We start from the raw sequence: 288358 nt of genomic DNA on the forward strand, positions 1-288358 counted from the left end.
AAGTTTGCTCCCCGGTTTATAGGGCCGTACAAGGTCATTGAAGTCCTCAATCCTGTCTCCTTCCGACTGGAGTTGCCCCCATCTTTTCGAGTACACGACGTGTTTCATGCCTCCCTCCTTAAACGCTGCTCCCCGTCCTTGGCTCCCTCGAGGAAACCTCCTGTCCCCGTTCTCACCCCTGAGGGGGTAGAATTTGAGGTGGCCAAGATTGTGGACAGCAAGATGGTCCAAGGCTCCCTCCAGTACCTGGTCCATTGGAGAGGATACGGGCCTGAGGAGAGGACTTGGGTACCCGCCCGGGATGTTCACGCTGGGGTATTGGTCAGTAGGTTCCACCTTCGTTTCCCCAATAAACCAGGTCCATCTAGAAAGGGTCCGGTGGCCCCTCATAAAAGGGGGGGTACTGTTAAGGATCTGCCAGGCACAGCTTCTGTGTCTACGCCCATAGGTAATCAGTCTGCACCTGCTTCTATGTCTGTGAGACTGACTCCATCTTCCACCACTCAGGATGGCAGGCTTAGGAGTGGGAGAGCCTATCACAGCCTGGCCAGACGGAGCTAGCTCCCGCCCTCTGTCTATTTATACCTGCCTTTCCTGTTCCTCCTTGCTTGTGATTCTTTTCGTTTGGTTTCCTGGCCCTGCTGCAGCTTCTAGAACTATTTGACCCTGCTTCATATTGACCTCGGCTTGTTCACTACTCTCCTGCTCTGCGTTTGGTACCTCGTACACTCCTGGTTTGACTCGGCTCGTTCACCGCTCTTCTTGCTCACGGTGTTGCCGTGGGCAACTGCCCCTTTTCCCTTGCTTCTATGTACCCTTGTCTGTTTGTCTGTCGTGCACTTATTGAGCGTAGGGACCGTCGCCCAGTTGTACCCCGTCGCCTAGGGCGGGTCGTTGCAAGTAGGCAGGGACTGAGTGGCGGGTAGATTAGGGCTCACTTGTCTGTTTCCTTACCCCCATCATTACAGTGTACTTCTTGAACAGTTGGGTCACGGTGGAACAGCATACCGACATCCCCAAGCATACGAATAGTATCAATAAAAAATAGAAATCAATAAAAGCATAATTCGTGAATATTCTATACCCATTAAAAAACAGAAGAATCTATGCAGTAAGAATTGGGTCTAAATATAAGTGCCTAAAGCATATTCAAAATAGAGACCCTTGGGCTCTAGTGTAAAGGATTTGCCAGACACAGCTTCTGTGTCGACGCCCCTGGTTAATCAGTCTGCATTTGCCCCTAAGTCTGATAGAGTGAATCGATCTTCTACCACTCAGGCTGGTAGGCTGAGGAGTGGGAGAATCTATCGCAGCCTGGCCAGACGGAGCTAGCTCCCGACCTCGGTCTATTTATACCTTCATTTCCTGCTCCTTCTTTGCCTGTGATTGTCTTGTTTCCTGGCTCTGCTGTTCCTGCTAGTACTATTGACCTCTGCTTTAGATTGACCCTGGCTTTACTGACTACGCTCCTGCTCTGCGTTTGGTACCTCGTACACTCCTGGTTTGACTTGGCTTGTTCACTACTCTTGTTGCTCACGGTGTTGCCGTGGGCATCTGCCCCATTTCCCTTAGCTTCTGTGTACCCTTGTCTGTTTGTCTGTTGTGCACGTATTGAGCGTAGGGACCGTCGCCCAGTTGTACGCCGTCACCTAGGACTGAGTGGCGGGTAGATTTGGGCTCACCTATCTGTCTCCCTACCCCGGCCATTACATCTAGACTGTCTAGCTGGAATATCCATTTGAATTACCTTTCTTTCAGTAATCTCTGTCTGTCTCCTCCTCTACGCAGCATCGGTATGTGTCACGTTGGGTTCGTGGACCCACTGGGCCGTACCGCCTTGACGGTATGGCAGCTGGCCAACAGGGCGCAGGTCACAGTTTATAGTTCGTAAAGTGTACCTGTGGCAGCTCAGACAGTAGCAAGGCAGGCTCGGCTGGGACTAGGCAGTAGGTAGACGTCAGGTGTGGAGTAGCAGGACAGGCCTGGACTACAGCACAGCACGACTACAGCTCAGCACGGCACTTGACCAGGATAGCACGGGATACAGGTACGGGGAACACTGGGAACTGGAAAACACTAGGAGACCATTTGCATAGACAAACTTTGTGCACGACAACAACGCTCAGGCATGGGAGGAAGGGGCACAGCCCTTCCTATAGCCCAGGGTGCTCTGGGAGCAATCAGCTCAATCTCCCACCTGCGTGCACTTTGGCTTCTTAACTCTGGACTGAGCTCGCGAGCGCACCCTGGTGGTCACTGTGGAACAGGACGGCCGTATGTGCAGACATCTCTGGAGAGAAGGGCGTCGACTGGATGGAAGGAGTTCGTGGTCAGCGACCACGGATGTTACAGTATGGGATCTATCACTCTGAATCTCAACTGATTAACTAAGTGTTTAAACTCTATGAAATGTTTAGCCACGGGTAAGTCTATTTACTGTCTCCATATGGTGCTTTTACGTTTATTTATGCGATCCCTCACTTCATTGATGGTTTCTCCCACATAGACAATGCCACATGGGCAAGTGATCATATAGATCGCAAAACTAGTGGCATAGTGATTTTTTTAAAATAAAAATCTGGGGGGCGCCATTTAAATTTTCACCTCATGCAGCAGAAAAAAACAGAATCGGCCCTGGGGGAGGGACAGCATTTTCAGGGGTGGGATAGGGCTAGCAGACATGCGTCACGATAGGCACGTCTACTAGTGGTAGAAGTTAGAACACGCCTCTTTGATGATGCACTCACTGCCAGAGACGAACAGGAAAGCAGGTCAGTGGCCAAGCGGTGAGGTTAGTGTGGTACTCGCCTCCTGCCCCAGCCAAATTTAAACTGATCGGCCTATGCTAGGAAGGGACTTATTATACAGAAAGGGGGGGGGGGTCCATCTAACTCACTGCAGAGGTCTCTATGGGGGATAATAATTTCCCCCCATAGAGCACTGAGCAGTAAGACACTCAACCCCCCCTTCTGTATAATAAATGCAGAGGGATCTATGGGGTTTGGGGGGATTACTCCCCCTTCATAGAGTCCTTTGCAGTCACTTGGTTAGACCCCCCCCCCTTTCAGTATAATCCCCCTTCCCATAGAGCCCTCAGTAGTTACTAATATATTGGAAGGGGAAGTCAGATTGTCTGACTGACTGCTGGGGGCTCTATAGGGGGGTCTGAGTGACCTACTGCTGAGGTCTCTATGGGAGGTATAACCCCCCCCCCCCCACAGAAACTTCAGTCAGACACTCAGACCCCCCTATAGAGCCCCCAGCAGTCAGTCAGACAATCTGACCTCAGAGGTGGGACTCGCATCTATCTGACGTTTATGACATATCCTGTGGATATTTCATAAATGTCCCTCATGGGAAAACCACTTTAAGGTGTAAATAAAGTTCTAAAAAACTTCTGACATGTCATAGTGAAATGTCAGAAGTTTTGATCGGTGGGGGTCCAAGCACTGAGACCACAACTGATTGCTAAAACAAAGTGGCAGAAGCGCTCAGGGGACCGCTGTGCCACTTTTCTGATCTGCTTTTCTCTGAAAGCCGAGCAAGCGGTGTACGGACGTACACCACTCCAAGGAATGACGGTCAAACGAAGCGGCGCAGCATTCAACCGAGCGCTTCTGAAGCTTCACTGACATTTCACTATGACATGTCAGAATTTTTTTAAAAGTTTAGTTACACTTTAACCACTTGCAGACCGCCAATAGACTATAAACATCCAGGCGGTCCGCAATTAACTCTGCAGGGCCGTTCTAGAACAGAGTTATACTTTTTTCTGCTCTGTGGTGGCAGTGAGCTCCGTGATACAGCTGACATCACGGAGCTCTGCCCAGAGACCAATCAGCGTAGTCTCTGGGCATGTGATCATGGTGACAACCTGTCACCTTGATCACAATAAATGCCCCGTCAGAGGCGCTTCCCCTCGTGGCACACACCCCACGATCCCCCCTCGCACCCCCACATCCCCTCTCGTGACCCCCCTGTAACTTCTCCATCTCCCGGCAGGCTGTCAGGGAGGGAGAATAATAATAGTAATAATAAAACACACACACACTTTTTTTCCTCCAATAAATAGATTTATCCATCTATCTATATCTGTCTCATATCTATCTGTGTATCTACAGCACACAAAAAAATGGCGACAGCACTCTGCGAACACCAATGTCACCTAAACTGCTAAATATAAATAAATATGCATTACTGCTATATCTAATAGGGAGGTTCTTAGCGCACATTTTGATCAAATTGTGTTTGCCCACCTGCCATGACAAATTTAAACATCACACAAAAAAATGGCGACAGCACACCAATGTTTTTTTTTGTGTGCTGTATACATTTTCAGTCGCAGGCATTCTTGCACCTGCATACACGTTTTGTTTCATTTTATTGGAATGTGTTGTTTGTGTGATCCATATGTGGGGTTTGTGACTGCCTCCATTTTTTGATCTTGCACTCCTCCCATTCTGCCTTGGGTGATTTTAATTAGTTTAATGCTGGCTCCTACCATCCCCAGATATATGTAGGCTTAGTTCCAGTTCTGGGTGTATGTGCAGAGTAGGTCCCCACCTATGAAGGAGGGCTTGTCGTGGCCGGTGGGCAAACACAATTTGATCAAAATGTACGCTAAGAACCTTCCTATTGTAAGTAGATCTAGCAGTAATGCATATTTATTTATATTTATCAGTTTAGGTGACATTGGTGTTAGGAGAGTGCTTTCGACATTTTTTTGTGCGCTGTATAAATTTGCAGTCACAGGCGTTCTTGCACCTGCAGACACGTTTTGTTTCATTTTGCAGGAATCTGCTGTTCAAACTTTTGTTGTTTATCTTTGTATCTATGTATCTATGTATCTATGTATCTATCTATCTATGTATCTATCTATCTATCTATCTATCTATCTATCTATCTATCTATCTATCTATCATCTGTGTATCTATCTACAGGGGCGTAGCTAGGGGGGGCAGGCGGGGCATGTGTCCCAGGCACAACTAAGCGAAGGTGGGGGAGGCGCCAGGGCCACACCATACATGACTGTGGCCTGCTGCCTCTCTGAGGGGGCGGGGGCACCACTGAAACCAGCCGCTGCCACCCCCTCCTGCACTATAGCCGATGAATAGCCGGGTACCCGGCTATTCAGCACCTTTCAACAACTCAAGCGGCGCAATTGCTTTTGTGCACCACTTGCCCTGTCAATCAGCGCCTTTCAATGCCTCAAGCGCGCTGCTTGCGTCATTCAACCCCAGCAGACCTGCTCAGAAGGGAACGGGATTAAGGGGTGAGTAAAGCTTTTTTTTTTAACCTAATAAAAATGTAAGTGACATTATCTACAGGGAGGGCTCTATCTACAGGGGTTGGCTCTATCTACAGGGGGGTTATATACAGGGGTGGGCTATATGTGGAGCACTATAGGGGGAGCTACATTTGAGGCACTATATACAGGGGGGCTTTATACAGGGGTGGGCTATATGTGGAGCACTATAGGGGGAGCTATATGGGAGGCACTATATACAGGGGTAGGCTATATGTGGAGCACTATTTATCGGGGGAGATATACACTACCGTTCAAAAGTTTAGGGTCACTTAGAAATTTCCTTATTTTTAAAAGAAAAGCAGTTTTTTTCAATGAAGATAACATTAAATTAATCAGAAATACACTCTATATATTGTTAATGTGCTAAATGACTATTCTAGTTGCAAACGTCTGGTTTTTAATGCAATATCTACATAGGTGTATAGAGGCCCATTTCCAGCAACCATCACTCCAGTGTTCTAATGGTACATTGTGTTTGCTAACTTTGTTAGAAGACTAATGGATGATTAGAAAACACTTGAAAACCCTTGTGCAATTATGTTAGCACCGCTGTAAACAGTTTTGCTGTTTAGAGGAGCTATAAAACGGACCTTCCTTTGAGCTAGTTGAGAATCTGGAGCATTACATTTGTGGGTTCGATTAAACTCTCAAAATGGCTAGAAAAAGAAAGCTTTCATGTGAAACTCGACAGTCTATTCTTGTTCTTAGAAATGAAGGCTATTCCATGCGAGAAATTGCCAAGAAACTGAAGATTTCCTATAACGGTGTGTACTACTCCCTTCAGAGGACAGCACAAACAGGCTCTAACCAAAGTAGAAAGATAAGTGGGAGGCCCCGCTGCACAACTGAGCAACAAGACAAGTACATTAGAGTCTCTAGTTTGAGAAATAGACGCCTCACAGGTCCTCAACTGGCAGCTTCATTAAATAGTACCCGCAAAACACCAGTGTCAACGTCTACAGTGAAGAGGCGACTCCGGGATGCTGACCTTCAGGGCAGAGTGGCAAAGAAAAAGCCATATCTGAGACTGGCTAATAAAAGGAAAAGATTAATATGGGCAAAATCACACAGACATTGGACAGAGGAAGATTGGAAAAAAGTGTTATGGACAGATGAATCGAAGTTTGAGGTGTTTGGATCACACAGAAGAACATTTGTGAGATGCAGAACAACTGAAAAAATGCTGGAAGAGTGCCTGACGCCATCTGTCAAGCATGGTGGAGGTAATGTGATGGTCTGGGGTTGCTTTGGTGCTGGTAAAGTGGGAGATTTGTACAAGGTAAAAGGAATAAGGAAGGCTATCACTCCATTTTGCAACGCCATGCAGTACCCTGTGGACAGCGCTTGACTTGATTGGAGCCAATTTCCTCCTACAACAGGACAATGACCCAAAGCACACCTCCAAATTATGCAAGAACTATTTAGGGAAGAAGCAGGCAGCTGGTATTCTATCTGTAATGGAATGGCCAGCGCAGTCACCAGATCTCAACCCCATAGAGCTGTTGTGGGAGCAGCTTGACCGTATGGTACGCAAGAAGTGCCCATCAAGCCAATCCAACTTGTGGGAGGGGCTTCTGGAAGCATGAGGTGAAATTTCTCCCGATTACCTGAGCAAATTAACATCTAGAATGCCAAAGGTCTGCAATGCTGTTATTGCTGCAAATGGAGCATTCTTTGACGAAAGCAAAGTTTGAAGGAGAAAATTAATATTTCAAATAAAAATCATTATTTCTAACCTTGTCAATGTCTTGACTATATTTTCTAGTCATTTTGCAACTCATTTGATAAATGTAAGTGTGAGTTTTCATGGAAAACACAAAATTGTCTGAATGACCCCAAACTTTTGAACGGTAGTGTATGTAGGGCACTATCCACAGGGGTGGGCTATATGTTGGACACTATATACAGGGGTCATGCTTGGGACTGTATACAATTTAGTGCAAACCTATAAAGCAGAGTTTGCACTAAATTGAGCTGTATTTGTGCTGGTGTTGTATTTATGTACTGAGCTTTGTTCTTGTGCTGTATATGTATTTAGCTTTGTTCTGCTGCTGTATATATGTATTGAGCTTGGTTCTGGTGCTGCATATATGTACTGAGCTTGGTTCTGGCATTGTATACATGTACTGATCTTGGTTCTGATGCTGTATATATGCACAGAGCTTTGTTCTGGTGCTGTATATATGTACTAAGCTTTGTTCTGGCACTGTATATATGTACTGATCTTTGTTCTGGTGCTGTATATATGTAATGAGCTTGGTTCTGGTGTTGTATATATGTAATGAGCTTGGTTCTAGTGCTGTATTTATGTAATGAGCTTGGTTCTGGTGTTGTATATATGTAATGAGCTTAGTTCTGGTGCTGTATTTATGTAATGAGCTTGGTTCTGGCTTTGTATAGATGTAAAAAAGCGTTGTTCTGGTGTTGTAATTATGTACCAATTTTGTTCTGGTGCTGTATATATGTAATGAGCTTGGTTCTCGTGTTGTAATTATATACAGATTTTTGTTCTGGTGCTGTATATATGTATTGAGCTTGCTTCTGGTGTTGTATATATGCAATGATCTTTGTTCTGGTGCTGTATATATGTAATGAGCTTGGTTCTGGTGTTGTATATATGTAATGAGCTTGGTTTTGATGCTGTATATATGTAATGGGCTTTGTTCTAGTGCTGTATATATGTAATGAGCTTTGTTCTGGTGCTGTATATATGTAATGAGCTTTGTTCTGGTGCTGTGTATATATATATATATATATATATATATATATATATATATATAAAATGAGCTAGGTTCTGGTGTTGTGTATAGAACTATATTGCTTGTAAAATGTACAAATGGCTTTATGCTCAAGTTACATAAAAAACAATGGGGGGAAAAATACACCTCATTGATTGGTAGAGAAAACAAACATGGCGAGGGGAAAGGAGATGTCGGGAAAGAGGTTGGGGGGCACCAAATTGAATCTTTGCCACGGGTGCTGGAGAGCCTAGCTACGCCTCTGCTATCTATCTATCTATCTATCTATCTATCTATCTATCTATCTATCTATCTATCTCATATGTATCTATCTATCATCTGTGTATCTCATATAGATTGTTATATAGTATCGTTTTAGGCTGGGGCTACACGGCGACTTTGGACACGACACAGTCACGCAGCCAAAGATCACTATGTTCCATAGAGTACATGGCAAGTAATGAAAGTGAATGTAATTTTACCGGACAAAGCGATTTTTGGTCATGGGACCTGTGTCATGGCCAAAGTCGTCGTGCAGCCCCAGCCTAGAACTACACTATATATCAATATGTATATGAGACAGACAGATATGAGATAAATAGATTGATAGATATGCGATAGATAGATCTGCCAGGCACAGCTTCTGTATCCACGCCCATAGGTAATCAGTCTGCACCTGCTTCTATGTCTGTGAGACTGACTCCATCTTCCACCACTCAGGATGGCAGGCTTAGGAGTGGGAGAGCCTATCACAGCCTGGCCAGACGGAGCTAGCTCCCGCCCTCTGTCTATTTATACCTGCCTTTCCTGTTCCTCCTTGCTTGTGATTCTTCTCTGTTGGTTTCCTGGCCCTGCTGCAGCTTCTTGAACTACTTGTCCCTGCTTCGTATTGACCCTGGCTTACTGACTACTCTTCTGCTCTGCGTTTGGTACCTCGTACACTCCTGGTTTGATTCGGCTTGTTCACTACTCTCCTGCTCTACGTTTGGCACCTCGTACTCTCCTGGTTTGACTCGGCTCGTTTACTACTCTTGTTGCTCACGGTGTTGCCGTGGGCAACTGCCCCGTTTCCCTTTGTTCTGTGTTTCCTTGTCTGTTGTGCACTTATTGAGTGTAGGGACCGTCGCCCAGTTGTACCCCGTCGCCTAGGGCGGGTCGTTGAAAGTAGGCAGGGACTGAGTGGCGGGTAGATTAGGGCTCACTTGTCTGTTTCCCTATCCCTGTCATTACAGATAGATAGATAGATAGATAGATAGATAGATAGATAGATAGATAGATAGATAGATAGATAGATAGATAGATAGATAGATAGATAGATAGATACAAATCGAAAAATAAGCAGCAACTCCAAGATTCAAGTGAAAAAATGGGTACTTTATTGCTCGTGCGACGTTTCAGCTCCGTCCACTGGAGGCTTTCTCAAGCAAATGACTGGTGTGAGTTCACACAATATAACAGAGTCTCAATCACAAGTGCTGTTTAACAGTAATCAATGAAAAATGCAGACGTTTGTACATAAAAGACAGTATATAATGCAATGCATATATGTGATTATTAATACAGAGGCTAAATACATACACAAAAAGTTGTATTTATACATACAGACAAGTAAAATCTAAAAATTATCACAACAAGGTGATTAGTGCAGAGATTCAGTGAATTTAAATCTATCACTTCACCTCTTAGAATACCGTGGGTGTAGCCGAAAGCGGCGTCCGGGCAGCGCAACTGCGCATGTCCGGAAGTAAATCCAACTAAGTTGCATGCGCTGTTTGCGTTCTGTTACCCTTAGTTGGATTTACTTCCGGACATGTGCAGTTGCGCTGCCTGGACGCAGCTTTCTGCTACACCCACGGTATTCTAAGTGGTGAAGAGATAGATTTTAATTCACTGCACCTCTGCACTAATCACCTTGTTGTAATAATTTTTAGATTTTACTTGTCTGTATTGTGACAACCTGGGGACCACTTAGCTCACAGGATCGCCATCTCCCGGGTGAGATGGTTGGCACACATAGAAAGTTCACTCCAACTCCTTGAATAAAAGGTTTAAACCAGCCGCAGCTAGCTTTATTGTCTTCACCACAGCAGTCAGTGTTACAGTATGTATAAATACAACTTTCTGTGTATGTATTTAGCCTCTATATTAATAATCACATATATGCATTGCATTATATACTGTCTTTTATGTACAAACGTCTGCATTTTTCATTGATTACTGTTAAACAGCACTTGTGATTGAGACTCTGTTATATTGTGTGAACTCACACCAGTCATTTGCTTGAGAAAGGCTCCAGTGGACGGAGCTGAGACGTCGCACAAGCAATAAAGTACGCATTTTTTTACTTGAATCTTGGAGTTGCTGCTTATTTTTCGATTTGTATTTATCTATCTATCTATCTATCTATCTATCTATCTATCTATCTATCTATCTATCTAGCTCATATCTATCTATCTCATATCTATCAATCTATCTATCTATCTCATATCTGTCTGTCTCATATACATATTGATATATAGTGTAGTTCTAGGCTGGGGCTGCACGACGACTTTGGCCATGACACAGGTCCCATGACCAAAAATCGCTTTGTCCGGTAAAATTATATTCACTTTCATTACTTGCCATGTACTCTATGGAACATAGTGATCTTTGGCTGCGTGACTGTGTCGTGTCCAAAGTCGCCTTGTGGCCCCAGCCTAAGACGATACTATATAACAATCTATATGAGATACACAGATGATAGATAGATACATATGAGATAGATAGATAGATAGATAGCAGAGGCGTAGCTAGGCTCTCTAGCACCCGTGGCAAAGATTCAGTTTGGTGCCCCCCCCCCAACCTCTTTCCCGACATCTCCTTTCCCCTCGCCATGTTTGTTTTCTCTACCAATCAATGAGGAGTATTTTTCCCCCCACTGTTTTTTATGTAACTTGAGCATAAAGCCATTTGTACATTTTACAAGCAATATAGTTCTGACTTTTGGAGAGCAAATTTTCCAAAGCTGGTTTGATTACACCATACGACAATTACAGATTTGTAAAGTGCCAAAAACCTGTTAAACAGCACTTGTGATTGAGACTCTGTTATATTGTGTGAACTCACACCAGTCATTTGCTTGAGAAAGGCTCTAGTGGACGGAGCTGAAACGTCGCACGGGCAATAAAGTACCCATTTTTTCACTTGAATCTTGGAGTTGCTGCTTATTTTTCGATTTGTATGTACTTGGAACTTGGTCTGTTCCTTAGAGCTTGCACCCACACGCTGCCAGTGCTGCCTGACTCTGTATATACCTAGATAGATAGATAGATAGATAGATAGATAGATAGATAGATAGATAGATAGATAGATAGATAGATAGATAGATAGATAGATAGATAGATAGCTGACATCATGGAGCTCTGCGCAGGGACCAATCTTTTATATGTCAATAATCAAATATCTTGGGGGGTCTAATTTCCTAAAAAGAGTCATTTTTGTGTATGTTAACAGGTTTTTGGCACTTTACAAATCTGTAATTGTCGTATGGTGTAATCAAACCAGCTTTGGAAAATTTGCTCTCTAAAAGTCAGTTTGCGCACCCTTCATTGTAAGCTCCGACTTGCGCCCAGCGTGTAAGAAATGCGCACACATTTAGCATCGCTGAAGTCGGCAGAAGTTGCCAAATATGTATTTAGGTGTACCCAGTGGCATGCACCAGATGTCAAAAAACATCATCTAAATTCACATATTCACTTTTTTTTTTTAAATTAATTTACCCTTTTTCCTTTTACATTTTTTAAAGAGTAAAATATATCTATTATTTTTTTTACAAAATATGGAAGCCCAACATGTACTGTAGGTTGGCAGAGTAATAAAAGAACAGTTCGCTTTCAAATTGGCATATGGCTGTGAAAGTGATTAGAATATGTTTAAAAGATAACATTTTGCATTGTCTCCATCTTGTATGGTAGGCGTCCATTTTGGATCATTGGAATCCATCTTTTGGCCTGAAAGAGCCATCTGAGATTAATAAGTAAAAACTAATATGTCAGCAGTTGTCTTGAAGCAATTCTATGTTATGTGTTCTTGAATTGAATGATTTATTACTCTTGTAAGGAGCAGATCAATTAGCCTTGGTCGAATGGACAATGACATTGTTTACCATGAGGGAGGGGATTCATCCCTGGAAAAGGGCTCTGTTTAAAGAGGCTCTGTCACCAAATTATAAGTGCCCTATCTCCTACATAATCTGATCGGCACTGTAATGTAGATAACAGCAATGGTTTTTCATTTTGAAAAACGATCATTTTTTAGCAAGTTATGAGCAATTTTAGATTAGTTTCTTAAAGACCAACTGGGCGTGTTTTTACTTTTGACCAAGTGGGTGTTGTAAAGAAGTGTATGAGGCTGACCAATCAGTGACCAATCAGTGTCATACACTTCTCATTGTTCCAGCCCAGCATGATCCACAGCACAGTGTGATTGTGCAGTGAAAGAAGCTGGGCTGGAACAATGAGAAATGTATGAGGCCTCACGAATGCTTTGTAAAGTGGTAATATTACATCCCTGTCCCGTGAGTCCATGCCTCTTTTAACTGTTTGCCGACACAGGACGAGAATGCTCGTCCTGAGCGGCGAGTACTTTGCGCGTTAGGACGAGCATTCTCGTCCTGTGTGACAGCCGTCTGTGCGCGCGATCGAGAGCGGGGCAACGGCTGTAATACACGGCCACGCTCTGACAGCGGAGAGGAGAGAAACATCTTCTCTCTGCCGTTAACCCTTTGAACGCCGCAATGAAATCTGATCGTGGCGTTCAAGGAGGGGGACTGCACTTTGATCGCATCACAGAAAATAACTGTGACGTGATCAAAGCCCACAACTCATATGGCCAGCCAGCCCAGGGTCCATTGAAGGACCCCAGGGCTGTCTGAACATATTTCCTGTTGTTAGGGCATACTGAGGTATGCCCTAACAACTGCCTCTGTACAACCTGTACACAAGCTACTGTACTGGCATATAGATCTATGCCAGTACATTACAGTTACAAAATAAAAATAAAAATTATAAATCCCTTTATGGGATTAAAAAAAAAAGTTAAATGAATGTAAAAAAAATTTATGATAAATAATTAAATAAAAAGTAAAAAAAATACACAAAAACACATTTTTTTATAATAAATAAACATTTTAAAATATAAGTCCCAAAATATGAAATAATATAGACATATTTTGTATCGCCACAACCGTAGCCACCTGTACAACAAATTTATAACATTATTAATGATGATCAGTGTATGGTGTAAAAAAATAAAAATATTAAAACTGCAGCAAAACTGCTTTTTTCCTGCATTTTCGCCAAAATAAAAATTTATAGAAATTAAACGATAATGTATTTGTACCAAAAAAATGGTACCCACATAAAGTACAACTCGTCCCGCAAAAAAAAAGTCTCATACAACTACGTCGTACAAAAAATAAAAGAGTTATGGGCGTTGAGACGCAAAGAGGGAAATCTAAAAAAATTGTTCTGTCCTGAAGGACAAAATTGGCCGTGTCCTTAAGGGGTTAATACAAGACAATATCTTGCTGGCCTTTGAAGCAGCTGATTGACATTGCATGCTTTTATTTAGGTTATGATCTACAAGTACACCCAGATCCTTCTCAACAAGTGACTCCCCCAGTGTAGCTCCCCCTAGGACATATGCATGCAGGTTGTTGGTACCCAGATGCATAACTTTACATTTATCTACATTAAACTTCATTTGCCAACTGGATGCCCAAACACTTAGTTTGTTTAACAGGTTCCCGACCGCTGGCTGTATATATACGGCCAGCGGTCAGGGTCTCTGAAGTCCGCCGTATAGACTAATTACGGCGGCACTTCAGAGACTGTGCACACGCGATCGCGTGCACACAGCTCTGTGCCCTGGCTGTTGCTAACAGCCATGGGCACTGGGCAGAATGTCAGGGGCCAATCTTTTGGCCCCTGAACATGTGATCGCTGTGACAACCAATCACAGCGATCACATGCATTTCTGCGTATAAAACAGTGTGCACGCGATCGCGTGCACACAGCCCTGTGCCCACGCTGTTACCAACAGCTCTGGGCACTGGGCAGAGTATCAGGGACCAATCTGATGGTCCCTGAACATGTGGTCGCTGTGAAAACCTATCACAGCGACCACATTTGTTTTATTTTTACTTTTCTGGCAGTAAATCTCCTGCCTCTTTTCTTCTCCTCAAACATTGTTTCAGTTTGAGGAGAAGAAGAGACTCGAGAGAATTGCTGCTAGAAGAACACAGTGAAAAAAAATACAGTTACACTATAAAACGTTCTCTGTATAGATAGATTTCTATCTATCTATACAATCTATCTATCCATCTATCTTTTTTTCTATCTATCTACCTTTCTTTCTTTTATTCTATTAGAATAGGCAGGTAGGGAGTATATAATTATATATATATCCACATATATATATAATATATATAGCAATAGCCCTTTATTCTTTTGTTAGTGGTAGTGTAGATCTATATACCAGTTAGTTTGTGTGTTTTATAAAAAAAAAAAATAATAATTTGGTTTAGTTAGTGTTAGTGACGTTATGGCGAGGAAGTTGTTTAGCGCCGAGGAGGCATACGCCATGCTGTGGTCTGAGTCGGAGACCGCATCAGAGATGGCGTCAGAGATGGAACCTGTTTTGGGCAGTGACGATGACAGCGTCACTTCAGGTTTATCTTCAGGGGACGTTGTCCCTGATGCAGTTGAAACTGCAGAACATGAAAGCGCAGGGCCAAGTAGCGCTGTAGCACGGGACAGCCTGGTCCCTCCAGTCCAGGCTCTTGTATGGGCACCTGCCTCATTTTTTGGGCCTAGAATCCACGGATTTACTGCCACTCCTGGCATAACCGTGGACAATACAAATTTTGTCCAAATGGATTACTTCCATTTATTTATAACGGACGACATCCTAAATCAGATTGTCCACGAAACAAATTTATATGCCACTCAATATATAAGGCAGAAACCTTCATCCACCCATGCCAGAAATTGGACGCCCACCAATTTGCAGGAATTAAAACATTTTTTGGGGCTCACCCTAAATATGGGTATTGTCAAAAAGCCCTCCATTAGGTCTTACTGGTCAACAAGACCCGCCCAAGCCACCCCAGTATATTCTGCAGTAATGCCCAGGTCTCGTTATGAGACAATAATGAGGTTCCTCCACTTCAACGACAACCCACAGGCCCCCCCAAGTACCGATGCAAACCGGGATCGGTTGTTCAAAATAAGACCGCTAATAAATTCCCTGAATAATTTATTTCTGCAACTCTACACCCCTGAGCAGAATGTAAGTGTGGACGAATCCCTCCTCAACTTCCATGGCAGACTTGGCTTTCGCCAATACCTAACTTCCAAAAGGGCAAGATATGGCGTTAAGCTTTATAAACTGTGCGAAAGCGGGTCAGGATATACCACCGTCTTCAGGATTTATGAAGGGCGGGACCGCTCAATAAATGTTCCTGGATGCCCCCCTGATCTTTCCACCAGCAGCAAAATTGTGGGAGATAATGCAGCCTCTGCTTCACAAGGGGTACCACCTGTGCTGCGACAATTTTTATTCCAGTGTGCCCCTGTTTAGGCATTTGCATGCTGCAAGGACTGGGGCATGTGGTACCATGCGCAAAAGCCGAATTGGTTTTCCACAGCAATTAGTGGGGAAGCGCATGGTAAAGGGGGACTCCTGTGCTTATGCATCTGAAGAATTGCTGGCGGTCAAGTTCAGGGATCGCAAAGACGTGTATGTGCTAAGCACGATTCATACCGCAGGAACAGTGGCAGTGAGGGAAAGAGGGGCAACATCGGACAAGCACAAAACAGTGAGCGTGTCCGAATATAACAAGTACATAGGGGGGGAGGGTGGATTTAAGCGACCAGGTTTTACAGCCCTATTTAGTAAAGCGAAAAACAAAAACCTGGTACAAAAAAGTGGCCATTTATTTGTTACAGGTGGCCATCCACAACTCATTTGTGCTCTACAAAAAAAACAGAGGCAGAGACACATACCTGGATTTCCAGGAGAAAATTATTGAAGGCCTCATTTTCGATGTTCAGGACACCAGAGAATGCCCCCAGTCTGAGGATATCACGCGACTGACTGAAAGACACTTCATCAGTCGGATTCCCCCAACACCAACCAGAAGCAACCCCCAGAAAAAGTGCCGCGTCTGCAGAAAAGACGGGCACCGCAAAGATTCCCGATATTTCTGTCCCTCGCAACCAGGCCTGTGCATTGAGCCATATTTTAAAAAATACCACACTGTTCTGCATTAATAGATTTTAGTTAATTTGTTGAAAATATATTTGCCCTACATTACATTTTTATTTTTCCCCTGATTTTACTCCAAGGGTGAGGGAGGGAATGGGTGGGGGGTGGATGTCATGTTTGCATGTTTTCTAAAGTTCATCTGCTGGATAGCACCATTTTCATAAACCTGCAATTTCTTATTTTAGAAAACCCCAAAAAATTAATTCCCATTATACCCCTAGATGAATATTTTGGGATTTCTGCTTCAGGAGCAGATATTTTGGAAGTGTTATAGAAACTCTGTTGAGTTTTGTAAAACCAGCTTTGAAAAAAAGCGATTTGTGAAATAAGCTTCTTCTATCGTCCGCCCTCCTACATCTCTATGTGATAATAAGGCCCACATATTTGGTATCCCCATGCTCAGGAGAAGTGGAAGAATGTGAAAGGAGATTAATTTTGGACGTGGTCTATACTGTGTGTGAAAAATGCTGGTATAAACTGACGCATTTGCTAAAAAATTGCTAATTTTATTCTGATCCATCTTATTCAAGAAACTTTCAGAAGAAAACTGGACTGTCTAAAAATATGATAAACCCCTTGAAGGAAACCTTGTGGGGTCTACTTGTGTGAATGAAGTTATTCATGGGGTGTTTCTAATGTTTCAGCAGCATTACACCCCCCAGAAAACAGTATGCTGCTATAAAATCAAGTGCAGAATTCCTGGACCGAAAAGGCCAAAAAGCCTCCTTTTATGCCAAGCCCTGGCACATGCCCGCACAGTGAATAAGGCACACATATTTGGTATCCCCATGCACGGGAGAAGTGGAAGAATGTGAAAGGAGATCAATTTTGTCCGTGGTCCATACTGTGTGTGAAAAATGCTATCATAAACTGACGCAATTGCTAAATTCTTGCATTTTTTTCCAATTTTGCCCACTTTAGAGAAAAAAATTAAAATGATATATACTGACAAATGGCACTAAAACAAAGCCCTATCTGTCCTTTAAAAAGAGTGTAAAATTCAAAGATGAACTTTATTCACCTGCAGAGTTATAGTCATCTAAAGAAGCGAATAGCAAAATTGTAAAATTTGCTCTGGTCATTTAGCTGTAAAACAGCCTAGTCCTTAACCGGTTAAATCCGCATGCAATTCACGAACATCTTACATAGTCTGAACTATATTACATAGCTTGGTGTCATCTGCAAAAATAGAAATAGTGCTTTTAATCCCATCCTCTATATCAGTAATAAATAAGTTGAATAATAGTGGTCCCAGCACTGAACCCTGGAGTACACCACTCATAACCGGGGACCATTCAGAGTAAGAATCATTGACCACAACTCTCTGGATACGGTCCTTGAGCCAATACTCAATCCAATTACAAACTATATTTTCTAAACATATAGTCCTTAATTTACCCATTAGACGTCTATGAGGGACAGTGTCAAATGCCTTTGCAAAGTCTAAAAACACTATATCCACAGCGGCCCCTCTGTCTAGGCTTTTGCGCACCTCTTCATAAAAACAAATCAGGTTGGTTTGACAGCTTCTGTCCTTAGTAAAACTGTGCTGGCTGTCACTTATAATACTATTTTTTGTCACATAATCCTGTATATAGTCCCTCAATAGCCCCTCAAACATTTTCCCCACGATGGATGTTAAGCTTACTAATCTATAATTACCTGGGGAAGACCTAGAGCCCTTTTTGAAAATAGAAACCACATTTGCCCTGCACCAGTCCCTTGGCACTATACCAGTCACAAGAGAATCTCTGAATATTATGAAAAGGGGGACAGAAATAACTGAACTAAGCTCTTTAAGAATTCTAGGGTGTAACCCATCTGGTCCCGGGGCCTTGTGCACATTTATTTTATTTAATTTAGCTTGGACCATATCTACATTCATCCAATTCAGTATATCAACTGTTCTATTAACAGCACTGGCACCGGCTACATCAGCCGCTCTTTCTTCTGTTGTATATACAGAGCTAAAAAACCCATTTAGTAATGCTGCCTTCTCTTGATCCCCTGTGTCCAACTCCCCATTACCACTATCTTGGGGTCCTACATGTTCAGACCTTGGCTTTTTTGCATTTATATACTTGAAGAATTTTTGGGGATTTGTTTTACTATCCTTGGCCACCTGCCTTTCATTTTGTATTTTTGCTAATTTTATGACATTTTTACAGATTTTATTATGCTCTTTATAATTTAAAAAGGTTACAGATGTACCCTCAGATTTGTATTTTTCAAATGCCCTTTTTTTTGTCATGTATTGCCCTTTTCACAGAAGGTGTAAGTCATGTGGGGTTTAATTTTAGTCGTTTTTACTTGTTACCTATAGGAATAAATTTTGCACTATAATTACCCAAAGTAGATTTGAAAATATCCCATTTATCATTTGTCCCATTATTTAACATTAGTTCTTCCCAGTCTATATCTTGAATTGCAGCCCTCATCCTGGGGAAATTGGCTTTATTAAAATTAAGTGTTTTTGCCCTCCCAGCCTGTGTTTGTTTTTTACAGTATAGGTAAAATGTAACTATATTGTGATCACTGTTACCGAAGTTTTCACGAACATTGACGTTCCCTACAAGCTCTGCATTATTAAAAATAACCAGATCCAACATTGCTTCACCTCTAGTCGGGTCTTCCACAAACTTGCCCATAAAATTTTCCTGCAACAGGTTGAGGAAATGTCTCCCCTTTGCAGTTGAAGCCGAACCATGACACCAATTAGTATCTCGGTAATTAAAATCTCCCATTATTACTACAGTACACGCCTGTGCAGCCCGCTCCATCTGTTTATATAGCTGACCTTCCATCTCCTCAGTTATATTGGGGGGGGGGGGGGGGGTCTATAGATTACACCAAAAGTAATTTTTTCAGTGTTTACCTCCCTTTCTAGTTCCACCCACAAGGTTTCAACCTCCTCACAATCTTCACCCTCTAATGAAGCTTTCACACTCCCCTTCATATCACTTCTCACATACAGACATATACCACCGCCTTTCCTATTTGTCCTGTCTTTCTGAAAAAGTGTAAAACCCTGTAGATTTACAGTCCAGTCATGATAAGAGTCTAGCTATGTTTCAGCAACACCAACTATATCTATATTTTCTTCCAGTATCAAGGCCTCCAGCTCCCCCATTTTGCTTGCTAGACTTCTGGCATTTGTGAACATACACTTTAACTTGCCTTTCAGTTTTTCACTTTTATTATCAGAAATGTGATTATTTTACATTATTTGGCCATTTTTATTTTCACCGCTGTTTTGTAGCAAAAGGATCTCCTTATCCAGTTGCCTAGTCCTCTCCCCACAGTCTGTTTCTCCCTCCACCAATATAGTCTGATCCCTCTCTAACCTGACTACCCATTTATTTTCTACATTGACCTCCCTCCTCAGCCCTAGTTTAAATTCTCCACCACCCCAGCTAGAATTCTCTCCCCCAGCACAGCGGACCCCCTTCCATTTAGGTGCAAATCATCTGCAGAACACAGTTTGTACCCCAATGAAAAGTCAGCCCAGTGCTCTAGGAACCCAAAGCCTTCTCCTCTACACCAATATTTAAAGAGGCTCTGTCACCAGATTTTGCAACCCCTATCTGCTATTGCAGCAGATAGGCGCTGCAATGTAGATTACAGTAACGTTTTTATTTTAAAAAAACGAGCATTTTTGGCCAAGTTATGACCATTTTTGTAGTTATGCAAATGAGGCTTGCAAAAGTCCAAGTGGGTGTGTTTAAAAGTACAAGTCCAAGTGGGTGTGTATTATGTGCGTACATCGGGGCGTTATTAATACTTTTACTAGCTGGGCGCTCTGATGAGAAGTAACATCCTCTTCTCTTCAGAACGCCCAGCTTCTGACAGTGCAGATCTGTGACGTCACTCACAGGTCCTGCATCGTGACGGCCACATCGGCACCAGAGGCTACAGTTGATTCTGCAGCAGCATCAGCGTTTGCAGGTAAGATTGACTTACCTGCAAACGCTGATGCTGCTGCAGAATCAACTGTAGCCTCTGGTGCTGATGTGGCCGTCACGATGCAGGACCTGTGAGTGACGTCACAGATCTGCACTGTCAGAAGCTGGGCGTTCTGAAGAGAAGAGGATGTTACTTCTCTTCACAGCGCCCAGCTAGTGAAAGTATTAAAAACGCCCCGATGTACGCACATAATACACACCCACTTGGACTTTTACTTTTAAACACACCCACTTGGACTTTTGCAAGCCTCATTTGCATAACTACAAAAATGGTCATAACTTGGCCAAAAATGCTCGTTTTTTTAAAATAAAAACGTTACTGTAATCTACATTGCAGCGCCTATCTGCTGCAATAGCAGATAGGGGTTGCAAAATCTGGTGACAGAGCCTCTTTAAGCCATGCATTTAACTCCCTGAGCTCCCGCTGTCTTTCCTGTGATGCGCATGGCACAGGCAGTATTCCTGAGAATACAACCTTGGAGGTCCTTCCCTTCAGCTTGTAGCCTAGTTCTTTAAAATTATTCTTAAGGCTCCTCCACCTACCATTTATTCTGTCGTTGGTACCTACATGGACCACAACAGCTGGATCATCACCAGCCCCTAGCAGCAATTTGTCCACCCGTTCCACCACATGCCGAACCCTGGCACCAGGGAGACAGCAAACCATTCGGTTAAGGCGGTCTTGGCGACAAATTATTCTATCCGTCTTCCTGATTATAGAATCCGCTAGAACTATCAATTGTCTTGCCTTACCAGCATTACCATCCCGCCGACTACTGGCTGGGCTGTTCTCCCAGCTGTTAAGGAGATCAGTATCCACTAGGGCTGCCATTTCTGAGACAGACACCCTCGCATCATCACCCAACTTGGCAATTTTGCTTGGAATATCAGAAACAGGATTGGCATTCCTTTTCTTGGACCCCTTTGTACTGCCCCCAACTACATTAACCCAGCTATTTGCCTGATCCTGCTGACCCATGTCTTCACCCTCCAATTCTACCCCACTAACTGCATGTTCCATCAGCTGCATGCTCCGCTCAAGATTGTCTATCGCCCTCAGTGTTGCATTCTGCTCCTCCAGATCTCTAATGCGAGCTTCCAGGTGACCAACATGCTCATATCTGCCACAGAGGTATTCACCCTGGAACTCAGGCTCCAGTCATGCATACATATGGCAAACTGTGCACTGAAGAAAACCTACAATCTTGCTATCCATTATCCCAGTTACAAAAAAAAAAAAAAGTGAACAGTTGTTAAAGTAAAAGAAAAGAAGAGTACTTACAGGGGCTGTAACTCCTCTTTTTAACTCCGGTTTTGTAACTCCACTTGATACACAAACCACTTGTTTAGCAAGCCCACCAGAGCTTTTTATCTTTAACCCCTTCGGGACTGAGCCATGTTTTTATTTTTCATTTTCGTTTTTCACTCCCCGCATTCCAAGAGCCATAACAATGGTGTGAGGTCTTATTTTTTGTGGGAGGAGTTGTAGTGTCTTTTGGTACCATTTATAGTTCCATATAATGTACCGGGAAACTGAAAAAAAATTCTTTGAGGGCTGAAGTTGGAAAAAACTGCAATTCCTCAATGTTTTATTGGGTTTCGTTTTTACGGCTTTAACGGTGCGGTAAAAACGACAACTTATCTTTATTCTGTGGCTGAATACGATTATGGTGAAACCAAATTTATATCGTTTTTTTAAAACATTTTACTACTTTTATTGATAAAAAACAAAAAATGTTTTGTGAAAATATTAGACGCGACTTCCGGAGGTGGGGCATCCTGAGTGGCCGCATCTTACCTCGGCTCCGAGTACCGAGCAGGGGATCCAGCCGCAATCGTTGCCATCGGAGGCTCGCTGTCCTCCTTGTTGCGGTGGGTACACAGGACACCCTCCCCTGCACCGTCGGAGCCGCTCATTTGCTCCGGGAGTCATTAGTGTCTCCAGTGAGACGCCGCCCCCAGTGATCGTCGGCCATCTTGGGGCTTACTGCTCTGCCACGAGTGGGGTCGGCCGGGTGGTTGCGCCGGAGCTGCTGCCTTACATCTCCCCCTCAGGGAGGGTCTCGGAGCCCCTGCATTGCCTCCCAGGGACGTTCTCTTGCTGGTGAGGACTGCTGGCGTCGCACGCTTGTCCTTCACGTGGAGTTGCCGGCCTTCTTGGGGCCTACCATCCTGCCTCATCCGGGGCCGGCTGGCCACTGCTGCTGGCCTTGAGGCTGTTGGAGGGTCTCCCCATTGCATCTGGGATCCCCAGCTGCCTCACGGAGGGGGACTGTGAGGTGAACATCATCCCCACTCACAGGGGACGCTGGAGGGAGCTGAAAAACCCTTGCCTGGCTCTCTAAGCTATGTTCACATGGAGTTTTTTGCAGGAGGAAAATTCCTCCTGCAAAAACTGCTCCAGATGGTTTTTGCACAGTGGTTTGACAAAAACTCGTCAAAACACTTGTCGAGGCGTTTTTTTCCTCTTTCTGACTGATTGAAATGGGGTTTTGGAGGCGGAAACCGCCTCAAGATGGGTCATGATACTTCTTTTTACCGCGACGCGTTTTTTTTACTCGCGGTAAAAAAACTTATCCAACTCCCATTGAAAACAATGGGAGACATTTTCGGGCGTTTTTTGACGAGTTTTGTGGCGCAGTTTCCGCGTCAAAAAACTTGTCAAAAAGCCTCTGTGTGAACAGGGCCTAAGGGGGAAGATCTGAGTGACCTAGCTCCTTCCTCATAAACAGGAGGTTGGCGGCCATTTTGAGCACTGTTCGTTCTCATCTTTCAAAGTAAAGCACCCGGACCGGAGATATCGCCTGGTACTGAGTGAGTACAGTGTATCCCCTTTCAAGGACTGAGTCTAATCTTCTGCTGAATACAGGGGCCACATAGAGACCTGTTGCGTGCACATTTTGAACTCTGCTTGTTTCAACCCTGGGCTGCACGCTTCTAATCTGGCATATATGTCATCTGGATAACTACATTGCCTGTTGTACTGGCCTGACTGCTCATACTTCACTATCATCTGGCTTCAGTAATAGCTGAATGCTTGTGACGTTGCTGCAATCTAGTGGACGTCCTAGTTCTATTTGTTGCACCATTTATTTATTTTTGTTCTATAAATTGCAAATTCAGATAAAATGCTGATGCCGTAACCCTGAAATGTAGGAGACGACCCGCCTGACCTAATCCAGCCCTTTCATCTCTCTCCCTGTCTTGATAATGGACACATTTCTTCATAGACACGCTCAGCCTCCACGTCTTACTAGGCAATCTCAATGGACCAACCCTAAAACAGAAGCAATGACGAAGGGAAAAGATAGTAAAGATAAACAGGGGCCTAGACCTCCTCAGACTCTGTCTGCATCACTGTCTTGTCCTCATTCACCGGAACTTCTCCAAACTGGAGACATCCCTCCACCAAACCTATCTCCGGCTGACAGTCCTATGTCCTCTCCGCTTATGGATCATCATCATGCCACTGCAGTGGCAGAAGAGGTGTCTCGCTTAATGATGTCTTTATTTGACAAGAGAATGGATCTGATCCATACCTCCATTAACTCAGCACTGGCGCAGATTACCGCAAACGCACAAAAAATAGCAGATCTGAAAAACCGCGTGCCGGCATGCGAAACTACGGTGTCTGATCTGGAGAACTCGGTGGCTCAACACCAAAATGCAGAAATCATTTTGTGAGATAAGCTGGAGGACCTGGAAAACCGGGACAGGCAGAATAATCTGCGTTTTGTAGGAATTCCTGAAAGCGTTGTGGGCGATGATCTCATGCAGCTTCTCACAGCAGACCTCCCGGACGCCCTCCAACTGGATCTTACACCGGACCCGTTCAGCATTGAGCCCTCCGCGGGAAGAGAGAGAGAGAGTAGACCTCGCCCAGTTATAGCGAAATATCTTAACTGGGCAATCAAGGAACGTGTCTTAAGGGCTTATAGACAGGCCAGGAACTTGAAGGTCAGGGGATCTAAACTCCTTATTTTCCAGGACTTCTCCTCAGCAGTCTCCTTGAAACACAAGGCGTTCACACCAATATGCCATCATCTACACGAGAGGGGAATACGTTTCCAACTTCTATACCCAGCTAAGCTCAAGGTGACTGAAAATGGCCGAACCACCATCTACGAGGATCCTGGAGCAGCCCGACGTCAATTCTTCAAAGATGTCCCTGACTGACCTGTCATCATTCTGTGAAATTTTGGGGACTCTTCTACCTCATGTTTTTCAGTGCCTTTCCGCATGTTGCGTACTGCTATTGTTTTCTTTTTCTATGCTTTGCATTGCTAATTTTTGTTATTATGTGGTGCACATATTGTTTACTTTATTTACCTATGTTTTTTTCTTAACTCAGGTTTTTTCCTACCCCCTTCTTCTCTGGACACGTGTTATCCTCCTAGGTCACTACATCATGGGATCTACTGCTTGCTGGGACAGTGGACCCCGATTTTGTAATGCTTCACACTTCTACTCTAAGATCGCCCCTACTGGGATAGGATGAGTACCCTTTATAGCACTATAGACACACCTATCGTCACGCCTTCCACACTACGAATGGTTAGCTGGAACATTGCCGGCCTAAATACTGTGGTTAAGCGTAAAAAGGTCGGAAATCACTTAAAGCGACTGAGACCCCATGTCATTTTCTTGCAGGAGACACACTGGCGAGAGGGCGCTGGGGGTTCACTGAAGGCCCCATGGTTGGGTGACTGTTACACGGCCTCCTACACTTCTAAATCTAGGGGGGTGGCGACTCTCTTTCATAAATCTTTGGGCCTGACTGTTCACGATACATATAGATCAAAATTGTAAGGATGCACTCCAATTCGTTGGTGCTATTCAGGTTCGGGTTGTACCCCACTAACGGATGTATAGAATAAACCCAAAAGCACTCCAAGGACACTCGACTGTATTGATTTCCAAGGAAGAATTATTTATTTTCATTCATTCCAAATGGTATTTTACAGAACAGAATTTATTTAATGCAAGCGATAGGCGTTTATAACGTTTTGGCCCAATCAAGGCCTTTCTCACAATCGCTGTAAGGAAAGCAAATAATACAAAATCATATATATCATATTGTATAATTCACTGAAGTGATAAATGAGTAAAATGTATAATTTTTATTTCATAGCTATCTAAAAACAGGGGTACAATCACCACTGTGAAAAGCCCAACCGTGTATTTAAAAATGTATTAAACACAATACTCCCAGTCCTAGTTCGTTTGTGAACCCTTTGTGACTGGGTATGTAAATAGAGATATCAAAATATGGAATCAGCGTATAACATTGGTAAAGCAGTGGTTTGGACCCTCGTTCACACAGGAGCCCGCGTTAACCGCACCAGATTCTCCCAATGTACAGATGCACAACAATGCCACTGCCCCCCACGCAAAATTCCCTCACTTCACCCGACCCTACGCGTTTCTATACTTATCATCAGGGGTCTGTCAGTCTGGCCAGGATGCCAGCGATATATCTTCAGCAGCAGGTATTCTACTGCACAACACGGAAGCATGCACGCATAGATGTCAGCGGCATGCTTCACTCTGGGACTCTGAGTCACTATGAACTGAATACTCCGCCCCCTGGCTCCGGCAGCATACATCAAACAGCCAATCACACTGGCCCAGCACATCCATGATGCTCAACCATGTGACTCCCGGCTGTCAGCTGACATACCCGGAAGTAACAATGTAAACAACACAGAGCATGCTGACTCAATGGGAGGCTGTAGAAGTATCTGTTTGCTACACAAAGCCTCATGCTATTCAAGGATGGAGTATAACACTATTAGGTTGGATATATGTTGCGGATCAGCTCAGGACCGCAATTGGACTACCACGATAGGAGCACCTACCCTGAAAATACATAATATATGGATGGAAGAACGACGTAATTGTAAACCTCACATAAAACATATGACACACTCCTGGACTCAATTGCCATACCTGCTACTTATTGATTGATATATTACAAGTGACTACACTGGGACTAGGAATGCATTACCATACCCCCACCCAGAGGACCAAAAAAGCCCTATGACTTGATATGGATTGTATATTAAATAAAACAGGTATAATTTGTTTGCTCGTTTAAACCTTCAGGATGTACGCAAGCCAGTCTGTAGATCCATTGGGCCTCTTTACGCAGAATGAGGTTATCCCAATCCCCTCCCCGTTTAGGAGGATGTACCAATTCAATTGCCTGAAATTTTAAACATTCTGCCCTGCCTTGATGTTTTGCATGCACATGTTTTGATATGGAGTATCTCTTTCATTTGTAACATCTCCAACATGTTCCCTAATCCGGCGCCGAAACTGCCGTATCGTCTTGCCCACGTAATTCAGTGGGCACGGACATGTGATTAAATAGACAACTCCAGCCGTTTTGCAGTTCACAAAATCTCGGATATCATACTCAACCTTGGTGGTAACACTTTTGAATTTTTTCCCACTTTGAATGAAATCACAGGCTCTACAACTACCACATCTGTGTGTACCCGATATCTGCCTGTCTAACCAAGTACCCTTTTGGATTATTGGATCAAAACAACTCTGCATCACCCTATCCCTGATGTTTTTACCTCTACGGAACGTGACTGAAGGCCATTGTGTTATCTGATCCGCCAAGTCCGCATCGGCTCCTAGGATACGCCAATACCTCTTGAGGATTTCCATGATCTCAGATTGTTTGGAGTCAAAAGTACCTATGAGCCTAGTGACCCTTTCCTCTTGACGTTGTCTAGGGACTAAAAGGCTCTGCCTATCTGCATCCCTCGCTCCCTCATAGGCCTTTCTAATTACCCCCTTAGGGAAGCCCCTCTCCTTCAATCTGTTTGTGAGGTCATGTACCTGTGACTCAAATCGTCCATTGAACTACAATTTCAGAGTACTCTCATGAATTGGCCTCTGGGAATCCCACGTTTGAGGGGATAAGGGTGACAACTGTTCCATTGTAGGAAACTATTGGTTGCTGTCTCCTTTCGGTGTACTTTAGTACGTATTGTGCCTTCCTTAGTTTTAATTATCTTAAGATCTAAAAAAGATAATTCCTGATCACTGATTTCACATGTGAACCTGAGCCCTAAATCGTTTGTATTAAGGGCTGCCACAAAATTATTGAATTCCTCCACTGTGGAATTCCAGAGCAACAACACGTCATCAATATATCTAATCCAGATACCTATTGATGAAGTCCACTTGACAAATTTATCCCCAAAGACCACTGTCTCTTCCCACCAACCAAGAAACAAGTTTGCATACGTGGGAGCAGTGGGACTCCCCATTGCTGTACCACGTTGCTGATGAAAAATACGGTCTTCAAAGATAAAAACATTCCTTTCTAACACAAAGTGTAATAATTGCAAAACAAGCTGGTTATGAGCCACATATTGAGTGCCCCTAGATTTTAGAAAGTATTCCACTGCTTCACAGCCAAGTCTATGTGGAATGGAGGAATACAAAGCATCCACATCCAAACTCGCCAGAAATGTATTTTGTTCCAAAGTTATACCCTCAATTTGTTTTAAAACATCCATGGTATCACGTACATATGATGTGAGACCTAGCACAAACGGACGCAGCACCTGGTCTATATATGTACTCACATTCTGAGTTAGATTATTAATACCTGATACAATGGGTCTACCACGTAGGGGAGGATAGCCCTTGTGGATTTTTGGCAGGCTATAAAAGCATGCCATAATAGGAAATTGAGGAAATAGAAAGTTGAATTCGCTAGCACTGATCAAAGACCTGCTCTTTGCATCCCGCAGGATACCTAAAAGCTCCTTCTTGAACACTGCTGTGGGGTTATCTTTTAGAATGGTGTAACAGTCAGGATTGAGCAATATGTCCTCACACATTTTCTTATAGTCTTCTCGACTCATAACCACAATGTTCCCATCCTTATCGGATGCTTTTAGAATGATATTACGTCTTTTTTCCAAAGTGGTAAGAGCTACACGTTCAGACCAAGACAGATTGTTATCAATGCCCCTCATATCCTGACTCAAAGCTTTGATCTCTTCACCCACCAAATCTACGAACAGATCTACGTTGGTAAAATCTCCCAATGGCGGCAACTTCCTACTTCTAGTTCTTAGATTAGTAAAAGGTCCCAGTACTGGGGTTCTACTTGATTCTTCAAGTAACCCTTCCAGTGCTTCTAGTCCTTCTAAATCAGATTCCTCTAGACCCATTTCCAGACATTTTTTCCTGTTGTAATGTTTGAAAAACTTAATCCATTTTAATTTACGAGCAAACAAATTAAAATCCTTGATCCAGGTAAATGAATCAAATTTTACTGTGGGGACAAATGAAAGTCCCTTCTCTAAAAGCATGATCTCAGATGGACTCAGATTATGTTCCGATAAATTAATTATTTGTAACTTATCCGTTCCTATTCCCTTTATAAATCCTTTTGTCCCCTCAGCATGTAGCAGGAAATGGGGGGATTGTTGGATAAAAAATTATTACTGCCACTATTGGAAGAAGCTCTGGCTCGGCCTCTATTCCTACCTCTGACACCTCCCCTAAATTTTTGTCTACCACCACCAGTCCCAGAGAATGGGCCTACTCTTTCAGAGTCTGTTGTTTCACTCTCAGATGTAGAGGGGTCAGATTCTCTTTGACCCCTATTTCCCTGCTGATGTTGTTGTTGTTGCTGATTAACAAAATCATAAGCTTTTTTCTCCCTAAATTCCTGCAGATCTCTCTGGAACTGGAAGTGCTTACGCTCTTTTAGATGACAAGTAAACCTCTCTAGGGATTGTTGCAAGGTTTTATCTTTTTTATCAAAACCTGGGGTATCAACCAGAGTCTTGACTGTCTCAATCTCTTTTTTCAGTTCCACACTGATGTGATCAAACTGAATAATCTCTTCCTCAACCAAAATTTGCATAAATCTCAGTGAACTCCCTGTAATCTCCTGCTCCCACCTCTCTTTAATGTTAGGTGTCTTTAATCTGGGGGCTGGGGTAATAGGGACTCTGAGGCCTCTAGGCACTATTTTGTTCTTAAGATAGTTCTCTAGACTCTTTCCCACCAACTTCTTGTATAATCCTTGTGTAATCTAGTGAGGTTTTTAAAAGTGGATTTAAGGGACACACCCTGCATTGTATACGCCAGTTCACACTCAGAGAAGACACTTTTTGCCTCACTCATCCATCCTTCTGTATTTAGGTCAGAGAGTGCAAAGGCTGCCATACCCAGATATATTAAATTGTATAATGAACTGTACTAATTCGTAATAATTCACTGTATTTTAACGATATATATTGTGCTCCCACAAATATGAACATTTGAAAATTCACTGAAGTGATAAATGAGTAAAATGTATAATTTTTATTTCATAGCTATCTAAAAACAGGGGTACAATCACCACTGTGAAAAGCCCAACCGTGTATTTAAAAACGTATTAAACACAATACTCCCAGTCCTAGTTCGTTTGCGAACCCTTTGTGACTGGGTATGTAAACAGAGATATCAAAATATGGAATCAGCGTATAACATTGGTAAAGCAGTGGTTTGGACCCTCGTTCACACAGGAGCCTGCGTTAACCGCACCAGATTCTCCCAATGTACAGATGCACAACAATGCCACTGCCCCCTACGCAAAATTCCCTCACTTCACCCGACCCTACGCGTTTCTATACCTATCATCAGGGGTCTGTCAGTCTGGTCCAGGATGCCAGCGATATATCTTCAGCAGCAGGTATTCTACTGCACAACACGGAAGCATGCACGCATAGATGTCAGCGGCATGCTTCACTCTGGGACTCTGAGTCACTATGAACTGAATACTCCGCCCCCTGGCTCCGGCAGCATACATCAAACAGCCAATCACACTGGCCCAGCACATCCATGATGCTCAACCATGTGACTCCCGGCTGTCAGCTGACATACCTGGAAGTAACAATGTAAACAACACAGAGCATGCTGACTCAATGGGAGGCTGTAGAAGTATCTGTTTGCTACACAAAGCCTCATGCTATTCAAGGATGGAGTATAACACTATTAGGTTGGATATATGTTGCGGATCAGCTCAGGACCGCAATTGGACTACCACGATAGGAGCACCTACCCTGAAAATACATAATATATGGATGGAAGAACGACGTAATTGTAAACCTCACATAAAACATATGACACACTCCTGGACTCAATTGCCATACCTGCTACTTATTGATTGATATATTACAAGTGACTACACTGGGACTAGGAATGCATTACCATACCCCCACCCAGAGGACCAAAAAAGCCCTATGACTTGATATGGATTGTATATTAAATAAAATTAAATAAGATTTTGTGAACTGCAAAACGGCTGGAGTTGTCTATTTAATCACATGTCCGTGCCCACTGAATTACGTGGGCAAGACGATACGGCAGTTTCGGCGCCGGATTAGGGAACATGTTGGAGATGTTACAAATGAAAGAGATACTCCATATCAAAACATGTGCATGCAAAACATCAAGGCAGGGCAGAATGTTTAAAATTTCAGGCAATTGAATTGGTACGTCCTCCTAAACGGGGAGGGGATTGGGATAACCTCATTCTGCGTAAAGAGGCCCAATGGATCTACAGACTGGCTTGCGTACATCCTGAAGGTTTAAACGAGCAAACAAATTATACCTGTTTTATTTAATATACAATCCATATCAAGTCATAGGGCTTTTTTGGTCCTCTGGGTGGGGGTATGGTAATGCATTCCTAGTCCCAGTGTAGTCACTTGTAATATATCAATCAATAAGTAGCAGGTATGGCAATTGAGTCCAGGAGTGTGTCATATGTTTTATGTGAGGTTTACAATTACGTCGTTCTTCCATCCATATATTATGTATTTTCAGGGTAGGTGCTCCTATCGTGGTAGTCCAATTGCGGTCCTGAGCTGATCCGCAACATATATCCAACCTAATAGTGTTATACTCCATCCTTGAATAGCATGAGGCTTTGTGTAGCAAACAGATACTTCTACAGCCTCCCATTGAGTCAGCATGCTCTGTGTTGTTTACATTGTTACTTCCGGGTATGTCAGCTGACAGCCGGGAGTCACATGGTTGAGCATCATGGATGTGCTGGGCCAGTGTGATTGGCTGTTTGATGTATGCTGCCGGAGCCAGGGGGCGGAGTATTCAGTTCATAGTGACTCAGAGTCCCAGAGTGAATCATGCCGCTGACATCTATGCATGCATGCTTCCGTGTTGTGCAGTAGAATACCTGCTGCTGAAGATATATCGCTGGCATCCTGGCCAGACTGACAGACCCCTGATGATAGGTATAGAAACGCGTAGGGTCGGGTGAAGTGAGGGAATTTTGCGTGGGGGGCAGTGGCATTGTTGTGCATCTGTACATTGGGAGAATCTGGTGCGGTTAACGCAGGCTCCTGTGTGAACGAGGGTCCAAACCACTGCTTTACCAATGTTATACGCTGATTCCATATTTTGATATCTCTGTTTACATACCCAGTCACAAAGGGTTCGCAAACGAACTAGGACTGGGAGTATTGTGTTTAATACGTTTTTAAATACACGGTTGGGCTTTTCACAGTGGTGATTGTACCCCTGTTTTTAGATAGCTATGAAATAAAAATTATACATTTTACTCATTTATCACTTCAGTGAATTTTCAAATGTTCATATTTGTGGGAGCACAATATATATCGTTAAAATACAGTGAATTATATCATATTGTATAGGACAAAATAAATATTGAAAATTATATCAAATGATACATTCTACAATTCAAGTTAAAATAAAAAATTATCCAGATGGGTAACAACGATCAACACTTATATGTAAGTTAGATATTGTGCACAAAGGGCGAGACATGCTTCAACGATAAGTACACATGGCCATTATGATCAGGTGCATGTAGATTCATACACTAGTAGTGTAAAGGATCTGCCAGACACAACTTCTGTGTCGACGCCCATAGGTAATCAGTCTGCACCTGCTTCTATGTCTGTGAGACTGACTCCATCTTCCACCACCCAGGATGGCAGGCTTAGGAGTGGGAGAGCCTATCACAGCCTGGCCAGACGGAGCTAGCTCCCGCCCTCTGTCTATTTATACCTGCCTTTCCTGTTCCTCCTTTGCTTGTGATTCTTCTCTGTTTGTTTCCTGGCCCTGCTGCAGCTTCTTGAACTACTGATCCTCTGCTTGTGATTGACCTTGGCTTTTCTGACCACTCTTCTGCTCTGCGTTTTTGTACCTCGCTCATCTCCTGGTTTGACTCGGCTCGTTCACCTCGCTTGTTGCTCACGGTGTTCCCGTGGGCAACTTCCCCATTTCCCTGGCTTCTTTGTACCCTTGTCTGTTTGTCTGTCGTGCACCTATTGAGTGTAGGGACCGTTGCCCAGTTGTACCCCGTCGCCTAAAGCGGGTCGTTGCAAGTAGGCAGGGACTGAGTGGCGGGTAGATTAGGGCTCATTTGTCTGTTTCCCTACCCCGACATTACAAGTAGTGGTTATCCTTCGTAAATCTGGGTATACAGGATTTCTCAGGGAACATAGAGTGGAAGCACACAAAATTATGCAAATCACAGTATATAAAATAAGCATGGTCAAGACATACATGTGGGAACTTGTTGGATAGGTATTAGTAAAATACCTCTCAGGACCATACCATAAAGTACCAGCAAAGGAGAGGAGTAGTGATTAAGAATACAAAAAGAAGATAGAAAGAAGAATAGTGATACCAAATGTAAAGATGTACATTTGTCAGTAGTGTCGTACCTGCATGAAGTTTTGGAGGAGTATAATGGTGTATCGGCGTCTGCCAGACGCTCCAGGCTGTGAGTGTGTTCATGGCAGCGTCCATATATATATGGCGCCTGCTCCTCACACTGGATATCCGGTACGTGGTACGCAGAGCTATTCTGGCGCATGCGCAGTCTTTAAAATGCAGTCACTCCGTGGAACGCAAGCCGTCCTCATCACTATAGCGCTTATTCCGAGCTTGTAAGTATTTTCCCTTCTACTTATGGCATAACCAAGTCCATGCAACGGAATTACAGCCCTATTGCGGGAGGCATGATGTTTGTTTGACGTATATAAGTAATCTAACAGTTAACATGGTATAGGATAAGTAATGTATAGGACATGGCATTGAATATCATACATATGATGGTGAAGATGGTCTCAGTCCATATGGGTTTTTGGAATAACGTTAAATATAATAGAGGCCGGGGGACGATCGATGACAAAACTTATAAATGCCTACAAAATCCCCACCCAATAATTCCAGTATTTTACATTCTACCCAAGATCCATAAGTCTCTACAACATCCACCTGGTAGGCCTATAGTAGCCTCGACAGACTCCATCCTCTCCCCGCTTTCTATCTTTTTAGAAAAAATCCTTCCCCCCCTAATAAAGACAACACCCTCTTTTATCCTGGACACAGGCCACTTTTTAAAGAAAATTAGGGAACTCCCAAGGGTTAGTCATACTTTCACCTTAGTAACCCTGGACGTCAGTAGCTTATATACCTCTATTACACATCAGAAGGGTATTCAAGCTGTTACTCGTCTTCTCGAATCTACCACAATGACATCAGACTCAATATCACTCAATATTTACTAATACCTCTCCAACAAGTTCCCACATGTATGTCTTGACCATGCTTATTTTATATACTGTGATTTGCATAATTTTGTGTGCTTCCACTCTATGTTCCCTGAGAAATCCTGTATACCCAGATTTACGAAGGATAACCACTACTAGTGTATGAATCTACATGCACCTGATCATAATGGCCATGTGTATTTATCGTTGACGCATGTCTCGCTCTTTGTGCACAATATCTAACTTACATATAAGTGTTGATCGTTGTTACCCATCTGGATAATTTTTTATTTTAACTTGAATTGTAGAATGTATCATTTGATATAATTTTCAATATTTATTTTGTCCTATACAATATGATATATATGATTTTGTATTATTTGCTTTCCTTACAGTGATTGTGAGAAAGGCATTGGTTGGGCCGAAACGTTATAAAGGCCTATCGCTTGCATTAAATAAATTCTGTTCTGTAAAATACCATTTGGAATGAATGAAAATAAATAATTCTTCCTTGGAAATCAATACAGTCGAGTGTCCTTGGAGTGCTTTTGGGTTTATTCTATACATCTGTTCACGATACATACTCAGACCCGGGGGGACATTTCCTGTACATCGACACTACTATTAACACGCACAGATAAGGCCTTGTTAACATATACGCACCTGTGTACTCTAACGCAGACTTTTACTCCTCTCTTTTCACTTTTCTACTACAGAGACAAACACACACTCTGATTTTGGGAAGAGACTTTAATCTCACCTTGAACTCAGACATTGACCGGTCCAAACCGACCACACAGGACCATGCGGGGGCCTCGGTACTCCTTACACTCATGGAACACTCATCCTTGTGTGATCCCTGGCGTGTAACCCAGACCTCCTCTCAAGAATATACGTATTTTTCGCATGTTCACAACACTCACTCTAGAATTAATTATTTTCTTATACCGGATTCCCTCTTTCCATCACTCACCTCAGTAGACCTGACGCCCATATGTATATCAGATCACGCTCCAGTATGCATGGAATTTACCACGGGCACTCCAATGTCCTATAGTCATAATTGGCGGTTCCCTTCCTATCTGTTGACCTCTGAGGATTTCCGCAAATATCCGACAGTCCACTGGTCTCCTTACGTAGATGACAATATTGCCCACCTAGATGATACAGCCCTTTTTTGGTCCGCATCTAAAGCAGTTATGAGAGGACACATTATTTCTTATTTTTATTTTAAACGAAGGGAATATCGTAAGAAATTTCACTCCTTGAATACAGACCTTATCAAGGCTCATAAATTATTGGTGGATTCCCGTACTCCAAGTCTAAAACAGCATATCTAGCAACTAAATCTCTATTGGAGACCTACCTACAGGGTCAGGCTAGATGGGGTGTGGATCTGACTAGTAACAGATATTTTAGATGGGGTAACCGTGTCGGCTCTCTGCTGGCAAAGATTCACAGACCTAAGCGCTCGAATCACAACATTGTGAAATTAGTGGATCCAGAGTCTCGCTCTGAGATTCTGGACTCTGATCTTGTCCGGCGGGAGTTTGTGAATTATTTTGTGGACTTTTATCGAACGACAACATATGATCAGGAGGAAACGAAATCATTTATATCCAAGCTTCATCTGCCCAAACGGACTGAAGACAATAGAAGTTTTAAATAATGATATCACGGAGGCGGAGGTTGCTTTAGCAATCTCTAACCTGCCCAATAATAAAGCGCCGGGTCTTTCGGGTCATTCCTATCGGCGGAATGTTACAAACTTTTTCCAGACATTGTACCGACTTTGACGAGGACCTTACAAGCCATATTTAGTGGGGAGATCGACATGCCTGACTTTCATGAGTCCAGGACCATATTGCTTCCCAAACCTGATAGGGATCCAACTCTCCTTTCCTCCTATCGCCCGATTTCCCTTTTGAACCAAGACTATAAGCTCCTAACAAAGATTTTGCCCGACCGTCTACAAACCATGCTTGGACCAATTGTTGCCCCAACCCAGTTAGGTTTCTTGAGGAATATACATTCCACTAAAGGTATTTGCCAGGCTGTAGCAGCCACGGTGTCTGCCCTAGACCCCTCCTCCACAGTGACCATGTTGTTGGGACTTGACGCGGAAAAAGCGTTTGATTCTGTCTCATGGCCATTTCTCACAGCGGTGTTGCAGTCCCGGAGACCGCTTTCTAACATTCCTTTCATGCTCACAGGCCTGTTCTGTCACATCCCTTACCATCAATGGGCTTAACTCGCCTCCTATCTCCATTTTCAGGGGTATGCGTCAGGGGTGCCCTCTCTCACCGTTACTTTTTAACTTGTCCCTAGATCCCCTTCTCCGTCATCTCCAGTCCCTAGCATGTTTTCAAGGCATACAAATTGGAGATTCTCAAATTAAATTATCGGCATTTGCAGATATTTTTCTGTTCATATCCAACCCTGCCTCTACGTTACAACCAATCCTCCAGGATATCTCAATTTGTGGCGCCTTGTCAGGTTTTAAGATTAATCTACAAAAATCAGAAGCCCTAATTCTCAAGGGTCCCTCCAGGCCACTCTGGTCTTCGAGGCATACATTTAAATGAAACTCTGATTACATTCCCTATTTGGGGGTACGCATCTTGAGACAACCATCACGTTTATATCAACGAAACCTTAATTCCTTTGTTGCGTGTTTGGAATCCCAACTCGTGGCTTGGAGGCACTTTACTCTATCATTCTTGGGTAGGGCCAATCTATTAAAAGTTGGTTGTCTTTCCTAAATTGTTATACTTACTACAATCCTTGCCTATACACTTGAGACCAGTAGACGTTAGACTGCTGAATGCTCTCTTCCGAGGCTTCATTTGGAACCAGAAGAGACCAAGAGTGAGTCTATGCATATTGCAACAACGCCGTGAACATTGTGGGATCAATTTTCCCCAGATTCACTTATACAACATGGCAGCTCAGCTGCGAGTGATTGGGGATTGGATAACCGGTAGCTCCTGCTTTACTGATTCGACATTAGATCTACAATTTTCCAGACACATTTCCTTAACATGCCTTCTACACACTTCCTACTCGGCTCTATCGCCTGGTCAACAGGATAATCCCCTAGTAATGTCCTCCTGGAACGCATGGACCAAGTTCAGACAACATTTAGGATTAAACTCTAGATTTTCCCTACTCCTTCCTTGGATCCATAACTTAGACTTCCAAAACGCCAATCCCCATGTGGTCTTTCGTGGATGGGCTCGGAGGGGGTTGACATGTATTAGTCAGATAATTAACATGCTCACTCGTCGTCCCTACTCATTTAATGAACTACGTATTCAATTTGATTTTTGATTTATATGTTGTTGAATTGTTGAATTTTTGTTCATTTGTCTGTAATGATTGGAAAAATAAAAAATACATACATTAAAAAAAAAAAAGGTTTTGTGTCGCCACATTCTGACAGCCATAACTTTTTTAGTTTTTCAGCGATTGAGCGGTGTGATGCTTTATTTTTTGCAGGACAAGCTGTAGTTTTTATCGGTACTACTTTTTGGTACGTAGAACACTTTTGATCACTTTTTATTACATTTTTTTTTAGAGCTAAGTTGATAAAAAAAAAACAGCAATTTTGACGTTTTACATTTTCTTTTTTACGGCGTTTACAGTGCACATTAAATAACACTATATTGTAATAGTTCAGACTTTTACGGACGCAGCAATACCAATTTAGTTTACTTTTTTTATTTTTTACATTACTTTAGGGGAAAAATGGGAAAAGGGTTTTTTGAACATTTAATATATTTTTTTTTTTTCAATACTAAAACTTTTTTTTTTTTACACACTTTATTAGTCCCCCTAGGGGACTTGAACCAGCGATCGTTAACGTATTGCAGTATATTGTAATTTTTACAGGCTTCTGTTAAGCCCTGCCACAGGAACGGCTTAGCAGAGGCAGAGTGAAGGCAGCCCCGGGGGCCTTCATTAGGCCCTTGGGCTGCCATGATAACCATTGTCATCCCCCGATCTCGTTGCGGGGGGGGGGGGGGGTGGTTAGCTGTTGGAGTGGGCCGCCCCCTCTTTTCAACTCCTCAGATGCTGCGTTCGCGATTGACCACAGAATTTTAGGGGTTAAACAGCTCCTGGCTGTCAGTCCCGGGTATCCTCTCCAAACATCACCCCCGCCCCCGACATAATAGCACACCTGGGTGCACGAAGGGGTTAATAAAAAAAAGTATAGTGTGCTTATTAATCACTGAGTAGTGGATAAATACGTGTGAAGGATGGTTTATTTGCTTATATTCTCTGTATGAAATTACATTGTGAATTATCAAGCAGGATGCCGAATTACTAAGATACGTGAAAGTGATTATGATGTTTAAATTATTTAGTTTCGTGCAGCAGCCATCTTGTCTGGAGTTCCCATCTTGGTTCTTTTGTAGTGAATAGGAAAGTCATTGTTCCTTTAATACAAGTAATGTTGATTTCGTATGTTTTATCTTTGACCTTGGTTCCCATGCGAAGTTTGTAGAGAAAGAACAGGGAGGGAGATGGGAGGGTGGCAAGTATGCGAGAGGGAAGGTCTCCCCCATCTCCACGAGAATATTCTGTCCAAGAGAGATAAGACACCTGCAAACCTAATGTGTGAAGAATTATAAATATGTATCTGGGATGTATTTTATTGTATGCTTTTTACTGAATAGCAAATATTGTCACATTGTCTCTGATTGGTTAACCTCAAGCCTACACCCCTTCTTAATTTCAGTTTAACAGTTTCAGTCTGGTAATAAATCCTTCAGAGGAGTATTTTTGAACATATCAGCAGTGTCTGTGTGTTTTCTTCTCCTCTCTCGATATATATCTGTGAAATATCCTAATTAGGATACTGACTAATGGGGTCTGGCCTTGAGAGTCTGTTTGGACTCGTATAAATTTCAGTCTAATATATTTTGAGCGATGGATTTCCACGACATACGCGTCTACTGTGTCAAAAATAATTCACTGAATGAAAGTGGAATGGATATAAGTAAATTAAGATATAACTTTTAATAAAGACATTTAAAATATAGTGGCTTTCAAGTACGTTCCGATTGCTGTTACTTGTTTTGTAACTTAGTGCAATAATTTGACACTAGAACACCCAGTGTCTTTTTTTTCCATAATCAGATTTTTATTTACAGATTTTCAAGTACAAAAGAAAATAGATAAATAAAAATCAATATATACTAAGTAATTTCAGTATTGAACTACTACGATTATTCAAAAGAAGAGTATAAACAATGCAGCACACAAATCAGCACATAAGAGTAAATTGTTATCTTGGCAGCATTACAAAAATTCAATATAATAATGATCTCCATCTTCCACCATCAATGTTTCCATTCTCTGTAGAAGATCCATCTCCATAACCCATTCTTTGATTGTGGGGGGCTCAGTGGACTTCAAATGCCTAGGGATGACAGTTCGAGCCGCCGTCAGGAAGTGTCTAAGTAATCCCCTTTTTATCCCCGGTAAGGGACCAGGAATCAGGGATAAGAGAGCAATCTGTGGAGTGGGCACCATGGGAGATCTCTCAACCAAGGCATAAATATCAAATACAGCTTTCCAGAAAGTCTGAAGGACCTTGAATGACCACCAGATATGCAGAATCGTTCCGGACATATCGGGATACATTTTGTGTAGGACCAGAGGGCATCGATACCACCTAGTCAGAATCTTGAAATTATTTTCCTGAGCATGACATGCCATAGGCATTTTATGTGTCAACAAAAAAAATACGATCCCAGTCCGCAGTCATCAAACTAACCCCTAGTTCACTTTCCCAGGCACTAATATATGCAGGAGTTTGATCCGCCCAGGCCTCCAATAGGAGGGAGTATATTGTAGATATGACGCGACCTGGAGCTATCGATTGTAGCAATATGGATTCAAAGGTGGTAATTGTGGACAGTTGAAGCCCCCCTGGTAGGGCAGATCGGAGGAATGCTGATAACTGAGCATATTCAAACCATGAAAGAGTCCTCCCAGGGCAGATCCCCTGCATCTCAGAAAAAGAGGGTAGACGTCCATCATCTGATAAGACCTGGCCTAATAGACTATCGTCAGAGGAGGACCATGCCAAGAAATTAGTTTTGTGTGCAGCTGGTGGAAATTCCGGGTTGTCGAAGAGTGGGCTAAAAAGCCCAGGTCTATGCGATAGGCCCTTTCGAGCTAAAAGTCTATCCCAAAGAATGATGACATGTTGGGTAAGTATTGGGAAAGTAGAAAGGGCCGGTCTATAATCCGGCAGAATCCACGGTAAGGACCTAAGGGAAATTGCGGTAATGGTCCGTTCAATCTAGACCCATTGTTTGTTGGAGCTATTGTGAAACCAATCTACAATTCGCATAAGAATTGTGGCCTGATGGTATAAAAAGGAGATCAGGAAAACCCGCTCCCCCCTTCAACTTTGGACGAGACAAAACTTTCTTGTTGAGGCGTGGCCTCATATTGCCCCAAACAAATCTACTTAAAGGCAATGTGTTGCCAGAAAAACATGTTTTTTTTTTTTTAATTAAACATTTAGTGTGTAGGCGATTAAACATTGTTCAAATTTATTTATTTTTTTTCACGAGTCAGGAAATATTATAAATTAATTCTAATTTATAATATTTCCCATTGCTGGTCACTAGATGGAGCTATTCCCAAAATTGCAGCATTGCAAAATTGGGTAAAAAGCCCTCGCTCTAGTGAGCTCTCAGCATCCCCCCCTCCTTTATCCTGGCTAGTGCCGGGATAAACGAGGGGTTTGAACGGTCTAACCTCCTACACTGTGTGTCGCCATTTTTTGAGCTAACACACAGTGTAGTAGGTTTACATACAGTAGTAAACGTACACAAACACGAACATACATAGAAATCTCTTACCTGCTCCTGCCGCCGCGGCTCCCTCCGGCCCGTCCGCTCCGTCTGCTGCCGCTGGTCCAAGTGCACAAGTCCGGAAGCCGCGACCGGAAGTAGTAATCTTACTGTCCGGCCGCGACTTCCGGTCCACAGGAAAATGGCGCCGGACGGCGCGCATTTCAAATTGGACTGTGTGGGAGCGGCGCATTCGCAGTTCCCACACAGACGGCGTACATTGAAGTGGATGGGACTGCCGTATTCCATGTCTGTATGTGTCGTTAATCGACACATACAGAAATGGAAAAAAAAATGGCAGCCCCCATAGGGAAGAAAAAGTGTAAAAATAAGAAAAAGTAAAACACAAACACACAAATAAATATAAACATTTTTAATAAAGCACTAACATCGTTAACATATTAAAAAAAAATTTGTGATGACACTGTTCCTTTAAGGCCCCTTGAACAATCTTAAAGAATGTCCCTTGAATAAGAACAGGAACCGCCTGGAACAGGAATAAGAAGCGTGGTACTATATCAATTTTGAGGACATTCATGCGACTGAACCAGGAAAGATGGCTGCGGTCATAGGAGTGTAGGTTCTTAAAGGTACGTTGAAGTAGTGGAGGGAAATTTAGGGAATATAAATCCACCAAGTCTCCCGGGATCTGGGCCCCTAAGTATTTGATAGATCGTGATTGCCATTTAAATGAGAAGGAAGATTTTAGGCTGTCTAGTAGCGCCATAGGTAAAGAGATGTTTAGGGCTTCTGTTTTTCTATAATTTACTTTAAAATTGCTCACTTGACCAAACCTCTCGAACTCCCGTATGAGAACCGGAAAGGAAATAGAAGGGTTCGTAACAAAGAGTAAGAGGTCATCAGCGTATAGAGCCAGTTTATTATGTGTCTTCCCATTCTAATCCCAGAAACATCTGGGGAATTACGTATAGCTGTTGCTAGATGTTTCATCGTAATAACATAAAGCAGCGGAGATAGGGGACACCCCTGTATGGTGCCGTTTGCTATTGATAAGGAGGGAGAGAGCACACCATTAACCCTTATCCTAGCCGTAGGCTTCTGAAATAGTGAAAGTATTCGTTCTAACATTTTGGGGCCAATCCCTAACTGACAAAGGGCAGACCGCAAGAACTCCCAGTGAACACGATCAATAGCCTTCTCTGCATCTACCGATAGCAAACACGTGGAGATCGACATTTTCCTGACATAAGATAATAATAAGATCTTCGTATTAGTGTTGTCTCGGGCCTCTCTACGTAGAACAAATCCTGCCTGATCAGAGTGTATAACCCGCGGAAGGAGAGGAGCTAACCTATTAGCTATAGCTTTTGAATAACATTTAACATCCACATTTATCAATGAAATTGGTCGGAAGTTCGAACAAATAGAATGATCTTTCCCCGGCTTTGAAATAACAATGATAGTTGCCGTCAGAGTTTGTGGAGTGAACGGGGTCAAGAAAGATACAGAGTTAAAAACCCTGGTCATAAATGGAAGGAGCGGAGTGAGAAAGGCTTTGTAGAAAGATGACGGGAATCCATCTGGACCTGGGCTTTTATCAGCTGGAGAAGACTTAATAACTACATCTACTTCTGATTCCGAGAATCCCTCACTCAAGGAAGAGATCTCGCGTGCATCTAAGGTCGGCAAGGCTGTGTCAGAAACATAGGAGTCTATTTTATGCTGGAGGTCAGAAGGTGACATATCTGCCAAGGGACCCCTAAGATTGTATAGGGAATGATAGTATTCTCTAGAGATATTAACAATATCCTCCGATTTATGTCTTGGTTCTCCATATATGGTTTTGATCAAGGGAATAAATGATTGAGGTGCTCTTGGATGAAGCGTCCGAGCTAGAGCGTTACCACATTTATTGGACTGTTCATATGAGTAGCGGCGACAGCGATCTCGATAAGAAGCGTGTGCTTGATCAAGTAAATCCCTCAGTGAGTTTCGAGCATCCATCAACTCAACTAATGTCTGGGAGAGTTGGGTCTGCTTATGTTTTAATTCTAGGTCATGTATTTGAGACAGTAGATGTTTAATTATAAAGGCTTTTTCTTTTTTCAATCTTGCTCCCTGTTGTATAAAAGTGCCCCGTATAACGCTCTTTAATGCTTCCCATTGTACTGGGAGAGGAGTAGTGTCTGAGACATGATGATCAAGAAAGTCAGCAATGGAGCGCTCGATAGCCACCTGACAAACTGAATCCCTTAAGAAATTCGCATTCAACCTCCACTGCCATTCTCTTGATATTGTGTCTGGGAGAGTAAGGGAAAGAAAGACAGGCGCATGATCTGCCCAGATCATTGTGCCAATCTAGGACTCCGGGTTCTACGAGAGTAAATAATAGCTAATGAAGAACAAGTCAATTCTACTGTACATGTCGTGAACTGGGGAATAAAAAGTATAATCTCTCCCCTGAGGATGAAGAATTCTCCAAACATCCACCAGCTGCAAAGAAAAAAAGCTTAGTTTTAAGAGCAAGCAATTGAGAAATGGCAACTGAGGACCTGCCCGAGGAGTCCAACGCCCGATCCATAGTAAAATTAAAATCCCCTGCGGTAATCAGAAAGCCTTCAGCAAATTCAGAAAACTTAGTGAGATAACTCTTGAAAACGCTCGCTTGATTTTAATTAGGTAAGTAAAAATTGGCAACAGTATATAGCTTCCCAGCAATACAGAGCTTCAAAAATAGAAAGCGCCCCTGAGGATCATATTGCGTTGCTACAATGGAGACCGGGAAGGATTTATAGATTGCAATGCTCACATCTCTAGACTTTGAATCTGGATTAGTACTATGAAACCACTGTGTAAAATATCTATGCTTCATGGCCAGAACATGGTCTGCCCTGAAATGGGTCTCCTGCAGGAGTAGAATGTGAATGCGCTGCTTATGCATATGGTACAAAACCTGAGAGCATTTCTCCTGTGTATTAAAACCACGCTCGTTCAATGAACAAAGTTTCAAGGACGCCATCTGAGAAAGGGAAGGAAGGGAGGGGAATAGGAAAAAGAAAGAGACTATAAATAGAATGGAATCACCACAGACGGCGTTCCAGCCCCAGAACTACTAAGTTCAGGGGAAAAAGAAAAAACTATGTCTAGTGTTCATATGAACACGTCCTAAATTTGGGGTCGACTGGACAATGGAAGAGAGATAATCCTAACCTACTTCCTTATGCCCAATATCAATTTAAGAGTAACACAAATCGCATAAAATTCAAAGAATATCAAAAGGAGGTTAAAGAGATCTTTTCCCCAAAATAATTAGGAGCTACAACAGTCAATATCTTGCGAGAATTATGAAAGTATTAGAAAGTAAGGAATGCAATATATCCATTTCAGACAATTAGAAGAGCGAACATAAATAGACCAAAAGAGCTATCAATCCACACATTTCGCCATGATAGGGGTTAAGAGGAGGAGAACAAGGCAGGATCAGTGTTTCTATAAGCCACCCAGCAAAAATAGACTGCTTGGTAAACTTTTAACAAAGGGGGATTAATCTTACTGTGCTATCTTCCACTCAAATGTGTATATATAGCTATTTTGATGTGAAAATACGTAACTCCACAGAGTGGATGGACATGACAAGGACCTGCACTTCAGCAGAATGTCAGCAGTATGTCCACCTTTGAGATATATCTCATACGTAGCATGTCATGGACACACTAAGTATACTTGGTTGGCACTGTATAAGGGGGGGGGGGGGGGGAGAGATAAAGCACATTAGTCTCCGTTCTCGTTGATTAAAACGTTAACACCTGTCGAGAGATGGTATTATCAGCTCCCAAAATAATAATAATTATTATGGCCATCATGTTAATAGTTGCATATAACAATTCAGAGGGATGTGTCTTAATCCCTATAAAATAAGGTCACTTCGAATACCCTAGAAAAGGGGAACGTAGGAATAGAACATGTAAATTTATACATATAAAACACAATTTAGGCCCTATTGTCAATGTGGGAAGGGAGAGAGAAAAATTGACAACCCTCTCCACATACACATATAACTTTTCAAGTATCCAAAAAAGAGAACGTCAAGCAGCACTCAAATTTAGTGAATTTATTCATCCAACATGGAACCACAACGTTTCACCTGCTCTATGAAGGCATTTTCAAGCCCCAATTGAACCCCTGAGGACGCTACGTTCGTAGTAAAACATGTCGGGGAAGCTTCTCTCTATGTTTTAACGGCAATGCTTCACTGACTGTCAGCCACTGTGAGGGTATGTTCACACGTAGTCAACAAAAACGTCTGAAAATCCAGAGCTGTTTTCAAGGGAAAACAGACCCTGCTTTTCAGACGTTTTTTGACCAACTCGCATTTTTCGCGGCGTTTTCACGCCGTTTTCGCGGCGTTTTTTACGTCCGTTTTTGGAGCTGTTTTCATTGGAGTCTATGAGAAAACAGCTCCAAAAACGTCCAAAGAAGTGTCCTGCACTTCTTTTTACGAGGCGTAATTTTACGCGTCGTAATTGCCGTACGACGCGTAAAATTACGCGTCGTGTGGACAATACAGCGTTATACCCATAGAAAGTAATGGGCAGATGTTTGACGACGTATTTGAGACGTATTTCCAGACGTAAAACGAGGCAAAATACGCCTTGTATACGTCTGAAATTTGGCCGTGTGAACATACCCTTACTATTTGACTTAGGAATTACAGCGTACTGCAGACGCTGTCCTAATATAGACACGTACTGATTGCATTCTAGATATGCAAAATTCCCCACTGCCAGTGAGCATTGGCTAATTTTTAACGAGTGTGTCGTTTTGTTTTGTTTTATTTACTAATTTAACTATATCCAATAAAAGTTATATTTTATCTTATCTCATACTTTTGGAGCTGGCTGTCAATAAGGGCATTCCCCCTCTTTTTGCTTAACCGCAAATTAGTTTGAATCTTTTGACAGTATTATGCCTGCTAGCCACCTGGGTCTCTCCTTTCTTTTCTGTTCGATATTGAATCCCAGGAAATAGTCCATAAAGTACCGAGCGGTACGACAGTCTGTTCCTGGGAACGGAGTCCTTGAGTTCGTGTTCCAAGGCTTTCAACAGACCCTGTGCAATGGGGCACTGCCAGAAAATGCGCAAAGGTGTTTCCTCCGTGAAGGGGCACCTGGGGCAGTACTGGGTCTTGCACAGGTTGTGGGCATGCATGAATGACCTAAGAGGCAGTCCTCTCTGGATGGCCATCCATGAAATGTCCTTGTGCCCGTTGGTCAACCTGCCAGAAGACACGTTAGTCCAAACAGTCTCCAACATGTTGGCATGAAGCCCTGAAACAAACTCTGGCAAGTCCTTTGCTCTGATGTGCTTGTGGATCGTCTTAGGTTTCCACAAGTCGGGCTTAAGACCAGTTGATGCTCCCTCACCAATCGGACATCTCCATATAACCAGGGAGCGTGCCAGTTGTAAGGGAAGGAGCTGTCCCCCTTGTCCCAGCCAAAATCTCGCCAGAGGCGAAGGAGGAAGTAATGGGACATGGCCTTGCCCGTAGAGCTGTTTGCTGTCCTTAGAGTCCTACGAACATAGTCACATACAAAAGCGATCCACAGCAGAGCGGGGATGTCGGGTATACCCTTCTGACCTTTGCAGGGCTCTTTGTACATAAAAGTCCACTTTACTCTGTCCATTTTCGAACCCCAGATGAAGCAAAACACAGTCCTGGTAATGGCCCTCAAGACAGTGGCAAGAGGGGGCCATGCCTGTGCAGTGTATTGTAGCACAGGCAAGACTTCGTTACGCAGGACCAGTGCCTTGCCTTCAATTGTGAGTTGTCTGAGGCTCCACAGTTCGATCCTTTGGTTGACTTTGGCCAAGCGTTCTTCCCACGACTTTAGGGCTGCACCTTCCTTCCCGAACCAGACTCCCAGAATTTTGATGAAGTCTGGCTTGATGGTAAATGGGAAGGGGGCAGAAGAAGGCAGGTACCATTTTCCAAAGAGCATAGCTCCTGACTTCCGCCCCTGAAGCGCTTCCGAACTCCTCGCAGGTCTGGACGAGTGCAGTCACCGAACTCTGTTCAGCACAGAAGATGGTCACATCATCCATGTACATCGAGCACTTGACCACGAAGTGTCCTGGTGCGGTGATCCCTCTGATCTCTCCATTCTGCCGGATAGCCTCTGCGAAGAGCTCTATAACACAGACTAAAAGGAGAGGTGAAAGACGACAGCCTTGTCTAACCCCCGACAGTACGGGAAAGGGGTCAGTCTTCCAGCCGTTCACCAACACTGTGCTGTAAATGTCAGAATACATCAGGTTAACATACAAACAGAACATCCTGCCTAGCCGCAGCCTACGCAGAGCCTTACCCATGAATTAGTGAGAGACCCGGTCAAAAGCCTTCTCCTGATCAAGACAGACCAGGGCCATGTGTGTACGGCGGCTTTGCATGTAATGGACCGTGTCCCTCACAAGGGCAAGACTGTCGGCCACCCTACGGCCAGGGATGCCGCAGGTTTGGTCCGATCCGATGACAACCTTCAGTATGTTGGCCAATACTTTGGCGAGTTTCTTGTAGTCCACATTCAGGAGAGAGACGGGACGCCAGTTTTTTCAGGTCACATCTATCCCCCTTCCGCCTATACAAGATCATGATCATGCCTTCTCTCAAGGACGGTGGCATTCTGCCCTCCACCACCATCTCCTCATAGAGATCCAGCAGGTCTGGACAGATCAGGTCCCCCAGCGCTACATAGATCTCTCCTGGGAAACCGTCACTGCCCGGGGTCCTGCCGGGTCTGAAGGATTTAGCGGCAGAGAGCAGCTCCTGCACCGTCAGAGGAACATCCATAGCCTCCGTACCTGCAGGATCAAGTTGGTTAGTGATACTTGACAGGAATTTATCGGCAGCTTAGGGGTCAGTGGTCTTCAGGGAGTAGAGGCTTTGGTAGTAGTCTGTGACGGCTCCCATCACCTCCTTCTTCACAGAATGCATGTTTCCGGTCTCATTTCGGAGTTCCTTCAGGGGCGTGTGGCCAGCATGGAGTTTCCTGAAAAAGAACGAGTTACATTTCACACCCTTCTCCAGGTTCTCCACCTTGGAACGAAAGACAATTCGCTTGGATTCCTCCTCAAAGTGCCTTTTCAGGCCCTTTTTGGCTTCCTCTAGCTGCTTCCTGACGTCCCAGCCACTTTGAAGGAGGTCTTGCAGGGATCGCAGCTGGCGCTGCATCTCTCTGAAGTCTCTCTTCCTCTCACACGCCTGTTGATGACTTTTTGGCTGAAAGAAACAACGAAACTCAACTTTAACCCCTACCCGCACGAGTAAGTCACTATACGTCGTTACAGGAGGTTACTTCCTGCACGAGGACGTATAGTTACTGAGTTTTTCCCGTGCACACTGTCGTGACAGTGTGCACCAGGAACCGGGAGGTCAGCTGTCGCCGACAGCTGACACTCAACTCTTGCCGGCCAGCGGTCCTTTGCCGCTGATTTTGGCGAATTAACCCCTTAAATTCGGCGATCGGGTGTAATCGCCGAATTTTAGGGGTTTCTAGCATATCGGCAGACCCCGGTCCAAAATCGCGGGGTTTGCCGATAGTTAGCATGGCAAACGGTAGCCAAACAATGGCCTTCGTGTCTGCCATCGACAGAAGCCCATCAGGACCAACCTTCCGTTGGTCCTGATAGGCTTCCTGTCAGAGTGACAGGAAGTCACTGTGTCGTTCCCGATGCACACTGTCGGCGACAAGGTGTGCATCGGGAACTGGGAAGTCAGCTGTCCCCGACAGCTGACACTCCAGTATTGCCGATCACTGACTCATCGCCGCTGATTTCGGCAATTAACCCGTTAAATGCGGTGCTCGATTGCGATCGCCACATTTAGGGGGTTTGTAGCACATCAGCAGCCCCCATGCAATTGTGGGGGTTGCTGATGCTTCTGCTGGCATCCAGAGGCCAGGCAACGGCCTCCGGGTCTGCCATGTATAGAAGCCTATGAGGACCAGCCTCTGGCTGGTCCTCGTAGACTTACTGTCAGAGTGACTGTGACGTCACACTGACAGTTGGAATACATTACACTACCTAGGTAGTGTAATGTATTCTAGCAGCGATCAGAGCTGCAGGTAAAAAAAAGAAAGTGTAAAAAGTAAAAAAAAAGTTAATAAAAATGTTTTATAAAAGTGTAAAAATAAAAGTTTTTGTTTTCCTATAAGTCATTTATTATAGGAAAAAATGAAAACATTAAAAAAGTACACATATTTATCACCGTGTTAGTAACAACCCAAACTATGAAACTAGAATTTAAAACGCCAAAATCGCTGTTTTTTGGTCACCTTAGCTCTAAAAAAGATGTAATAAAAAGTGATTAGGAAGATCTATGTACCATAAAATGGTACCAATAAAAGTTACAGCTCGTCTTGCCAAAAATAAGCTCCCACAACGTTCAATCGACCAAAAAATAAAAAAGTTCTGGATGTCTGAATGTGATGATACAAAACAATTCTTTTTTTTAACAAATAGTCTTTTCTTTGTAAAAGTAGTAAAATATAAAAAAAACTATATAAATTTGGTATCACCGTAATCGTATTGAGACGCAGAATAAAACTAAAGTTGTAGTTTTTACCCCACGATGAAAGACTTAAAAACAAAACCCCAAAAACAATGGAGGAATCACAGTTTTTTTCAATTTCAGCCCGCAAATTATTTTTTTTCAGTTTCCCAGTACATTTTATGGTACTTTAAATGGTGTTAATAGAAACTACAACTCTTCCCGCAAAAAATAAGCCCTCACACCACTCTATTGACGGAAAAAAAATTACAAAAATTATGGCTCTTTGAAGGCGGGGAGTGAAAAACGAAAATGAAAAAGCAAAAAAGGACCAGTCCTCAAAGGGTTAATTAATTAAAAAAACATTTAGGACCACATATGGGGTATTGCCGTAATCTGGAGAAATTGCTTTACAAATGCTGGGGTGCTTTTCCTCTTTTATGCCTTGTGAAAATTTAAATATTCAACATTTTAGTGGACAAAAATGTTGATATTCATTTTCACAGCCTAATTCCACTAAATTCTACAAAAAACCTGTGGGGTCTAAATGCTAACTATACCCCTAGAAAAATTCCTTGAGGGGTGTAGTTTCCAGAATAGGGTCACTTTTGGGGGGTTTCCAAGGTTTTGGTCCCTCCGGGGCGTTGCAAACCCGACATGGCACTGAAAACCAATCCAGCAAAATCTGCGCTCCAAAATCTAAAAGGCGCTCCTTCCCTTCCGAGCCCTGCAGTTGGACCAAACAGCAGTTTATTACCACATATGGGGTATTGCCATAATCGGAAAACAATTGCTTTACAAATGTTGGGGTGCTTTTTCTCCTTTATTCCTTGTAAAAATGAAAAAATTATATGTTTCCACAGAAAAAAAAGGTGATTTTCATCTTCACAGACTAATTCAACTAAATTATGCCAAAAAACTGTGGGGTCAAAATTGTAACTATACCCCTAGAAAAATTCCTTGAGGGGTCTAGTTTCCAAAATGGGGTCACTTTTGGGGGGTTTCGACTGTTTAGGTACCACAAGACCTCTTCAAACCTGACATGGTGCCTAAAATATATTCCCAAAAAAAGGAGGCCCCAAAATTCACTAGGTGCTCCTTTGCTTCTGAGGCCAGTGCTTCAGTCCATTAGGACACTAGGGCCAACATGTTGGCTATTTCTAAAAACTGCAGAATCTGGGCAATAAATATTGAGTTGCGTTTCTCTTGTAAAACTTTCTGTGTTACAGATTTTTTTTTATTACAAATGAATTTTGACAAAAAAAATGAATTTGTAAATTTCACCTCGCCTTAATTCCTGTGAAACGCCTAAAGGGTTAAAATACTTTGAGTGTGGTTTTGAATACTTTGAGGGGTGCAGTTTTCAAAATAGCATGATTTATGGGGACTTTCTAATACAGAAGGCCCTCAAAGCCACTTCAGAACTGAACTGGTCCCTGAAAAAATTGCCATTTTTAAACTTACTTGAAAATACGAGAAATTGCTGCTAAAGTTCTAAGCCTTGTAGAAAAATAAAAGGACGTGAAAAAAATGATGCAAACATAAAGTAGACATATGGGGGCATGGAAACTAGTAACTATTTAGTGTGGTATTACTACCTGTTTTACAAGCAAATACATTTAAATTTAGAAACATGCTAATTTTTGCTAAAACGTGAAGTTTGTCACAAATAAATATTGAATTTATCGACCAAATTTTTTCACTAACATAAAGTACAATATGTCACGAGAAAACAATCTCAGAATCGTTTGGATAGGTAAAAGCATTGCGCTATGCGCCGCACACAACATCGTGATCCCCGATAGAGTCAGGACAGGACTTCCGCCACGGCTGAAGAGGAGGGTAAGATTAATATTCCTGGCTGCTGAAGCTGATTGGCGGGGTCCGACTCCCGGGACCCGCCAATCGGCTGTTTTGAAGGGGCCGCAGCACTCGTACGAGAGCTGCTTCCCCTTCCTTCGTCACTTGCTCACACTGTGAATCCGTGTCGGCGATTCACAGTGTAAGCGAGTAAGGGAAATGAAGGGGAAGTAGCTCTCGTACGAGTGCTGCGGCCCCTTCAAAACAGCTGAATGGCGGGTCCCGGGAGTCGGACCCCGACACATCAGCTATTGATGGCCTATCCTGAGGATAGGCCATCAATGTTTAGGGACTGGACAACCCCTTTAAGCCTACGATGTGGCAGGCTTAGAGGGCTCATGAGACAAGATCACAGACTGTGTAATGCTGTCTGCTGAGCCCTGTATCTAAGCCAATCACATTGTAGGCTTAGATACATAACCCATGTGTGATCCTGTCTGATGGGCCCTGTATTTTAGCCTACCACACGGTAGGTTTAGATACAGGGCACCAGCACACAGTAATCTTATACTGTATAAGATTACTGTCTGCTGGACCCTGTATCTAAGCCTACCTGGTGGTAGGCTTAGATACAGGGTCCCACATACAGCATCACACATGGGCCATGTATCCAAGCCTAACATGTGTTACTAATCGTTTTTTTATGTTTTCTTACAGGTTCGGTCATTGGACTACGTCGGATTCCAGGACTACTTCGATGACAGCTTTTTTTTTTATTATCAATAAAATGGTTAATGAGGGTTGTGTGGGTTTTTTTTTTATTTCAATAAAATATTTTTTCTATGTCTTTGTGTTTTTTTTAAAACTATATTACTACCGCCTTAGTAATGGCCGCCGGCTGATTGACAGCGTCCATTGCTAAGGCTGGGCTTAGTGTTAGCCGGTGCAAAGGCAAACACTAACCCCAATTATTACCCCAGTACCCACCGCCACTAGGGGTGCTGGGAAGAGCCGGGTATGATCCAGTACTTGACCATCTGTAGTGATAGTCGGGCAATGGGGTGGCTGCGGGCTGGTATTATCAGGCTGGGAAAGGCCAGAAACCGCAGCCTTTCCCATCCTGGTAATGCTGCCTGCTGCTGCTTTATTGTATCTGGCTGGTTATGAAAAATCGGGGGGACCCCACGTCATTTAAAAAAAATAAAATAAAAAATAATTGGTAAGAAAGATGAGGGGGTCCCCCCCCAATTTTCATAACCAGCCAGATACAACACAGCAGCAGCAGGCTGCATTACCAGGGTGGGGAGGGCCACTGTTTTTGGCCTTCCCCAGCCTAATACTACCAGCCTGCGGCCACCCCGGTGCCTGACCGTCACTACAAATGGTCGGGTACTGGTTCGTACCCGGCTCTTCCCGGCACCCATGGTAGCGGTGGGTACCGGGGTAATAATGGGGGTTAGGGTTAGCCTCTGCACCTGCTAACATTAAGCCCCGCCTTAGTAATGGAGGTTGTCAATCAGCCAGCGGCCATTACTAAGGCGGTAATAATAAAGTTTAAAAAAAATACAGGCACATAGAAAAAATATTTTATTGAAATAAAAAAAACACAACCCCCATTACCCATTTTATTGAGAATAAAAAAACGCTGTCATTGAAGTAGTCCAACAACCGAACTTCTAAAAAAACACAAACACACAAAAATAATTAGTAACGTATAAAGAAGCAAAACAATTATTATTCTCACCTTTCCTGGGTCCAGCGCTGGAGCCGCAATGTCAGCGAGCTGGGCCCTGTCTCTAATTCAATCATGTGTGATACTGTCTGCTGGGCCCTGTATCTAATCCTATCATGTGTGATACTCTCTGCTGAGCCACTGTATCTAATCCTATCATGTGTGATACTGTCTGCTGGGCCCTGTATCTAATCCTATCATGTGTGATACTGTCTGCTGAGCCACTATATCTAATCCTATCATGTGTGATACTGTCTGCTGGGCCCTGTATCTAATCCTATAATGTGTGATACTGTCTTCTGAGCTGTCGATAAGCAGTTTGGAACGGACATCCAGCTTGCTTGAAGTGCCGGAACTTCGTCCATCCTCTTCGATGGGGCAGTTGAAGTCCCCGGCCATCCCCACTGCCCTATTGGTGGCGAGCTGGGTCCGCAGGGTCTGGAATAGTTCCAGGCGCTCAGCCTCCAGAGGGGTAGCGTACACGTTGATGAACCTAATCGGCTCTCCTGCCCAGGAACCGTCTACGACCAACAAGCGGCCGCAGGCGAGCTCCTAGACAGAGTCAACAGTGAACACGCCTCCCCTAATCAGGATGGCAACCCCTGCATACTTACAGTCGCCCCCACCAGACCACTAAGACGGACCATAGGTCCACTGCCTGGCCAGATGGTTGTATGACCTGGAAGAGGGGAGAGTACATTCCTGCAGCATAAAAATATCACTTGACTGTCTGGAAAGAAAAGTTAACACCATCTGACATCTAGTCCTATCTCGAACACTCCTCACATTGAGGCTAAAGATGTTAAGTTTAGCAGCCATGAGGGAGAATAAAGAAGGTTAGTGCAAACGATACACCTTAGTTACCAATCCTGTCGGGTGGGTCCTCCTCTCTGGAGCCTGGCGGGTCCGGAAGATCCAGCAGGCTCTCTGCCAAAAATTGTTCCAGATTTGAAGTCTCCTGGATGTCTGTTGTGAAGTCGATGACCTCAGGTTCAGACGCGAGTTCCTCCACCATCTGCTTCATTTCCTCCTGCTGTGCAAGGGAATCTTCGCAGATTTCCACAACTTTTCTCTTTGAGGAATCAGCAGCTGGGCTGTCCCTCACCTTTCTCTTCCTGTGGATGGCACCTGAGGAGACAAGAGGGGGAAAATCCTCCAAGGAAAGGACTCCAGCAGTTTATTGCTCTTGTGCACCTATTATACGAGGGGCCCAGTACTAGGCTGAGAACGAATCTGGGTGTCCCCAAATTCTTCTGCTTGGGACAGGGTACCGTCAGGGATACCCACTTTCCCCACTACTGTTCGCCCTCACAATAGAATCTCTAGCATTGGCCATACGCCAATCTTCTCCCATACAAGGTATCTCTCGAGGCCCATAATTGAGAAAATATCCTTATACGCAGATGGTACACTGGTGTATCAGGCAGAGGATGGTCCTTCGTTGGTTCTCTTCTACAACTGATTTGCACATTTGTAGCTTTCCAATCAGTGAATTGGTCTAAATCAGTTATGTCTTCTCTTTCTCATGAATATCGCTCCAGGCAGAGCCTCCCCGTTCCTTTACAAATAATATCTAATTTTACATACCTGGGGTCCGGGTTTCCCCTAATTTACTATGCTATCGTGAACGTAACCTGATCCCCTTAGTGTCCTCTACTGAAAAACAGCTAAACACCTGGAAAAATACTCCTTTCTCCTTATATTGCAGGATTAATCTCTTTAAAATTATATAACTCCCTAAGTTTTTATATGTATTTCATGCTTGTCCAATTATACTACGTAAACAATTTTTTGGACAGCTTGATTGTGTTCTGCGTTCATTTTACTGGCAGGTTGGCACGCCTAGGTTTAACCTTAGTCTTCTACAGGCCCCTAAACGTATGGGGGGGGGGGGGGGTGGCAGCACCTAACCTCTATCTACACTACTTAGCATCACAGCTTGTGCTTGCGCACTGGTGGATTGATATACTTAAGTAATGAGGCCACTGCGTTGGCAGGAGCACTTATGACTTCCTACGAGTCTTACAAATCTGCTTTTATAGGTTTCAATCTCTGATAAAAACAAGGGGACATATCACACAAAAACACCAAAAAAGGCCACACTTACAAATGGACACAGCCAGGTCAGAAACGCTGATGAAGGGGAGTGAACAGGTGCTTTAAATAATAGTAACCACTCCCACTAGTCTTGAGGGGAGTGGCGTGTGGTGCATGGGATGTGTAGTAAAAAATAATAAATGAATAGTGTATGTGCAGGTGATAATAGGGGTGAAATATAGGGGTCAGTAATGAGTAAAGTGCATAAATAAAGATAAATGAATAATGGGGTGCCAGTGTGTGAAACATGGAGGGATAGTGTGTAGGTCATGAGGCGCAGCGTGTATACCCAGGTAGAAGCCTATTTGTGATGCCTTGATAATTCATAGAGCGGGCTACCCTGCTTACTATGCCAAACAACAGCACACCATACTCTCCCAGCATCAAAGTTCCGGCTGTGTCCAAAAGAAGCAAATATAAGTAATAATGAAAAATACCTGGGGTATTAGTAATCATTTTGGCCAAAAGGACGCAAGCTCGCAATCCACGACAAGGATCCCCAGTCTTGCGAGTCCCTAACTCCCTAAATGGAACTAAATGTTCCTGATACACAAACAAAACAGATAAAAACAAGGGGACATATCACACAAAAACACAGAAAAAAGACCATACTTACAAATTGACACAGCCAGGTCAGAAACTGACCTGGCTGTGTCCATTTGTAAGTATGGCCTTTTTCGGTGTTTTTAGGTTTAAATCTCTGTGTCATGCGCAGCACCTGTTACAGACTGTGGCTCGTGCCTGGAGGACTGCACACGTTCTACTGAAGGGTGGTAGAGTCCCCTCATACTCCTCTAGAACTCCATTATGGAGCTATCCTTGGTTGTCTCACCTCGAGTTTCTGCCAGGTGTGGCGATATGGACTGGGGCGAGGGTCAGGTTTCTAGGTCAATTATACTCTCTAGATCAGGGGTCTGAAGCACACGAGCCGCATGCTGCCCGAGGCTGTCATCTGCGGCCCCGGGACACAGAGACACTATTATCGGCTCTGCTCCGAGACTCTTTGGAATTCCCCGACATCGCTGTCCATATATGGACAGTGTTGCCAAGTTCTTCCCCAGAGCGGAGTCCCGGGCAGAGCGCTAGTATAGGCTCTGCTCTGAGACTCTGGAATTCCCTGACAACACTGTCCATATATGGACAGCGATGTCAGGGAATTCCACAGAGTCCCGGAGCAGAGCCTATACTAGAGCTCTGCCCGGTACTCCGCTCTGGGGAAGGCACTGACAACACCGTCCATATGTGGACAGAGATGTCAGGAAATTCCACAGAGTCCCAGGGCAGAGCCGATACTAGCAGTCTGCCCGGGACTTGCTCTGGGGAAGACCCTGACAACACTGTCCATATATGGACAGCGATGTCAGGGAATTCCACAGAGTCCCAGAGCAGAGCCTATACAAGCGCTCTACCCGGGACTCCGCTCTGGGGAAGACCCTGACAACACTGTTAGAACTCTGTTTGTCAAGTGGGGTGTGTCAAAATACATAGGGTGTTCTTAAGGGACCGCTCACCCTATCCCTCAAAGGTATATTATACCTTCTACAGTCGGGCATCTTTTCTCATTGATCTTACACTTCCTGCCCTTTTGTGTGTGTTTTTTCTTCCCCCACTACAATGTTTTCACTTATGTGATTTACAATATGGTTACGTTTATTAATAGAAATTTTTAGATCTTTAGATTTTCTTTAGGTTGGCTAATTAAGGAGACACCCAACCTATATTCTTCAGGGTTACAAAATTCATCCCTGGGTACTTTTTACATTTTATTAATACTTATTAAAAGTTATGTTTTAGGTTTAGTGTTACACCAGCTTTCCTTCTCCCCTCCGCTTCCCATATTACTTGCATGACTCTATGGTGGTGTACACCAGGTATAACAACTTCATTAATTTAGTACTACCATTATTACTTTATAAGATACATTTGGAAATAAATCAATGGACGTGTATTCTGGGAGATGTTGGGAAGGTGAGAATAGGTAACAATAGGGGAAGTGCAATAAACCTTTTATTATTCATGGCCAAGAAATTTATTTTAAAACAATGGATCTCAGAAGAAGGACCAAGTGTTGGAAGCTAGAAAAAATGTATAGAAGGCATATTTACAGCAGGAACCAAAATTGGGCAAGAGTTGAGACTTCTTAAGGTATGGAATAGTTGGCTTGAAACGTATGAACAAAATACTAATGAGAAAGCTTCTGGATAGGTAATAATGAGAGATTTGCTGGATTTATCTGTGATAAAATTTTCTTAAATAATAGAATTCTTTTTTCTCCCTTCTTTTTTTGCTCTTCCACCGGTATCTTCACTCATGGGACGGAAGGGTTGGGTGCGGGGCCCTAAGCCGCTAATGACAGGGCCTGAAAAGGCCATAATGACCAGCTACATTTTTCCGTTTTTAACTCTCTGCATTTTTAGTAGCCATAACTTTTTTATTTTTTCATTGACGTGGCCGTATGAGGCCTTGTTTTATGTAGCAGAAATTGTATTATGTTTTTTCATAGTTTGGAGGTAGAATTTTTTTTTTACTGCGTGAATATAAGAAAAAGCGATTCTCTGCATCGTTTTTCTTGTTTATTTTTCTTAACCCGTTCACGTTTCACGCTAAATAACCCATTAGATTAATTTTTCATGTTATTACGGTCGTTTAGATACCTAATATGTGTTGGTTTTTTGTTTTTATTTAGTGTAGGGGCAATGAAATATATTTTATGCTAAATAATGTCTTTTTTTTTTGTTACTTTTTTTTTTAACTTCCATTAAGGGATAACTTTATTTACAACTTTATTTTTTACTTATAATGTATTAGCATACTCTTGTATGCGAATACATTACGCTGCGTCACTATGACACAAACTGCTGTTAGGGCAGCACATAGTGTGCCCTAACAGCAGGCATACAAAGCAGACAACTCTGGGGTCCTTTGTAGGTCCCCAGGGATGACAGCAGAGGGATTCCCCAGTGTTTGATCACATCACCGGGTTTCCGATGATGAGATCAAAGTGGGTAGTTCCCTTTGATCTTGCCGCAGTCACAGACCGCGACCATAAAAGGATTAAACAGCTGGGGTCCGAATGTTTTCCGACCCCAGCTGAATTTAGCAGGCTGCTCTGAGATCAGGAGCTGTAAGTTACAGCTCCCACTTAGAGGATGAGCGCTCATCAGTCTGTTCTACAGCGACGCCAAAAGACGTCGCTGTAGACTGAGAACATACATAGATAAGCTCTGTAGACTGTAGATAAGCTCCGTGACCCATTTCTTTCCATTGAAAAATGGAAGACTTGGTCAACACAGTTTATTAAATATTTATTTTTTGGGGGGGGGGAGGGGTTCCCTGGCTTTTGGAGTGGGTGTGTAGGAGGCTGACATGGATGCTGTTTGTATACTCTGTTTTTTGCATAATCTGTAATAACGTTCGCTGTATGTTAGATTGAAAAAAGGAGAAATAAAAAAATAAAAAAGAACCTCTTTAAAAGTTCCACCTGAGGAACAATTACCTTCTACAAGAATAGGGACCGAACAGCCTCGGAAAAAGCAGAAACGCTATCTGGTATGTGAGGTGGAGTAGACAGAAAGAAGCTGCCTGTGGGGAAGGGACGATAACTATCTTGTAAGGGACACCACCTCCTGAACTCAGGCATCATCCACGTGGGTGAGCCAAGTCTCCTGAAAGGAAAGCAGTCAACCCTCCACTCAGACAGACTACAAGAGTGGCGAGATCTCTTCTGTCAAGATATCTCCAGCCTGAAGGGAACTTCTGGGCCTCAGGGCGCCGTTGCCAAACAGGTCTGTTGCCGTCTTCTTGTCTTGTATCTGAACAGAGAACGACCCCTGGAAGGAGAATTGGGAAAGGACTGAAATCTCTGATAACAGAGAGAAGAGTGTGGACAGCGAGGCGGTTCTGAGGCAAAACAGAACTTTTACAGCCAGTAGCCTCAGAAATAATCTCGTTCAGCTGTTTCCCAAAAAGTTTGTCACCAACAAAAGTAAGGCCAACGAGGGCTTTTCTTTTTTTTTTTTTTTAATTCTGGTCGGCCGTCCAAGTTTTCAGCCACATAGAACACCGGATGGCAATCAAATTAGCCGATGAATGGGTATTAAAACAGGGTTGATTCAGGGGAAGCCTCATATAGAAACTTTGGATTTGAATTAACGGAGACGCAAGGTCAGCCATATCCTGCTACGGTGCACCTTTCAAGATACTACTGTGCAGCCGTTTACTCAAAACCAAGCAAGTCTTACCCAGGCAGATGCAAAGGCTGGGTGCAGCGCAAAACCTGCTGCCACTAGGCTGTAATCCAACTTTGTGTGAGAGAGTCATTGAGTGATGCCGCATTTGACAGTGGAACGTTGGTGTTCTTAGACAGTCATGAGATAGGCGGGTCCACAAGAGAAATAGACCATTTAAAAGATCAAGCCCTCCGGAAAAAGAAAGTGTATTCCATTCTTTGCTTAAAACCTCCTCAAACTCGGTATGGTTTGGAAAGCCTAGCCTCTGATGAGCACATTTTTAGTGCAACCGCCACAATTATAGTAGGTAACGAGGGTTGCCTGTGCTGACTACCTGGTGGGATGCTCCTGGAAAAAAAAGACATGTCACAAGGGAGGAGAAGCAGAAGAAAACTGACAAATAACAAATACGTGTCCGAGGGAAAGTGGACCTCCGGGGGAGCTGAACCAGTGAAAAAAAATTTGATCCCTTACAAAGAAATAGACACTTCAGCCCACCAGATTCATGGTACTGGACCTGATGAATCAGCTGTATATGAAACATGGAGTACGAGCAGAGTCAAAAGATCTCCTGAAGATGACACAGACACGCAAAGAGTGAAATGGACTGATGCCGCAGGAAGGGGAAGTGTTTTGAAGTGTCCGCTCCGTTCCTAAAGCCCGCCTCCTTAGGGAAATCCCTCTCCTGGAAGAGGAGGGAGGCCGATAGGCCCGCTGGAGTCATAAATGCCAGAATGTGCGACCTAGTCTTAGAAAATGGGGACTATGAGGTAAGTCCGGGCCGCTGAGAGAACGACTGACACATTGGCACCGCTCGATCCATCACCGCCAGGAAAACAGTCTAAAGAGAACAAAAGTAGAATCCTGGGCAGAAATTATTCCCCAGAAAAAAAACAGTACCAGCAAGTCCCCCAACGCCTAGATTGTGACTTCATGTTTCCAATAACTATTATGGCCATACTTAGGGAAGAAGTTTAGACTTCTAGTATGATGGGGGGAGGGGGAGATGTTCATACAAACCCTCTGGAGTCTTCAGGTGTGCACAGGTGTGTTACCTCTTACATATAGTGGCGTTACAGGCACTCCGCCTGCAGATGCAGATAAACATCACCAGCGGTGAGGAAAATTCAGTGCAAAAAACGGCCTGGTTTCCACTCGCCTCCTACAGAGACTATGCCAAAACAAATTGAGATAAATAGAGTAACCTGCGCTGGAAGGATTATTTTTATTTGCAGTAATAAAAATCCTAGGTTGGCAGCAGGTCTTTGGCAGAAACTTTGGATTTCTTTCTGGTAATGTCCACCACACCCAGTGGAGGTGAACCAGAGAGGTCCAGGAGAACCAGGCAAGCTGATTTTCCTTATATGGTATTGTGCAAGTACTGTTGGAGAGTATGTTCACACGCAAAAAAAAAAAAAGATTAAGGCCCCATGCACACGAACGTGCTTTTGCGGCCGCAATTCCCCCGAAAATCCATGAGAATTGCGGCCCCATTCATTCCTATGGGGCCATGCACACGACCGTTTGCACGGTCCATGCATGGCCCAGGAGCCCGGACCGCAGAAAGAACGGGCATGCCTTATTACGGCCGTGTTCTGCGGTCCGGGCTCATTGAAAAGAATGTCCACGGCCCGCGATTTGCGGCGGCTCGCGGCTAACACTCCGTGGCCGGCCGACCCGAAAATCACATCCCTGCACATGGCTATGGTCGTGTGCATGAGGCCTAATTCCTTACAACTGAATGTGGATGATTCTGCAGCTTGTGTGTGATTTTTACAAACATAACTTTCTGCAGCATGTGAACATAACCAGAGATGGGAATACCCACAGAAGTGTACTAATGGGAGAGGGAAGGAAAGAGGAATGGAACACGTAATGTAAACAAGCTGGCTGGTAGATAGTGACCTGAAATAAATTAGCACTTCTTAAAAACTGCATTCTAATGTATTGTTTTTGTTTTGTGTATTGTGTATGAGAGGGTTGTCCTGACTCTCCCTGGTGGCAGATGTCAGAGGAAAAAAGGATTGATCCATTGTTCGTGCGGGTGATGAGGTGTGCCTGGCAGTGGCTTATTCCCCTCTCCTCATTGAAAACACATGCATGCGTGTGGGTGATTCGAGAGGAAAAGATATCGGCTGACAGCTACCTAATGTGTATGGGCAGCTTAAAACAGAGCAGTGGTAGTTTCGCCAAATTACTAGGACAGTCAGAAAAATAAAACATTAAAAACAACAAACCATTAATTGGAAATTTGTTTTTAAAACTTCCTATTTTATTAGCATGAGTACTTCACTTAGAAACTTATCTGTTTTAGTAAATTAACTTTATGGCAGCAATGTAAATCCTAACATCACACATTTACAGTATTATGTACACTTTATACAAGTATGAATAAAACATACCTTTAGTTCCCTAACTACCAGATGACATTTCTAAAATGTTTAATCTGTTGGAGCTGCTCAAAAGTGCAACACAATATCTATAGTAATAAAATGACTGTTGCATTTATACTGGTACAAGTCTTTCTTATCACATTTTTTTATTTCACAGCATTGTATCCATGAAAATATAAGCACCAATTATTCTTGAAAAGAACAATTTTATATAAAAATTGTTGAAAAGTCTTAAATACAAGTGTTGTGTTTTCATTTATGCAACAAGCAATAAATACACCATATCCAAACTTATATTTTGCATACGGCTAGCCCCTATACATCAAATGTGGCAAAAAGATAAGCAAACACAATTCTGAATTTATTAGATTTTCTCCATTTTTGAGAAACTAATTTTGACTCATTTTGCTACTAACAGGCCACAGACAGTACTTTAAGGAAAGCATTACAGTATAAAAGAGTGACGAAAAATTAAGACGACACTGAGCAAATAAATTTGTAAGCTGTAAATACATTGCTGGTGATAAAAATACGAGAAATATTAAATGTGTTGTGATTTTTTTTGTTATTGTTATGATACTGTAGAGATCCTATGAGCTGAAACAAGTATGATTGGGTTGCCACAATATTAGACTTTATTTTCATGTATGGAAAGTTTATTACTTATATACACTCCCATAATATACAACAGTACCCACTTTTTCTAATTTTTTTTTTTTAACTCAAAATTGCACGTAAGAAGACTGTTAAAAAGCACTGTAAAAGAAAAATAAGTCATTATGCTGTACATTTTCTACAATTTCAATTTAGAGTGGACTAACAATACAGAAGTGCAGTCTCTAAAATGTACAGTTTTTCAGTTAAGGAATAATTCAATGGAATCTTTTCATAAGTAAAGAGTACAAATTACTTTCTGGTCGAAAAAAAATAATAATAATATGTTTCACGCATTGAGCCTCAAAGACTGATCTTCTCTCCGTCTAGAAGATATATCAATGTCTATTGAGTCTTTTCCGACAATAAGCCTCAAACGCTTTGCTGGTGGCAGAGGAATAAAGTCATCTTCAAATTCATCATCATAATCGTCATCATCATCATCTTCTTCACTCTCTTCTTCTGAAGATTCCTCCAAGCTATCTTCCTCGTAATGATCATAATCATTAACTTCCATTCTTGTTCCCACAAGAGATAACGTGTCATTACAATACACACCATTTTCATGAAGTTCCTCTGGAAAAGACATTCTAGGTTCTTCTTCCCTCTTTAACTGGATCTTTAGTTTGGTAGAACTGCTCCCTGATCCAGAGTTAAAACCACTGTTTAGTTTTGCTACATACAAGCTGTTTTTGTCTTTTTCATGATCTTTGCTTAACTTAATGCTAATTTTTGATGAACTCATGTTTTCATTTTCCTTCTCTGTTTTGCTGCTGTTGCTATCATGACGTCTTCGAAGGGTTAGTTTTGGAATTCCAGTGCTATTCTCAAGAATTAATTGTGCGTCGTATCTTGTGATTCTTCTGCTTTTTTTACTTTTGACTGTTCGAATGTTTTCTTTTGTCCTTATTTCTGAGGTGACCAAAGGGCAATCATCTGAGGAGTTTCTCAGATCTTTATAATAAAGTGAGCTATTAGAGACAGCATCGCCTACACCTGAGTCACAGTGTGAGCTTACTAAGTCACACAAATTATCTTTTTTAGAGGATTCAAAATCAGAGTTTGACATCTCTGTGTTCATATCATGTTCTAAGTGCCTGCTTCTCCTCGATTTACAGAAACCACTTATTTGATATCTGTTATCCCGTCTTTTTAAGGTTTCTTGATCAAGCTCATTCTTCCGAATGAACGGACCTTTATCAGTTCTGTGCGTCTGTGTTATGCTCCCACTGCTGCTACTTCTATAGCCATCCAATGTATTTGGTGGAAGCTTGGCATCGGTTTCTGTGGAGTTTCGCGTTCTTATAGAACTTCGCGTTATATATGTACATGAAGTTTCACCATGAGCACCTTTCATTGAATTCAGTTTATATTCTCTAGCCGCATGTCTGGTTATGCAACCAGTAGTTTCTTTTAACCTTGAAGGTCCTTCTCTCTGTTTATCCCTTTTAATAGCCTCATTCTTATACAGCACTACTTTAGGTTCTTTAAGAACAAGGTTGCCTACTTCAAGTTTTTTTGAAACAATTCTTTGCTCTGGTCGTCTGAAGTGATTTCTCACCTTTATTTTAGAATGTAAAGGCTTTACAGGCTTTCTCAGTCTCTTTGGTACCCTGTAATTATTTACGTGAGTATGTTTGGATGAGGTAGAAGAGGAAGAAACTGGAATTCTTGACATAGACCGTCTTATCAGTGTTCGACTTTTTCCATTCTTCTTCACAACAGTTGATTTTCTACTATTTCTTGCTACAAAAAATAAAATTTAAATAAACAAAGGAAAAGGAAGATGTCAAAAATACCTAGTAGATCAATATTTTTTTTTTATACCAGTGACATATTACCAAGATATACACAAATTTCCAAAAATAATCTAAAAAAACAAAACAAAAACACAAAACTGCAATGCCACAGGAATGATCGGATAAATACGCTACTTTCCTGTAGAATCTAAAATCACCAAGCACCACAAATTCCAAATAGCGGCAACAACATAAATCCCAGTTTCAGGAGAAAAATACAGACACAATAGCGATGTTTCAGGTATTACAATTATTAACCCTATTAAGGCCCCATGCACACGAACGTAATAACGCCCGTAATTACGGGCCCATAGACTTCTGTTGGCCATGGGTACCTTCCCGTTTGCTTACGGGAAGGTGCCCGGGCCGTTGAAAAATATAGAACATGTCCTATTTCAGGCCGTAATTACGGCACGGGCAGGCCCATAGAAGTCTATGGGGCTCCCGTAATTACGGGTGGCTACGTGTTTGCACCCGTAATTACGGGAGCGTTGCTAGGCGACGTCAGGCGATAGTCACTGTCCAGGGTGCTAAAAGAGTTAAACGATCAGTGCGGGATAGAGAGAAGGGGCTGCACTGATGATCGGCATTAACTCTTTCAGCACCCTGGACAGTGAGTACCATGCGCGGCGCTCACAAAAAGCTGCAAAAAAAAAAAAAAAAGAGTTAATACTTACCCAGAACTCCCTTCTTCTTCCTCCAGTCCGGCCTCCTGGGATGACGTTTCAGCCCATGTGAACGCTGCAGCCCATCACAGGCTGCAGCGGCCACATGGACTGCCGGGTCATCCAGGGAGGTCGGACTGGATGTCAAAAGAGGGACGCGTCACCAAGACAACGGCTGGGGTATGTATGAACTTCTTTTACTTCCAGTTCTGCTGCGGAAACTCTGCCCGGAAGGGCTGCCCCTTCTCTCTATCAGCACTGATAGAGAGAAGGGGCTGCCGATTAGTGCAGTGCAATTTTGCAGAGAAAACGGTCCGTAAATACGGGTGGAATACGGGTGACAAAGGACCCGTATTTACGGATGGGAAAAAATAAGTTTGTGTGCATGGGGCCTAAGCCCTGGGGTGGGTTATGTTGCTACTATTTGGATGTTATAAGACATTTTTTTCGTATCAATATATTTAAATACTATTTTGGCCTAAAAAGGCTCTTAAATTTAGCACTTAGGGTATTGTGCACACACACTAATTACGTCCGTAATTGACGGACGTATTTTGGCTGCAAGTACCGGACCGAACACACTGCAGGGAGCCGGGCTCCTAGCATCATAGTTATATACGATGCTAGTAGTCCCTGCCTCTCTGCAGGACAACTGTCCCGTACTGTAATCATGTTTTCAGTACGGGACAGTAGTTCCACGGAGAGGCAGGGACTCCTAGCGTCGTATATAACTATGATGCTAGGAGCCCGGCTCCCTGCACTGTGTTCGGTCCACTACTTGCGGCCGAAATACGTCCGTCAATTACGGACGTAATTAGTGTGTGTGCACATACCCTAACATTGCTTAAGAAGTATAAGTGATTGAGTTTCAAACTCTAAGGCCCCATGCACACGACCGTAAAAAACCTCCGTTTCTGCGGACCGCAAAAATGGACCCATTCATTTTCATTGAACGCAGACACCTTTCCGTAGCGCTACGAATGGGTGTCAGTGCCGTAGAAATGTTCAAAAATTATGGAACATGTCTGTTCTTTTGCATTTTGCGGGCCGTGCTCCCATAATTTGTATGGGAGCACGACCAAAAATGCGTGTGGCAGTCAGCGGCCGGCCGTGCCCGCAATCGCGGGCCGTGATTGGGGGCACGGTCGTGTGCATGGGGCCTTAAGCCCCATGCACACGACGGTATTTTTTATCAGTTAGGCACCATGCACACGACCGTAAAAAACGGACCCATTCACTTTCATTGAACGCGGACACCTTTCCGTAGCACTACGGAAGGGTGTCCGTGCCGTGGAAATGTTCCGGGAATTATGGAACATGTCCGTTCTTTTGCATTTTGCGGGCCGTGTTCCCATACTTTGTATGGGAGCACGGCCCGAAAATGCGGCTGTCAGTCGGCGGCCGTCCGTGCCCGCAATTCCGGGCCGTAATTGCGGGCACGGACGTGTGCATGGGGCCTAATTACTGACAGTAAATACTGACAGTAATTACGGACCCATTCATTTCTATTGGCCACGGACACCTTTCAGTATTTTTATTGATGGGTGTCCGTGCTGAAAAAAAATCATAGAACCTGTCCTATTCTTGTCAGTAATTACGAAAAGGACTCTCCCATAGACGTCTATGGGAGCTTCCGTAAATACGGATGGCTACTGATATGCATCCATATACCGTCCGTATTTACTGAAGCATTGCAAGGCAACATGTTGATGACATCATTTGTAACCTCCTTTTTGTAAGGATCTGTATATACGGATGGCATACGGACACGCTTCCGTATAGACTGATGAAATACGGATGTCAACTGATCCGTATTTACGGACAGCTTTTCTGGATGAAAATACTGTCGTGTGCATGGGGCCTTACAAAGCCTATTCATGAACTTAGGCCCCACTTACACGACCTCAGTTATTGCGGACCGCAATCTCGGTCTGCAAAAACGGACCCATTCACTTCCATTGAACGCGGACACTTTTCCGTAGCTACGGATGTTTGTCCGTGCCGTAGAAATGTTCCGAAAATTATGATACATGTCCGTTCTTTTGCATTTTGCGGGCCGTGCTCCCATACTTTGTATGGGAGCACGCCCCGAAAATGCGGGTGGCAGTCGGCCGTGCCCGCATTCACGGGCCGTGATTATGGGCATGGCCGTGTGCATGGGGCCTTAGATATAGATATTTTAGGGAAAGCTGCTCCTACACATGGTTTGCCATCCAGTTATGCAGCAATGCTTACTACTTAACTTTAAAGAAGGGGACAAAGTATTGTCCACTCTTACAAATGTGTTTTATTTATTTATTTTTTTAAATCTAAAATAGGTCCGAAATTCTACACTGATTAATTTCCTAATATATCTTTATAGGAGTTGTAGTGACGTTTTTCTGATACAGAGCACCTGAATAGACAAAGTTAATGCATACAATTCTGACTGCCTATAGCCACCATTAGGGTAAGTTCATACAGATTTTTTTGCAGGCCAAAAAAACCCCTGAATTTTGAGGCAGATTTTGCCCTGCCTGCACTCTCTTTGCTGCGTTTTTTGGCCGCAGCCATTGAGCGCCGCGGGCAAAAACCCCTTTTTTTGCCTCCCATTGATTTCAATGGGATGTCAGAGACGGAACCACGAGAAGAAAGAGCATGACACTATTTTCTGCATGCCGCTCGTGAGAAAAAAACGGCTCTGCCTTCCATTGAAATCATTGGGAGGTCGATTTTGGAAGTCTTTTGGCGTGGTTTTCGAGACAGTTTCCGCGTCAAAAACAGCGCCAAAAAACTCAGTGTGAACTAGCCCTTATGGAGGGCTAAGGAGTATAAGCTTATGCTATACGGTTTTATTATGGAGTTCAGTAGAAATTGTATCCTAAGCTCCCCCTATTGCTGGCTGAAGGGGAGAAAGCAAAAACGTACTATTTTTTCGATTTTATGTAAATAATGCTTAAAGCAACCCTCCAGTCAAAAAAATAAACTAACGATAATAGGATGATTTTTTTTTATCTTACTTAGACCCCATGCACACGACCGTAAAAAACCTCAGTTTTTGCGGACCGCAAAAATGGACCCATTCACTTTCATTGAACGCGGACACCTTTCCGTAGAACCGTGCTGGCAATTATGGAGAATGTCCTATTTTTCGTATTTTACGGGCCGTGCTCCTATACTTTGTATGGGAGAACAACCCGAAAATGCGGGTGGCAGTCGGCGGCCAGCCGTGCCCACAATTGGGGGGCCGTGATTGCGGGTAAAGTCGTGTGAATGGGGCCTTAGTGTCCATCCCTTTGGTGGTTCTCTCTCCGTTGCCTCGTTCGCGGTCCCCGGTGTCTTCCATCCAAGATAGACAAAATAGACGAGGAGACAGCACTTCCAACATATGTCAGCTTTTTAATCACCCGTGCAACGTTTCAGTCCAGCAGGACCTTTCTCAAGCATAGTGAACACAGCAGTACAGGAGTATTTAAGGACTCACAGAGTCAACAGTAATAAAAAATGTGATTAATACAAAAACAGTTTAAAAGGATCTGTGTATAATAAAGCAGTGTAATTTAAAATCACAGTCAGACCACTTAGGTGCTTATGCATAGAACTATATACGTTTTAACCTGTTAGTGACCGCCAATACGCCTTTTAACGGCGGCCACTAACGGGCTTTGATCTGATGCATATGCCTTTTTACAGCACTGCATCAGGATAAAGTAAACAGAGCAGGGAGCTGTCAAATCTCCCTGCTCTCAGCTGCCAGAGGTAGCTGAGGGCTGGGGGCGTCCCTGCTCTGCCGTGTGAGATCGATATAAGTATCGATCTCACCCGTTTAACCCTTCAGATGCGGTGCGCAATAGCGTGCACCGCATCTGAATGGTTTTGGAGAGAGGGAGGGAGCTCCCTCTCTCTCCCACCAACACCCGGCGATACGATCGCCGAGTGTCTGTGTCTCCAATGGCAGCCGGGGGCCTAATAAAGGCCCCCAGGTCTGCCTGGAGCGAATGCCTGCTAGATCTTGCCGGAGGCATGACCTAGCAGATGCCTGTCCGTTTTAAACGGACAGGCAGTAATACACTGCAATACAAAAGTATTGCAGTGTATTATAATAGCGATCGGAGAATCGCATATTAAAGTCCCCTAGTGGGACTAGTAAAAAAAAAGTTTAATAAAGTTAATTAAAAAAAAAATGTGAAAAAAAAAAATGAAAAACCCACCTTTTCCACTTACAAAATGCTTTACTACCAAAATAAAGTAAAAACGTTACACATATTTGGTATCGTCGCGTCCGTAACAACCCCGACTATAAATCTATAACATTATTTAACCCGCACGGTGAACGCCGTAAAAAATGTAATAAAAAACTATGGAAAAATTGCTGTTTTATGTGAATCCTGACTTAAACAAAATGTGATAAAAAGTGATCAAAAAGTCGCATCTACTCCAAAATGGTACCAATAAAAACTACAAGTTTTCCCGCAAAAAAAAAAGCCCTCATACAACTGCATCGGCGAAAAAAACAAAACATTACGGCTCTTCAAATATGGAGACACAAAAACAAATAATTTTGAAAAAAAAGCGGTTTTACTGTGTAAAAGTAGTAAAACATACAAAAACGATACAAATTTGGTATCGTTGCAATCGTAACAACCCGCTGAGTAAAGTTATTGTGTTATTTATATCACACGGTAAACGGTGTAGATTTAAGACGCGAAAAAGAGTGGCGAAATTTCAGGGTTTTTTCTATTCCCCCCCCAAAAAAAGTTAATAAAAGTTATTCAATAAATAATATGTACCTCAAAATGGTGCTATTAAAAAATACAACTTGTCCCGCAAAAAACAAGACCTTATACAGCTATGTCGACGCAAAAATAAAAAGTTATAGCTCTTGGAATGCGACGATGGAAAAAGGTAAAAAATGGCTTGGTCATTAAGGTTTAAAATAGGCTGGTCATTAAGGGGTTAAGGGACTGGTACATCAATAAGCAGTCCGAACAAACAAAAAATAATAATAAATAACAAACTCACCAAGTGTGTGTACAATCAAAAATGATTACAGGATATTGTATCAAGATGCCAGATGGAACTACTCCTAATGGATAACGGCGTCCCGGAAGTCCAGATATCCACGTGTATAGGTTGAATAACATTCTATACTTCCTGTATTCAAAAGTCTGCATACTCTCGCGAGACTACACTAGTTAGTTCCCGCACATGTGCAGTGCATCTAGTAACTGCACGGCGGCCATTTTGATAGTCCAAGATAGTCGCTTCAGTCTAAGACTTGCATAGGGAACGTAGTCTGCAAGTTTGAGACGCCCCCTCCTCAACTGGCCTCTGATGGACCAACACTGATGACGTCAGCGCTAGTCCATCGCTACTGACACTTCAGAGGGCAGTGGAGAAGGGGGGCGTGTCTCAGACTTACAGACTACGCAAGTCTGAGACAGCGGTGGCCATCTTGGATGGAAGACAACGGGCACCCAGAACGAGGCAACGGAGAGAGAAGAACCAAAGGGATGGACAGTACGTTAGATAAAAAAAAATCATTCTATCGTTAGTTTATTTTTTTGTGGGGACTGGAGGGTTGCTTTAAGCATTATTGAAAAAAATAGAACATTTTTGCTTTTTCCCTTCAACCAGCAATAGGAGGAGCTTAGGATACAATTTCTACTGAACTCCATAATAAAACCTTATGGCATAAGCTTACGGTTTAGAAAATCATTCTAATATTGTTATTTTTTGTGGGGACTGGAGGGTCGCTTTATTCACTGTATAAATGAATATATTCAACTTTCTAATATACTTTGTGTTTCAATTCCTCACAATGTATTTGTGTCAGTGAAAAACACTCCTGTTTACATTTAGGGGCAGGAACCCCCCCTAGTCTTGCTCTCAGCTAAGTGGATACAATTGTATCCAGTCTAGGCAATGCTCGGTGACTGATACTTTGTAACAAACTATCAGTGATTTATGCAGCTACTGCTGTGTTTAGCCCACAGTGCATTTCTAAGGCCTCATGCACACGACCGTAGCCATATGCACAGCCGTTATTTTCGGGTCGGACGGCCGCGGAGTGTCACCCACGGGGGCAACCGCGAATCAAGGCCCGTGCACATGGCCGCGTACATTAATTTCTATTAGCCTGGACCGCAAAACATGGCCATAACAAGACATGTCCATTCTTTTTGCGGTCCGGGCTCCTGGGCCATGCACAGACAGTGGAAACCACGGTCGTGTGTATGGGCCCGTTGAAATGAATGGGGCAGTAATTCACCCGCAGATTTGCGGGTGAATTTTGGACACAAAAATAAGTTTGTGTGCATGGGGCCTTAGACTGGGTACAATTCTATCCATTTCTCAGAGAAGAACAGGATAATGTATGCACTGGTTTGCTACCTATGAAGGTAAAGAGTGTTTTCGTACACTAACAGCAAACCAGTATCTTGAAAATGGTGAGTAATTGAAACGCAAAGTAGATTAGAAAGTTACATACATTTTTATTTACACAGTGATAAAGCTTTATTTACATGAAAAAGTAAAATGTTTAAAGAGTAAAGGTCCTCTTACATGGCCCGACATCTGCCACGTAAACGCGCACTGTTCAACTCGTTACTCTGACCACTCGTCCCCATACATCATCATCATGTCGGCAGCACGTCTCTTTTACACAGTGAGATGTGCTGGCGACAATGATGATAATTAACTTTTTTAAAGTGATACGATCAGGAGATGAACGAGCATGCTTCATCTGCTGATCGCTGCCCTGTTTACACAGGGCAATTATCGTCAGCGAGCATTCTATGAACAATCGTTTGCCTGATAATTGGCCCGTGTAAAAGGGCCTTAACTGTACTTTCAAGCTTTTTGATATATCATAAATTTGGATTGGTCGGGGTCCGGGAGCTAAGATCCCCACTGTCGCTCAAAAGAAGGTGCAGAAGCGTTCAGCTGAGTGCCCTACATCTTCGGCTGTGATCGGCACTCCTTGTTAGCCTGAAGACATTGTTACATAGACATTTTACGTGAGCCATTTTCAGCCTAACAGGGAGTGCTGAATACAGCCGAAGATGCAGGGCACTCAGCTGAGCACTTCTGCAATTTTGTTTTAGCGGTGGAGGGGATCTCAGCACCCGGACTTCCACTGATCCAAACTTTGTATATGTCCCTATGACATATCAAGAGTTTGATAAAAGCGCAGTTACTCTTTAACCAAAAATAGGCATGCCTTGTTTCTTCTGTTTGTATTTATTTTTTTGTGGATTTCTTTTTAGACGAAGGTCGAAAAATCTGTATACACAAGAATAATATATACTTTTGTATTAATACTGGGGGCATTTGACAATTAATGATGCAGATAAATTAACAGTAACTCTTACATAATTGTTCCTGAGATGTGTCTGCGTCCGTGTTGGAGCTTACTGACTGGCTGTCTGAGTTTTTGCTGCTGTCACCGAGCTTTTTCAGTCTGTTTAAACGTTTGTCCGTTTCCCTTAGTCCATACTTGCTGTTGATTAAAGGAGCCGGCTCGTTGAGTCTAACTCGTGATTTAAAAGCACCTGTTGCTCTCCTGATAAAATAAATGATAATTTAAGGTAAGGTTTCACAGTAGGTCTGCTTCATGTTATTAGTAAGATACACTTTGTCAATAATGCGTTCATTATCTCAAAAAAACACACAAAATGTGGGAGATTTTTGTTTTTTCAACAGTGCGTAGGCTACAAAACAACGTCACTATAGTCATTCATATTTCCCAGAAAAAGTGGCGCATGGGGCCTCATAAATATGGCTTTGTCTGAATGCTATATTCTTCAATTTATTTATATATTTTTTTTTTATAAAAATGTCTATCAGTATGTTTAGTGCACCTTTCTAAATACTTTTTATTAAAAATTATTTTTACTTTTTAAGATACAGCTGCTTTGTATCCTGTATACAGAGCAGCTGTATCTAGCGCTGAAATCTGTATCTGTTAGGTCAGCGGCACGAGCTGCTACAAATAACATCGAAGTTCATAACTTAGATGTGATCGATAACAGGTGGATGCACCTGACGGATTTAGGTCTCAGAACAAGATACAGCTGCTCTGTATACAGGATACAAAGCAGCTGTATCTTAAAAAGTACAAATAATTTTTAATAAAAAGTATTTAGAAAGGTGCACTAAACACAATTTTTATTTAAAAATAATATTAAAATAACCGATTTCAAAAGATGTAGATAGATTTTAAAGCAGGTCTCAAACTCGGCCGGGTATATCGGCCAGATATAAAAAATGTGGCGTTGACGGGCTGCATTACTTTCAAATTTGATACAATACAAAATTATTGTTAATCAATTAGTTATTTGAACAACGATAACAATACTACATTACTATAACAATACTACATTACTATAAAAATACCGCTAGGTTTAAACTTAACGTAAATTTGCTAATTTTCTCCATGTGCTTATTTTAACAATCCAGTTTTAAGTGTCGCTAAATGCAGACCGGCGGCTCAGTTAGCAGTATTTGGCAGACACACGAATGTCAAGATTGAGCAGCCACTTTTTACTGCCACAGTGCCCTCTGTAGATACTGCCACAGTGCCCTCTGTAGATGCTGCCACAGTGCCCTCTGTAGATGCTGCCACACACACCCCTTATAGAGAGTGCCATCCCCCCAAGTAGACAGTTCCATTGGGGCTCCCTCTAAGAGTGGAATCCCCAGCCAGAGCGTTGCCGACACTTTGGCCAGGGATTCATCTGCTGGAGCAATCCCGGACGTCACTGTCCATACACAGTGACGTCAGGGGATCCTCCTGGATCGGAATGGGATGTCAGGGGCAACCCTAGAGCTGGTGTCCCAGAGAAGAGCGCAAGCATAGGCTCCTCTCCGGAACTCTGGGGAAGCCACGGACATCAGCGTTCATATATGGACAGTGATGTCAGGGGCTTGCCCAGAGCTGGAGTTCCGGAGCAGAGCCGCTTCTAGTACTCTGCCTGGAATTCCAGCTCTGCTCCTGACATTACTGTCCATATATAGACAGCGATGTCAGGGGATTCCACAGAGTCCCGAAGGAGATCCTATACTAGCGCTCTGCCCGGGACTCCGGCTCTAGGGAAGCCCCTGACATCGCTGTCCATATATGGACAGCGATGTCAGGGGATACCAGAGTCTCGGAGCAGAGCCTATACTAGCGGCTCTGTGTCCCGCGAGCCGCAGATGACAGCCTCAGGGGCCGCATGCTGCCCGCTAGCCGGGTGTTTGAGACTAGTGCTTTAAAGTGTAACTAAACTTTGAAAAAAGATGGTCATGTCATAGTGACCTCAGAAGATTTGATCGGTGGGGGGGTCCAAGCACTGAGACCCCCACCGTTCGCTAAAACCAAGCGGCAAAAGCGCTTGGATGAGCGATGTGCGGCTTAGTTTCTGATAAGCCTTTCTCAGAAAGCTGAGTGAGCGGTGCACAGACGCATAGACTTTATATTGAGCCTGTACACAGCTCAGAGGAAAGCAGAGAAAGGCTAATCAGAAACTAAGCGTCGCAGCACTCACTGGAGCGCTTCTGTCGCTTCGTTTTAGCCATCGGTGGGGTTCTTAAAGTGCTCGGACCTCCACCGAACAAAAATTCTGGCATGTCGCTATAACATGTCAAAAGTTATTTAAAAATGTAGTTACCCTATAAGCATACCGTTTCAAAATCTGTCGCGTAGCAAGTTTGAGAGAATTTCAGTTTTACAAGGTAGGTTATTATCTTATATAAGCCTACAAGTATCCTCTAATATTTAACCCCATGGGGCACAGCCAACTCTTGTTTTTTTCCTCCCTGCATTCCAAGAGCCATAACTTTTTTTATTTTTCCGTCGACATAGCTGTATGAGGGCTTGTTTTTTGAGTGACGAGTACTATTTTTATAATGGTACCATTTAACCCGTTCTCTAAATCCACCGTATATATACACGCCGCTGTCATAGTTACATAGTTTGTACAGTTGAAAAAAGACATGTCCATCAAGTTCAATACACAGAAATTCATCTCTATTTTAATCCCTCATTTGTTACATTTAATTAATTCAGTACAAAATGGAGGTAGGTTTCCTGACGAAATGTTAAGTGCCACAGTAGTAATTCTACCAGAACCTGGGAAAACTCCTGATAGACCGGGCAATTTCAGGCCTATATCGCTTTTAAACACGGATCTTAAATTATATTCTAAAATTATTGCTGAATGCCTCACTAAGGTTTTGCCTGAACTAATACATCAAGATCAAATAGGTTTCGTAAAGGGAAGGCTCTCTTCAGATGGGACAAGGAGGTTTGTGGACTTATTGGGATTGGTGTAGCGAGATCGGATGCCTACTTTGTTCCTTTCTCTGGATGCGGAGAAGGCCTTCGATCGGGCCCATTAGGGATATTTGGGAGAAATTCTGACCAAATTTTGTATTACTGGGTGTGACGTCCATGGCCGCGGACCGTCGGGATTACTAACCCCCTCGACGGCCGCAGCCATAGTCTGGTGAGCGCTGGCCCGCATCTCCTCTCCAGGAGACGCCAGCCCTCACTTCCGCTCCACTCTGCTGTGTCCCGTAGGGTGCGCATGAACGCTCGCACCGGCCTTAAAGGGCCAGTGAGCGCACATGTAAAACATCATTAATTAGCCCGTGATCCCCCTGGACTAAAAGAAGGGCTATGCCCTTTTACGCCTTGCCGGTGCGTTGTTTATATTCCTCTGTTAGTCTTGCAAATGGTCCCTTAGTCGTATCCTGTTCCCGGTGTTCCCGTGCCCTGCTACCTGTATCCTGTATTTGTTCCTGTGCCATCTCTAGTGTTAGAGTCGCGTTGTGCCGTCTACTATGCTTGCTGACTTACACCACGTCTGGTGTCATCTGCCACGTTTTGCATCACCTGCCGCTGAGGTCCCATCTGTACCTAAGCTGTTTCAACTGTCTGGACTATTACAGATATTCTTGTGCTCAGACTTTATATTGACTTGGTACACTGTTTGGCTAGCTGCTACCCCGCTACGGTGGTGCGGCCTAGTGAGTCCACATAGCCACAGATCGAGACAGTACGCGCTCAGGCCATGGACCCTGCTGGTCAAACCAAGGCCACGACGAGGTCACAAGCCATGTGGGCGGATATGCTAGATCTCTGGTCACAACAGGACCAACTCCTTCAGGCGGTGAACATTATTGCGCATCAGCTGGATACGCAAGCTACAGCCCTCCCAGCACCTGCTCCTTTTGCTCCTGCTGTTCCTCCTACTACAACTCCTGGCAGTACAGATTTTCTATTCTCTTTTACAACGGAGACACAAGGACTTGCAGGGGATCTCTCAACCAGTATCGGAACCACTTCCGTCTACATGCTGGCTGGGGCATTTCCTTTCCGATGGCACAAGGATCGCATTTATAGCCTCTCTCCTTACTAACAAGGCATCTGGGAAAGTCAGGGACCGGAGACCCGTGACCTACGGAGATTCCTACGAACTTTCCGCACTGTATTTGAGGAACCTGGGTGAGTCTCTTCAGCAGCTGCATCTCTGCTGACCCTTCGCCAAAGACACACCTCCGTGGGCAGGTACTCCATTCAGTTCCGTACCCTAGCGGCAGAACGGACTTGGAACAACGAATCTTTAGTGGCTACATTCTGGCAATGTCTTTCCTCCGATATCAAAGACAAGCTTGCCGCTCGAGATCTGCCCTCTACCCTAGCTGACCTCATTCTTCTAGCCACCCGGATTGACATAAGGATCCAGGAATGGTCTCAAGAGAGTCAGGAGATTGCCCAGGCTGGCTCCTACATTCCAGAAACTGCTGCTGCCCTCGTCAGCTGTTCCACCAGAGGAGCCTAAACAAATAGACCATCTCAAGTTCTCTGTCCAGGAGAAACAGCGCAGACGTACTTCGGGACTCTTTCTGTTTTGCGGCCTTGGAGGCTATTTTGTGTGTCTGTCCCCAAAAACCAAAAAGCTCCAGAGCCTAGGATTGGTTGGAGAGACAACCCTAGGTAGAAAAGGATTAAATAATAAAAACTCTCCCAAATTGTCTATTCCCATGACCATAGTCATAGGTGAGAAGGACGCACCAGGTCTCAGCCTGCCTGGACTCCGGGTCCGCAGCAAACTTCATCCAACAGGACTTAGTGGATCAGCTCCAAATGCCGACGGTTCCCTTGGAAACACCGCTGGTCGTTGCCTTGGTGAACGGACTTCCTCTGCCGACTCAATCGTGTCCGAGACCAAGCCACAGAAGCTCCAAGTGGAAGCCCTACATACCGAGCAGATTACCTTTCTTGTTTTGCCCAAAGCCATCAATCCTGTGTTGCTGGGTCTGTCTGGTCTCCGGCTTCATGCTCCAGTGCTGCACTGGAATTCCGGAGAAGGTCTCCAATGGGGCTCCAAATGTCTCCACCGCTGCCTGCTACAGGGTTCATCCCGTTCTGCCTATGTCTCAGTCATTAACGAGATTACCCACTCATTATGCGCAGTTTGTGGACATCTTTGGCAAAAAGGAGGCGAAGATGCTTCCCCCACAGCGGGCCTACGACTGCCCGATTGAACTGGTTCCTGATGTTTCACCTCTCCGTGGACTAGTAATACCCCTCTCCTTGCCAGAGACTCAGTCTATGTCAGCCTATTCAAGGAGAATCTGGTGAGGGGTTTCATATGAAAATCCTCCTCCCCGGTCGGTGCCCGATTCTTCTTTGTAAAGAAAAAAGACGGATCTCATCGATCCTGCATAGACTACCGTGGTCTCAACCAGATCACAGTCAAAAACAAATACCCTTTGCCACTGATCTCTGAATTATTTGATCGCATACGAGGAGCCAAGATCTTCTCTAAACTAGAATTGCGTGGGGCCTACAACCTAATCCGAATCCGTCAAGGTGACTAGTAGAAGACGAGATATAACCCTTCGGCCTGTGTAAAGATCCTGCGGTATTTCAAGAATTTGTCAATGATATCTTCCGAGGTCTCCTATATGTTTATGTTGTAGTCTATCTTGATGACATTTTGATCTCCCCAGATCCGACGACACATCGGAGACATGTCCGTCAAGTACTGCTGCGATTAAGGGAGAATCGCCTATATGACAAGTTGGAGAAGTGAACTATTGAAAAAAATTCTTTGCCCTTCTTGGGCTACATCATCTCGGATCAGGGTCTCAAGATGAATTCTGAGTAAGTAAAGTCCGTCCTGGAGTGGCCACGTCCTCAGGGCCATACAGCATTTTTTGGGATTCGCCAACTTCTACTGCAGTTTATCCCAAACTTCTCTTCACTGACGGCCGCCATCTCTGCTCTTACCAAAAAAGGTATGAACGCCGAAGTGTGGCCTCCGTAAGGCAGAATCAGCATTCAATAGCCACAAGAGTGCCATCACTTCAGCCTCAAGCCTCCATCATCCTGACGTCTCGACAGTTCTCGTTGGAGGTGGTCGCTTCTTCTGTTAGTGCAGGTGCACTTCTGTTCCAGCGAAGCTCCAAAGGAAAGGCGGTGGTATGTGGCTATTACTCGAGACTTTTTTCCCCCGCAGAGCACAATTACTCCATTGGGGATCGGGAGCTACTGGCCATCAAATTGGCTCTGGAGGAGTGGAGACATCTGCTCGAGGGCGCATTTCACCCCATCCTGATATACACCAACCTCAAGAACATCACCTACCTCCAGTCGGCTCAACCCCCGTCAAGCCAGATGGTCGCTGTTCCTCACTAGTTTCCAATTTGTGTTCCAGTATTGTCCCGCCGACAAAAACGTGAGAGACGTTGCCCTGTCCAGGTCGTTTGAAACAGAGGACACTATCATAGACTCGTCCTGCATTGTCACTGCCAATCCTTTGCAACTTAGAGACATCCCTCCGGGGTGGACTTTTGTTCGTTGGCAGCCAGTAGAAGAATTCTCAGCTGGGGACACAGCTCCAAACTGGCTGGGCACACTGGTGTTCGCAAGACTCGAGACCTGATTGCTCGTCATTTCTGGTGGCCCACGCTGCCCAAAGATATTGTGAACTTTGTCTCTTCCTGCACTGTGTGTGTTTCTAACAAGGTTGCTCACTCCAAACCTGCCGGTCTGCTCCAACCTCTGCCTGTACCCAATGCCCCTTGTGATGTACTTTGTCACAGACCTTCCCCCCTCAGCAGTATGCAATACTGTCTGGGTGAGCTGGACCGGTTTTTAAAGATGGCACATTTTATCCCGCTAACCGGCCTACCTTCTGCCTCTCGACTGGCTAATCTCTTCAACCAGCTCATCTTCCGCTTGCATGGCCTGCCCCTTCAGATCGTGTCTGATCGGGGGGGGGGGGGGGGGGGGTTAAGTTCACCTCCTAGATGTGAAATTGGACTTTTCCTCAGCCTACCATCCCCAGTCCAATGATCGAGTTGAGAGGATTAACCAAATCATGGAGAATTATTCTCGCCACTTCATCTCCATGCAGCATGATGACTGGGTACAGCTTCTTCCGAGTCCACTGCTTCCACACCGTTCTTCATGGTCTACGGCCAACATCCACAAATCCCTCTTCCTGTGTCGGCTACATCTCAGGTACCCGCAGCGGACTCTGCAATTGGGACTTTCTTCAAATCTGGCAACAGACCCGTTCCTCTATTCTGCTGGCAGTCGATCGCATGAAGCGAAAGGCGGGGACAAGAAGAAGAGAGCCGCCTCAGTATCTTCCGGGTACCAAAGTCTGGCTGTCCTCAAGGCATATCCGTCTGAAGGCGCCTTCATACAAATTTGCTCCCAGGTTACTCTGACCTTTTGAGATCCTGCATCAAATTAACCCAGTCACCTATAAGCTTCGGCTGCCTCCTACCCTCAAAATCCCTAACTCCTTTCATGTGTCCCTCCTGAAGCCTGTGGTCCTGAACCGCTACACTAAAACTCCTAGTCCTGCAGTTGCTACCAGCGGTTCTTCTGATGTGTTTGTGGTAAAGGAGATCCTGGACTGCAAGAGATTAGGAGGAAGGTCTTTTTATTTGGTGGATTGGAAGGGGTTTGGCCCAGAGGAGAGGTCCTGGGAGCCAGAAGAGAACCTCAACGCCTCTGTAATGGCAGGAAGGAGGTGAAGGGAAAGTGAGCCCTAATCTACCCACCGCCCTGTCCCTGCCTACTTGCAACGACCCGCCCTAGGCGACGAGGTACAACTGGGCGGCGGTCCCTACGCTGGCTAAGTGCACAGGAAGACAAACAGGGAACACGCAAGGGAAGGGGCAGTAGCCACGGAACGCCACGAGGAAACGGGGCGGCGAACGAACAGTCAGGACCAGGACGAAGTGAGTACACCCGAGCGGGCACGGAGACAGAAGCAAGCCAGGGGCAAAGCAAGCAGGTCAAGCAGAACTGCAGCAAGGCAGAAGCACGGCAGAAGCAGGCTGGAGCAAGCAGCAGTGGGGCCAGGAATCCAAAAGAATTACAAGCACTGAGGGAGAGCACAGGGCAGGTAATAAAGGGCAGGGGGCGGAGCTAACTCCGACAGACCAGGCCGCGATAGGCTCTCCCACTCCTGAGCCTGCCACCCTGGTTGGTGGGAGATGGTGTCAGTCGAACAGGTCTGGCCTCAGGTGTGGATTGATTAATCCCAGGAGTATAGCTAGATGAAGTACCTGGCAGATCCCTAACAACCTCATTAAGAAGTTCCTCTCTCGCTCTAGTCCCAGGAAGAGGGGGCACAAGAGTGGGGATACTGTAACATCCATGGTCGCGGACCGTCGGGATTACTCGTCCCTCCACGGCCGAAGCCATGGTCTGGTGAGCGCTGGCCCACAACTCCTCCACAGGAGAGGCCGGCGCTCACTTCAACTCCACTCTTTCCCATAGGGTATTTGCACGCGCATTCGCGCCCGGCCTTGAAGGGCCAGTGCACGCACACGTAAAACATCATTAATTAGCCCATGATCTCCCTGGACTATAAGAAGGGCTCTGCCCTTTTACTCCTTGCCTGAGCGTTGTTTGTATTCCTCTGTTAGTCTTGCAAATAGTCCCTTAGTCGTATCCAGTTCCCGTGCCCTGCTACCTGTATCCCGTGCTGAATTTGTTCCTGTACGATCTCTAGTGTTGGAGTTGTGTTGTGCCGTCTAATACACCTGCTGACTTACACCACGTCTGTGTCATCTGCCACGTTTTGCATCACCTGCCGCCATGGTCCCATCTGTGCCCAAGCCGTTGCTACTGTCTGGACTATCACAGGTACCCTTGTGCTCAAACTTTATATTGACTTGGTACACTGTTGTTTGGCCATCTGCTACCCAGCTACGGCGGTGCATCCTAGTGGGTCCACATACCCACAGATCGTGACACTGGGATAGCACATCATAGTATCATGGCCTTGTATTCTTCCCCTTCTGCACTTGTATACACTTCCGGAAGTATATCGAAACAATTTGTGATCACAAATGGGACACGGCAAGGATGTCCTTTAATCTCCGCTTATTTTCACTTTTGTAATTGAACCCTTTGGCAGCGTCCATCCGATCTCATCCTGAGATTAGTGGAATAAAAGTAGGAGAAATAAATCATAATATAGGCTTATTCTCAGATGATGTGATACATCTAATTCCGTTTTGTCACTACAAGCGATTACTAGGATCCTGGAACAGTTCAGTGCAATCTCATACTATAAGATGAATGTAAACAGATCAGTCATACTAAGCATAAATATTTTGGGCGCCTTAAAGGGAACCGGTCACCAGCATTTCACCTATTGAACTTTACTTATCCCTCACTGGCCGCTGCTATCAAAAGTTCATTGCCGTTATCCCCTCTCCTAAACTCCTCCTCCGACTGTAAATAACGGTCTGCAAATATTTAGCACTTTTTATCGTAATAATTCGGTGTCCCTTTGTGCGCACACACCGGAAGAGGACATCAATGCACAAGCGCAGGATTTTGTGTGCTGGGGAAGGCGAGGAGCTGACAATCAAAAGTAAGGATGTGGGGTAAACTCGGAAAGACTTGAGGAATGAAGATGACTCTTATGCTCATTAGCATATGGTGTGGGAACACCGTGAGGTGTCGCTTACAATGAAAGGCAAGAAAAATTGGGCTTGTTCAGATTGTAATAAAGACGTTTTAGAGGGGATCTTATTAATATGTATAATTATATTTGTGGTCAATACAGAGATCTAGCACATGATCTGTTCCTTCCAAGGACTCTACAAAGGACCAGAGGACACATTGCGTGTGGAAGAAAGACGTTTGAGACATTTTAGTTACAAGGTTCGGATAGAACTAGGTAATGGTGTGGGTGCATGAGTAGGGGCCCAACTCGATCCAGTAGAGAAAAGAAGTACTATGCACGCCAATATGGATTTATCCAAGCAAATAATTTATTTATTTGTAGCCAGTGACAGTGGGACGTTTCGGTCAAAACCTTGACCTTCCTCAGCCACTATAGAATTAACAAAATTGATATAAGTATTGATTCTGTAGCGAGTGGTAGAGAATGTCTTCAGTAACAATAAAATCAATTATGTACAGATCACAGATGTAAATAAATCTTCATATGAAGCAATGTCAGTAGTAAGTGGGTACTGTAAGATCTATGTGACTACAGGTCAAACAAATAATGAAAAAAAGAAAGTTTTCACTGAGTGAAACACACCTATATAATAGATATTCGGCTATGCATATAATAATGACCTTACCTGGTGATTCTCCCAGATCTACTTTGGAATTATCATTTAATAATTTGAATAAAACTTCTAAAGGTACTTCAAAACTTTATGCTGCAATTTGTGAGAATCTACTTCAAGCAAAAATGACCTGTTTGGGAGAGAGATCTAGGAATTTCTATCACTGCAGAGGAATGGGAATCTACTTTTAGATTGGCATGTACCCTTTCTAAATGTGCAACACATTTAGAGGCCTCGAGAAAAGTAATGTATAGATGGTATTATACCTCAAGTCGTCTATCCCTTATATATCCCTTCTTCAGATCGATGTTGGACATGTTCATCATCTAGAGGTACAATCTTTCATATATTCTGGTATTGTATAGTTCTCAAACGCCTCTGGAGTCAAATAGAACAGTTATTACACCCTATTTTGGGGATTACAATTACCTTAACTTCAGCTCTTGCTCTTTTGCATGTGGGATTGGTAGATTTCTCTCCTGGCGATAGGCTTATACTTTTTCTTGTGTTGTAGTCAGCAAAAATTTTATTTGCGAAATATTGGAAATCCAATAAAACGCCTAGTATTCAAGAACTCACACAATATGTGAATAACAATTGTACTATGGAACGTTCACTTGCCTCAATTTAATGTTTATATAAACTGGTTTCTTTATGGGAAAAACTGGATGTCGTCAAACTGCTATAGTACTTTCGTGTAATTGGTTAAAGCTACGTTTGGATAATATACATTGCCTTTAGTAGACAATATTACTTTGTTCTAACTTTTGTATTGTCTATATGTTAAACTTTATGAACCACATGTTCACTGTATAACTGCACAATGTAATGAATCCCGTGTATTAATTCAATATAATTCAGATTGGTTCAATAAAAAGTCACAGCATTATGCTTGGGGCTGTTTTTCTGCAGCTGGAACTGGGGCTTTAATCAAGATAGAGGGAATTATGAACAATTCCAAATATCAGTCAATATTGGCACAAAACCTGCAGGCCTCTGCTAAAAAGCCGAAGATGAATTTCACCTTTCAGCACGACAATGACTCAAGGCAAACCTCCAAATCAACAAAAAAATTACTTCACCAGAAGAACATCAAAGTTTTGGAATGGCCCAGCCAGAGCCCAGACCTGAATCCCATTGATCTGTGGGAAGAGGGCTGTACACAGGAGATGCCCTCGCAATATGACAGAGTCAAGATGTGCCATGCTGATAGACTTCTACCCAAAAAGACTGAATGCTGTCATAAAGTCAAAGGGTTATTCAACAAAGTATTCGTTTAAAGAGGCTCTGTCACCAGATTTTGCAGCCACTATCTGCTATTGCAGCAGATCGGCGCTGCAATGTAGATTACAGTAACGTTTTTATTTTTAAAAAACGAGCATTTTTGGCCAAGTTATGACCATTTTCGTATTTATGCAAATGAGGCTTGCAAAAGTACAACTGGGCGTGTTGAAAAGTAAAAGTACAACTGGGCGTGTATTATGTGCGTACATCGGAGCGTGTTTACTACTTTTACTAGCTGGGCGTTGTGTATAGAAGTATCATCCACTTCTCTTCACAACGCCCAGCTTCTGGCAGTGCAGATCTGTGACGTCACTCACAGGTCCTGCATCGTGTCGGCCACATCGCACCAGAGGCTACAGTTGATTCTGCAGCAGCATCAGCGTTTGCAGGTAAGTAGCTACATCGACTTACCTGCTAACGCCGATGCTGCTGCAGAATCAACTGTAGCCTCTGGTGCCGACACGATGCAGGACCTGTGAGTGACGTCACAGATCTGCACTGCCAGAAGCTGGGCGTTGTGAAGAGAAGTGGATGATACTTCTATACACAACGCCCAGCTAGTAAAAGTAGTAAACACGCCCCGATGTACGCACATAATACACGCCCAGTTGTACTTTTACTTTTCAACACGCCCAGTTGTACTTTTGCAAGCCTCATTTGCATAAATACGAAAATGGTCATAACTTGGCCAAAAATGCTCGTTTTTTAAAAAAAAAAAACGTTACTGTAATCTACATTGCAGCGCCTATCTGCTGCAATAGCAGATAGGGGTTGCAAAATCTGGTGACAGAGCCTCTTTAAAGGACGAGTGTCACGAAAAAAAATAATTTGATATCAATTTGCATTTAGTGTTTTATTATAAAATCTTTTATTTGTGTGTGTGTGTGTGTGTTTGTGTTTTACTTTTTTATATTTTTTAACTTTTTCTTCTCTATGGGGACTGCCATTTTTTTTGCAATCTCTGTATGTGTCGATTAACGACACATACAGTGATGGAATACGGCACACACATCCCCATAGTGAATGCGAACGGGAGCCGTTCCATCCACTATAGCGTACGCGGTCTGTGTGGGAGCGGCGCATGTGCCGCTCCCACACAGACCAAAAGTCAGGTCTTCGCTAGAGCGAAATCCGGCGCCATGTTCATGTCGACCGGAAGCCGCGGCCAGACTGTGAGATGACGACTTCCGGTCGCGGCTTCCGGACTTGTGTTCTGAAGCAAGCACGAGGAGCGGAGGGAGAAGACCGGAGCGGATGGACCAGAGGGAGCGGCGGCGGCAGGAGCAGGTAAGTTAGGTCTGTGTATGTACGTGTTTTACTGTGTATTTACTACTGTATGTAAACCTACTACAATCTTTCTCCTGGCACTAGCCAGGATAAAGGAGGAGGGATTCTGTGAGCTCACTAGAGCGAGTGTGTTTACACCAAATTTGCAGCATAAAGCAATGTGGTTGCTTTACCACATGCAATGCTGCAATTTTGAGAATTGCTCCATCTAGTGACCAGCACTGGGAAATGTTATAAATTAGAATCTAATTTATAATATTTCCTGACTCATGAAAAAATTAAAAAAAATTTGGACAGTGTTTGAGCATTCATACACTAACTAACTAAAAAAAAACACAAAAATTTTTCTAGCGACACATTCCCTTTAAAGGGAACCTGTCACCAGCATTTCACCTATTAAACTTTACTTATCCCTCACTGGCCACTGCTATCAAAAGTTCATTGGCGTTATCCCCTATCCAAAATTCCTCCTCCCCAGACTGTAAATAACGGTCTGCAAACATTTTGCACCTTTTATCGTAATAATCCAGTGTCCCTTTGTGCGCACACCCCAGAAGAGGACATCAATGCAAAAGCGCAGGATTGTGTGTGTTGGGGGAAGGCGAGGAGCGGTCAATCAAAAGTAAGGAGGCGGGGTTAACTCGGAAAGACTTAAGGAATGAAGATATGACTCTTTTATGCGCATTCACATACGGTGTGGGAATACTAAAAAACTGAATACTAAAGCTACAGAGCCGACTAAGAAGATAATTATAGGTTATATAGAAATTATTTTTCACCCACTACCACCTGGTATTGCTGGTTTAATAGGTGAAATGCTGGTGACAGGTTCCATTTAAGGGTGTGCATATTTATGCAACCACATTATTTTTGTTCTCTTTCTATTTTTCCACCCGAAAATATTTCAGTTTGTTTATCAATACAGTCGTACAGATTATAGGTGACATTAAAAGGTGGCATTTTTTTGACATGACAAAAGCCTGGCATTTTAACAGGGGTGTGTAGACTTTTAATATTATAAAATACACACACACACACATATATATATATATATATATATATATACACACACACACACACACACACTTAATGGGCTGCATGGGCTACTACCTCGTTAATCCATCATTAAATAAGCAGGTAAAAAGCCTGGAGTTGATTCCAGGTGTGGCATTTGGAAGCTGTTGCTGTGAACCCACAACATGAGGTCAAAGGAGCTCTCTATGCAAGTGAAACAGACCATAAAAACAGGCTTAAAAAAAATCCAGAAATCCATCAGAGAGATAGCACAAATGTTAGGAGTGGCCAAATCAACAGTTTGTTACATTCACCCACTACCACCTGGTATTGCTGGTTTAATAGGTGAAATGCTGGTGACAGGTTCCATTTAAGGGTGTGCATATTTATGCAACCACATTATTTTTGTTCTCTTTCTATTTTTCCACCCGAAAATATTTCAGTTTGTTTATGAATACAGTCGTACAGATTATAGGTGACATTAAAAGGTGGCATTTTTTTGACATGACAAAAGCCTGGCATTTTAACAGGGGTGTGTAGACTTTTAATATTATAAAATACACACACACACACATATATATATATATATATACACACACACACACACACACACACACACACACACTTAATGGGCTGCATGGGCTACTACCTCGTTAATCCATCATTAAATAAGCAGGTAAAAAGCCTGGAGTTGATTCCAGGTGTGGCATTTGGAAGCTGTTGCTGTGAACCCACAACATGAGGTCAAAGGAGCTCTCTATGCAAGTGAAACAGACCATAAAAACAGGCTTAAAAAAAATCCAGAAATCCATCAGAGAGATAGCACAAATGTTAGGAGTGGCCAAATCAACAGTTTGTTACATTCCTGAAAAAAAAAAAAAAAAAAAGAGCGCACTGGTGATGTCGTGAACTCCAAAAGGCCTGGACGTCCACGGAACAGTGGTGGATGATCGCATTCCATGGGGAGGAAAAACCCTTCACAACATCTACCCAAGTGAAGAACACTCTCCTGGAAGTAGGTGTATCAGTATCGAAGTCTACCATAAAGAGAAGACTTCATGAGAGCAAATACAGAGGGTTCACCACAAGGTGCAAACCATTAATCAGCCTCAAAAATGGAAAGGCCAGATTAGACTTTGCCAAACAACATCTAAAAAAGCCAGCCCAGTTCTGTGGACAGATGAAACTAAGATCAACCTGTACCAGAATGATGGGAGGAAAAAAGTATGGAGAAGGCTTGGAACAGCTCATGATCCAAAGCACACCACGTCCTTTGTAAAACATGGTGGAGGCAGTGTGACGGCATGGGCATGCATGGCTGCCAAAGGCACTGGGTCACTAGTGTTTGTTGATGATATGACTGAAGACAGAAGCAGCCGGATGAACTCTGAAGTGTCCAGGGATATACTTTCTGCGCAGATTCAACCAAATACAGCAAGGTAGATTGGACGTCGTTTCACGGTACAGATGGACAATAACCCAATACATACTGCGAAAGCAACCCAGGAGTTTTTCTTAAGGCAAAAAGTGGAATATTCTGCAATGGCCAAGTCAATCACCAGATCTCAACCCAACTTCAGGGTTCAAGACTTCAGGTAGTCATTGCCTGCAAAGAATTCTCTACAAAGAGAATGGTTTAAAAAAAACATTTTATATATGGCAATGTTAATTCGTCCAATTACTTTTGAGGTCATGAAATGAGGAGGCTGTGTAGAAAAATGACTGCAATTCTTAAAAGTTTCACAGGATGTTTTTGTTCTACCCCTTGAATTAAACCTGAAAGTCTACACTTCAATTGCATCTCAGTTGATTCATTTCAAATACAGTGTTCGTGGCATGCAGAGCCCAAATCATGAAGATTGTGTCACTGTCCAAATAATTCTGGACCTAATATATATATATATATATATATATATATATATATATATACATATACATATACACATACACATACACACACACACTACCGTTCAAAAGTTTAGGGTCACTTAGAAATTTCCTTATTTTTGAAAGAAAAGCACAGTTTTTTTCAATGAAGATAACATTAAATTAATCAGAAATATACTCTATACATTGTTAATGTGCTAAATGACTATTCTAGCTGCAAAATACATAGGTGTATAGAGGCCAATTTCCAGCAACCATCACTCCAGTGTTCTAATGGTACATTGTGTTTGCTAACTGTGTTAGAAGGCTAATGGATGATAAGAAAACACTTGAAAACCCTTGTGCAATTAGGTTAGCACCGCTGTAAACAGTTTTGCTGTTTAGAAGAGCTATAAAACTGACCTTCCTTTGAGCTAGTTGAGAATCTGGAGCATTACATTTGTGGGTTCGATTAAACTCTCAAAATGGCTAGAAAAAGAGAGCTTTCATGTGAAACTCGACAGTCTATTCTTGTTCTTAGAAATGAAGGCTATTCCATGCGAGAAATTGCCAAGAAACTGAAGACAAACAGCATGCATGGGTGGACGTGATCTGCCACGATGGATTCATACCAAAATCGGTTCAGAGTGCCTTCCACATGGATGAGTGGGCCCAGAGAAAGCCATTAAAAGATTCCCCAGACCATAACGCTGCTGCTGCCGCCACCAGCTTGCGTTCTTCCAGCAATGGATGCCGGATGTTTGTTCTCTGATGTTTCTCGCCTGACACGCCAACGTCCATCCGTTCGATGCAGCGGAAAAGGTAACTCATCGGAGAAGCCAACCCTTTGCCAATCACGGTGGTCCAATTCCGATACTGCCATGCAAATTGAAGCCTTTTTTTACGATGCACCTTTGTTAGCATAGGAGCAGTGACCATCCATCTGCTTCGGAGCCCCATATTCAGTAGGGTTCGCTGAACTGTTGATTTAGAGACATGTCTGGTAGCCCCACTCACATCAATGGCACGTGGTGCTCCACAGTTTCCACGTCGGTTATTCCCAATGGTGCCATTTGTCTACTCACGATACACTTTCACCAGAGTTCACAAACTGCGCTGCTTGAGAAATACTGCTACCATGGGCCCGAAAGCAAACAATCATCCCTTTTTGCAACTCTGATAAATCGCCCCTTTTACCCATGGCAACAACGAGTGATATGTGTTAAGACAGTCTATCACACACCTTATATACCCACCAAGCCAGCCCACGACACATCGGTTCCTTCATGGGCTACGCGCTGGAGGTGGTCGAAAAAAATAAAATAAATTAATATATAAAAATCTATATAAAAAAATAAATATATATATATATATATATATATATATATATATACACACACACACACAAAAAGAAGCAGCAGCACTCGGTTTTCAAACAGGAAAATCCAATAACAATGGGTGCCAGCAAGTAGTCTTGGACCAAAGACCATGTAGTTATACCAGAAATAAATCCTGCAGCACTCCGGCAATCAAGGTGAAAAAAAGTGTCGTTTATTGTGCAAACATGGCAAATGCAACGTTTCCGTCCCACCTTGGGACCTTTTTCAAGCATAGTGATACATGCATAATGAGTGGTTTATATAGCATGTATCCAATATACATAATCAATCTCATTAAAATAATGAGACTGGCATATACATCTCAAAATAGCACGATAAAAACATCAAGAGAGTATCAAGGCAATATAAATTGATACACAATGTGAACACGTGAATTCATTTAAAAACAACATATAACACATAATTATTAAGCAAGAAAACTGCATAATTATATAGATTACGATATTCAACAGCTGGACAGAGACTTGAGACTGCACGACCACTGGCCAATCAGAGAGCAAGCACACAATTGTATGACGTACGATCACGGTCATCCATATTCGGCGTCTGTCCAACTCCAAATCGCATGCGTCGGATCAGTCAAGACCGGAAATGACATATCGCTCTGGTCGCTTGGATATCGATCGCTGGTAAACAAACCCTGGACAGATCTTTACCGGAAGTAAATAAAAAGACGGCATAACACGCGGTGTCCGTGATCAGCACAAAGGTAAGGTAAATATACCAAAATTGACTGACACATGAAGCTGGCAATATAAAAGTACAGAGATAAAACTTAAATATCTTCATAGGATTTATTATTTTTGTATTACATATTACCACTTCGGTATACAGTGTAGGATCCACACGAGGGAAGAGGGTCCCTGATCACATTACGTGTGTAACCGCCATCCAGGTTAGTGGAAAAAAACGTGCAACACTTTCGTGTACACGGTCCAACACACATAACCATTAACTCGTTTATCGGACCCATAAGAACGTTCATATTAAAACAAAGAAAAAGTTTACTTTTAATATAACCCTGCTATATGTCAAAAAGAATAACAATATAACAACAATTATACTGATCACTGGACATAATGAGCCAAATGTCTATTTATTCTTGGTCTATATTTTATTCAACATATATGAAGTCATATTGATATATTTGGTGTTATATCAACATGTTTAACCTGGAATGCTCCTGCAGTCCCATAATAATCTACAAAAGAGAAAGTATACTAAAAATAGTATAAAAAAAAGACGTATCACAAAATCTGTTTACTAGAGGAGAACAAGGCTAAGGGTATGTGCACATGGTGAGAGGCTTTTACGTCTGAAATGACAGACTGTTTTCAGGAGAAAACAGCTGCCTCGTTTCAGACGTAATTGCTCCTCCTCGCATTTTGCGAGGCTTCTCTGACAGCCGTAAATTTTGAGCTGTGCTTCATTGAGTTCAATGAAGAACGGCTCAAATTACGTCTGAAAGAAGTGCCCTGCACTTCTTTTGACAAGGCTGTATTTTTACGCGTCGTCGTTTGACAGCTGTCAAACGACGACGCGTAAATGACAGGTTGTCTGCACAGTACGTCGGCAAACCCATTCAAATGAATGGGCAGATGTTTGCCGACGTATTGTAGCCCTATTTTCAGACGTAAAACGAGGCATAATACGCCTCGTTTACGTCTGAAAATAGGTCGTGTGAACCCAGCCTAAGAGTCAGAATGTGGCCGAAGGCGAAAATCATCAGAAAATAGAGAATCATTATTGAGTACATCTAAGCGTATTAAAAGTAAATGGATACCATTTGTCTCTACTTATAATGCCCTAAGTGGCAATATCTCAAAAATTTTGAATAAACATTGGCCAATAATTAAGAACAGTTACAATCACATTTGTGAATTAAATTATGTCTTAACGAAGATCTAGCAACCTACGAGATAAACTAGGGTGGGTGAGATTCCTCTTAGGGGGAAACAGACTCTACTCAGTTCTCTGAAACCAGGCAATTTTCCATGCCATAGATGTATTAATTGCAATCTTATGCATAGGGGCAATACATTTGAACATCCTGTGACATAAATTATATAAGATTAAACATCATGTAACTTGTGACACTGATTGGGTTATCTATGTACTATAGTGCCCCTGTCAGCTGTTGTATGTGGGTGAGACCACGTGCGATTTTAAAACTAGATTGAATAACCATCAATATTCAATCAGAAAAAAGAAGTGCGATTTGCCCGTATCAAAACATTTTACAGAGTATGGTCATACGGAAAAAGACATAAGATTTATGATTCTTGACTATATCCCAATACCTTTTAGGGGTAGCGATAGACATACGTTATTGAAAAAATGTGAATTAAAGTGGATTTTTTTTAATGAATTTTTGCGACCTAAATGGTCTAAATGTCGAGTTTACTGTAGCCAGAGCTATTTTCTGATGATTTTCGCCTTCGGCCACATTCTGACTCTTAGCCTTGTTCTCCTCTAGTAAACAGATTTTGTGATACGTCTTTTTTTTTATACTATTTTTAGTATACTTTCTCTTTTGTAGATTATTATGGGACTGCAGGAGCACTCCAGCTTAAACATGTTGATATAACACCAAATATATCAATATGACTTCATATATGTGAATAAAATATAGACCAAGAATAAATAGACATTTGGCTCATTATGTCCAGTGATCAGTATAATTGTTGTTATATTGTTATTCTTTTTGACATATAGCAGGGTTATATTAAAAGTAAACTTTTTCTTTGTTTTAATATGAACGTTCTTATGGGTCCGATAAACGAGTTAATGGTTATGTGTGTTGGACCGTGTACACGAAAGTGTTTGCACGTTTTTTTCCACTAACCTGGATGGCGGTTACCGTTGAACACGTAATGTGATCAGGGACCCTCTTCCCTCGTGTGGATCCTACACTGTATACCTAAGTGGTAATATGTAATACAAAAATAATAAATCCTATGAAGATATTTAAGTTTTATCTCTGTACTTTTATATTGCCCGCTTCATGTGTCAGTCAATTTTGGTATATTTACCTTACCTTTGTGCTGATCACGGACACCGCGTGTTATGCCGTCTTTTTATTTACTTCCGGTAAAGATCTGTCCAGGTTTTGTTTACCAGCGATCGATATCCAAGCGACCAGAGCGATATGTAATTTCCGGTCTTGACTGATCTGACGCATGCGATTTAGAGTTGGACAGACGCAGAATATGGATGACCGTGATCGTACGTCATACAACAATTGTGTGCTTGCTCTCTGATTGGCCAGTGGTCGTGCAGTCTCAAGTCTCTGTCCAGCTGTTGAATATCGTAATCTATATAATTATGCAGTTTTCTTGCTTAATAATTATGTGTTATATGTTGTTTTTAAATGAATTCACGTGTTCACATAGTGTATCAATTTATATTGCCTTGATACTCTCTTGGTGTTTTTATCACGCTATTTTGAGATGTATATGCCAGTCTCATTATTTTAATGAGATTGATTATGTGTATTGGATACACGCTATATAAACCACTGATTATACATGTATCACTATGTTTGAAAAAGGTCCCAAGGTGGGACGGAAACGTTGCATTTGTCATTTTGGCACAATAAACGACACTTTTTTTCACCTTGATTACCGGAGTGCTGCAGGATTTATTTCTGGGATAGAGAGATATATAAATTATATATATATATATATATATATATATATATATATATATATATATATCCACACAAAGTTTTATTTACTTGTTTTGCATATTTGCACAAATTGAAAGCTTATACATTTCAGGTACCATTCACTGGTGCAGTGGTCATGAGCCTGTATGGAACGTCATCGCTCCAGGAAAGCAAACAAAGACCAGCTGGGACCACCAGAGCATCTGTTTTGGAGTGGTGGGGGATTTAACAGGGGAGTAATGTTTTTGGTTTTCTTTAACATTTCCTGCAGCTAGTTTCTTGAACTCTTGGATAACCGATTTAATACACTACAAAGCATACTTTAGATCATCTTTTTTACTACTAGTACATGATTCAGTCTATATTTGTTTTAATATATAATTCTCATTTTAAGACCGTTACAGTTTCCCCTGACAGTAAATAGAAGAAAAATATATTGGTACAATGTATAAGGTTGTTATTATAAGATAACACTGACCATGATGAAACCTACCTTAACCCCTTCCAACATATGGGAATAACTCTACGCCCATTTTAACCATGCCTTAAGGCAAATCACAGTTACCTGCGATCGCCGCCGTTTAATCACTTAAATGCCGCGGTCAATAGCGACCGCAGCATTTAAGAGGATGACACAGAGGGGGCTCTCTCTGAATGCCAACGTTCCCCTGCATGCGATTGCCGGGTGAGGCTGGTAGTCATGGCAGCCGGGAAGCTTAACATCGGCCTCCTGGTCGGCCATGTACGGAACCTTATTAAATGGACTGTCAGTTAAAAAATGACAGTTACAATACACTGCACTACATAAGTAGTGCAGTGTATTGCACAGGGGATCAGAAGATTAAGCCTTCAACTCCCCTAGTAGGTGTTAAAAAAAAGTTACAAAAAAATATATGTTTTAGAGAAACAAATAAAAAACGAGAATCACAGTCTTTCCCTAAACAACTGCTTCATAATTAGGAAAAAATTAAACAATGAAAAAAACTATACATAATAGGTATCGCCGCATTCGTATCGGCCTGAGCTATGAAAATATCATTACTATCCCACACGGTGAAAAAATAAAATAAAAACCAATGGTAGAATTTCCTTATTTGGTGACCTTGTCTCCAAAAAAAAAACAAAACGAATAAAAAGTGATCAAAAAGTCGCAAGTATTTCAAAATGGTACCAATAAAAACTACAGCTTGTCATGCAAAAAATGAAGCCCCCACACAGCTCCGTCGACAAAAAAAAAACTTAAAAAGTTATGGCTGACACCAAAACATTATTTTATTTAGTAAAAAGTGTATTATTGTGTAAAAGTAGTAAAACATTTAAAAACTATATAAATTTGATCTCGCCGTAATCGCATCGAACCAAAGAATAAAGTAAACATTTTGTTTATACTGCACGGTGAACACCGTAAAAAAAATAAAAAAAAAATAATAAGTATAAAAGAAAGTGCCAGAATTGCTGTTTTTTGTTCTCCTCAACTCACAAAAAACTGATCAACGGAAAAATAAAAAGTTATGACTCTCAGAACACAATGATGCAAAACGACGGCCCAGACTAATTTATACGTCCAGCAGTTCTTCACCTAAAACCCCATGTCATCATTTGCTAGGCCCCACAGATGGACCCCGTAGATGCAGCGGAGACTATAACATTTTAGGGTCTTGTGCTTCATATGGTGCTACTGAAGTCAAAGATTAGGCAATACTGGAGTGCGGTTATTTTGTACAATACCACGGACGCCTTTTAACGCTTTCCCGATCTATGACATACAGTTATGTAATATCCAGGTAGAGAAAGTATGGAGTGCGCTCAAAGGTACGTCAACATCCATGGATACTTAAAGGGGTTTTCCTATGGAAACCTATGGGTTTTCCACAGGATATGTCATAAATGTCAGATAGACCCGCACCTATCCCTTCCTGACTTTATGGTCAGGAGTTACAGAAACAGCGTAGCTCGCTGAGCTATGCAGTTTTCGAAACTCCAATACTAGAGAATGGCAGTTACGGAAGAAGCTTAGCATGCGAGCTACACTGTTTCTGTTATTACCATTCAGTTCTATGGGACTTACGGAAACAGCGTAGCTCAGCAAGTTACGCTGTTTGCCTAACTCCAGACCATAAAGTCAGAAAGTGGCCGGGAGACAGCATTAGCACCAAAAGCTAGAGCGGGGTTTAGGGGACCCCGTTCTAGAGATAGGTGCGGGTCCCAGAGTTGGGACCCGCATTTATCTGAAATTGATGACATATCCTGTGGGTATGTCAAATGTCCTTCATGTGAAAACCCCTTTAATATTATTTATTTACGACATTATTATACTGCCTTATTATGTGCGGATATACTCCACTAAACTTACCTATGCTTCCACATTCTAAACTGACATCCCAGTAAAACCCTAAACAAAACTAATCCAAAACTACTCCAAAAGCTAAACGATCCTTCTGAGCCTGGCAGTGTTCCCAAATAGCAGTTTATAACCACATATGGGATATTAATGTATTCCGGAGGACCCGCTTAACAATTCATCAGGTGTGTGTCTCCAGTGGTACAAGCTGAGCACAACATATTGGGCACATATCTGTGGGAAAAATTGCAATTTTCTATCTGCAATATCCATGGTGTACTAATTTCTGCAAAACGTGTGGGGTCAAAATGCTCACTACACCTCAATGATAAATTCCTAAAAGGGGTTTAGTTTCCCAAATGGGGTCACTTCTTGGGTGTTTTCACTGTACTAGTATCTCAGTGCAATGCAACATGGCGTCAAAAACCAATTTTGTAAAATCTTTACTCCAAAAAATGAAATTGCGCTCTTTCCCTTTAGAGCCTTGCCGTGTGTCCAAACAGCTTTTTAGGACCACTCCTTACTCAGGAGAAATTTGGGGGTGCCTTTTCACCTGTATTCCTTGTAAAAATGAAAAATTGTCAGCTAAACTATGTATTATTGGAAAAAATTAAATTTTTCATTTTCACGGCCCAATTCTAATAAAATCTAGAAAACATCTGAGGGGTCAAAATGCTCACTAGACACCTAATTTACTTCTTTGAGACGTATAGTCCCCAAAATGGGATCACACCTGGGGAATTTCTACTGTACTGGTACTTCAGGGGCTCTGCAAATGCGACATGGCCCCCAAAAACCAACACAGCAAAATCTGCACTGAAAAACCCAAATTACGCTCCTTCCCTTCAGAGCACAGTTGCATGCCCAAACAGCCGTTTATGACCACATAATGGTCATAAATGCTCTACAAACATTGCAGTGCTTTTTCTTTTATAGTCCTTGTGAAAATGAAAGTTTTAGCTAAAAATACATATTATTGGCAAAAAAAAAACATTTAATTGCCCAATTTTACAGTCCAATCCTAATAAATTCACTGAAACAACCGTGGGGTCAAAATGCTCACTACACCCCAGATGGATTCCTTAACACCTTAAGGACGCAGCCTAGTTTTGGCCTTAAAGGGGTTGTCCACTCTTCGAAAACTAATGACCTATCCACCGGATAGGTCATCAGTATATGATTGGTGCGTGTCCAACAACCGGACCCCGCACCGTTCCGCAACTCCAGCTGCCTCCGTGCACAGGATGTTTGGAACGGGATGCAGTAGTTGGAGCCGGAAGGCTCCGACCACTGCATAGCGGCCGTTCGGCGGAACTGCAGCTCTGCTCCAATTCACATGAATAGGAGCAAAGCTGCAATACTGCAGCTCGGCTGCTGCTATTCTTTGACGCCATCTGCTTCTGGCAACATCATCCGGCACCCGGACACGTACCGATCATATACTGATGACCTATCTGGTGGATAGGTCATCAATTTTAAGAAAGTGGAAAACCCTTTTAACCCCTTCTCGCTTTGGCCACTTTTGACCTTCCTGACAGAGCCTAATTTTTCAAATCTGACATGTTTCACTTTATGTGGTAATAACTTCGGAATGCTTTTACCTAACCAAGCGATTCTGAGACTGTTTTCTCATGAAACATTGGACTTTAAGTTAGTTGTAAAATTTGGTCAATACATTCAGTATTTAATTGTGGAAAAACACCAAAATGTTGCAAAAAAAAAATTGCAAATATTTGCATTTTTCTAAATTTAAATGTATCTTCTTGTAAGACAGATAGTTATACCACAAAAAAGAGTCACTAATTAACATCCCCCATATGTCTACTTTAAATTTGCATCAGTTTTTGAACATTATTTTATTTTTCTGGGACGTTACAAGGCTTAGAACTTTAGCAGCAATTTCTCACATTTTCAAGAAAATTTCAAAAGGCTATTTTTACAGGGGCCAGTTCAGTTGTGAAGTGGCTTTTAGGGCCTTATTGGGGTTTTCGAATATATAAGTCACACCATTTTAAAAACTGCACCCCCTCATAGTATTCAAAACAGCATTTCTAAAGTTTCTTAACCCTTTAGACATTTCGCAGCAATTAAAGCAAAATAGAGGTGAAATTGACAAAGTTCATTTTTTTTGCAGAAATATATTTTTAATCCATGATTTTTTGTAACACAGAAGGTTTTACCAGAGAAACACAACTCAACATTTATTGCCCAGGTTCAGCAGTTTTAGGAAATATCCCACATATGGCTCTAGTGCGCTACTGGAATGAAGCACAGACCTCCGAAGCAAAGGAGCACCTAGTGGATTTTGGAGCTTCCTATCTATTATAATATATTTTAGGCACCATGTCAGCTTTGAAGAGGTCTTGTACCAAAACAGTGGAAAGCCCCCAAAAGTGACCCCATTTGGGAAACTACACCCCTCGAGGAATTTATTTAGGGGTATAGTAAGCATTTTGACCCGACAGTTTTTTTTGCAGAACTTTTTGGAAGTAGGCCATGAAAATCTACATTTTTTCAAATAAAATGTGGGTTTAGCTAATTTTTTTTCATTTCCGAAGGAACTAAAGGAGAAAAAGCACCACAACATTTGTAAAGCAATTTCTCCCGAGTAAAACAATACCCCATATGTGGTCCTAAATGGCTGTTTGGACACACGGCAGGGATTAGAAGGGAAAGAGCGCCATTTGGCTTTTGGAACTCAAATTTGGCAGGAATGGCTTGCGGAGGCCATGTCGCATTTGCAAAGCCACTGAGGGGACAAAACAGTGGAAACCCCCAACAAGTGACCCCATTTTGGAAACTATACCCCTTGAGGAAATTATCTAGGGGTATAGTGAGCATTTTGACCCCACAGGGGTTTTACAGAAATTATTGGAAGTAGGCCGTGAAAATGAAAATCTAATTTTTTTCAAAGAAAATGTAGGTTTAGCTATTTTTTTTAAATTTTCACAAGGACTAAAGGAGAAAAAGCACTGCAACTTTTGTAAAGCAATTTCTCCCGAGTAAAACCATACCCAAGATGTGGTCATAAACTGCTGTTTGGACACACGGTAGGGCTCAGAAGGGAAGGAGCACCATTTGGATTTTGGAATGGTTTCTGGGCGCCATGTCACATTTGCTGTGCCCCTGTAGTACTAGTACAGTGGAAACACCCCAAAAGTGACTCCATTTGGGAAACGGCACCCCTTGAGGAATCATCTAGGGGTATAGTGAGAACTTTGATCCCAAAGGTTTTTTGCTGAATTAATTAGAATTAAGCAGTGAAAATGAAAAATATATTTTTTTCCAATAAGATGTAGTTAGATCAACATTTTTAATTTTCACAAGAAATAAAGAAGAAAAAGCACCTCAACAATTGTAAAGCAATTTCTCCCGAGTACAGTAACACGCTATATGTGGTTATAATCGGCTGTTTACATATATGGGAGCATTCAGAAGAAAAGGAGTGGTATTTAACTTTTGGAGCGTAGATTTTGCTGGACGCCATGTTGCATTTGCAAAACCCCTGATGTACCAAACAAAAGTGACCCCCCGTTTTAGAAACTACACCCCAAAAGGCATTTATCAAGGGGTGTAGTAAGATATTTAGACACCACAGGTGTATTTCAGAATTTAATACGCAGTGGATGGTGCAAAGTGAAAATTGCAATTTTTCCACCGATATGCCTATTCACCGCACAATATGTTGTGACCAGCTTGTGCCACTGGAGAATCTTACCCCATAAATTGTTAAGCGGGTTCTCCCGGGTATGGTAATGCCTTACTTGTGGACATAAATTGCTGTTTTGGCACACTGTAGGGCTTAAAAGGGAAAGACCGCCATTTTGAGAATGGATTTTGCTTGGTAGTTTTGTTTGAGTTTTGCTGGTATTTCAGTTTATAATGTGGGGGTATATGTAATCTGTGCGGAGTACATCAGGGCATAATAAAAGGGTATAATAATGGGGTAAATAATTACCATAGATGTGTGTTATGCTGTGAAGCAATCCGTTATGCGCAGGCCGGTGTCACACTGATAAACGTTTTTCTTTCTTATCCCCCTTTCGTAACACTCTGCACCTTTTGGGGACTTTTTCTCCTTCGTAGTTTGGGAAATTTTGCTGGGAAAGTTTTGCGCTGGTATAATACAGGCAACCTCGCTTCCAGCGGATGTGCTATGTCCCTTCCCTTCCTAGTTCCTAAATACTAGGGCCCTGAAACTGAAGGAATGTTCCCCTCCGGCCTGCACATCGAGATGTTTTTTCATCACCGCATTACTAGTGCCATAATTTTTTTATTTTTCAGTTGATGGAGCTGTGTGGAGGATCATTTTTTGCGAGACGGGCTGTAGATTGTATTGGTACCATTTTGGAACACATATGACTATCACTTTTTATTAAATTTTTTGGTAAAGGAAATTCCCAAAAACAAGCAATTCTGGAACAGCGTTTTTATTGGGGTTTTTTCCGGCATCCACAGTGCGCCATAAATTACATGTTAACTTTATTCTGCGAGTCGATACGATTACGGCGATACCAAATTTATATAGTTTTTTATGTATTGCAGCTTTTGTACAATAAAATCACTTTTTTTTATAAAAATCATTTGTTTTCTGTGTCACCATATTCTAAGACCCATAACTTTTTTATTTTTGCGTGGACAAAGATGTGTCAGGGATTATTTTTTGCAGGACGGGTTGTTGTTTTTATTGGGACTATTTTGGAGTAAATGTGACTTTTTGATCACTTTTATAGCATTTTTTGGAAGGAGATGTGACCTAAAAACAAAGATTCTGGCGTTGTTTTTAATGTTTTTTTTACGGCGTTCACCGTGCGGGATAAATTACATAATAGTTTTATAGTTTGGGTCGTTACGGACGCGGCGATACGAATTATGTATTTTTTTTTAATTTTTTACGTTTTTTTCTCATAATAAAAGACTTATTATGGGAATAAAGGCAGTTTAGCTTTTTTTTTTTTTTTTTACTTGTGTGTTTTTATTGTTTTCCGACATTTTTATTAACTTTTTATTTTACTTGTCCCACTAGGGCACTTGAGGGCCTGATGCCCCGATCGCTACTGTAATACACTGCACTACATATGTAGTGCAGTGAATTAGCGCTGTCAGTTATTCACTGACAGCAAGCCTATGAGGACACGCAGCAGGTGGGTTCTCATCGGCTCCCATACAAGGACCATAGCAAGGCCATACAACCCAGCGATTGCGTCGCTGGGTTGCCGGTCGGGTTAAAACCCATCAGATGCTGTGCTCTATTGAGAGCAGCATCTGAGGGGTTAATCGGCCGGATCGGAGAATAGCTCCGGTCCTGGTAGTTACAGGAGGGTGCCAGCTGTATAATACAGCTGTCAACCCGCTGTGATGGTGCCAGCTCTGCTACTGAGCCCGCACCATCACCGCGATGTAACTGTACTGCGATTTGCGGGAACACCTTCCCGCAGCGCCGTATATATACGGCGGATGTCGGGAAGGGGTTAAGGCTCAGAGCCCAATTTTAAAATCTGACATGTTTCACTTTATGTGGTAATCACTTCGGATTGCTTTTAGATATCCAAGCGATTGGGAGATTATTTTCTCGAGGCACATTGGGCTTTATGTTAGTGGTAACATTTGGTTGATACATTTAGTGTTTATTTGTGAAATCTAGCAAAATGCTGCATTTTTTAAATTTAAATGTATCTGCTTGTAAGGCAGATAGTTATACCACACAAAATAGTTACTAATTAACATATGTGTACTTTATGTTTGCATCATTTTTTGGACACTCTTATTTTCTAGGACGTTACAAGGCCTAGAAGATATTCCGCAATATTTTATTTATGTACCAGTTCAGTTCTGAAGTGGCTTTGATGGGACTATGTATTATAAGTAAAACACCGCATTTTAAAAACTAGACCCCTCAAAGTATTCAAAACAGCATTTAAAAAGCTTCTTAACCCTTTAGGCGTTTCACAGGAAATAAAGTGTAAGTGAAATTTGCAAATTAAATATTTCTTTCAGAAATTCAAGTTTAATCACTTTTTTCCTGTAATACAGAAAGTTTTACCAGACAAACACTACTAAATATGTATTGCCCAGATTCTGCAGTTTTTAGAAACGTCCCACATGTGGCTCTAGTGTGCTCGTGGACTAAAACACAGGCCTCAGAAGTAAAGTAGCACCTAGTGCATTTTGGGTTCTCTTTTTTTTTTTTTTTTATCATAATATATTTTAGGCTGGGTTCACACAGAGTTTTTTGACGCGGAAGCCGCGCCGCAAAACTCGTCAAAAACGGCCCTAAAATGCCTCCCATTGATTTCAATCAGCCTCGCGGGAAAAAGAAGCGACATGTCCTATCTTCGGGCGTTTACACCTCTGACCTCCCATTGATATCAATGGGAAGCAGAGAAAGCGTATTTTGCTGCGTTTTATGCCCACGGCGCTCAATGGCCGCGGGCAAAAAATGCTGTGAAAAACGCCGCGAAAATCAGCGTGCAGGGAGAGGAAAATCAGCCTCAAACTTCCAAACAGAATTTTGAGGCAGAAATTTTGTCTGCAAAAAACTCTGTGTGAACATAGCCTAAGGCACCATGTCAGGTTTGAAGAGGTCTTGTGGTGCCAAAACAGTAGTAATCCCCCCTAAGTGACCCTGTTTTGGAAACTACACCCCTAAAGGAATTAATTTATGGGTGTTGTGACCATTTTGACCCCACCGTTTTTTCACAGAACTTATTTGAATTAGGCTGTGAATTAAGAAAAATTTAATTTTTTTCCAATAATATGTAGTTTTGGCTCAAACTTTATTTTCCCAAGGAATAAAATACCCCATTTTGTTGCCCAATTTGTCCTGAGTGCGGCAATATCCCATTTGTGGTGATAAACCGCCGTTTATTCCCATCGGAGGGCTCAGAATGGAAGGACAGCTATGTGTTCTTTGGAGTCCAGATTTTGCTGGATTGGTTTTCGGATGCCATGTCACATTTGCAGAGCCCCAGAGGTACCAGTACAGTTGAAACCCCCGAGAAGTAACCCCATTTTAAAAACGACACCCCCTGAAGGCATTCATCTTGAGGCGTAGTAAGCATTTTGACCCCATAGGTATTGCGTGAAAGATAATGCGCAGCAGATGGTGCAGAGTGAGATTTGCAATTTTCTATACAAATATGCCATTTCAGAGTCCGATATATTGTGCCCAGCATGCGCTACCGGAGACATACACCCCATAAACTGTAAAGTGGGTTCTCCCAGGTACAGCAATACCCTAAATGTGGCTGTTATCAGCTGTCTGGGCACACGACAGGGCTCAGAAGAGAAAGACGAGGGGGATAAGATGTGTGGAGTGCATCAGGGTAAGTAAAACAGGGGTAAATTAAAAATCAAGGGATGTATGGTAAATCTTAAAACACTCTTTCATATAGAGCCCTGGTTTTTCTGGACACGTGTCACATTGATATATTGTGTCCTTCCTTATCCCCCTCTTATAGCAGACTTTGCATCTCTTGACTTTTTCCCTACTTGCCATTATGGCAAACTTCTCTTTGAAAGAATTGCCCTGGTACGATGTGTGTGCCCTCGCTCCTAGAAGTCCTGGGTGTCTAAAGATTAGGTTCTTGATAACCAGGTCTTGAAATTTGAGGAAAGTTCCCTTCTGGCCTGCACATCGACGTAGCACGTACGCATTGTACAATGCCATCTGTATGATGTGCACGGCCAGCTTCTTACACCACACCCTCAATTTTCCACATGGCACGGTAGGGTTTCAGGACTTGATCTGACAAGTCCACCTCTCCCATGTACCTATTGTAGTCCAGGGTGCCGTCTGGTTTGGATGTCTCTGTACTAGTGTCTCGTACAGGTACATGGGTACTGTTGTGGCCATATATTGCTGTCAATACAAGGATATCTCTCTCGTCCCTGTACTTGACACACAATATGTTGCTGCTGTATTGTGCCCTGCTCTCACCCCTTCTAAGTATTTGACCAAGCTGTGTCTTAGGGAGGCCTCTCAGATTTTTTTTCTTGCAGTGCCGCATGCCGCAGTACTTCTGGAAGCAAGGCACTTGGAAGAGAGGGACGCTGGTATAAAAATTATCCAGGTAGAGGTGGTAACCCTGATCCAGCAGTTGGTGCACCAAATTCCACACAATTTTTGCGTTAACTCCCAGTAAATATACCCTGATGCCCTCTCGCACAGCTTATACATCTTCACGCCATACCTTGCCCTCTTACTCAGCAGGTACTGGCGGAATTGAAGCCTCCCTTTAAAATCTACCAAGGACTCATCAATAGAAATACACTTCTCGGGGGTGTATGCTTGGGCAAACCGGGCACTGAAATAGTCTAATAGGGGTCTCCGTTTATACGAACGGTCAAAACTGGGGTCGTCAGGGGGTGAGCACTGCTCATTATCAGCACAATGTAAGAAGCGAAGTATTGCCTCATAACGTATCCTGAACATAGCCATGTGGTACATCAGGGTGTGGAATAACAGGTCTGTGCTCCAGTAGGCCCTAATGGATGGCTTTTTCAGAAGCCCCATATTCAAGAACAGTCCCCAGAACTTGCCCAAATCTGCTGCGTCTACAGGAGTCCACCTGTGGGATTGGGCATAAAATGATGTGGGGTTTATTTTCATATACTGTTTGGGAAATAAATTTGTCTGGGATACCATAAGCTCTATAAATTCATCCGTGAAAAAGAACTTGAAAAAGTCCATCTCACTGAGCACTGCCATATTAAATTTTATCCCTGGGCTGCCCGTGTACTCAGGGATTTGGGACTTATAATTTTCTGGTGTGGGGTCACTTCACTCGGGGGTTTCAACTGTGGTGGTGGTCCTGGGGCATCTCCTAGGGGTCCATCCTCTTCATCACTGGGGCGGGTGAAGCAGGATCGGGGATCAGAGCAGGAAATTATGTATGCGATCACCGCTATTGGTCGGTCGTCACTGAATAACCAACAGCGGCGATCGCGGAGGCGGGACCAACACGATTGCTCCCTGCACACTGAGCTGTGATAGCCTGCTGTCGGAAACAGCAGGCATCAGAGCTCAAGGAAACGCCGGGGGAAAAATGGCGATGCATTTTCCCCATAACGTACTATTCCGTCACTGGGTGCGAACGATGCGCTCAGCATGACGGAATAGTACCTCAAGGTGCGGGAAGGGGTTAAGGAGGATAGTTTAAAGGATGAAGTTTGTTAAAATGGGGTGACTTACGAGTTGTTTCTGATATATAGGCAAAAACGCCCTCTTTTCCAACTACCATAACAAATGAATGTCAAATGTAAATCTATCCACACATATGGAATTAAAATTGTCAATGCTTGGAGCTAGCCAGAGATTGTGGGTGATTACTGCAATGTGCACAGGTGTGGAGCACCTATTAAGCTAGATATCTGGACCGAGTACAGGAGCTGCAACGTATAGCAATCACTTAATAAATTATCTAACAGTGTACCTAGCAACCAAGCATGTAATTAAAATTAGAAAAGCCCCCCCCCCCAACATGTTTCGCTACTGCTATAGCGTCCTCAGGGGTTATCGGGGCTAATCTCCATTCATTTTTAGCAGTACTCACAACACAGCGTGATCTTGCGAGATCATGCTGTGCAGGCACATACTCCCACATTAACTTTACCGAAGTGTCTAGAGAGTGAATAGACATCACCTCCAGCCAGGATGCAATGTCTATTCACAATCCCGACACTTCGGTAAAGTTTCTGTGAATGACAGCACAGCGTGATCTCCCGAGATCACGTTGTGCTGTGTGAATAAGTCCACAAGAAACTTTACCGAAGTGTCGGGAGTGTGAATAGACATCGCGTCCTGGCTGGAGGCAATGTCTATTCATTCTCAAGACAATTAGGTAAAGTTAATGTGGGAGTATGTGACTGCACAGCGTGATCTCGCGAGATCATGCGAGTACTGCTAAAAATGAATGGAGAAAAGTGATGACGCTGATTGGTTCGCATCATACACGTCTCTTTACAACGCCCAGTTGGTAAAAAAGTAAAAACACGCTCAGTTGTCTATTAAGAAAACTAATTAGCATAAATCTAAAATTGTGCATAACTTGATTGTTTTTCAAAATAAAAAACACTTATCTACATTACAGCGCCGATCACATTATGTAGGAGATAGGGCACTTATAATGTGGTGACAGAGTCTCTTAACATAAAGAACAATGTGTTTTACGAAAAAACTATCTCAAAATCACTTGGATAAGTAAAACGATTGCAGAGATATTACCACATAAAGTGACACAATAGATTTGAAAAATGGAGCTGGTCCTGAAGGCCAAAATAAGCTTGGTCCTGAAGGGGTTAAAGAGGTTCTCTGGGATTTTTTATTTTATTTAGTCCTTTTATTCATGAAGAATAAAAGGGCTTTGCCATTAACCCCTTAACGCACCATGATGCAACTGTACGCCATGGTTTGCCCTGCATTAAGGCACCATGAAGTACAGTTATGTCATGGTGGTTTTCTGGTGGTTTTCTGTCACCATGTCAAAAGACATGGTGACAGAACAGTGACATCGGCTGTCACAGACAGCCGATAGTCACTGTGACTCGTCGGGGGAACTGACCAATCACAGTATTGCAGCATGGTTACCGGGCTAAAACAGCCAGGTAGCCATGCTAGCCGATCGGCTGTTGGCAAAAGGGGGCCTAACAATGGACCCCTGTCTGCCAAGTACCGCGGCCTAGAGGCGGGGCTTAAAAGGCTTCCGGCCACAGATGAAAGATGGCGGCGAGCTCAGAAACCCACAGAAACCCACCGGTATGCTGGGAAGTGTTGTCCTAGTATAATACGGGCACCCTCGCTTCCAGCAGATCTATTTAGGCCTTGATAATTCGCCTCTTGAAACAGAAGAAATGTTCCCCTCGGGCCGCCACAACTGCATATTTTTTATTCTCTGACTTATGGAAGCCTTAGGCGGAATTCACACAACAGGGTTTCCCGGCCGGGTGCCGGCCGTTCATAAATCGGCCAGCACCCGGCTGCATTAGGAACAATAGACCCTAATGGTGCTATTCACACGACCGTTTTTTTTTGACGGCCGGGAATACCGGCCGTCAAAAAATGGGACATGCCCTATTTTCGGCCGGGTACCCGGCCCCCATAGAAGTCTATGGGGCCGGGTAATACACGGCCATCACCGGAATGTGTCCCGAGTGATGGCCGGGTCTACCGTCGCTCGCGCACTCTCTCTCCTCCTCCTCCTCACAGTGCAGAGTACATGTTAGGAGGAGGGTCTTTTTTTGCTCCCTGTAGGAGTCGGAATCCCCAATCCCCGGCTGGGGATTGGGGATTCCGCTACAGGAGAAGTGCGTGACTACACTGTCCATATATGGACACAGCGAAGTCACTCACTTCTGCAGCGGAATCCCCGACTCTATGGCCGGGAATTCCGCTACAGGAGAAGTGCGTGACTACACTGTCCATATTTGGACACAGCGAAGTCACTCACTTCTGCAGCGGAATCCCCGACTCTATGGCCGGGGATTCCGCTACAGTAGAAGTGAGTGACTACACTGTCCATATATAGACACAGCGATGTCACATACTTCTGCAGCGGAATCCCCGACTCTATGGCCGGGGATTCCGCTACAGGAGAAGTGCGTGACTACACTGTCCATATATGGACACAGCGATGTCACTCACTTGGGGGGGATGGGTGCAACCTACAGGGGGCAGGGTGGCATCGCCGACTTGGTGGCATCGCCGACAGGGGACTTGGTGGCATCGCCGACAGGGGACTTGGTGGCATCGCCGACAGGGGACTTGGTGGCATCGCCGACAGGGGACTTGGTGGCATCGCCGACAGGGGACTTGGTGGCATCGCCGACAGGGGACTTGGTGGCATCGCCGACAGGGGACTTGGTGGCATCGCCGACAGGGGACTTGGTGGCATCGCCGACAGGGGACATGGTGGCATCGCCGACAGGGGACTTGGTGGCATCGCCGACAGGGGACTTGGTGGCATCGCCTACAGGGGACTTGGTGGCATCGCCTACAGGGGACTTGGTGGCATCGCCTACAGGGGACTTGGTGGCATCGACCTACAGGGGGCTGTGTGGCATCGCCTACAGGGGGCTGAGTGGCATCACCAACAGGGGGCTGGGTGGCATTACCTACAGGGGGCTGTGTGGCAACAAATTTAAATTAAATTCATCCGATTTTAAAACGGACAGGGAAAAAAACGGATGCAAAATCGGGTCCAAATCAGACGGTAAAAACGGCAACACGGCCCGGAACAGAATCGGAACGGATGCAAACCGGCCGGGAAAATCGGCCAAAAACAGCCGATTTTCCCGGCCGACACTCGGACCCTGTCGTGTGAATGAGGCCTTAGGGTAAGTTCACACAGATTTTCTTGACACGTTATTTGACGCAGAAACCGCGACGGAAAACGCGCCAAAAAATGGTTGAAAAGAGAAAAAGAAGTGACATGCCCTATCTTCGGGCGCTTACGTCTTTGACCTCCCATTGACATCAATGGGAGGCAGAGAAAGCGTATTTTGCGGTGTTTTTTGCCCGCGATGCTCAATGACCGCGGCCGAAAAAGACGTAGTGGTATGAGGGCTGTTTTTTTGCGGGATGAGCTGTAGTCATTATTGGTACCATTTTGGAGTACATGCGACTTTTTGATCACTTTTTATCCTATTTTTTGGGGGGCAAGGGACCAAAAAACTGCAATTCTGGCATCGTTTCTTTAGGGGATTTTTTTATACAGCGTTCACCACGCGTCATAAATTACATGTTAACTTTATTCTGCAGGTCAGTCCGATTCCGGCAAAAAATTTATAGCACTTTTTTTATGTTTTACAACTTTTTGCACTATAAAATTACTTTTGTAAAACGAATGTATTTTTTCCTTTTGCCAAGTTGTGAGAACCATAACGTTTTTTGCGAGACGAGCTATAGTTTTTATAGGTACCGATCACTTTTTATTCCAATATTTGTAGGGCAAAGTGACCAAAAAACTGAAATTCTGGTAAAGTTTTTGAAGTTTTTTTTTTTTTACGCCGTTCACCGTTTATTCCACCGCGTGGAATCAACAACATATTTTTATAGTTCAGGTGGTTACGGAAGCTGCGATACCAAATATGTATGGTTTATTTTATTTTTTTAATAACAAAGGACTTGATAAGGGAACAGGGCGATTGTGTTTACACTTTTTTTCAAGTCCCACTAGGGGACTTGAAGGTCAAACTGTCAGATATTTTTTTTTCTAATACATTGCACTACCTATGTAGTGCAATTTATTAGATCTGTCAGTCATTCACAGACATCAAGCCGATTAGGCTTCGACTCTCGGCGGGGCCTGATCGGCTTCCGTAATGGCAGTGCAGGAGGCCATTGTTAGGCTTCCAGTTGCCATAGCAGCATCGGCAGCCCTGATTGCATGGCAGGGCTGGCGATCTGCTAGCAACCTCTGAGACGCAGCGATCGCTGCATCTAATGGGTTAATGGCAGGGATTGTAGCTAGCTCTGGTTCCTGCCGTAACATACAGCTGACATCCACCGCTGATGATGCCGGTTCAGCTCCTGAGCTGGCGCCATCTTGCCGTCGGCTACCGAAGCCTTTCAGGCTCTGCCCCCGGGCGGGTCCTGGAAGGCTTCCGTGCTAGGCATACCACGAGGCCAGTATTAGGCCTCCGGTTGCCAGTGCAACCACCGGAACCGACCGAACTGATGAGCTGGGGATCTAAGCTAATTTCGGTTCACGGCATTACAGCGGGATGTCAGCTGTAAGATACCTCTGACATCCGGCGAAGGTGGCACCGACTCAGCTTCTGAGCCGGTGTCCACCATTTGTTGTATGGATACAGCAAAATGCGGGAAGCACTAGCTTTCCATGACGTATCCATACGACAAATGTCGGGAAGGGGTTAAACACATTGGGGTAGATTTACTAATGCTGTCAACATTTAGACAGTGTAAACAAGGACTAGGCTGTGAGAAGATGTGCCAAATTTATTAAAGTCTGTATAATAAATCTGGCACTTTCTCAACCTTATACTACCTATTGGTTAGCTTGTGGCATGCCAGATTTTTTGCAAAACAATTTTGGTGAACGTCGGCACATAAGCCACACCCCCTTTTCTAGACACACTTGAAATTGTCTAGTGAGGCGCAAACAACTTTTTCTTTTTGGTGCAACAACAATAGTAAATATGCAACATTTTCCAAAATAATTGTAAATGCAAAATAACTGTCAAATTTAACTCAAGCGCACCTTTCACAAGTGTAGCATTCACAGTACTCATTGTTTTCTCCAAAAAAGCCATCCCCGTAATAACACGAGATCTCTTCTCCAGGCTCAATATCCCGTAGTGCTTTTACACAAGCAGTATCCCGGCCAGTTGATACAAACTGTAACATTAAAGCAGACATTTCTTATTAATTTCTAATTTAGATCTATGAAACGTATTCTATCATGTTAAATACAAGTATTTTACTTACCTTACAGTTAGGTCTGCAATCTAGAGGTTTTAAAGGAAGAGAAAGAAACAATTATCATTAGAGCTGAAATTGCTTTTTAGAATACAATATGTAAAAACTTTTGGATTTCTGTGATCTGGTTCCTTTGTAGAAAAAATATTGACGTCTTTGAATAAATGGATGCGGTATAAATCCATTGTTATCAGCGGTCACTAAAAATTAAAGTGTCACTCTACTTCCGTGCACGAGTTCTATTAATTAATGCAAAAGCCTCTTCGGACGTCATTGACTTGCCTCAAAAATTGTCCGGCTTACTACCTGTGCTTTTCCACACCCAATGTAAGATTAGACAGGGCCTCGCTAATGCAGTGACACATTAACTTATTAGATGTCAACCATTTTAATTGCAGTTAGTTTACCATTTCAAGTGTGATTTATACAGCTTGCCTAAACATACCATGGTTAATGAAGGCAGCCGGCCCAAGCCACAACTGAGCGCAGTTTTTCCTTGTAGAGTACATGACACTAAAGTCATTCTCCCCATGTCGTAAAAGCATATTTTCTTCTGCTTCGGACAGCTCAGCTATACAGCCCACAAGCAGTTCTATTTTGTCATTACGTTTCCTATTGTAGACAAAAAAAAAACAAAACACCACAAATTCAAATATCTAAGACATATTTTATATACGCGAAGGCTATATTCACATGACAGTGAAAAACAGCCATGACACGCCATTTCTTTAACGACGGTTACAAGGGGACTCAATTGTATCCGCGGATACAATTCACAGCGCTGAGTGAGTGTAGCACTGTCTACAGGGGCAGTGTGTGGCATTATCTATATTGGCACTGTGGCACTTTAGCACTATCTACAAGAGGCAGTGTGGCATTATGTGGGCATTATCTACAGTGGGCACTGTGGGGCTATCTACATGGGCACGGTGTTTGGCACTATGTACAGGGTGCAGTGAGTGGCACTATCTACATGGGCACTGTGGTGTTTTCAGTACAAAAAAACCCTGACAAATGAAATACATGTGTTTATTTAACCCCTTAGTGACCAACAATACGCCTTTTCACGTTCGTCACTAAGGGGCCTTAGGCTAGGCTGACGCCTTTTCACGTGAGCCTAGTCTAAGTCCTGCACGGGTCTCCCGTGCAGGCTGGAGCCGGGGCTCAGCTGTCTGATGACAACTGAGCTCCTGCTCCAACGCCCGCGATCAAAGTTTACTTAGATCGCGGCCGTTTAACCCGTTAAATGCCGCCGTCAATAGCGACCGAGGCATTTAACTTGTTTACAGAGGGAGTGCGCTCCCTCTGTCACCCATCGACGGCCCGCAAATGCAATCGCCGGTCTCCGATGGGTTGTCATGGCAGCTGGGGGCTTGATAAAAACCCCCAGGTCTGCCCTGGACATATGCCTGTTAGGACGCGCCGGAGGCACGTCCTAACAGATTGCCTGTCAGATTTACAGATTTACACTGACAGGCAATAATGCTCTGGTATACGAAGTATACCAAAGCATTATAGCAGCGATCTGAAGATCTCACAGTAAAGTCCCCTAGTGGGACTAATGAAATAAATAATAAATGTGAAATAAAGATTATTAATAAAAATTACAGTCAAAAAATAAATAAAACCATTTCTTTCCATAAAAAGTGGTTTTATTTAGTAAAAGTGTAAAAAACAAAATAAAAAGTACACATATGTGGTATCGCCGCGACCGTAATGACTCCATTAATAAAGTTAATATGCAATTTAAACCGCAAGGTGAACACCGTAAAAAAAAAAACGCAAAAAACAATGGCGAAATTGCAATTTTTTCCATTGCCCCCCAAAAACGTCATAATAAAAATGAATCAATAAGTGCCATGCACCCCAAAACAGTACCAATCAAAACTACGTCTCGTCCCGCAGAAAACAAGCCCAAAAAATCACTACATTGATGGAAAAATAAAAAAGTTACGGCTCTTGGAAAGCAACGATGCAAAAACAAATTATTTTAGTTCAAAAGTGTTTTTATTGTGCAAAAGTCGTAAAACATAAAAAACCTCTACATATGTGGTATCGCCGTAATCGTACCGACCCATAGAATAAAGGTAATGTGTTATTTATGCCGCACAGTGAACGGCGTCAATTTAAAAACGCATAGAACAATGGTGGAATTTCAGGTTTTTTTTTTATAATCCCCCCCAAAAAAGTTAATAAAAGTGAATTAAAAAATTATATGTACTCTAAAATGGTGCTATCAAAAAGCACAACTAATCCCGCAAAAAACAAGTCCTCATACAGCTGTGTAGACGAAAAAATAAAAAAGTTATAGCTCTTTGAATGCGACTATAGAAAAACGAATAAAATAGCTTGGTCATTAGGGCCTAAAATGGGCTGGTCACTAAGGGGTTAACAGATCTAAAAAAAAAGGTGACAAAACGGCCGTTAAAAACAGTCGACGGCCGGGAAATGTATGAAAATTTGGAGACACGCCGATGCAAACGTCCATGAAAAACAGACAGTTGATATGTTTTCAAAGGCCGTTTTTCTTACACTGTCGTGTGAATAAAGCCTCAGGATACACTAAGGTCTCATGTCCACTTCAGTTTTTTTCGTCAGGGTGCGATCTATTTTTTTTTTTAACTGATAGCACCCTGACACATTCATTTCAATGGGGCCATGCACACTTCCTTTGTTTTAACAGAACCGTGCGGCAGGTCCTGCTCATGCCCGTTTTTGACGGAACAGTCTCGGCCTTTGCATTGATTTAGTCCGTGAAACAATGGACTGCACACGGAAGCCATCTGTGTGCGGTCCGTGATTCACGGGAACCGTCATTAGCGGCCGTTCAACGGCAAGTGTGCATGAGGCCGAAGTGTATGCATCTAAGAAAATTAATAGAAAACGTCATACCATTCTTTAGTTGCAACTATTTTGGCTCCATTCTGCTCAGAAGAATATCGATTGCAAGGCAATATTTCAAAACCGCTACTAGTTGCAAACATTCTTAAGTAGATGAACACCTGTAGCATTAGGAATTTCAGAAAAAACAATACGTTTAAGTTTGATAATACAACACAGCAACACCTGTTAGGTTATTATTATATAACGCACTTTTGAAATCTAACACACTAGCAAATCAAGTTAATTTCTTCTTCAGGGCCGGTCCACTCTTGCATTGGATGCTCCATTAGGATCAGGCCAAGACTACTGCTACACTATTGTTTCCAGTAAAACTACGGTCTAAAGCTGACGGATCCCATTAAAGTCAATGGGTTCCGTCGGTCGACTGTGGTGTCCATGGTGCAACAGAATCGGTGTGTCCAGTTATTCCCTTGTTCTACTCCTCTTACAGAGAAGAACAATGGAACGACGTGTGCAGGTGTGAACATAGCCTTACTTGGCTTCTTGAGATAAAATATACCATATAAAATAGATAAAGTAATATGCTGTCAATTTCGTAGTGAGGAAAAACCTACATGTTCCTTGAAGTGCTTCTCCTGCATTTTATTCTTGTTAAGAAAATAATGACGTGCCCAATCACCGGATACCAAATTTTTGAACGTCTTTTCCAAGTGTTCAGTTTTCTTGAAATTCTCAATCACTTCCTTCAGCTCCTCTTGTCTCCCTTTAATAGGGCGAAACCTGATAAGAAGGTGGATTATGAATATTTTTTTCATTCAAAGCTGCACAAACCATATTAATTAAATGTATTTTGAAGTATTTTGATTAAAATGGAATACTTATGTATGCATACAGGATTTTTATCTGAACTTATTTCTTTATTTTAAGAAGTATTTCGACTATAATTTTTCTTAATTACTTATAGAATAGGAAAACATAAAATTTTCTAATATATATGTATTTAAAATACTGCTCACATGCCTTTCTTAGGCTATGTTCACACGGAGTATTTTGGGGGAGGAATATCTGCCTCAAAATTCCGTTTGGAACTTTGAGGCAGATATTCCTCTCCCTGCACGCCGATTTTCGCGTCAATTATCGCGCCGTTTTTCGACCGCGGCCATTGAGCGCCGCGGGCATAAAACAGCGAGAAATACGCTTTCTCCTGCCTCCCTTTGAAGTCAATGGGAGGTCAGAGGCGGAAGCGCCCGAAGATAAGGCATGTCGCTTCTTTTTCCCGCGAGGCAGTTTTACTGCTCGCGGGAAAAAGACGTCGACGCCTCCCATTGAAATCAATGGGAGGCGTTCTCGGGCCGTTTTTGCCGAGTTTTGCGACGCGGTTCCCGCGTCAAAATACTCGGCAAAATACCCCGTGTGAACATAGCCTTAGGCTATATTCACACGGAGTTGAAAAACTCGTCAAAAACGGCCCGAAAGGCAGTGGCGTCTTTTTCCCGCGAGCGGTAAAACCGTCTAGCGGGAGAAAGAAGGGACATGCCCTATCTTCGGGCGTTTACGCCTCGGACATCGCATTGACATCAATGGGGGGCAGAGAAAGCGTATGTCGCTGCGTTTTATGCCCGTGGCGCTCAATGGCCGCGGGCGAAAAAAGCAGCGAAAATCGGCATGTAGGGAGAGGAAAATCTGCCTCAAACTTCCAAATGGAATTTTGAGGCAGATTTTCCACCTGCAAAAAACTCTGTGTGAACATAGCCTTATACCAGTGCAGTTGAGGAGAATATAATTAGCAGTAACACAATTTAACCCCTTAATGACCGCCGATACACCTTTTCACGGCGGTCATTAGTGGGCTTTATTCTGATGCAATAGCCTTTTCACGGCGCTGCATCAGAATAAACAAACAGGGACATCCCTGCTCGAACGAGTGAGATCGATATTAGTATCGATCTCACCTGTTTAACCCCTCAGATGCGGCGCTCAATAGTGAGTGCCGCATCTGAATAGTTTTGGAGAGAGGGAGGGAGCTCCCTCTCTTCCCACTGACACCCAGCGATAAGACCGCCGAGTGTCTGTGTGGTCCCCCAGGTCTGCCTGTAGTGAATGCCTGCTAGGTCATGCCAGAGGCATGTCCTAGCAGATGCCTGTCCGTTTTAAACGGACAGGCAGTAAGTACACTGCAATACAGAAGTATTGCAGTGTAATATGCGATCATCCGATTGCTTTTATAATAAAGTCCCCTGGTAGGACTAGTAAAAAATAGTTTTAATAAAGTTAATAAAATAAAAAAAATGAAAAACCCACTTTTTCCCCTACAAAATGCTTTACTATTAAAAAAGACAAAATAAAGCAAAAAAGTTACACATTTTTGGTATCGCCACATCCATAACGACCCCGACTATAAAGCTATTACATTATTTAACCTGCACGGTGAATGCCGTAAAAAATAAAATAAAAACAATGGAAAAATTGCCGTTTTCTGTGAATCCGGACAATTTTTTTTTTATAAAAAGTGATTAAAAAGTCGCATCTACTCCAAAATGGTACCAATAAATACTTCAAGTCGTCCCGCAAAAATAAAGCCCTCATACAACTGCATCAGCGAAAAAATCAAAAAAGTTATGGCTCTTCAAATATGGAGACACAAAAACAAATAATTTTGAAAAAAATGCGTTTTTACTGTGTAAAAGTAGTAAAACATACAAAAACGATACAAATTTGGTATCGTTGCAATCATAACAACCCGTTGAATAAAGTTAGTGTGTTATTTATACCACACGGTAAACGGCGTAGATTTAGGACGCAAAAAAAAGGGATGGCGAAATTTCAGTTTTTTTCTATCCCCCTCAAAAAAAAGTTAATAAAAGTTAATCAATAAATAATATGTACCCCAAAATGGTGCGATTAAAAAAATACAACTTGTCCCGCAAAAATCAAGACCTTATACAGCTATGTCGACACAAAAAAAAAAAAAAGTTATAGCTCCTCGAAAAGGGCGATGGAAAAACATAAAAAATGGCTTGGTCATTAGGGCCCAGAATGCAAGCAGGGGGAAGGGGTTAATAATAAATAGGCAGAAAAATATTTTGTGACACTATGCGTATAGATCATTCAATCAGTGCTCTGCTGACGTGCCAGACCTTAGTCTGTAGCAGAAATGGACACATCCACAACACCTTTTTGATTTACAAATAAAATGGCATTTATTTTCATAGGCCAACTACATCTTTTACAGCAGAGTGTTTTTTACTATACACTAGGGATGCACGATGCATCGAAACTTCGATACTGTTTCGATACTGTGCATCCCCAAACGGTTCGATACCGTTGTTTCATGTATTTCGATTCTTAGCTGTGCATCCGCACAGCTAAGTATAGTAACACATGAATGTACGAGAGCGGGGCTGCGGCTGTGTAATACAGCCATTGCCCCGCTCCTGAGTCCTGACATGTGCACGCCGTCAGGATGATGCGATGCGGTCATGCACTAATGAGCGGCGGCACTGAAGACAGAACATGGCGGGCGCACTACAAGACACCCCCATGTTCTATCTTCAGTGCCTGCGCCGCCGCTTATTATAGTGCAGTGCCGGCCGCATCACCTCATGCTGACCGCGCGCGCACTTCCTGTCAGGAGCGGGGCAATGACTGTATTACACAGCCACAGCCCCGCTTCATAGCTGCGGCGATCAGAGAAACCTCTCATCTCCGCCGCTATTCCCCTGAATGCTGCAATCAAAGCTTACTGCAGCGTTCAAGAGGAAGTGAGAAGAGGGGATGCCCCTTGGATCGCATCACAGAAATTCCCTGTGACGCGACTGAGGGACATACCATATATGGGCAGACAGCCCATGGTCCATTGAAGGACCCCAGCGCTGTCTTACCATATTTCCTGTTAGGGCATACTTAGGAATGTCCTAACTAGTTGCCTGTGTACTATCAGTACACAGGCTAATGTACTGGAATATAGATACGGTATATGCCAGTACATTCAAGTTTAAAAATAAAGTAAAAACAAAGTAATGTTAAATAAAAATAAAAAAACACACATACACCTTTTTTACAATAAACATTAAAATAAGTCTCAATACATAAAATATTCCCATAATGGGTATTGGCCCGGCCGTAATAACCTGCACAACAATTTTTTTGCATCACTTATGATGTGTACGCTGTAAAAAAATAAAATAAAAACTGCTTTCTATCACTTATTGTGGGGCACAAGGTGTGAGGAATTTAACCTCCATGTGCCTCACATTAATAGTAATTAACCCCATAATGTACCTTACACATTAACCCATAATGACGGAGAAACACGATGGGGTTAATTACTATTATTGTGAGGCACATTCAAAATTCATCACACCTCACATCAGAAAACGGATTTTTTTTTTATTATTACTGTTGGCAAAGTATCGAATTGGTATCGAAATTGCAATTGTAAACAAAGTATCGGTATCGAAGTCCAAATTCTGGTATCGTGATATCCCTACTATACACACACACACACACACACACACACACACACACACACACACACACACACACACACACACACACACACACACACACACACACTATCTGGTCACCTGACCATCAAACATTTATGAGCTATTTGGACATCCCATTCCAAAATCATGGACGTTAATATGGCGTTAGGCCCCCCTCTATTGGCTAGAACAGCCTCTTCTCTTCCGGGAAGGCTATTCACAATATTTTGGAGTATCTGAGGGAATATGTTCCTACTCAGTCAAAACAGCATTTGTGAGGTCAAACACTGAATTTGGATGAGAAGGTCTAGCTCCTAATTGGTATTCCAATTCATCCCAAAGATGTTCGATGGGATGGAGGAGTGTGGCAAACCACTAAGGCCTCATTCACACGACAGGATTTCCCAGCCCGGGTGCCGCCCGTTCATAAATCGGCTGGCGCCCGGCTGGATTAGGAATAATAGACCCCTAATTGGGCTATTCACAAGACCGATTTTTTGATGGCCGGGAGAACCGGCCGTCAAAAAATGGGACATGCTCTATTTTCGGCCGGGTACCTGGCCCCCATAGAAGTCTATGGGGCCAGGTAATACACGGCCATCACCGGAATGTGTCCCGAGTGATGGCCGGGTTTTCCGTTGCTTGCGCTCTATCTCCTCCTCCTCACAGCGCAGATTGCATGTGAGGAGGAGGAGTTTATGCCATTCGGACGAATGGCTGTACACTGTACACTGTGTGGCAGGGCCGGGGTGTACAGCAGGTGGAGGGAGCACTGTGCTGGCTCCCTTCCCCTGCTTGTTTTAAAAGCGCCCTGGCCCGGCGACACCTTCCATGGCGCCGCTAGCAGCTGCTGCTGCAGCTGCTACTACTGTAGCGACGCCACTATAGCAGAGCAGGGAGGTATCTCCCCGCTCTGCTATGTGCTAGCCCCACTTTAGCTCCTTGAAGGAGCGGAATCCCAGTTTTTTCGGGGATTCCGCTCCTGGACAGAGCGCTTGATGTCTCTGTCCATATCTGGGAAGTGACATCAGGGGAAACTCCTGAAGCGGAATCCCCGAACACATGGGGATTCCCCTTCAGGAGTTGCCGCTGATGTCACTGTCCAGATCTGCCCGGCCCGGAACGGATGCAAAACTTTATGCAAACCGGCCGGGAAAATAGCCGATTTTACCGGCCTACACTCAGGCTCGGGCGGGACCCTGTCGTGTGAACCCAGCCTTAATTTCCTCCATACCAAATTCGTCAAACCATGTCCTGATGGACCTAGCTTTGTGCACAGCAACAGACAGGAAAGGGCTTTACCCAAACTGTTGCCGCAAAGTTGGAAGCATACAATTGTCTAAGATGTCTTTGCATGCTACGCATTACCATTACCCATTACAGGAAAAAAAAAAAAGAGGCCTAGCCCAGATGCTGAAAGACAACCCAAGACCATAATACCTGCTCCATCAAATGTGCATTATGCATTCTGGTAAGCAGCATTCTCCTGGCACCCGTCAAAACACAGATGTGTCCATCAGATTGCCAGATAGTAAAAAGTGACCATCACCGTCATCACTTTAGAAAACACGTTTACACTGCTGCAGTTAAAAGCCGGCATGCTTTACACCATTTAGCCGATGCTTCACATTGTGCATGGTGATCTTAGGCTTGTGTGCAGCTGCTCAACCATGGAAACCCATTTCATGATGTAGGTAAGGGTTCATTTTAGTTGGTTTTGCCACTTAAGCTTTAACCCCTTAACGCTCAGCGGCGTAATAATCCGTCGTGCTAACTGTATCGTTAGCGCTCAGCGACGGACTATTACGTCGCGGGAGTAACGGCCATTTCGGCCGTCCTCCCGACACATACAGGAGCTGTGACAGCTGCTGTCTCGTACAGCAGCTGCCGCAGCTCCTACCGCGGGGACCGATCGCCGTGTCCCCGCTGATTAACCCCTTAAAAGCCGTGTTCAATAGCGATCACGGCTGTTTAGGGGTTAAGCTACAATCGCCAGCCTGCTATACGATAGCGGCTGGCGATGGTGGCTATGGCAACCGGACACCAAACAATGGCGTCCGGCTATGCCATCGACGGAAGCCTAGTGGGTCCTGACGAAGTCAGGACCCATTATGCTTGCTGTCAGCGAGTAGCTGACAGCTCTGATACACTGCACTACGCATGTAGTGCAGTGTATTAGAATAGCGATCAGGGCCTCCTGCCCTCAAGTCCCCTAGTGGGACAACGTAATAAAGTAAAAACAAAGTGTAAAAATAAGAAAATAAAAGTTTTAAAAGTAATAAAAGTCAAAATCCCCCCTTTTCCCTTATCAGTCCTTTATTATTAATAAAAATATATAAACAAATAAACCATACATAATTGGTATTGCCGCGTCTGTAACGGCCTGAACTACAAAAATAATTTCATTATTTATTCCCCGCAGTAAACACCGTAAAAGAAAATAATAAACCGTACCAGAATCACAATTGTTTGGTCACTTCACCTCCCAAAAAATGTGAATAAAAAGAGATAAAAAAGTCGCATGTACCTAAAAATGGTAAGTCCTCGCACGGCTTTCTTTATGGAAAAATAAAAAAGTTATGGCTCTTAGAATAAGGTAACACAAAAAGTAAATGATTTTTTACAAAAATTATTTTATTGTGCAAACGCCATAAGACATCAAAAAAACTATAAACATATGGTATCGCCGTAATCGTATCGCCACGCAGAATAAAGTGAATGTCATTTATAGCGCATGGTGAACGCTGTAAAAAAAAAAATATAATAAAAAAACAATAGTAGGATTTCTGTTTTTTAGTCACCACTCCACTTAAAAATAGAATAAAAACTGATCAAAACGTCGCATGCACCCCAAGAAAACTGCAATGAATTCCTCAAGGGGTCTAGTTTCCAAAATGGGGTCACTTTCGGGGGTTTTCCATTGTTTTGGCACCACAAGACCTCTTCAAACCGGACATGGTGCGTAATAAAAAAAGGAGGCCTCAAAATCCACTAGGTCCTCCTTTGCTTCGGAGGCCGGTGCTTCAGTCCATTACCGCACTAGGGCCACATGTGGGATATTTCTCAAAACTGCAGAATCTGGGCAATAAGTATTAAGTTGCGTTTCTCTGATAAAACCTGAGAGGCCTCCCTAAGACACTGCTTGGGCAAACAAGAAGGGGTGAGAGCAGGGCACATTCCAGCAGCAACATATTGTGTGTCAAGTACAAGACAAGAGAAATGCCACACCAGTACCCATGTACCTGTACGAGGTACCAGTACAGAGACTTCCAAACCAGACTGCATCCTGGACTACAATAGGTACATGGAAGGGGTGGATTTGTCAGATCAAGCCCTGAAGGCCTACAGCGCCATGCGGTGTGGTATAAGAAGCTGGCCGTGCACATCATACAGATGGCATTGTACAATGTGTACGTGCTACGTCGATGTACAGGCCAGAGGGGAACTTTCCTGGAATTTCAAGAGGTGGTTATCAAGAACCTAATCTTTAGGGACCAGGAAGGGGGGGGGGCACCCAACACTTCTGGAAGCGGGGCCACACACATCGTACCAGGGCAACACTTTCCAGGAGAAGTTTCCCAAACTGGCAAGAAGGGAAAAAGTCAAAGGAGGTGCAAAGTCTGCTATAAGAGGGGGATAAGGGAGGACACAATATATCAATGTGACGCGTGTCCCGAAAAACCAGAGCTTTGTATGAAAGAGTGTTTTAAAATGTATCATACATCCCTTGGTTTATAATTTACCCCAATTTTACTTACCCTGATGCACTCCGCACAGCTTATCCCCCTCATCTTTCCCTTCTGAGCCCTGCTGTGTGCCCAGGCAGCTGATAACAGCCACTTTGAGGGTATTGCCGTACACAAGTTCTGTGAAGAAATTATGGTGTCTAAATGGTCACATTACCCATAAATGAATTCCTTGAGTGGTGTAGTTTCCAAAATGGGGTCACTTCTGGTGGGTTTCCATTGCTTTGATACCTCTAGGGCTCTGCAAATGCGACATGGCACCCGAAAACCAATCCAGCAAAATCTGGACTCCAACAAACACATGGCGCTCCTTTCCTTCTGAGCCCTCCCATGGGCCCAAACGGCAGTTTATCACCTCAAATGGGGTATTGCCGCACTAAGGACAAATTGGGCAACAAAATGGGGTATTTTCTTCCCTGTGAAACTAAGAAATTTTGATCACAAATGACATCTTATGGGAAAAAATGAAATTTTTTTAATTTCACAGCCCAATTCAAATAGGTGCTGTGAAAAAACGGTGCGGTCAAAATGGTAACAACAACCATAAATGAATTCCTTGAGGGGTGCAGTTTCCAAAATGGGGTCACTATTGGGGGATTCCTACTGTTTTGGCACCTCAACACCTCTTCAAACCTGGCATGCTGCCTAAAATATATTCTAATAAAAAAGAGGCCTCAAAATGCACTAGGTCCTTCTTTGGTTCTGGGGCTTGTATTTTAGTCCACGAACACACTAGAGCCACATGTGGGACATTTCTAAAAACGGCAGAATCTGGACAATACATATTTAGTAGTATTTCTCTTGTAAAACCTTCTGTGTTACAGAAGAAAAATTTAATAAAATTGAAATTCAGCAAGAAAAATGAAATTTGCAAATGTCATCTCCACTTTGCTATAGTTCTTGTGAAATGCCTGAAGGGTTAAAAAACTTTCTAAATGCTGTTTTGAATACTTTGAGGGGTCTAGTTTTTAAAATGGGGTGTTTTATCAGGGTTTCTAATACATAGGCCCCTCAAAGCCACTTCAGAACTGAACAGGTACCTTAAAAAAAAGGCTTTTGAAATTTTCTTAAAAATATGAGAAATTGCTGTTTATGTTCTAAGCCTTATAACGTCCAAGAAAAAGAAAAGAATGCTCAAAAAACGATGCCAATCAAAAGTAGACTTATGGGAAATGTGAACTAGTAACTATTTTGGGTGGTATAACCGTCTGTTTTACAAGCAGATGAATTTAAATTCTGAAAAATGCTATTTTTTCAAAAATGTTTCTACATTTTGCAATTTTTCACCAATAAACACTGAATATATCGACCAAATTTTACCACGAACATGAAGCCCAATGTGTCACGAGAAAACAATCTCAGAATCGCTTGGATAGGTTTAACCCCTTAACGCTCCATGACCTACTATTAGGTCATGCTAACTGTAGCGTTCGCGCTCAGTGACCTAATAGTAGGTCATGGAGTAAACACGGCGCCGTTCGCGCGGGGCGCGTTCATGAGCTGTGATAGCTGCTGTTTCCGACAGCAGACTATCACTGCTCAATGTGCCGGGACCGATCGCGGAGCTCCCCCGCCGATTAACCCCTCAGAAGCCGCGTTCAATAGCGATCGCGGCTTCTTAGGGGTTAATCCGCCATCGCCGGCCTGCTACACGATAGCGGCCGGCGATGGTGACTATGGCAACCGGACACCAAACAATGGCGTCCGGCTATGCCATAGACGGAAGCCTAGTGGGTCCTGACAACGTCAGGACCCACTATGCTTGCTGTCAGTGAGTAGCTGACAGCTCTAATACACTGCACTACGCATGTAGTGCAGTGTATTAGAATAGCGATCAGGGCCTCCTGCCCTCATGTCCCCTAGTGGGACAAAGTAATAAAGTAAAAAAAAAGTAAAAAAAAGATGTGTAAAAATAAGAAAATAAAAGTTTTAAAAGTAATAAAAGTAAAAGTCCCACTTTTTCCCTTATCAGTCCTTTATTATTAATAAAAATATATAAACAAACAAATAAACTATACATAATTGGTATCGCCGCGTCCGTAACGGCCTGAACTACAAAATTATTTTGTTATTTATCCCGCACGGTGAACGCCGTAAAAAAATATATTGATAAACCGTACCACAATCACAATTCTTTGGTCACTTCACCTCCCAAAAAATGGAATAAAAAGAGATCAAAAAGTCGCATGTACCGAAAAATGGTCCTGATCGAAACTACAGTTCGTTACGCAAAAAATAAGTCCTCGCACGGCTTTATTGATTGAAAAATAAAAACGTTCTGGCTCTTAGAATAAGGTAACACAAAAAGTGAATGATTGTTTACAAAACGTATTTTATTGTGCAAACGCCATAAGACATAAAAAAACTATAAACATCTGGTATCGACGTGATCGTATCGCCCCGCAGAATAAAGTGAATATGTCATTTATAGTGCACGGTGAACGCTGTAAAAAAAAAAGTATACAAAAACAATAGTAGAATTGCTGTTTATTAGTCACCACGCCACCTAAAAATGGAATAAAAACTGATCAAAAAGCCGCATGCACCCCAAGAAAACTACAATGGATTCCTCAAGGGGTCTAGTTTCCAAATTGGGGTCACTTTTGGGGGGTTTCCAATGTTTTGGCACCACAAGACCTCTTCAAACCGGACATGGTGCCTAATAAAAAAGAGGGCTCAAAATCCACTAGGTGCTCCTTTGCTTCGGAGGCCGGTGCTTCAGTCCATTACCGCCCGAGGGCCACATGTGGGATATTTCTCAAAACTGCAGAATCTGGGCAATAAGTATTGAGTTGTGTTTCTCTGATAAATCCTTTTGTGTTATAAAAAAAATGGTATAAAAAGAGTAAATTTCACCTCTACTTTGCTCTAAATTTCTGTGAAACACCTAAAGGGTTCATAAACTTTCTAAATGCTGTTGTGAAAACTTTGAGGGGTCTAGTTTCTAAAATGGGGTGTTTGATAGGGGTTTCTAATATATGGGCCCCTCAAAGCAACTTCAGAAATGAACTGGAACCTAAAAAAATAAATAAATGAGGCAATACTTCGCTTCTTACATTATACTGATAATGAGCCGTGCCCACCCCGAGATGACCCCAGTTTTGACCGTTTGGATAAACGGAGACCCCTATTAGACCGTTTCAGTGCCCGGTTTTCCCAAGCATACACCCCCGAGAAGTGTTTTTCTATTGATGAGTCCCTGGTACATTTTAAAGGGAGGGTTCAATTCCGCCAGTACCTGCCAGGTAAGAGGGCAAGGTATGGCGTGAAGATGTATAAGCTGCGAGAGGGCATCAGGGTATACCTACAGATTTAGGATATATGAAGGAAAGGCCACCCGCAAACCAGACTGCATCCTGGACTACAATAGGTACATGGGAGGGATGGATTTGTCAAATCAAGTCCTGAAGCCCTACAGCGCCATGCGGTGTGGTATAAGAAGCTGGCCGGGCACATCATACAGATGGCATTGTACAATGTGTACGTGCTACGTCGATGTTCAGGCCAGAGGGGAACTTTCCTGGAATTTCAAGATCTAATCTTTAGGGACCAGGAAGGGGGGGCACCCAGTACTTCTGGAAGCGAGGCCACACGCATCGTACCAGGGCAACACTTTCCAGGAGAGGTTCCCCAAACCGGTGGAAAGGGAAAGAGTCAAAAGAGGTGCAGAGTCTGCTATAAGAGGGGGATAAGGAAGAACACAATATACCAATGTGACACGTGTCTCGAAAAACCAGAGCTCTGTATAAAAGATTGTTTTAAAATGTATCATACATCCCTTGATTTTTAATTTACCCTGATGCACTCCGCACAGCTTACCCCCCTCATCTTTCCCTTCTGAGCCCTGCCGTATGCCCAGGCAGCTGATAACAGCCACATGTAGGGTATTGCCGTACCCAGGAGAACCCACATTACAATTTAAGGGGTGTATATCTCCGGTGGCGCATGCTGGGCACACTATATTGGACACTGAAATGGCATATATATATATAAAATTGCAAATCTCACACTGCACCATCTGCTGCGCATTATCTTTTACACAGTACCTGTGGGGTCAAAATGCTTACTACACCTCTAGATGAATGTCTTAAGGGGTGTAGTTTTTAAAATGGGGTCACTTCTCGGGGGTTTCAACTGTACTGGTACCTCAGGGGCTTCTGCATACATGACTTAGCACCAGAAAAGCTCCAGTAGGCCAAATGGTGGTCCTTTTCTTCTGAGCCCTCCCATGGGCCCAAACGGCAGTTTATCACCACAAATGGGGTATTGCCGCACTAAGGACAAATTGGGCAACAAAATGGGGTATGTTGTTCCTTGTGAAAATAAGAAATTTTGATCAAAAATGACATCTTATTGGAAAAAATATCATTTTTTTCATTTCACAGCCCAATTCAAATAGATGCTGTGAAAAAACTGTGCAGTCAAAATGATAACAAAAACCATAAATGAATTCCTTGAGGGGTGTAGTTTCCAAAATGGGGTCACTTCTGGTTGGTTTCCATTGCTTTGATACCTCTGGGCCTCTGCAAATGCGACATGGCACCCGAAAACCAATCCAGCAAAATCTGGACTCCAACAAACACATAGCGCTCCTTTCCGTCTGAGCCCTCCCATGGGCCCAAACGGCAGTTTATCACCACAAATGGGGTATTGCCGCACTAAGGACAAATTGGGCAACAAAATGGGGTATGTTGTTCCCTGTGAAAATAAGAAATTTTGATCAAAAATGACATCTTATTGGAAAAAATATCATTTTTTTCATTTCACAGCCCAATTCAAATAGGTGCTGTGAAAAAACTGTGCGGTCAAAATGATAACAAAAACCATAAATGAATTCCTTGAGGGGTGTAATTTCCAAAATGGGGTCACTTCTGGTGGGTTTCCATTGTTTTGATACCTCAACACCTCTTCAAACCTGGCATGCTGCCTAAAATATATTCTAATAAAAAAGAGGCCTCAAAATGCACTAGGTGCTTCTTTGCTTCTAGGGCTTGTGTTTTAGTCCACGAGCGCACTAGAGGCACATGTGGGACATTTCTAAAAACTGCAGAATCTGGACAATACATATTTAGTAGTATTTCTCTGGTAAAACCTTCTCTGTTACTAAAAAAAAATTGAATAAAATTGAAAGTCAGCAGAAAAAATTAAATTTGCAAATTTCATTTCCACTTTGCTTTAATTCCTGTGAAATGCCTGAAGGGTTAAAAAACTTTCTATATGCTGTTTTGAATACTTTGAGGGGTCTAGTTTTTAAAATGGGGTGTTTTATGGGGGTTTCTAATACATAGGCCCCTCAAATCCACTTCAGAACTGAACTGGCACCTTCAAAAAAAGGCTTTTGAAATTTTCTTAAGAATTTGAGAAATTGCTGTTTATGTTCTAAGCCTTGTAACGTCCAAGAAAAATAAAATAATGTTCAAAAAACGATGCCAATCTAAAGTAGACATATGGGAAATGTGAACTAGTAACTATTTTTGGTGGTATAACCGTCTGTTTTTCAAGCAGATACATTTAAATTCTGAAAAATGCTATTTTTTGTAAATTTTCTCTAAATTTTGCAATTTTTCACAAATAAAGACTGAATATATCGACCAAATTTTACCACAAACATGAAGCCCAAAGTGTCACGAGAAAACAATCTCAGAATCGCTTGGATAGGTTTAAGCATTCCGACGTTATTACCATATAAAGTGAAATATGTCAGATTTGAAAAATGGGCTCTGAGCCTTAAGGCCCAAACTAGGCTGCGTCCTTAAGGGGTTAAGCATTCCAACATTATTACCACATAAAGTGAAATATGTCAGATTTGAAAAATGGGCTCGGAGCCTTAAGGCCAAAACTAGGCTTTAAGGGGTTAAAGGCTATGGACACCTTTGACATGGAAAAAAAAATAAAGTTGCACTAAGTTTCAGACTGCAATCTTAATTCATTTTCAGATCCCTTGATATTCAATTAGCAAACAGCTCTAGTTTCAGACATTTCTCCTGTGGGCATGTTCCTCCCAGTAATACATGCTGGATGTGAGACCTGTGACTCCAGGATGCTGCTGCGTTCACTAGTTCTCATGTGTGAGCACAGCTTTCTCTCTACACTAGCCTGTGCAATTCCCCCTCTACTCTCCTATCTATTTACAGCCTGATACTGACAGCTTATATGATCTGCCCTCCTTGAACACTTGGAAGCTTTTTCCCCTTCTCCACTCTCTGATAGGTCATGTAGTGGACTGATGGGTTTGAGTAAAGGTGTATTCAAAAGTTACAATTAAGGTGCGGTCAAACCGCATTTAAAAACAGCATATAGCGTTCTAACTACCGATGTTCCGTGCAGTTAGCACATCATGTTGGCCGGGGCTTTGGGAGCCCAGGAATACACCCCACACTGTAGAGTGACACCCACAACCCCTGTAGGCAGTGCAAAACCCTCTGTAGATAGCGCCACCTAAGATCCCTCCAGCATAAGAATCCCCGGCCAGCGCTCTGTCCGAGGATTCCCCTCCTTGAGGGAGCCCCAGCCGTGTCTTCCTCACCGCTGTAGATAGTGCAAACCCCCTGCAGATAGCAACCCGCATGTTGTAGATAGCCATGCACCCCCCACCGTACATTTGACGTAGTGGCTCTGTCTCGGAACGGAATCCCCGGCCAACACTCTGGCCGGAGATTCCGCTACTGGAGAATCTCACTATCCATATATGGACAGTGACGTCAGCGGCTCACTCTAGGAGCGGAATCCCCGGTGTCAGATCGTTGTGCCAGGGATTCCGCTACTGGAGAAGCCCCTGGTGTCACTATCCATACACTACCGTTCAAAAGTTTGCGGTCACCCAGACAATTTTGTGTTTTCCATGAAAACTCACACTTTATCAAATGAGTTGCAAAATGACTAGAAAATATAGTCAAGACATTGACAAGGTTAGAAATAATGATTTTTATTTGAAATAATAATTTTCTCCTTCAAACTTTGCTTTCGTCAAAGAATGCTCCATTTGCAGCAATTACAGACCATTCTAGCTGTTAATTTGCTGAGGTAATCGGGAGAAATTTCACCCCATGCTTCCAGAAGGCCCTCCCACAAGTTGGATTGACTTGATGGGCACTTTTTGCGTACCATACGGTCAAGCTGCTCCCACAACAGCTCTATGGGGTTGAGATCTGGTGACTGCGCTGGCCACTCCATTACAGATAGAATACCAGCTGCCTGCATCTTCCCTAAATAGTTCTTGCATAATTTGGAGGTGTGCTTTGGGTCATTGTCCTGTTGTAGGATGAAATTGGCTCCAATCAAGCGCTGTCCACAGGGTATGGCATGGCGTTGCAAAATGAAGTGATAGCTTTCCTTATTCAAAATCCCTTTTACCTTGTACAAATCTCCCACTTTACCAGCACCAAAGCAACCCCAGACCATCACATTACCTCCACCATGCTTGACAGAAGGTGTCAGGCACTCTTTCAGCATCTTTTCAGTTCTGTGTCTCACAAATATTCTTCTGTGTGATCCAAACACCTCAAACTTCGATTCGTCTGTCCATAACACTTTTTTCCAATCTTCCTCTGTCCAATGTCGGTGTGCTTTTGCCCATATTAATCTTTTCCTTTTATAAGCCAGTCTCAGATATGGCTTTTTCTTTGCCACTCTGCACTGAAGGCCAGCATCCCGGAGTCGCCTCTTCACTGTAGACGTTGACACTGGCGTTTTGCGGGTACTATTTAATGAAGCTGCCAGTTGAGGAACTGTGAGGCGTCTATTTCTCAAACTAGAGACTCTAATGTACTTGCCTTGTTGCTCAGTTGTGCCGCGGGGGCCTCCCACTTCTCTTTCTACTCTGGTTAGAGCCTGTGTGTGCTGTCCTCTGAAGAGAGTAGTACTCACCGTTGTAGGAAATCTTCAGTTTCTTGGCAATTTCTCGCATGGAATAGCCTTCATTTCTAAGAACAAGAATAGACTGTCGAGTTTCACATGAAAGCTCTCTTTTTCTAGCCATTTTGAGAGTTTAATCGAACCCACAAATGTAATGCTCCAGATTCTCAACTAGCTCAAAGGAAGGTCAGTTTTATAGCTCCTCTAAACAGCAAAACTGTTTACAGCGGTGCTAACATAATTGCACAAGGGTTTTCAAGTGTTTTCTAATCATCCATTAGCCTTCTAACACAGTTAGCAAACACAACGTACCATTAGAACACTGGAGTGATGGTTGCTGGAAACGGGCCTCTATACACCTATATAGATATTGCATTAAAAACCAGACGTTTGCAGCTAGAATAGTAATTTAGTACATTAACAATGTATAGAGTGTATTTCTGATTAATTTAATGTTATCTTCATTGAAAAAAACTGTGCTTTTCTTTCAAAAATAAGGAAATTTCTAAGTGACCCTAAACTTTTGACCGGTAGTGTATATGGACCAGGACGTCAGCGTCTCTCTCTAGCAGCATAATCCCCAGTGTCAGATCGCTCTGTGTCGGGGATTCCGCTACCTTTGAAGCCCCTGGTGTCATTATCCATATATAGACAAGGACGTCAGCGGCTTTCTCTAGGAGCGGAATCCCCGGTGTCAGATCGCTGTGCCAGGGATTCCGCTACTGGAGAAGCCCCTGGTGTCACTATCCATACATGGACAAGGACGTCAGCGGCTTTCTCTAGGACCGGAATCCCCGGTGTCAGATCGCTCTGTGTCAGGGATTCTGCTACTGAAGAAGCCCCTGGTGTCACTATCCATATATGGACAGAGACATCATGGGCTTCCTGTAGGAGCGGAATCTTTGGTCAGAGGGATTCCGCTCCTACGAGGAGCTACAGTGGTGCTATTTACAGGAAGGGGATGCCGGCGCTATCTGCAGGGGGATGGTGCTCATTGCAGGTGGTTGTGGTGCTATCTACAGGGAGTGTGGCTCTATCCACACGGGGGTGCTATGTACATGGAGTGTGGCACTATCAACATGGGCACGGTGGCATTATATCTACAGGGGACACTGGCGCTATCTACAGGGCTACTGTGTGTGGCTCTATGTGGTATGCTGGGATGCAGGAAAAGAGAGAGTCTCCACGGGCGCTGCTGCACTGAGCGGAATGTATCAATACATGAACTGAATAAACTCACATAAAAGTAGAAGTAATAAAAGGTTTAGTTTATTGATAATAAGGCTACCCGTTTCAATGCTGCACCAGCATCTTCATTAACAGCTCATTCTATGTGTAATCACTTCCCTTGCGCTTTTCTTATGTGACCCGCTGTGTCTGTTGTTCTAAAAGTATGTCTAATATTTTAGCATCCAAATGGATGTTTCTTATGCATCCAAATGGATGTTTTTGTTGTAGCATCCAAATGGATGTTACTTTGGCATCCAAACGGATGTCTTCTATTTAATTTATGCATCGAAATGGATGCTCTGGTCTTTTAGCATCCAAATGGATGTCTTTCATGCATCCAAATGGACGGTTTGGTTTTAACATCCAAATAGATGTTATTTTGACATCAATTCGGATGTCTTATATTTGATTATACATCCAAATGAATGCATGTGTCTCTTGGCATCTGAATGGATGTTACTCTGACATCCAAATGGATGTTTTTGTTTTTAACATCCTATTGGATGTTTAGCGCGCCGTGCTACAATAGTGAGTTTTTATATTATGTCATTTTTTATTAATATCTCATGTGTTTATCTCTTAGCATTGTTAGTCATTGTTTTTTCTTGCCCTCATATGTACAACCGCTTAGGTTTTTCACTAACATCTATATTCTATGTTTAAACATTGACCTATGACGTCATTGAAGTTCTTTGACCCTGGTCACATTGGCGTTTTTTTTCGAATAGTATGGTTATTTAAGCAGTCAAGTTTTTATACTTTTTCATGGCCTGATGAAGATGCCGGTGCAGCATTGAAACGCGTAGCCTTATTATCAATAAACTAAACCTTTTATTACTTCCACTTTTATGTGAGTTTATTCAGTTCATGTATTGATACATTCCGCTCAGTGCAGCAGCGCCCGAGGAGACATATGTTTCCTATTTTGCCCGTTATTTACCTTTACCAGGTTAGTAGTATTTTTCTTCTCTTACTACTTATGACCTGGGTAACCTGCACCACGTGGCGCCGTGGTTTTTGTTCTTTTATACTTGACTCTATGTGGGCATTATCTACAGGGAGAACTGTGGCACTATGTGGGCATTGTGGCACTATTTACAGTGGGCACTATGTGGCACTATCTACAGTGGTATTGCGTCACTATTTACATGGGCACTGTGGTGTTTTCAGAGGGTTGGGACAAAAAACCCTAAGAAATAAAATTCATCCATTTTTTTAACGTCCATGAAAAACGGATGGCAAATACCGGTTAAAACCGGACAGACAGGAAATCTATTCAAATTTTGAGACAAATTGATGCAAAACAGCCATGAAAATCTGACAGTTGATTCGTTGTTGACAGCCATTTTTTTCACGGTTGTGTGTATATAGCCCTCTTCACTATCCCCTCACAGCGATCCAGGGTGACGGAGAGAGAAGAGGACCAATTGATACGGAGCTCTACAGTGTATGTATATGTATATATATATATATATATATATATATATATATATATATATATATATATAAAAACAAAATTACAAAAAAGTTTTTTTTTTAACTTTTAGTGATTTGTCATAATAAAAATTTAAAACACTGAGTTATTTGAACTAATCTAGAAAGTGAAAGAGCCTAATAAGAATTAAAGCAAAGTGGAGGTGACATTTGCAAATTTCAATTTTATTCAATTTTTTTTGTGTAACACGGAAGGTTTTACCAGAGAAATACTACTAAATATGTATTGTCCAGATTCTGCAGTTTTTAGAAATGTCCCACATGTGGCTCTAGTGCGCTCGTGGACTAAAACACAAGCCCCAGAAGCAAAGAAGGACCTAGTGCATTTTGAGGCCTCTTTTATTAGAATATATTTTAAGCAGCATGCCAGGTTTGAAGAGGTGTTGAGGTGCCAAAACAGTAGGAATCCCCCAATAGTGACCCCATTTTGGAAACTGCACCCCTCAAGGAATTCATTTAAGGTTGTTGTTACCATTTTGACAGCACAGTTTTTTCACAGCACCTATTTGAATTGGGCTGTGAAATTAAAAAAAAAATAATTTTTTCCAATAAGATGTCATTTGTGATCAAATTTTCTTAGTTTCACAGGGAAGAAAATACCCCATTTTGTTGCCCAATTTGTCCTTAGTGCGGCAATACCCCATTTGTGGTGATAAACTGCCGTTTGGGCCCATGGGAGGGCTCAGAAGGAAAGGAGCGCCATGTGTTTGTTGGAGTCCAGGTTTTGCTGGATTGGTTTTCGGGTATCAAAGCAATGGAAACCCACCAGAAGTGACCCCATTTTGGAAACTACCCCCTCAAGGAATTCATTTATGGGTGTTACAACCATTTTGACCCCATAGTTTTTTCACATTACTTATTTGAATTGGGCTGGGAATTAAAACAAAATTAATTTTTTCAAATAATATGTAGTTTTGGCTGAAAATTTCTTATTTTCACAAGAAATAAAATACCCCATTCTGTTGCGCAATTTGTCCAGAGTGCAGCAATGCCCCATTTGTGGTGATAAACTGCCGTTTGGGCCCATGGGAGGGCTCAGAACGAAAGGACCACCATTTGGCCTACTGGGGATTTTCTGGTTTAAAAACTACACCCTTGAGGCATTCATCTAGAGGTGTAGTGAGCATTTTGACCGGAGACATACACCCCACAAACTGTAATGTGGGTTCTCCTGGGTACGGCAATACCCTACATGTGGCTGTTATCTGCTGCCTGGGCACACAGCAGGGCTCAGAAGGGAAAGATGAGGGGGATAAGCTGTGCAGAGTGCATCAGGGTAAGTAAAATTGGGGTAAATGATAAACCAAGGGATGTATGATAAATTTTAAAAACACTTTCATACAGAGCTCTGGTTTTTCGGGACACGCGTCACATTCATATATTGTGTCATCCCTTATCACCCTCTTATAGCAGACTTTGCACCTGTTTTGACTTTTTCCCTTCTTGCCAGTTTGGGGAACTTCTCCTGGAAAGTGTTACCCTGGTACGATGGATGTGGCCCCGCTGCCAGAAGTACTGGGTGCCCCCCCCTTCCTGGTCCCTAAAGATTAGGTTCTTGATAACCACCTCTTGAAATTCCAGGAAAGTTCCCCTCTGTCCTGTACATCGACGTAGCATGTACACATTGTACAATGCCATCTGTATGATGTGCACGGTCAGCTTCTTATACCACATCGCATGGCGCTGTAGGGCTTCAGGACTTGATCTGACAAGTCCACCCCTCCCATGTACCTATTGTAGTCCAGGATGCAGTCTGGTTTGGGGGTCTCTGTACTGGTACATGGGTACTGGTGTGGCATCTCTCTTGTCTTGCACTTGACACACAATATGTTGCTGCTGGATTGTGCCCTGCTCTCACCCCTTCTGGGTGTTTGCCCAAGCAGACTCTTAGGGAGGCCTCTCAGATTTCTTCTAGCAGTGCCGGATGCCGCAGGACGCGAGGCAGTTGAAGAGTGGGACGCTGGTATAAAAATTATCCAGGTAGAGGTGGTAACCCTGGTCCTGCAGTGGGTGCACCAAATCCCACACATATTTTGCATTAACTCCCAGTAAAGGGGGGGGGGGCATTATGGGGGTTGACTACTGGTGTCCTTCCCTTTATATATCCTAAATCTGTAGGTATACTCTGATACACTCTCGCACAGCTTATACATTTTCACCCGGCAGGTACTGGCGGAATTGAAGCCTCCCTTTAAAATCTACCAAGGACTCATCAATAGAAATACACTTCTCGGGGGTGTATGCTTGGGAAAACCGGGCACTGAAACGGTCTAATAGGGGTCTCCGTTTATACAAACGGTCAAAACTGGGGTCATCTCGGTGTGGGCACGGCTCATTATCAGTATAATGTAAGAAGCGAAGTATTGCCTCATTTTATTTATTTTTTTAGGTTCCAGTTCAGCTCTGAAGTTGCTTTCAGGGGCCTATATATTAGAAACCTCTATGAAACACCCCATTTTAGAAACTAGACCACTCAAAGTATTCACAAAAGCATTTAGAAAGTTTATGAACCCTTTAGGTGTTTCACGGGAATTTAGAGCAAAGTAGAGGTGAAATTTACATATTTTATTTTTGTCAGAAAATCCTCTTTATACCATTTTTTTTTATAACACAAAAGGTTTTATCAGAGAAACGCAACTCAATACTTATTGCCCAGATTCTGTAGTTTTGAGAAATATCCCACATGTGGCCCTAGTGCGGTAATGGACTGAAGCACCGGCCTCCGAAGCAAAGGAGGACCTAGTGGATTTTGAGGCCTCCTTTTTTTATTACGCACCATGTCCGGTTTGAAGAGGTCTTGTGGTGCCAAAACAATGGAAAACACCCGAAAGTGACCCCATTTTGGAAACTAGACCCCTTGAGGAATTCATTGCAGTTTTCTTGGGGTGCATGCAACGTTTTGATCAGTTTTTATTCTATTTTTAAGTGGAGTGGTGACTAAAAAACAGCAATCCTACTATTGTTTTTTTATTATATATTTTTTTTTTACAGCGTTCACCATGCGCTATAAATGACATTCACTTTATTCTGCGTGGCGATACGATTACGGCGATACCATATGTTTATAGTTTTTTTGAGGTCTTATGGCGTTTGCACAATAAAATACTTTTTGTAAAAAATCATTTACTTTTTGTGTTACCTTATTCTAAGAGCCATAACTTTTTTTATTTTTCATCAAGAAAGCCGTGCGAGGACTTGTTTTTTGCATAACGAACTGTAGTTTAGATCAGGACCATTTTTAGGTACATGCGACTTGTTTATCTCTTTTTATTCCATTTTTGGGAGGTGAAGTGACCAAAAAATTGTGATTCTGGTATGGTTTATTATTATTTTCTTTTATGGCGTTCACCACGCGGGATAGATAACGAAATACTTTTTTCGTTCAGGCTGTTACGGATGTGGCGATACTAATTATGTATAGTTTGTTTATTTTTAATAATAAAGGACTGATAAGGAAAAAAGGGGGATTTTTACTTTTAAAACAACTTTTTTTTTAACTTTTTTACTTTGTCCCACTTGGGAACTTGAAGGCATGAGGCCCTGATCGCTATTCTAATACACTACACTACATGCGTTAGTGCAGTGTATTAGAGCTGTCAGCTACTCGCTGACAGCAAGCATAGTGGGACACCATTATTAGGCCTCCGGTTGCCGTAGCAACCAGCGCCGGCCGCTGTCATGTAGCGGGCCGTCGAAAGTGGTTTAACCCCTAAGAACCTGCGATCGCTATTGAACGCGGCTTTTAATCATACCGCGATCAATCCCCGCTGTAGGAGCTGCGGCAACTGCTGTACGAGACAGCAGCTGTGACCGCTCCTGTATGTGCCGGGAGGAAGGCCGAAATGGCTGTTCCTCCTGTGACGTACTATTCCGTCAAAGAACGCGAACGATGTGGTTACCATGACGGAATAGTACGTCGTGGAGCGCGAAGGGGTTAAATAATCTTTTATTTTTCTCCCACTATCGGACAAAGCAGTGATCATTTGATCGCATCTATAATGTTTTGGAATACATAGTATTCCAAAGCATTATTGCCTGTCGGTTAGACTGACAGGCAAACTATTAGCCCATGCCTCTTTACGAAGTCCTCCGTTACCACAGTAACCCATCTGTGCCCTGCGATCGCATTCCGGGGCACCAATGGGCTAACAGAGGGAGCCCTTTCCCTCTGTCAAATACTTCAGATGCCCCGGTCACTTTTGACTGCAGTATCTAAGGAGTTAAACAACGGAGATCAGAGATTCCTCTGATCTTCGCCGTTAAAGCGGGTTGCGGCTGTGAAATACAGCCGTTGCCCCGGTCCTGATCGCATGGGCACACTTACTGTGCGAGTATGCTCGTCCTGATGCGGTTACTACCTGCCAATCAGCATAGTCAACCGGTTAAGTAAGCTTTATATATGTATTCACTGAGCGATTGTGTGTGAACCTATTTATTTGCATAATTTTTAAATCTTTTGTAAAACAACGCTGCCAACACACTGCTCTTTAGCGGATGTAACTTCCAGAGTCAGTTTGGAACTCTGTTGAGTGATGCAATAGAGAATACGTGATTTTTACTTGCTACCGGCTTCCGCACTTAGCGGCCCCGCTCTGCGTGTCTGTATGGTATACTGCTTCTGTTCCATTGTCCACGGACACCTTCCTGTATATTTACGGGAAGGTGTCCAGGCCGTAGAAAAGCTACGTAAAAAATAGGACATGTCCTATTGCTACGGCTGTAGGCAGGGGGCCTTACAGTTGACTGTGGCAGATCTAGCATATCAGAAATTTCATTAACTGACTTGTGGCAAAGGTGGCATTTTATAACAGTGCCATGTTCAAATTTACTGAGATCTTTAGTATTTCCCATACTACTAATTGAGAGATTGAGAAAAGCTATTTAAACTTTTACATGCCTGGATTGCGTCGTGGAGAAGATGGGCTATATAATCTTTATTGGTACTGCAATCCCCCCATTCTCTTAATTACCTTGGTCGGCCTACTTTGCACCCGTTCTAGTTCAGCTATGTCCTTCTTATATACAGGTTCCCAAAATTTTACACAATATTCCATGTGTAGTCTGACTAGTGATTTGTAGAGGAAAAACTATATTCTAGTCATGTACATCTATGCCTCTTTTGCTGTATAAGGTCTTGTTTTTTGCGGGACAAGTTGTATTTTTTAATAGCACCATTTTGAGGTGCATATTATTTATTGATTAACTTTTATAAACTTTTTTTTGGGGGGGGGATAGAAAAAAACCTGACATTTCGCCACACTTTTTCGCGTCTTAAATCTACGCCGTTTACCGTGTGATATAAATAACACAATAACTTTATTCAGCGGGTTGTTACGATTGCAACGATACCAAATTTGTATCGTTTTTGTATGTTTTACTACTTTTACACAGTAAAAACTCATTTTTTTCAAAATTATTTGTTTTTGTGTCTCCATATTTGAAGAGCCGTAACGTATTTATGTTTTCGCCGATGCGGTTGTATGAGAGCTTTTTTTTTGCGGGAAGACTTGTAGTTTTTATTGATACCATTTTGGAGTAGATGCGACTTTTTGATCACTTTTTATCACATTTTTTTTAAGTCAGGATTCACAGAAAACAGCAATTTTTCCATAGTTTTTTATTACATTTTTTACGCCGTTTACCGTGCGGGTTAAATAATGTAACAGATTTATAGTCGGGGTCGTTACGGACGCGGCGGTACCAAATATGTGTAACTTTTTTATTTTATTTTATTAATAGTAAAGCATTTTGTAAGGGGAAAAGCTGGGTTTTTCATTTTTTTTTTTTCACATTTTTTTTAAAATTAACTTTATTCAACTTTTTTTTAAACTTTTTTACTAGTCCCACTAGGGGACTTTAATATGCGATTCTCCAATCGCTATTATAATACACTGCAATACTTTTGTATTGCAGTGTATTACTGCCTGTCCGTTTAAAACGGACAGGCATCTGCTAGGTCATGCCTGCGTCATGATCTAGCAGGCATTTGCTCCAGGCAGACCTGGGGGCATATATTAGGCCCCCGGCTGCCATTGGAGACACAGACACTCGGCAATCGTATCGCCGGGTGTCGGTGGGAGAGAGAGGGAGCTCCCTCCCTCTCTCCAAAACCACTCAGATGCGGTGCACGCTATTGTGCACCGCATCTGAGGGGTTAAACGGGTGAGATCGATACTTATATCGATGTCACACGGCAGAGCAGGGACGCCCCCAGCTGCCTCTGGCAGCTGAGAGCAGGGAGATTTGACGGCTCCCTGCTCTGTTTACTTATCCTGATGCAGTGCCGTAAAAAGGCATATGCATCAGAATAAAGGCCGTTAGTGGCCGCCGTTAAAAGGCGTATTGGCGGTCACTAACGGGTTAATACATCCCATGATTTTATTTGCCATCGTAGCAGCTGTCTGGCACTAGTTGTTAAAGTTAAAAGCTATGGACAACTTTGAACTGATAGCAAATGAACAAAAAACTATCTGTTTAGGTATGTTCACACTTATTTTCAGCCGTTTTTCAGGACGTAAACACCCCGAAAAACATCTGAAAATACGGAAGTCGTTTTTCATTGGCTCAATAGAAAAACAGGTCCAAAAACGGCCCTAAAAAACACGTAAAAAATGCTTGATGCTTAAAAAACGGCTGTAAATCAGGGGCTGCTTTCCCTTGAAAACAGCTCCGTATTTTACAGACTTTTTTGTTTAGCGTGTGAACATACCCTTAAAAGGAGAACATTGTTTCCATCCAGACAGCGTGTCTTATGGCCACATATAATATACCTGGTAAATGGAGATAGTATATACTGATATTATTCAGTGGTGTTCACCCATTGAGGTGTCAGTATGCCCAGAGGCCATTTGGTCATATATTCTTATCTACTGCCTTATTAGCATCTCAATGGTTCTCCGTACAAGAAGGAGCCATTGGAAACTGGATGTGTACGCAGCTGGGCATACTGGGAATAGATTTACCTATACTGTACAGATTCACAGTGGATGGTATATGGGTGGTCTTAGGAAGGAGTCAATGGAGTGGGCAGAGACAACTCAGAGCTAGGAACATTTTAGATCATGTGAAGCTCTGGGGCTCCCCCTTTTCTGCCAACCCTGGACGAACAGCACTTAACATCAGGAACAGGCTAAGTTACTATATCCTCCTGGAACACTTGGAAGGAAGAGATAGATTATATATATATATATATATATATATATATATAAAAAGCATAAAGCTTCCAAGTGTTCCAGGAGGGCAGATCACAAAAGCAGTCTGTATCAGTTTAGATAGGGAGTAGAGAGGAGGAAATCACACAGGTTAGTTTAGAGAGAAAGCTGTGCTCACACATGAGAGATAGGGAACGCAGAAGCATCCCTGATTCACAGATCTCACTTCCAGCATGTATTACTGGAAGGAACACGCACACAGGACAAACGTCAAATTAGACCACCTTGCAGACTGAAAATAAGGGGGTCTGAAAACAAATGAAGATTGCTGTCTGAAACTTAGTGCAATGCTTTTAACTCCAGGTAACCACTAACATATGAAAATTTTGTCCTTGTCAAGTGCTTCCATAGCCTTTAATTTACTTTCCACCAATATCCCCAAGTCTTTTTCAGTGGCAGTTTCAACCCAGTGTTTCACTATTTAAAACATAATTGTAGAATTTGTTTCCTTGGCCAAAGTGCATACCTTACATTTATTCACATCAAACTTCATTTGTCATTTCTATGCCCATTACCTTAGCTTACAGAGCACAGTAATACAAGGACAGCTCGAGTCCAACAGAATGGGAGCTGCTTGTACAGAGCGGCTCTATATTTGGCTCATAATGGGGGTCCCGAGCGGGCTGTCCTCTCTGATGTGAAAAATGCCCTATTAGGGCATATAGACAGGGGTTATGTTCATGAGACAACCCCTTTTTAAGCTGTGTGTTCTGCATTTATCTTTGCACTAGTCAGCCTTAAGGAAGACCACCAGTGGGAACTCAACTTTCCATGTCTGCATTCCCCACCTGAATGTATATCACACTCTATACTTCTTTTATGTATCCTGTATTTACTTTTTGAACTTCTGCCTTGTCTGTTCTTTAAAAAAGCCTCCATCTTGATTCTTAGGGTATGTTCACAGGGCAGCATCCGTAACGGCCGAAATTACGGGGCTGTTTCCACGAATTACGTCCGTAAATAGGCCGTGTGAACATACCCTAAGATTTCCCAGTCTTCTCTTCCTCTCAGTTTTGCTATCAATCCCATGATGCTTCATCACAGCATCACATGGCCAGCTAAAGACCATACCGTTTCTGAATACTGGGGGACACTGTGATTATCATTCTCTCTATATTCTCCTAAATAAGCTGAGAAACCATAAGTATACAGACAGGGAGGCCACACTATATTCTTCTACATTATACCTTTGTGACAGGAACCTGTATAAGTGGTAGCGGATGATAGAATTTTGTCCCCCCAAAACGAATGCGGAATTGCTGAAGTCTGTCATTGGTGACACATAGATCGCCATAAACTCAAGTAGAGAAATTGTGTCGCCGAGCCGGATTCACACTGCTGCTAAGCAACCATATTATCTGGAGTCAAAAAGTTTCAGGCTGCAATTTCCATTTCAGACACCCGGATATGCAGTTTGCAACCTGCTTCTAGTTTTAAAACTTCTCTCATGTGGGCGTGTCCCTCCCAGTAATACATGCTGGATGTGAGTTTTGTGATTCCAAGATGCTGCTGCCTTCACTAGCTCTTATGTATCATCACTTCATTGGAGAGCGAGAGAGAGCGTGAGCAAGAGAGACAGAGTCGAGGATGTCATCAGAAACAGTGGGGAAAGGTTACTACTGTGTCTGGGACTAGAATGTCGAAAAAAGTGCTACATTTTGGCGCAAATTGATGCATTTTGGAACAATATTGATGCTTGAAGCTCACTAGACGCTAGACTAAAAAAATTACCTATAAATTAAATTAGCTTTTATTTTAAAAAAAAGAGAATAAAAAAAACAAAAAAAAATCCGCCATTTTTGCGGAATTTTTACCCACTGTTTATTGTACAGTTAAAATAATTATATACTAATATTCTAGAGGTGGTACGAATGCGGCAAAACCAAATATGAATACTTTTTTTTACGATTTATTACTTCTGCATTGTAAAAATATGACATATGGAAAAAAAATGGATCTTGTACCATAAAATCCTTTTCTCGTCACATTCATTAGGGGACACAGATGACCGTGGGTATAGCTGCTGCCAGTAGGACGCATACTCTAGGTGAGAAGGGTTAGCTCCTCCTACCGGATATATCCTTCCTGAAGGTACTAAGCTAAACCAGTTTTATACAAAAGCAATACTAGAAGTACAAATGCATGTGTAACAACATGAACAGTGAAAAAAAATAATTGAAGAATCATGTGAAAACCGTAGGGATAATCCACCTTTTAGGATATAACTGCTATGTTACCCTAAGTAAGAAGGGTGGGTTCTGTTTCCCCCAATGGTGGGGACTGCCCTTCATACTGGACTTGTTGGAGGTGCACTTGAGGGCCTGATGATGAGGGCACTAGGAGGGGCATGGTTTGAATGACTGCTTCTTCCTCTGGTCCTAAGAGTTCTGCTTCTCGTAAGCAGATTCCAGCCTCAAGAAGCAGCAGCGAAAGAAGCAGAATGGAGTCCATCGCTTTCTTGAATGGGCTGACGAGCAGATCTGTTATGGGGCAGGTAAAACTTCTTACCACTTGTGGCCTCCAATTTAACCCCTTCCGACCAGCCCACATAGATTAACGGACTGCAGCGCTGGTCCTTGTGTCTGCAGCCCGTTAATCTACGTGTGCTCCTAACAGAGCGCACAGGCATTCCCCACAGCCCGGCATTTCTCAGTACTGGCTGCTACTAGCAGCATTAGTACTGAGGGAAGACATTGGGTGGTATCATAGCCGTGATCCCCGGCGATTAACCCCTTAAATGTGGCGGTCAATAGCGACCGCCGCATTTAAGGAGTTATAACATCGGCACTTGCTATGGCAATCGGAGGCTTAACAAGACCTCTGGGTCTGCCATCCACAGAAGGCGATTAGGTCCTGCCTCCGGCAGCGCGCTGCCTGTCATTGTCAAACTGACAGGTATAATACACTGCAATACATAAGTATTGCAGGGTATTCTAATAAGGATCCAACAATTGGATCTTCAAGTCCCTAGACTTAAAAATAAAAAAATAATTTTATTAAAAAAATGTACAAATAAATAATACAAGTAATAAAATTAAAAATCACCCTTTTTCCATTATAAAGTCCTTTAATATTAGAAAAAATAATTAAATAAACTATGCATAATTGGTATTGCCGCGTCCATAACGGCCTGAACTATAAAAATATAATGATATTTATCCCGCAAGTTGAACTCCATAATAAAAATAATGAAAAAACTATACCAGAATCGCTATTTTTAGTCACTTCAGCTCCTAAAAAAAATATTTCAGAAATGAGGATCAAACAGTCGCATGTACCCAAAAATGGTACCAATAAAAACTACGCTTTGTTTCGCAAAAAAACAACAAGCCCTAACATAGCTTTCTTGATGGAAAAATAAAAAAAAGTTATGATTCTTAGAATATGGCAACACAAAAACAAAATTTTTTTTTTTTTAAAACCGTGATTTTACTGTGCAAACTCCGTAAAACATAAAAAAACTATATAGATATGGTATTGCCGTAATCACATTGACCCGCAGAATAAAAGTAAATATGTCATTTATTGCCCACGGTGAACACTTTTCACGGCCTAACTCCACTAAATTCCGCAAAAAGCCTGTGGGATCAAAATGCTCACTATACCCCTAGATCAGTTCTTTTAGGGCTGTAGTTTCCCAAATGGTCACCTTTGGGGAGTTTCCACTGTTTTAGCCCCTCAGGGGCTTTGCAAATGCGACATCATGCCCAAAAACGAATCCAGCAAACTTGAGCTCCAAATGCCAAATGACGCGCCTTCTCTTCTAAGCCCCGCCGTGTATCCTAACAGCCGTTTATTACCACATGTGGGTTATTGCCGTAATCGGGAGAAATTTCTTTTCAAATCCTGTGGTGCTTTTTTTTTTCTTTAAGCCTTGTATAAATGTATAATTTCTACGTTTTATTGGGAAAAAACCTGTGGGGTCAAAATGCTCACTACACCCCTCGAAAAATTCCTTGAGGGGTGTAATTTGCAAAATGGTATCTTTTTGGGGGTGTTTCCACTGTTTTGGCTCCACAAGACCTCTTCAAAATATATTTTAAAAAAAGGAGGCCCCAAAATCCACTAGGTACTCCTTTGCTTCTGAGGCCAATGGTTCAGTCCATTAGCGTTTCTATGGTAAAACCTTCAGTGTTACGGAAGAAAATGGGTTTTCTATAGAAAAAAATAAAAAATAAAAATCGAATTTATAAATTTCACCTCTACATTACTTTAATTCCTGTGAACCGCCTAAACTGTTAAGAAACCTTCTAAATGCTGTTTTGAATACTTTGAGGGGTGCAGTTTTTAAAATTGGGTGACTTATGGTAGTTTCTAATATATAAGGCCCTTAATGTCACTTCAGAACTGAACTGGTCCACAAAAACATAGGTTAACCCCTTAACGCTCAGTGACGTACTATTCCATCATGGAAACCATCCCGTTCGCGCTCCATGACGGAATAGCACGTCACGGGAGTAACGCCCATTTCGGCCGCCTTCCCGACACATACAGGAGCTGTGACAGCGGCTGTCTTGTACAGCAGTTGCCACAGCTCCTGCAGCGGAAACCGATCGCTGTGTCCCCGCTGATAAACCCCGTAAAAGCCGTGTTCAATAGCGATCGCGGCTTCTTAGGGCTTAAACCACCATCGACGGCCCGGCGATGGTGGCTATGGCAACCTGACGCCTAACAATGGTGTCCGGTTATGCCATCTACGGAAGCCTAGTGGGTCCTGATAGGACCCACTATGCTTGCTGTCAGTAAGTAGCTGACGGCTCTAATACACTGCACTACGCATGTAGTGCAGTGTATTAGAATAGCGATCAGGGCCTCCTGCCCTCAAGTCCCCTAGTGGGACAAAGTAATAAAGTTTAAAAAAAAAGTAAAAAAAAGTTGTGTAAAAATAAGAAAATAAATGTCTTAAAATTACTAAAAGTAAAAATCCCCCTTTTTCCCTTATCAGTCCTTTATTATTAATAAAAATATATAAACAAATAAACTATACATAATTGGTATCGCCACGTCCGTAACGGCCTGAACTACAAAATGAATCTGTTATTTATCCAGCGCGGTAAACGCCGTAAAAGAAAATAATAATAAACCGCACCAGAATCACAAGTGTTTGGTCACTTCACCTCCCAAAAAATGGAATCAAAAGAGATCAAGAAGTCGGATGTACCTAAACATGATACTGATCAAAACTACAGTTAGTTACGCAAAAAACAAGTCCTCGCACGGCTTTCTTGATGGAAAAATAAGAATTAGAATACAGAAACTCCAAAAGTAAATGATTTTTTACAAAAAGTATTTTATTGTGCAAACGTCATAAGACTTAAAAAAATAAATAAATAAACATATGGTATCGCCGTAATCGTATCGCCCCGCAGAATAAAGTGAATATCATTTATAGCGCACGGTGAACGCTGTAAAAAAAAAAATAGAATAAAAAAAACAAAGAGTAGAATTGCTGTTTTTTAGTTACCACGCCACTCAAAAATAGAATAAAAACTGATCAAAAAGTCGCATGCACCCCAAGAAAAAAAAACCAATGAATTCCACATTTTAAAGTGAGGCTTCAATTTCGCCAGTACCTGCCGAGTAAGAGAGCAAGGTATGGCGTGAAGATGTACAAGCTGTGAGAGAGTGCATCAGGGTATACCTACAAATTTAGGATATATGAAGGAAAGGACACCAGTATTCAGCCCCCAGAATGCCCCCCCTTACTGGGAGTTAATGCAAACATTGTGTGGGATTTGGTGCACCCACTGCTGAACCAGGGTTACCATCTGTACCTGGATTATTTTTATACCAGCGTCCCACTCTTCAAGCGCCTCACTTCCAGAAGTATTGCGGCATGCGGCACTGCTAGAGGAAATCTGAGAGGCCTCCCTAAGACTCTGCTTGGGCAAACAAGAAGGGGTGAGAGCAGGGCACATTCTAGCAGCAACATATTGTGTGTCAATTACAAGACAAGAGAGATGTCCTTGTATTGACAACAATACATGCCCACACCAGTACCCATGTACCTGTACGATAAACCAGTACAGAGACCCTCAAACCAGTCTGCATCCTGTACTACTATAGGTACATGGGAGGGGTGGACTTGTCGGATCAAGTGCTGAAGCACCATGCGGTGTGGTATAAGAAGCTGGCCGTGCACATCATACAGATGGCATTGTACAATGCGTACGTGCTGCGTCGATGCACAGGCCAGACGGGAATTTTTCTGAAATTTCAAGAGGTGGTTATCAAGAAACTAATATTTAGGCACCAGGAAAGGGGGGGGGGCACCAAAATGGGGTCACTTCTGGTGGGTTTTCATTGCTTTGATACCTCTAGGGCTCTGCAAATGCGACATGGCACCCGAAAACCAATCCAGCAAAATCTGGACTCCAAAGACCACATAGCGCTCCTTTCCTTCTGAGACCTCCCATGGGCCCAAATGGCAGTTTATCGCCACAAATGGGGTATTGCCACACTCAGGACAAATTGGACAACAAAATGGGGCATTTTGTTCCCTGTGAAAATAAGAAATTTTGATCAAAAATGACATCTTATTGGAAAAAATTTAATTTTTTTCATTTCACAGCCCAATTCAAATACGTGCGGTGAAAAAACGATGGGGTCAAAATGGTAACAACAACCATAAATAAATTCCTTGAGGGGTGGAGTTTCCAAAATGCTGCCTAAAATATATTCTAATAAAAAAAAAAAAAAAAAGAGGCCCCAAAATGCACTAGGTGCTTCTTTTCTTCTGAGGCCTGTGTATTAGTCCACGAGCACACATCATATCACCGCACCGACCCATGTTAGCCGGGGACGAGCGCCACTCGCCCCACTACGAGCGTACCGGCAGGGTTCAAATAGCCCTGCGTCAGTACGCTGAGTAGCTGGGTCCTGCCTCCCTCCCCCAACGCCGGCTCACCGCACCACCAACGACAGGATCTCCTGCTGTCTCCTACCTGCTAAGTATCATGTGTAGCCACAGCTACACTTAACCCTCTCTCTCCCTGTCTCCTCCTTCCCTTCGCATTTCCCCTGAGTTAACCCTAACATTCCCCTGGTCTAAAGTAAAAACACGCCCAGTTGGGCATTAAGAAAGTAATTAGCATAAAGCTAAAATCGCTCCTAACGTGGTAAAAATAGATTGTTTTTCTAAATAAAAAGCACTGTTGTCACCTACATTATAGCGCCGATCTCCTTATGTGGTGACAGAGCCTCTTTAAGTGCCGGGAAAGTTTGTTACTACAACAAACTTTCCCTGTGGTCGCTATGATTGGCTATCATAGCGATCACATGATTGGGACCTCAACCAATCAGGCCCTGATGAGAGCACCCGGACCAGAGGCTGATAGAAACAGCCCGTTCTGGGTGCTAGACACACTCAGGGGTACCCGATCGCCGACTTTAGGAGGAACATAAATCAACGTCGGCGCTGCACAAGGCCCAGCAAGCGCCGACGTTAACTTACCATTGACGGTCGGGAAACTGTTAATAAACTTTAATTTAGATATTTTGTACGAATTTGTTAGTTTGGTACTACTTTTTCTCTTTTGTCTTGTATTTACTATTGTGGAGTTTCTGGCAATATTTTATATAAAAAGCTTTTCTGGGGGGCATTGTGACATTGGAACTTACAGTTCCTAGACCCATTATTGATTTCTTGTGAGCATAAAGCTTTGTTGAGATTTTCTGTGTTCCTAACAGCTACTGTCTCCAGGCACGACATGGTTTTCAGAGCTCGAGACCAGGCTAGGGACTCTTAATTAAATGAGGTTTTTAAAGAAGGTTCTAACTTGATTTTAGATGTCAAAGGTAGAGATGTGAAAGAAGCCATTAATAGATTGAAACAATTGCTTAATAATAGAATCCGTATATGTGGAACAAAGCGTTCCTCGAACAATATTTTGTAAAAGAACTTATACACCTAAGGGTCTAAGGGCTAGTTCACACTGAGTTTTTGGCAGGAGGAAAATTCCTCCTGCAAAATCTGCTCCAGGCGTTTTTTGCACAGTGGTTTGACAAAAATGTGTCAAAACACTAGTCGAGGCGTTTTTTTTCTGTCTCCCACTGATTGAAATGGGGTTTTGGAGGCGGAAACCGCCTCAAGATAGGTCATGTCGCTTCTTTTTACCGCGAGGCGGTTTTTCAGCTTGCGGTAAAAAACCGCCTCCGCCTCCCATTGAAATCAATGGGAGGCATTTTCGGCCGTTTTTTCACAAGTTTTGCGGAGCGGTTTCCGCGTCAAAAAAATTCAGTGTGAACAGGGCCTAAGGGTCCAGGTTTTTCCCTCTTTCAGTCTTGAACATGAAAGTTTTAGATCAAGCTGGCAGGAATTATCCAATACATATATATCCCCTAGAACATGTAACTGCTAATCCAAATTAATCAGTCAACTCTGGATATAATTGAAAATGAGGTCTAGGATCTACAAACAAAGATCAAAAATATCTGTAGAAGCAATGTACCAACTAAATGAGTATTTAGATAAAGATTTCAAGAAATAGGAAAATGAGATCTGTAACATTAAAACAAAGAAATTCCAGCAGGATATTAATGATGGACAAGAAGACCGTGACTAAAGATAGAGACGGAAAGGTAGATCGATCTCGATCTATATCACGCTCTGGCTCCGCTTCAGTATCCTCCCATACCACCTGTGAAATAAACCAAAGAGCCAACATAGGTGGCAAATTAGGAGAGTGTAATTGCAGAAACCATGAAGTTAACTTCCCCAGGAAAAACAGGGAAAGACAAGCGGCCAAACGCAAGATGACCCAACAAGGGAAAAAGTCAAAAAACAATTTAGAGGTAATTAATTTACCATCTCATATTCTCTCTGATGCCCAATGTGAAGTTCTGCAAAAATATCTAACATTTTCTCCTAGTAATAGATTCCATTTTTTCACAGCCATGAAGGATTTACATATTTTCAGACGCAAATTGATCTTATAAAAGCTGCATTTTAAGGGCACATTTGATATTGGCGTAAATAGCGATGCTGAGCAGGAAACCCTACGGGCACTTGAGGAATTATTGAAAGAACACAGCACAGACCTCACAGGTGGGTTTCCAAAATCAATTATGCCCAAGTCGCCCACTTTTACAGGAAATAGAATCTAAGGGAGCTATTATGGGTTTTACCATGAATATTAATAAATCAGAGGCCCTGCTTCTCACCGGCATCTCTCAGCCCATCTGGTCACACGCTTTCCCCCTAAAATGCCAAACCCAGTCATTAACATATCTGGGTTTCCAAATCACCAAAACCCCCTCCAAACTTTACTCCATTAATCTACACCATATTTCGCCCAGTTACAAACTGACATAACGACCTGGGGTAATTTCGCCCTTTCATTTCTAGGTATGGCAAACCTCCTTAAAATGATCTGTTTCCAAAGACTCCTTTACGTGTCCCAAATGCTACCATTACATCTGCGTCCCAAAGATGAACGCACAATAAATAGTATTTTCCGCAAATTCATTTGGCAAAGCAAGAAGCCACGAATTGGGCTAAACCTCCTTCAACAACACAAATTGAATGGGGGAATCAACTTCCCGAACATTAGGCTTTACAATCTTGCCGCCAATACCCGTATCCTGCAGGACTGGTTAAATGACTCCTATACCCATGCTCCCACAGCGGTTGAAAAAGCCCTGTGCTTTCCCATTGCTCTACCTTGTCGTTTTCATCTATCCTACTTCTCACTACCCATAACTGTTAGGGACAACCCGTTGCTTCTCTCTGTCTGGAAAACTTGGGTCATAATCAGGCGCAATCTTAATCTTTCAGCCCAAACCTCCCTTTGTCTCCCGTTTTGTCATAAACCCAACTTCCAAGGGGGCAAGGCACATCCGATTTTCCGTCTGTGGATGTCACAGGGCATTTTGAGGGTGGGGGATTTGGTTAACACTTCTACGCGTAAAGCTCGGTCTTTCTCTCAAGCTTGCGCCAAACATGAATTCATACGCTCACATTTCTTTCACTTCTTGCAGAGACGAAGCTATGTCATTGGTGTGTTGCGCTCCATGAGGGTGGAGGACTGGGGCGACAATTTTGTAGTCGGCTTATGACCTTGACAGAACCCCAGAAACAGATCTCTGCTTACTACTCGCTACTCCGGAAACAAGTTATCAGACCCTCAACTCGGGAACGGGGCGGTGGACTTCTCATGACTCCGAGTTCACACCTGATTTAATCCTTTGCACTCTTGGCAAGGCACTGAAATACATACCGGCTATTTCCCACTGGGAAATGTTCTTGAAAATTCGCACATAAAGGCTATATCTCTCCCCTACGAAACTTCCATATGGGAAATGTCCCAAACCCGGCTTCCTCCAGGTGCGGGGCAGATGTGGCTGACATGTACCACTGCTTATGGACCTGCCCAGTGTCCCAGTCGTTCTGGACCAGGTTACTACTTTTTACACTCCTCCTGTCTCCCGGCTCTACCAGAGGCTAATTTTCTGCATTTCCACTGCTGCCTGAAAAACTATGCTGCAGCCCAGGGTGGGCCCAAACGTCCTCCGTCTATTTTTAGAATAGTTGGTCTACTACGCATGGATTGGGTGAGCGCCTCCCTGCAAAAAGAATCGAGAGTACATGATTTCTTTGAGAACTGGCAACCAATAATCCACATCCTCCCAGACGCATTAAGATCAGAACACAAGATTGTTTTTGTCCCACCGTCTGGTTCCTGGAACGGACGTTAGTTGGTGATGATCCTCTATAGTGGCCCGGTAAATTCAGACCACTGAGTGATTGGTCTCCCTTTTTCTTTTTTATCATCGGTCTGTTCCTTTGAATCGTTGGGGGGGGGGGGTTTATCGTCTGCACGTGCTCATATCCCTATTCCCTCTCCCCCCATTTATTTTTTTCTCCTCGCTACCACTAAAGGCCAGCCTTTAATACTCAACAGCCCAGTAGTCTGGAATGCTGTACATTGAGAGTAAGTAGACACCACCCCCTCAAGTACATGCTCCTTATATGGACTCACCCTGGATGACCTGTTCCCTGGAGTCCTCTCATCGGAATGAACCCTAAATGACCTAGAGACTTTTCTCTTTCTTTAATCCTCATCAATCCCCCTCCGGTTCTGTTCCTGTTTGCCATGGAATTCCATGGCTGGTTGTAAAAATTTATAAAATATTTACAATAAAAACATGTTGATTAAAAAAAAAAAAAAACATTATGCCTAAGTAAACCAGATTTCCTCTCTGATCATTATGTCCTCAGGTGGACATTATCCCCAAATCGGTACTGGAGGATTTTAAACAAATCTCCAGGAAAATTAAGAATGATAATTTGACGTCCTGTTAACGAAAGGCACTGCAGGAATTACAATTCTATGATGATGTGGTGTACAAAGCACCAGATAAGGGTGGTAATATTGTGGTTTGGCCCGTTAATTAATATGAGAAAGACGTCTGCCGACAATTATGGGATGGCAAACCCTATAGAAAGCTATTATATAACCCAACGGACCCCTTTTCCAGTTGTATTTTGAATAAGGCATTAAAACACAGAATTATTCCGAAGAAAGTTTTTGAGGGTCTAATGACCCAATATTTAAAAATTCAGACACGAACTTCTACTTAAGATCCACAAGAATCCTGTGGATCCTCCCCGGTATCCAATCGTATCAAGAATTGAGAGGCTGTGTGACTATTTGCAGGTTTATGGATTACTATACAAAACCGCTGGTAGAATGTCTCCCCTCATACGTCAAAGACACCACGGACGTATTAACGAATTATCAATTGAGTCGGACATGTGCTTGGTCACTGCGGACATAGAATCTCACTACACTTGTATACGGCATCAGGATGGATTGGACACAGTCCGCTTCTTCCTGGGGATGAGCAACTGGGACAGCAATATGTGTGAATTGATCATAGAATTGCTACAGTTTATTTAAACTCAATGTCTTTGTAATTAAATATGTATTCTACCTTCAAGCAGGGCACTGCCATATGCAAACCGGTTTCTCGGATTATGGGAGATCAGATACATCGATAACATGCTACTGATATGGCAGGGGTCTAATGACGATCTAGTTCAATTTATGAGTTCACTGAATCAAAACAACTTCAAATTAAAGTTTGCATATGATCATCGGAAAGTCGAGTTCCTTGATATATCGATTGAAGTAGATCAAGGACAGATACGGACCGATGTATACCGCAAGAGTACATCTGTCAATTCACTTTTGAATGCGTCATCAGCGCATAATTACTCCACCATCAAAGCTGTCCCAGTTGGTCAGATCCTCAGGATGAGGCGGATCTGCTCTTCTGCTAAATTTGAAAATCAAGCTGAAGACCTTAAGATGAGATTCTCCGATGGGGGATATAGCAATAGGCGTAGAAACAGCATTACCACTCCACGGGCAAACCTGTTGGTACCCTCAAGCAGCGATAAGAAAGGTGATAATAAAGTCACATTTACTTCCACATTCAACAACCAATGGGAGACGATAAGGTCCGTGTTGACCAAGCACTGGCCAATTTTAAAAACCGAACCTGCTTTTTCGGGAAATTTAACGGAGGCCCCCTTGATGACAGCACGGAGGGATAAAAATCTACTAAGGGATAGGACAGTGAGAAGTCACTATGTAGCGAAACCTCAAAACCCATTTAATTTACGGGGGCCAAAGTGTAGTTGCTAGCCCTGTGTGGATTGTATCTCATGTGCCAACACCGCCCGCACAATGTCCTTTGAGACGGCTGATTGTACTCGCCAATTTAAAATAAATCACTATATCCCTTGCAGTACATCAAATGTGATTTATTATGCGACATGCGGATGTGCAAAGATATATGTTGGGTAAACATCAAGAGAATTGATAACCTAGGGAAACTAGGGAACATGTACGCGATATTATAGCAGCTAATGAAACCGAAGATCTGATGCAACTTAAAACCACACTGAAACACCTCAAAATCCAACATGGCTATGACCCTAGGTCATTTAAAGTCTGAGGTATTGATAGAATCCATTGTGGCATCAGCGGAGGAAATATGAAACAAGTCTTGGCCCAGAGGAACTGTAAGTGGATTGTCACCCTGGGGACTATGGTTCAGATGGGTTTAAATAAAAAAAACGTAGCTTCGCTCCTTTCTTATGAACAGCCCTACCTTCATTCTTAATCTCTTTTTAACTGTTCGATTTTGTTTACTATTCTTCATAATTATACGCATCTTTGAGAACAACCATTATGATGTGTAGCCCTGTTACAATCCATCAGTGACGACAGCACTTCATGACCATGAATGCCTGTGGTTAGACCCTATAATGCATTGTCGCATAGTGCGGTTGACAAGCCCCCCCCCCCCCTTTCATCCTGTTATTTTTTAATATTTTTTTGTGTGTAAACATATGAAATTCGTACTTATTATATTATGTTTTCGTATTTAGTTTATTGTGATACTTTGCACTATTATCACTTTCAATGCATGGATTATAAATGTTGATATTATGAAAGTATGCCTTGATGTTTTGTCATCATATAATTTGAAATTTTTCACTATTATCACTTTAGTCGTATGATTGGTAAGACCATTTAGATGATCAGTTATTTCTGTTTGCACTTTATATGATGTTGGTTTTTCACTCATTATATACTAGTCCTTCTCAATGAATTAGATTATCAAAAAGTTTATTTATTTCAGTAACTAAATTCAAAAAGTGAAACTCATATCTATTCATTACACACAGTGATCTATTTCCAGCATTTTATTCTTTTAATGTTGATGATTATGGCTAACAGTTAATGAAAACCAAAAATTGAGCGTCTCAGAAAAAAAGATTATATAAGCCCAATTTCAAAAATTATTTTCAATACCGAAATCTTGGCCTACCGAAAAGTATGTACAGTATCTCCCCTCAATACTTGGTCGGGGCTCCATTTGCATGAATTACTGCATCAATGCAGCGTAGCATGGAGGCGATCAGCCTGTGGCACTGCTGAGGTGTTATGGAGGCCCAGGTTGCTTTGATAGCGGCCTTCAGCTCGTCTGCATTGTTGGGTCTGTTGTCCCCCATCTTCCTCTTGACAATACCCCATAGATTCTCTATGGGGTTTAGGTCAGGCGAGTTTGCTATCCAATCAAGCGCAGTGATACTGTGGTTATTAAACCAGGTCTTGGTAGTTTTTGCAGTGTGGGCAGGTGCCGAGTCCTTGCTGGAAAATTAAATCAGCATTTCCATAAAGCTTGTCAGCAGAGTGAAGCATGAAGTGCGCTAAACTTTCCTGGTAGACGGCTGTGCTGACTCTGGACTTGATATAACACAGTGGACCAACACTGTTGCTCAGTGGTTTAAAGTCCTGTTTTCAGATGAAAATTTAGCATTTCATTTGGAAATCAAGGTCCCAGAGTCTGGAGGAAGAGTGAAGAGGCATCAATCCAAGTTGCTTGCGGTCCAGAGTGAAGTTTCTACAGTCAGTGACGGTTTGGGGAGCCATGTCATCTGCTGGAGTTGGCCCACTGTTTTATATCAAGTCCAGAGTCAATACAGCCATCTACCAGGACATTTTAGTAGAGCACTTCATGCTTCCGTCTGCTGACAAGCTTTATGGAGATGCTGATTTCACTTTCCAGTAGGATTTGGCACCTGCCCACACTGCCAAAAGTACCAATACCTGGTGTAATAACCACAGTATCACTGTTCTTGATTGGCCAGCAAACTCGCCTGACCTAAACCCCATAGAGAATCTATAGGGTATTGTCAAGAGGAAGATGAGACACCAGACCCAACAATGCAGACGAGCTGAAGGCCGCTATCAAAGCAACCTGGGCTTCCATAACACCTCAGCAGTGCCACAGGTTGATCGCCACCATGCCACGCCGCATTGATGCAGTAATTCATGCAAAAGGAGCCCCCGACCAAGTATTGAGGGGAGATACTGTGCATACTTTTCAGTAGGCCTACAAATCGGTATTTTGAAATTGGGCTTATATAATATTCTAATTTTCTGAGACACTCAATTTTTGGTTTTCATGAACTGTTAGCCATAATCATCAACATTAAGCCCTTGCCACAATTTCACGTAACTGTACATGATGGGATGCACTGATTGGTCAGCGTCACACTTCTCTCCACAACGCCCACTTGGCCAAAAAGTAAAACACGCCCAGTTGTCCTTTAAGAAACTCATTAGCATAAAGCTAAAATAGGTCATAACTCCGTCAAAAATGATAGTTTTTCTAAATAAAAAAACACTGCTGTAAGCTACATTACAGCGCCGATCACATTATGTAAAAGATAGGCCACTTATAATGTGGTGTCAGAGACTCTTTAAGGGGTTAAAAGAAAAAAATGCTGGAAATAGATCTCTCTGTGTGCAATGAATCTATAGAATATATGCGTTTCACTTTTTGAATTGAATTACTGAAATAAATTAACTTTTTGATGATACTCTAATTCATGGAGAACGACTAGTATATATATATTTTAGATTTTTTTTTGTTTTGTCATTCCTCATGTAATTATGATCTGTATTATGAAATATTGTATATAAATATATTTATAAGGCTATGTTCACACGGGGTATTTTGCCGAGTTTTTTGACACGGAAACCGCGTCGCAAAACTCCGCAAAAACGGCCCGAGAATGCCTCCCATTGATTTCAATGGGAGGCGTCGGCGTCTTTTTCCCGCGAGCAGTAAAACTGCCTCGCGGGAAAAAGAAGCGACATGCCCTATCTTCGGGCGCTTCCGCCTCTGACCTCCCATTGACTTCAATGGGAGGCAGGAGAAAGCGTATTTCTCGCTGTTTTATGCCCGCGGCGTTCAATGGCCGCGGGCGAAAAACGGCGCGATAATCGCCGCGAAAATCGGCGTGCAGGGAGAGGAATATCTGCCTCAAAGTTCCAAACTGAATTTTGAGGCAGATATTCCTCCCCCAAAATACTCCGTGTGAACATAGCCTAAGAATTTTTATGTCACAAACACCAGCACTTTATATATATTTATAAGAATTTTTGTATATATTTAGGTAGCAATTTGAATATGAGACACCCATGGTATTTAACCTCTTAATGAACAACCTATTTTAGACCTTAATGACCAAGCTATTTTTTAAGTTTTTCCATCGTCACATTCAAAGAGCTATAACTTCTTTATTTTTGCATCAACATAGCTGTATAAGCACTTGTTTTTTGCGGGACAAGTTGTATTTTTTTATAGCACCATTTTGTGGAACATATCATTTATTGATTAACATTTATTAACTTTTTTTTTGGGGGGGAATAGAGAAAAACCCAGCAATTTTGCCACACTTTTTTGCGTCCTGAATTTACGCGGTTTACACTGTGATATAAAGAACATAACTTTATTCAGCGGGTCGTTACAATTGCGGAGATACCAAATTTATATAGTTTTCTTATGTTTTACTACTTTTACACAGTAAACACACTTTTTTTCAAAATTATTTGTTTTTGTGTCGCCATATTTTAGGAGCCATAACACTTATTTTGCTGCCGATGCAGCTTTAGGAGGGCTTTCCTTTGCTGGATGACTTGTAGTTTTTATTAGTACCATTTTGGAATACATGCAACTTTTTGATCACATTTGTTTTTCAAGGCAGGATGAACAGAAAACAATATTTCTGGAATTGTTTTTGACGGCATTCACCGTGCGGGTTAAATATCGTAATAGCTAGAGATGAGCGAACCGGGACAACCGAACCCGGTTTCGGTCCGAACTTCAGGAAAAGTTCGGTTCGCAGCGAATCCGAACTTTACCGGGTTCGGCCGAACCCGTTTTGACCGAACCCGGCTACATTTTGGCGCCTGCCACATGTTACATCTAAAATGGAGGATTACAGAAGATCACCTGACATCAGGCTACCCCATAATGCCTTGCAAACAACTCTCCCAGCCAATCGGGAGGCAGCATAGGGGCGGGCTCAAGCCTGCAATAAAAGTCTATGCACGGAGCTCAGCGGGCATTTTACAGACAGGAGCTGTAGGGATAGCATCTCTGTGCAGTAAGGGAAAGCTTTAGGAATCTAAAAGGCAGGAATTCAGAAATCGAAGGGGCTCATCCACTACTCACTACTCAGCCAGTGTGTGAATACGCTTTTATAAGGGGCTCATCCCCATTGCATCCAACTTGCAATACAGGCAGCCTTTGTAGTAGTGGTAGTAGTAGTACTACAAGGCCCAGCATTCCCTGAGTGCACTGCAGCGAGGCTGATTGAAATTCTCATTCATTGCCATTTGCCAAGCCAGTGTCCGTGTGTGAATACGCTTTTAAAAGGGGCTCATCCCTGGCCGTTATTAACAGGAATAACAATCCAACTTGCCATACAGGCAGCCTAGAAGTACTACAAGGCCCAGCATTCCCTGAGTGCACTGCCGCGAGGCTGATTGAAATTCTCATTCATTGCCATTTGCCAAGCCAGTGTCCGTGTGTGAATACGCTTTTAAAAGGGGCTCATCCCTGGCCGTTATTAACAGGAATAACAATCCAACTTGCCATACAGGCAGCCTAGAAGTACTACAAGGCCCAGCATTCCCTGAGTGCACTGCAGCGAGGCTGATTGAAATTCTCATTCATTGCCATTTGCCAAGCCAGTGTCCGTGTGTGAATACGCTTTTAAAAGGGGCTCATCCCTGGCCGTTATTAACAGGAATAACAATCCAACTTGCCATACAGGCAGCCTAGAAGTACTACAAGGCCCAGCATTCCCTGAGTGCACTGCCGCGAGGCTGATTGAAATTCTCATTCATTGCCATTTGCCAAGCCAGTGTCCGTGTGTGAATACGCTTTTAAAAGGGGCTCATCCCTGGCCGTTATTAACAGGAATAACAATCCAACTTGCCATACAGGCAGCCTAGAAGTACTACAAGGCCCAGCATTCCCTGAGTGCACTGCAGCGAGGCTGATTGAAATTCTCATTCATTGCCATTTGCCAAGCCAGTGTCCGTGTGTGAATACGCTTTTAAAAGGGGCTCATCCCTGGCCGTTATTAGCAGGATAACAATCCAACTTGCCATACAGGCAGCCTACTAGTACTACAAGGCCCAGCATTCCCTGAGTGCACTGCAGCGAGGCTGATTGAAATTCTCATTCATTGCCATTTGCCAAGCCAGTGTCCGTGTGTGAATACGCTTTTAGAAGGGGCTCATCCCTGGCCGTTATTAACAGGATAACAATCCAACTTGCCATACAGGCAGCCTACTAGTACTACAAGGCCCAGCATTCCCTGAGTGCACTGCAGCGAGGCTGATTGAAATTCTCATTCATTGCCATTTGCCAAGCCAGTGTCAGTGTGTGAATACGCTTTTAGAAGGGGCTCTGAAATGTCTGGGAAAAAAAAGGTTGTGAAAGGACGGGGTAGAGGAAGAAACACCCATGCCGTCTCCTCTTCCAGTCCAAATGTTGGATCTGTTGGTGCCAGACCCAGTAGCAGCATTTGTGGCACAAGACATGTGCCCAGTTCCACTAGTAGCAGCTGCCATGTGCCTGCTCGTAGTAGTATCAGCAAGCCAGACTTGTCCATCTCCTCCGGTGGGCGGGTTACTTTAGACAATACGGCCATTGTGGACTGGTTGGCTGGCTCGCGGTCATCTCAGCAGGAATAGTAAAATAGGAAAAAATGTATGGATATACAGGGGAGCGCTACTAATAAGTAAACGGGTAACAGTGGTAAATTCCTTGATTTATTAAATATAGGCAAAATATTTAATAAATCAAGGAATTTACCACTGTTACCCGTTTACTTATTAGTAGCGCTCCCCTGTATATCCATACATTTTTTCCTATTTTACTATTACATTGCGGTACCACGCTTCCATGATACCGGCATCTGGATTGGGGAGCAGCAGCTATTTGTTTCATTCTTACATGCTCACATCAGTGTTGTACCTGATTTGTACAACTTGTTAAGGTGAGCGCGATCACCTATTTTTACTCTTTTCAACCTTTTCCATCAGGTTTATCTTGCACCATGTGGCGCTGTGTACCCTTTTTTTTCCTTTAGGTTTACTAATCTCAGCAGGAAGACTCTGACGATCTGGCTTCAAGCCAGGTTTCGTTGGATTCCAGATCCTCTACAGTTCCTTGGCACGGTGACAGTAGTAATATAGGTATTTCTAGCGTTTCCATTCCATCATCTATGTCTTCGCTCCCCATTCCTAGCGGGAAGCCATCTTTCCTGAGAGTCCTAAGAGACATCTCCTCGGGTGCGAAGGAAGATACTGAACAACATAGTGATGATGATGATTTGTTTTCCGCGAGTCAGTCAACGGAGTGTGTTGCGGCGGTGGTGGAGGTGGAAGCGGTGACCGAGACGCATAGCTGCGGTAGTGGGGGTGTTGGTGGTGGTAGCCGTGGTGGCAGACGCAGTAATGAGGGGGGGCATGGAGCCCGCCATGATGTCACATCACATTCACAACACAGTGACAGAAGTGGCGGGGATGATGAGGAAGGCTATGATGATGATGTTGTTTTAGACAGGACGTGGGAACCAGGTGACGAGGTGATGACGGCGTCAGAGGAGGAGGGTAGTAGTGGCGGCACTGGATGTGATAAACAGCCAAGCCGAGGTAGGGGCAGAAGTCAATCTGCAAAACGTTGCAGCGGTAGGGTCAGCTCAGGAGCCGGTGACGGCGACACAGATGCTGGTGTAGGCTCCCGAAAAAAGCCTGCCAGACAAGGGGCAAGCTCGGGTGGTTGTGGTGGTGGTGGTGGTGGTGGCGGCGGTGGACGTGGTACTACCTCTTTACGGTACTCTGCCGTGTGGCAATTTTTCTGTACCTTCCCGGAGGAGGAAAACATGGCACAGTGCCGTATCTGCAAGCAGAAAGTAAGGCGTGGGCAGGGCGGCAATGTAGGAACTACTGCTCTACGTAAACACATGGAACGGCATCACAAGGCCATGTGGGACAATCAACATGCCCCACCATCATGTACATCTAATGAAGACCCCTCTTCCGCTGCTGCTGCTGCTCCGAGTCCCTGTCATCTAAGTAGTAGCCAGGCCTTATCCACCATGTCGTTGTCATCATCATCATCACTGTCATCTAGTGCTCCTCCTATGTCCCGTCAGTTATCCATTACGGAATCGTTGTCCAATAAGCAACAATATATACCCAGTCATGCACTTGTCGTGCGGCTTAATTCACACCTGGCTAAGTTGTTGGTGGTGCAGTCGCTGCCGTACCACCTGGTCGACTCCGCCGGCTTCAAGCAATTGATGGCGTGCGCTCAGCCTAGGTGGCGAATACCTAGCCGACATTACTTCTCCAAAACAGCTGTCCCTGCCTTGCACAAGCATGTGGAGGAAAAGGTGTCCAAGTCCTTGCAATTATCCGTGTGCAGCAGGGTACATGCCACCGTCGACACGTGGAGCAGCAACTATGGGCAGGGACAGTACATGTCTTTCACGGCCCACTGGGTCAATATTTTGCAGTCCGATGCACCACCGCAGCAATGCCAGGCATTACCACCTCCACGCTTGTATGTTTCAAGTTCAACTCCGGACACCAGGCGCCTACCATCCTTCTCCTCCTACTCCTCCTCCTCCTCCTTGCCTTCCTCCTTGGAGGTCTTCCCGTCCCCGACAGGACACAGCGTATCTTCCACTCCTCCTCCCTCCTCTTTTCATAGGTGCAAGGTGAAGCGCCACAACGCTGTCTTACACCTGCTGAGCCTGGGCGAGAAAAGCCACACAGGGCAGGAGCTGCTGCTGTGCATCAAGGAGGAAATCGCACGCTGGCTGTCTCCTCTGAAACTCACACTGGGCAATGTTGTCTCTGATAACGGCAAGAACGTTGTGGCTGCACTGCGTCTAGGTCACCTGACACACGCTCCTTGCATGGCACATGTGATCAATCTGGTCATAACACGCTTCTTAAAGTCATATGTTGGTTTGAAGGGTGTGCTGGCCATGTCCAGGAGGGTTTGCGTTCGCTTTAGACGTTCGTATGCATTTAAGCACGCCCTCCTGGACTTGCAGCGTCAAAACAATCTCCCAGAACACAGCCTGATTTGCGACGTTCCAACACGATGGAATTCCACCCTGCACATGTTGGACCGTCTGTATGAACAGCGGAAAGCCGTGAATGATTTCCTGATGCAGCAGACGGGCAGCGTTTGGAGCCAGTGTAATTTCGAGCTCAGGCACTGGCAGCTGGTTAGAGACGCATGTCGCGTTTTGAGGCCCTTTGAAGAGGCCACACGATTTGTGAGCCGTGACGCTAGCGGAATGAACGATGTTATGCCGCTGATATTCATTATGGAGCAAACGCTCACAGCGATGATTCAGCAAAGGATGGAGGAAGGATCACATCTGGCTATGGATGTTGAGGAGGAGGAGGAGGAGGAGGAGGAGGAGGATGAGGATGAGGAAACAGGACCTGAAGAGGAGCTGGATTTGGAGATGGAATCACAGGAAGGGATAGGGGACGAGGCAGCCGCACAACATGACAGTGATGGTGGTGATGACGAGTCTGACGACGACCTTGATGATGGACAACCATGGCAGTATGGGGCGGAGATGGAACCAACCGGGCCCTCTGAAACGCTGGCCAGGATGGCGAGCTGTATGCTTCGTTACTTGCGCGCTGACTGTCGTATTGTTAGCATGAAGCAAAGAGATGACTACTGGATAGCCACACTTTTAGACCCTCGGTATAAAGCCAGAATGGGGGAGTTTTTTGCGCCTTCCGAGAGGGAGGCAAAATTGGCTTATTATAGAGAGAAGCTATGCAGCCAGCTTGTCACGGCTTTCAAACGGCAGACACCCGCTGCAAGCATGTCTGACCGGGGGGCCACTCTCCGCTCCCCACTGTCTCATCGTTCCACCGCCTCTGGCAGAGCTACCTCTGCAATAGGCGGCAGCCGTGGCAGCAGCGGCAGCAGCAGCAGCAGCCAATTCAGTTTGGAAAATATGATGACAACATTTTTACATCCAATACCCCGACCTGACACACATCGTAGTACTAGTCACCAAAGGGATGTTCACCATCTCCAGGTGCAGCACCTAAACAACCAGGTTCACTCGTACCTGGACTGTGCCCTTTCACCGTCAGAAATGCTGATCCCAGACCCCATGGACTTCTGGGTCAGCAGATTGGATCATTGGCAAGAACTGGCCCAGTTTGCCATGGGTGTACTGTCTTGTCCACCCTCCAGTGTAGCGTCAGAGAGGGTATTCAGCGCAGCAGGGGGCTTAGTCACCCCTAAGCGAACAAGATTGTCCGCCAACAGCTTGGAAAATCTCACGTTTCTGAAAATGAATCAAGCGTGGATCGGTGAGGATTTTAAAACCCCTGTGCCTGATGCCACTGATTAGATCTGACATTGCTGCTGCTGCTGCCGCCTGCTACTGCCGCCTGCTACTACGGGATTCTGTCCTGTCCACTCTTTTTTTAATGTGCCGCTGTTGGTGCTGCAGCTGCTACTACTTCTACCACCAATCCACCCCACTGCCGTCTGCTACAAGCAGGCCTGCCCCACCAGAGGGCTTTGTCCTGTGACTCTCCAGTCTCTTTTTTTAATGTGCTGCTACTACTGCTTGCACCCTTGCTGTCTGTGTTGGCTACCTCGACTACTACCACCAATACACCTCCACTGCCGCCCGTCTGCTACAAGCAGGCCTGAGGCCTGCCCCACCACAGGGCTTTGTCCTCCTGTGACTGTCCAGTCTCTTTTTTTAATGTGCTGCTACTACTGCTACTACTGCTTGCACCCTTGCTGTCTGTGTTGGCTACCTCTGCTACCACCAATACACCTCCACTGCCGTCTGCTACAAGCAGGCCTGCCCCACCACAGGGCTTTGTCCTGTGACTGTCCAGTCTCTTTTTTTAATGTGCTGCTACTACTACTACCACCCTTGCTGTCGGTTGGCTACCTCTACTACCACCAATACACCTCCACTGCCGTCTGCTACAAGCAGGCCTGCCCCACCACAGGGCTTTGTCCTGTGACTGTCCAGTCTCTTTTTTTAATGTGCTGCTACTACTACTACTACTACTACCACCCTTGCTGTCCGTTGGCTACCTCTACTACCACGAATACACGTCCACTGCCGTCTGCTACAAGCAGGCCTGCCCCACCACAGGGCTTTGTCCTGTGACTGTCCAGTCTCTTCTTTTAACGTGCTGCTACTACTACTACTACCACCCTTGCTGTCCGTTGGCTACCTCTACTACCACCAATACACCTCCACTGCCGTCTGCTACAAGCAGGCCTGAGGCCTGCCCCACCACAGGGCTTTGTCCTCCTGTGACTGTCCAGTCTCTTTTTTTAATGTGCTGCTGCTACTACCAGTCTACCACCCTTGCTGTCTGTGTTGGCTAGTCTACCTCTACTACCACCAATACACCTCCACTGCCGTCTGCTACAAGCAGGCCTGAGGCCTGCCCCACCACAGGGCTATGTCCTCCTGTGACTGTCCAGTCTCTTTTTTTAATGTGCTGCTACTACTGCTACTATTGCTTGCACCCTTGCTGTCTGTGTTGGCTACCTCGACTACTACCACCAATACACCTCCACTGCCGCCCGTCTGCTAAAAGCAGGCCTGAGGCCTTCCCCACCACAGGGCTTTGTCCTCCTGTGACTGTCCAGTCTCTTTTTTTAATGTGCTGCTACTACTACTACCACCCTTGCTGTCGGTTGGCTACCTCTACTACCACCAATACACCTCCACTGCCGTCTGCTACAAGCAGGCCTGCCCCACCACAGGGCTTTGTCCTGTGACTGTCCAGTCTCTTTTTTTAATGTGCCGCTACTACTACTACCACCCTTGCTGTCGGTTGGCTACCTCTACTACCACCAATACACCTCCACTGCCGTCTGCTACAAGCAGGCCTGCCCCACCACAGGGCTTTGTCCTGTGACTGTCCAGTCTCTTCTTTTAACGTGCTGCTACTACTACTACTACCACCCTTGCTGTCCGTTGGCTACCTCTACTACCACCAATACACCTCCACTGCCGTCTGCTACAAGCAGGCCTGAGGCCTGCCCCACCACAGGGCTTTATCCTCCTGTGACTGTCCAGTCTCTTTTTTTAATGTGCTGCTACTACTGCTTGCACCCTTGCTGTCTGTGTTGGCTACCTCGACTACTACCACCAATACACCTCCACTGCCGCCCGTCTGCTACAAGCAGGCCTGCCCCACCACAGGGCTTTGTCCTGTGACGGTCGTCCAGTGTCTTTTAATGTGCTGCTACTACTCACCCTTGCCAATAAAAAGGGTCAATTTTTGGAGGGCTTGTGAAAAGCCATTGCTTGTTGCTTTTACATCCATGTATGGAAGAACCCCAGCAGGCATCTGCCAATAAAAAGGGTCAATTTTTGGAGGGCTTGTGAAAAGCCATTGCTTGTTGCTTTAATGCTTTTACATCCATGTATGGAAGAACCCCGGCAGGCATCTGCCAATAAAAAGGGTCAATTTTTGGAGGGCTTGTGAAAAGCCATTGCTTGTTGCTTTAATGCTTTTACATCCATGTATGGAAGAACCCCGGCAGGCATCTGCCAATAAAAAGGGTCAATTTTTGGAGGGCTTGTGAAAAGCCATTGCTTGTTGCTTTTACATCCATGTATGGAAGAACCCCGGCAGGCATCTGCCAATAAAAAGGGTCAATTTTTGGAGGGCTTGTCAAAAGCCATTGCTTCTTCTTTTACCACCTTATATGTATGAACCCTGGCAGGCATCAGCCGCCTAAAATGGTTAATTTTTGTACCTTTTTTAACAATGCATTAAGCATACAACATGCACAAGTGCAGTGGTTTCTGTTAGTTATCTCCGTGTCCCATCCGTTTTCCTAGAGCCATACATGTTGGCGTAACTTTGACACCAACTTTGCATTAAAGACAGCTCAAAAGTACTTGGATACACTCATGGGTGACCTAAGAGTGTTATACAGGGCTTCTAGGGCTTTAAAACAGTGTTATACACGATTTTTAGGGGCTTTCTTGTATTACAGGTTCGGTCAGAACTAGTTCGGTCCGAATCGAACTTTTGCACGAAATTCGGCGAACTTGCCGAAACAAACTTTTCATAAGTTCGCTCATCTCTAGTAATAGCTTTATAGGTGGCGTCGACACGGACGCTGTGATACCAAAAGTGTGTAATTTTTTTACTTTTTTCGACTTATTTCATAATAAAGCATTATGTAAGGTGAAAAAGTGAGTTTTTACTTTAAATTTTTAATTATTCAATATAAAACTTTTTTTCTAGTACCACTAAGGGACTTTATTGTGCGATGATCTGATCGCTTTTATAATACACTCGAATACTTCTGTATTGCAGTGTATTACTGCCTGCCAGTATAAAATGGACAGGCATCTGTTAGGCCATGCCAGAGGCAAGGCTTAACAGGCATCAACTAGAGGCAGACCTGGGGCCTTTGTTAGGTTCCCGGTTGCCATAGAAGCCACCGGCACCCTGTGATCGCATCACAGAGTGCTGGTGGGTGAGAGAGGGAGCCCTCTCTTTAAAATCACCCAGACGCGGCGCTCCCTATTGAGCCCTGCATCTGAGGGGTTAAAAGAGCGCAATAGATACGGATATCGATCCCGCCAATTTGAGCAGGTCTGCTCCCAGCACTCAGCTACCTCCGGTAGCTGAGAGCAGGGAGGTTTGCCTACTCTCGGCGGTGTTTATTTATTCCGATGCAGCGCCGTAAAAAAGCTACTGCATCGGAACAAAGCTTGTTAGTGGCCGCCGGGGAGACACCGATGGGCGGTCACGAATGGGTTAATTGAGATATGTATATGGATGCCATGTTATATTATTATGTGCCCAGTCACATGGCCATTCTCTGTATGCTCTTAACTTTTGATTAGTGGCAAACACATTTTTTCAATTAGGACTATTTATATTTCCCCCCGTTTTGTTTATTTAGAATAATATATGTATGGGGTTAACCCCTTCCCTCTTTGGGCACTTTTGACCTGCATGACAGAGCCTCATTTTTCAAATCTGACATGTTTCACTTTATGTGGTAATAACTCCGCAATGCTTTCACCTATCCAAGCGATTCTGAGATTGTTTTCTCGTGACACATTGGACTTTATGTTACTGGCAAAAATTGTCCGATATATTCAGTATTTAATTGTGAAAAACACCAAAATTTAGCGAAAAATTTCAAAAATTTGCATTTTTCTCAATTTAAATGTATCTGCTTGTAAGACAGGCAGTTATAACACACAAAAATGTTGCTAACTAACATCCCCCATATGCATAGTTTTTTGAACATCATTTTATTTTTTTGGACGTTACAAGGCTTAGAACTTTAGCAGCAATATCTCACATTTTCAAGAAATTTTCAAAATGCTATTTTTACAGGTGCCAGTTCAGTTGTGAAGTGGCTTTCAGGTCCTTAGATATTAGAAACCCCCAATAAGTCACCCCATTTTAAAAACTGCACCCCTCAAAGTATTCAAACAGCATTTAGAAAGTTTCTTAACCCTTTAGACATTGTGCAGGAATTAAGGCAAAGTAGAGGTGAAATTTACAAAAGTTCATTATTTTTTTCCAGAAATTCATTTTGAATCCATTTTTTTTGTACCACAGAAGGTTTTACCCAAGAAATGCAACTCAATATTTATTGCCCAGGTTCTGCAGTTTTAGGAAATATCCCACATGTGGCTCTAGTGTGCTACTGGACCGAAGCACCGGCCTCCGAAGCAAAGGAGCACCTAGTGGATTTTGGGCCTCCTTTTTATTAGAATATATTTTAGGCAGCATGTCAGCTTTGAAGAGGTCTTGTGGAACTAAAACAGTGGAAACCCCCCAAAAGTGACGCCATTTGGGAAACTACACCCCTCGAGGAATTTATTTAGGGGTGTAGCAAGCATTTTGACCCGCCAGTTTTTTTGCAAAAAGTTTTGGAACTAGGCCATGAAAATGAAAATCTACAGTTTTTCAAATAAAATGTAGGTTTAGCTAATTTTTTTTCATTTCCACAAGGACTAAAGGAGAAAAAGCACCATAAAATTTGTAAAGAAATTTGGCTTTTGGAACTCAAATTTAGCAGGAATGGTTTGCGGAGGCCATGTCACATTTGCAAAGCCCTTGAGGGGACAAAACAGTGGAAACCCCCAACAAGTGACCCCCATTTTGGAAACTACACCCCATGAGGAAATTATCTAGGGGTACAGTGAGCAGTTTGACCCCACAGGTGTTTTACAGAACTTATTGGAAGTAGGCCGTAAAAATGAAAATCTACATTTTTTCAAAGAAAATGTAGGTTTAGGTATTTTATTTTCATTTCCACAAGGACTGAAGGAGAAAAAGCATACATTTGTAAAGCAACTTCTCCCGAGTAAAACAATACCCCACATGTGGTCACAAACATCTGTTTGGACACACGGTAGGGCTCAGAATGGAAGGAGAACCATTTGGATTTTGGAATGGTTTCTCGGCGCCATGTCACATTTGCTGAGCCCCTGTAGTACTAGTACAGTGGAAACACCCCAAAAGTGACTCCATTTGGAAAACTGCACCCCCTGAGGAATCATATAGGGGTATAGTGAAAATTTTTATCCCAAAGGTTTTTTTCTGAATTAGAATTAAGCCATGAAAAAAACAATTTTTTTCCCAACAAGATGTAGTTTTAGATCAACATTTTTCATTTTTACAAGGATTAGAGAAGAAAAAGCACCCCAACATTTGTAAAGAAATTTCTCCCGAGTACGGTAACACCCCATATGTGGTTATAATCAGCTGTTTACATATATGGGAGCATTCAGAAGAAAAGAATTTATCTTAATCGTAGATTTTGCTGGAATGGTTTGCGGACGCCATGTTGAATTTGCAAAACCACTGATGTACCAAACAAAAGTGACCCCGTTTTAGAAACTACACCCCTAAAGGCATTTATCAAGGGGTGTAGTGAGAATTTAGACTCCACAGGTGTTTTTCAGAAATGAATACGCCGTGGATGGTGCAAAGTGAAAATTGCAATTTCTCCACTGATATGCCCATTCACCGCACAATATGTTGTGCACCTAGAAAATCTTACCCTATAAATTGTAAAGCGGGTTCTCCCAGGTATGGTCATGCCTTACTTGCAGCCATAAATTGATGTTTGGGCACACTGTAGGGCTAAGAAGGGAAAGACCGCCATTTTGAGCATGGATTTTGCTTGGTAGTAGTTCTGTTTGGGGTTTTGCTGGTATTTCAGTTTATAATGTGGGGGCATATGTAATCGGTGCGGAGTACATCATGGCATAATAAGAGGGTATAATAATGGGGTAAATAATACAATTATCCATAGATGTGGGTTACGATGTGAAGCATTCCGTTATGCGCAGGCCGGTGTCCAACTGATGAACGGTTTTCTTTCTTATCCCCCTTCTGTAACGCTCTGCACCTTTTGGGGACTTTTTCTCCTTCGTAGTTTGGGAAATATTGCTGGGAAAGTTTTGCGCTGGTATAATACGGGCACCCTCGCTTCCAGCGGATGTGCTATGTCCCTTCCCTTTCCTAGTTCCTAAATACTAAGGCCCTGAAACTGTAGGAATGTTCCCCTCCGGCCTGCACATTGAGATGTTTTACATCACCGCATTACTAGTGCCATAACTTTTTTATTTTTCAGTTGATTGAGCGGTGTGCGGGCTTGTTTTTTGCGAGACGGGCTGTAGATTTTATTGGTACCATTTTAGAACACATACGACTTTTTGATCACTTTTTATTTCATTTTTTGGTAAAGGAAATTACCAAAAACAAGCAATTCTGGAATAGTTTTTTATTGTGTTTTTTTTCGGCATCCACAGTGCGCCCTAAATTACATGTTAGCTTTATTCGGTGGGTCGATACGATTACGGCGATACCAAATTTACATAGTTTTTTTATGTATTGCAGCTTTTGCACAATAAAATCACTTTTTTTATAAAATCATTTGTTTTCTGTGTCACCATATTCTAAGACCCATAACTTTTTTATTTTTGCGTGCACAAAGCGGTGTCAGGGATTCTTTTTTGCGGGACGAATTGTCGTTTATATTAGTACTATTTTGGAGTAAATGTGACTTTTTGATCACTTTTTATAGCATTTTTTGGAAGGAGATGTGACCTAAAAACAAAGATTTTGGCGTTGTTTTTCATGTTTTTTTTTACGGCGTTCACTGTGCGGGATAAATTACACAATAGTTTTGTAGTTTGGGTCGTTACGGACGCGGCGATACCAATTATGTATAGTTTTTTAAAAATTTTACGGTTTTTCCCATAATAAAAGACTTACTATGGGGAAAAAGTCAGTTTAGCTTTATTTTTATTTGAAAAGTGTGTGTGTTTTTATTGTTTTACCACATTTTTATTACGTTTTTTTAACTTTTATTACTTGTCCCACTAGGGGATTTGAGAGCCTGATGCCCCGATCGCTACTCTAATACACTGCACTACATACGTAGTGCAGTGTATTAGCGCTGTCAGTTATTCACTGACAGCAAGCCTATGAGGACACGCCGCAGGCGGGTCCTCATCGGCTCCCGTACAAGGCAGACTCGGATGCCATTTTCTGGCGTCCGATTGCCACAGCAACCCAGCGATTGCATCACTGGGTTGCCGGTCGGGTGAAAACCTATCAGATGCTGCGCAATATTGAGCGCAGCATCTGAGGGGTTAATCTGCCGGATCAGAGAATAGCTCCGGTCCTGGCAGTTACAGGAGGGTGCCAGCTGTATAATACAGCTGTCACCCCGCGGTGATGGTGCCGGCTCTGCTTCTGAGCCCGCACCATCACAGCGCCGTACCTATACGGCGCTTTGCGGGAAGCACCTCCCGACAGCGCCGTATAAATACGACGGACGTCGGGAAGGGGTTTTCCAGCCGATAAATATTGATGGCCTATCCTCAGAATAAGTCATCAATAGCTGATGGATCAGGGTCCGACTCCCAGGACCTCGCCGATCAGTTGTTTTGAAGGGGCCACAGCGGTCGTACGAGCGCTGCTTCCACTTCACTTCTTCTTGCTCACTGTGAATGTTCCACACAAATTTAGTGGCGATACACAGGTATTGCAGCCTTTTCCCCCATTAAAGTGAATAGGAGAAAAGGCTACAATAAGAGTGCTGCGCCCCCTTCAAAACGGATGATGCAGGGATTCTGGGAGTTGGACCCCAACCAATCAGCTACTGATGGCCTATCCTCCGAATAGGCCATCAATTTTTATCGGCTGGAAAACCCCCTTTAAACTTTATGCGGAGTAGTCCCTTTTATTGAATTTACGACTCTCGCTGTTCCTTGCTGCCCTTAGTGTGCATGCACGCATGATCGGTTGCAGCACCCTTACCCGATTCGGCCTCTTTACGCAGTCCGGCGCATGTCTCAGACATCATCGGATGAGAACTCGCTTCCCTGAGATCTGGTGCATGCGCCGAATTTGAGCGGCAATTGGACAGCTAGAGGTCACATGGGGTACGCTATATACATAGAACAATGCGTTCTTTTAGTGAGAACAGTACCCCCTGAGGAAGCGATACGTGAAACGCACATTGGGGCACACAGCGTGGTGTAAACAAGCTTGAAATACGGGTAAGACACTCTTTTAAGCGGACATGCCATCAGTAACAGTTTTACTTAGGATGTTATGTTACAGTGGAAGTAAGATTGCCCTACTCAGTGAGTTAGGGATCTGTTATTTTTCATACCCCAGTGGACTGTGCCTAGAAGGGACTGATATTTTGGATTTCTGCTCAGGTCCTCCCCCCCCCCACCCACACCTGTGTTTTCTTTTGAAACTTTTTCTTTATTTGAACTGTACAGTGAAGGAAATAAGTATTTGATCCCTTGCTGATTTTGTAAGTTTGCCCACTGTCAAAGACATGAACAGTCTAGAATTATTAGGCTAGGTTAATTTTACGAGTGGGAGATAGATTATATTAAAAAAAAAAAAAAAAGAAAATCAGTCAAAATTATATATATTTATTTGCATTGTGCACAGAGAAATAAGTATTTGATCCCCTACCAACCATTAAGAGTTCAGCCTCCTCCAGACCAGTTACACGCTCCAAATCAACTTGGTGCCTGCATTAAAGACAGCTGTCTTAAATGGTCACCTGTATAAAAGACTCCTGTCCACAGACTCAATTAATCAGTCTGAATCTAACCTCTACAACAGGGGTATCAAGCACGCGGCCCGCGGGCCGCATGCGGCCCCTGGGGCTGCCATCTGCGGCCTACGGGACACAGAGCCGCTAGACTCTGGAATTTCCTGACATCGCTGTCCACATATGAACAGCGATGTCTGGGGCTTCCCCAGAGCCGGAGTCCCGTGCAGAGCGCTAGTACAGGCTCTGCTCCAGGACTCTGTGGAATTCCCCAGAGCGGGAGTCCCCAGTTATGTCAGGACCACAGCTGGAGTCCCAGGAAAAGCCTACTAGCGCTCTGCCCGGGACTCCAGCTCTGGGGTTGCCCCTGACATCTCTGTCCATATATGGACAGTGATGTCAGGAGCAGAGCTGGAAACCCAGGCAGAATGCTAGAAGCGGCTCTGCTCCGGGACTCCAGCTCTGGGCAAGCCCCTGACATCACTGCGGCAGCATCGGCGGAGGGCACTGCGGCAGCATCGGCGGAGGGCACTGCGGCAGCATCGGCGGAGGGCACTGCGGCACTATCTAAAAAGGGGTCGCCCAATCTTGACGTGTGTCTGCCAAACGCTGCCAACTGAGCCGCCGGATTGCATTTAGCGACACTTAAACTGGAAAACTGGATTGTTGAAATAAGCACGTGGAGAAATATCTCAAATTTTAAACCTAGCGGTATTATTATAGTAATGTAGGATTATTATTATTATAGTAATGTAGCGTTATAGTAGTTCAAATAAGTAATTTATTAACAATAATTTTGTGTTGTATCAAATATGAAAGTAATGCGGCCCGTCAACTTCCCATTTTTTCTATATGCTGCCCACTTACCCTGCCGATTTTGAGACCCCTGCTCTACAACATGGGCAAAACCAAAGAGCTTTCTAAGGATGTCAGGGACAAGATCATAGACCTGCACAAGGCTGGAATGGGCTACAAAACCATAAGTAAGACGCTGGGTGAGAAGGAGACAACTGTTGGCGCAATAGTAAGAAAATGGAAGACCTACAAAATGGCTGTCAATCGACATCGATCTGGGGCTCCATGCAAAATCTCACCTCGTGGGGTATCCTTGATCCTCAGGAAGGTGAGAGCTCAGACGAAAACTACACGGGGGGAACTTGTTAATGATCTCAAGGCAGCTGGGACCACAGTCACCAAGAAAACCGTAATGGATTAAAATCCTGCAGTGCCCGCAAGGTCCCCCTGCTCAAGAAGGCACATGTACAGGCCCGTCTGAAGTTTGCAAATGAACATCTGAATGATTCTGAGTGATTGGGAGAAGGTGCTGTGGTCAGATGAGACTAAAATTGAGCTCTTTGGCATTAACTCAACTCGCCGCGTTTGGAGGAAGAGAAATGCTGCCTATGACCCAAAGAACACCGTCCCCACTGTCAAGCATGGAGGTGGAAACATTATGTTTTGGGGGTGTTTCTCTGCTAAGGGCACAGGACTACTTCACCGCATCAATGGGAGAATGGATGGAGCCATGTACAGTCAAATCCTGAGTGACAACCTCCTTCCCTCCACCAGGACATTAAAAATGGCTCGTGACTGGGTCTTCCAGCACGACAATGACCCGAAACATACAGCCAAGGCAACAAAGGAGTGGCTCAAAAAGAAGCACATTAAAAGGTCATGGAGTGGCCTAGCCAGTCTCCAGACCTTAATCCCATCGAAAACTTATGGAGGGAGCTGAAGATCCGAGTTGCCAAGCGAAAGCCTCGAAATCTTACTGATTTACAGATGATCTGCAAAGAGGAGTGGGCCAAAATTCCATCTAACATGTGTGCAAACCTCATCATCAACTACAAAAAATGTCTGACTGCTGTGCTTGCCAACAAGGGTTTTGCCACCAAGTATTAAGTCTTGTTTGCCAAAGGGATCAAATACTTATTTGCATTGTGCACAGAGAAATAAACATATATAATTGTGACAATGTGATTTTCTGTTTATTTATTTTTTAAATAATCTATCTCTCACTAGTAAAATTAACCTAGCCTAAAAATTCTAGACTGTTCATGTCTTTGACAGTGGGCAAACTTACAAATTCAGCAAGGGATCAAATATTTATTTCCTTCACTGTATGTATATTTATTGTAATTCAATAAACTTTAGATATTTTGTAAAATTTTGGTAGTTTGGTACTCCTTTTTGCCTTACATTCACAATTGTGGAGTTTCTGCCGTTATTTAATATAAAAATCTTTTCGGGGGGGGGGGGCATTGTTACATTGGAACTTACTGTATCCAACCCCATTACGGATGTCTTGTGAGCATAAGTCTTTGTTGACAGAACAAACTTAGCAACCTTAAATTCTGGTGGAAGACAGGTCTCTGAGATAGAAAAGGTCGAGACTGAGAAGCAAGGGCCAGGGAGTGCCGCCCTGGTGATTTAGATAAGCCACGGCTGTGGCATCGTACGTTTGAAGCTGCACCAGGCGTTCGGACAGCGATAATCTTCAGTGCAGCAGGCAAAGAAAAATGTCTCTCTGTAACGGCCGAGGTAGAAGACAGCAGACCCCTTTCATCCTGCCGACGTCTTCCTCCCCAAAGATGCCAGCACATGCGGCCGTCCTGTCCTGCAGTGAAAAATAGGGTGCGTTCACGAGCGCATTCCCGGGCTTAAAGGGCCAGCGTGCACACGTTTAGAATTAGTAATTAGCCCATGATGACCCTGGACTATAAGAGCCACCCTGCCCCTTTGCTCATTGCCTGAGTGTTCTTAGTATTCCCATATTAGTCTTGCAAATAGTCCCTTAGTGTTATCCTGTTCCTGTAGGTTAACCATGCCCTGCTACTTGTATCCCGTGCTACCGTTGTTCTTGTGCCTTAGAAGTTGGAGTCGTGTTGTGCCTCCAGTCACGCCTGCTGTGTTACACCACGCCTGGTGTCATCTGCCATGCTTTGCATTATCTGCCGTCTGAAGTTCCATCTGTGCCTAGCCACTGCAACTGTCTGGACTATTCAGGTACCCTTGTGCTGGACTTTGTATTATTGGGTACATTGTAGTTTGGCCAGCTGCCATCCCGCAGCGGCGGTGTGGCCTAGTGGGATCACATACCCACAGATCGTGACAGTACGCTCAGGCCATCGCTGGTCAAACCAAAACCATGACGACATCACTAGTCACGCAGGCGGATATGCTAGACCTCCGGTCACGACAGGACCAACTCCTCCGGGCAGCGAACATAATTGCACATCGGCTGGATACACAAGCTGCAGCCATGGCACCTGCTCCTATTGCTCCGGCCGTTCCTCTTATTACACCTCCTGTCAGCACCGATTCCCGATTCTCTCTGCCACTACATCCTCGCTACGACAGACGCGAGGACCTGCAGGGGATTTCTGAACCAATGTCAGATCCACTTCAGTCTACATGCTGCGATTAAAAATGGAACCTTTCACTTCCCCATACAGGTGCAGCATGTAATGGGGTGGGCTGCACAAACCCTGGGGCACTTTAAAAATAAATTCTACCCCCCACCGTTATTTAGATATCGGTGCCGTTATATTTGGCGCCAGATATTTAAATAACCCCCTGAACAGTCAACGGGGCGTGTACTGTCAAGGGGGCATTTTACTATGGCTGTGACACTGCCCAATCAGATATGGACAGTGCCACAGCATGAGTGTGTGTGATTGCAGTCTTTTCATCCGAACAGGCAAGGGGGCGTGTCAGTGGTACGGAGAGCGCTGTGGAGAGGAGAGCGCGCATGCACGCTCTCATCTCTTCAGCTCTTGAGAGAGATCAGTCTTGTATTGTCTGCCGAACTGGCAAGGGGGCGTGTCTCTGCTACGGACAGTGTAAGCGCACCCTAGCTCTTACATTGTCCGTAGCAGTGAGACGCCCCCTTGCCAGTTCACCAGACAAAGTACAAGACTGATCTCTAGCAAGAGCTGAAGAGATGAGAGCCCGCATGCACGCTCTCTCCACAGCTCGGTCCGTAGCACTGACACGCCCCCTTGTCTGTTCGGATGAAAAGACTATAATCGCACACTCTCTCATGCTGTGGCACTGTCCATATCTGATTGGACAGTGTCACAGCCATAGTAACATGCCCCCTTGACAATACACGCCCCGTTGACTGTTCAGGGGGTTATTTAAATATCGGGCGCCAAATATAACGGCACCGATATCTAAATAACGGTGGGAGGTAGAAAAAAAATGTAAAGTGCCCCAGGGTTTGTGCAGCCCTCCCCATTACATGAATGGGGAGGTGAAAGGTTCTCTTTAAGGGAGAATCGCTTGTATGCCAAGTAATGGAGAAATGCACTTTTGAAAAGAATTCTCTGCCCTTCCAGGACTACATCGTCTCCGATCAGGGTCGCAAGATTGATCCTGAGAAAGTAAAGTCCGTTCTGGAGTGGCCACGTCCTCAGGGCCTGCGGGCCATACAGTATTATTTGGGATTTGCCAACTTCTACCTCAGGTTTATCCCAAACTTCTCTTCACTGACGGCCGCCATCTCTGCCCTTACCAAAAAAGGTATGAACGCCGAAGTGTGGACTCCGTAAGGCAGAATCATCATTCAATAGCCACAAGAGTGCCTTCACTTCAGCCTCGATCCTCCATCATCCTGACGTCTCTCGATGGTTCTCGTTGGAGGTGGATGCTTCTACTGTTGGTGCAGGTGCACTTCTGTTCCAGAGAAGACTCAAGGGAAATGCAGTAGTATGTGGCTATTACCCAAGACTTTTTTCCCCCTGCAGAGCGCAATTACTCTATTGGTGATCAGGAGTTACTGGCCATCAAATTGGCTCTGGAGGAGTGCAGACATCTGCTAGAGGGTGCAGCTCATCCCATCCGGTTACACACCGACCACAAGAACCTCACCTAGCTCCAGTCGGCTCAACGCCTAAACCCCTGTCAAGCCAGGTGGTCGCTGTTCTTCACGTTTCCAAAAATGCAAGGGCCGATGCCCTGTCCAGATTGTTTGAAACAGAGAACACTGTGGATCCCCCTCAATATATCATAGACCCATCCTACATTGTCACTGCCAATCCTTTGCAAGTTAGAGACATCCCCCCGGGGAGGACTTTTGTTCGGTTGGCTAATTTTTAGCTAGGGACACAGCACCAAGCTGGCTGCGCATGCTGGTGTTCGTAAGACTCGAGACCTGATAACTCATCATTTCCGGTGGCCCACACTACCCAAAGATATTGTGGACTTTGTCTCTTCCTGCGCTGTGTGTGTTTTTAACAAGGTTGCTCACTCCAAGCCTGCTGGTCTGCTCCAACCTCTGCCTGTACCCAATGCCACCTGGAAGCACATTGCGATAGACTTTGTCACTGATCTTCCTCTCTCAGCAGGATGCAACAGTGTATGGGTGGTGGTGGACCGGTTCTCGAATATGGCACATTTTATCCCGCTGACCGGCCACCCTTCTGCTCCATGACTGGCAAAACTCTTTATTCAGCACATCTTCCGCTTGCATGGCTTGCACCTTCACATAGAGTCTGATCGGGGGGGGTTCAGTTCACCTCAAAATTCTGGCGAGCCCTCTGTAAACTCCTGGATTTGAAATTGGACTTTTCCTCAGCCTACCACCCCCAGTCCAATGAAGAGGATTAACCAGATCATGGAGAATGATCTCCGCCACTTCATCTCCATGCAGCATGATGCCTGGGTACAGCTTCTTCCATGGGCCGAGTTCTTGTATAATAAAAACACAAGTGAGTACACCACTTCCACAACATTCTACATTGTGCACTGTCAACATCCTAGAATCCCTCTTCCTGTGCCTGCTACATCTCAGGTACCCGTAGCCGACTCTGCATTTGGGGACTTTCTGCAAATCTGGCAACAGACCTTGTCCTCTATTCTGCTGCCAGTCGATCGCATGAAGCGAAAGGCAGATATAAGAAGAAGAGAGCCGACTCAGTTTCTTCCGGGTACCAAAGTCTCGCTCTCCTCTAGGAATATCAGTCTGAAGGTGCCTTCATACAAATTTGCCCCCCAGGTTTCTCGGACCTTTTGAGATCCTGCAACAGATTAACCCTGTCTTCTATAAACTTCCGCTGCCACCTACTCTCAAAATCCCCAACTCCTTTCATTTGTCCCTCCTGAAGTCTGTGGTCCTGAACCGCTACACCAAAACTCCTAGCCCTGCAGTGGCTCCCAGCGGTTCTTCCGATGTGTTCGAGGTAAAGGAGATCATGGACCTCAAGAGGGTAGGAGAAAGGACTTTTTATTTGGTGGATTGGAAGGGGTTTGGTTCAGGAGAGGTCCTGTGAGCCACAGGAGAACCTCAGTGCCCCTACCCTCATTAAGAAATTCCTCTCTTGCTCTGAACCCAAGAAGAGGGGGCGTAAGGGGGGGGGGAATACTGTAACGGCCGCAGACCCCTTTCATCCTGCCAATGTCTTCCTCCCCGAAGATTTCAGAACATGTGGCTGTCCTATCCTGCAGTGACCACTAGGGTGTGCGCACGAGCTCATTCCCAGTCTTAAAGGGCCAGCGTGCACACGTTTGGAATTAGTAATTAGCCCATGACCCCCCCTGGACTAGAAGAAGGGCCCTGCCCCTTTGCTCAATGCCTGAGCGTTCTTAGTATTCCCGTTGTTACTCGTGCCCTAGTACCTGTATCCTGTGCTACCGTTGTTAATGTGCCTTAGAAGTTGGAGTCGTGTTGTGCCTCCAGTCACGCCTGCTGTGTTACACCACGCCTGGTGTCATCTGCCACGCATTGCGACATCTGCCGTCTGAAGTTCCATCTGTGCCTAGGCACTGCGACTGTACTGACTATTCAGGTACCCTTGTACTGGACTTTGTATTATTGGGTACACTGTAGTTCGGCCAGCTGCCATCTGGATACGGCGGTGCGGCCTAGTGGGTCCACACACCTACAGATCGTGACACTCTTAATTTCAGAAGGTTAATTGGAAGGGAGGATTCTTGTAAAGACCACAGCCCCTGAGCCGAGAGGTTCCAAATGGTGTCCCCCATCACGTGAGACTGGCATCTGTGGAGAGGATCAGCCAGTTCAGTGGAAGGAAGGAACGACCCCAGGAAACGGCCAGGGAAGTAATCCACCACCGAAGCGAGCAATTTACTGAAAGAGGAAGGATGAACTTCAGATTCAGAGAAAGCAGGCCATGACGGAGTTTGTATGCCCATTCGTTGATAACTCTGCTAACCCAGACATCAGAGACAGAAATCGGGGGAAAAGAATAGCCAGGACTCAAAAGCGGTTTTAGCAAAAGAGTCCACGCAGTAATTCAGAGGATCTTTGAAGGTAGTGGAGTCCGCCATAGGCAAAGTAGTATCCTTGTGTAAACGATAAACAGGAGGATCCACCGCCAGAGACCTAAGCTGTCAGGGTGGTCCCATTCCTTAAAGACATTCCCTTCAAGTTCCGAACGATCTGGAAAGACCCTATGGGGAACGTTGAGCCTGAAGAAAGGAAATTGAGTCAGTTGGAGGGGAAGGTGCAGAATTAGTGACCTGTAGGGTGTCACAGACATCCCTAATAAGGACCTCCACTGAGGTAAGGAGGGGGGTAGAAACCTTACCAGTCGGACATCGGTGCATTTGCAATTTCACACCGTGCACCCGTCGAAGAGCAGACACAGATGTCAAACCTGTGTACTCTGCTGCATTAGCAGAAGTGTCTGCCTACAACCACACGAAGCCAAGACTAAATAGCTCAGTGTCTGTGGGCAGGGTATATCCTTTTTCATTTCAAGAGTCAAGCCTCCTACTGATAACAGCATATACCCACGATCTGTGTCCCCCAATGTAACGAAGAAAATTATAATTTTTAAATGATAAAAAATAAATTATCTTACGATTACGGCGGTACAGAATAGAATTTTTTTTGACGGTGAACTATATATATATATATATATATATATATATATATATATATATATATATATATGTCTCCCCTAGTGAGAGAAAAAAAAAAGTACAATCATGTATGTATATATATATATATATATATATATATATATATATAAAAAGTACAATTACACATGTACAAAAGTACAATTACACATGATTGTACTTTTTTTTTTGTCTCACTAGGGGACTTGAAGCAGTTTTCCTTTGATAACTTGTATAATGCTTTGGAATAGTGGTATTTCAAAGCATTATAGCCAGTGTTACTCGGACAGCCAGTGTTACTCTGACAGGCAAACTATTAGACCGTGCCTCTGGGCATAAAGCTATGGCAGGCCTGGGTGCATTTCTTAGGTCCTTGGCTACTATGGTAAGCTAATGGCGCTCCGTGATCACGATGCAGGCCACCGAAGAGCTCACAGTAGGAGCCACCTCCCTCTGTCAAACACCTTAGATCCCATGGTTGCTTTTGATCGTGGCAGCTAAAGGATCAAACTGCAGGGAATTGCTCCTGGCGCTGATCTCGTGGGTACACTGGGCAGTACCCACAAGATTGGAGTGATGGATATAGCTTTCACGATGTGGGAACTGGCACCCGCTTGTGATGTATCGGTCACTAGTCACTAAAGGGTTAAAAGAGGCTCTGTCACCACATTATAAGTGGCCTATCTTGTACATAATGTGATCTGCGCTGTAATGTAGATTACAGCAGTGTTTTTTTTATTTAGAAAAACAATAATTTTTGACGGAGTTACAACCTATTTTAGCTTTATGCTAATTACTTTCTTAATGGACAACTAGGCGTGTTTTACTTTTTAACCAAGTGGGCGTTGCGGAGAGAAGTGTATGACGCTGAATAATCTGTGACCAATCAGCGTCATACACTTCTCCCCATTCATTTACACAGCACATAGTGATATAGCTTTATCGCTATGTGCAGCCACATAAACACACCATAACATTACTCAAGTGTCCTGACAGTGAATATACATTACCTCCAGCCAGGACATGATGTCTATTCACAATCCTGACACTTCTGTAGCGTCTGTGTGATATTTACAGCAAGGCAAGCGTAATCTCGCAAGATTACGATGTAACCTGTCATTTAAAACGAGATTACGCCTGCCTTGCTGTAAATATCACACAGACACTACAGAAGTGTCTGGATTGTGAATAGACATTATGTCCTGGCTGGAGGTAATGTATATTCACTGTCAGAACACTTGAGTAATGTTATGGTGTGTTTATGTGGCTGCACATAGCGATATAGCTATATCGTTATGTGCTGTGTAAATGAATGGAGAGAAGTGTATGATACTGATTGGTCAGCGTTATACACTTCACAACGCCCACTTGGTCAAAAACTAAAACACGCCCAGTTGTCCATTAAGAAACTCATTAGCATAAAGCTAAAATAGGTCATAACTCCGTCAAAAATTGTCGTTTTTCTAAATAAAAAAACACTGCTGTAAACTACATTACAACGCCGATCACATCATGTACAAGATAGGCCACTTATAATGTGGTGACAGAGCCTCTTTTAAGGCAATGCATAACCATTATTATTAAATTCTACGCAATATTCAAATGTAAAACACTGCACAATGTACAACTGCAAAACGTGAAGATGGAAGTGTAGTTGACACTGTAAAGAAACACACATTTTAGTGACTTGTTTACTTTTTGTTACCTGGTATTCATTTTATGTGCCTGAAACCCCAAATAGGGGTCCAACACCAGACTCGTTGCAAGGTCATCGTTTTCACATAGCTCTTTTGCAGACATTCCTGATGAAGGTACATAGCGACTCTGAGTTTCAAACGTAGATCCACTGCTACCTACAAATATATAAATATGTATAAAGAGAGGACAGGAGTGGAATCAGTAACGTGTCTTTTTTTTCAATATTTTAAGGGACGGGGGTATTCAAGTGTATTATTTTCCTTAACAAAATCAAGCAAATAGTTTTTTAAACATTCTTAACATATCAACTAATGTACACCACAAAGTTAAAGCTGTATTTTAGTTTGTGCCAGTTTTGTTGCTCTTTTATGGTCAGTGGCATGGTTTTCAAAATACAGCAAGCTCTTAGGCTGGGTTCACACGAGCACATTAACGTCCGTAATGGACGGACGTATTTCGGCCGGAAGTCCCGGACCGAACTCAGTGCAGGGAGCCGGGCTCCTAGCATCATAGTTATGTACGACGCTAGGAGTCCCTGCCTCTCCGTGGAACTACTGTCCCGTACTGAAAACATGATTACAGTACGGGACAGTTGTCCTGCAGAGAGGCAGGGATTCCTAGCATCGTACATAACTATGATTCTAGGAGCCCGGCTCCCTGCACTGAGTTCGGTCCGGGACTTCCGGCCGAAATACGTCCGTCCATTACGGACGTTAATGTGCTCGTGTGAACCCAGCCTTAGTCTTCGAAGGCATCTGCCGAAACGCACGTCGGGTTTTGGCGTCTCCTCCATGCGGGATTATGAACCTGGGTATGTACATTCATTCATTAATTTAGGCTTTTGTTTAAATCTCTCTAGAGCTGTTTGCATTTTTTGCTGTAAGGCCCGGATGACTTGCTGCTTATGTCCTGCATTGTGTTACATTTACATACACCTTAATGGTGCTCTATAGATAGAATAGTACCTTATATTGCACATAGCACTTTTTCCCGCACTGTCTACTTTCTGCATGTCAGGCATAGCTAGCACACTTCGGACATGCTTTTACCTCATTTGCCTTTATTACGCTTGTTCATACCCTGATGATACTACAAATTTATCCTGCATAGGTTGATGCCTTTTATACATTGTATGACTCAAATTTTAAACCTTGTATGTATCTGTCTGTTAATAAAAATGAATTTCTATTACTCATTACGTCTGTGTTAGTTTTTGACCATTTTTGTCTATAGGTTCCTCTCTAGAAAAAAGTGGGGGTCCCAGTGACCATACATTTATCACCTACCCTGTGGATAGGGGATAAATGTTAATTGTGGGAAAACCTCTAAGTCTAGGAGGAAAACATTAAAGAGGCTCTGTCACCAGATTTTGCAACCCCTATCTGCTATTGCAGCAGATAGGCGCTGCAATGTAGATTACAGTAACGTTTGTATTTTTAAAAAACGAGCATTTTTGGCCAAGTTATGACCATTTTTGTAGTTATGCAAATGAGGCTTGCAAAAGTCCAAGTGGGTGTGTTTAAAAGTAAAAGTCCAAGTGGGCGTGTATTATGTGCGTACATCGGGGCGTTTTTAATACTTTTACTAGCTGGGCGCTCTGACGAGAAGTATCATCCACTTCTCTTCACAACGCCCAGCTTCTGTCAGATCACGCTGTGACGTCACTCACAGGTCCTGCATCGTGTCAGACGAGCGAGGACACATCGGCACCAGAGGCTTCAGTTGATTCTGCAGCAGCATCGGCGTTAGCAGGTAAGTCGATGTAGCTACTTACCTGCAAACGCTGATGCTGCTGCAGAATCAACTGTAGCCTCTGGTGCCGATGTGTCCTCGCTCGTCTGACACGATGCAGGACCTGTGAGTGACGTCACAGCGTGATCTGGCAGAAGCTGGGCGTTCTGAAGAGAAGTGGATGATACTTCTCATCAGAACGCCCAGCTAGTAAAAGTATTAAAAACGCCCCGATGTACGCACATAATACACGTCCACTTGGACTTTTACTTTAAACACGCCCACTTGGACTTTTGCAAGCCTCATTTGCATAACTACAAAAATGGTCATAACTTGGCCAAAAATGCTCGTTTTTTAAAAATAAAAACGTTACTGTAATCTACATTGCAGCGCCTATCTGCTGCAATAGCAGATCGGGGTTGCAAAATCTGGTGACAGAGCCTCTTTAAAAAGCTTTATGAATTAGGCTGCATTGACACAGCTGATAAAACACTTTGCGTTAGAGCTGTACATTAAGAGCCAAAAACGGCTTCAGATCCTGACGTGTGTGTATATAGGATAGCTTTTACCAAAATTTTTTTTTTTAAACCATATTACAGCTGTTTATATGCAGTCTTTATATCAAGTCTTTGGACAATGAAAGCAAAAACTAAGATGTTGCATATATATACAGACATGAATACCTACATCTGCTAGATCTTCGATCAGAAACATTTTTGCTGGCTCTCAAATTTTCTCTTCCTGAACTCCTTAGTGTGCTCCGACTTGGATGGTGTTCATTGGACAACCTGCTGCCAAGCCTCCTGCCATTCACTACCATATTCTTGGATTCTCCCAACCACTTCATGCCAACATTGAACCTGGCCTAGTTGCATTTAGTCCCGCTCTCATCGGGCCCTGAAGTGTATCAAATATGTACGCCTAAAAGCAAAGCAAAACACAGTTCTATAGTCAAATTACACACATTAAAGAGGATCTGTCACCAGATTTTACATTACAAACCGCAAACAATATTAAATAGACCTCTTAGACCTGATGTGTACTTACTTTAAAAATCCATGACAGAATGGCTGTATAATCGTTTTCCTGTCTAATAATAGAATAAGCATTTTATGAGGCCAAGTATATGCATGTTGTAATCCCACTCTCCTCCCACCCAGAGCTGACAAACTCTAATCAGTGTCCTTCCTCCCCTGCACCATGCTGAAGTCTCGCACATGCTCAGTACAAGATGCCGTTTCCCTGGCTCTGCAGAGAGGGCCTGTCTTCCAGCAGCGGTATGTGTGGAATTGCAGTTACTAACTACATCTACTGCTGTGTTTTACTGCAGAGCTAGGGAGACTCCAGCTGGTACAGAGCATGTGTGAGATTTCAGAATGGTGCAGGTGAGCAGGGACACAGATTGGAGCTTGTCAGCTCTAGGTGAGAGGAGATTACATCATGCATATGCTTACTGGTCTCATAAAATGCTTATTTTAAGATCTGGCTGGAAAACTTTGAGAAAGGATTATACAGCTATTCTTTACACAGATTTTCAAAGTAAGTACACCAGCTTCATCAGGTCTAAGATCTATTTAAAGGGTTATTCCCAACTTAAACATTTATGGCATATCCTGTGAATATGACAAATGTATATGTTATGAATACCCCTTTAATAATGTATGCAATTTGTATTGTGAAATCTGGTGACAGACCCTCTTTAAATACATAAAACACTACATAAATAATAAATGAACTGCAAATCATGAAATAAGCTACCTTACATTTTACAATACATACGTAACATGTTCACAAGAAATAGAGTACCTTTGTTAATACATTCCACACTACTTATGTTCGGCTCCCGGGTTACAGCCTGTGTGTCCAGATACATTCACCGTTCTGCTAGTTGTTATTGTAAATAGTAAAAATCTTTTGTCAGACACATCCCTTATAGGATAACTGAGCTCTTAAAATTAAGTGGGACAGTTTAGAATACTTTAATGTGTCTGGCGTAAAACTGAAACTTTCCAGAATGTAAAGATATGCGCAGACACTGCGCTAGCAAGAAACACTGGTAGATATTCGCTCTGAAGTCGGCATATGTGAATGCTGCTCATGGTTATAATACACGCTGTAACACCAGATCAGTACAAGATAAGCAATGTTACTCATATTTTTATGCAGAATTAGACTAGGGCTACATGGCGACTTTTGCTGTGACACAGCAGGTTCAGGTTTCTTGCGGCAACCTGTCGGTCGTAACGTGGCCGCATTGACTTTCATTGCCTTGTCTATTCACAATCCCGACACTCCAGTAACGTTTCTGTGGTACTTACAGCAGAGCAAGCGTAATCTCTCTGTAACCTGTCATTTACAGCGAGATCTCGGGAGATTACGCTTGCTCTGCTGTAAGTACCACAAAAACGTTACCGAAGTGTCGGGATTGTGAATAGACATCCCGTCCTGGCTGGAAGGAATGTCTATTCACTGTCTGAACACTTCAGTAACGTTAATGTGTCAGTATAAGACAGCACATACTGATCTAGCAGGATCCATATGCGCTGAGTAAATGAATGGAGAAGTGCATGACGCTGATTGGTCAACTTCATACACTTCTCTCCACAACACCCACTTGGTCTAAAGTAAAAACACGCGAAGTTGGGTATTAAGAAAGTCATTAGCATAAAGCTAAAACTGCTAATAACGTGCTAAAAATATATCGCTTTTCTAAATAAAAAGCACTGCTGTCACCTACATTATAGCGCCGATCTCCTTATATAGGAGATGGGCCACTTATAATGTGGTGACAGAGCCTCTTTAATTACAAGTTATACAAAAGCTTTTGCTAGGAAAATATTTATAAATCTGCTCAGCTCCCTCTGCTCCCTGATTGGTCTGCATTTGTAATGTGACAGGTTACCTATAAGGGTATGTTCACATGAGGTCATTACGTCCGTAATTGACGGACGTATTTCGGCCGCAAGTACCGGACCGAACTCAGTGCAGGGAGCCGGGCTCCTAGCATCATAGTTATGTACGACGCTAGGAGTCCCTGCCGGACAACTATCCCGTACTGAAAACATGATTACAGTACGGGACAGTTGTCCGGCAGCGAGGCAGGGACTCCTAGCGTCGTACATAAGTATGATGCTAGGAGCCCGGCTCCCTGCACTGTGTTCGGTCCGGGACTTGCGGCCGAAATACGTCCGTCAATTACGGACGTAATGACCTCGTGTGAACATACCCTAATACTTCTTTGTTTCTGATTATTGCCAACACAAAAACATATCTGAAACGTGTATTTACCATCTGTATTGCCATCTTGTGGCTTTCTTAGAACTGCATGTGTGCTACCAAATGAATCGTAATGCCTTCCACCCTAAGGCCAGATTCACACGAACGTGTCCGTTTTGCGTCCGCAAAAACACAGCGTTTTTCCTGCGTTACAGTTCCGTGTGGCATCAGTTTTTGATGTCAGTATTGCCACACTTTTTTTCTCTGCATTTCTTTAAAAACCGGTGCGTGAATCACAGACATCGCACGGATGACGTCTGTGTGCAGTCCGTGATTTTCACGAACCTATTGACATTAATGGGCGCGTGATCTGCAAAAACACACCAGAATAGGACATGCAGAGAGTTTCACGCAACGTAAACCTGCTGCATGAAAAATCACGCATGTCTGAATAGCCCCATTGAGTTGCATAGGTCCGTTTGCTGCCCGTTGTTTTCACTGACCGCACACGGACGTATACGTACAACGTTCGTGTGAATCTGGCCTAACTAAGCAATAATTACAGTCATACGTTATAGAATAAAAAGGTGGATGACTTAATGACAAGTTATTTCAGTGACTAGATATGTACAAAATATCGACAAAGTATGCAGATTACATAAAGTATCATTAAGCTATTGGGACTAGCTACACACATTGCGTAAGTGTTGCAAATTGTTTGGAAAAACAAAATCACAACAAAGCAAAATTCTTTATGTGGATTACAATCTGGATAAAAACAAAACGCATACACTTTATACAAAACAAATGCAGATTTTTATTGCGGATTTGGCCAACTCTACCTTTACTGAGTTTATACCTACAAATTCAATCAATCACATTACCCTGCAGTAGCCGCACTAACTGATCCATTATTTGCAACCTTTCCATCAGGAAGCTAAATACACATATCCAGGAAGGGGCAAGGGCAAGAAATAATAATAAAAAGAAGTCCACAACGGACTCCGCAGCCAATGAAATACAATGTTGATTTAAATGTCCTCAAACGACACCCCAGATTATCCAGCTCTGCTACACTGTGGAATGCAACAGTCTAGATACAATCATTAGAAAAAAAGAAAACGCTCAACAATTAACCCTTTCCTACTGTCTAATGCTACCTACAAAGAGATTGTACCTCCAGTGACATCAAAGAGATGTAATCAGTGAGGAAAACAGTGACTTTTATTAACCTGCATGTGATGATGAAAAGCACCGGCTACTCCTAGATCAAAACATTTCCGGCTGCAAACACAATATCAGATGCGAAACAAATGCTTCATTATAAAACGTCATTACCATGAATCCATGTAATGGATTATCCAGATATTTCCTGTGAGCTAGAGGGATAATGTGTAATTAATTTAATGAGAGAATGACCCCCCCCCCCCTGAGCATAGGAAGGGTGAGAGCTCAATCATACAGGAGGGATGGGTACATAGTATGGTACCTTATTGTAAATGATCAGTATTGTACAACAAAGGACAATAGAACTGGTGACGGATTCAAGAATCACAATAGGAGACATAGGAGATCCTAATATTACATTATATGGGAAGGATAATGAATTTACATGAAATAGTCCAAACAAGCTGCATCTTATGGGCAGCTTAGAAAACTAGAAAGAGAAAAGGTGGGGGGGGGGGGTGTTTAAACAAATAGTGAATATTCAAAAGCCTGCCATGTAAATAACATGCATTGTTAAGTCCTTAAGCAGATACTGAGGCAGCTAACGCTACAGACTAATATTATATAGGGAGAAACTGAAAATACTGCCTGAATAGGGTGCATAACCCTGGTCTGTTTACTAATAGATCAGGTAACAAGGAGACCCTCCAACCGCTATAACCACCCAGAATGGAGAGTCAGGCCTTGATCCAATGATGTAGCAGTATAAATAGACAATACGAGCACAGTATTTAATAGTAACACTGGGCCATACATTCACGTACACAGCACCGATGCTTTAACCCCATTATTGCTGCAAACAATTGAAAAGTTAAAGAAATACAAAACATATTCAAATACACCATCAAAAAACAAAGTAATATAGTACCTGCGGTGGAGATTGTACGATGAGCCACCTCGCCCTTCACACAAATCCTGGTAGCAACAGAACGCCCTAAAATTACAGAAAGAACTGATTGGGAGTGCAACTAAAATTATGATTTGTTAACGATGGGAAATAACTGAGAACAGTTTTCAGTTTTTTTTTTTGTAGGGGAATAACTAACGAAACTGAAAGGGTTAATGTTACAGGTGATTAACCGGGTGTGAGGGGGGTATATATATCTATAGATATATATCTATATATATACAGATATATATATTTGTAGGGAAACATTAACATTCAAGATGGCGGCGAGGCCGAGGCCGCAGCACTGCCACCACAACAAATAGTCCATCACACACAGATTTGTCCTTCCGCCGTTGCTACCGGGTAACGACAGGAACTGTAAATTTCGCGTCAGAAAACGGAAAGTATGTAAAAAAAAAAACATTTCTTATGTATCACCCTTTCCCAGTGCAAAGCATTCACGGTCTACCTTGAGTCTCGTTGTCCGGGACTAGTTACTTCCGCCTGGCTGGGACTGCAGATGGAACGCCGAGTCTGAGGCGGAGAGCGCGGATGGATATGGGATAGAGTTCCGGCCGGGATAGAAGGCAAGTCTCCCACCCACATTGATACGGTGCTGAACGTTACACAAGTCAATGGTGATCCCGAAGTGTTCTCAACGTTCATCAATTTGGTATTGCTCAACTCGGGACTTTCAGAGGTTTTGCACTAAGGGTATGTGCACACACACTAATTACGTCCGTAATTGACGGACGTATTTCGGCCGCAAGTCCCGGACCGAACTCAGTGCAGGGAGCCGGGCTCCTAGCATCATACATATGTACGATGCTAGGAGCCCCTGCCTCTCCGTGGAACTACTGTCCCGTACTGAAAACATGATTACAGTACGGGACAGTTGTCCTGCAGAGAGGCAGGGACTCCTAGCATCGTATATAACTATGATGCTAGGAGCCCGGCTCCCTGCACTGAGTTCGGTCCGGGACTTCCGGCCGAAATACGTCCGTCCATTACGGACGTTAATGTGCTCGTGTGAACCCAGCCTAAGGGTATGTTCACACGGCCTATTTACGGACGTAATTCGGGCGTTTTAACTCCCGAATTACGTTCGAAATTACGGCTTGAAAGCGTTGACAAACATCTGCCCATTGAAAGCAATGGGCTGACCTTTGTCTGTTCACACGAGGCGTATATTTACGCGTCGCTGTCAAAAGACAGCGTGTAAATAGACGCTCGCGCCAAAGAAGTGTCATGTCACTTCTTCAGACGTAAATGGAGCCGTTTTCCATGGACTCCATGGAAAACGAGCCCCAGTTACGTCCGTAATGGACGCGGCGTTCAAGCGCCTGCACATGCTGTTACAGCTGAAATGACGGGGCTGTTTTCTCCTGAAAACAGCCTTGTCATTTCAGCCGTTACGGATGCTGCCGTGTGAACATACCCTAAGTGTTTTCCGCTCATCCTAGATATTTAAACGTGAGATGTAACTTACATATAGTTCTAGGGCTATATTCCAGTCATACCCATTCATGAGGGGACATTAGCTATCGGTTGTGTGGAAGTCCATATTTTCAAAATGGGATATCCGGGTTTATTACATTATAATATAGAGTATGAGATTTCTTGATGCCTAAGGGTATGTTCACATGCAAACGCAAAATACGTCTGAAATTACGGAGCCGTTTTCAGGAGAAAACAGCTCCTGCATTTCAGACGTAATTGCTCGTACTTGAGTTTGAAGTCAATGAAAAACGGCTCAAATTACGTCCCAAGAAGTGTCCTGCACTTCTTTGACGAGGCTGTTATTTTACGCGCCGTCTTTTGACAGCGACGCGTAAAATTACAGGTCGTCGGCAAACCCATTGAAATGAATGGGCAGATGTTTGCCGACGTATTTGAGCCGTGTTTTCAGGCGTAATTCGAGGCGTAAAACGCCTCGTTTACGCCTGAAAATAGGTAGTGTGAACCCAGCCTTACTCTCCACATGCCCGCCTGCTTTGTGTGCTCCACACCTCATCCATTCCCTTATTTTTCGATTGTCATTGAACAAGGTGGCATGTTTATGAAAACTGGTGCACCACAGACTGGTCTAAAAGTCTGAAGAAGGGCTGATGCACACATATGCCTCACTCAATGGCGGATTATCATATGCATATAATCTCCAAAAACGATGCAGCGCTCTAGCGCTACTAACTGCCGCTGTGGACCGCGCTGGACCCGCTACCAACTGAACCTGCGTCCGTAGGACGCAGATTCAGTTGGGTTGAATGCTGGAGCCTCGCTCCAGCATTCACTCTGCCGTGAGCGGCTCGGCGCAGGCAGGCGCGATGTAGTGACGTTATCGCGCCTGTCTGCACCGAGTCACTCACGGGACAGTGCAGAGGAGGAGAAGCATCCCCCACCGTCGTGGGAATGGGGATAGGTAAGTAATTATGTTATTTTTTTTATTAGGTACGTACATATGGTGGCATTATACTGTATAGGACAGCTAAGGGGAACATTATACTGTGTAGAGGCAGCTATGGAGGTATTAGACTGTGTAGCAGCTATGGGGGCATTATACTTTATAGGACAGCAAAGGGGAAAATTATACTGTGCAGAGGCAGCTATGGGGGACATTATACTGTGTAGAGGCACCTATGGGGGCATTATACTGTATAGGACAGCTAAGGGGAAAATTATACTGTGTAGAGGCAGCTATGGAGGGCATTATACTGTATGGGGCAGCTATGGGTGGCAATATACTGTGGGGGCAGCTATGGGGGACATTATACTGAGCAATTACAAGAGCTGCAGGTCCAAGGGGGGAGGCGCTGTGTAGCACTATATACAAGGGTGGTGGCGCTATGTGGCACTATATACAAGGGGGATTGCTTTATAGCACTAGATAGAAGGGGGAGTGCTGTGTATCACTATATCTAAGGGGGATTGCTGTGTAGCACTATATACAAGAGGGGGAGGGCTATGTGACGCTATTTACAGAGGGGGAGGGCTATGTGACGCTATTTACAGAGGGGGAGGGCTGTGTAGCGCTATTTACAGGGGTCAGTGTATGTCTATCTACAGGGGTCTGTGTAGCTCTATCTACAGGGGGTTGTGTGTGGCGCTATCTACAGGGTCTGTGTGTGGCGCTATCTACAGGGGGCTGTGTGTGGCGCTATCTACAGGGGGCTGTGTGGCGCTATCTACAGGGGGGCTGTGTGTGGAGATAGCTACAGGGGGGCTGTGTGTGGAGCAATCTACAGGGGGCTGTGTGTGGAGCAATCTACAGGGGGCTGTGTGTGGAGCAATCTACCGGGGGCTTTGTGTGGAGCAATCTACAGGGGGGCTGTGTGTGGAGATAGCTACAGGGGGCTGTGTGTGTGGCGCTATCTACAAGGAGCTGTGTGTGGCGCTATCTACAGGGGGCTGTGTGTGGCACTATCTACAGGGGGCTGTGTGTGGCACTATCTACAGGGGGCTGTGTGTGGCACTATCTACAGGGGGCTGTGTGTGGAGCAATCTACAGGGGGCTGTGTGTGGAGCAATCTACAGGGGGCTGTGTGTGGAGCAATCTACAGGGGGCTGTGTGTGGAGCAATCTACAGGGGGCTTTGTGTGGAGCAGTCTACAGGAGGCTGTGTGTGGAGAAATCTACAGGGGGGCTGTGTGTGGAGCAATCTACAGGGGGACTGTGTGTGGAGCAATCTACAGGGGGGCTGTGTGTGGAGCAATCTACAGGGGGCTGTGTGTGGAGCTATCTACAGGGGGCTGTGTGTATGTGGTGCTTTACTCTACAGTGTTTGACACAATTATATTCAGGGGCGCAGTCTATGGTGCTATAATATTTAGTGTCCCAGCGTTTGGTACTATTTTATTCAGGGGCACAGTGTTTGGTTCTATTATATTTAGGGGCACAGTGTGTGGCACCTTGATAATTTTATCTTTGTTTATAGGTGTGGAAATGTTGGAAAAGTGAGGAGCAAAAGACATCTGAGTGGCAAATTCTGCAGAAATGGGTCATGGCCGGGAAAAGTCGTCATGAAGTCTGGACCGGATGGAAAAGAAAAGAGGAAAAAAACTACGTCGTCACCTGTGAGTCACTAGATTTATAGACAATCTGTCATCTCTCCTGACATGTTTATTATAGGAAATCCTTGTATTTCACAAAAAGTCTTTGTGCAGTCCAGGACTGATAGACAAATAAGTGTTACTATTCCCCTTGTCAGGAGAATGTGTCCCTACATGGTGCGATACTGTCAGCGATGGTTGTTAATGTTTGGACAAAAAGGAAGTGTTAACAATAGTTACAGGGCGGCGGTGGAGAAGGGGGGCCCAACTTTGGGTAACAGCCCAGGGCCTATGGTCTACTTAATCCGCCACTGGCGTCACTAGTACAGGGGCCCTCCCATACAGGCTCCCTCAGGTGTCATTTGTACAAATATATTCTCCCCATGAAGAAATGCCACTATTTTTATTTCTGTCGGATTTGTAATGAATCTGACATTTGAAAAAAACACTCTCTTTCTACCACCGTTTGAAATTGGAGGCACAGTATGTGCACATATACTTGTATAGTATATTGCGGTTCCGTACTATTCTAATTATTGTTTGGAGCCAGGGGTGTAGCTAAAGGCTCATGGCAACCGATGCAAAAGGCCTTCCTGGGACCCCCCCCCCCCCCCAACGATGCACTAGCAGCCGGGGGCGTCACTAAGGTCTTAAAACATTCAAGGGTAATAGCATCAATACATATGTCCCCCCCAAAAAAATGTGTGTGCGTGTATTTATATGTGTATATAACAGCATATGTATAGCACTACGAGCCTATGGCTATGGATAGGATTAGATACAGTGGCTCAGCAGTCAGTATCACACATGATAAGATTAGATATAGGGCTCAGCTCGTTGACATTGCGGCTCCAACGCTGGACCCAGGAAAGGTAAGTATAATAATTGCTTTGCTTTTTTATGTGTTACTAATTTTTTTGTGTGTTTGTGTTTTTTTACAGGTTCGGATCTTGGACTTCTTCGGATTCGAGGACTACTTCAATTATGGCGTTTTTTTTTTCTCAAAATGGTTAACGAGGGTTGTGTGGGATTTTTTTCTATGTCCTTGTATTTTATTAAACTTTAGAACTACGGCCTTCGTAATGGCAGCTGGCTGATTGACAGCGTACACTGGCGTAGCTATAGGGGTCGCAGCGGTCGCAATTGCGACCGGGCCCCGAAGCCAGGGGGCCCACGGCCCCCCGCACCACATCAATAAAAAGTTACTATAGTAACAGACTGTACTTACCTTTTTGGTTCCGGATCGCAGCGGAGGTCCTGACGTCAAGCTCTGTGCGCAGCGCATGACGTCACAGCGCTATGCGCCGCGCACAACATCGAGAGGACAGAACGTCCGCCGCGGCTAAAGTGGAAGGTAAGATTAGTAGCCCTGACTGGCGGGGTCCGACTCCCGGGACCCGCCAATCAGCTGTTTGAAGGGGCCGCAGCACTCGTACGAGAGCTGCTTCCCCTTCATTCCGGTCACACTGTGAATCGGTGTCAGCTATTCACAGTGTGAGCGAGTAGTGAAATGAAGGGGAAACAGCTGTCGTACGAGAGCTGCGGCCCCTTCAAAACAGCTGATTGGCGGGTCCCGGGAGACGGGAGACGGACCCCGACACATCAGCTATTGATGGCCTATCCTGAGGATAGGCCATCAATGTTTAGGGACTGGACAACCCCTTTAAGCCTACGATGTAGCAGTCCTAGAGGGCCCATGAGACAGGATCACAGATTGTGTGATCCTGTCTGCTGGGCCCTGTATCTAAGCCAATCACATGGTAGGCTTAGATACATGGCCCATGTGTGATCCTCTCTGATGGGCCCTGTATATAAGCCTATCACACTGTAGGTTTAGATACAGGTCCCCAGCACACAGTAATCTTATACTGTATAAGATTACTGTCTGCTGGACCCTGTATCTAAGCCTACCTTGTGGTAGGCTTAGATACAGGGTCACACAGACAGTATCACACATGGTCCCTGTATCTAGGCCTAACACATGTGTTACTAATCGTTTTTCTTGTGTGTTTTCTTACAGGTTCGGTCGTTGGACTACGTCGGATTCCAGGACTACTTCGATGACTGCTTTTTTTATTATCAATAAAATGGTTAATGAGGGTTGTGTGGTTTATTTTTATTTCAATAAAATATTTTTTCTATGTCTGTGTTTTTTTTAAAACTTTATTATTACCGCCTTAGTAATGGCCGCCGGCTGAGTGACAGCGTCCATTGCTAAGGCGGGGCTTAGTGTTAGCCGGTGCAGAGGCTAACACTAACCCCCTTTATTACCCCGGTACCCACCGCCACCAGGGGTGCTGAGAAGAGCCGGGTATGATCCAGTACTTCACCATCTGTAGTGATGGTCGGCCACTGGGGTGGCCGCAGGCTGGTATTATCAGTAATGGAAAGGCCAAAAACAGTGGCCCTTCCCACCCTGGTAATGCTAGGCTGCTGCTGCTTTATTGTATCTGGCTGGTTATGAAAAATGGGGGGGATCCCACGTCATTTTAAAAAAAATAATTGGAAAGAACGATGTGGGGTCCCCCCTAATTTTCATAACCAGCCAGATGCAACACAGCAGCAGCAGGCAGCATTACCACTGTTTTGGCCTTCCCCAGCCTAATACTACCAGCCTGCGGCCACCCCGGTGTCTGACCGTCACTGCAGATGGTCGGGTACTGGTTCGTACCCGGCTCTTCCCAGCACCAGGGTGGTGGTGGGTACCGGGGTAATAATGGGGGTTAGTGTTGGCCTCTGCACCTGCTAACATTAAGCCCGCCTTAGTAATGGAGGTTGACAATCAGCCAACGGCCATTACTAAGGCGGTGATAATAACGTTTAAATAGATACAAGCACATAGAAAAAATATTTTATTGAAATAAAAAAACACAACCCTCATTAACCATTTTATTTTATTGAGAATAAAAAAACGCCGTCATTTAAGTCCTCGTATCCGAAGTCCAACTACCGAACTTGTAAAAAAACACAAACACACAAAAATAATCAGTAACGCATAAAGAAGCAAAATTATTATTCTTACCTTTCCTGGGTCCAGCGCTGGAGCCGCAATGTCAACGAGCTGAGTCCTGTATCTAATTCGATCATGTGTGATACTGTCTGCTGAGTTACTGTATCTAATCCTATCATGTGTGATACTGTCTGCTGAGCCAATGTATCTAATCCTATCATGTGTGATACTGTCTGCTGAGCCACTGTATCTAATCCTATCATGTGTGATACTGTCTGCTGAGCCACTGTATCTAATCCTATCATGTGTGATACTGTCTGCTCAGCCACTGTATCTAATCCTATCATGTGTGATACTGTCTGCTGAACCGCTGTATCTAATACTATCATGTGTGATACTGTCTGCTGAGCCAATGTATCTAATCCTATCCATAGTTGATAGGGTCGTAGTGCTATAGATATGCTATGCTGTTTTTAAGGGGGTGCAGCACTTTATTCCAGTCACTTGCTCACACTGAATCGCCGACACACCACGATTCACAGTGTGAGCATCTGATCGGAATTAAGGGGAAGCTGCGCTCGTACGAATAGCTGATTGCAGGGCTCGGCAGTCGGACCCATCAGCTATTGATGGCCTATCCTAAGGATAGGCCATCAATTTTTAGGGACTGGACAACCCGGGCCCCAGCAAGCTACTTAGCCTCCTCTTCGGCTCCGGCCGCACCGGAGGTCTCCTGACTCCATCCAGTGCCGTGACGTTATGCGCGGCGCACAGCGTTTTGACTTCATGATGCAAAGACTCGTCAGAAGCTGCGCTCCGGAACAGGAGGGTAAGTATACTGTCAGTTACTACAGTAACAGGGACCCTTGTAGTTTATTACATAGGCCCCAGTTACTACAGTAACTTTTTATAGATGTGGCGCGGTCGAAATTGCGACTGCAGCGACCCCTATAGTTACGCCACTGTTTGGAGCCGTAACACGGACATGTGCATGAGCCGTTAGTTTAGCACAAACTATTCCGTAATACGCTTTTCGTGTGGTGGGGAATACAGTACAGCGAAACACCACCAGGTAAAGTGTAGTAAATCTCTAACCGTTCATGTAAGAGGCCATAATACTTTTTCCAACACAAACTTAAATAAAAGTGGTTGCGGGGCTTCATTAATATGGCATAACTGCATGCAGAAATCTGCCCCAATGGTTTGACATAACATGGTCTATATCAGGGGTCTCAAACTCGGCAGGGTAAGTGGGCCGCATATAGAAAAAATGGGAAGTTGACGGGCCGCATTACTTTCAAATTTGATACAATACAAAGTTATTGTTAATAAATTACTTATTTGAACTACTATAACACTATATTATTATAATAATAATAATACTACATTACTATAAAATTAATACTACATTACTATAATAATACCGCTAGGTTTAAAATTTGAGCTATTTCTCCACGTGCTTATTTCAACAATCCAGTTTTCCAGTTTGTGTCGCTAAATGCAGTCTGGCAGCTCAGTTGGCAGCGTTTGGCAGACACACATGTCAAGATTGGGCAGCCCCTTTTTAGATAGTGCCACAGTGCCCTCTGTAGATGCTGCCGCAGTGCCCTCTGTGGATGCTGCCGCAGTGCCCTCTGTGGATGCTGCCGTAGTTCCCTCTGTGGATGCTGCCGCAGTTCCCTCTGTGCATGCTGCCGCAGTGCCCTCTTTGGATGCTGCCGCAGTGCCCTCTGTGGATGCTGCCGCAGTGCCCTCTGTGGATGCTGCCGCAGTGCCCTCTGTGGATGCTGCCGCAGTGCCCTCTGTGGATGCTGCCGCTGTGCCCTCTGTGGATGCTGCCGCAGTCCCCTCTGTAGATGCTGCCACAGAGTCCTCTGAAGATGCTACAACAGAGTCCTATGTAGAAGCTGTCACAGTGTCCTCTGTAGATAATGCAACACACCCCTAGATAATGCCACAGTGCCCTCTGTAGATAATGCAACAGTGCCCTCTGTAGATAATGCAACACACCCCTAGATATTGCCACAGTGTCCTCTGTACATACTGCCACAGTGCCCTCTGTAGATGCTGCCACAGTGCCCACCATAGATGCTGCTACAGTGCCCACCGTAGATGCTACCACAGCACCCTCCGCAGATGCTGCCACAACACCCTCCGCAGATGCTGCCACAACACCCTCCGCAGATGCTGCCACAGTGATGTCAGGGGCTTGCCCAGAGCTGGAGTATCGGAGCAGAGCCGCTTCTAGCACTCTGCCTGGGATTCCAGCTCTGCTCCTGACATCACTGTCCATATATGGACAGAGATGTCAGGGGCAACCCCAGAGCTGGAGTCCCGGGCAGAGCGCTAGTAGGCTCTTCCTGGGACTCCAGCTGTGGTCCTGACATCACTGGGACTCCTGCTCTGGGGAAGCCCCTGACATCATTGTCGATGTATGGATAGTGATGTCAGGGTATTCCACAGAGTCCCGGAGCAGAGCCCATACTAGCGCTCTGCCCGGGACTCCGCTCTGGGCAAGACCCTGCACACTGTCCATATTTGGACAGCGATGTCAGGGATTTCCACAGTCCCGGAGCAGAGCCTGTACTAGAGCTCTGCACTGGACTCCGGCTCTGGGGAAGCCCCAGACATCGCGTGTCCAAACATGGACACCAATGTCAGGGAATTCTACAGAGTCCCGGAGCAGAGCCGATACTAGCGCTCTGCTCGGGACTCCGCTCTGGGGAAGACCCTGACACACTGTCCATATATGGACAGCGATGTCAGGGAATTCCACAGAGTCCTGGAGCAGAGCCTGTACTAGCGCTCTGCCCGGGACTCCGCTCTGGGGAAGACCCTGCACACTGTAAATATATGGACAGCGATGTCAGAGATTTCCACAGAGTCCCGGAGCAGAGCCTATACTAGAGCTCTGCACTGGACTCCGGCTCTGGGGAAGCCACAGACATCGCGAGTCCAAACATGGACAGCGATGTCAGGGAATTCCACAGAGTCCCGGGGCAGAGCCTATACTAGTGCTCTGCCCGGTCTTCCCCTGCCCGGGACTCCGCTCTGGGGAAGACCCTGACACACTGTCCCTATATAGACAGCGATGTCAGGGAATTCCACAGAGGAGCAGAGCCTGTACTAGCGCTCTGCACGGGACTCTGGGGAAGCCCCAGACATCGCTGTTCATATGTGGACAGCGATGTCAGGGAATTCCAGAGTCTCGGAGCAGAGCCGATACTAGCGGCTCTGTGTCCCGCGGGCCGCAGATGACAACCCCTGGTCTATATACAGCACTGATCTGGTACAAATTGTAAAGCAAAACCGTTGCAAACATAATATACCAAGATACTGGAGAGAACCCTGCCCATATTAGCTTACCCTTCAGGACTGGGCCTGTTTTGGCCTTGAGGCCAAAGCTGATTTTTTCAAATCTGACTTGTGTTACTTTATGTGGTAATAACTTGAGAATGCTTTTACCTATGTAAGCGATTCTGAGATCATTTTCTTGTGACATATTGTAGTTTATGTTAGTAAAAATTGGTTGATAAATTCAATATGTATTTGTAAAAACTCAAAACATTTTGTGAACATTTGCATTTTTCTCAATTTAAATGTATCTGTTTGTAAAACAGATCGTAATACCACACAAAATAGTTACTATTTCACATATCCCATATGTCTAGTTTATGTTTGCATCATTTCTTGAACGTCCTTTTATTTTTCTAGGACGTTACCAAGGCTTAGAACTTTAGCAGTAATTTCTCACATTTTCAAGAAAATTTCAAAAGGCTATTTTATCAGGGACCAGTTCAGGTCTAAAGTGGCTTTGAGGAGCCCATATATTAGAAACTCCCATAAGAAACCCCATTTTGAAAACGAAACTCCTTAAAGTATTCAAAACACCATTCAGAAAGTGTTTTAACCTTTTAGGCGTTTCACAGTAATGATTACATTTTCAAATTTCATTTTTTTTTTGCCAAAATTCATTTGTAATACAATTTTTTTCTGTAACACAGAAGGTTTTACCAGAGAAATGCAACTCAATATTTATTGCCCAGATTCTGCAGTTTTTAGAAATATCCCACATGTGGACCTAGTGTGGTAATGGACTGAAACACAAGCCTCAGAAGCAGAGGAGCAACAAGTGGATTTTGGGGCCTCCTTTTTTTTTTTTAGACTATATTTTAGGCACTATGTCAGGTTTGAAGAGGTCTTGTGTTGCCAAAACAATAAAACCCCCCAAAAGTGAACCCAGTTTGGAAACTACACCCCTCAAGGAATTTTTCTAGGGGTATAGTTAGCATTTTGACCACAAAGTTTTTTTGCTAAATATATTTGAATTAGTCTGCAAAAATTAAAATCTCCTTTTTTTCTGAAAAAAAACCAGGTTTTTTTCTCATTTTTGCGAGGATTAAGGAGAAAAAGCAACTTATAAAGCAATTTCTCTCAATTATTGAAAAACCCCATATGTGTTAATAAACTGCTGTTTTAACCCATGGCAGGGCTCAGGAGGAAGGGAGCGCCATTTGGATTTTGGAGCGCAGATTTTGGTGGAATGGTTTTCGGTGCCATGTCGCGTTTGCAATGCACTGGAGGGACCAAAACAGTGGAAACCACCCAAAAGTGATCCCATTTTGGAAACTACACCCCTGAAGGAATTATTTTAGGGGTATAGTTAGCATTTTGAAGCAACAGGTTTTTTTTCAAAATTTATTTGAATTAGTCTGTAAAAAGGAAAATCTTTTTTTTTTCTGAATAAACAGAGTTTTCAAAATTTTGGCAGGAATAAAAGGAGAAAAAGCATCCCAAAATTTGTAAAGATATTTCTCTCGATTACGGCAATACCCTCTATGTGGTAATAAACTGCTGTTTGGACCCATGGCAGGGCCCATAGTTTTTTTTTGCAATCTTGTGAAAATCTGGCGTGAAAAAAGAACATTTAACATTTTTTCACAAATGCTTCAATTATAGGATACATTTTTCAGACACAGAGCATGCAAGTGAAGAAAAGCACTTCAACATTAATTAACCTATTTGTACAGAGTTCAGAGATACCCCCAAAGTGGTCCAAATATGTTGTGTGGACACATGGCAGTGTCTGGAAGTGAAGGAGCAGCCTTAGATTTTCAGGGCACAAGTTTCGCATGAGACTCTGAGCCCCCATAATGATGGAAAAACCCCAAAAATGACCCCACTACATCCCTCGAAGAATTTATCTAGGGATGTGATCACTTTTTTTACCACACTTTTTTTTGCAAAATCTTGTGTTTATCTGGCGTGAAAAAAACTATTTTAATTTTTCTCACAAATTTTTCATTTATAGGACAGATTGTTCACAGCATGCAAGTGAGGAAAAGTACCTCAACATTTATTGGCCTATTTGTACTGAGTTCAGAGATCCCCAAAGTGGACACATGGCAGTGCCTGGAGGTGAACGAGCGGCCTTCGATTTTCAGGGCCCAAGTTTTGTATGATTGGTTCAACAGCCCCATTTGATCTTTGAAGAGACTCTGAGCCCCCAGAACAATTGAAAACCCCCAGAAATAACCCCATTTCAAAACCTACCCCACTCAAAGAATTTATCTAGGGGTGTGATCACTTTTTTGACCGCACAGTTTTTTGGCAGAATCTTGTGGAAGTCTGGTGTGAAAAAAAACGACTTTCAATCTTTTCACAAATGCTTCATTTATTGGACAGATTTTTCAGACAGAGTATGCAAGTGAAGAAAAGAACCTCAACATTTATCAGGCTAGTTTAGAGTTTAGAAATACCCCTCAAATTTGCCCTAATCTGCTGTTGTTGGACATATGGTAGGGCCAGAAAGTATTGGAACACCATAAGGCCTTATTTTAACTGGATGATTTTTGGGCACATGTCATATTTGAATAGGCCTAAAAAATTGTGCAGCTACTACACCTTATTACAAATCCTAGTAATTCATCTAGGGGTATAATGAGAATTTTTTATTTTGTTATGGGAGATGTTCAATTTTTAAATGGTGAAATGCTTATGGTAAATGAAAGGGATGGATAAAAATAAAATTTTGAACTCCAGAGAGGTGTGATATATCTGGAAGCAGACCTTCATACACAGTCCGAGGTGGGAGGGACAGGTGCTGCACTGGTATGTCGTGTCTTTTCTTATGCCTCTTCTGGCACATGCACGACACCTTTTCTGGGGGCGGCTTTTTTTCGCTGTGGGCGGCAATTCACCAAAAATGTGCTGCCCTAGAACTATCCTGGGGACATCAGTACTTGCAGAGGTAGAACTTTCTCCTACCTCTGCCACATCACCAAAGAGAAGGGATTTGATTACCTTCTCCTGGTATTTAAAGGAACAGTGTCATCACAAATAATTTTTTTATATGTTAAAGATGTTAGTGCCTTAATATAAACGTTTATTTTCATTTGTGTGTTTGTGTTTTACTGTTTCTTATTTTTACACTTTTTCTTCCCTATGGGGGCTGCCGTTTTTTGTTCCATTTCTGTGTGTGTCGATTAACGACACACACAGACATGGAATACGGCAGCCACAGTCCCATAGGGACTGTGAACGGCTCCCGTCCCATTGACTGCCGTGTACGGCGTCTGTGTGGGAACTGCGCATGCGCCGCTCCCACACAGTCCTATTCGAAATTGGCGCCGTCCGGCGCCATTTTCCTGTGGACCGGAAGTCGCGGCCGGACAGTAATATTACTACTTCCGGTCGCGGCTTCCGGACTTGTGCACATGGAACAGCGGCAGCAAAGGGAGCGGACGGGCCGGAGGGAGCCGCGGCGGCAGGAGCAGGTAAGAGATTTCAATGTATGTTAGTGTTTGTGTGTGTTTACTACTGTATGTAAACCTACTACACTGTGGGTTACCTCAAAAAATGGCGACACACAGTGTAGGAGGTTAAACCTTTCAAACCCCTCGTTTATCCCGGCACTAGCCAGGATAAAGGAGGGGGGGATGCTGAGAGCTCACTAGAGCGAGGGCTTTTAACCCAACGTTGCAATGCTGCAATTTTGGGAACAGCTCCATCTAGTGACCAAAAATGGGTAGTATTATAAATTAGAAATAATTTATAATATTTCCTGGACTCGTGCAAAAAAAAAAAAAAAATTTGAACAATGTTTAATCACCCACACACTAAATGTTTAATTTTTTTTAAAAAAACATGTTTTTCTGGCAACACATTCCCTTTAAGGTATGTCCCCTCCTGACCTGAGTGCTCCGGTAAATTACAAACGAGTTGTACAATGCCATTTGGACAAAGTATACCGTCAGTTTTTTATACCAAATTTTGGATTTCCGGATGTCATTGTGCGGTTTGAGCATATGGTCAGAAAGGTCCACTCCCCCCATAAATTTATTGTACGTCTGGATGCAGACAGGCAGTGACGTGGTGGTGGATGTTGCACCAGACACAGGGAGCAGGTGGCATCATGGATTGATGTCAGCATTAGGACATCCTGCTTGTCCCTGAATATTAGAAAAAGCACCCCTTCGCTATGGAGTGCCCTGCTCTCCCTACGCTGTAGGGTTTGGCTGAGAAGGGTTTTTGGAGTGGTCGTTGGCTTTTGCGGACCGTCCCACACGCCACTGTGTTTTGCTCCACCATGCATTTGAAAAGGGGTACACGTGTGTACCAGTTGTCTATAGAATAGTGATACCCCTGATTAAACAGTGGGTGCAGGAGGTCCCAGACAATCTTGACAGACAGTTTGGTGGCTCAATGTAACTGTCACATCCCTCGTGAATTTTAAAATTGTGTGTGTAGCCCGACTTGGACTCGCACAATTTATACATTTTTATGCCGTAACTGCCTGGCACGCATGTTAGGCAAATATTGTCTGAATTTCACCCTTCCCTTGAAATGCACCAGAGATTCGTCAATGGCAATTTCTCTTTAAGGGGTATAGGAAGATGAAAATTTCTGGGCCAAATGTGAAATAAGGGGTCTCGTTTTGTATAGACGGTTGAAATTGGGGTCATCCTGGGGGGGGGGGGGGGTGGCACTGGGAATTATCATTGTAGAGAATAAACTTTTGTATTGCCTCAAAATGAGCCCTTGGCATTGTGTTGCGGTATAAGGGGCAGTGGTACAGGATATCTATGAACCAATAGGCTTTCAGCGATGGCTACCTTGTTAGGCCCATATTCAGAACCAATCCCCAGTACTGCAGCATTTCTGCTGTATTGGTGTTATGCCACCTGTATGGCCTGGCATGAAAACTAGTGGGGTTCGCATCAATAAATTGTTGAGCATAGAGATTTGTCTTCCCAACTATTTTTTCCACAATGCTGACGAAAAAAAAAGAGTTTAAAAACTCAATTTCGGACAGCCCTGCTGTCTGAACATGAACCCATGCATCAGCAGTAAAGTCTGGTACTTGAGGGGTGTAGGAATTTGGGGGAAACCAATTAGGTGCAGGTGTAATGTGAACGCTAACACTCCTCCGAATGCGAGGAGGTTACTCGTGTCGCTTGAGGAGGACAGAACAAAAGCCGACCCAGCATCACTCGCACTCTGTGTCCGATGCGAGCATCTCATACGCATCCTCTGTGGTAAATGATTTGCAGGCCATTTTTATTATTTATGTACAGTAAATGTATATGTACACTTGTATAAGGGTGGATAAGGATATGCGGCGCTTGCACCATTACATAACAGCGACCGAGGTTGCAAGAGCTGCATATCCTTATCGACGGACGTAATCCGTGTATGAAGAAGGTCAAATGTAAAGACTGAAACGTTAAACCTATTTTTGGATTACTACTTTTCGCTATATGTGAATTAAAATATCACTTATTGCATAAATACCTTGGAGTGCTGAGTTCCCATTTTTTTAGTGTACGTTAGTGTTAGTAGTTAGTGTTTTATGTAAAAAAAAAAAAAGACAAAAATGTTATATTATTTTTTTTGTATACAGCTCTCGACAGTATACAAGTGTACATATACATTTACTGTACATAGATAATAAAAGTGGCCTGCAAAACATTTACCGCAGAGGATGCGTATGAGATGCTCGCATCGGACACAGAGAGTGCGAGTGATGCTGGGTCGGCTTTTGTTCTCAAGTGACACGAGGAACCTCCTCGCATTCGGCGGAGGGTTAGCATTCCCATTACACCTGCACCTAATTGGTTTCCCCCAAATTCCTACACCCCTCAAGTACCAGACTTTACTGCTGCTGCATGGGTCCATGTTCAGACAGCAGGGCTGTCCGAAATTGAGTTTTTAAACGCTTTTTTTTTTTTCGTCAGCATTGTGCTAAAAATTGTTGGAAAGACAAATCTCTGTGCTCAACAATTTATTGATGCGAACCCCACTAGTTTTCATGCCAGGCCATACAGGTGGCATAACACCAATACAGCAGAAATGCTGCAGTACTGGGGATTGGCTCTGGATATGGGCCTAACAATGCAGCCATTGCTGAGGGCCTATTGGTCCATAGATATTCTGTACCACTGCATGCTCTGAACAATCTGTCCTATAAATGAAGCGCCATTACCTGAAGTCGCAAGCGCTGTATATCCTTATCCACGGACGTAATCCGTGTCTGAAGAAGGTCGGATGTAAAGACCGAAACGTTAAACCTATTTTTGGATTACTACTTTTCGCTATATGTGAAATAAAATATGACTTATTGCATAAATACATTGGAGGGGCTGAGTTACCATTTTCTATACGTTGGCGTGGAAGCCTACTCACGCTCGCTTGAAACACGGAGTGCTGCGGGATCAAGAAAGTACTAACGTACACTAATATATATTTTTAATTTTATAACACTAAAACTGACTAACGGTTATGGAATTGCAAGTTGAGCGACAGCCAGCACGGTTTTACTAAGGACAGAAGTTGTCAAACCAACCTGATTGGTTTTTATGAAGAGGTGAGCAGAAGGCTAGACAGAAGGGCCGCTGTGGATATAGTGTTTTTGGACTTTGCAAAGGCAATTGACACAGGCCCTCATAGACGTCTGATGGGTAAATTAAGGACTATAGGTTTAGAAAGTATAGTTTGTAATTGGTTTCAGAATTGGCTCAAGGACGGTATACAGAGGTTGTGATCAATGATTCCTACTCTGAATGGTCCCCGGTTATAAGTGGTGTACCCCAGGGTTCCGTGCTGGGACCACTATTATTCAACTTATTTATTAATGATATAGAGAATGGGATTAATAGCACTATTTCTATTTGTGCAGATGACACCAAGCTATGTAGTATTGTTCAGTCTATAGAAGATGTTAGTAAATTACTAGCTGATTTGGACGCACTGAGTGTTTGGGTATCCTCTTGGCAAATGAGGTTTAATGTAGATAAATGTAAAGTTATGCATCTGGGTACCAACAATCTGTATGCATCATATGTCCTAGGGGGAGATACACTGGGAGAGTCACTTGTTGAGAAGGATCTGGGTGTACTTGTAGATCATAAACTAAATAACAGCATGCAAGGTCAATCAGCTGCTTCAAAGGCCAACACAATATTGTCGTGTATTAAAAGAGGCATGGATTCACGGGACAGGTATTGAATATTACCACTTTACAAAGCATTAGGGTATGTGCACACACACTAATTACGTCCGTAATTGACGGACGTATTTCGGCCGCAAGTACCGGACCGAACACAGTGCAGGGAGCCGGGCTCCTAGCATCATAGTTATATACGATGCTAGGAGTCCCTGCCTCTCTGCAGGACAACTGTCCCGTACTGTAATCATGTTTTCAGTACGGGACAGTAGTTCCACGGAGAGGCAGGGACTCCTAGCATCGTATATAACTATGATGCTAGGAGCCCGGCTCCCTGCAGTGGGTTCGGTCCGGTACTTGCGGCCGAAATACGTCCGTCAATTACGGACGTAATTAGTGTGTGTGCACATACCCTCAGTGCAGCCTCATCTAAAATATGCAGTTCAGTTTTGGGCTCCAGTTCATAGAAAGGATGCCCTGGAGTTGGAAAAAATACAAAGAAGAGCAACGAAACTAATAAGGGGCATGGAGAATCTAAGTTATGAGGAAAGATTAATAGAATTAAACCTATTTAGTCTTGAAAAGAGACGACTAAGGGGGGACATGATTAACTTCTATAAATATATGAATGGCCCATACAAAAAAATATGGTGAAATCCTGTTCCATGTAAAACTCCCTCAAAAAACAAGGGGGCACTCCCTTCGTCTGGAGAAAAAAAGGTTCAATCTGCAGAATTGACAAGCCTTCTTTACTGTGAGAACTGTGAATCTATGGAATAGCCGACCGCAGGAGCTGGTCACAGCAGGAACAGTAGATGGCTTTAAAAAAGGCTTAGATAATTTCCTAGAATGAAAAAAATATCAGCTCCTATGTCAATGTGTAGAAATTTTTGTCTTAGCAGAGTTCAGTGTTGGTTAAGAGGTGCAATGGAGGCAAACCCGAACAAGATAACCAGCCAGCCAGAGGGTAAACAAAGCCCAAAACAGAGCAAGTGGAAATCAGGTACAGCAAAGGTCAGAACCAGCCGTGAGCAGATAATAAAAATTTGTAAACAAAGGGTTAACGAGAGACAAGCCAAGGTCAGAGCTTGATCAAAACACCTGAAGACTAGAAAAACAGACAATGGTAGTAGTTCACCCATAGGACAAATTCGAGGAGTCTTAGCGCAAGCAGAAAGAAATCACATAGGAAATCACATCACGAGACAAAGACGGCCACCAATAGAGCCGCAAGACTAATTTTTTAGTACCAGTTATCCCTGGATAGCCACATAAAACAGAATCATTTAAGTCATTGAGCAAACGAAATCTGAACTGAGGAGGTACAAACAACTTCCGAACAGGAATGAGTTGCTTACATTCTTTAATCTCAGTTGCAAGATCAGGTGAAATTGCAGAAACCACTATGTCCTTAGATAAAATAGGTTCAGGAAGAATGTTGGGGACCTGTGAGGAACAGAACTTCGAGATAATGTGTCGGCCCTGAAATATTTAGACCCGGGTCTGTAGGTTACAATAAAGTCAAACTTGGTAAAGAACAAGGCCCACCTAGCCTGTCTGGGATTGAGTCTTTTGGCTGATTCTAAAAAAAGTTAGGTTTTTATGGTCAGTCAGTACAGTAATTTGATGTCTAGCTCCCTCTAGAAAGTCACGCCACTCGTCAAATGCCCACTTAATAGCAAGAAGCACATGATTACCTATATAATCATTTTTTTCAGTGGAAAAAAGTTTGCGAGCAAAAAAAGCACAGGGACACGAAACAGTTAAAACGGAAGACCCTTGCGACAACACAGCCCCTACACCTTTTTCTGAGGCATCAACTTCAACAATAAAGGGACTAGAAAGGTCAGGTTGAACAAGTAGAGGCGCTTCCATAAAATAAAAATTCTGAATACATTTTCGGTAATAATTAGCAAATCCCAAGAACCTTTGCAGAGCTTTTAGTGAAGTGGGTTGAATCCAATCAAGAATTGCCTGAACCTTCGCGGAGTCCATACAAAAATCATGAGGAGACACCACATATCCCAGGAAGTTAACTTCCTGAACTCCAAAAAGAAATTTTTCAAATTTCGCGTAAGGACAATTTTCCCTCAGTACTTGAAAGATGGACCATAAATGTTGAACATGAGAGGACCAATCGGAAGTAAACACAAGAATATCGTCCACCACAAAGCGTCCAATAATATTTCTGAAAATATCATTAACCAGGTTTTGAAAAACCATTGGAGCATTACTTAAACCAAAACGCATGACCAAGGGAGGCGTGGCTTAACGCGCTTGCGATTTGAAGCATCTAGATTGAGCTCCTGACCGTGTTCTAGCAAAATGGGAGATAACCTGCTGAAAATGGGGAGGGCAAAAACCAGAGGCTCTCTCAAAGGTTCCCAGACGATTGGAGCCTCAGATGTTCCGATTAGGACATTTTTCCAGCCGCTACAGGAAGCACCGTTGTCAACAGACAGTGAGTCGGGCGGGGACATGGTTCCGCCAGCGTCATCTTACCCAGCTCTGGATGCAGCAATGCTTTTGGCTTATGGCGTATGGATATGTCAAATGTCGGGAAGGGGTAAAACCCCTAGATGAATACCTAGGATTTGTAATATGGTGTAGTATCTGCACAATTTTTTAGGCCTATACAAATATGACATGTGCCCAAAAATCATCCAGTTAAAATAAGGCCTTATGGTGTTCCAATACTTTCTGGCCCTGCCATATGTCCAACAGCAGCAGATTAGGGCAAATTTGAGGGGTATTTCTAAACTCTAAACTAGCCTGATAAATGTTGAGGTTCTTTTCTTCACTTGCATACTCTGTGTCTGAAAAATCTGTCCAATAAATGAAGCATTTGTGAAAAGATTGAAAGTAGTTTTTTTTCACACCAGATTCCACAAGTGGTGTAGGTTTTTAAATGGGGTAATTTCTGAGGGTTTTCAATTGTTCTGGGGGCTCAGAGTCTCTTCAATGAAAATTGAAGGCCGCTCCTTCACCTCCAGGCGCTGCCATGTGTCCACACAACATATTTGGACCACTTTGGGAGGATCTCTGAACTTGGTACAAACAGTAGAAACAAATGTTGAGGTACTTTTCTTCACTTGCATGCTCTGAACAATCTGTCCTATAAATGAAGCGCCATTACCTAACTGAGGTCGCAAGCGCTGTATATCCTTATCCACGGACGTAATCCGTGTCTGAAGAAGGTCGAATGTAAAGACCGAAACGTTAAACCTATTTTTGGATTACTACTTTTCGCTATATGTGAAATAAAATATGACTTATTGCATAAATACATTGGAGGGGCTGAGTTACCATTTTCTATACGTTGGAGTGGAAGCCTACTCACGCTCGCTTGAAACACGGAGTGCTGCGGGATCAAGAAAGTACTAACGTACACTAATAAATATTTTTAATTTTATAACACTAAAACTGACTAACGGTTATGGAATTGCAAATTGAGCGACAGCCAGCACGGTTTTACCAAGGACAGAAGTTGTCAAACCAACCTGATTTGTTTTTATGAAGAGGTGAGCAGAAGGCTAGACAGAAGGGCCGCTGTGGATATAGTGTTTTTGGACTTTGCAAAGGCAATTGACACAGTCCCTCATAGAAGTCTGATGGGTAAATTAAGGACTATAGGTTTAGAAAGTATAGTTTGTAATTGGTTTCAGAATTGGCTCAAGGACGGTATACAGAGGTTGTGATCAATGATTCCTACTCTGAATGGTCCCCGGTTATAAGTGGTGCATCTGGGTACCAACAATCTGTATGCATCATATGTCCTAGGGGGAGATACACTGGGAGAGTCACTTGTTGAGAAGGATCTGGGTGTACTTGTAGATCATAAACTAAATAACAGCATGCAAGGTCAATCAGCTGCTTCAAAGGCCAACACAATATTGTCGTGTATTAAAAGAGGCATGGATTCACGGGACAGGTATTGAATATTACCACTTTACAAAGCATTAGTGCAGCCTCATCTAAAATATGCAGTTCAGTTTTGGGCTCCAGTTCATAGAAAGGATGCCCTGGAGTTGGAAAAAATACAAAGAAGAGCAACGAAACTAATAAGGGGCATGGAGAATCTAATTTATTAGGAAAGATTAATAGAATTAAACCTATTTAGTCTTGAAAAGAGACGACTAAGGGGGGACATGATTAACTTCTATAAATATATGAATGGCACATACAAAAAAATATGGTGAAATCCTGTTCCATGTAAAACTCCCTCAAAAAACAAGGGGGCACTCCCTTCGTCTGGAGAAAAAAAGGTTCAATCTGCAGAATTGACAAGCCTTCTTTACTGTGAGAACTATGAATCTATGGAATAGCCGACCGCAGGAGCAGGGACAGTAGATGGCTTTAAAAAAGGCTTAGATAATTTACTAGAATGAAAAAAATATCAGCTCCTATGTCAATGTGTAGAAATTTTTGTCTTAGCAGAGTTCAGTGTTGGTTAAGAGGTGCAATGCAGGCAAACCCGAACAAGATAACCAGCCAGCCAGAGGGTAAACAAAGCCCAAAACAGAGCAAGTGGAAATCAGGTACAGCAAAGGTCAGAACCAGCCGTGAGCAGATAATAAAAATCTGTAAACAAAGGGTTAACGAGAGACAAGCCAAGGTCAGAGCTTGATCAGAACACCAGAAGACTAGAAAAATCACAAGCAAAGACCAGGTGGAGAAACCCTGATATAAATAAAATCCCACACCTAATTGGCAAAAAGATAGGGAAAATAGATAGGCTCAAAGTAAAACAGAACCGCAGAGAAACTAGAACAGTAGTCATGGTGATCTTAAGGGAACATACGTTTTCCTAACAGCACCCCCCCTTTCTACAAGGGGCCACCAGACCCTTAAACCTCCACCTAGGTTCCAAAGGAAACTTTGAATAATTTTTTTTAAACTAAACAACTAGCATGTACTGTATGGGCAGGAATCCAAGTTTGTACTCCTGGCCCATACCCTTTCCATTGCACCATGTACTGTAGAGTCCCCCTGACCCTTCTAGAATCCACAATCCTCTGAACCTCAAACTCCCTATCTCCTTCTACCTGAACTGGAGGAGGAGGTTTCCTGAGTGGATTAGATGGTGGAAAAAAGTTGTTTAGGAGATTTCTGAAGCACATCATGAATTCCTATAAAATGGAGGAGGAGCCAGACAAAAAAATAACGGTTAATAATTTTAACAATTTCATATGGACCAATAAACCTAGGGGCAAACTTACGAGGAGATACTTTCAGTCGCAGATTTTTAGTAAAAAGCCACACCTTTTGACCCACACTAAACACAGGACACACCGTACGTTTTTTGTTTAGCATTTTTCTTTTGAATAACTTGGGAGTTCTCCAGGTTCAATTGAACCAGAGCCCAAACTGTGCATAGTTTATTTAATTCAACTTCTACCTCTCTACCTCACTAGAGAAGGCGGAAAATTAACCAAAACGAGGCTGAAAACTATAATTACAGAAAAATGGCGAGGTATCAAGAGACACATGGTGGCGATTATTTATAGCAAACTATGCTAAAGGAAGATATAAGTCCCATTCAACCTGGTTATCAGCACTATAACACTTAAGATATTGTTCCAAGGTTTGATTAAAACGCTCAGTTTGACCATTGGTCTCAGGGTGAAATGCCGAAGAAAAAGATAACTGTACACCAAGTTTCTTACAGAATGCTCTCCGGAAGCTAGCCACAAATTGTACACCTATCAGAGACAATATATTCCGGAATAATGTAGACGAACCAGTTGATCAATAAATAATTTAGACAAAGTTCTGGAATCAGGGAGCTGCGGCAATGGAATGCAATGACACATTTTACTGAAACGGTCCACCACAACCCAAATGACAGTTTTCCCTTCAGAGGGAGGCAAATCGGTGATAAAATCCATAGACAGAGGAGACCAAGGTTTCTGTGGAACAGACAATGGTAGTAGTTCACCCATAGGACAAATTCGAGGAGTCTTAGCGCAAGCAGAAAGAAATCACATAGGAAATCACATCACGAGACAAAGACGGCCACCAATAGAGCCGCAAGACTAATTTTTTAGTACCAGTTATCCCTGGATAGCCACATAAAACAGAATCATGTAAGTCATTGAGCAAACGAAATCTGAACTGAGGAGGTACAAACAACTTCTGAGCAGGAATGAGTTGCTGACATTCTTTAATCTCAGTTGCAAGATCAGGTGAAATTGCAGAAACCACTATGTCCTTAGATAAAATAGGTTCAGGAAGAATGTTGGGGAACTGTGAGGAACAGAACTTCGAGATAATGTGTCGGCCCTGAAATATTTAGACCCGGGTCTGTAGGTTACAATAAAGTCAAACTTGGTAAAGAACAAGGCCCACCTAGCCTGTCTGGGATTGAGTCTTTTGGCTGATTCTAAAAAAAGTTAGGTTTTTATGGTCAGTCAGTACAGTAATTTGATGTCTAGCTCCCTCTAGAAAGTCACGCCACTCGTCAAATGCCCACTTAATAGCAAGAAGCACATGATTACCTATATAATCATTTTTTTCAGTGGAAAAAAGTTTGCGAGCAAAAAAAGCACAGGGACACGAAACAGTTAAAACGGAAGACCCTTGCGACAACACAGCCCCTACACCTTTTTCTGAGGCATCAACTTCAACAATAAAGGGACTAGAAAGGTCAGGTTGAACAAGTAGAGGCGCTTCCATAAAATAAAAATTCTGAATACATTTTCGGTAATAATTAGCAAATCCCAAGAACCTTTGCAGAGCTTTTAGTGAAGTGGGTTGAATCCAATCAAGAATTGCCTGAACCTTCGCGGAGTCCATACAAAAATCATGAGGAGACACCACATATCCCAGGAAGTTAACTTCCTGAACTCCAAAAAGAAATTTTTCAAATTTCGCGTAAGGACAATTTTCCCTCAGTACTTGAAAGATGGACCATAAATGTTGAACATGAGAGGACCAATCGGAAGTAAACACAAGAATATCGTCCACCACAAAGCGTCCAATAATATTTCTGAAAATATCATTAACCAGGTTTTGAAAAACCATTGGAGCATTACTTAAACCAAAACGCATGACCAAGGGAGGCGTGGCTTAACGCGCTTGCGATTTGAAGCATCTAGATTGAGCTCCTGACCGGGTTCTAGCAAAATGGGAGATAACCTGCTGAAAATGGGGAGGGCAAAGACCAGAGGCTCTCTCAAAGGTTCCCAGACGATTGGAGCCTCAGATGTTCCGATTAGGACATTTTTCCAGCCGCTACAGGAAGCACCGTTGTCAACAGACAGTGAGTCGGGCAGGGACATGGTTCCGCCAGCGCCATCTTACCCAGCTCTGGATGCAGCAATGCCTCCTCCGGATCTTGCCGACAGGCCTCAAGAGACCCTAACTACTCCGCTATGGGGTACGGAAATCACAGTAAGAGACTTCCTATGTGTGCTGCCCCTACCCTGCTCCCTGACCCGGATGTGCCTTATTTGTATTCCGGAGACCCATCATCGGTTATACGGCAGCCATTAATCGATCTGGAGGGAGACAAGAAATTACAGGGTATGGATGCCAACTCGTGCGAAGTTGTGACACCCTCAAAATCTGGATCTAAATGCCCGCACAAACTGCGTAGAATAGACGCACATCAGATGTATTCTCCACCTCCATCGCCATACTGGAGCTCGGAGGATGGGTTTAGCCCACCGACAAAAAGATCCCTCTTCAAAAAGATCCCTCTTCAAACCATATCCTGCAATGCAGTCAGCCCCAGCCCTGATTGCTCTGAGCTGCAAGATTCTTCCTCAAATGTGGATGTAACACTCCAGACTATTCGCAAAAAAAATATGTCAACCACTCTCCACAGATATTTGGGAGAAGCGAGGAAACTCCCTCCAGAAATTTGTACCTTCCTGATCTACCTGTGCCTGACGAAGCGGCTAGCACCTTGAAAGACCATCCAGAATTGCAGGCTCTTCTAGCCCTTCTGCCTACCAAAACGGATATGGCTAGGCTGGCTATAGATCTAAAAAAAACCTGGCGACAAGACCTTCATCAAGTTAGAGCAGAGGTCAACAAATTGAACGATAGAGTGGCAGACTTGGAAGCTTTTCGGTGCTCAATTTCTGCTACAGTACAAGATTTAAAACATACTTTAGCAAACCATACTAACTCAGCAACGTTTCCTTGTTTTGCAACACGATGACCTGGAAAACACAAATAGAAGAAACAATATAGGAATAAGAGGCCTGCCAGAGGGGACACGTACTCCTGCCCTTCTCCCCGCTCTTAGAGACATTTTCAACTCTTCAAAAAAAAAACGGTTCACTCTCATATTGAAATCGACAGGGCTCATCGAGCACTCCGCCCACGTAGTGGCGACCTGACCAGACCACGTGATGTCATATGCCGTATACACTATTTTGTGGTTAAGGAAGAAATAATGCAACGAGACAGAACCTTACAGTCTATTGACTTTCAATAGAAACGAAGTCGAAAAAATATAGGAGCATGGAAACCATAGATGACTTCACTTTAAAAAATAGAATATATTTTATTAGACAATAATATAAAAGAAACAAAGTGAAGACATACAATGAGTTAAAAAAAAAGATGTGATCAACAATATGCATACAACGCTTATATGTATCCAATGAAGGCTGCCTAATATTTGTAAAGATTTATGTTAAATATCGAAAGAACATGTTTACATTAGTTTGCCACTATGGAATGTGCCCATACTCTTGCAATAGTAGTGGAGGTATGGAATCCAATCACATGAATACAATTTAAAGATATTGTATAAGTTAGCATCAGTATTATGCGTCAGTAGTAATAGCCAACTAACAATATCAATGTCAAAATAATGATTCGCATACACATAACAAAAAAAAACAAAAAACAGCTTTCCAAAAAAAAACTCTCCATTGACTTTGATGGAACGACAAATTCCCTATTTCCAAGTCTATCAAGATGCACTCTCCGACAAAGAGCATCTTTAATGCCGCTCCGCTCTTTGCTTTTGTCCCGCAATATACCCTACCGCTGGAGTTTCCCCTTTGCCCTAAATGTGAAGATGAGAAGCAGCGTTGCAGTCCTCTCCACGCCAGAGGAGCTCTCCTCTTTCTTACAGGCTCTAGAGCTCCCTCTGATGTCCCTCCCGACCTGGTAGGCATTCTTGAGCAAACCCCTGGGTCCGCTGGCTCCGTTTTCCTCCTGGAATATAAGCAGACGCACGTGTTTCTTCTCCAAGACCACAACTACAACGACGTACACAACCCACCCCACCAAGGAGCTCGCGGGACCGTTGATGTACTATGCAGATGCTCCGGGTGACTATGGTTTGCCATTAATGACGTTCCTCATTGTTAAGCACTTTGATTGCTCCTATATTGTTTTTTACCTTTATACTGTTATTTTCCTGTTGTACTCTGTTTATATCAACATTCCAATTATGACCCGGTCTCCTTGTAGCTGCGTGTATTCTCACTCCGACGGTGTCTATCACCCATACAGGGCCGGCCTTAGGATAGATGGCGCCCCGTGCGAAATGATCTTTCGGCGCTCCACCCAATCATTAAAACAAAAGTATAATGCCCCTTTAGTGCCCCCATACAATATAATAATATATTACAATCCCTTCAAGGACAGTATTTTGACCTCTAATTGTGCCCACAATACTATGCCCCCTGTAGTACCCCTACACAGTATAATGTCCGCTTAGTGGCCCCCACACAGTATAGTGCCCCCTGTAGATTTGCCATACAGCCTCCCTGTAGACAGTGCCATAATCCCCCACCTCCTCCCTGTAGATCGTGCCATACAGCCCCCCACCTCCCCCTTGTAGACAGTGCCCCAAAACAAAAATAGTACTCTCCTAGGCCTCGTTCCCACAACGAAGTGAGCTGCTCCACAACGGGATCCTTGCATAGGCCAGCGTGATCTTGTAGTCTAGTACAGAGTTTCCCAACCTTTTAGGACTCGAGGCAGCACTGGAAAAAAATAAAATTCTTCAGGGCATCCCTACCAAAAATTATTTTGAGAGAGACAAAAATTGGCTAAAAACAAGCACTACACTCGTAGGGTATGTCCACACAGCGTTTTTTCCTTCAGGAATTGACTGCGTTGTTTGACCTTTTTTTTTTTTGCGTTTTTTCTTAAGCCGTTGAAGCTAATGCAAAAACGCAGGCAAAATAGCACCAAACGAGCGCCGCAGGTATTTTCGGCCTCCTATTAATTTCAATTGGAGGTCAGAGGTGGAAACCACTTGAAGACCATCAGCCCCCCACTCTCAGTAATATGACAATCAGCCCCCCACTCACAGTAAAATAACCATAAGCCCCCACTCACAGTAAAATGACCATCAGCCCCCCCCACTCACAGTAAAATGACACTAGCCCGCCACTCACAGTAAAATAACCATCAGCCCCCCCTCACAGTAAAACGACCATCAGCCCGCCACTCACAGATTTGCCCTGTGGATAGTGCCACACAGCCCCTTGTAGGTAGTGCCACACAGCCTCCTGAAGGTAGTGCCACACAGCCACCTTGTAGGTAGTGCCACACAGCCACCTTGTAGGTAGCGCCACACAGCCCCCTTGTAGAGAGCGCCAGACAGCCCCCTTGTAGAGCGCGCCACACAGCCCCGTGTAGAGAGCGCCACACAGCCTTCTGTAGAGAGCGCCACACAGCCTTCTGTAGAGAGCGCCACACAGCCCCCTGTAGGTAGTGCCACATGGCACCCCTGTAGGTAGTGCCACATGGCACCCCGGTAGGGAGTGCCACTTGGCACCCCGGTAGGGAGTGCCACACGTCTCTGTCCATTTATGAACAGTCACATTATTGGCTTCTCCTGGAGTGGAATCCCCGGTCACAGAGTCGGCAATACTGTGGACGGGGATTCCGCTTCAGAAGTTTCCCCTGATGTTACTGTCCATATATGGACAGAGATATCAAGCAGAGTGCTCCAGGAGCGGAATCCCCGGCCACAGGGGGATTCCGCTCCTTCAAGGAGCTACAGTGGCGCTAGTGTATAGCAGAGGAGGGAGATAACTCCCTGCTCTGCTATACTGCCGTTGCTACCGCTGTAGAAGCCGTAGCGGTTACTAGCGGCGCCGCCGCCCGTGGGAGGGGGGGCGGCGCAGACGCCCTCTTGCCCGGTGTCGCCGCTAGTAGCCGCTATGGCTGCTACAGCGGTAGCGACGGTACTGAGTGAAGAAGCGCTCTGGCGGCTGCTGTGTCGCTGGGCCGGGGCGCTTCTGAAACAAGCAGGGGAAGGGAACCAGAGCAGCGCCCCCTTCCACCTGCTGGAGTGATGTGCCCTGTGTAAAGGCACAGGTCGCACAACCCTAAGGCCGGCCCTGCCCCCCATAGGTAACACTAACTCGTAGTATTAAATTAGCTCGTGCACGCATCATCTCTAGTGTTTACTACTGATAGAATTTACTGTCTTTTTTTTGTTTTGAGTGACATTTTTCTTTTCATTTGGTCATGGTCCCTAACGTAACTTCCCCTTCTTCTCTATGATACAAAGTAGAGGCCTATTTTTGAAATGACGGAGGTGTCTCTTGCTTCCTTCAATGTACAGAGATTCAACATCAAAACGATCCCCGATTCTTTACTCCATGCATAAACATAGGGTTTATATAGTTTGCTTACAGGAAACTCACTTTCATACAGATCATTTTTCGAATTTGAAAAATCACTATTACCCATCTGCATATCAAAGTAGTAACCCTGATGGTAAAACTAAAGGTGTCTATATCTTATTTCATAAATCCCTTACACATAAAATACTTCACGTTAAAACTGACCCTGACACACCTTTGTGCTTTGTGACTTGTGAGATTGGCTCATAGATTTACACTATAGGTAATATTTATGCCCCGAACATAAAATCATAGACTAATTACTCTCCTTTACACAAGGTGAACTTTAACTTTGTGCGGATTTCAATATCCTATTAATCCGTCTTTGGACACTTCCTCAGGAAAAACAAGTCTTGCATACAAGAAAAGCAATCAGGTGCGCAGAATTTTGCATGGCATGCAGTTGTGTGATGTTCGGCGCCCTAACCACCCTGACACCAAGGATTACATGTTCTATTCACATGTGCACACCTCCTACAGCAGAATAGATTACATCTTTGCCCAGCATAGACTGCTTACTCATGTATCTTCCTCCAATATTTGCAAAATTTTGCTGTCTGATCATGCCCCGGTTTTCTGTGCATTTCGACTTCTACCGAACTCTAAAAGCTCCTTTACTTGGAGTCTCAATGAGTCGCTCCTTCAGGACGCATTATGTAAACAGGAACTTCAACAAGCGATAATGAACTTTTAACAAGACCATGTATGAGACACCACCTTTGCCCAATTAGATAGGAAGCCCTAAAATGTGTTTTGAGAGGGGTATTAATCAAACATGGGGCCGGAATAAAGAAAGAGGCAAGAGCTAAATTACTCTCTCTGCTTTTGGATTTCCACTTATTGGAAACCCAACAAAAACGCACCTTACAAAATGACACGCTCGAAAAACTCCTGCTTACTCGTCAAGAGATTCAAAATATGCTGAATCGGAAATACAACCGTACTCTACACTTATTCTCCCGTTCATTTGAATGGGGTAATAATCCAAGTAAACTCCTAGCTTTAGCATTGAAAGAGCAGATAATAGCATCATATATTCTCTCAATTAAAAACAACTTTGGGGGGGGGGGGGGTGTGGCCGGATGCCGAGGGAAGAGGACTTGTGAGGCAGGAGCTCCGTGCTACTTTCTTCACTAGCGGCTAAAACAGAAGTAAAAGACAAGCATGAAGACTCTCTCCTTGTGTCTCATTACCTATCTCCTCCCTGGGGCGATCAGCAATCATGACGAGGGGCAAGAGGAAAGGTCAGGGTCCGCCAAAACTAACGGCCTTCTTCCCGCCTGTCTCTCAAGATGGCGCCAGAACACGCCGGAGACCTGCTCCGTTACTGGCAGCTAATGGGGTGAGCACATCCCCCTCTACCAGCCCTAATATATCTCCGGCTGTGAAAAATTTACCGCTTAGACCACCATCCAGCCTCTTTCTGGAGAAATTACCCTCTCATCCAGTGGCATAGCTATAGGAGTCGCAGCGGTCGCAATTGCGACAGGGCCCCGAACCCAGGGGGCCCGCGCCCCCCTGCACCACATCAATAAAAAGTTACTATAGTAACTGGGGCCACGGGCCCCTCTTACTATAGTAACTGACAGTGCTTACGCGCCTGGTTCCGGAACGCAGTGGAGGTCCTGACGTCACAGCGCTGTGCGCAGCGCATTACGTCACAGCGCTATGCTACGCGCACAACATCCCAACCCTGGATAGAGTCAGGACCTCCGCTGCGGCTGAAGAGGAGGGTAAGATTAATATCCATGTCTGCTGAAGCGGATTGGTTGGGGTCCGACTTCCAGGACCCCGCCAATCAGCTGTTTTGAAGGGGCCGCTGCGAGAGCTGCTTCCCCTTCATTCCGGTCACTTGCTCACACTGTGAATCCGTGTCGGCGACTCAGTGTGAGCAAGTAAGGGAAATTAAGGGGAAGCAGTTCTCGTACGAGCGCTGTGACCCCTTCAAAACAGCTGATTGGCGGGGGTCCCAGTAGTCAGACCCCGACTCATAAGCTATTGATGGCCTATCCTGAGGATAGGCCATCAATGTTTAGGGACTGGACAAGCCTTTTAAGCCTACGATGTAGTAGGCTTAGAGGGCCCATGAGACAGGATCACAGATTGAGTGATGCTGTCTGCTGGGCCCTGTATCTAAGCCAATCACATGGTAGGCTTAGATACAGGGCCCATATGTGATCCTGTCTGATGGGCCCTGTATATAAGCCTACCACACGGTAGGTTTATATACAGGGCCCCAGCAGCCAGTAATCTTATACTGTATAGGATTACTGTCTGCTGGGGCCCTGTATCTAGGCATCTTACATAACCACATGTTAAGCTTAGATACAGGGCCCATATGTGATACTGTCTGTTGGACCCTGTATCTAAGCCTACCATATGGTAGGCTTAGATACAAGGCTCCAGCAAACAGTAATCTTATACTATATAAGATTGCTGTCTGCTGGACCCTGTATCTAAACCTACCTTCTGTTTTTCACGCAGCGTGTGTCCACTGCGTGAAACTTACTGCATGTCCTATACTTGTGCGTTTTTTGCGCATCACGCACCCATTGAAGTCAATGGGTGCGTGAAAATCACGGACAGCACATGGAAGCACATCCGTGTGCTGTGCGTGATTCACGCAACAGTTTATAAAGGAATGATTTTGAAAAAGAAAAGCACCTCCCTCAGTTTATTTTGCTGATGTGAAACACGTGACATACTGATGACATACGCGCGTAAAAAATGCAGACACGCACCATACACTGATGTCACACGGAACAGCAATGCAGGAAAAACGCTGCGTTTTTTACGCGCGCAAAACGAACACGTTCATGTGAATAAGTCCTTAAAGGGGCAGCGCACGCACCGGACATTGATGAATCATCAGGCTGTGAGTACCCTGGACTATAAGAGGGGTCCAGCCCCCTGCTTCGATGCCTGAGCGTTGTTGTTGTTTCCCTAGTTTGTCTATGCAATGGTCTCCTAGTGTGTTCCTGTTTGAGTACTGTGCTGAGCCAAAGTCGTGCCGTGCTGTATACCACGCCTGACCTGCTTCACCACGCCGAACGTCTACCTGCTGCCTAGTCCCAGCCGAGCCTGCCTTGCTACTGTCCGAGCTGCCACAGGTACCCTATACGAACTATAGACATTGACCTGCGCCCTGTTGGACAGCTGCCATACCGCCAAGGCGGTACGGCCCAGTGGGTCCACAGACTCTACATGACACATACACATATATACAGTGAAGGAAATAAGTATTTGATCCCTTGCTGATTTTGTAAGTTTGCCCACTGTCAAAGACATAAACAGTCTAGAATTTTTAGGCTAGGTTAATTTTACCAGTGAGAGATAGACTATATTAAAAAAAAAAACAGAAAATCACATTGGCAAAATTATATATATTTATTTGCATTGTGCACAGAGAAATAAGTATTTGATCACTTTGGCAAACAAGACTTAATACTTGGTGGCAAAACCCTTGTTGGCAAGCACAGCAGTCAGACGTTTTTTGTAGTTGATGATGAGGTTTGCACACATGTTAGATGGAATTTTGGCCCACTCCTCTTTGCAGATCATCTGTAAATCAGTAAGATTTTGAGGCTGTCGCTTGGCAACTCGGATCTTCAGCTCCCTCCATAAGTTTTCGATGGGATTAAGGTCTGGAGACTGGCTAGGCCACTCCATGACCTTAATGTGCTTCTTTTTGAGCCACTCCTTTGTTGCCTTGGCTGTATGTTTCGGGTCATTGTCGTGCTGGAAGACCCAGCCATGAGCCATTTTTAATGTCCAGGTGGAGGGAAGGAGGTTGTCACTCAGGATTTGACGGTACATGGCTCCATCCATTCTCCCATTGATGCGGTGAAGTAGTCATGTGCCCTTAGCAGAGAAACACCCCCAAAACATAATGTTTCCACCTCCATGCTTGACAGTGGGGACGGTGTTCTTTGGGTCATAGGCAGCATTTCTCTTTCTCCAAACACGGCGAGTTCAGTTAATGCCAAAGAGCTCAATTTTGTCTCATCTGACCACAGCACCTTCTCCCAATCACTCAGAATCATTCAGATGTTCATTTGCAAACTTCAGACGGGCCTGTACATGTGCCTTCTTGAGCAGGGGGACCTTGCGGGCACTGCAGGATTTTAATCCATTACGGCGTAATGTGTTACCAATGGTTTTCTTGGTGACTGTGGTCCCAGCTGCCTTGAGATCATTAACAAGTTCCCCCGTGTAGTTTTCGGCTGAGCTCTCACCTTCCTCAGGAATCAAGGATACCCCACGAGGTGAGATTTTGCATGGAGCCCCAGATCGATGTCTATTGACAGTCATTTTGTATGTCTTCCATTTTCTTACTATTGCACCAACAGTTGTCTCCTTCTCACCCAGCATCTTACTTATGGTTTTGTAGCCCATTCCAGCCTTGTGCAGGTCGATGTTCTCGTCCCTGACATCCTTAGAAAGCTCTTTGGTCTTGCCCATGTTGTAGAGGTTAGAGTCAGACTGATTAATTGAGTCTGTGGACAGGAGTCTTTGATACAGGTGACCATTTAAGACAGCTGTCTTTAATGCAGGCACCAAGTTGATTTGGAGCGTGTAACTGGTCTGGAGGAGGCTGAACTCTTAATGGTTGGTAGGGGATCAAATACTTATTTCTCTGTGCACAATGCAAATAAATATATATAATTTTGACTATGTGATCTTCTGTTTTTTTAAAAATATAATCTATCTCTCACTGGTAAAATTAACCTAGCCTAAAAATTCTAGACTGTTCATGTTTTTGACAGTGGGCAAACTTACAAAATCAGCAAGGGATCAAATACTTATTTCCTTCACTGTATATATATATATATATATATATATATATATATATATATATATATACATACACACACATACATATATATATACACATACATATACACATACATACACTATATATATATATATATATATATACACACACACATACACTATATATACACACACACATGTACACATCACAGACACACATGAATGTGCACATTATACACATATAAAGTACACATTGTAAACATATATGCACTTACCTTTTATGTAGGATATTTGTGAATGACGTTCAGCAGCTTAATGGCCCGACAGAGTGCCGCAGACAGTCTCCCCTCCCTCTCCCTCATGTCCCGACTGGTAGCAGCAGCAGCAGCAGGAGGAGAGGTGTGTAGAGTAGAGAAGGGGGGCTGGAGGGGGAGCTTCTAAAGCAGCAGAGGGAGTTTTAAGATCGCAGCACAGACCATGGCTGCTAATAGCTGGGAGTCGGACAGAAGCTCACCTTGCCTTATGACAGGTGCGACCCTGGCACCGAGGCCCCCTCCGATGCTAGCGACGCCACCGGGCATGAGGGGGTCCGTGCGGTCATGTGCTGTTTGGGCGGCCATGGGCCCCCTGGGAGCCTTGTGCCACGGGCAGCCGCCTGAACCGCCCTAATTATGATCCGCCACTGGCCCTGCATCTAAGCCTACCACATGTGTTACTATGAATACCCATGACTGAATGTGTGGACATATCACACATCCCAAAAAGGGACAAAATCAAACACCAAGTACACAAGTATGACTTGTAATAATGGCAATACTTTATTAAATATAGATAAAAACATGTTGGCCATCAGGACCTAAAATAAGACATACAATTAAAATGCATGGATGTGGAGAACACAAGAGCTGTAACAAGTAAAGAATACTCAAGAGGCAAAGAAAAGCATAATAAACAACTTGCAAATAAAGAAGTTCAAGAACCACAATGTGGTACATGCACAGTGCACAGAGAAAGTAATGAGCCAAACAGAGTGTATAGCGAGCAGAGCCCACCCACACTGGTATATGTGTGAGTGTAAAGATATAGTGACCAGGGAGTAACCGCAAATCAAATCTGGTCCCAGGACCTATACCAACCGGTATACTGCATAATCAGCCTAAAAGTGGACACCACACCACGAGCCCCAACGCACGTTTCGCGGTAGCTTTCTCAAGGGGTACTGACAGGAGGGGTATCTGGCACTGTATTTGTACTGCATGGTGGGAGGAGTTAATTTAGCCAAAGGCCAATAGTGGCCAACTACTACAGGTGAATAGTATTAAGGATTGAAGTGATGCAGCAGGTGTATGCACCACTGAATACCAAGGATATAATTACCTTAAGTGGTGTTATTGTAGAGGCAACACGGCCAGAGTCAAACCCTAAATCTGCGCACTCAAGACGGGAGTGCGCATGCGCACGACATAAAGAAGGGGATGCCGCGACAGGAGAACACGGCAGCGTCAATAAGACGCACCATACGACGGTGGCCATTTTGGAAACTGGAAAGAGTAGAAAAAGTGCCAGCAAAGAGCATAGGGCGATTGTAGAGTACAAGACTAAACAAGCTACATATAGTGATAACATCTAGAATGTACATATGTAAATAGCAGTGAACGCTAATTTTAAACGCCAATCCATACCCATACATGTGCGTCCAAAAGACGCACATCTAGGTATACACAAGCGCCAACATAAGAATTCCGTAGCAGGGTAGTATGCTTATAAATATCTAATGCCATAATACATTAACCCTTTTGTAGGCAAGCATAAAATTATTAATAAATAATGCCCACTTATAGAACAGAGAACAAAATTAAATGTAGCATTATGTGAATGAGGGTCATGGTGATGAACACAGAATATGCATACAATATAAATATGTGCACAAACAAGTAATGCAGTTTATATAATACCATAATGTAATTACATACATATCCCAATATAAACAATTTAATTACATATATATATATATATATATATATATATATATATATATATATATATATATATATATATATGTACAATGTAATCAACATAAAACAAATATATATATCCAAAAGATAGATAGACCAGAGGATCAATATATAAATATATAAATAAATGAAAATATTATATAACCATGTGAAATAAGGTGAGTGAACACACGTGCAAAGTGATGGGTGAAAAAATAAATATTTTTATTATTATAATAAAAAATAATAAAATGTGATGCACACGTGAAGATGCACCTGAAAAAAAAATATAACAATTTTTATTAATCATATCAAATAACACATCAAGTAAAGGGTGTAATGTTATACCGAACAAATATAAGAGACGTGTCAAGATTTGTATAAAATAGCAAATCAGAAGTGTGTGATAATAGTGTATATGTGTATATGGAGCGTGAAAAAAAAATAAAAATAAAAAGTGATGTGTGTAAGGAATAAATATGTGAGGAGGTAGAGTGTATACTGCTAACAGTAACAATCTAATGTGTAAATAAACCTACAACCCAAACGTATATAGGGATATGATGAATACCCCCTGAGAAAGCTACACGGAGTGTAAAACAACAAAAAGTGGTAAACATGCTGATAGATGGCCACTGACAAAAAATGTTCGCCCTTCGGAGTCCAGATATTATAGTACGCCCAATAATAGTGTGACCACAGCGCCTATGGACATACAAAAAACAATTGAGAAATAGCTTCAGATAAAATATGACAACCAGTATACAAAGTTTACGAAAAACCAAAGAAAAGCCAGCATAATCTATAAAATATCTCTAGAAGTCAACCAAACCAATCAAAACTGGAAATGCACATAAATATACAACATTAAAAACTGATGATGCTATGGGACCATGAGACCAATTACAAGAAGGAGGCGAAGGACATTTTTTCGTTCAGCCCAAAAGGCGAGCTAGTGTTCAATTTGGTAATCCATTTGCATTCTATACGTTCTAATTTACGAAAAGTATCACCTCCACGCGATCCGATAATAATTTTGTCAATACCATGAACCTTCAGATCTTGCCATCTGTTATTATGAAAGTCACGAAAATGTCTGGGAATGGACTTCAGTTTGTCGATTTCATCACGGTTGTTACTCTCAATTGTCCGAGCCTTTTTAATATCCCTGACATGTGCCTGAATTCTCATTTTTAGTTCTCTTGTGGTCATGCCCACATAGGAGAGGCCACACGGACAAGTAGCCATGTAGACCACCCCAGTTGTACTGCAGTTGATAAAGTGTACGATTTTAAAACATTTTTTATTTTCAGAATCAGAGAATGTATCAGTCCTTACAATCAACTTGCAAATGGAACAATGACCACAAGAAAAAGATCCCCAAGTTGGTCCTTTAGAGACAAAAAGATAAGTCTTAGGATTAGGAGTACTGTAATGACTTTGGACCAAATGATCACCAAGAGTTTTACTTTTTTTGGCTGTAAATTTTGGTCTAGAGGGTAGGTATTTCTTTAGATCAGGATCGGTGAGCAATATAGGCCAAAACCGAGTCACAATTTTCCTCATCTCCACCCATTGTGTGTTGTAGGGAGTGATGAGACTTACCGTTTCATCCTTACTTTTGCGTTTGTATTGGGTAAGTAAACTATTTTGGTGGTATGGCGTGCTCTCTGGTAACCCTTCTCAATGTCAATGTTGGGATACCCGCGTTGTGAAAAGCAAGTCCTCAAGCATTGAGACTCTATTTCAAAATTAGAGTCAGAGTCACACACACATCTTGCCCTTAAGAATTGCCCCGTTGGGATAGCCCGTATTACATGTGTGGGGTGAAAAGACGATGCATGTAGGAGAGAGTTTACAGCTGTTCGCTTCCGGAAAATAGTAGTACTGAGCTTACCTGTATCTTGCACTATCATTTTGATATCCAGAAAATCCATGCTTGTTTGACTAATCACACTTGTTAGTTTGATGTTCTGTGTGTTGGCATTCAAAATAGATAAGAACCGATCCAGTTCTATACGCGTGCCCTGCCATATAAAAAGGATGTCATCGATAAAACGCATCCAGCCCACAACACATCCAGATACCATGTCCATAGCTTCCCGTACAGTTTCCTGTTCCCAGAAGCCTAGAAATTAATTTGCATAAGAGGGTGCACAGGTCGCACCCATCGCTGTCCCACGAAGTTGTAAGTAGTGTTTGTCCCTGAACACAAAGTAGTTGTGCTCAAGGACAAAACACATGAGAAGGATCAAAAATTTAACCAGTTCGTGATCGTAATTACATGAACGTAAAAAGTATTGAATTGTACGCAAACCAAAATCATGATCGATACACGTGTAAATGGATTCCACATCGCAGGATACTAGGTACATATCCTGCTCAATGGTCACCCCATCCAGACTCTTCAGCACATCCGTGGAGTCCTTAACATAGGATTGAATAGGTATAGGTCCTGGGACCGGATTTGATTTGCGGTTACTCCCTGGTCACTATATCTTTACACTCACACATATACCAGTGTGGGTGGGCTCTGCTCGCTATACACTGTTTGGCTCATTACTTTCTCTATTATGCAAGTACTGTGCATGTACCACATTGTGGTTTTTGAACTTCTTTATTTGCAAGTTGTTCTTTGAATTGTTTATTATGCTTTTCTTTGCCTCTTGAGTATTCTTTACTTGTTACAGCTCTTGTGTTCTCCACATCCATGCATTTTAATTGTTTGTCTTATTTTAGGTCCTGATGACCAACATGTTTTTATGTATATTTTATAAAGTATTGCCATTATTACAAGTCATACTTGTGTACTTGGTGTTTGATTTTGTACCTTTTTGGGATGTGTGATATGTCTACACATACAGTCATGGCTATTCATTCTTTGTTTTTATTTTGATATGTGTGGACGTTTATCGTGAACGTTTATCGTTTGGTCTGTTACTATATAGGTATTCATCACATGTGTTATTAATAGTTTTTTTTGTGCTTGTGTTATTTTTATAGGTTTTACGTCTATGTCTGGACTACGTCAGATTCGAGGACTACTAAAAAAATAATTGGAAAAAACGATGTGCCCCCCCCCCCCCCATTTTCATAACCAGCCAGATACAACATGGCAGCAGCAGCAGCCTTAGCGTTAGCGTTACCTGGGTGGGAAGGGCCACTGTTTTTGGTATTCCCCAGCCAAATACTACCAGCCTGCGTCTGCCCCAGTGCCCGACCATCACTACAGATGGTCGGGTACTGGTTCGTACCTGGCTCTTCCCAGTACCCCTGGTGGCGGTGGGTACCGGGGTAATAACGGGGGTTAGTGTTAGCCTCAGCATAACATTAAATACAAGGACATAGAAAAAATAATTGTATTGAAATAAAGAAACCCACACAACCCTCATTAACCATTTTATTGAGAATAAAAAGAACGCTGTCATTGAAGTAGTCCTCGAATCCGACGTAGTCCCACGACCGAACCTGTAAAATAACACACAAAATTAATTAGTAACACATAAAGAAGCAAAACAATTATTCTTCTTACCTTTCCTGGGTCCAGCGCTGGAGCCGCAAGGGGGCAGGGGGCAATAATAACTTTTGCATCGGGGCTTATATGCCTTTAGCTATGCCCCTGCTCTCCTTATCATCATAGGGGAATATTGCAGTGGCAGCTCTGCCTCCATCTGACCCTCCAGTCTCCTCAGCAGAGATGAGACTCCTTTTTCAAGAGTTCAAAGGAGCTCTACACAATGACATTCAGTCAGCAATCTCTATTATGCATGCTAATATGACAGAGGTGCGGGAGAGAACAGCTATTTTGAAAGAAAAAATTGAGGAATTTGTTAATGCACACAACTTTCTAGTTGATCCCTATAACAAAATGGAGGATGATATTTCCATTATAGAACTTAAATTAGCTGATCTGGAAGATCGCTCCAGAAGAAATAATATCCCTGAATCAGTTTCCGACTCACAACTACAGGAATTCCTGACCAATTTATTTATGGTCTCATTCATACAGCTAAGGAAAGCGATCTCCTTATTGATAGGGCACACAGAGTTTCTAAACCAAGGAGCCTTCCTTCCAGTGTGTCAACAGACGTTCTAGCACGCCTCCATGTTTACCAGTTTAAGGAAGCAGTAATGAAAGCAACAATCCATAAAAAGGAACTTCCAGAACCCTTCCAACATATCTCCTTATTTGCAGACCTCTCCTCTGCTACTCTCCCCAGAAGAAGAGAATTTTCAGCATTCACTAAAATTTTAAGAGACCACAGCATCCAGTTAAACGGATTATCGTACACAACGGAACAACTCATGTTGTTCTTGATCCAAAAGATGCAGCTATTCTTCTGACAAAATGGTCTCTTTACCAACCACAAGATGGCGATAGATCTCCACCTAAGAAAAAACTTCTACCAACTCTTGCCCAGGAATGGATAAAATCATCAGATGGCAGACACTCTGGTGAAGCTACTTGAATACATGTCTTAAAGAGGCTCTGTCACCAGATTTTGCAACCCCTATCTGCTATTGCAGCAGATAGGCACTGCAATGTAGATTACAGTAACGTTTTTATTTTAAAAAAACGAGCATTTTTGGCCAAGTTATGACCATTTTTGTAGTTATGCAAATGAGGCTTGCAAAAGTCCAAGTGGGTGTGTTTAAAAGTAAAAGTCCAAGTGGGCGTGTATTATGTGCGTACATCGGGGCGTTTTTAATACTTTTACTAGCTGGGCGCTCTGAAGAGAAGTAACATCCTCTTCTCTTCAGAACGCCCAGCTTCTGACAGTGCAGATCTGTGACGTCACTCACAGGTCCTGCATCGTGACGGCCACATCGGCACCAGAGGCTACTGTTGATTCTGCAGCAGCATCAGCGTTTGCAGGTACGCTGATGCTGCTGCAGAATCAACTGTAGCCTCTGGTGCCGATGTGGCCGTCACGATGCAGGACCTGTGAGTGACGTCACAGATCTGCACTGTCAGAAGCTGGGCGTTCTGAAGAGAAGAGGATGTTACTTCTCTTCAGAGCGCCCAGCTAGTAAAAGTATTAAAAACGCCCCGATGTACGCACATAATACACGCCCACTTGGACTTTTACTTTTAAACACACCCACTTGGACTTTTGCAAGCCTCATTTGCATAACTACAAAAATGGTCATAACTTGGCCAAAAATGCTCGTTTTTTAAAAATAAAAACGTTACTGTAATCTACATTGCAGCGCCTATCTGCTGAAATAGCAGATAGGGGTTGCAAAATCTGGTGACAGAGCCTCTTTAAAGGGAAGGTGTCAAGAATTTCTTATTTTTTACATAATATTGCTTTTAGTGTGATATTAAAATAAATTTTATTTATTTGTGTTCTTGTGTTCTACTTATTTTATTTTTTTTCTTACTTTGACTTCTCTATGGGGGCTGCCATTTTTTTTTCATCTCTGCATGTGTCGATTAACGACACATACAGAGATGGAATACGGCACATACATCTCCATAGAGAATGCGAATGGGAGCCGTTCCATTCACTGCAGCGTACGCCGTCTGTGTGGGAATGTCGCATGCGCTGCTCCCACACAGACCAAAACGAAGCTCGTTAGAGCGAAATCCAGCGCCATTTTCATGTGGACCGGAAGGTGCTGCCGGACAGTCAGATGACGACTTCCAGCCATATGTTCAAGGAAGCGAATGCGCAAGGAATAGGAGCGGAGGCGGCAGGTAAGTTATACTTACAAATGCGTCCTTTTGGCCAAAATGATTACTAATACCGCAGGTATTTTTCATTACTACATATATTCGCTTCTCTTGGACACAGCCGGGTCTTTGATGCTGGGAGAGCATGGTGTGTTGTTGTTTGGCATAGCAAACAGGGTAGCCCGCTCTATGAACTATCAAGGCGTCACAAATAGGCTTCTACCTGGCTATACACGTTGTGCCTCATGACGTACACACTATCCCTCCATGTTTCACACACTTGCACCCATTATCCATTTATTTCTATTGAGGCACTTCACTCATTACTGCCCCCTATATTTCACTCTTAGTATTACACTTACACACACACTATTCATTTATTATTTCTTACTACACATCCCATGCACCACACACACCACTCCCCTCAAGACCAGTGGGAGTGGCTATTATTATTTAAAGCACCTGCTCACTCCATCAGCATTTTCTGACCTGGCTGTGTCCATTTGTAAGTATGGCCTTTTTCTGTGTTTTCATATATGTCCCCTTGTTTTTATCGGTTCTGTTTGTACATCAGGAACGTTCTGTTCCATTTAAGGAGTTAGGGACTCGCAAGTCTGGGGATCCTTGTCGTGGATTGCGAGCTTGCGTCCTTTTGGCCAAAATGATTACTAATACCCCAGGTATTTTTCATTACTACATATATTCGCTTCTCCTGGACACGGCCGGGTCTTTGATGCTGGGAGAGCATGGTGTGTTGTTGTTTGGCATAGCAAGCAGGGTAGCCCGCTCTATGAACTATCAAGGCGTCATAAATAGGCTTCTACCTGGCTATACACGTTGTGCCTCATGACGTACACACTATCCCTCCATGTTTCACACACTTGCACCCCATTATCCATTTATTTCTATTGAGGCACTTCACTCATTACTGCCCCCTATATTTCACTCTTAGTATTACACTTACACACACACTATTCATTTATTATTTCTTACTACACATCCCATGCACCACACACACCACTCCCCTCAAGACCAGTGGGAGTGGCTATTATTATTTAAAGCACCTGCTCACTCCTTCATCAGCATTTTCTGACCTGGCTGTGTCCATTTATAAGTATGGCCTTTTTCTGTGTTTTCATATATGTCCCCTTGTTTTTATCGGTTCGGCAGGTAAGTTATGTTTGTGTATGTGATGTGTGTATTATGTTAGTGTTATACTGTCTGCTTAGCACTGTATCTAATCCACCTACACTGTGCATTCGCTCAGAAAATGGCGGCACACAGTGTAGGAGGTTTGAAGATTCAACCCCCTCCTTCTCCTGGCACTAGCCAGAATAAGGGAGGGGGGATTGTGTGAGGACACTAGAGCGAGTGTGTCTACCCCAAATTTGCAGCATAAAGCAATGAGGTTGCTTTACCATGCTGCAATTTTGGGAACTGCTCCCTCTAGTGACCAGCACATGGAAAGGTTATAAATTAGAATATAATTTATGATATTTCCTGACTTGTGAAAAAAAAATTCTACCGACACATTCCCTTTAAGGACTTTCAGGTATCACTTAATCACCTGGATACGTTTTTCTTCGTTCCTTCAAACCTTACAGTTTATTGTATCAGCATATAATTGACTTATTCCTCGTGTCAAGTTTCTTTTTTCGCATAAAAAAAAAGTTAATTGCTTTTTACTTCCTTATTGTGATTGAAGGCGCTGGAGCCCCTTCTGCCTTTGTTTGGTACTTTTTGCTCGTCCTACTGTTTGGAACCACCTTCCAATTTGGGTTGCCTTATCTGTGATTTCCCTACGGTTCATTTTGAAGCTGAACTATAACTTTTTGCTATATTCTATATTGCTTTGTTTATATTGCTATGTTTTTTTACTAATGTTTTACATGTATATTTTTCACTGTTTCTTACATTTGGTGTTACAGGATGGTCAAATTTCATTAATTCTGATGTTCATGTGTACTCTCATTTTCCCTTTCAATACTTTGGGTTTAATTCAACTATTTTTTTATAAATTCTTTTATTTTCGATTTTCTCAAAACAAAAACACGGCAATGCAAGCATCTGCAGTACACACATCGGCTCACAGGCCAGTATGTGTTTACATTAAGTGCAAGGAGAACAATAAGGTATATCTGATACTACAATTAAGACGGACCTCCTATGCATCCCGGACCCGCAGCCATGCACAGAGGTCCGTGGGTAAACATATCAGAAAGGGAGAATAAAGAAAGAGAAGAGAAATGACAGAGAGAGGGAAGGGAGGGAAGAGAACTAGCAGTGTCCCCTAGGCTTCAGAAATATATTCAAGAGGCCACGATGTTCCTGAACTCCGCAGAAGATTGGAATCTGACCCAGTGATACCAAGTCTTGAGGAACTTGGCACGGGTGCCTCTCATGGATGCCGTGAGATCCTCCATTCTCATGATCTCCTGTATCTTACTGAACCACGTTAATCGATGGATTGCAAGTTTGTCTCCACAGCGCAGGGATACATGCTCTAGCTGCATTCACCAGATGGCAAACCAAAGAACGGCGGTACATGGATAACGGAGCCTCGCACAGATGGAGCAAGAAGAAGGCCGGCGTATGCGGGAGGTGGAAATCCGTGAATTTGGAGGAGATACGCCACACCTCTGACCAAAAATCTGTCTGCCGCGGACACTCCCAAAAGATATGTAAAATCATGCCCATCTGGTCTCCACATCTCCAACACAGTGGTGAAACCGCAGGAATCATTGCATGCAATCTGGAAGGCACTCTATACCATCGCAATAAGATCTCAAATCCCGCCTCCTGATACCTGCTAGCCATGGATAATTTATGTGTCATAGTATACACATGATACTTTTGTTCTGCTGTGGGTATTAGACCCAAGTCCCTCTTCCAGTTGAGCAGATAGGTAGGTGTGGGAAGATTGGATGGGGAAATCAGTAGGGTATATAACCTGGACAGTGAGTGACGTAACTGGCCCATACCTATGCAGGAGGAGCTCAAAAGGGGTTTTGTCCCACGCATGTTCAGAAGGGTTAGGTAAGGACACGAGAAAATGTCTCAATTGAGTGATCAGCCAAGGAGTGAAAGGAAGAGGGTCTGTCAGAGATGCTAATTGTGGACCGGTCATCTAGGCCTCCCCTTGTATGAAATGGGAAGCATGTCACTTACCTGCCTGCAGCCAGTGCCTGAATAGACCCCTTTCTCGCCCCAGAGGGAATGCGGGATTGCCCAAGACTGGGAACAGGGGGGACGGAGATGGGGAGATCTCTTTCCAGGGAAAGAGCCGGGACGCAACCGCCCAGGAGGGTCCAATCGTCGGGTGTGTCCGCACCGGTAGGGGAGTATCCCTGCTCAACCAAGGCAGAACCTGCAGAGGAACTGCCACCAAGGACTGTTCCATCGACACCCACTGTTTAACCTCCGTGTGCCGGAATCAGTCCAGAATTCGCGACAGGTGTGAGGACTGGTGGTAAGAGACAAAGTCCGGGAGACCCACTCCGCCCTCACACCTGGAACGGAAAAGCATGAAGCGGGTTATACGGGCTGGTTTCCCCACAAATATGAAATCGATGGAGTAAGGACAATAGGGCTTGAAAGAAGGTACGGGGGATATGAATCGGCAGGGCCTGGAAGAGATACAAAATCTGCGGCAGGATATTCATTTTAAAGATTGCACATCTGCCGAACCACGTGAAGGTGCCCGTTGTCCAGGAATCCAGATTGCTCTTTACACGTTGAAGGAGGGGAGGATAGTTAACTGCATAAAAGGCGAGATAGATCCCTGGAGTGCTGGACCCCCAAATACATGAGCGAGTCTCTAGCCCACTTAAAGGAGAAGGACCCCGACAGATCTTCCACCAAAGACTGCGGCAGCGATACATTAAGAGCCTCCGACTTCTGGTAGTTAATTTTGAAGTTGGAAAATTTCGAGTATCTACTCATCTCCACCATGAGATTGGGCAAGGAGATCCTGGGTGCGGTGAGAAATCACTGCATATGCTGTGACCTTATGGGATCGTCCTCCCAGTAATACACCCGCTATGTCTGGGTTGGAGCGAACCTGACATAGGAAGGGCTCCAGGCACAAAATGAAGATTAAGGGGGACAAGGGGCAACCCTGCCTCGTGCCGTTAGAGATAGCGAGCGGGGAGGAAAAGGTACCATTAACCTTAACCCGGGCCGAGGGAGAAGAGTAGAGGCCCGAAATCCATTGCACCATGTGAGTGCCCAACCCAATATGCCACAAAGTGAACAACATATAGTCCCAGGCGACCCTATCGAAGGCCTTCTCCGCATCCGTGGACAGCAAGAGCGTGGGAAGAGCCGAGGCAGCCGCGTGATAAATCAAGTTAATTGCCCTTGTGGTATTATCCCGAGCTTCCCTAAGAGGCATGAAGTACAACTGATGGCAATGGATCACACTGTGGAGGAGGGGGGTAATCCTATGGGCCAGGATCTTCGCAAACAGCTTTAGATCCGTGTTTAGCAAAGAAATGGGGCGATAGTTTTGGCATATGGATGGATCCTTCCCTTCCTTGGGTCTCACCGTGATGTAGGCCCTCAGTGTGTCCTGAGTTAGGGAGCGCCCCTCAGTAAGTGAGTTGTAGGCATGCAGGAAATGGGGAGCTAGCAGGTCTGAGCAAACCTTATAGTATTGTATGGTCAGACCATCAGGACCTGGCGCCTTCCCTGTCGGCAAATCCTTCAAGGCCTATGACCACTCTTCCGGGGAAATGGTCTCCTCCAGAACAGCAATAGCCTCCTGGGGGATACATTTCATCCCCGATGACTGGCGGTATGCCTCCATCTGCTCCAATCGGTTCCCCCATCCACAGACGGAGAGGCCCAAGGTAGATTATAAAGGGAGTGGTAATATGCCCGGAAGGCCTCCGAGATGTCCTGGGGGAGGTGCATACGCCTATTTCCGGAAGCCTGGATATGGGGAACGTAGGTACGTGATCGGGTTTTCCTAAGTGCCCGTGCCAGAGTCTTAACAGGTTTGTTACTGAATTCGTAGAAATGTCGTCTACATTTCATCAGGGAGGCTCTAGCCTTGGCAAGGCAGAGGGAACAAACCTGAACTCGCAGCTGCCCCAGCTCTGCCCCCATGACCCGATCCAGCGAGGCCTTATGGGACTCCAGGAGATGTATGCGGGACAAAAGATCAAGCAAATGTGCAGTCCACTCCTTTTTAAGTTTAGAACCTATGCGGATGAAGGAACCGCGGATCACACACTTATGAGCCTCTCAAATACAAAGCGGGTCCATCTCTGGGGAAACAGTGTCAAAATACTCCCGGAGATCCCTGTGTATGTCCGATACCACCATCGAATCCTGCAGAAGCGAGTCATTCAAACGCCTCTGCCAGGAGTGAGGGTGGGCCGCTGGGAGACAGGGGGTAAGAGTGATGAGCGCATGATCTGAAAAGGTAATATCATCAATAGAGACTGAGGAGAGGTCAGATAGGTGGGAGTGGTGTAGGAAGAAGTAGTCCAGTCTGGAGTATGTGTTGTGAGGGGCCAAAAAGAAAGTGTAGTCTTTTGTCGTTGGATGCAGGAGCCGCCACGCATCTACCAATTGGTGCTCATGCAACAACTGATGTATACGACGGTGAGCTGACCTGGGTAAGGACGAGTGCCCGCGCGAGGAGTCTAATGTAGGGTCCAAGGTGATGTTCAGATCCCCCCCCCAGTATTAGAGTGCCTTCCAGAAAGCTATCCAACTCCACCAAAACCTTCTCCAGGAAGGCAACCTGACCAGTGTTAGGGAGATAATATAAAGCCAGTGTGAACAGTGAGTTAGCCAACCTACCTTTCATGAATAGATACCTTCCCGCTTCATCCATGCGAGTCTCCACATGCTCCCATCCATGCGTGGTCTGTCCATGAGCTTATTGAAGATAATCATATAACCCCTCCGGGGGCACAGATTCCGAAATGCCTCTCAACTTCAGATTGTTCCGCCTCCCCCTGTTCTCCACATCATCCAGGTGCAATGAGAAATCCCGCATTTGGGTAGATTGGGTTTCCACGGTCTGAGAGAGAACAGAGAGGTCCATGGTGTGGACAGAATTCTGGCGTTCCAATGTTTCCACCCGTGCAGCTAATAAGCGTACCTCTTGAGAAACAGCCCCAATGGCCCTATCGTGCTTCTCTTCCAGCCGGGAGAGGCGTACATCCAGATCGAATTTGCTGGGTAATACCCGCACCATTTCCCGTAACTCCGCTAGTGTCCGTTCCATGGAGGGGGGGGCCCCGGGGATGAGGCAGGATGGTGGTCCCCCGAAACAGCTGATGGGGTGAGTGGCCCCCTCAGAATGGCAGGAGTCCCCTGACTGAGGTGCAGCCAGTCCACTGGGGGAGAGTGCCGGGGCGCGGTGGGAGAAAATGGCGCCGGGACCGCCCCGCCTTGCAAGGCCATGCGGCCATCTTCCTGTCCTGACACAGGCTGGGATGGGGAGAAGGGCATCAGCCAGCACCGGAAGAGCCGACCCAGACATGGCCTCTGTGCTCTGACCTACCTCCAGAGTCAAGATGGCAGGAGAGCAGTCCTGGGAGCTGCAGACGAGGCACGCCGGAACAGAGGAGCTGGAAGCAGGTGAGCACCCTCGTGCTGGCGGGGTCCAACTGCGGCCTACAGTGGGAGTAGAGGAAGGCCGCGGAGAAGCTCCGTCTCGTCTGGAGCGGAGGTACCGGTCTATGGGCGGGGTGCCGGGAGTGTCCGAGAGGCTCTTGCGGTGCCTCCCCTTAGTCATCACTCGTCTGGAATGGGTAAGTGAGCCCTTAGTGGGCGATGGTCTGTGGTGTGGGTCCGGAGCTCCAGGAATACACATCCTCACACCGCCATGTCAAAGCCACGCCCCCTATTTCAACTATTTTATATAACTACAAATGGCGTTTAAAATCTCTTCTATGAACGTTAGGGGACTCAATATTCCCTTTATGGGTTTACTTCTATGGAAAGAGATTCAAAAGCAAAAAATGTGATATTTGCTGTGTCCAAGAAACTCACCTTCTGCAAACTGATTCAGTGAGATTACATAATTGTAATTACCCACACATATTTTTTGCTCACGCTTCTACAAAAAGAAAGGGAGTCCTTATTGCCTTTAAAAATACTTTGGCCTTTCGAATTTACTTCCTGATATAGAAGGGAAATTTTGGATAGTGTTGAGCCTCATCAATAACGCCCCGTATGCTGTGGTCTCATTATATGCCCCCAACGTGCATCAAACTAGTTTCATTAAAACAACCATTGAATTGCCTACTAAACTAAAGCACAGTTCACTATTGTTTGGTGACGACTTTAATATAGTCTCTGACCCAGCTATTGATAAAAGTTCCTCCTCCAACCCTGCTAAAGAACCTAGTTTACATGATTTACTGTTTAAGGAGAACCTGTTTGACCCCTGGCGCATACTCCATGCATCTGAAAGGAACTACACATTTCTCCCATCCTCATAATGTTTATTCTCTCATAGACTTTTTCTTAACTGACAAATGGCTTCTTCAAATAATATCTAAGGCCTATATTGATATAATTACATCATTGGACCATGCTCCCATCTATACATGAATCCCTCAACCTCACTCCCACCTCCCCATGGAGATTGAATGACTATTAAACAGGGCTGAGTTTCAATCTTAAATAAGGAGATTTCAGATTTTTTCCAATTCAACGATAATAATGAAACTTCTGACTCCACAGTTTGGTGCACCCACAAAGCATTCATTAGAGGTCTATTTCTAAAATTAGAAAGTCATGATAAAAACATCAGGAACGAGAAGATCTTTCAACTTCTTTACAACATCAAACGGTTGGAGGATGAACACAAACTAAACCCTTTAAACTCCACCCTTCTAAGTTTGAAAAAATCCTGCCATCATTTATATTTATACAAGAAAAACGGTTATGAACTGAATCTTAGGAAAGCAAAAACATCTTTCTATTGGCAAGGTAATAGGGCCTCAAAAATGCTGGCAAATCAAATCAAAACTAGGGAGGCTAGATCATGAATTCTGTTTTTATATGATTATAAACATAATAAAAATTTTAATCGAGAAAAAAAAAAAAAAATCGCAGAATCTTTTTTTTTTTTTTTTTAGAATATTACAGTTCCCTTTACAATTTAGCTACAAGTGAGAAATATCCTCAACCAAATAGCACTTCAATTGATAATTTTCTCGACGAAGTCTCCCTCCCTAACTTAACTCCTGATCAAATTACCATTTTGAACAAGGAAGTATCACTAGACGAGGTCCTATCTACGATTAGACGTACTTACAAACGAGTATTATAAATCCTTTAAGACACTAGTATCTCATTTACTCAAAACTTTTTGCCAGATTTCTCACTCCGGCACCTGTCCCAACTAAATGCTTCATGCCTTGATTATTACTCTACCAAAACCGGGTAAGCCAGCTGATTGCCGTCTGATCTTAACCCATATTTAAAACTTAAAGAGGCTCTGTCACCAGATTATAAGTGCCCTATCTCCTACATAATCTGATCGGCGCTGTAATGTAGATAACAGCAGTGGTTTTTATTTTGATCCATGGCTGCAGGCGTCGGGAGGCGTCGGGAGGTGAGTGAACCCGACGGCCCGCGGCCATGGGCGCTACAATTATTTTTCCCGCACGGTGAACACCGCAAAAAAAATAAGTAAAAAACTATACCAGAATCGCTTTTTTTTTGGTCATCACCCTTACCAAAATATAGAATAAAAAGTGATAAAAAAGTCGCATATACCCCAAAATAGTACAAAAAAAAAAAACCGTTTTGCAAAAAAACAAGCCCTTACACAGCTATTTTGTCTGAAAAATAAAAAAGTTATGGCTCTCAGAATATGGTAACACAAAAAATAAGTTATTTTACAGAAAAGTGATTTGATTATTCAAATGCTACAAAACATTAAAAAACTATATACATATCGTATCACCGTAATCGTATTGACCCACAGAATAAAGAAAATGTCATTTATAGCGCACGGTGAACACTGTAAAAAATAGAAGGAAAAAAAACATTGTCAGAATTTATGTTTTTTTGTTACCTTGCTGGCAAAAAAAATCGAATAAAAAGTGATAAAAAAATAAAATTAAAAAAATTGCATGTACCCTAAAATGGTACCAATGAAAACTACAGATTGTCCCGCAACAAATAAGCCCCCACACAGCTCCGGTGGAGAAAAAATAAAAAAAGTAATGGCTCTCAGAATATAGCGACAGAAATTGTGCAGAGCGTTCCAAAAGCGGATAAGATCGGGCGCCATTTATCAGTGTGACTCCGGCCACATATCTATGAATTATTTTTTATTTACCGCATTATCATACCCTCTTATTATACCCTTATGTACTCTGCACAACCTACATATGCCCACACACCATAAACTGAAATACCAGTAAAACCCCAAACAGAACTACAAAGCAAAATCTGCACTCCGAAAGCCAAATGGCGCTCGCTCCATTCTGAATCCCACAGCATGCCCAAACACCAGTTTACGTCCATATATATGATATTTTCTATCCGGGAGAATCCGCTTAACATTGTATGAGGTATTTTTCTTCAGTGGCACAAACTGGGCACAACGTATTGTGCACTAAAATGGCATATCAGTGGAAAATTGTAAATTTCACTTTGCACCATCCATTGCACATTAACTCCTTCGCGCACCACGACATAATAGCATATCGAGGTGCGGGGGGGGGGGTTATACATGGAGCGGGCTCATGCGCTGAGCCCGCTCCATATGCTGCAGGTGTCAAATATGTATTACGGGACTAACGGACAGGAACAGCGATCGCGCTATTACAGGAGCCTGTAAAATTACAATATACTACAATACATTATTATTGCATTGCATTGTACCAGCGATCTAATGATCCCTGGTTCAAGTGCCCTAGGGGGACTAATACAATGTGTAAAAAAAAGTAAATGAAGTTATTATTAATGAAAAAAAGTCCAAAAAAAAAAAACCGCTTTCCCATTTTTCCTCTAAAGTAATGTAAATAATAAAAAACAAAACAAAATTGGTATCGCTCCATCCGTAAAAGTCCCAACTATTACAATATACAATTATTTAACTCGCACGCTGAACGCCGTAAAAAATAAAGAATTTAAAATGCCAAAATCGTAGTTTTTTTGGTCACCTTAGGTATAATTTTTTTTTAATAAAAAGTGATCAAAAAGTTGTTGTACCAAAAAATGGTACCAATAAATACTACATCTCATCCTGCCAAAAATAAGCCCTCACACCGCTCAATCGACCAAAAAATAAAAAACAAGTTATTTTCTCAAAATGTGGTGAAACAAAACGTTTGGTTTAAAAATAGTTTTCACCTTGTAAAAAAAAAAACTGTATAAATTTGGTATCACCTTAATTGTATTAAGTCTCAGAAATAATTTAAGTTGTTGTTTTTACAGCGAAAACGAAACCCAAAAAACAATGGAAGAATTGCAGCTTTTTGCAATTTCAGCCTGCAAAGAATTTCATTTTCAGTTTCCCAGTACATTAAATGGTACTTTAAATGGTGTCACTAGAAACTACACCATATACCACCCTACTGACAGAAAAAGAAATAAAGTTATGGCTCTTGGAAAGCGGGGAGGGAAAAACTAAAATGACAAAGCAAAAAATGGATCAGTCCTGAAAGGGTTAATTAATTTCGAATGAAAAAACATTTATGACAGGGTATTGCCGTACTCGGTACTTGATTTACAAACGTTTGGGTGCTTTTTCTCTTTTATCCTTAGTAAAAATGAAAAAAAAAATGAACATTTTAGTGGAAAAAAAAATGTATATTCATTTTCGTGGCCTAATTCTAATAAATTCTGCAAAAGACCTGTGGGGTCTAAATGCTCATTATACCCCTAGATAGATCACTTAATGGGTGAAGTTTCTCAAATGGGGTCAGTTTTGGGATGTTTCCACTGTTTTAGTACCTCAGGGGCTTCGCGAATGCGACATGACACCTGAAAATTCATTGTAAAAATTAAAAATTTCTATGTTTTTTCAGAAAAAAAGTAGATTTTCATTTTCACTGTCTAATTCCACTACGTTCTAAAAAACCTGTGGGGTTAAAATGCTAAATATACCCCTAGAAAAATTCCTTGAGGGGTGTAGTTTCCAAAATGGGGTCACTTTAGAGGGGTTTTCAATGTTTTAGTCCGTCCAGGGCGTTGCAAACACGACATGGCACTGAAAACCAGTCCAGCAAAATCTGCGCTCCAAAATACAAATGGCGCTCCGTCTATTCTAAGCCCTGCCATGGGTCCAGACAGCAGTTTATTACCACATATGGGGTATTGTCGTAATCGGGAGAAATCGCTTTCACAAGTTTTGGGGTGCTTTTTATTCTTTTTTTTTTATAAATTCTTTTATTTTCCATTTTCAACAACACGCAAAAGATAATAAAGTTCATACATGAGAAGCACAAACATCGGCATGCAGGCCAATATATACAGCAACAGTAGATGTGAAAAAACAGTATTGAGCAACTGAGAACATCACCAGAAAAACCATCCTGTGCACACCGAAACCAGCAGACATGCACAGCTACCAGTAAGAAGAACAGGGCAAAAAGGAGATAGAAAGAAGCAGAAAGAAGAAGGAAAGCGGAGGGAAAAGAGATAAGATAGGGAGTTTACATAAAGCACCAGACCAGAGGACTTAAAGTCAAGAGGCAACATTGGTCCGAAATTCCACAGAAGATTGAAATCTAATCCAATGATGCCAGGTTTTGAGGAAATTAGCATGAGTCCCTCTCATGGATGCAGTGAGATCCTCCATTCTCACAATCTCCTGAATGTTGCCAAACCACATACCAATCGACGGGGTACAAGATTGTCTCCACAGCGCATGAATGCATGCTCTAGCTGCATTCACCAGATGATGAACCACTGAGCGCCGGTACGTATTTAATGGAATATCACACAGATGGAGCAGGAAGAAGGCTGGGGAACATGAAAGGGGGAAGTCCGTAAATTTGGAGGAGATGCGCCACACTTCCGACCAGAAGTCTTTCACCTTCGGACAGTCCCAGAAGATGTGTAAGATTGTGCCCACATGCTCTCCACATCTCCAACACAACGGGGAGACAGCAGATATTAATGGGTGCAATCTGGAAGGCACTCTATACCAGCGCTACAAGATCTTAAATCCTGCCTCCTGGAATCTGCTAGCCATGGAGGATTTATGTGTCATTGTAAACAAACGATCCTTAAGTTCTGCAGTAAATGTTAGACCCAAGTCCCTCTCCCAACTAACCAAGTAGGAAGGTGTGGAGAGGTTGGATAGAGAAATCAGAAGAGCATAAAGTCGAGACAGTGAATGACGTACTGTGCCCGTGCAAAGTAGCTCAAAAGGGGAACTGTCCCGAGAGTATGCCGATTGGTTAGGTAAGGACGTGAGGAAATGTCTCAGCTGAGTAGCCTGCCAAAAGGTAAAGGAGTGAGGGTCTGTTAGAGATGCTAATTGTTGGCTAGACATCCAGTTCCCACCCTGAATGAAATGAGCCGCATGTCCCCTACCTGCCCGCAACCAGCGCTGGAATGGACCCCATTCCTGTCCAGGAGGGAATGCAGGCTTGCCCAGAATAGGGAACAATGGGGAGGGGGGACGTGAGATTTCTTTCCGAGGAAAGAGCCGGGACGCAACCGCCAAGGTGGGCCCAATAGTCGGGAGTGTCTGTGCCGATAAGGGAATGTGTTTGCCAAACCAAGTCAGTATCTGCAGAGGGACAGCAAGGAAGGTCTGTTCCATAGCCACCCACTGTTTAACCCCAGTATGTCTACACCAGTCCAGAATTCGTGATAAATGTGAGGCCTGATGGTATGAGACAAAATCTGGTAGGCCAACACCGCCCTCACACTTAGCATGAAAAAGCATAGAACGGGCAATACCAGCTGGTTTCTCCACCCATATGAGTCTATGTAGTATGGACAACAGGGTTTGGAAGAAAGGACGAGGAATGTGGACGGGCAGAGCTTGGAAGAGGTACAAAATCTGCTGTAAAATGTTCATTTTAAATATTGTGCACCGACCAAACCAGGTAAAGGTGCCCGGAGTCCAAATCGCTCTTTATGCGTTGAAGAAGCGGAGGGTAGTTCACCGCATAAAGGTGAGACAGATCACTGGTAAGCCGGACTCCCAAATACTTGAGCGAATCCCTAGCCCATTTAAAGGAGAATGACTCCGACAGATTCTCCACAAGAAACTGTGACAACGAGATATTGAGCGCCTCCGATTTCTGGTGGTTAATTTTGAAATTGGACAATATAGAGCAGGGGTCTCAAACTCGGCCGGGTAAGTGGGCCGCATATAGAAAAAATGTGAAGTGGTCGGGCCGCATTACTTTCAAATTTGATACAACACAAAATTATTGTTAATCAATTAGTTATTTGAACTACTATAACACTATATTACTATAATAATAGCGCTAGGTTTAAAATGTGAGATATTTCTCCACATGCTTATTTCAACAATCCAGCTTTCCAGTTTAAGTGTCGCTAAATGCAGTCCGGCGGCTCAGTTAGCACACATGTCAAGATTGGGCAGTCCCTTTTTAGATAGTGCCACAGTGCCCTCGGTGGATGCTGCCGCAGAGCCCTGTGTAGATGCTGCCACAGCAGTGCCCTGTGTAGATGCCGCCACAGCAGTGCCCTGTGTAGATGCCGCCACAGCAGTGCCCACTGTAGATGCTACCACAGCAGTGCCCCCTGTAGATGCCGCCACAGCAGTGCCCCCTGTAGATGCCGCCACAGCAGTGCCCCCTGTAGATGCCGCCACAGCAGTGCCCCCTGTAGATGCCGAAACAGCAGTGCCCCCTGTAGATGTCGCCATAGCAGTGCCCCCTGTAGATGCCGCCACAGCAGTGCCCCCTGTAGATGCCGCCACAGCAGTGCCCCCTGTAGATGCCGCCACAGCAGTGCCCCCTGTAGATTCCCGCCACAGCAGTGCCCTGTAGATGCCGCCACAGCAGTGCCCCCTGTAGATGCCGCCACAGCAGTGCCCCCTGTAGATGCCGCCACAGCAGTACCCCCTGTAGACTGGGACTCCAGCTGTGCTCCTGACATCACTGGGACTCCTGCTCTGGGGAAGCCCCTGACATCATTGTCGATGTATGGACAGCGATGTCAGAGGCTTCCCCAGAGTCCCGGAGAAGAGCCGATAATAGCGCTCTGCCCAGGACTCCGCTCTGGGGAAGACCCTGACACACTGTCCATATATGGGCAGCGATGTCAGGGAATTCCACAGAGTCCCGGAGCAGAGCCTGTACTAGCGCTCTGCTCGGGACTCCGCTCTGGGGAAGACCCTGACACACTGTCCATATATGGGCAGCGATGTCAGGGAATTCCACAGAGTCCCGGAGCAGAGCCTGTACTAGCGCTCTGCCCGGGACTCCGCTCTGGGGAAGACCCTGACACACTGTCCATATATGGGCAGCGATGTCAGGGAATTCCACAGAGTCCCGGAGCAGAGCCTGTACTAGCGCTCTGCCCGGGACTCCGCTCTGGGGAAGACCCTGATACACTGTCCATATATGGGCAGCGATGTCAGGGAATTGCACAGAGTCTCGGAGCAGAGCCAATACTAGCGGCTCTGTGTCCCGCGGGCCGCAGATGACAGCCCCAGGGGCTGCATGCGGCACGCGGGCCGCGTGCTTGAGACCCCTGATATAGAGTATCTACTCAACTCCGCCATCAGATTGGGCAAGGAAATCCTGGGTGAAGTAAGAAAAAAGAGCAAATCCTCTGCATATGCTGCGACCTCATGGGACATCTCCCCCAGAGGAACGCCCGCTATATCTGTATTGGAGCGTACACGACACAAGAAGGGCTCCAAGAATAAAATGAAAATTAAGGGGGACAAGGGACAGCCTTGCCTAGTACCATTCGAAATAGCGAGCGAGGAGGAGAAGTGACCATTGACCTTAACCCGGGCCGAGGGGGAGGAGTAGAGACTCGAAATCCATTGCATCATATGGGTGCCTAGTCCAATATACCGTAAGGTGGCCAGCGTAAAGTCCCAGTTGACCCTGTCAAAGGCCTGCTCCGCATCCGTGGACAGAAGGAAAGTGGGCAGAGCCGAGGCAGCGGCTTGTTACATTAAAGAGGCTCTGTCACCACATTATAAGTGGCCTATAATGTACATGATGTGATCGGCGCTGTAATGCAGATTTTATTTAGAAAAATGATCATTTTTGACGGAGTTATGACCTATATTAGCTTTATGCTAATGAGTTTCTCAATGGACAACTGGGCGTGTTTTACTATATGGCCAAGTGGGCGTTGTGGAGAGAAGTGTATGACGCTGACCAATCCGCGTCATACACTTCTCTCCATTCATTTATACAGCACATAGCGATATAGCTATATCGCTATGTGCAGCCACATAAACACACTGTAACGTTACTGCAGTGTCCGGACAATGAATATACATTACCTCCAGCCAGGACGTGAATTGTATTCAGAATCCTGACCACTTCTGTAGCATCTGTGTGAGACTACAGCACAGCACAGCGAGATCTCGCTGTAAATGACAGTTTACAGCGTAATCTCACGAGACTACGCCTGCTATGCTGTAAATCACAGAGAAGTGGTCAGGATTCTGAATACACATCACGTCCTGGCTGGAGGTAATGTATATTCATTGTCAGGACATTGCAGTAATGTTAGGGTATGTTCACACGGCCAAATTTCAGACGTATACGAGGCGTATTATGCCTCGTTTTACGTCTGAAAATACGGCTCCAATACGTCGGCAAACATCTGCCCATTCATTTGAATGGGTTTGCCGACGTACTGTGCAGACGACCTGTTATTTACGCGTCGTCGTTTGACAGCTGTCAAACGACGACGCGTAAAAATACAGCCTCGTCAAAAGAAGTGCAGGACACTTCTTTGGACGTTTTTGGAGCTGTTTTCTCATAGACTCCAATGAAAACAGCTCCAAAAACGGACGTAAAAAACGCCGCGAAAACGGCGCGAAAAACGCCGCGAAAAATGCGAGTTGGTAAAAAAACGTCTGAAAAGCAGGGTCTGTTTTCCCTTGAAAACAGCTCTGGATTTTCAGACGTTTTTGTTGACTACGTGTGAACATACCCTTATAGTGTGTTTATGTGGCTGCACATAGCGATATAGCTATACTGCTGTGTGCAGTGTAAATGAATGGAGAGAAGCACTGTTTGGATAGTGTTGTGGCAGTTAATATGGCTTATGGTGGGTGAAGTATGATGCGTTATAGGGTCTCATGGTTTGCTGATATATATTGTTAACGATGCAGTTTGGGTACAACCATGGTCCTAGTATGGGAACTATTGTCATACATTTAGCGGTGTATGTATAATATGGTCTATATCTATCGATATTGAATGTATATTACTACCATTCTCTGCCCTGCCTTACGATAGACACTGTCTGTTCATGTACTGATTGTACATTTGTTTTTATCGGTGTAATTTTTAAACAGTATGTACAACTGTTTTGTTTGTCTTCAATAAAAGATTTTTGTATTTTTCCATGAAATGATTGATATGGTCTCATTATGAATAACAGTTTGTAAAAGAGGGGTCAGCCTATATGCCAACATTTTTGCAAACGACTTTAGGTTTACATTTAACAATGATATAGGGCAGTAATTTTTGCACAGGGAAGGATCCTTGCCCTCCTTGGGTATCACCGTAATGTAAGCCCAAAGTGTATCTTGGGAAAGGGAGCTCTCCTCAGTAAGTGAGTTGGAGGCGTGTAGAAAGTGAGGGGAAAGCAGGTCCGAACAGGCCTTATAATATTGCAAAGGGACGCCATCAGGGCCCGGCGCCGTCCCCACTGGGGAGTCCTTCAATGCCCACGACAACTCGTCTGGGGAAATAGGAGCCTCCAGAGCAGCAAGTGCTTCCTGGGGGATACATCTCATCCCAGAGGTCTGAAGAAAGGTCTCAATCCTCTCCATATGGCTCTCCCCAACAGGAGATGAAGAGGCTCGAGGAAGATTATAGAGAGAGTGGTAGTAGGCACGGAAGGCCTCCATGTTGTCATGGGGAAGATGCAGGCGCCGATTGTGGGAAGCGTAAATATGAGGAATATATGTATGAGAACGGGTTTTTCTAAGTGCTCGTGCAAGGGTCCTACCCGGTTTGTTACTGAATTCATAAAAGTGCCGCCTGCATTTAGCTAAGGAAGCCCTAGCCTTGGAAAGGCAGAGAGATCAAACCTGAACCCTCAGCTGCCCCAGCTCCACCCCAACAACCCGGTCCAGGGAGGCCTTGTGGGACTGTTCCAACAAATGTATTCAGGACAAGAGATCCAACAAGCATGCAGCCCGCTCCCTCTTTAATTTAGATCCAATGCGAATGCAGGAACCACGAACTACACACTTATGAGCCTCCCAAATGCAAAGAGGTCCGGAGAGACATTTGTGGCAAAATACTCTTGTAGGTCCCTGCGTATATCCATTATCACTGTCGGATCCTGCAGAAGCGATTCATTCAAGCGCCACTGCCAGGAAAGAGGGTCAACCATTGGGAGGGCGAGAGTGTGTTATAAGAACGTGATCAAAAAAGGTAATATCATCTATGGAAGCTGAAGTGAGGCAGGAAAGATGTGTATGACGTAGAAAGAAATAATCTTTTCTGGAGTATGCGTTTTAGGGGGCCGAGAAGAATGTATAGTCTTTTGTCCACGGGTGCAGGAGACGCCACACATCGATTAATTGATGTTCATGTAACAACTGACGAATAGGACGATGGGCAGACCTAGATAAGGATGAGTGCCCTCATGAAGAGTCTAAGGTGGGATCTAGGGGCACATTCAAGTCACCTCCCAATATTAGAGTACCTTCCAGAAAGTCATCCAACTCCGTCAGGACCCTCTCTAGAAAGGCAACCTGACCAGAGTTATGGAGATAATACGAGGCCAGTGTGAACAGGGTGTTAGTCAGCCTACCTTTCACGAAGAGATACCTTCCCGCTCCATCAGTGCGAGTCTCCACATGTTCCCAAGGGAGAGAACGTGAAATCAGGATGGAGACCCCCTTTGTCTTAGAGTCTGGGGACATGCTATGATACCCGTACGTATAATGTGAATCCGTGAGCTTCGGAATACAATCAGCCCGAAATGGAGTCCTGAAGGAAGGCCACCTGCGCTTTTTTCTTCCAGAGAAGACAGAGAATGGAGGACCTCTTCTCAGGGATGTTCAGACCATGGGCATTCAGGGAAACAACAGTAATGTTAGACATGGTGGGGGAGGAAGAAGAAGACAGAGAGGAGAAAGGAAACAAAGAAAGAAAAAGTCCCCTTAGAAGAGGTATAAATACGAGAACAATGTAACAAGACAGCCCCACTATAAGCGGGATACAAAACCCCACAACAACTCGTCGTGTGCTAAGTCACCCTCAGAAGGAAAATATCCTCCGACCAAGACACACCAACACGGGACCCTAATGGGGAACGAAGAATGACAGCGATGCGAAAAGGCAAAATTATATAAGAACTGCAAAATATACAAGGATTAGCAAAATGAACTCAAGGATACTCCAGACCCTACCGGCTAGATAATGAGTGGACTTCCCGACCCACCTACAAAGAACCACCTACCACAGTAATCCCACGGGAGGGGGCTCCCAGCTGCCTAGGACAGCTTGTATGGTGCCATCCGTATGAACGTCACCAACAGAGACAGGGGGGCACAACAGGCAGAAGAAGTATAAGCTAAGCAACAACACTAAGAACTATGTTGGGAATACGAACCGGAAGGTATCCGGAACCAATACCCCCTGTGGCCAGCCTAACCTCCCCGCTCCCTCCCCCAACACGCACCCAGCCGGGCCAGTGAGGCACAGACGCAGGGAACGGGCATAAGTGTAGACTTCTGCGGAGACCAACCTACCCCTAAATGGGGAAACATGTGGAAGTCAACAAAGAGAGGAGCCCCCGTGCCATCGTACTATTCAGAATACCCTGTTCAAAAACCAACACGAATACTAATAGAGACACCTCCTGAAGTACACTGCAAATGGGAAATAAGCACATGTAACACACAAAATACTGACCGAGGCCCACATGGGGAGGGCTAGGCCATACAGTAAAAATGTGATAGGTCAGTCTCTGCGAGAGGAACGCCTCACTGGTGTCCGCATCTCGGCTGGACAGTCTCTAGAGCGATGCAGAATTGGGCGTGCTGGATCTGTATAGGAACCTCCCCTGGGAAAGAGCGACGTTGGGGGCTCAGTCCAATCAGTCAACAGGAATGGAGGGATCTCCAGGAACCGAAATGCCTCCTCCAAGTCATCCAGAGATCGAACAGCAAACGAATGACCCTGTTTGAGGAGTATGATGTGGAAGGGATGGCCCCACCTGTACTTAGCGACCGCTGCTTTAGTAACCTCCAGTAAAGGGCGTACAGCCCTACGCATGTAGAGAGTCAATCTGGAAACATCAGGCAATAACCTCTGAACCATTATAGGGTATGGCCCCTTTCTCCCATGCTCTCCGTGCAATGTCCTCCTTCTGTTTGTAGAAATGAACTCTGCATATGACATCCCATGGGCGGTTGACGTCTCTGGCCCGTGGGCCCGCCAATCTATGCACTCTATCAATCTCAATGGCCATATCCCGTGGTCTATCTAGGAGCTTGTTGAAGATATGAGTCACTGCGTCATACAGGCCTTCTGGAGGCACTGAGTCCAATAAGCCCCTCAATTTCAAATTGTTCCGTCTCTCCATATTTTCGACATCATCCAGGTGTAAGGAAAAGTCCTGCATTTGGGTAGATTGAGTGTCCAGAGTCTGACAAAGGACCGAGATGTCCAGAGAATGAACAGACTTCTGGCGCTTCAATGTCGCCACACACGCGGTAAGAGAACGTACCTCCTGGATAACTGCATCAATGGCCTTATCATGCTTTTCCTCCAGGCGGGAGACACATATGTCCAAATCAGACTTTGTAGGCAGAGCCCGCACCATTTGCCATAGCTCTGTCAAGGTCCGTTCCATAGAGGGTGGAGGACCCGAAGAAAAGACCGACAGGTGGTCCCCCTCAACCGCAGAGGGGGTGGGTGGCCCCCTCAGAATGTCAGCCATCCCCTGGCTAAATTACAACAAGTCCTCTGAGGGAGACAGCTGTGGAGTGGCAGGGCCGGCGGAGCCGTCCCAGGCACGGCATCAAAGCCCAAACACACCTCAGGTGTTGCCATGTCGGGAGCGTGCACAGGGGAGCAGCTGCTGGTACTTGCCGCCCGAGTGGAGCAGGGAGTCGGCGGGAGCCCACGTGCTGGCGGTCTCGGACTGCGGCCTAGAGAAGAAATGGAGGAGCGCCGCAGAGATGCCCCGTCGTGTCGGGAACTAAGGAATCTGCCGATAGAAGAGGTGCAGGGAGTAGCCGAAAGATTCTTACGATTCCTACCCTTCGTCATAACTCCCAGAAGCCAGGTAAGTGAGCCCTGAGGGCGATTTTCTGTAAGCCGGGTTCGGAGCCTCGAGAAGATGCATCCTCACACTGCCATGTCAAAAATTAAAAATGTCTATTTTTTTTTTCAGAAAAAAAGGAGATTTTTCATTTACACAGACTAATTCCGATATATATAGCAAAAGACCTGTGGGGTCAATATGCTAACTGTACCCCTAGATAAATTCCTTGAGGGGTTTAGTTTACAAAACAGTGTCACTTTGGGGAGTTTCCACTGTTTTGGCACCACAAGACCTCTTCAAACCTGACATGGTGCCTAATATATATTCCAAAAAAAGGAGGCCCCAAAATCCTCTAGGTGCTCTCTTGCTTCTTAGTCCGTTGTTTCAGTCCATTTGCACACTAGGGCCACATGTCAGGTATTTTGAAAAACTGCAGGATATGGGCAATAAATATTGAGTTGTGTTTCTCTGGTAAAACCTTCTGTTACAAAAAAAAAATGTATTGCAAATTAATTTCAGCAAAAAAAATATTTATTTGTGAATTTCCCCTCTACGTTGCTTTAATTCCTGTTAAACACCTAAAGGGTTAAGAAACTTTACGAATGCTGTTTTGAATACTTTGAGGGGCACAGTTTTCAAAATGGGGTGATTTATGAGGACTTTCTAATATATAAGGCCCTCAAAGCCACTTCAGACCTGAACTGGTCCTTGAAAAATAGCCTTTTGAAATTTTCTTGAAAATGGGAGAAATTACAAGGCTTAGAACTTTAGCAGCAAAGTCCTAGAAAAATAAAAGAATGTTCAAAAATCAATGCAAACATAAAGTAGACATATGCAATATGTGAAATAGTATTTTTTTGTGGTATTACGATCTATTTTACAAGCAGATATAATTAAAATGAGAAAAGTCATAATTTTTGCAAATTTTCTTTACATTTTGGTGTTTTTCACAAATAAGCAATGAATTTATCGACCAAATTTTTCCACTAACATAAAGTACAATATGTCACGAGAAAATAATCTCAGAATCCCTTCGATAGATTTGAAAAAATGGGGCTGGTCCTGAAGGCCAAAATGAGCTTGGTCCTGAAAGGGTTAAGTTGGTTAAAATCGCTCTGCCTTATTTGGAAATAAAACTCACTTTTTCCAGTTCAAATTTATTTGAACTCAATTATGGCTTCCTCCTAGATTCTATCAGAGTAGACATTCAAAAATTGAAAACTCAGGGTATTTCATGGGTGGGCAAGATCTATGCGTTTAACCCCTTAAGGACGCAGCCTAGTTTTGGCCTTAAGGCTCAGAGCCCATTTTTCAAATCTGACATATTTCACTTTATGTGGTAATAACGTGGGAATGCTTAAACATACCCAAGCGATTCTGAGATTGTTTTCTCGTGACACATTGGGCTTCATGTTCGTGGTAAAATTTGGTCGATATATTCAGTGTTTATTGGTGAAAAATTGCAAAATTTAGAGAAAATTTTGAAAAAATTGCATTTTTCAGAATTTAAATGCATCTGCTTGTAAAACAGACGGTTATACCACCCACAATAGTCACTAGTTCACATTTCCCATATGTCTACTTTAGATTGGCATCGTTTTTTGAACATTCTTTTATTTTTCTTGGATGTTACAAGGCTTAGAACATAAACAGCAATTTATCATATTTTTAAGAAAATGTCAAATGCCTTTTATTTAAGGTACCTCTTGAGTTCTGAAGTGGCTTTGAGGGGCCTATGTATTAGAAACCCTGATAAAACACCCCATTTTAAAAACTAGACCCCTCAAAGTATTCAAAACAGCATTTAGAAAGTTTTTTAACCCTTCAGGCATTTCACAGGAATTAAAGCAAAGTGGAGGTGAACTTTGCAAATTTCATTTTTCTTGCGGAACTTCAATTTTATTCATTTTTTTTTCTGTAACACGGAAGGTTTTACCAGAGAAACACTACTAAATATGTATTGTCCAGATTCTGCAGTTTTTAGAAATGTCCCACATGTGGCCCTACTGCGCTCGCGGACTAAAACACAAGCCCTAGAAGCAAAGAAGCACCTAGTGCATTTTGAGTCCTCTTTTTTATTAGAATATATTTTAGGCAGCATGCCGGGTTTGAAGAGGTGTTGAGGTGCCAAAACAGTAGGAATCCCCCAATAGTGACCCCATTTTGGAAACTACACCCCTCAAGGAATTCATTTATGGTTGTTGTTACCATTTTGACCGCACAGTTTTTTCACAGCACGAATTTGAATTGGGCTGTGAAATGAAAAAAATTTCATTTTTCCCTATAAAATGTCATTTGTGATCAAAATTTCTTATTTTCACAGGAAACAAAATACCCCATTTGGTTGCCCAATTTGTCCTTAGTGTGGCAATACCCCATTTGTGGTGATAAACTGCCGTTTGGGCCCATGGGAGGGCTCAGAAGGAAAGGAGCGCTATATGTTTGTTGGAGTCCAGATTTTGCTGGATTGGTTTTCGGGTGCCATGTCGCATTTGCAGAGCCTCAGGGGTATCAAAGCAATGGAAACCCACCAAAAGTGACCCCATTTTGGAAACTACACCCCTCAAGGAATTAATTTATGGTTGTTGTTAGCATTTTGAGCACACAGTTTTTCACAGCACCTATTTGAATTGGGCTGTGACATTAAAAAAATGACATTTTTTCCAATAAGATGTAATTTTTTATCAAAATTTCTTATTTTCACAGGGAACAAAATGCTCAATTTTGTTGCCCAATTTCTCCTGAGTGCAGCAATACCCCATTTGTGGCAATAAACTGCCGTTTGGGCCCATGGGAGGCCTCAGAAGGGAAGGAGCGCTGTGTGTTCTTTGGAGTCCAGATTTTGCTGGATTGGTTTTCGGCTGCCATGTCGCATTTGCAGAGCCCCAGAGCTATCAAAGCAATAGAAACCAATCACAAATGACCCCATTTTGGAAACTACACCCCTCAAGGAATTCATTTATGGGTAATGTGACCATTTAGACCCCATAGTTTCTTCACAGAACTTATTTGAATTGGGCTGGGAATTAAATAAATATATATTTTTTCCAATAATATGTCATTTTAGCTCAAAAATTCTTATTTTCACAAGAAACAAAATACCCCATTCTGTTGCGCAATTTGTTCTGAGTGCGGCAGTACCCCATTTGTTGTGATAAACTGCCGTTTGGGCCCATGGGAGGGCTCAGAAGGAAAGGACCACCATTTGGCCTACTGGGGATTTTCTAGTGTGAAGTCATGTATGCAGAAGCACCTGAGGTACCAGTACAGTTGAAACCCGCAAGAAGTGACCCCGTTTTAAAAACTACACCCTTAAGGCATTCATCTAGAGGTGTAGTGAGCATTTTGACCGGAGACCTACACCCCATAAACTGTAATGTGGGTTCTCCCGGGTATGGCAATACCCTACATGTGGCTGTTATCAGCTGCCTGGGCACACAGCAGGGCTCAGAGGGGAAAGACGAGGGGGGATAAGCTGTGCGGAGGGCATCAGGGTAAGTAAAACTGGGGTAAATTATAAACCAAGGGATGTATGATAAATTTTAAAACACTCTTTCATACAGAGCTCTGGTTATTCGGGACACGTGTCACATTGATATATTGTGTAATCCCTTATCGCCCTCTTATAGCAGACTTTGCACCTCTTTTGACTTTTTCCCTTCTTGCCAGTTTGGGGAACTTCCCCTGGAAAGTGTTGCCGCCCTGGTACGATGCGTGTGGCCCCGCTTCCAGAAGTACTGGGTGCCCCCCCTTCTTGGTCCCTAAAGATTAGGTTCTTGATAATCACCTCTTGAAATTGCAGGAAAGTTCCCGTCTGGCCTGCACATCGACGTAGCACGTACGCATTGTACAAAGCCATCTGTATGATGTGCACGGCCAGCTTCTTATACCACACCGCATAGCGCTGTAGGGCTTCAGGGCTTGATGTTACAAGTCCATCCCTCCCATGTACCTATTGTAGTCCAGGATGCAGTCTGGTTTGGGGGTGGCCTTTCCTTCATATATCCTAAACCTGTAGGTATACCCGGATGCACTCTCGCAGCTTATACATCTTCACGCCATACCTTGCCCTCTTACCCGGCAGGTACTCGCGGAATTGAACCCTCCCTTTAAAATGTACCAGGGACTCATCAATAGAAATACACTTCTCGAGGGTGTATGCTTGGGAAAACCGGGCACTGGAACGGTCTAATAGGGGTCTCCGTTTATACAAACGGTCAAAACTGGGGTCATCTCGGGGTGGGCACGGCTCATTATCAGTATAATGTAAGAAGCGAAGTATTGCCTCATTTATTTATTTTTTTAGGTTCCAGTTCAGTTCTGAAGTTGCTTTGAGGGGCCCATATATTAGAAACCCCTATGAAATACCCCATTTTAGAAACTAGACCCCTCACAACAGCATTTAGAAAGTTTATGAACCCTTTAGGTGTTTCACAAAAATTTAGAGCAAAGTAGAGGTGAAATTTACATTTTTTTTTTTGTCAGAAAATCCTCTTTATACCATTTTTTTTATAACACAAAAGGATTTATCAGAGAAACGCAAATTAATACGTATTGCCCAGATTCTGCAGTTTTTAGAAATATCCCACATGTGGCCCTAGTGCGGTAATGGACTGAAGCACCGGCCTCCGAAGCAAAGGAGCACCTAGTGGATTTTGAGGCCTCTTTTTTATTAGGCACCATGTCCGGTTTGAAGAGGTCTTGTGGTGCCAAAACATTGGGAAACCCCCAAAAGTGACCCCAATTTGGAAACTAGACCCCTTGAGGAATCCATTGTAGTTTTCTTGGGGTGCATGCGGCTTTTTGATCAGTTTTTATTCTATTTTTAGGTGGCGTGGTGACTAAAAAACAGCAATTCTACTATTGTTTTTTTATTATTTTTTTTTTACAGCGTTCACCGTGCGCTATAAATAAAATATTCACTTTATTCTGCGGGGCGATACGATTACGGCGATACCAGATGTTTATAGTTTTTTTTTATGTCTTATGGCGTTTGCACAATAAAATACGTTTTGTAAACAATCATTCACTTTTTGTGTTACCTTATTCTAAGAGCCAGAACGTTTTTATTTTTCAAACAATAAAGCCGTGCGAGGACTTATTTTTTGCGTAACGAACTGTAGTTTCGATCAGAACCATTTTTAGGTACATGCGACTTTTTGATCTCTTTTTATTCCATTTTTTGGGAGGTGAAGTGACCAAAGAATTGTGATTGTGGTACGGTTTATTATTATTTTATTTTACGGCGTTCATCGTGCGGGATAAATAACGAAATAGTTTTGTAGTTCAGGCCGTTACGGACTCGGCGATACCAATTATGTATAGTTTATTTGTTTGTTTATATATTTTTATTAATAATAAATGACTGATAAGGGAAAAGGGGGGATTTTTACTTTTATTACTTTTAAATCTTTTATTTTCTTATTTTTACACATCTTTTTTTAACTTTTTTTTTACTTTAGTACTTTGTCCCACTAGGGGACTTGAGGGCAGGAGGCTCTGATCGCAATTCTAATACACTGCACTACATGCGTAGTGCAGTGTATTAGAACTGTCAGCTACTCACTGACAACAAGCATAGTGGGTCCTGACGTTGTCAGGACCCACTAGGCTTCCGTCTATGGCATAGCCGGACGCCATTGTTTGGGGTCCGGTTGCCATAGTCACCATCGCCGGCCGCTATCGCGTAGCAGGCCAGCGATGGCAGCTTAACCCCTAAAAAGCCGCGATCTCTATAGAACGCGGCTTTTAAGGGGTTAATCGGCGGGGACACAGCGATCGGCCCCCCGCTGTAGGAGCTGTGACAGCTGCTGAACAAGACAGCAGCGTCACAGCTCCTGTATGTGTCGGGAGGACGGCCGAAACGGCCGTTACTCCCGTGACGTACTATTACGTCATGGAGCGCGAACGATACAGCTGCCATGACGTAATAGTACGTCAAGGAGCGGGAAGGGGTTAAGATGGTTATCCTGCCAAAAATGTTATATGTATTCAGAAACATTCCCATTTTCCTGCCTATATCTTTTCTAAATAAACTTCAATCGATTGTACAAAACTTAATTTGGGGGTAAGATGAGACCCAGGATTAAGTCCAACATTCTACATTTAACCCATCTTGTAGGGGGCTTAAAGGGAATGTGTCGCTAGAAATGTTTTATTTTTTTTTAGTTAAAGGGAATGTGTTGCGAGTTTTTGTTTTTTAAATATAACAGTTAGTGTAAAAATGATAAAACATTGTTCTAATGTTCCTTTAAACAGTTAGTAAATACATGATTAGAAATTGTAGTAATTTTTTTAATTTTTTCACTAGTCAGGAAATATTATAAATTAGATTCTAATTTATAACACTTCCCAGTGCTGGTCACTAGATGGAGCAATTCCCAAAATTGCAGCATTGCATGTGGTAAAGCAACCACATTGCTTTATGCTGCAAAATTTGGGAAAACTCACTCGCTCTAGTGAGCTCTCAGAATTCCCCCCTCCTTTATCCTGGCTAGTGCCGCGAGAAACGAGTGGATTGAACGGTCAAACCTCCTACATGGTGTGTCGCCATTTTTTGAGCTAACACACAGTGTAGTAGGTTAACATACACTAGTAAACACACAGTAAAACACGAACATACATAGAAATAACTTACCTGCTCCAGTCGCCGCCGCTCCCTCCGGTCCGTCCGCTCCCGCCGCTCCAAGTGCACAAGTCCGGAAGCCGCGACCGGAAGTAGTAATCTTACTGTCCGGCCTCGTCTTCCGGTCTACAGGAAAATGGCGCCGGACGGCGCACAGTTCAACTTGGACTGTGTGGGAGCGGCGCATGCGCCGTTCCCACACAGACGGCGTACAGCATAGTGAATGGAACGGGCCCCGTTCGCATTCACTATGGGACTGTAGCTGCCGTATTCCATGTCTGTATGTGTCGTTAATCGTCACATACAGAAATGGAAAAAAAAATGGCAGCCCCCATAGGGAAGAAAAAGTTCAAAAATAAAAAAAGAAGTAAAACACAAACACACAAATAAATATAAAAGTTTTTAATAAAACACTAAAATCAAACTGATGTAAAAAAAATTTTTTCGTGACACTGTTCCTTTAAACAGTTAGTAAATACATGATTAGAAATTGTAGTAATTTTTTTAATTTTTTCACAAGTCAGGAAATATTATAAATTAGATTCTAATTTATAACATTTCCCTGTGCTGGTCACTAGAGGGAGCAATTCCCAAAATTGCAGCATTTGCATGTGGTAAAGCAACCACATTGCTTTATGATGCAAAATTTGGGAAGACGCACTCGCTCTAGCATCCTCATACAATCCCCCCTCCTTTATCCTGGCTAGTGCCAGGAGAAAGGAGGGGATTGAATGTTCAAACCTCCTACACTGTGTGCCGCCATGTTTTGAGCGAATACATAGTGTAAGAAACTACCAAGAAAGAAAGATCGACTTGAGGCACGTGAGAATACAGAAAATATACCAATTTTATTGAATAAAGACATTGGACAAGTTAAAAGATGGAATGGAGGATAAGTCACACAATAAAAAAGAGACGTCAAATCAATAATGAGCCAGATATGGTTATTTGGTCAACGTGTTGAAAACAATAAGCATGATATTGTAGCAGCACAAAGGTGAATGAGATCATACCAGACTATAACACATATATGAATATATTTAGTAGGATGGTGGCGATTTGGGCAAGTATGAAAAATCATGTATAAGCAACGCCACCAGTTACAACAATATGAAACAATGTTCAAATGTGCAAAAGCCGGTTTGAAATGAAGTCAGAGAATTACAAGCAATGTTTTGTGCAAGCTGCTGAAAATGACAAATGTTTGTTCAACATACCGATGGACATTGTGATACGAGGATAAGATGTCTGCACCCGACGCGCGTTTCGGCACCTGCCTTCGTCCGGGTTTGGGGTCAAGCTACTCGTGCCCACTCTTATATGGTGTGCATCCCAGGTGTTGTGAGTCAAGGAAAGGAGGTAACATAACCGGATGGAGGAAAATGGCGTCTGATGCGGGGTACAAAGATGGCGCTGCCCCACTTCCTGTACTGCGTCATCAGAGAGGATGTGGGGCGGCGAGGACTGACCGCGCCCCCCATAGCCTACTCCAATTAGAGACAGCAGACGGAATGAGCCAGGACCACTCCCCCCCGGGAGTTTGTTTGTTTTGTTATTAAACTACATCAGCGCACCCTCACATCGTACTTAAAGGGAATGTGTTGTTAGCAAAAATTTTTTTTTTTTTTTAGTTAAACAATTAGTGTGTGGGTGATTAAACATTGTTCTAATTTTGTTTATTTTTTTCACGAGTCAGGAAATATTATAACTTGGATTCAATTGGATTCTAATTTATAATATTTCCCATTGCTGGTCACTAGATGGAGCAATTCCCAAAATTGCAGCATTGCATGTGGTAAAGCAACCACATTGCTTTATGCTGCAAAATTGGGAAAAAATCCCTCGCTCTAGTGAGCTCTCAGAATCCCCCCCCCTCCTTTATCCTAGCTAGTGCCGGGAGAAACGAGGGGATTGAACGGTCTAACCTCCTACACTGTGTGTCGCCATTTTTTGAGCTAACACACAGTGTAGTAGGTTAACATACACTAGTAAACACACAGTAAAACACGAACATACATAGAAATCACTTACCTGCTCCAGTCGCCGCCGCTCCCTCCGGACCGTCCGCTCCGTCTGCTGCCGCTGCTCCATGTTCACAAGTCCGGAAGCCGCGACCGGAAGTAGTAATCTTACTGTCCGGCCGCGACTTCCGGTCCACAGGAAAATGGCGCCGTTCCCACACAGACGGCGTACACCATAGTGGATGGAACGGGCCCCGTTCGCAGTCCCTATGGGACTGGAGCTGCCGTATTCCATGTCTGTATGTGTCGTTAATCGACACATACAGAAATGGAAAAAAATAATGGCAGCCCCCATAGGGAACAAAAAGTGTAAAAATAAAAAAAAGTAACACACAAACACACAAATAAATACAAACGTTTTTAATAAAACACTAACATCAAACTGATATAAAAAAAAATTTGTTGGTGACACTGTTCCTTTAAGTCACCAGAAGAAAGAGGGAGGAAGGAACTAATAGATGGTATGATAAGAAAAGGGTATGTCTGCACTGTTTAGCGTGAGTAAAAAAGTGTGTATAAATAGTAAGAGAAGGGAGGGGGGCAATCTTAGTGTGCCGTGTAAATGTGGATGAACTGCAATGGGAATGAAGTAAGTAGAGATGCAAAAATAAATAAAAAAGATGAAGAGTGTGTGGTGATCTATGTGTGTGATGGCAAAATAAAAGGGATGCATGAGGAAATAGGTGTGGAAATATAAATATAAGACGGTCCAGTATTGATAATGCCCGGTATATTGATTATGGGACCGATGACAGTGAGTGTAAAAAGAAAAAAAAAACAACACAAGCATCTGCTATTTTGGGGTGACAAGAACGGTGAGGAGAGGTGAAAAGACCTCAGATGCAAACATATGATGAAATATGAAAAAATAATGAAATAAATGAAGTGAATAGATGAGAGTGAATAAGTGACAAAAAAATTATTATGATGGGGCAAAATTAAATTAAAAATTGGTAAGTAAAACCGTGACAGGATGTTATATTCAATCATCAAAAGCTTTATAAGAAAATGGATAATAACACATGATGTAAATACACATAGGTGTGTAAAAATGCAATGAGAATTACATAATAAAACACATACTAAAGCAATATATATAATAAGAAATGTGATAAAAGCAAATAACCAGAATAAATGAATATGATACAAATGCATCAACAAAAATGCAATATAATGTAAAATGTACATACACAAAGAGTATATAATGTATGTATATGTTATAATAATACAGGATTACATAATAACAGGACACACATAAGACCACAAAATAACGTGCAATACAACAATTCGGAATTCTTCCTTTATCCCATTAAATGTGATCCACTTGGTAGCCTCCTCAAATAGATTCAGAAAGCGATGCGAAGTTCTATATACATAAAAGAGAGATGGACAAAACGAGGGTAGTTAGTACTATAAAAAGACACAAATATAAAAGGGATTAAAAACCAAGACCCACTGCGGAGTCAATGGTTACAGAAACGAAGCGTAGCTCAGAGATTCATTTAACCCATGTGGAAACATTGTCCCAAGGGTCCATATCCAGCGAGTCTCGCATTGTGCAAGTTTTTGCTTAATAGCACCTCCTCTCATACCGCATGTGATGTGGTCAATTCCCCTCACCTTCAATTTGGAGGGGTCACAGGAATGATGCATTTTGAAATGTCGGGCTACAGGTTTCAAATTTTCCAGATTCTCTGCCCCTGATGCTCGCTTTATATCGGCCATATGCTCTCGTACTCGAACCTTCAGCTCTCTGGAGGTGAGACCAACATAAATTTTTGGGCAAGGGCAGACTGCATAGTATACAACAGCTTTAGTGGTACAGGTTATAGGATAAGTGATATTAAAAGTCTTAGTACCAGAGGCATTAGTAAATGTGGTGGCTTTTTCTATATTAGGGCAAGCAATGCATTGTCCACAGGGATTGCAACCCCACTTTGGACCCTTGGTCCCGAATGGGTATTTGGTTTTTATCGGGTCATAATTACTTTTCACCAAGTGGTCCTTTAAATTCTTGGACCGTCTCGCTGTAATACTTGGATGTTTAGTAATAAACCTGTCTAAAGTGGGATCTGTCAGTAATATCGGCCAGTAGCGTTTGAAGATTTCTTTCATTTGTGGCCATCGGGAATGATGCCCAGTAATAAATCTTACCTGACTATGTTTATCTGTCCTTTTCTTGGGAAATAGCAAGTCATCCCTGGGGGTACGCTTTGCCCTTCGGTAGGCTTTTTTGATAGATCTCATGCTATATCCCCGTTCTAAAAAGCGATATTTGAGATCCTCTGCCTGCTCTTCAAATAGTAAATCAGACGAGCATATCCGCATATCCTCTTTATCCGCAGAAATTGTCCAATGGGGACTGCTTGAATAGTCTGCGGAGGATGGGAAGAGGAAAAATGTAATAATGCATTTACGGAAGTTTCCTTGCGGAAAACGTCACTATGAAGAAAGCCATTTTCGTCTGTAAAAATTTGGACATCCTAAAACTCCAAAAGACTGGGATGAGCTTTATAAGTGAATTTCAAATTTAAAGCATTTGTATTTGGCTTAATCATGAATGAATCCAGGTCAGCCTGTGTACCCTTCCAGATGACCAAAATGTCATCAATGTAACGGGCCCAGAAAAGTACCCGTGCCATTGAGTCACCCTGGTCATCCGAGAAGAGAGCCCTCTCCCACAGACCCAGGAAGAGGTTAGCGTACGAAGGTGCGCACGCTGCCCCCATGGCTGTACCCTGGAGCTGTAAGTAAAAGCAGCCATTGAACACAAAGAAGTTATGTGTTAAAATATACTCGAGCATCTGAACAATGAAGGAGCAGAGCGGTTTTTCCAAGTCAGACATTGAAAGAAAATATTCAACCGCCCTGATCCCATCTGAATGCTTAATGCTCGTATAGAGAGATTCTACGTCAATAGTGACGAGGAGCATGTTCCTGTCAATACTGACGCCGCTGATTTTCTGTAACAAGTCAGCCGTGTCACGAACATATGAGGGTAGATTGATAACCAAGTTTTTAAGATGGAAATCGATGAATTTGCAGATACCCTCAGTCAGACTGCCCCTAACTGAAATGATGGGCCTTCCGGGCGGGGTTTTTTCATTTTTATGAATCTTGGGTAGTGAGTAGAGGTTTGGTATGGTAGGTTCATCAATTGAAAGTGCCTTGCTTAATTCCTTTGAAATTATATTTTCTTGTACTGCTTGCAAAAGTTTAACCTGTAAGGGTATGTGCACACACACTAATTACGTCCGTAATTGACGGACGTATTTCGGCCGCAAGTCCCGGACTGAACACAGTGCAGGGAGCCGGGCTCCCAGCATCATAGTTATATACGATGCTAGGAGTCCCTGCCTCTCTGCAGGACAACTGTCCCGTACTGTAATCATGTTTTCAGTACGGGACAGTAGTTCCACGGAGAGGCAGGGACTCCTAGCATCGTACATAAGTATGATGCTAGGAGCCCGGCTCCCTGCACTGTGTTCGGTCCACTACTTGCGGCCGAAATACGTCCGTCAATTATGGACGTAATTAGTGTGTGTGCACATACCCTAACTCAGATCTGAAAGATGACAGAGGGTTAAAGGTTAATTTCTTATAACAGTGTTTATCCCGCAACTGTCTATTTGCCTGTGCCTCATACATATTGCTGGGCCAGACTACCATGTTACCCCCCTTATCCGCGGCCTTGAATACCACGTCATTTATTTTTTGTAATTGTTTCAGACTATTTCTCTCAGGAGGGGTTAGATTGTCATATTTGATACTCCTTGGAATGTTCCAGAATTCTTGGGTCACTGACTTGATGAATAGATCTACTGCCGGGCATAAGCTAAGGGCAGGAAAATTCTTGGATTTAATACGAATGCATGCTGGAATGTTACCTGCAACATCATCGTTCTTGTGCTCATCCAAAAGATCCTCTAGTGCTTTTAATGCCTGCTGTTCCTCTGATGTTGGAAAATTTTCACTATCCACTGGTTTATCAAACCATTTTTTGAAGATAAGCGAACGACCGAAGATATGTAGGTCTTTCACTGCTGAAAACATGTCAAAGCCAGCCCTTGGTGAAAAGGTTAAACCCTTAGCTATTAATTCTAGGTCAATGTTAGAAAACACATGTGTTGACAGATTAATTACCTTAAGGCGGCTGCTTTGGTCCCGTGCATCTGGTCGCTTTTTATTGGCCACTTGTCTTTGTGCTAATTTTCTTTTGGGTCGAGTATTAAAATTGGATCTATAAGACATGTTGCCAGTTTCACTCTGAGATGACACAGAGGAAATTGAAGGGGTACGACTACGGCCTCCTGGGACCTGATTTCTTCTCCACCTATATACTTTGTTGTTCTGGAAATCCCCAATATCTCTAGAGAATTTTTTTGATTTAATTTCTTGAATATCTTTTTCCCACTCCGCGAATATCTTGGTCAATACTTAGGATATAATAGAGTGCCGCTCACATAACTAGCAACAGTGCTTGACATTTAAATGTTGATGTTTCGAGCACTACCTATATTATATTCTGTCTGTTGCTATTTTTTTGGAATACATAGTGTAGTAGGCTTACATACAGTGGTAATCACACACGAAAACATGAACACACACAAACATAACTTACCTGCTCCAGCCGCCGCCGCTGCTCCCTCCGGTCCGTCCACTCCTAGTGCTTGCTTCTAATCACATGTCCGGAAGCCGCGACCGGAAGTAGTCATCTTACTGTCCGGCCGCGGCCTCCGGTCCACATGAAAATGGTGCCGGATGTCGCTCGGCCGAAGACCTTCCATTTGGGCTGTGTGGCATGCGCCGTTCCCACACAGACGGCGTACACCCTAGTGAATGCGAACGGCTCCCGTTTGCATTCTCTATGGGGATGTATGTGCCGTATTCCATCTCTGTATGTGTCGTTAATCGACACATACAGAGATGAAAAAAAAAATGGCAGCCCCCATAGTGAAGAAAAAGTTAGAGAAAAAAAAAAAGGAAAACACAAATAAATTCAATTTATTTTAATAAAACACTAAAAGCAAATTAATATAAAATTATTTTTTTTCGCGACACCCTTCCTTTAAACACTCCTTCAATTCTCCATTATTATTGAGCAGTAATCCTAGACCAAATTAGATCACTCTGGTCAAAAGATAGAACAAAGCTTTGGGTGGATATTAAACTATGTTTCCAAAATAACCGCCTTTTTAGGCACTATTGAATTGTTTTAATGTTTGGTTACAGGCTCCCCAAACTTGTAAAAAAGGCATTTCGAGATGCGATCAACTGTTAAAGCAAGAAAAGATCGACCCCCTTTCTCATCTAAAAGAAGTTTGGGAACAGGATCTAAATTTACAAATCTCAGCAGACCAATGGTTATCGTCTTTTAACTCCTTAACGACCGCCCACCGTCTTTTGACAGCAGACGGTGCATGTCCTCAGTCTACAGCTACGTCTTTTGGCGTCGCTGTAGAAGAGGCTGATGAGCGCTACTGTGAGCGCTCATCCTCTAAGCAGGAGCTGTAACTTACAGCTCCTGATCACGGAGCAGCCTGCTACATACAGCTGGTGTCGGAAAACATTCGGACCCCAGCTGTTTAACCCTTTGATCGTCACAGTCCGTGACCGCGGCAAGATCAAAGGGAACTACCCGCTTTGATCTCGTCATCGGAAACCTGGTGGTGTGATCAAACACCGGAGAATCCCTCTGCAGTCAGCCCTGGGGACCTACAAAGGACCCCAGGGTTGTCTGCTCTGTATGTCTGCTGTGCGGGCACACCATGTGCTGCCATAACAGCTGCCTGTGACACAGTGTAATGTATTAGCATACAAGAGTATGCTAATACATTACAAGTAAAAAATAAAGTTAGAAATAAAGTTATCCCTTAATGGGATTAAATAAAAAGTAACAAAAAAATAAATTTAAAAAAGAAGTATATATATTTTATTGCCCCTACACTAAATAAAAACAAAAAAACCTACACATATTAGGCATCTAAATGACTGTAATAACCTGAAGAATTAACCTAATTGGCTATTTAGTGTAAAACGTGAACGGGATAAAAAATAAACAAGAAAAACGGTGCAGAGAATCGCTTTTTCTTCTATTCACTCCGTAACAATAATTTGTTTCTACCTCCAAACTATGAAAAAAAGTAATAATTTCTCACGCATAAAACAAGGCCTCATACAGCCATGTCAATAAAAATAAAAAAAAAATTATGTTATGGCTGCTGAAATGCAGAGGGGTAAAAACTGAAAAATGTAGCTGGTCATTTAGACCTTTTCAGGCCCGGTCATTAAAGGGGTATTCCCAACTTGAAGATCATACTTCATTAGGTTCCTTATGTAATTTAATAAAACTTAGCAATTACCTTTATTATGCTTTTTTTTTTCCCCACAGTTTCTGAGATATTCCTTCTCTTGGATCGGATCTCCTCTTCTTTGTATATGGTCGGTTTCCAATAGATACGACCACCACCAGGATCCTGCAGCAGTGGTCGCGCTTGCGCAGATGCGCCTCTACATCTTCCTATTTCTCTGGCTGAGTTCTCAGGAGCACGCCTTGGTCTCGCATGCGCAAAAACTCCCGACCCGGCCACCTCTCTCCTTTACAATATAAGTAAATAGGACAGATCTCAGGCATGCGCAGAAGCCTGAGAGCTGTCCTATTCAGCTCTCAGCCCAGCCTCCCCACCTCTTCCCCTCTGGAATAGAAGTAAATAGGAACGGCTCCCCGGCATGTGAAGTAGCCTGGAGAGCGGTCCTATTCAGATGTTCACGGCACATCGCTGCTGAGACTACAACACTGAACCGGAGAAAAAGGGGAGAGGACATTGTACTTTTACACAGCACAGAGAATGGTAACGAGGGAGGAACAAGTAAACCTCCTGTTAGAAGTTATTTTGGCACTATGCTGTAATCCTAATGCTACATGTAATATAATACATAGCAGCATTGGGAGCGTGCATTCTTATGCTAGTGGTGCTGTGATATTTTCACAGCGCCATCTGCTGGTTATGTGAATGGAAAGAGCTTTGTACCGCCCACTCAAGCAGAAATGATAGGGAACGAGGTGCGGGACCATGCAGTCCTGTAGTGTGATTATGGGGTAAGATCAAATAATGGAGTGGTGTAATATATTTATTTTTGATAAATAAACAGATTTAGGGAATAAAATAAATAAAGAGGGAATAAACCTTTAAGGGGTTAACGCTATTGGCAAAACTTCTAAATGTATATCACATTAAGAGAACTCAAGAATTTTTTTTATCACTGGTACTTCACCCCAGTAAAACGTAAAAGAATATTTCCTAAGTTTTCCACTATATACTGGAAATGTGAGGCATCAGAAGGAACTTCCCTCCTCCACCTATGGGGGGAATGCCCTGTAGTCAAAGTCCCATGGACTAGAGTGTTTAAAGGGAATGTGTCGCTAGAAAATATTATTATTTTTTTAGTTAAACAATTCTTATTTAAGTGATTAGACATTGTTTTACATTTTTTAATTTTTTCACAAGTCAGGAATTATAATAAATTAGATTCTAATTTATAACATTTCCATGTGCTGGTCACTAGAGGGAGCAATTCCCAAAATTGCAGCATGGTCAATTCATTGCTTTATTCTGCAAATTTGGGATAGACACACTCGCTCTAGTGTCCTCACACAATCCCCCCTCCCTTATTCTGGCTAGTGCCAAGAGAAGGAGGGGGTTGAATCTTCAAACCTCCTACACTGTGTGCCGCCATTTTCTGAGCGAATGCACAGTGTAGGAGGATTAGATACAGTGCTAATCAGACAGTATAACACTTCACATACACAAACATAACTTACCTGCTCCTGCCGCCTCCGCTCCTATTCCTTGCGTCTTCGCTTCCTTGAACATATGGCCGGAAGCCGCCATCTGACTGTCCGGCAGCACCTTCCGGTCCACATGAATATGGCGCCGGATTTCGCTCTGCTAACGAGCTTCGTTTTGGTCTGTGTGGGAGCGGCGCATGCGCCGTTCCCACACGGACGGCGTACGCTGCAGTGAATGGAACGGCTCCCGTTCGTATTCCCTATGGGGTTGTATGTGCTGTATTCCATCTCTGTACGTGTCGTTAATCGACACATACAGAGATGAAAAAAAAATGGCAGCCCCCATAGAGAAGTAAAAGTAAGAAAAAAAAAAGTAGAACACAAGAACACAAATAATTACAATTTATTTTAATATACTAAAAGCAGTATGATAAAAAAGAAATAAATTTCATGACACCTTCCCTTTAATCTATTATCAAGATTGTGTAAGGCCCATTTACCAACGAACCCAGCCTTAGCATTATTTGGTATAGGTTTATAACTATTCCCTACCGATCATATCACAACCATATCACATTCTTTAATCACAACCAGATTGAAAATTGCTCAACATTGGAAGGATGACTGTCAACCAATATTGAAAATGATAATCAAAAGGTATAAATGATAATTGTTGGCATGAGCTAACTTATGCCGATGTCAATGGCAATCGTCCTGTGCTAATATACAAATGAAGGTTGTGGCTTGATAGCCCACACACCACTATTCCCTCATCTTATTTCTAATTACTGTCGTATCACAAACGGATATATGTCTCCCCCCCCCCCCCCCCTGCGGTTATACTCACTACTGGAACCGAGCAGGAGAGTTTTTTGTATAGGCGATTGTCAATCTCCATACATATGAGTTTACATCTGTACGCCACTTCTTATTGACCACAATTGTACCCACATCAAATTCTTTTGTTATGTTCTTTATTATTTTAATGTACTTATTCTTTGTACTTGATATATATTTTCAATAAAAAAACTTAATGGAAAAAAATAAATAAAACACCGCTAGTAATGTACGTCATTTGACTGATAAAATAGATGCAGCTTTTCTAAATTATCAAATATTGTACAATCTCCTCTCTCCCCACACTATACACCCTACTTCCTCACAGCCACGATCTCTCTCAATATATACACGACACAGCATTACCCTTAACGCTGAGTGATGTACTATTCGGTCATGGTAACCATCCCATTCGCGCTCCATGACGGAATATTACGTCACAGGAGGAACGGCCATTTCGGCCGTCTTTCCGACACATGCAGGAGCTGTGACAAACTGCTGTCTTGTACAGCGGTTGCCACAGCTCCCATAGCGGGGACCGATCGCTGTGTCCCCGCTGATTGACCCCTTAAAAGCCGCGTTCAATAGCGACTTTTTAGGGGTTAAACCACCATCGACGGCCCACTACATGATAGCAGGCAGCGATGGTTGCTATGGCAACCGGACACATAACAATGGCGTCCGGCTATGCCATCTACAGAAGTCTAGTGGGTCCTGACAATGAGTAGCTGACAGCTCTAATACACTGCACTACACATGTAGTTCAGTGTATTAGAATTGCGATCAGGGCCTCCTGCCCTCAAGTCCCGTAGTGGGACAAAGTAATAAAGTAAAAAAAAGTTGTCTAAAGATAAGAAAATAAAAGTTTTAAAAGTAAAAAGCCCCCTTTTTTTTTTTTAAACCACACATAATTGGTATCGCCGTGTCCGTAACGGCCTGAACTACAAAATTATTTCGTTATTTATCCCGCGCGGTGAACGCCATAAAAGAAAATAATAATAACCCATACCAGAATCACAATTCTTTGGTCACTTCACCTCCCAAATAAAAAGAGATCAAAAAGTCGCATGTACCTAAAAATGGTACAGATCGAAACTACAGTTCGTTACGCAAAAAACAAGTCCTCACACAGCATTCTTGATGGAAAAATAAAAAAATTATGGCTCTTAGAATACGGCAACTCCAAAAGTAAATGATTTTTTACAAAAAGTATTTTATTGTGAAAACGTCATAAGACTTAAAAAAAACCAAAAAACTATAAAACACATGGTATTGCCGTAATCATATCGCCCCGCAGAATAAAGTGAATATGTAATTTATAGCGCACGGTGAGCGCTGTAAAAAAAAATTTTTTAATAAAAAATAACAAATAGTAGAATTGCTGTTTTTTAGTTACCACGTCACTTAAAAATAGAATAAAAACTGATCAAAATGTTGCATGCACCCCATGGACACTACAATGAATTCCTCAAGCGGTCTAGTTTCCAAAATAGGGTCACTTTTGGGGGGTTTCCACTGTTTTGGCACCACAAGACCTCTTCAAACCGGACATGGTTCCTAATAAAAAGGAGGCCTCAAAATCCACTAGGTGGTCCTTTGCTTCGGAGGCCGGTGCTTCAGTCCATTACCGCACTAGGGCCACATGTGGGATATTTCTCAAAACGGCAGAATCTGGGCAATAAGTATTGAGTTGCATTTCTCTAGTAAAACCTTCAGTTTTACAGAAAAAAAATGGGACAAAAATAAATAAATGTAAATTTCACCTCTACTTTGCCCTGAATTCCTGTGAAACACCTAAAGGGTTAATAAACTTTCTATATGCTGTTGTGGATACTTTGTGGGGTCTAGTTTCTAAAATGGGGTGTTTGATAGGGGTTTCTAATATATAGGCCCCTTAAAGCAACTTCAGAGCTGAACTGGAACCTAAAAATAAATAAAAATGAGGCAATACTTCGCTTCTTACATTATACTGATAATGAGCAGTGCCCACCGAGAGATGACCCCAGTTTTGACCGTTTGTATAAACTGAGACCCCTATTAGACCGTTTCAGTGCCCGGTTTTCCCAAGCATACACCCCCTGAGAAGTGTATTTCTGTTGATTAGTCCCTGGTACATTTTAAAGGGAGGCTTCAATTCCGCTAGCACCTGCCGAGTAAGAGGGCAAGGTATGGCATGAACATGTATAAGCTGTGCAAGAGAGCATCAGGGTATACTTACAAATTTAGGATATATGAAGGGAAGGACACCAGTATTCAGCCCCCAGAATGCCCCCCCTTACTGGGGGTTAATGCAAAAATTGTGTGGGATTTGGTGCACCCCATTGCTGGACCAGGGTTACCACCTCTACCTGGATAATTTTTATACCAGCGTCCCACTCTTCAAGTGCCTCGCTTCCAGAAGTATTACGGCATGCGGCACTGCTAGAAGAAATCTGAGTGGCCTCCCTAAGACTCTGCTTGGGCAAACACTCAGAAGGGGTGAGAGCAGGGCACAATCTAGCAGCAACATATTGTGTGTCAAGTACAAGAGAGATGTCCTTGTATTGACAACAATACATGGCCACACCAGTACCCATGTACCTGTACGTGGTACCAGTTCAGAGACCCCCAAACCAGTCTGCATCCTGGACTACAATAGGTACATGGGAGGGGTGAACTTGTCAGATCAAGTCCTGAAGCCCTACAGCGCCATACGGTGTGGTATAAGAAGCTGGCCGTGCACATCATACAGATGGCATTGTACAATTTTTACGTGCTACGTTGAAGTACAGGCCAGACGGGAACTTTCCTGGAATTTCAAGAGGTGCTTATCAAGAACCTAATCTTTAGGGACCAAGAAGGGCCACCCAGCACTTTCCAGGAGAAGTTCCCCAAACTGGCAAGAAGGGAAAAAGTCAAGAGGTGCAAAGTCTCCTATAAGAGTGGGATAAGGAAAGATACAATATATCAATGTGACACGTGTCCCGAAAAACCAGGGATCTGTATGAAAGAGTGTTTTCAAATTTTTCATACATCCCTTGATTTTGATTTACCCCAGTTTTACTTACCCTGATGCACTCGACACAGCTTAACCCCCTCATATTTCCCTTCTGAGCCCTGCTGTGTGCCCAGGCAGCTGTTAACAGCCACATTGAGGTTATTGTCATACCCAGGAGAACCTACATTACAGTTTATGGGGTGTATGTCTCCAGTCAAAATGCTCACTACACCTCTAGATGAATGCCTTAAGGGGTGTAGTTTTTAAAATGGGGTCACTTCTCGTGGGTTTCAACTGTACTGGTACCTCAGGGGCTTCTGCATGCATAACTTAGCACCAGAAAATCCCCAGAAGGCCAAATGGTGGTAGTTTCCTTCTGAGACCTCCCATGGGCCCAAACGGCAGTTTATCACCACAAACGGGATATTGCCGCACTCCGGACAAACTGGGCAACAAAATGGGGTATTTTATTCCTTGTGAAAATTTGAAATTTTGAGCCAAAACGACATCTCATTGGAAATAATTTAGTTTTTTTAATTCACAGCCCAATTCAAATTAATTCTGTGAAAAAACTGTGGGGTCTAAATGGTCACAACACCCATAAATGAGTTCCTTGTAGGGTATAGTTTCCAAAATGGGGTCACTTCTGGTGGGTTTCCATTTCTTTGATACCTCTGGGGCTCTGCAACTGCGACTTGACACCTGAAAACCAATCGAGCAAAATCTGGACTCCAAAGAACACATAGCGCTCCTTTCCTTCTGAGTAGAGATGAGCGAACTTATGAAAAGTTCGGTTCGGCTAGTTCGCCGAATTTCACGAAAAAGTTTGATTCTGACCGAACCTGTAATTTCCGTGCGCCGAGCATGGTACTGTCCAGGGTGCTGAAAGAGTTAATGGGCTGCACTAACTCTTTCAGCAACCTTGACAGTACCATGCTCGGCGCGCGGAAAATAAAATTTTAATGTAATAAAAAAAAAATAATAATACGTTTATAGTTACATTTCTCCTGTCCGGCTTCCAGCGATGACGTTTCATCCATGTCGCCGCTGCAGCCAATCACAGGCCGTAGTGGCGGTCACGCACGTCAGGATGACGTCAGAAGGCCGGCCTCCAGGGATGACGCTTCATCCCACGTGACCTCCTCTGCTGGCAATCACAGGCTGCAGTGGCCTCTGCAGCCAATCACAGGCTGCAGCGGCCTCTGCAGCCAATCACACGCTCCTCTCCTGAAATACTCTATGCTGCCTTAAACTCTGTGGACAGGTCAGGATCCTGTTTCTTTTAAATGCTGCTGGGGAACCAGCTCGATCCACTATATAAGGCTGCGCTACAGTGCAGCATTTAAAAGAAACAGGATCCTGACCTGTCCACAGAGTTTAAGGCAGCACAGAGTATTTCAGGAGATGAGCGTGCAGATTCAGTGCTGCTGTGAACTCTGCTCTTACCATTACGTAGCTCTCAGTCTGTTACCTCTCCTCCACTCCTGTCCTCAATAACACCTTCACATGATTGGCAAGATCCGCACGCTCAATCCGGTGAAGTTCGGATTCGCTGCGAACCGAACTTTTCCCGATGTTCGGACCGAAACCGGGTTCGGTTGTCCCGGTTCGCTCATCTCTACTTCTGAGCCCTCCCATGGATCCAAACGGCAGTTTGTCGCCACATACAGGGTAATGCCGCACTCAGGACAATTTGGGCAACAAAATGGGGTATTTTATTCCCTGTGAAAATAAGAAATTTTGATGAAAAATGAAATTTTATTGGAAAAAAATTTCATTTTTTTAATTTCACAGCCCAATTCAAATACCTGCTGTGTAAAAACTGTGGGGTCAAAATGGTAACAACAACAACTATCACTTTTGGGGGATTCCTACAATTTTGGCACCTAAACACCTGGCATGCTGCCTAAAATATATTCTAAGAAAAAATGCCCCAAAATGCACTAGGTGCTTCTTTGCTTCTGGGGCTTGTGGTTTAGTCCACGAGCGCACTAGAGCCACATGTGGGACATTTCTAAAAATGGCAGAATCTGGACAATACATATTTAGTAGTGTTTCTCTGGTAAAACCTTCTGTGTTACAGAATTTTTTTTTATAAAATTGAAATCCAGCAAGAAAAATTTAATTTGCAAATTTCACCTCCACTTTGTTTTAATTCCTGTGAAATGCATAAAGGGTTAAAAAAAACATTCTAAATGCTGTTTTGAATACTTTGAGTGGTGTAGTTTTTTTAAATGGTGTTTCATGGGGGTTTCTAATACATAGGTCCCTCAAAGCCACTTGAGAACTGAACAGGTACCTTAAAAAAAAAAAGGCTTGTGAAATTTTCTTAAAAATAAATAGAAATTGCTGTTTATGTTCGAAGCCTTGTAACGTCCAAGAAAAATAAAAGAATGTTAAAAAAATGATGCCAATCTAAAGTAGACATATGGGAAATGTGAACTAGTAACTATTTTGGGTGGTATAATCATCTGTTTTACAAGCAGATGCATTTCAATTCAGAAAAATTTTATTTTTTCAAAATTTTCTCAAAATTTTGCAATTTTTCACAAATAAACACGGAATATATCGACCAAATTTTACCACTAACATAAAGCCCAATGTCTCACGAGAAAACAATTTCACAATCGCTTGGATAGGTTTAAGCATTCCGAAGCTATTACCACATAAATTGAAATATGTCAGATTTGAAAAGTGTGCTCTGAGCATTAACCCCTTAACGACCGGCGTATAGTGTTTTTACGTCGGCCGTTCAGGGTAGTTCTTCTGAAGTGTCGGCTTTTTACGTTGGCACTTCAGAAGAACTTTCCCCGCATCGTGCGGGGTGCTGCTGAAGACCGGGCTGCTGGTAAAAGCCTCGGGCTTCAGGGCAACGATCGGAGACCACTAGCAGTGGTCTTCAATCGTGTTTAACCCCTCAGATGCAGCACTCAATAGCAAGTGCCGCATCTGAGTGGTTTGGGAGGGAGGGGGCCGCATCGGAGTGGTTTACCCGGTCATCGGGAAATCTGCCACTGAAGCCAAGGCTGTTAGCAACAGCCTTGGCTTCAGAGTGATGATCAGAGACCAATAACAGTGGTCTTCGTTCATGTGATCACTGTGAGAACCACAGTGATCACAAAATGAAAAACAAAGTTTCTCCTACATGTCTCTCCTCACACTTATTACTTTGTATGAGAAGAGACAGAGAGAGAATTTTACTGTGACACAAAAGACACTAAATTCCAAAAAGCTAAAAAAGTAAACTTTATATAAACTTCAATTGTATACCTAGGCTAGGGTTATCCTTAGGGCACGTTCATACGTGGCGGAGTTATTTCGCTGCAAATGTTGGTGCAGATTCGGGGCAATTACGCAACGAATCTGCACTAACATTTGCATATTTGACAGGTAGTTCAGACGTTGCAGAAAACACAGCGGACTTGCCACATATTTCAGTTTTTGCATTGCAAAGGCTGAAATACGCAGTGAAATTCCGCTTCTTCTCCACAACAGACAGTACATGCTGCGGACAGAAAATTCCGCACCGCAGCCTATGGTCCGCAGCGGAGTTTTCCGCAACGTCTGAACTAACTTGCTTAAAAATGTATAGAAACAAATGTAAAATACGTCCGCTGGAGAATTCCACTGCGGACTGTCCGCAGCGGAATTCCACAGCAATTCCGCCACGTGTGAACGTGCCCTTAGGGTTAGTCTAGGTTCTATTCTAGAGTTAGTCTAGGGTTAGTCTAGGTTTAGCCTAGGGTTAGTCTAGGGTTTTTGTACGTGTGTACAAAGTGCTGCCCATTGTGTTGGATTATCAATGCAACCCTCTTCTCCCACTCTTCACACACTGATAGCAACACCGCAGAAGAAATGCTAGCACAGGCTTCCAGTATCTGTAGTTTCAGTTGCTGCACATCTCATATCTTCACACCTAGACAATTGTCTTCAGATGACCCCAAAGATAAAAGTCTAAGGGGGTCAGATCGGGAGGCATTTCTTCTGCAGTGTTGCTATCAGAGTGTGAAGAGTGGGAGAAGAGGGTTGCATTGACAATCCAACACAATGGGCAGCACTTTGAACACATTTTATAAGTGGTCAGAAACTTGTAAATAACTCATGAAAGAATAAAGTAACGTTAAAACCAAGCACACCATTGTTTTTCTTGTGAAATTCTCGATAAGTTTGATGTCACATGACCCTCTCCCCATTGAAAAAACTAAAGTTGGATACAAAATGGCCGACTTCAAAATGGCCGCCATGGTCAACACCCAGCTTGAAAAGTTTCCCCCCTCCCATATACTAATGTGCCACAAACAGGAAGTTAATATCACCAACCATTCCCATTTTATTTAGGTGTATCCATATAAATGGCCCACCCTGTAGATTAGACACACATATTTGGTATCGCCGTACACGGGAGAAATAGCAGAATGTGGAAAGATGTCACTTCTACCAATATGTCATATGGTGTTTCGAAATGGCTTAAGAAAAGTGACACTTTTGTAAAAAAAAAATGCAATTTAAATTTTTTTGGCCCAAATTTGGACAAATTCTGTAAAAAGTGTGAAGGGTTAAAACAGAAATTGAACCACTAGAAATAGACTGGAGTGTCTAGTTTGTAGAACAATTTTTTTTACCATTATTTATTGGACTTCAAGTCCATTACCCATACATTGATACCATGGCGTAAAAAACGAAATTAAGACATTTTAGTGCGCAATTGAAAAAAAGGGGCACTTGTGTTTTATACTATATTTCTGGTCAAAAAAATTAACTACACCTCCAAGTCAGGTGTCCTTATGATCAGGATAAATGAAAAAAGATTGATTACTTAATCGGTTTTTCAAGAACCTATGACAGCACCCCTGGAGAGACGTCCCATCCGCTGGACAGGAAACCTGAGGATATAAAAATGGACACACCTCTCCACACACCCAGTCTTTAGGAAGAACTCAGGATGAGAAGTAGTTTAGTTAATATGTTTTTTGTTTTTTTTTAATTCCCTCCCACCTTTATATATACAATATTTACAGAAATGCTTAAATTTAAGGTTAGCGATCCAGCTTATGAGGATCATTTGCCAGAACCATGGGAGGGTAACAGCGGGGTGCTGTCTTAGGTTCTTGAAAAACCGATTACCAGTAAGTAATCAATCTTTTACCCTTTCACCTATGACAGCACCCCTGGAGATGTAAAATAGAAACCAATATTTTTATGGTGGGACCACAGCTTGTAGCACCTTTCTACCAAAGGCCAAGTCAGAGGCTGTATGCAGTTGTAATCGGTAGTGTTTAACCCCTTAACGACCGCCCACCGTCTTTTGACGTCGGGCGGTGCATGTACTCAGTCTACAACGACGCCTTTTGGCGTCGCTGTAGTAGAGTGGGTTTAACGGCACCCTGGTCAAGTCTGCACTAAAAACCGGCTGTAAGTTGTTACTTTTTGTCATAGGTGAAAGGGTAAAAGATTGATTACTTACTGGTAATCGGTTTTTCAAGAACCTATGACAGCACGGTTCTTAGTGCAGCCATCAGGACCTGCCGATTTCGTCGTAACAGCATGTGACCGCTGTGACAGCCAATCACAGCGGTCACATGCTGTTACTGCGTACAGAGCCGCCGGGAGTGTCTAAATGACAGCTCCTGCTCTAAGAACGAGCTGTTGCTAGCAGCTCTGTTCTTAGAGCAGTGATCAGGAGCCAATAGTATTGGTTCCTGATCTTTTGTGTTCACTATGAGATCCAATCATAGTGATCACTACTGTAAAATAAAAGTAAAAACATGTATCTGTTTCTCCTCACTCTGTTCTAGCTGTGGAGAGAAACAGATACAAGTGTGTCAGTGTCCCCTCACAAAATCACTTGTACCTCACAGTTTCAAAAAAAATAAATCATTTTTTCAGTATATAGTATATACATATATATATAAATATATTTACTGTATATACTAAGAATCGTACTATAAACGACTTTCTTTTTAGGGTACGCGGTTAGACGGCGTGTACGCTGTTAGACGGCGTAGGGTGCTGTTCTGGGCTTGGGTTTACAGTTTGTGTTAGGCGTAGGGTTTAGGTTTGAAGAAAAAAAAAAAAAAAAACTTTAAAAAAAATAAAAATAAGAGAATAAAAAAAAAAAGTTTAATTCCTTTAGTGTGATTAGTTGATAAAAAAATTGAAACCGCTAGTTACGTTTATTATTTGCGGTTTAGACTGTATAATCATTATGGCTGCCAAAAGATACAGCGTTGAGGAAGCCTATCAGATGCTATGCTCCGATACGGATTCTGCATCTGAAGTTGAGCTTTTACTTGAAAGCGACAGCGAAAGTGTCGCTTCAAGGGATTCTACGGATATGAGACCCAGCACCAGTGATATGGGAGACGGCGCAGTTGCCACAACGTCTGTTCAGAGTGCAGCCCCTGACATTGCACAACCCCAACAAACCGATTTAGTGTGGGAACCCACAAGTCTATTTTCTCCCACCATAAATGACTTTATTGCTACTCCTGGCATAAGTCCCAATGTCAGTAATTTTTCACCACTAAATTATTTTAATATTTTTATTACGGACCAAGTTTTGGAACATTTTGTGCAGGAAACAAATTTGTATGCCAGGCAGTACATTGCCAATAAGCCTTCGTCACCTTATGCCAGGTTGTGGAATCCCACAAATGCAACAGAAATAAAAAAAATTCTGGGCCTCACCCTTAACATGGGAATTATAAAAAAAACCTCTATTAGGTCATATTGGGCATCAAGCCCTATACATGCCACCCCCATTTTTTCTGGCATTAGGTCACGCAGCAGGTACGAAATACTTATGCGATTTCTCCACTTTAGTGACAACTTACAGGCACCCCCTTCCAGCGACAGAAGTCGTGACCGGCTGTATAAATTAAGGCCTTTGCTAAATTTTCTTAATTCCTCCTTTTAAGGAGCATATACCCCTGAACAAAATTTAGCAGTGGATGAATCGCTAATGAATTTCAAAGGGCGTCTCTCATTCCGCCAATTCATACCCTCAAAAAGTGCCAAATACAGGGTAAAGATCTACAAATTATGTGAAAGCACTACTGGCTACACATGTGCATTTAAGATCTACGAGGGTAAAGACAGTGAATTCAATCCACCAGGGTGCCCTCCAAATATTGGTACCACTGGTAAGATTGTGTGGGATTTAATTGGCCCTTTCCTACACAAGGGGTATCATGTATACACGGACAGTTTTTATACCAGTGTGCCATTGTTTAGCGCCCTTCATTGTGCCAACACCGGAGCCTGTGGCACAATACGCAGGAATCGCAAAGGTTTCCCAGGTCAACTTGTGGATAAAAAACTACCAAAGGGAGAGTCATGCACTTTTCAAATTGAGAAGATGCTGGCTTTAAAATTTCGTGACCGCAAGGACGTCTACATGATCAGCACTATCCATACAAGTGCAACAGCAACTGTTAGAGAACGTGGGGTCTCTGCAGATAAACAAAAGCCTGTGTGTGTCATCGGCTATAACAAATTCATGGGTGGGGTAGATTTGTGCGACCAGATGTTACAACCTTATCTGGTTAAAAGGAAAACCAGAACATGGTATAAGAAAGTGGCAATATACCTCATCCAGGTTGCAATGCACAATGCATTTGTCCTGTACAAAAAATCAGCGGGCAGGGCTACATTCTTTGAATTTCAGGAGAAAGTGATTGAAGATCTCCTATTTCAATCTGCAGACCAGAGAGTAGTCCATGAGTCAGAGGATGTACGCCGACTTGTTGAAAAACATTTTTTACACCCCATCCCTTCAACACCTAACCAAAAATACCCAAAAAAACGGTGTCGGGTCTGCAGCAAACGAGGACAGCGAAGTGAGTCAAGATATTATTGTTCCGCTTGTCCTTCCAACCCTGGTCTATGCATAAGTCCCTGTTTTGAAATCTATCATACCGTCGCACATTACTAATTTTCTTTTGTGAGCTATAAAAGTTAAAATGCAGGATTTATTTAGGATTTTATTTTTCTGTACACCTCTTTTTTTTTTTTTAGGGAAGCAGCTTCGCTTTATATTTAGGAGATGCCAAAATTTAGGGTTCTTTTAGAGATTTCTTTTTTTTAATCACTTTTTTTGGGAGGGAGGGAAATATACTTTTCTAGATTGAGTCATTTTGGGATATAACCCAGTTATATAAAGTGGAATAAGACCCTGAAATTCATTCAAGATAAAATTGTGCCCTGAAAGCTTTTTATTTCCTTTTCCGTTATGACTATGTCCTGCCATAAATAGCTGTTACTGACTGGGGATACGGCATCATTTTTTCTTTTTATTCTGAGGATTTCTAATAAGCGAGCTGTTCCTTATCAATACACTATGGGCTTTATTACAGTTTTGTTCGGGTTTTTGGTGGACCTCTTACACCCGACAATACTTCTAGAAATAGCGACATTAATTTGTGGAGTAGTGGTCCTTTACTGTATCTATACATACGGTGTGGGACACTGCCCCTTTATATATTCTACAGGTGATTGGTTGTTTTGTGCACATGGCGGTTCCTACCTTGCCGGGCAGGGGCTTGTTATGGTGTACCGCGTCACTTAGCACATTCGTCCCTTATATAGGGATTGATGGAGCTAAAGAGACGTTGTATGACCAGTCACTTTGAATAATCAAGTCATTACAGCCCTACAAATTTTCTTTCATCCTGTGAACATGCTCTAGTTTTCCACATAGCTGGATACATTCTTCCTCCTTTTTTTTGGGATATATTGCCTTTTTCCGCCAACAGTTTAATAAATTTTCCCACTCTAACTTACTATATATCAGAGCGGGTTGATATACATAATGTCTATGGACTGACATGATTTCAGGACAGCTGCTTTCTTAGCACGACATAGTCATAGGGTGTAGAAACGGTTAGGGACATATATTTCTCAATCTAGAAAAGTAGAATCCTCCCATTTTCAAGCAAAATGTGTGTCCTGAAAGCCTCCGGGTGCTCCCTTCCTTTTGGGTCCTGCCGTGTGTCCAGGAAACGCATTAGGGCCACAATGGGGATATTTTTGACCACAGGAGAAACAGGGTGATACATTTTCTGGTGCATTTCCTTATTCTCATGTCCTCTGTACAAGAAATCTGACCTTAAAATGACACATTTGTGAAAAAAAGTGAAATAACATTTTCTTTCCACCTGCTTTGCATTACTTCCTGCGAAAACTGTGGGGTCAAAATACTTAGTACACACCTAGATGAATACCTTAAGGGGTCTAGTTTTCAAAATGGGGTCATTTATTGGGAGTGTATCTTTTTGGCAGCTCAGTGCCTCTATAAATGTGTAATGGGACCTGAAACATTTTCAAGCAAAACGTGTGTCCTGAAAGTCTTCGGGTGCTCCCTCCCTTTCGGGCCCTGCTGTGTGTCCAGGCAACGCATTAGGGCCACAATGGGGGCATTTTTGAAAACAGGAGAAACAGGGTGATAGATTTTGGGGTGTGTTTCTTCATTCTCATGGTCGCTTTACAAAGAAATCGGTCTTCAAAGTGATACTTTTATATAAAAAGTGTTTTGTTTTTTTATTTCACCTGCTATGCATTAAATTTAGCAAAAAACTGTGGGGTCAAAATACTCACTACACCCCTAGCTAAATACCTTAAGGGGTGTAGTTTTCTAAATGGGGTCGTTTATGGGGAGTTTCTTTCGTTCTGGTAGTTCAAAACCTCTCCAAATGTACAGTGTGGCCTAAAACATTTTCAAGCAAAATATGAGACCTGAATGCCTCCGGTTGCTCCCTTCCTTTCAGTCCCTGCCGTGTGTCTAGGCAACGCATTAGGGCCACAATGGGGGCATTTTTGAAAACAGGAGAAACAGGGTGATAGATTTTGGGGTGTGTTTCTTCATTCTCACGGTCGCTTTACAAAGAAATCGGTCTTCAAAGTGATACTTTTATGAAAAAAAGTGAAATAATATTTTTTTACACCTGCTTTGCATGAATTCTTACAAAAAAACTGTGGGGTCAAAATACTTACAACACCACTTAATAAATACCTTAAGGGGTGTAGTTTTCAAAATGGTGTCATTTGTGGGGGTTTCCACCATTCTGACACCTATGAGCCTTTAAAAACCTGGCTTGGTGCAGGAAAACAAAATGTACTTTAAAATGTATAAAATTACTAAACTTGTAAGTCTTCTAAATTGCTCCAAAAAAAATTTTTTTTTTTCAAAAGTGCTGCCAAAATAGAGTAAAGCGATGGAAATATATATTTAATAAAAAAAATTGTACAGTATGTATGTAGATATGTCACATATTGCAGTTAAAAATAGGGAAAAATGATATTTACAAAATTTCTTCAATTTTTCTATTTTTTAATTAATTTCCGCAAATCGTATCAGTCTACTTTTACTACTAAAATAAAGTACAACATGTGACGAAAAAACAATGTCAGAATTACTTGGATATTCAAAACTTTCGCAGAGTTATTCTCTGATAAAGTCAGACATACCAGATTTAACAAATTAAGGTCTTTTCAGGCCCGGTCATTAAGGGGTTAAAGAAGGTGTGAGGAGAACTCCATGTGGCAGCCTTACATATTTGGTCTAGGGATGCGTCTGCTCTCTCTGCCCATGAAGTTGACACGGCCCTGGTGGAGTGAGCTCCGAAAAACTCTGGGGGCTTGAGCTTCTGATTTATGTAGGCTAATTGTATGGCCTGCTTGATCCACCTTGCTATGGTGGCTTTACTGGCTGCCGAACCTTTGTCCAGTTTCAGGGTCACAACAAACAAGTTTTCTGAGGATCATAGATCCTGGGTAATCTTTAGGTACTGGACTAGGCATCTTCTTACATCTAGGCAGTTAAACTGTTGTTCCCTCTGATTTTTTGGGGAATCACAAAAAGAGGGAAGGACAATATCTTGGTCTAAGTGAAAAGGAGAGACCACTTTAGAAAGGAATTCTGGTAAGGTTTTTAGGATGACTATCATCTAGCAGTAGGGTATGTGGAGGAAAGGCAGAGAGGGCCTGAATCTCACACACTCTACGGGCTGATGTAATGGCTAACAAAAATGTCATTTTGAGTGTCAGCATTTTCAAGGAGATCGAGTCTATTGGTTCAAAAGGTGGTTTTATCATAGCCTGGAGAACAAGGTTTAAGTCCCAGGGAGGAACTGGGGATCATATCTGGGGTTTAAGTCTGCAGTTAGGAATCTCTTGATCCAGGGGTGTTCTGTCAATTTGAAATTGAAGAAGGAACTTAAAGCAGAAATCTGAACCTTTAACATAGTAGGCCTAAGGTTTTTATTTAATCCTGCCTGGAGGAAATCCAATATTAAGGGAATATCTGGTTTGGTTAAAGGATTAATATCCCTGCCTGCAAAATTCAAGAATGCCTTCCATGTCCTCAGATATATTTTTGAGGTAATCGGTTTTCTACTGGCTAGTAGGGTGGAGATGACCGATTCTGAGAATCCTCTTTGCCTAAGGATTATCCTTTCAGTTTCCAGGCTGTCAGATGGAGTTTCTGAATGTCAGGGCGTATTACTGGGCCCTGATATAGAAGGTCTGACATGTTTGGGAGAACCCATGGTTGGTGTGAAGACATTTTTCTTAACCACGTGAACCATGGTCTCTTTGGCCAGAAGGGGGCTATTAGTATCACACTGGGCCTGTCTTCTCTGTCCTTTTTTATTACTCTTGGGAGGTGGTTCGGGGGGGGGGAAGGCGTATCCTCTCTCTTGACTCCAACACTGGGAGAATGCGTCTATTGCTGTTGGGTGGTCTGAAGGGTTTAGGGAGAAGAATCTCTGGGTTTTTCTGTTTTCCTTGGACGCAAATAGGTCTATTGATGGGGTTCCCCATTTGAGGATGATTTCCTGAAATACTGTTGTATTCAGGCACCACTCTGATTGGTGAAGCCTTTCTCGGCTTAGGAAGTCTGCCACTTGGTTGTCCTTTCCCTTCAGATGAACAGCTGATAGAGTCAATAGGTGTTGTTCTGCCAGAGAAAAGATCTGTGAGGATAAGTCCATCAGCGAGGCCGATCTCGTACCCCCTATTTATATAAGATACTGTGGTCGTGTTGTCTGGATATATTTTAAAGTGCGGACCTGAGATTGCATGTATTGATCTCTTTAAGGCCTGAAGAACTGCTGCCATTTCCCTGAAGTTGGAGGATCTTTGAGCGGTCTGCTGATCCCACTGACCCGGAAGAAGAGAGGAGTCGTAATGGGCTCCCCAACCCCAAGGACTCGCATCTGTGGTCATGTTGAGAGTAGGGGTTAACTTCCATGGAATACCCCTCATGAGGTTCTCCCTGTTCAACCACCATCTGAGGTACATCCTTGCTGCGGAAGAGATGTGTAAGGGCTGGTTCAAGGAGAGACTGCTCCTGTCCCATTGATTTAAAATGTCCCACTGTAGTGGCCTGGATCTGAAGTGAGCCCATAGTACGGCTGGGATGCATAATGTCATGAGGCCCAGGACTGACATAGCTTTCCTGAAAGATGTCGTATGGCTCAGGTAGATCTCTGATATCCTGCTTATCAGGGGACCAATTTTTTCTTCTGGAAGGAAGGACATCTGCTTGGAGGAGTCCAGCAGGGTTCCTAAGAATACACATCTTTTTGATGGGTTTAAATTTTATTTTTTTAAATTTATGTTCCATCCTAATTTTGTTAATATATCTCGGACTATTTGTATCTGTAGGGTCAAGGTTTGAGATGTTTCTGCAACCAACAGGAAATCATCCAGATATGGTATCAGGAGAATGTCGTTCTTCCTGATGTAAGAGGTCATTTCCGCTATCAGTTTTGAAAATACCCTTAGGGCTTGTGAGATGCCAAAGGGGAGGGCTCTGTATTGTAGGTGAAATACAGACACGTTGAGTGTCACTGCTACCCTTAGGTATCTTTGATGATGATGACATATGGGTACGTGATAATAAGCATCCTCTAGGTCTATTGAGGCCATCACACAATCCCTGGAGAGGAGATTTATAGTTGATGCAATGTTCTCCATGAGGAATTTTTTGTAGGTCAGATAAAGGTTTCATTTTTTTAGATTTATAATGACACTATGTTTGCCTCCTGGTTTGTTCACAAGGAAGAGAGGGGAATAAAAGCCCTGACCTGTCTCTATGCTTGGAACTTGGATTAGGACTCCTTTTTTTTTTTATGAGTGACAGAACTTCTATTTCTAGGATCTTTTGTTGGTCCGGACTCCTTAGGGCCCTTGTGGGAAAAAAAATCTGTCTGGGGGAAGAGATCTGAACTCTAGTACGTACCCGGTTTTTATAATTCCTAGAATCCAAGGATTTGCTGATATCTTTTGCCAATCCTTGAAAAATAGGGAAAGATGACCCCCCACTGTAGGTCCTGTGGCGTCATTGTTGGTCCCTATTTTTAGGGTCCTTCTGGGGCCTGAAGAGAAAGGACTTATTCTTCCTAGTAAATCTTGAAGGTCTAAAGTCCTGTCCCCTAGGGTTAGGTCTTTTGTTATTAGGCCCTTTGGGACGAAAGGAATCTCTTGTTGGCCTTGTTTGTGCAGGGAACTCTTTCTTACTATCTGATGCTTTTTCCAGCAGGTCATCAAGTGGGGGCCCAAAAAGGTAATCTGAGCAGGGAATAGCACACAGCTTCCCTTTGGATCCGGTGTCCCCTTTCCAGGTTTTTAGCCAGATAGCTCGTCCAGTAGAATTTGACAGGGCCGCTGATCTGGCGGAAAGGCGTACAGCATCTACTGAGGCGTCTGCCAAGAAATCTGCGGCTTTGGAAAGTGTTGGAAGGGAGGCTAGGATCTGATCCCGAGGGGTCTTGTCTTTTAAATGTAAATCCAATTGTGCGAGCCAGATTTTCAGGGATCTAGCCACACAAGTGGCTGCAATGCCTGGTTTAAAAGCCCCCGTAGAGGCTCCCCAGGTCTTTTTAAGGTAGAAGTCGGCCTTCCTATCCATAGGGTCAGACAAGGAGCCTAGATCTTCAAAGGCAAGGGAGTGTTTCCTTGATATCTTGGCTGCTGGAGCGTCAAGTCTAGGGATGTTTTCCCAGTCCTTGCATGCCTCGTCCTTAAAAGGATACTTCCTTTTGAGAAATTTGGGAATACTTGTTTTCCTATCAGGATTTTTCCATTCTTTTTTAATGAGGTTAGATATGTTTCTATGTATAGGAAAGGTTCTATTCTTCTTAGGTCCTAGGCCATGAAACATTATGTCCTGGACGGACCGAGGTTCTTTAGGATCATCTATATTCATAGTCGCCCTAACCGTCTTTAGGAGTAGGTCTATGTCCTCAGTTGGGAACAGATTCCTTTCTCCCTCATCCTCACCTGAGGAATCAAAGGACCTGTAATCCCCTTCTTCACCTAGTTGAGGATCCTCTTCAGATGAGGAATCGGAATCCATCCGGCTAGAAGAGGCAAACGGAGGATCTCTTTTCCTCTTAAGGGACTTTAGGGAGTTCCTAACTTCAGCCCTTACAATATCCTTGATACTTGTGGCTAAGTTTGTAGACTCTTCTGAGATGTTGTCTAAACATTTCTGACAGAGCCTTTTGTTATAGGATGATGCGAGTTTTTTTTTTTTACATATCGCACATTCCTTGTTATGAGCCTTATCCTGTTTTTTCCTAGGACAATCCCTGGCCTAAACATATTTACAAGAGAAAGGGAACAGTATTAGGTAAGGAAGAGGGTTTTTTATCTTACCCCATATTCCTGGCGTCCTCAAGTACCGGACTGGAGGACTTGGCATCCGAGCGGTCAGTGCATCCTTGCGCTTCTCCTGGCGTTTCCATAATGGAGGAAGAAGACTGGAGACCGAAGCTCCTGCTGTTTCTGGCCTAAATAGGCCATGGATTGGCTGGGAGGCCCTCGGCTCCGGACGCTGGAGCCCCTCCTCCCCACGTGGGTCACCGGAACCCCCGCCCCCTGGAGTGTTAGATGCATCACCGCCCGGAAGTGACGCGTCGCGGCCACCGGAAGTGCCAGTGAGAGCGCCGGAAAGCCGCCAACGCTGGGCATGGTCTGTTAAATTTTAAATGAGGAAAAAAAAAAATCTAAAAAATTATTTTTCTGTATTTCCACGGCTCTAAAAAAAAGTAACAAAAATGTTACCTATACATATATACCACAAAAATGAAGCACTACATGTCCCAAGAAAACAGTGCAAAATTCACATCGATACATAAAACACATACAGAGTTATACTGCGTTACATCTGTGAATAGCAAAACTGCGAAAATTGCTCTGGTCACTAAGGTTTAAAACACCTTCGGTATTAATGGGTTAAAGGGACAGTGCCATTATTATTTTTTTTAATTAATTTATGTGTTTTTATTTAATAAATTATATTGACTTTATTTAATTTTTCACACGCAAAGTTTTTTTTGTTAACACTTTCTTACTTTACTGGGGGCTGCCATGTTTTATTTCATCTGTGTATGTGTCTCTTAACGACACATACACAGATGGAATACGGCAGCACAATGCATAGGACACAATGAACGGGAGCCGTTCATTGAATCTGCCATCTGGCTCTGAACTGCGCAGGCGCAGTTCAGAGCCACCCAGCAGAGAACCTGGTTTGTAGGGAGATAGCAGACGCCATTATGAAGACCGGCTGCACTGCAGGTAAGGTGTGTGTGTGTGTGTCTGTCCCTCTCTCACAGACCCCCACCTAGCGACGCGCCCCCGCCGTCTTTATATATGTTTGTTTGGTTTATTGGCACATTGCTGTGTGCAAATATTTATATTACAGGATATATTGGCATGCAACGTGTGTTTTTCAGTAGTCATCATACACTATAGCTGGTAACTATTTTGCTTCATGTACGGTTTTATATTTAGCTCTGTTTTTCCTTGATGCTCTGAAAGGATCAGTGTAATTTTACTTTACCACTGTATGTATATTTAGCAAAAGTCGATTTTTGGGCTACGTGTGAGCTGTCTGTGTGCAGCAGTGCTGTGTGTCTGTGTGCAGCAGTGCTGTGTGTCTGTGTGCAGCAGTGCTGTGTGTCTGTGTGCAGCAGTGCTGTGTGTCTGTGTGCAGCAGTGCTGTGTGTCTGTGTGCAGCAGTGCTGTGTGTCTGTGTGCAGCAGTGCTGTGTGTCTGTGTGCAGCAGTGCTGTGTGTCTGTGTGCAGCAGTGCTGTGTGTCTGTGTGCAGCAGTGCTGTGTGTCTGTGTCTGCAGGAGAGCCGAGTGGGTGTCTGCGTAGGAGAGCCGAGTGGGTGTCTGCGTAGGAGAGCCGAGTGGGTGCCTGCGTAGGAGAGCCGAGTGGGTGCCTGCGTAGGAGAGCCGAGTGGGTGCCTGCGTAGGAGAGCCGAGTGGGTGCCTGCGTAGGAGAGCCGAGTGGGTGCCTGCGTAGGAGAGCCGAGTGGGTGCCTGCGTAGGAGAGCCGAGTGGGTGCCTGCGTAGGAGAGCCGAGTGGGTGCCTGCGTAGGAGAGCCGAGTGGGTGCCTGCGTAGGAGAGCCGAGTGGGTGCCTGCGTAGGAGAGCCGAGTGGGTGCCTGCGTAGGAGAGCCGAGTGGGTGCCTGCGTAGGAGAGCCGAGTGGGTGCCTGCGTAGGAGAGCCGAGTGGGTGCCTGCGTAGGAGAGCCGAGTGGGTGCCTGCGTAGGAGAGCCGAGTGGGTGCCTGCGTAGGAGAGCCGAGTGGGTGCCTGCGTAGGAGAGCCGAGTGGGTGCCTGCGTAGGAGAGCCGAGTGGGTGCCTGCGTAGGAGAGCCGAGTGGGTGCCTGCGTAGGAGAGCCGAGTGGGTGCCTGCGTAGGAGAGCCGAGTGGGTGCCTGCGTAGGAGAGCCGAGTGGGTGCCTGCGTAGGAGAGCCGAGTGGGTGCCTGCGTAGGAGAGCCGAGTGGGTGCCTGCGTAGGAGAGCCGAGTGGGTGCCTGCGTAGGAGAGCCGAGTGGGTGCCTGCGTAGGAGAGCCGAGTGGGTGCCTGCGTAGGAGAGCCGAGTGGGTGCCTGCGTAGGAGAGCCGAGTGGGTGCCTGCGTAGGAGAGCCGAGTGGGTGCCTGCGTAGGAGAGCCGAGTGGGTGCCTGCGTAGGAGAGCCGAGTGGGTGCCTGCGTAGGAGAGCCGAGTGGGTGCCTGCGTAGGAGAGCCGAGTGGGTGCCTGCGTAGGAGAGCCGAGTGGGTGCCTGCGTAGGAGAGCCGAGTGGGTGCCTGCGTAGGAGAGCCGAGTGGGTGCCTGCGTAGGAGAGCCGAGTGGGTGCCTGCGTAGGAGAGCCGAGTGGGTGCCTGCGTAGGAGAGCCGAGTGGGTGCCTGCGTAGGAGAGCCGAGTGGGTGCCTGCGTAGGAGAGCCGAGTGGGTGCCTGCGTAGGAGAGCCGAGTGGGTGCCTGCGTAGGAGAGCCGAGTGGGTGCCTGCGTAGGAGAGCCGAGTGGGTGCCTGCGTAGGAGAGCCGAGTGGGTGTCTGCGTAGGAGAGCCGAGTGTGTAGCATTGCGGTGTGCGTGTCTGTGTGTAGCATTGCGGTGTGCGTGTCTGTGTGTAGCATTGCGGTGTGCGTGTCTGTGTGTAGCATTGCGGTGTGCGTGTCTGTGTGTAGCAGTGGTGTGCGTGTCTGTGTGTAGCAGTGGTGTGCGTGTCTGTGTGTAGCAGTGGTGTGCGTGTCTGTGTGTAGCAGTGGTGTGCGTGTCTGTGTAGCAGTGGTGCGCGTCTGTGTGTAGCAGTGGTGTGCGCGTCTGTGTGTAGCAGTGGTGTGCGCGTCTGTGTGTAGCAGTGGTGTGCGTGTCTGTGTGTAGCAGTGGTGTGCGTGTCTGTGTAGCAGTGGTGTGCGTGTCTGTGTGTAGCATTGCGGTGTGCGTGTCTGTGTGTAGCATTGCGGTGTGCGTGTCTGTGTGTAGCATTGCGGTGTGCGTGTCTGTGTGTAGCATTGCGGTGTGCGTGTCTGTGTAGCATTGCGGTGTGCGTGTCTGTGTAGCATTGCGGTGTGCGTGTCTGTGTGTAGCATTGCGGTGTGCGTGTCTGTGTGTAGCATTGCGGTGTGCGTGTCTGTGTGTAGCAGTGGTGTGCGTGTCTGTGTGTAGCAGTGGTGTGCGTGTCTGTGTGTAGCAGTGGTGTGCGTGTCTGTGTGTAGCAGTGGTGTGCGTGTCTGTGTGTAGCAGTGGTGTGCGTGTCTGTGTGTAGCAGTGGTGTGCGTGTCTGTGTGTAGCAGTGGTGTGCGTGTCTGTGTGTAGCAGTGGTGTGCGTGTCTGTGTGTAGCAGTGGTGTGCGTGTCTGTGTGTAGCAGTGGTGTGCGTGTCTGTGTGTAGCAGTGGTGTGCGTGTCTGTGTGTAGCAGTGGTGTGCGCGTCTGTGTGTAGCAGTGGTGTGCGCGTCTGTGTGTAGCAGTGGTGTGCGCGTCTGTGTGTAGCAGTGGTGTGCGTGTCTGTGTAGCAGTGGTGTGCGTGTCTGTGTGTAGCAGTGGTGTGCGTGTCTGTGTGTAGCAGTGGTGTGCGTGTCTGTGTGTAGCAGTGGTGTGCGTGTCTGTGTGTAGCAGTGGTGTGCGTGTCTGTGTGTGTGTGCGCGCGTGTGTGTAGCAGAACGGAGTATGTGGGGAAAGAAATTGACTCAACATTTATTTGCACAACACGTTTTTTTAAAATGCATGTTTAAAAAAGCGCGTTGTATGCACTAACAGCACTCTTTACCAATTATGTAAATAAAAAGCGTAGTCAAGTGTTTTTTTTTTAATGCATTTTTTGGCACGTAAAATGCGCAAAGAAAAGTGTCAAATACATGCCATGTGAACCTGTCAACTGAAGTCATTCACTTCACTTTCATCATTCTAAGGGTATGTTCACACGCAGTGTTTTCAGCTGTTTTTCGGGCCGTAAACGTCCGTGGTTTCAATCTGAAATACGACGTTCTGTTCCGACGAAGCGTTTTTTACGTGTCCGTTTTACAAAAACGGCACGTAAAAAGACGCGCATGTCACTTCTTAGGACGTTTTTGGAGAGGTTTTTCATTGGCTATAGAAAAACGCGCCTTTGATAAAAAAATGGCTGAAAATCAGGAGCTGTTTTCCCTTTGTTTAGTAGACGTGTGAACATACCCTTAGCCTTTTGGTGTGTCCTATAGCTTCTGCCAGCTGCCATTTGTACAATCACTCCCAAAATGGCAGCCGGACACTGCTTAGCAATTTGAAGACACCTTTTCCTGGCTTATAGGAGGGGAGGGGGGTGAGATTCCCTCCCACATTTACGGCAGATGAGAGTCAGGTTACTTTGCCTTATTCACCTTGCTGTAATTCTGGGAAGTGCTTCCTCTGGTGGCCAACATAGGAAAACATGTCAAATGATTATTTAATTTTTAATACTTTCCACCCTGTGGAAGAAAAAAAAAATACAGCAAAAAAACGTAGAAAATATAATAGAAATAAATAACTTACTAAAAAAATGTAAAAAAAAAGGTTTCATTTGCGACACATTCCCTTTAAGAAGATTGCCAACAATTGGAGATAAAATCATTCCCCTATCAGGAATATCCTCTAGTAGAGATTTGAAACAGCCACTAACTTGCTCATTGTCTTGGTATGTCTGTAAGATACCTCTGTGCTATGTTTTTCGGGAGGTTTCTTTTTTTTCTCCTATCTTTTTAAAAAATATTCAAGCATGTACATAGTCTTGAGTGGATTCGTTTTCCATGATTTGTACATTCTTTTTTGAAATCTTGTATTTGCTCATCTGCTGCGCAGAATTAACATAACTTTACTTTGAGTGCTAATAAAATTTGATTTATCTAATGGTCCTCTTAACATGGCTGACGACAATATTTCTTGCAGCATAAACGATACAATCCGCAGATAAACGAGTTTACAGGGCAATGATTGTAAGGAGTGTTTGCCCGAAAACTCTTTTGCTCGATAAGTGACCTGCGTAAAAGGGCCTTAACTTGCCAAGGGCAGGCCGACTCAACAAGTTCATCCTGAGGGTATAATGCAAGATTCTGAAATAAGTATAGAATTTTAATCACGGGACACAAAAAAAGGTTCTTCTTGAGTGCACCAATCAGAAAAGAAACTGCATAAAAAAGATCTACATGGGAGGTGTGCCAAAAGGAAAACTTTGAAGTCAAGAAAGAACATCAAGGCAAGACTAAGGCCTCATGCACACGACCGTGTTCGGTCCGTGATATACGGTCCGCATGTCGGCCGCTTGTCCCGGACCGTACAAAGTACAGGGAGCCGGGCTCCTAGCATCATACTTATCTATGACGCTAGGTGTCACTGCCTATCCACGTAACTACTGTCACACACTAAAACATGATTACAGTACGGGACAGTAGTTCCGCGGACAGGCA

At 43.5% G+C, this 288358-nt stretch overlaps 1 protein-coding gene and 1 long non-coding RNA gene across 2 annotated transcripts; one reads left to right on the plus strand and one right to left on the minus strand.

Annotated features, from left to right (window-relative positions):
• Nucleotides 1–61390: 61390 nt before the first annotated feature.
• KMT5B (lysine methyltransferase 5B) lies at nt 61391–186555 on the minus strand. Its single transcript, XM_075837305.1, has 11 exons — nt 186462–186555; nt 185972–186037; nt 181344–181581; nt 178937–179080; nt 112971–113136; nt 112405–112514; nt 109958–110124; nt 109522–109541; nt 109295–109431; nt 71983–72173; nt 61391–63912 (listed from the first exon to the last, which is right to left on the minus strand). The coding sequence occupies exons 3-11, from the start codon at nt 181505–181507 to the stop codon at nt 62456–62458; spliced, it is 2556 nt and encodes an 851-aa protein (XP_075693420.1). The 5' UTR covers nt 181508–181581; nt 185972–186037; nt 186462–186555; the 3' UTR covers nt 61391–62455.
• A 25-nt stretch (nt 186556–186580) lies between these two features.
• LOC142660622 (uncharacterized) lies at nt 186581–191402 on the plus strand. The gene is made up of 3 exons (XR_012850538.1): nt 186581–186665; nt 189924–190062; nt 190980–191402. It is a non-coding gene; the product is annotated as an uncharacterized LOC142660622 (long non-coding RNA).
• The last annotated feature ends 96956 nt before the right edge of the window (nt 191403–288358 follow it).

The sequence above is a fragment of the Rhinoderma darwinii genome, chromosome 9, assembly GCF_050947455.1.
Source record: "Rhinoderma darwinii isolate aRhiDar2 chromosome 9, aRhiDar2.hap1, whole genome shotgun sequence".
In the NCBI taxonomy this organism is placed as follows: Eukaryota; Metazoa; Chordata; class Amphibia; order Anura; family Rhinodermatidae; genus Rhinoderma; species Rhinoderma darwinii.

What these genes read in the sequence shown, in the direction of transcription:
- KMT5B (XM_075837305.1), bottom strand. Translation starts at nt 181,507, where the DNA reads ATGAAGTGGTTGGGAGAATCCAAGAATATGGTAGTGAATGGCAGGAGG. An exon ending in AGAAGCACTTCAAGGAACAT is followed by an intron (nt 112,515 to 112,970) that starts GTAGGTTTTTCC and finishes CTAATGCTACAG; the next exon opens with GTGTTCATCTACTTAAGAAT. An exon ending in ATTGCAGACCTAACTGTAAG is followed by an intron (nt 109,432 to 109,521) that starts GTAAGTAAAATA and finishes TTAATGTTACAG; the next exon opens with TTTGTATCAACTGGCCGGGA.